Here is a 288,358-nt window from a genome sequence, read left to right as displayed (position 1 = left end):
TACTGCAGCAATAATGAAGCAGAAAGTGGCCACCAGCTGGATTTTATCACGAATTTACAACATTAAACAACGCGTCGACGCACATTTTTTGAGTCAACATTATCAATTATGTTACTAATCATTTTTTCATTATTGTATACGTGACAGACCTTGTGGTTGGCGCGAATCTCACGACAGTTTATATATTTATTGATATTCTTTATTTTGCACCCCTCTGGCAAGAATCTGAAACTCCACCTATGGTGTGTGATGATTGTTGGATCCTTAACTAGATATAGTTTGAGTTTAACACTGCTGTTCTTTAATGCTTACAAAAAGCCCTCTTTCAAAGATCTACGAACAAAATGAAAACACACTCAGGCCACAGTTGCATTTCGCTGCTAAGGCAGAACTCATAATGCACAGCAGAAACCAAAATTCCATCAGCGTTGGATGACAGCCAGATAAAAACAACAGCCAGATTCACTGGGGCCAGCAGCTCTGTATGATGGATCAGACAACTGCACTCCCCCGAAATGTACCTCTTAAACTCCCCTGCCAACACTTTCTGAGAGGAACGCAGGCTCAACAGTCCTTTTCTCCTATTTATTTCAAACGAGAAACCTTTAGATATGCATCCAGCGTGTGCGGTTATTCACGACGGCTCCGATATAATAGTGTTTCCAGAGCTAGAATGCGGTTTCTGGAGTAGATTTGTAAATATGTATGCAGGGGCAGACGCACTCTTCAGCTTGTCTCCACTGCTGTCAGAAGTCATTACACACACGCCGCACGACCAGAACAATTCAATGAACTTTGTGTTCAAGTGCCTCCAAGCAGACTCAGAAAAAAGGGGGGATGGGGGGGTGGCTTGTACAAATTTCCAGCAGCTTGAAAGAACGTTTAGTATGTCTCACTAAGACGGTGGTTCTCAACCTTTTCAAAATAAAGGTTCCAGAAAGCAGGGACCCCCACTGTACCTGAAGGTGGTTGAACACAGACATGAACATTGAAGAACAGTCATGTGGAGACAGGTCCATCTATAAGGGGGAATAAAGGGGAGAGATTTTTGGGGTCCATCCATAAAGTCAGCAAAATGACGGTCCATTGTTCTATGAATCTGTGATAACCACATTTATTTATTGATCTGAATAATATCCACTGTTAGCCAGGTAGTTTATTATTATTTGCACCATACATAGTCATCTTAAAGATGGAAATTCTGATTTTCATCAGAATTAAAATGGTTTACAAGTGACCAAAAATGGTGGAAAAGGTGTTGAAATGGGGTTTTAAAAACCACAGAAATTGGTTAAAAGTTGCAAATTAGAGTGACCAAAAACAGACGAAGAAAAGTGGTGAAAATGGTTCAAAGCTTAAAAGTGGCAGAAATACAGGGAGTGGGGTTGGGGTAATGTAATTAGTTTAAACTAAATAATGGGCATGACATATTCAAATGGCAAACATATGCATGAAATATGGTGAAAAGAGGTTAATAATGGGTCAACATGTGTGACATTAGGTGGTAAAAGTGGTGGGAAGGGTTTATAAGTGGCAAAAATGTTGGGAAAGGGCAGAAAATGTGCAGAAAAGGCAATGAACTTTGATGGAGAAATGGCAGGAATGTGAGTAATGTAGCAAAAATGCATTAAAAGGAGCAAAAATATGGCAAGAAAAAGTGATGAAAATAGGTTAAAATAAGGTTGTTAATGCAGTTGAATTAGGTTCATAGTGCTATAAATCTTATTTCTTATCAACTTCTAAGATATTTAATTGCTACTTTTGCGTAGTATGCTTGTACATATAGGTGTCCCTGGCTAGAGGTAGACTATGCAATTACATGAGTCACTAGGGGGCTTCAAAGCTGAGTTCTGGGCCGAATCGAAGAAAAACCTTATCCCTAATATGCTTGTAAAAAAAAAACAAACAAACATGGGATAAAATAATGTAAGTATTGCAGGAAAGTACTCTGAATTGTGTCATCTAAGTCAAAATCTAAGTGATAAAAACGTATGACAACTGTACAATCTTTGATTGGATGACAGCGAGGCAGGTAAAATCATGTCTCTGTGCTTACATTCTGATTTTCTGATTTTTGTCTCCTTATGCTTCCCAGACAACTGCACGCCATCTTTATCACGAGAGAGATGTTTTTGGACTAAACCACATGGTCCGAGACTAAGTGGATCCTTCCTGGGAAGCCGAGCACTGCCGCAGGAACAACTTTTTCACTAGGAACCTAAAGATAGGACTGAAATTACTCAGCTTAAATTATATTTAAGTTTGGAAAAACCAAAACAAAAAGCAGACAGTGAGGACAGAGAGTCGTTTCTCAACTGAATACTCAGACTAAATCATCCGATTGTTGACTTATTATTAATATTAGTGTTGGAAACATTTGTTAATTTGATGTAACAGAAATGTTCATTGCCTTTAGTGAACAAAGCTTCATCAAATGAAATAAATATATTCTGTATGATAAGGGCCTTTTCTTTCCTCAATGCAGCCAGATTTGGTAAGTTTTGGGTGGTTCATGGTTGCAGAATTTAATTCAATTTACCATTTTATTCGTTTGCTAAAACACAACTTGCTTTCTTTTGGTGGGCATTTATACTGATTTTTAAAAATTCACCGCATGTGTTAACTGCAGTATTTCAAACTAGCATGTCTGTTTTTTCCTCTTTTAAAAAAGAAAAAATCTTAATTCAATTTGTGTTTTTGAAACTTGAAAAGGTCATACAGGTTTCAAAGCCAAGTCAATTTAAATTTAATAAATAAAATGAACAAATAAAATTATACAATGTTTTTCTTTCTTTATTTTCGTATGTTAGTGTCGTATTAATATCACGAACCCAATATATCAGAGTCAGTACTTTAACAATCCCAGGGGGAAATTACTTTCATAATGGCTCCACAGTTATGTGTATTTTCTTTGTCAATTTAGGTGCTTTTTCCCTATTTCGTGTATTTTGCCATTTTGTGTATTTTTTAATTATGGTTTTTTTTTTCATATCAGAATCAGAAAAATCAGAAAAAGTTTTATTCGCAAAGTACAGTTTAAAAAACGATAGAGGTAATTTAACTTGGTGGGTGATGCTAAGAACCAAAAAGCAAACTACAAACAATAATAATAATATTAATAATAATATTAATAATAATATTAATAATAATATTAATAATAATATTAATAATAATACATAAATGATGAATTAACTAATAATAATAAATATATGTGTTTATGGAGTCATCTTCCGTATTTTCCTTTCATTTTGCGTAATTATATGATCATTTTGTGTATTTTGATGTAGCCTTATTTTTTAAGTCAATTTACGTTTTGTTGTCTTTTTATTTTAATTTTTGTCTTTGTTGTCTTTGTAAGTCCTTCCAATATGAAAATTAGACCACGTGCTGCAAACGTCGGTCTATAGTTCTACCAGCCCATGAATACAAGATGTGACACCGGCGGCACTCACAACGGTTCCATGGTGTAATGGTTAGCACTCTGGACTCTGAATCCAGCGATCCGAGTTCAAATCTCGGTGGGACCTTAATTTTTCAGGAAAATTAAAAAAAAACCTTAAAAATGAATTTACATTTAATTTGATGAAGTTGGTACATACTGTATATGTAAAAATACAAGTTCCCCTTTGAAAGACTATTCATGTCATTTCAGAGGATCCACATGTTTTAAAACATACTTTTTATTAGTGCGCACGTCTTATTTATTTATTTATTTTTCCAAATTGCTTATTTTACATGTTCAATATGCATTTTGTTATGGCTTTGTGGTTTTATGTATAGCTCAAATGTATACAAACTGCACACACTTGCCTTGAATCCAAACAGACTTCAGTGATGTGCAACAACAGTGGTGGTTTGTTCCAACTGTCCCCATCCATAGTGGATAATCCTCTGCTGTTCTATAACCACATTATTAAAAAAAAACAAAAACAAGAAAAGATGATAAAAAAATTAAAAAAAATAAAAAAAGAAAGGAAGTCAAATCCAACACAAGAAAATTAGCATTAAAAAGTATTTCATAGAACACATGTTTAACAGATGATTGGTCAACCTCTTTTATAATACTTGTTGGATTACCTTATCTTTTGTAGCAAAGGAAACACTATACAGTGACTGGATCCAACTTTAAACTCTAAAGACAGAAGTTTCAGACTAAAGTAATCAAGAACTAGTGAAATCATGTCTGGAAACAGAATCAGATTAACAACGTGCACATGTTGCAAAAGCAAGGGTGCTGTGAAAACCTGGAGTGGAATATTGCACAAGCACTTTAGTGTGTGATTGTGTTGCACTGGACATTGACCTGTGATCTTAAAGAGGATGGAGGTGGATTTGTGTCTTTATTATTTATTCAACAACAAAAACAACAAAAACAAAAACATTTTAAATCAAAAGAAAAATCACTTCAATCAAAAATAAATATTTTCAATCAAAGAAAAAAAGTGTATGAAAATGTGAGGTTAACTTTTGTTTATTGAAAATGTTTTATTTATTTCTCAGTTGAATAATAAAGACACAAATCTACCTCCATAGAAGAGGGAAAGGCACAAAAATAGTGTTTACTAAAAGTGAGAAGATACAATAAAAGAGATTATTTATGGTTTAAAATGAGATTCCTAGGTTTTCTTTTTCCAAAATAAAAGACATTGATTCTCACTGAAAATGCCAGTGGACAAATTGAATACATAAATTGAGTGAAAATTCTAAATACATTATTTTATTTTTTACTTACAGATTATCATTCTTTTTTTTTAATATTATAATTACATATTATTCCTCAACAGGATATTGGTAAAATTCTGAGACACATTTCACTTTAGAGCTACATTGTATATGACATTACATTATTATGTTTTTTTAGTGTGCTGGAGTAGTGGGTCCATGAGTAGTAATGGTCTAGAACAGTGGTTCTCAACTGGTCTCACCTTGGGACCCACATTTTACCACGGTCATTAAATCGTGACCCAGTTTTTTTTTAGAATTCAACCAACCACATTAATTCTTTCTAAAATAGCTGTTGAAAACACATGTATACAATCTTTTTTCAAACATAAATCTATATATTTTCCTGTGTAACATACATTTCACAGCATGCCTGTCAAAAGAAAAGTTTATTTCAAAATAAAAGACAAGTCCAACATGAGAGATATTAAGTATTCATTTATTTTTGACCAGCTGTCCGCGACCCACTCAGTACAGGTCCCTGACCCACCAGTTGAGAATCTCTGGTCTAGAACATAGGGGTACGCAATGGCACTACAAAGGGCACTTAAGAGAAAAATTGGAAAATTAACAAATGAAAGCATTAAAAATAGGGGGTTTTATATTGTGTATTTTTAGTGAAAAATGATAATCATAAAATTGATGAAAATAATCTTGATTGGAACATGAACTGACCCAAGGCAAGATGAAATTTACACTGAATTACACCATATATTGAATTAATGAAATGCTGATGGAAATCCTCCACAAAATAAAAGCAGCTCTGCCAGCCCTACCCATCAGTGCATAGAGGATTAGGGAAGACATACAGTTTGGTTGTGAAATGAAAGGATTTATTGCAGTGTTTGGATTAGCATTTAGCTCCACAGGGTGGTCTGAGAGACACCGTGTTTATTTCCATAATAAACATAGTTGTGAGGATTTTCCACAATGTCACTGGGCTGAGTAAGTCATGCAGGTCTGTTTAACATCAGGTACTGGGAGCTGCTTTGGGATTACGCTCATAAACCTTTTAAAATTGTACACAAATTACACCTTAGTGCTATTATTTAGACAGTTAATGACTGAAGCCAAATCCATGGTGTTATATATATTTGATATGCCATGATCAGGGTTAAATTATTGTGACTTTTCTCTGTTTACACTTCATTATACAGTAAAATAAGGGTCCTATAGTCCAAGACAACCTCAGTGAGAGCAGCAGGGATATTGCACAGAGTGCACAGACTAATCTCACACACTTAAAAGTGGAAAGTATACAAACGGACTCGGTTTAGAGGAACGTTGCACGAGGAAAAAAAAAAATGGATACTGACCAATAAGAAGTCAGGTGGAGGTGGTGGGTGTGTGTGTGTGGGGGGGGGCGATTGGGGAATGTTGACATTCTTGGTCAAGAAGAAAGTTTCTAAAATTTAGTATAACTAAGTTTAAAAAAAAAAAAAAAAGATCTAGTTCACAACAAATTTCCACCTGTGTTTTCCAATCTTTAATAATTCATTATGAGCAATAAAACTGTCAATATTAAGCACAAATTGCCGTAGAACCCAGTGAATTACTGTAGATAATCGGACACGAACAACTGGTGGCCCGGGGGCCACACAAAAACACACAAATTGAAATTAAAAAGTTATAAGATGACAACAAAAACACATAAATTGACAAAAATAAAAAATAAAGAAACAAGGCAACATCAAAACACACAAAATGAAAGGAAAATGCAGAAAACGATTTGACATAATCATATATAACAATATGACAACAAAAATACACAAAATGGCTCCAAAAATCACACAAAATAGGGAAAATTGACAAAGAAAATGCACAATATGAAAGAAACACAAAATCACTACCAAAAATATGAAATGAGAGACCAATGGGCCTATGTTACAAATCTAGATTCTCTCTTATCGCACCAACTTCCAGGATTAAATCAGTGTGTGGTGAAGCTCGAATACAAGATCAACACAGCGACGACATGGAACTCATCAACTGGTCATTGAGCGCCATCGACTCAATCTTCACAAAGAGACGATCACTACAGCACGAACCAGCGTGTCCGAAGGACACAAACCCAAGTGGATATGTCATGGATGCACAGGGGAGAAGGAGTAATGACAGGAACAATGACTGCAGATGAGAACACATCCAACACAAAAAAGGGAAAAAAAAAAAAAAAACATAAATGAAAAGATGAAATTGTGGTATGAAGAAGATAAGAATGTCTGACCAGGAAAGAAATGAGCTTTGATGTAAATTTTTCTGTGTGCAAAGCAGGAGACGGATTTAGATAGCAAAAAAAAAAAAATGGTGACGATGTGGTTTCTGCTCTGAATGTCAAAGTGAATTTCTGTGATTGCAACCATGTCGGAAATGAACTGAATAAATAAATAAATGAAAAAATCACCATGGAAACTTATGCTGAATGACTAGCCTGCTCGTGAGCAGGTTTTTATCTGACTAGGATCTTAGCGAGTGCTAAAGTCCCGCCTCCTGACCAATCAGATCTCATAGAAAGCGAGCTGTCCAATAAAAGGTGATGTGTGAACACGTCACTGTGTGGATCTGATCCGACAGCTGACAAGAGAGAGAATATTTAGACATTGATGCAATGCTTTCATTTAACAATGACATCCTTTAGGAAACATAGAGATTTATATCTGATGGACTGATAAAGTAAAATCAATAAAATAAGTCAGCTGATAAAGCCTGCGTCCATCGGGCGCTTTCACACCAATAAATTATTAAATTAATTAATTAATGTATTCTGTGGTAATGCAAAGAGCCTCAGTCCTGTAGATAATATAACATAAATATATTCTACTTTATGATGTAGGCTGATCTGTATGAACGCAGCATCAGAGCCACGGAAAAAAAGAAAAAGAAAAAAGAAAGTGATTCTCCATTTATAATCTCACTAATTTAAATAATATTAACGCTCATCAATTCCTGCATTCAATACTTTCTGCTTTTACTGCAGCAACAGTGTTGTTTTTGGTCTGAATTATGTATTTTAATTATTTATATTTTTTGAAAGAATGATTCCTCATTTGTGACGTTCTACGGTCTGACGCTGTAATATCCACCTCCGTCACTAGAGTGCGCCAGTGAACCAGACTGAAATCAACACGCTTAACGCGATGCGTGTTAATGTAGATCTTGTTGGGGTTTTTTTCTTTCTTATTATGAATTTTATATTTTGATAAGCGCATTGAGATGACTTTGTTGTAATTTGCGCTACGCAAATAATAGTTGAATTGAATTGAATTGATTGACCTTCGTAAAAACAGCTTCTGTCTGATGGACAATGTTTGGTTAGATGAACCCCGCTAACAGAGATGAATCCAGGATATAATAATCTACATTTGTAGCATAGGCCCAAAATGACTCCAAAATCTCACAAACTGAGAATGAAAATACACAAAATGTCAGACATAAACAAATGTATTTCAAAAATCCACAATAAGAGAATCATAATACACAAACTGATTCCGTTAATGATTCTGTGAACCATAAAACAACAAAAAGACAACAAAAATGTTCTTGTTCTTTCCTATATTAATGCTCATATTGGTCATTATTCTAAATGCTGAACATGTGTTGATAATATGGTTCTCAGATCACATTTTTTGGCCCTTGCTGTGATAAAAAATTGTCCATTTCTGCTATAGATTGTTGTTTTAATCGTCGTCTGGATTTTATTTTAGAATGATTAGCATCTCGTTTGTTATCTTTATGATGTCATTTTGTCTTTGCTCTAGTGAACGCACACATGCAGACATGCACACACACACACATGCACACAGAGGCTACGAAAGAAATAAACATGCTGACTTTTGCTTTTCCAGCTAAATCTAAATATTGACTCTTGAACCTGTAATCATACACAGTCTGAACAAGACTTGAAATAAACAAGCGCGTCTGACATGTGGGATGGAGCTGGAAATGTGAACATTGTGTTACAAGTGTGGTACAAAATGCGACATAGCCAAGACCTCTTAGGACAGGAAGATGTTATGTTAGTTTCCATGATTAGGGAGCTTGTCTTAGGGTTCTGGTGCATAAATAAACGAGAAATCTCTATGATCTAAAACTTTTATCACAGCGAAGCCAAAAAAATCACCCATCCCTCCATCCATCCATCCACCCATCCATCTTTTTCCGCTTTATCGGGGGCCGGGTCGCGGAGGCAGCAGTCTCAGCAGAGATGCCAGACCTCCCGATTCACGCACACCTCCTCCAGCCGTTCTGGGGGGACCCCGAGGCGACACCAGGCCAGCTCAGAGACATAGTCTCTCCAGCGTGTCCTGGGCCTTCCACAAGGCCTCTTCCCAATAGGACATGCCTGAAACACCCCCCAAGGGAGGCGACCAAGAGGCATCCGAAACAGATGCCCAAGCCACCTCAACTGGCTCCTTTCAACGTGAAGGAGCAGCGACTCTACTCTGAGCTCCTCCCGAGTGACTGAGCTTCTCACCCTATCTCGAAGGGTGCGTCCAGCCACCATGCAAAGGAAACTCATTTCGGCCGTCTGTATCTGCGATCTTGTCCTTTCGGTCATTACCCAAATCGTATATTTTTGTTGTTGTTGTGTACACTAGTAAAAATCGCTACTCCTCTGTTATACGTGAACGGATCGGAATGAAATTTGGTAGGTATAATCTACGGATGTGTACGCATCTACGCTCGGAGCCCGATTTTTGATTTGGGGCCCCAAAAGTCGATTTCTCATTTATTTGCGAGTCAAATATTACGATGGTTGGTACCTAATTTTTGGCACATACCAATATATAATTGGTGTCCATTACCCTGTACGTGACACGGGGGCGCCAGGGGGCCCCGTTTTTCAAATGACTACTCCTCTGTTAGTCCTTATTAAATTGGAATTTGGTTTAGTAAAGAAAGGCTCCATTTACAGTAATTTTCATATTTATGGGAACATAGTTGTGATATATGGTTTCAAAGGTAATTCAACGTTGATTATGATTATGCCTCGCACAATTCGATTAGGGGCCCGGGGGCCCACCCCTTTTTTTTCGGCAATTTCCATAAAAGTCATTTTCTCATTTATTTGTGAGTCAAATATTCCGACAGTTGGTGGTACAGAGGTACCGATAAAAAGACTTCTGAATGTTTGTGTAGCAGCTCAGATAATCAATAGGTCCTCTGATCATGGTCCAGTGCAGTGGGTGTTCTCCAGGATAGATGGAGTCTGAGACCAGAGGGTCCAGCTCTGTGTCCAGCATCACTCTTCTTAATACACACATGTACAACCCAAAACATTGTTTTACCTACATAGAGATGTGACGTTCTCTACTCGAAGCACTTCATTCATACAGTACATGTATCTGTGTAGTGTCAAATCTACAGTAAGTCATAATCAATTCAACAATGTTGGCCCCAAATTAACTGAAGCAAGGCAGATAACAGTAATTTATTTAAAGGAACAACAGGCTGATAGTAAACTTTGATCCTTGGGCATCATCTCACAAGCAGCTGTGAGAGCTACAGCATTCATCCTCTGCTTCAGTAGATCAATCACATCTGAAAAAGAAATAGATAATAAAAGGCACACATACTGTATAATTCCTCCTAAACATTTGTACATGTATAACTTTGAGAGTGAAGCCCAAAGACAAACTGTATGATTGTAGATCAATGATTTCCAGGAACATAGGGGTCTATTCTCCCCTGAATCTCCTTAAGCACTTTTCTACGCACTTCTCTCCTGCGCGTATTCTCCAGTCCAGACACCTGACAGGTATACCAAAAGCACGTAGTCTGTCAATGAAGGTGGTCTGAAGCAATGGAGGCGGACTTCGGCATAATGTAATTTTTTGGCGGCTGTCTAGACATCATGGAACATGGAGTTTTCCCAATGCTTGTAAATGTCATTAAAATCCGTGAGAATGATAAAGCGCACTTTTAATTTGAAACGCCTTTGTTGATAAACAATTTTAGCAGGTTGATTTGATCAGATTGTTGCTGTGTGAGGATCGGCCGCATTCTTCTGTCCGAGTCAAAGTTAAAAACTCTCCTTTTCCCCCTGAAAGCCTGATTTTATTAACTTCTTACATTCCTGCATTCAGAAATGATCAGCACATCAGTCAACATCTGTCATCAATACGGTACCTGCTCTAAAGTGTGACAGAGTGTGAAGTGCTGGAGATTTGAGGAAATAATCCCACAGAGTGTCCTGCTTTAGAGGAGGCAGAGATGTTTGCTGTGAAACAGAAACATTGGCTTCCTACATAATACGCAATTTTAAATACATTGTTTAATAATTGTTTAATGCCTTATGGAGCTGATCTGAGCGAGTCCGAATTGAGCCTCATGGTCCATTGTCTCATGCGCATTACACCAACCTCTGCATATGACCGCTAGTTTCCCTTATTATTTACTCTGTAGTGGATCAAATTGTTTACGTTTGGACATAGTGTGAAAATCGTTGGACATCACCGTGACCAACGTGGACAGAAGTCTGACGTCTGTCAGAGAGTTTTAATAAATCGAGCTGCAGCAGCCAGCGCAACTCGGGTGCGCACAGCTGTCAGCTCCACGACGCACAAGTCACGGCCCACCGTTTCTGAAAAGAAAAAAAAAAAAAAAAAAAATTGTGCAAGGTACGGAAAAAATGTAATTAAATAGAACACAATTTTGTCCCGTCTAGAGTTGTTAAATGTGAACATATTAAAGCCCGTGACAGTGTCACTTTGGAGAGATTCTTTCCGGGAGTCTCTTTTGTAATATTATGACTCCATGTGTCTTGAAAAAAATAGTGTTTCACCTTATGGGGGCGCTGCACTTGTTCCAGGTTCAGAAGTGCGTGGAAAAGAACTTGAGCAGACGAGTGAATGCGCATAAGGCCAGATTTGAATGGGAACGCCCATATTCCAGGGCCGTTCCACCCAGAGTGTGTAACTGGGATGAAGGCTCACGCATTGCCAATTACAACAGTTTACATTTACAACAAATAAAACACAATAACTTAGCATAAAAGAAAGGAGAACTAAGAAAACGCCACAATAACAAAAGAAAAAAAAAAAACAGTAGGAAAACATTTAGTGATCTTCAGGTTTAAAATGTTTACAGAATGAATGGTACAATTTAACAGATTTTTTTGTTTTTAACACATTTTTAAAAAATTGATGCATCTCATTTTCAAAATGATGTCCATCTGGTTTTGTCTGTGCCCATATTGTTTTATGTATATGGTATTTTGCCAGCATGATTAGAGTCTGTATCAGGAGGGAAAGGTCTTTTGGAATTATAGTATTTTCAAAATAAGAGATGTCACTCTCCAGGAGGCCGATCACATGACCTGTTTCTGTGTATGAGACCAGAGGTTTTCGCTGTAGGTACAGTGATAAAACAGATGGATAATGGTTTTTGTTTCCATATGGCAGAAGTCACATTTATAATCAATATTTAGTTTGAATCTTTCTAATGTTTTTTATTGGCCAGGGACAGTGGAACAAAAAAGTATTTAGTCAGACAGCCACCAATTGTGCAAGTTCTCCCACTTAAAAATATGAGAGACCTGTAATTTTCATCATAGGTATACCTCAAATATGAGAGACAAAATGAGAAGAAAAAAAATCCATAAAATCACATTGTAGGATTTTTAATGAATTAATTAGTAAATCCCCCGGTAAGTATTTGGTCACAAACAAGCAAGATAGTTGAGATATATCTATGATGAAAATAACAGGCCTCTCATCTTATTAAGTGGGAGTACTTGCACAATTGGTGGCAGACTAAATACTGTTTTGCCCTACTGTATATGTTATGTAAGATTTTGAAAGAAACTTCTTTAACTTTATTGTAGATACAGAGCCTCTCCCCAACCAGCCACGCCCTGCTCCATTTTATTTCTATGTATGATGAATTCCAGTGTGAAGTAGCTATTGGTCTTTTAATAGGTTGGATGAGGTTCCTGATGTATTTATTGTTTTTTTTTTCATAATTTTTCAATTTTTCCAATAGAATAGTCTAGTCTGAATAGTCTAGTCTCAATGTATAATTGGTTCTTAATTTTCTATTATTGAATTGAGAGTTTTTTAAATGTTGTCTGATTCCATTTGGGATTGCTTTACAGACTTTGTTATATTCAATTTGCGAGTGTGGAAGTTCATGTATTGCAGTGAATTTATGATGTGGAAATATTTGCCCCTGTGAATTGATAAGTTGATTTACCCAAACTATCCCACGGTACCGTCAAACCAGGTTTTGAGAAATAGTGATTTATTGCGATGTTTGACATTTTTTTGATTGTTCCAAATGTAGCCGCTGGTTGGTGAGAAGCTGTGTTTGTAGATCAGCTTGATTGGCAGCTTTTCAGGAACTTCAAGAACTTAAATCCTCTAATTTGTTTGAAAATATACTTAGGGATTGTATTCCATGTATTTACCTTTTCTTTTACTAATAGGGATATCCGTTTAATTTGAAATACATTGTTAACTGTTTCAACGCGTAATACTTCCAATCCACCATTTCCCTTCCGGTTGCAGAGAACGTCTTTTTTTTTTTTTTTTAAGTAGTGGGCTTTGTTCTTCCAAATTAACCTCAAAAGCATTGCATATAGTTTTTTTTTACATACAGTATTTTGTTGGACACTGACAAAGAGATCTTGAAATATTTAGAGCATTTTTCACCTTGTTTAAGTCATTTCCTTCTTGATCTAATAAAAGCACCTTTGGTCTTTTCCTCAAACATCTGGTCAAGTGAAACTTGGTAATGATTCAAGGTTTGTTTGTTCATCCTCAGTTAACCTTACCTTTTCAGTTAAATTCATGATTCGTGAGAAAGTTTGCCATTCCTTTTCATTCTTTGCTTTAGACATTCGTTTGCTCAATACCATTGCCACCTTTCTAATTTCAAATTTGACTAATTCCCAGAATTTTCCATAATAATTAGTTTGCGTGGCCATTCTCCAGTGTTTTTCAATACGGTTTTGAGTTTGCTTTATAAGTTTAGTCATTGTCGTTCAGTCGACTTTTATTAAATTTCCAATAATCAGTGTTTTTTTCTCGCTCTCTTGGATAAAAGGTGGATTTCAATAGTAATTGCTTTATGATAAGTAAATGGGTCGACATAAGCTCAGTTTTTTTCCTACATTTTCAATGATATTTGTTGAGATAAGCCAAAAGTCTAGCCAGGACTGTAAAGACTTGTCCTTATTGCTCCATGTATACATTCTTGTATCTGGGTGTTTTTGTCTCCAGATGTCAGTCAAGTCCATCCTGTTACATACTGTGTATATTATTTAATTCATTTGCCTTTACATGTTTGGGAGGCCATCTATCATTCTTGTCAGTCATTAAAGTAGTAAAGTCCCCGCCCCATATGATTTTGGCTGCGGGAAATTAAGATAACCAGGTATTCACTTAGCTTTCAATGGTTTGAAATAAAGTTCTATTAATTTTTTTTTTTTTTTTTAAATCATTTGTTGAATAGATATTACCTAAAATAAACACAGCATTAACATTTTCAAAAATAAGTATAACCCATCGACCATTTTTATCAGTGAGATGTTTGGTGATTTTCCCTCTGAAGTTTCCCTTTAGTATAGCGACCCCTGCTGGTCTATTGCTACCAAAAGAAAACCAAATATCTGACTTTTCCAGAACAACACATCTGATACTGAAGAATGAGTTTCCTGTAAAAAGTAAAAATCTGCACCTTTCCCTTGACAAAACAAAAATAAACCAATAAACATGTCCTTTTCAAGTCATTTCTGATCCCCTTAACGTTGATTGACAACACAGAAAGGGACATAAGAAAAAAGAAAGAAAACAAGACTGCACCTTATAAACCAGCCACTGTCTTTGCTTTGGTACATTATTAGTTCTCCATTATAGCCAAATATGACCGTTAAAAGTCAGGACTAACCTGGTTCTCTTTGAGCATGTTTTAGTCATTCCCAATAATCTCTCCTTCTCCTTTGATGAAAGCTCGTCCTCCCACGTAGTAGGCCATCTTCCCGGCCTTGCGTGCACTTTTGACATACGGGTACAGACAGTTTCATTTGTCTCTCACGGTCCCCTTTGGAGATGTCTTCCTTGAATCGCAGGCCATGTTGCTGCAGGTGGGGGCATGTCTTCGGTCTGGTTCTCTCCCCAGGCAATGAGCGACACTGATGTCCCTCACCAGCAGGTCCTTCATGTCAGGTACGACCTTCTGACAGATTCGGATCACTTCTGCTCGGATGTCCTACTCCCGGATGGACTCAGGTACACCGTCCATTCTCAGGTTTTGTCTTCTCATACGGGTTTCCATTTAGTTCATTCTCCTCTGCATATACTACTGCTCTAGTTGTGTGACTCTCTGTTCCTGAGTAACCACTCGTAGTAACAGCCTTCAGGTCCGCGGACACACGTTCAAGTTTGTCCTCCAGGAGAGTCATTCTGCTTTCAATGGCGTCAGCTCTATTTTTAATTAAGGTTTTAAGCATTTCAAACTGTGCCAACATAGCAGGATTCAGTTCAGTTGTACAGGCTTTCTTTTTGGTCGCCGGAGATTTGGATGGTGTAACAGGCAGTGGGGGAAAGTCCTCTTCAACATTATCCGAACCACCTGCAGTCTGAGTGTAATCATGGTCACCAACATTTTGTTTCTGTCCAACTGATTACATGGTTTGAATAGGGTTAGTGCTGTCAGAGAACTTGTCAGGCTGATCACTAGTCAGAGCTTGACTCAATAATCCACCGACTGCTTCTTTTTTTGTTTCTTCTTCAATGCTTCTCCTTTTCATATTCCGTCTCTTCTCATAGTTTTCCATGGCCTTTGTTATGGCAATTATTATATTAATCATCATATCATCAAATGTGTTCATGTGTACAATTTGTCATGTGTTTATACACAATGACTGCATTATATTGTTGTACTTTTGAACAGAGACGTTGCTCCTTTTCCAAAACACGTTAGATTAGATTACCCGCAGTACAGACAGATTGTGCTGTATTCACAGTGCTAGCAACAAACAGTCTCTGCTGAAGGTGTCATAACAAAGCTCTGATAAACAGAGCTCTGTAACAGTGCCTACGAATAATAAGATGTGATTCTTGTTTTATGCCTTTCACAGGGTTTAGATGGCCGACTCACATTCTTTCACCTACGCACACAGATAAGCTGCATCTGACCAAGGCCAAACTCAAACTCACATGCAGATACACATACATACTCACTCACATTCACATCACACACCAACTGAAGCACACACATGATCAAGACAGATATCATTGCTCCATGTGACCCCCACGTTTTCCTCTCATCAGGGTGGGACTTTTCTCTATCTGTATAAAGTTTAAAGGGGACATATCATGCTAAATCCACTTTTTTAGCCCTTAAATGCATTTTGTTGTATATTTAGAGTGCTTAGAAGTACAGAAAAAAATCAAACTAGTCTCTTTAGGTGCTCCGTAGATATCTTTATATTCTGTTTTGCTCATATTTTTCAATCTGTTTTGATTTTTCTATTCTCTATTACGTTTTTTGAACTATTACATCACAGTATTTGCAGCGGAACTGCCAAATTAGTACATCAATTCCAGGTCCAACACTTCGAGCAATCCGCCATTTTTATTTCTCGCTTTTATTTTGTAGTCCAAGCTCAAGGATGCCGAAGTTACGAGAGGATAAGTCAAAATGTTCGGTTGTTGGATGTAGTAACCCACACGCTTCATTACACAGTCTCCCAGCATCAGAACCTTTCCAAAGTGCCTGGTTGAGTTTTATTTTTTATGGAAATGTACCCACATCTGTGGGTAAGGTCATTTTTGTGTGCGCGAAGCACTTCAAGGATGACTGCTTCAGCAACCTCCACCAGTATAAAGAAGGATTTGCCGAAAGACTTTGTCTGATTGAGGGTTCAATTCCTTCTATCTTTGGAGACGACAAACAGAGCACTTCGGTAAGCTGCAAATAACGCTAAAAAGTGTGATGATAAGACGTCCCTGTCATTGTTTTGTTAGCATTAGCAGTTGCACCGTCTTCAGACTTCATATGTTAGCGCTGTGTGCTCGTTTTAGATCCTTGATGATATGGCCTACGTGATTTAATTTAAGTCTAAAGTTTTCATTAGTCATTTCATTTTGCCGTTTTTGTCTTTGAAAAGACTGTATTAAAATGCATTTGGTGACGTTAGCGTGGCGCTAGCGTTAGCTTGGTGCTTGTGTTAGCTCACTTGTTAAGGTTCTGCAGGTTCATCATCTTCATTTTCATCTCGCTCCGCTGGGTCCGACTCTGGCTCGAACATGTAAGGCTGGATGAACAAGTCTTCCGTTGTTGACATTTTGTAAATAACCTCTGAATAAAAAGTTTATGCACCGCTACATAGCCGTATCTCTTCTATCAAACTACAAAAATGGCTGAGCAGGGTGGAGCTGAACTGAGTGTCACCTGAAGGGGGGGCGGGGTATGGAGTGTCTCATTTGCATTTAAAGAGACCGCACCAAAACGAGTTGCTCTCAGAAGCACATCAGAAAAGGGGTAGAAAAGGGGCCTGTGGAGCTATAATAATGAGGAATTCAGACCCAAGCATTGCAGTTCCGCTTTATATAGACCAAAACTGTATGATTTATATGTAAAAAGGAAGGATTTAAAACCATGATATGTCCCCTTTAAGCTGTGGAACTTTTCAGTTAGGCGCTGGCCACCTTTCCTTCCTACAGGATGGAAGACCTTTTTAGTACTCTTTTTCATTTAGTTTATAATAAATCCTATTTTATAAAATCATCATGCTTTGACTGGACGTCATCATTCAACCAGAGCACAAATCATGTCTCCAAATGAGGGCAACCGCAAAACATGAAACATAATTTTCGCAACGTCTACATCTAAAGGTTCCAAAAAGGCGGAACTCGCTAAAGCTGCCGAGGCTGCTGCTACATCCTCGGATACGGCTAAGCTAATGGCTGCGAGAGCTAACTTGGAAAAAACTGTTGTGAAAAAGATAACAACCTTGGAGGCAAAAGTAGAATCCAAGATCCAAACGCTCTACAAGACAATTAATTCCCTCCGCAGTCAGTTCAAAGAGCAACTTTATGGTGTCCGGATGGAATTATGTGCTAAAATAGACTCGCTAGCCACTAGCTTCTCCGATCAGCAGGCCCGGCTAACAAGCTTGGAAGAAGCTACAAACGCATACTCCGATAGAGTGGTGGTTTTGGAGGAAGAGGTTCACAGTTTGAAAGAGACTGTATCAGCCCTTGTGGATAAAACTGAGGACCTGGAGGGAAGACAACACCTCTGCAACACACAAATACTTGGGGTAAGAGAACTGTTTGAGGCTGGGACACGACCTGTTGCTTGTGTGGCTGAGCTACTTCAGGAACTTTTGAGCTTGGATGCGGCGCCCACATTGGACAGGGTGCATCCCAGTCTACAACCCGCCCCAGTGAGAGGACGGAGACCCAGGCCGCTCATTGTTAAGATTCATTACTACCAAGAAAAACTGGAGGTTCTCCGCAAAGCGGCGAGGAACGGCTCCCTGCCCTACAATAATAATCTTGTATAATAATAATCCTTGCAATTTTCTTGCTGTTGATGTATTTTACAGTGTCCAGGTAACGGTGCAGTTCATTCTTAAAACAATTAAAGGTTGGGGTTTTTTTCAGTCCATTTCATACAATAAATATGGAATTTGCCCAAAATAATGATTAACTAAATAATTTTTTTTATTATTATTATGGTCACCTACATGTAAAAAAAAGTCTTTAGCATGGATAATTATGGGTTTATTAATTTTCATGGATATATATTCTTGAAGGTCCTTCCAAAAAGAAATAGAAAATAAACAGTCAAACAGTAGGCGAGTAATCGATTTTATTTCATTGTCACAGAATGTACCATTAGATTCTTCTTCGATGCCAAACTGTTAGTTTGCAGTTGTGCAAAAGGATGAGTAAAGTAAACATGAGGTAATTATCTTTTCCAGTATTTACCATGACTATGAGAAAGAGAGAAAGAGTGAGTTTGTGTTTGAGAGAGAGTGTCAGTGAAAGAGGGCGTGTACTGTGTATGTTCACGTGTGTTTATCTATAACATATCAAAAGTGCCTGACAATCTGACCCGTCCTGTCAAAATCATCAGGCTTGAAGTGCTCACTACAGAGCTTTGATGATCCACTAGCAACAACCTTCCCATCTTAAAACAAGAAAGTGTTTATTTGTATTTGTATTTGCCGTACGGACAGCCCCCGGTGCTATTGGTACGGTTACAACACTACTGTACATAGCGCCTTAGGGTCAGGATCAGGGTTAAGTTATAACCCAATAACGCAACAATCTTTAGGGTTAGGGTTAGATTCTAGGGTAATGTTTAGTCTTAGTCACGCGACCTAAACTGACCAATAACTGACCCATCATGTGACCTAAACTGGCCAAATAGGGGCGCTGCGTACGGATAGAATGTCGATATATTGATAAGGCAATCATACGGATAGCTGTTGCCTTAAGACAACATCCCATTGCCTCCTCAAGTCTGTATCACCGGGAGTCAGCGAGTCTGACAGATCTTCACGTCTTCTAAATGTGAAGAAAAAAACATTAGGAGACAATGAGAGAGAGTACCAGTTCCCATATCAATGCACGTAAGTAACATGAGTTAATAAGAAAAATAATGCATCAGTTTTATATAGCGCTTTTTTGGACACTCAAAGTCGCTATGCACAATTAAGGGATTATTATTTCACTCCACACATAGTGGTGGTAAACTACTATTGTAGCCACAGCTGCCCTGGGGCAGACTGACGGAAACGAGGCTGCCGTAGTGCGCCATCGGCCCCTCCGACCACCACCAACACTCACTCACACACTACATTCATACTAGGCAATGTGAATAAAGTGCCTTGACCAAGGACACAACGACAGATATCACTGGGGTGACTGCCACCCCACTGTGGCACCTGGAATTCTCAGTGGTCTCCATCCAACTACTAACAAGGCCCAGACCTGCCTAGCTTCCGAGATCAAACGGGATCGGGCAATTACAGGTTGGTATGGCCACGCAAAGTGCAAAAGTTACGATAACATATTATAAATGGTAAAATAACCAAAAGATCATGTAGTTGAGCCCTTGGGTAACCCTTTGAGTCCTTTGTTAACTGCTAGGTATGCATTTTATGACAGATTGATAATCTTTGAAGGCAATAGGGAATTGGTGTTTTACCACAAACCGTTCATAACTTAAAGGTTGTCCAGAGTTATCCAGAAGGTCTAAAACAAAAATTATATTTTTATCAATCCAAGTTTGATAAACCAGGCATTTTTTACTTTTAACTATATACTCATTATCCAAATGATGCAGTAGTGTGGGGAGAAATTGTGCTTGTAGCACAGTTTCTATGCTGTTAGAGCTTGCTGATGGAAATTTGCTAATTTAATTGGTAGTTTGCACGGGGATTTTTATTACAAACGACATAAAGACCAGACAAGAGTTAAGTTTCTCCCCTAAACTTCAAAAGACTAAAAAAAATACTAAAGATGTGGCTGCAAAGAGACATTTCATTATTTGGATGAGTGCTACTCACCAAAGCAGAAGGCATCTCAAGACAGTTTATCCTGCTCTTTCTTTGTATGTGATGGACTCAACAGTTAAAGGCGTAAACCAAGCACTCACACAAAGACAAACATCATCATGTAAAGAAATCTGTACTTACCGGACCCAAACACTGGTGTTACCAAAATGTTGGACTTTTTTTTTTTAACCTACATTATACCTTTAAAATCAAATGGCTTCAAGAATGCATTAGTTTAAGTGATTCTCTATGGTACTTTATCCCTCACAATATTTTCAGGAACAGTGGAAAGTTCAGTTCTCGCGCGTGATTTCAAAGGTCAAGAGGGGTGAACTCGCCTTGGCCGACAGCGAGTCTGACAGAGATTTAGATTATTTTTACTGTGAGAGCGTTGATTCCTTGAGGAAACGTGGTATTGGTCTCCAAGGCAGAAATGCCAAGTTTGCTACTAAAGCTAATGCTGCACACAAGCTGAAAACTCTGGTCATTGTTTAAAAAGCAGGAAAAACCAGCTGATCAAACAGTGCTGTTTCACTTATGGGCCTGTTTAGTGTGCGTCTTGTGCACTTCCTTCAAATTTGTAAACGTAATTAAAATAATAGCTTATTAAAAATATTCATGGACCCGGTTAGTGAATGGTGTACCTCGTGAATTTACCTTTTCAAAGTGATCCTTTTCACACTCGGATTTCTCACTTGTCCCATCAGTAATAATGACACATTTTATTTATAAGCGCTTTTCAAAACTCAGAGACACTTTACAGTTGTTAAAACAATTACACAAATCAAAAAAAGAAACAATAAGGGTAAATACAGAAAAATAAACAATCACAAGTTAAAAGCTTGGGAGAAGGAATGTGAAAGTAGAGGTCTGTCGCTTTGATACTGTTTCTCTCATCGGTTTTACAAAAGTGGTCAGATATATCCATTCCCGGGTAGAGTCACTGGAGACCCAGGTCGTCTGTGTTTTTGGGCACTAGGTGTAATCTGCGTGGAAGCGAGGGGACTGCCTTGCTTCGCTATTGCTGCTGAGCTCCGATAGATAGATTTGACCGAGTAACTCGACCCGCCATTTTAAGGGGTGCCAACAACTACATAGGTACTACTACTGAAAGCGTAACACACAACCGCTCACATTTCTCTATCTTTTTGAGCCCCCGTAGAACGTTTATCATGCCTAAAAGGTGTGCTGCTTTTGGATGCGGCAACCACTCGCTGCAAGGCGAGAAAGCATCGTTTCTCTTGTTCCCAACAGAGTCAGAAAAACAATCGAAATGGGCACAAGCTTTGAGAACAGTCAACACAGACGGAACTCGATTTGAAATGAGTCATTGGCAGTGAATGAGTTCAAAAAAGCCATGGCTTTTAGTTTCACCTAAAAAAAAAAAAAAAAGATGTATGCCTCAAGACTTTTGTACGTTTGCATTTTCTCTTTTGTGAACACACCAAGAGTCTCGACCAGGTACTCGTAAATAGCCGGCCACTCCAGATCAGGCCACCCATTTGGGTTGTCTGTCCACGAACGGTGAGGAATTTGGTACGGACAACTCTCCAAACCAAGCAAGGACAGCTTCTTTTCATACTTCAGTCTTTCTGGGGGATCTAATCCCAGTCTATATTTGTAAGACATGGCGTACTGTTCACCAGAGTCGAGTGTGTTGCTTGCTCGTTTGTTGGCACCTCTCAAAATGGGGTGGGGGGCAAGTTACAAGGCCAAGTGTCCCGATAATCAGTTTTTGGCCGGAAGTGGCTTCAGCCCTTGTCCCTCCTCGAGTCCGAATATGTGTAATATTAATCATTTAAACACTATTAAAACACTAAAGATCTCTGAAATAAAATTACAAATGATGATAGGTTGGAAATATCAACAGAGTTGACATTTATACCCCTCTTGACCTATGACCACCCCCCAGGCTTATTAGAAATGTGTGTTTTGAGTGAATTCCGATTTAGTTGGGTGTTTTTAATCTTATTTTCTCTTTGGTTTTTGATTGTCAATGGTGTGTATTGTGTTTTTATCCATAAGATCAAATTAAAAACACCACAAAACAGGCACATATTTAAATGTGTACTGTTAAAATATTAAACAAACGTCGTATGGTCGGTTTACATTCAAATATCACGTCTCAGAAGGATTCCAGTGACGGAAGTGACGTAGTATACGCGCATGCGTGGAAAGGATCTGAAAGGACCCGCTCCGTGAAAGGATTCGGTAGTGACAGTGTGACGGAGAGAACCAGGAAGACGATTGAAGGAAAAGTAGCACCGAAATGGCAGCAAACAGGAGATTATGCAAGGTAAACCATGTAAACCGGCCTCGTGTTTCACTTTCACAACTTTATATTTCGTCGTTGAACTGACCAGAGTTGGTGGAGAGCGGAACTGGAAGTTGATTGTCCGCTAACGCGCGGTGAGACGGAGCCGTGATTCAGCTCCTTCTCCTGGGGTGACAGCTGTCCCTCTCCCCGGTCCGAGAACCGAGTTCGTGTGCCGGGACCGGAAAAGGGCGGAGAACATCGCACCAACCATTGTTTTCTTTTTGTTTATCGATTGTATTTAATCATAAACAATCAAAAGATGGTTTGTTTACGTCACACCGACGCAACACACCGTCTGAAAAGCTGTGAGCTAACGCCTACAAACCACATCACCAAATGTATCAATAATTAAATTATTTAATATAATAAAGATTAACTAGATCAAATAAATATATTTGATAATTATATTAACCTCATATTTTGTAACAAATTGGGAAGATGTATGTAGTTATCTAGAACTCTAGGCCGATTTAAGGTTCATAGTTTTATTTACACGCAAAAAAATAAAGGATTAGATATAAAAAAAAAATAATAATAATAAAAAAAAAAGCTTTAAAATGAAATAAAGCTCCGTAAATGAAGATTAAGGCCAAAAAAATGTCTTTTTACCGGGAATTTCAAAAATATTTAATCTTAAAAAAAACAAAAAACATTTGTATTCCCTAAAGTATGTTTCTCTTTCTGGTACAACTATTTATTTTACACCAATTAAATGTAAGTGTCTACAAGATAATTTTTTTTGTTTGGCTCTTATGATCCCCATATGCATTTTTTTTTTTTTTTACTTTTGCTTTCTCTTTTTTCCTTCTGTTATGTGTACAGGTGGTTTTGTTTTTTCTTCTTTACTTAAATGGCTTATTTATTTATTTTTTAAATGCAGTGCACTCTCTGACAGTAGTCTGTAACATATATATATATAAAGGCTTTATATTATAATCTGAGTAATGTACTGATTTTAGTTTTTACCTCATCCAATTCAAAAATTCTGAAGAAAAATAAGAATCTTAATTTTGACTCTAGAAAGAATCTAACCGAATTATTTTACAAATAATAACAATTTAGAAGGTCAGTGTATTAATTTAAAACAATATTTATCATAACATAAATCAAAACATAGTGCATTAGTTAATGACAAGTTTCTCCTTAATAACGACTTTTCCTCTCCTTTGTTGACAGATATTAACAATAGATCTGTTCCTGTCTAAGTTCAATGACTAAATGTCCAATAATTAAGGCCCATAATAACATGCAGCTGTTTAACTGTAATAAAGGATTATTTTGTAACAAACTGTCTCCTCCACATCTTTCATGACTAAGTTTGTGCAGCAGCTGTTTCATATTCCTTCCAAACACTGTCATTTTTCTGGCATCTTTTGTTCAAACTGTTCCATCAGACCTGAGTTATTGTGAATCCTTGGCTTTTCTTTCTGAGCTGCTGTGACTTCTTTTTCCTCCCATTGTTGCAGGAACTTGACGAGATTCGCCAAAATGGAATAAAGAACTTCCGCGTTCTTCAGGTGGACGAGTCAAATATTTTTCACTGGCAAGGGCTGATCATTCCTGTAAGTAATAAACGTTCTCCAATAAACCTCATGACACGTACAAATCCCTCCTGTTCGTTATTGGCAAAGTTATTGCACTACTATTCTCTGAGGCTAATGGTACGTTCACACCAAACACGTCTGGTGGACACGCTTCTAGCGTCAGATGTCGCACGTTTTGAGATTTCAAGCTTTTGACGTGCGTCCGGTGCCTCCAACGCAGCTGACACTAGAGTTGGGATTGTTGAATTTTTGTAGTCATCAGCTGTAAAATACACTCAAAAATATTATCTATCATCCAATTGGTTTTTCATCTCTTGGTTACCTTGTTAAGCTTTTTTAATCAATGAAAATATTTGTATTAACGTTTTTGATGTGGGCATCTGAGCCTTTTTTCTGTCAGTATATCTGTAGATTTATTTTTTATGTAAACCATAGAACTGTAACATGGTTCCACAGTTATGTTTAATTAAATTGACAGTTTTATAGCATTTTTAGTTAATAAATTAACCTAACATAATATATATTTTTAGTGTATTTTACTTATTTTAGTTCAGAGGCCAAATACGGAGCAGTTTGATTTCTAGTGCCACAGATTTTATGCCGGAAAACGAGTAAGTTCAACTTCATTGTGGGCTAGTTTGCACTAATACATAAAATACTAAATGTGTAAGAAACAGACAAATATTCTAGCAATAAGTGATAAATATCAGTCCCAACAGGATGTTCACTTTACATTTCCTAGATCTTGTGACCAAGTTTTATTTAATTAAGGGAAAATATTATGGAATAATTGGAGGGATTTTGTAAGAATTTAGATTTTTTTCAACAGTTTAACACTAAAAATGACTGCAATCATGCAACAGACACCAGGAGTGTTGACTTTCATTTACACAACGATTCATGTTTTCTGTCATTTCTATTTTCTCCTGCGGGCCGAATTGGATGCTTCAAAGGGCCGGATTTATCCCCCGGCCCATGAGTTTGACACGTGATTTAAGACACGGGACAAAATGACCCGCTGTAAGAGATGCTAACAGAAAGCTAACACAAGAGAGAGGATATGTTTTATGGGGTTATTAATTAAAGGTTCAGTAATTGTAATTTATAACATAATTGTAATTAACTGTCAGGGGAAAAAATAATTGTGATTTTAATTGGAAAAAATGAAAATAAATAACCTAATAAAAGTTAACCTTCCTCTTGTGTTAACATCTCTTATGATAATGGGTCCTAAATCAGCTGTGGACTTCCTAATCAATGAAAATATAGGTTTTAATATTTTTGGTGTGGGTGTCTGAGACTTTGTGTCCGTAAAACCAAAGATTTAAAAAAAAAAAAAAAAGTTTTTTTAATGGAAAATATGGGAAAGTTGGACATGAAACATTTTAATATCTATTAACTAGGGATGTCCCGATACAACTTTTACACCGATATTGCATCCTTGAGTATTGGCCGATAACAATATCAATCCGATGCAATATCAGCACGAATCATACATACTTTTGACTTATTTTGTTGTGTGGAACATTAGAAAAGATTTAAGTGATGTTACTCAAACAGTCAACAACAGTAGGTATGAGAAAAACTGACCCATTTATTATTAACCAATTGGTTACAGACATTTTAACCTTCAACATAATATCTACAGTATTCTACAATTGAATAAATATTATCGGAGATTTTAGATGCAGTAAGATAAAATCCGATATTCGTTTTCTGGCTGATATCGGACCGATATCAATATCGAATCACCCCCACTATTAACTACATATGTGTAGAAGAACTGTTCATAGCTACATTGTTTCCCAGTTTTGTGTTAAATTATAATTGACATTTTTTAGACTTTGCATGGTCATTACAATTACTAAGTCAATTATCTAAAATAAATTACGATTATGACAGCAACACATTTTTAAAATTAAGCCATAATTGTAATTAATAATCAGTTACGCGATTACAATTATAATTGACAGCAACCCTGGCTGTGAGTGAGCTTTAAAAAGCTTGGTGTGAAAGGAAGATGGAGGTAATTGGATCAGATCCAGGACTCTCCTGGTCCTAAAGCATTGGTTAAAGTTATATCAGCTGCCCCAGGTTGTCTCTGTGCTGACCTGCAGCTTCTTCTCCAGGACACTCCTCCGTACGATAAGGGAGCGTTCCGCATCGACATCAACTACCCCACAGAGTACCCCTTCAAACCGCCCAAGATCACCTTCAAGACAAAGATTTACCATCCCAACATCGACGAGAAGGGTCAGGTATGCCTGCCAGTCATCAGCGTGGAGAACTGGAAACCAGCCACTAAAACCAACCATGGTCAGTGATTCTGCTCCCATCACTACACAAGATGGATACAATATTTTATTTTGAAAAGGAAAAAAAAAAAAAATGCAGTCCTTGGTCTAACTTCGGGCGGCCCACAAAAGAAAACAAAAAAAGACAATGAAAATGATATAACCACACAAAACAGGAAAATAAACATAAAATGAGAGAAAAATTTACAAAATACTATCAAGAATCCACAAAATGACAAGAAATACACAGAAAATGAGAGAAAAATATACAAACTATCACCACAAACACACAAAGAAACATAACCACAGAAAATGAGAAATTTACTAAATGATATCAAGAATACACAAATGACAACAAAAATTCACAAGATGACAACCATAACATACAAAATGGGAGAAAATTATACTAAATGACAGAGAACCCACTAAATGACAGAGAACCCACAAAATGACGAATTGTACAAAATACCACCTGAAACACAAACAAAAAAAACAACATTTGAGAATGACACTCCAAACTCAAATTGACAGCAAAATCACACAAAATGAGAAATGTACTAAATAATAAAGAATCCACAAACACAAATTCACAAAATGATAATAAATGAGAAATTGGACAAAATATCACCAGAAACACACAGACATTTGAAAAACACCAGAAACTTACTGGGGCCAAATAAAAGTGGAATACACCTTTTAAATTGTAATTACATTGAGTGAACTCATCCTTTAGTAACTCCATAAGTTGATCATTTAAACTGTAAGGACAAGTGTCTATGGAAAGTGCTGTAAACGTACGGCTGTAGAAGAAGTGATCAGCCCTTTGCTGCTGCTCCGGCTCTTCAGACACTATTTCCCGGTTGTCACGACACTCGAGCAATGAACTGATGAAGCGAACAAAAAGTGTGACTAATCACGGGCAATTTAAGCAACTATAGTTGCTGAAGTGGTGCTCTGTGAACTCTCCATTAGCACATGCTCATATTCCCCAAACACCGGCTTATTTCATCCAACTGGGTTAATAACTCACTAGTCCGGTTGGTTGCCATGGGAGTTCGTGTTATCTTTGCTCCATTTATGATGGCTTTTTAATTGCACGCAAATACATAAAGTAACCCAAGGTTTACATACTCAGGATTGATTGTCCCATTTTATTCCAGCTGTAAAGGAATCGGATACCCAGAGTTTCCCATCGTGGGGTATGTTGACCTAGAGTTTATGGATAGACTCAGTTTGTTGAACCTCCCTTCTGGAATACACCTCAGCTGATGAATGTTTGGGGTTGAAAGATGGAAAAGCTGCATTTCCCACAAGATGACTAACGTTTCATCTTTATTTTCATTTGCTAATTTCTTTAAGATTTGGGGATTGAAACCAGTTATTTTTCACAGAGGAATCTTTGTAGAGATTATTTTAGTCATAATAGTACGGTGGCCCTGATGTGCAAAGCATGAATGCAAAAAGAGAGAGCACACAAAAAAAGAAAATGTAAACAAGACAAAGCACAAACGCAAAAAAAAAAAAAAGAAAGGAGCTAGGTACTGGGGGCGGGACATGAGACATCGCTGATTGGACGAGGCCACTGTCCGTTCCAGTACCCGGAAATATCAGCAATTTTGCTTTTTTGGCGGCATACTGGCTGATGGACACATTTTGAGTTTGTTTTTTGGGTTTCTGATTGTGTTTTGTTGTGTTCCCTTTTGCATTTGTGCTTTGCACTTCAGGGCCACCGTCCAATAGTCATTGTATGAAGGAGTTTTAAGGAGGTGAGGTTTGTGTTGACGTGACTGCCGCTTTGGTCCCACAGTGATCCAGTGTCTGATTGGCCTGGTGAGCATCCCACAGCCGGAGCACCCGCTCAGGGCCGACCTGGCCGAGGAGTTCACCAAAGACCGCGCAAGGTTCATGAGAAACGCAGAGGAATTCACCAAGAAACACGGCGAGAAACGGCCTGTGGACTGACGCCCCCCGTGTCCTTCCTCTCTGCACTGACACCTCGTTCCTCCTGCAGCTTCTTCTATACGAAGGCTCCTTTTTCTGTGTCACTCAGCTGAAAAAATACAAAGAAGCAGGACTTTTTTTGATGAATGTGGGCACTCTGACCCATAGGGGTCACTGTTTAGTTATTTTTTGACTGCTTTCTAGTACTTAGTTTCTAGAAAAATGGTAAAAAGCAGCTTTTTCACGTTGATTGTTCACCGGTTCTTCACAGGCTGTTTACAGACTTATTTTTAATCTAAGCACTGTTATTCTTCTGGGAGAAAAGCAGCATTTATTTTTTGTTTGAGAAGAAACGTTTGTTCTGATTAAAGCTGTTCCACCTTTAAATGCATCAAACCTGCTGTTCACTTATGAGTTTAGTTTGTGACTACTGTTTGATTTTTATAAAGATTAAAGATCCACTGTCGTATAAACCAGACAATGATTATTATTTGGCATGTAGACTTCAAAATTACATTTTAGAAGAGAGAATTTAGGTTCCAGAGCAATGATGTGAGGGGAAGATATTTACATTTGTTTACCCTCAAATATTACTAACACATTTTACCCTCGGGGTAATTAATTCAATTCAACTTTATTTGTATAGCGCAATTTACAACAAAGTCATCGCAATGCACTTATCAAAATCTAAAATTCATGATAAGAAAAAACCCAACGAGATCCTCATGAACAAGCATTTAGCGACAGTGGGAAGAAACAACTCCCTTTTAACAGGAAAAAATCTCCAGCCGGACCAGGTTCAGAGGTGGCAGCCATCTGCTGTGACTGGTTGGGGTTAGTGCACAGAAGGACCAATAGAACAGGATAGAGAGAGAACATTTTACCACGAGATTGTGTTCGAAATTGCATACTAACGTACTCCTCATACTAAGTCTGACTTCAAAATAAGTATGTAGTGCGTTCACATTTGATGGTCTGAAAATATTGACTATGCAACAAATATTCATATGTCGGGACATTTTTTAAGTATGCACAGTGGGCATACTCACCTGCCCTCTGATGCATTGCGAGCGGAACGTAAAATTGTCACGACTTCAAGCTAAAAATCAAACTATAAAAAAGAAAATAAACGCATCTCTTGTCTTTCATTAGTTTTTAACACTTTTGTAAATAGGGCTCTTGTTTTGAAGTTAACGTTAACTTGTGAAGTTTTGTCAGTAGCACAATGGAGGGTCTCCGAAAATGTCGGCATGAAATGTGTTTCCTGGATGGAATGACATGTTGATAATCTACTTTCTCACTTAAAATGTTTTCAGAGCTGTCAAAGGTGGAGAATTAACTCAGATGTTTATCCTCAGTGTGCTTCAGGTTATTGTCGTAGGTTCAAATTGCATCTTGGGAAACTTGGAAGTGTACTTCAGTGGGAATGCTCATCATCCTAACCATACTTATATAGTACAGGGTTATACACAGACCTGTATTTCACCGCCTGGTGAAACAGAGCAGGAGAGATGAATACGAGCTTAGAGGAGAGACTGGCCAACATGCTACAAAAGTACAGACACCTTTAAAACATGCCCCAGGAGTACAAGAATTACAGAGAAGCGCTAAGAATCGTGGGACATGTAGGATTTTATTGGGAACTATTTTGCAGCAGTCCGCCCGGGTATGTAAGCTCACTGAGGATAGCAAACAGTCTGCAAGTAGTCGCGGAGCCCGGACTGTCCGCATTCTTTGGAGCTTACATACGTGGATGGTGATTACGATTACGTACGTGGAAAATCACACAGGCAGTTAAGTGGCAGCAGGGGTCCTCAGGTAAAGACGGGAGCATCTGAGAAAAATCGCCTGTATTAAATAGATGGTGTGGCTGATGTAGGTGTTTCTCGGTTATGCAGATTAAAAACAGTTTACGCCTGGAAGTCACTTTTGTGTTCAAGTGTGCAAAATTATTATGACGTAACGATTAAAAAAAGGAAAAAAACAACCAAATCCCCCCCTACGTTGCTGAAAATTGAACGTAAGGGGCGCCGTCGCGCCGTAGGGGAGCAAAATGACAACGTCGGGGCGAGTGCTGGCGGGAGCCCTGTAGTAGACAGCATATATATATTCATTGAGTTTGTGGTGCATAGTATGAAGTGTGCCATTTCAAACAGCCTCATTCTGGAGCTCATTCATAAAAACATTGCCCTGTTTTAGCAGCTTGATGCTATATTTTCTGTTGACAAACCTGACGAGCGTAGGACTGAGGTTTTCTCTGGAGTCCATTGATGATAATGTCCTGTTGTGATGTTTCAGCTCCAGGTAGACGATCCTCAACTACTTCTTCTCTGCATTCTGGACCTGTAGCTCCACCAGCTGGACATTCATAATGAAACTGGTTTGTTCACAGCTGTTAGCAATCAGTTGTTAGCAATCAGCTGCTAGCAATCAGCAGTTAGCAATCAGCAGTTAGCAATCAGCTGCTAGCAATCAGCAGTTAGCAATCAGCAGTTAGCAATCAGCAGTTAGCAATCGGCTGTCAGCAATCAGCTCTGTTTGCCTCGTTAGCTTAGCTTAGCAGCTGGTTTGTCTGAAAGGTTAAGCAATAAGTAAACAGCACAGCTGGTAAAGTAAAACCAACTTAAAGCAGTGTGTGTAAAACAAGAAAAACACAAAGTAAAAGTAAATCAAGAGTCTGGCTGAAGTTATCGGGTTTATTGAAGTCGGGTTACGGTAAACCTGAGGTAGAAGTTTCTCTAAGGTTAAAGGTCGCGTCGACTGATGTTTTGCAGTGAGCAGGGCCTGATTAATGCTAACGTTAATTAGCTTTCACTTTTTGAACATGGAGATGGGAGCTGGGATTTTGATGTCCTGGTTTTTCTCCAACTTCTTCTCACACTCGATCAAATAGTTCACACCATCCACCACCAGCTGGACCAGCTCCACCTGACACACACAGTAGAAAAAACCCAACATAAATAGATTTATAATGGTTTTGGTTTTTGCGTAAAATATTTTTTTAATGTCTGGAAAAAAAGTAATCCCAAAATCTTTCAGAAATGTCACAGGAAATTCTTGAAAAAATTACAATTTCAACAAGATTTACAAGTACGTTTACAGTATAAATATTGTTAAAAATATCAATACAGACTTGATTTATTGTCCAAAAAGTATCAGATGTCCATTGGTTCTGATATTTTGTTTTGGTTTTTTTTTGATGGAGAACAACTGTTTTTTAAATGTCTGAAAACCCAAAAAATAAAAACAAAATGTGTCCAAAATCTTTTAATTTCTATTAAAGTGTACGTAAAATATTTTTTTTAAAAGTCTGTAAAAAAGTTAAATCCCAAAATCTTTCAGAAATGTCAAATTTAAACAAGATTGTAAAAATAAGTTATTTTCTTCTTTAAAAAAAAAATAAAAATATTAATACAGACTTGTTGTATTTCAAAGTATTGTCCTAAAAGTATCAGAGAGGCCCATTAATTCTGATATTTAAACGTTTTTTTTTTTTTTTTATGTAAGACAAATGTTTTTTAAATGTCTAAAAAATAAAAGCAAAATGGGTCCAAAATGTTTCAAATTTTATTTAAGGAATGTTTGGGTTTTGTTTTTTTTGTTTTTTTTTTAGTTAAACAATCTCAAAAACACAATTTCTCTTGAAATACTTCAATCAGTCCCAAAATCTTTCAGAAATGTCTTGAAAAATTAAAAGTTTAAGCAACATTTTAAAAATAAGTAATTAAGGTAATTGTTCAAAATATAATAATACAGACTTGAAGTATTTCAAAGTATTGTTCTAAAAGTAGGGCCAATTAAATGTGATATGTCTGAAAACCTCAAAAATCTTTGACATTTTATTACATATTGTTTTATTACAGGATTGTTTTGGGGGGGATTTTTAAGTTAAAAATAATCTTGAAACCTCTATTGTTCTTGAAATATTTCGCAAAGAAATCCTGAATAAATCTAGTGAAAACAAAAGTAAAGTCTAATAAAAAGTAGAATATTAAAGATGAGTGAAACATAAATAAACCTCCCTAAGGTTGCATACGAGGAAAACCTGGATCGTTACCTCAGATTTTCCCAGACGGTCGAGGTTGGAAATGTCGAAGGTGTCTCCGGTCGCTGCCGTGTCGACTCCACCCGTACCTCGCTTCTGCAGACGGAGGTTGTCGAGTATCTTGGAGAATCGAGGATCCTACAGGGCCATGACAATAGAAAACAGAAAGTTTTAAGTCAAGTTTATTTCTCAGAGAACAGAACACGTGCGGACAATACCTGGCTGAGTTTGGGCAGACGGACGTGGACGCCCGCCCTCAGGCCTGTGCCCAGGTTAGACGGACAGGTGAGCACGTAACCAAGGTGTTTGTTCCACATAAACTCCCAGCCTCGCTCCTGGATAAGCTGTTCCACCTACAGTACAACACATGTAAATATACAAGTATGTCACTTTCAGGATTATTGTGACATATTTATTTATTATTTTGAAAAATTAACCAGCACCAAAAGCTATGGGGCCGGTGAAAGGACTTCGATTTTGTTAAATTTTATTTTACACGGTCATGTAAAAGTTCTCACAAAACGTGCAAAAGTTTTAACAGGTTGATGCAGTGGCTCCATAGGCGGAGTTTGAGATTCTTGGCAGGGGGGTGCAAAAGAAAAAATAGAAATAAATATATAGATTGTCTCGAGATTTGCACTAATCACAATGTGTGTAACATATACAATAATGCAAAAATTCCTAGTAACATAATAGATAATGTTGACAACAAAAATTTGCATCGACGCGTCGTTTCATGTTGTAAATTCATGATAAAATCAGGCTAGCGGCCGCTTTTTGCCGTACATGAACTGCTGGGCGAAGTGTCGCTTCACCATTTACATTGTGAAGAAGAATTGCGCAATAGTAGAAGAACCAACCTAAAGTTTCAAAACTTTGGTTCCATTTCACTGAAAACTAGGTAGAATTAACATCTGTAGCATAAAACTAACAGTAATATGTTAGAAACAAAGCAGCAGAAAACTATTTCATTAAAAAAAATAAATTCGAATGAATTTGGGAAAACTGTAATGAAAACCTTTGATCAAAATGTGACAGAATGGTTCTTTAATGTAGTCTCCAGTAAGACGACTGCCTTTTGTTTTATTCTGAGCAAGGTTTGATTACTGAACCTGTCCAATATCCTTTTCTATAGCTTTTAGTTATTATTCATAAATGCTGTGCGTCGGTAAACCTCAAGTTATGTTTTTCACCTAAAAATATGTAAAAATGACATGGAAGAATAAAACGCAACTTCACGAAGTTTACAAATACTAATGCATGAAATATTGTATTTTTTACTTTTATTATGATGTTAATCAGTTTTTTGGAAAAATGTGTCAGAAACCAATAACAAAAAAGTTAATATTCATTTATTATTTTATTTTATTTTAATATTTGTAAACATGTAAAAGCCTCATAACAATGACGGATTTTCAATAGTCTAAATTTGACCTCCCAACGTCCTTGTTATGTTTTCTTATATGTCTCCAATGTGTCCTCTCCTGTCACTAAAGAATGACAGCCTTACAGTATATCTTCATAGGTGTAACCAAACGTCTAACAAATGTCTAACTCCAGCCCCAGTGAATCACTTCTTTAAGTCGGTGAGCGTGAAACGCACCTGTTTGAGTCCACGGCAGAACCTCTCAAACACTCGCTTCATGTTTCCACCTTTCTCCATGGAAATGACTCTGGTGTGATCCTCCTCGTTGATCCAGATCAGGAAGGTCTTCTCGTTGTTGTGCCTGAAGAGGAAAAACAAAAGAAGGGACACCAATAAGAAGAGAATACGACACAAAACACTCAGAGATGATTATCTTAGCACTGCAAACAGCAAAAGGTGACAAACACAACAAAAATAATTACAAAATACATATAAACTGAACAGCAACGGTACAAAACATTATTATAACACAACTGAAAGAAGTACAAGTACAAGACAAAACTACCCCAAAAACACCACAAAACAGCGTTCCATTGGTTAAAAAACAAGAACAAAGCAGCATTTTTAAAGTCCACAAAACAGCATAAAAACATGAAATGCTGCACATAACCCTCACACAACCTCAAAGAGTAAAAAATCAGTCATACAGGCTGCATAGATACCACAAAAATGTACAAAAATACACAAGAAAACACACAAAACGACATGCATGACGCAAATACACAAAACTACAAAAGGTGGAATTCACAACAACCACAGAAAGACCCAAGTCGGTCCTTAAACAGACAAAATCTCAGCAGAAAACAGCAATGCACAGAGAAATAAAACACAGGACAGAATTAAAGTGGTGTAAAATCACCACAAAAAGACACAAAACACAAACAAATGATAGAAACAACCTGAAAATATAAGAGAGCAACCACAAAACACACAAACAGACAAAAAAAAGTGACTTAAAATCATCCTAAAAATACATAAAACTACAACAAAAAATAAAAAAGATGCCACAAACAACCTCGATATCCCTGTGAGACAACAACAAAAAGCCACAAAACAGATATGCAATTGTATAAAAACAACATTTAAGAGATATAAAAGCCTATATATAAAACACAGAAACACACAGAGAGGCACAACACTATACCACAGACAAAAGACAACCTCACAAAGACACAAAATAGACCCGCAAAATTAGGAAAACAACATTACAAATACACAAACAAACAAAACTGGATTCATGACAACAACCAAAACATGAAACCGCCACAAAAAGACACAAAACAACCACAAGAACAACAGACAACCTGGAAATATCCAAACACAAGAAAGCCTACACTCAAAGAAACACAAAACAGACACGGAGAAATAATGAAAACATTATTACAAATACACAGAACCACTTAAACTACATACGTAACACATATAAATACAAAACCAGCAACACACCAAGTTTTTTAAACACAAAACAAACTAAAGGGGACTTAAAAGTGGGGATGCACCGAAATGAAAATTTGTGGCTGAAGCCGAAGCCGATTAAAAAATAAACGTTTGGCCGAGTACCGAATACTACTGAATATTGAATGTGGTTGTTAAGTTTTTCACTATTTTTTTTAAATGGTGCATAAATAACCTAGAATACATTTTTAGACATGTTTTTTAAAGAAATTAAATGTTTATTGAATATTACGTCATTGTTTTTTAGATATTCCAATAGCCTTTTCGTTTCAAAAAAAGCACAACAAAGTTTTTCATTTATATTACCCCTTCAAATAAAACAAAACATGCATTCCAAAAAAAAAACTAAAGTGCATTAAAGGGGAGGTATGATGAAAAAAATCACTTTATAATGGTTTTGCAACAGTGATACACTGTCCATCCCTTTAGCCTCATTCAGAGGGACAAAGTTGAAAAAGTTCTGTTTCCTCCCTCCCTTGTGATTCCACATTTTGTAAAAAGTCAGCTTTAAACAGGCGAGTTGGTAGGTGACGTCACCTAACACGCCTCCCAGAATGTGAGCTCCTCCCTCTCCAACTATTTAACAGCTAAAACAAATACTGCGGTTTAATATAGAATATATATTATACTTTATTGCCATATATGTAAATGCAAACTGCACTACTTTTTCTGCTGCCGATAATGTTGGGAGTCACTGCTTGGAGCCACGGACCCATTGTTTACACACATCAGCTGCTAGCACTCTGTGCTAATGCTACACCAGCCTATGCAGGGAGAACCGACATCGCTTGTAAACTGAGGAGGAAACGATGGGGATGTTTACGGATTTTTGGCTCACAGCGCTAACAACGGACTCGGTGACAGACGATGGAGAGCGGTAAGCGGAAAGGAAAAAGTCTGGCTGTGTTTGTGTGCGGAAAGGAGGAGCTGCTGCTCTGGTTCTGCAGCAACGCACACACACTTTTCTGACTCAAAATCACTGCACGTTGTTTGATTGCGTCATTGCGTCACACGCTACTATTCGGCCTTGCTTTTAACTCACTAAACCAAAATATTTGGCCGACTGTATTTGGCCACCAAATATTCGGTGCATCCCTACTTAAAAGCACCACAAAACGATGCAAAAAAACAACCCAAAACCATCTTAAAATATCACAAGACAACCACAAAACACACACAAACAAAACTACCTCAATAAGATGCCAAACGTTGTTCAGGCAGAGTTTGTTAATGAATCTGAGTCTCATCAGATCTCAGAACAACACACAACAAACAGAGAACACTAAAACACATCTTTTTTATGGATGTTTCCATCGATGAAAACATTATTTCTGGCAGCCAGCAGGGGGCAAGCTGTTCATACCAGATGCCTCTGGCGTCCGGCCAGTCTCTGGCCATGAAGGCACAAGTCAACAGAGGAGAAACGGGCTTGTCGAACAGGAAGTGATCCTACAGCAGGGGAAGGTAGCACAAATACATGTAAAAACTAAGGGAGGTCGGACACGTTCGTGGTTACGCTGTTACTCGAAATGGTCTGAAAATGGACGCTATGTTACCTGCACAAGAAATTATCAGGAAAACTATTCAATCCATCACATTATTATTAATTTAGAAAAATGGGGAGTTAATTTGACAATTTGCGATTAAGAACGACTGCAGTCCTGTGACATAGACACGGGAAAACTGCAAATACTGTGGCTTTTCATTATTTTTCTGTGAATTAAAAAACAATGACTGTGTTCAAAATTGCTACTAGCGTACTAATATAAGTCTGACGTTAAATTTAGCATGTAGTGCGCTCACATTCGATGGTATAGAAAGATTGAGTGTGCAAGAAATACCCGGATGTATACTATATCGAGACATTTTTTAAGTTTTTAAGCACGGTGGGCACACTAGTCATACTCAACTGCCCCATGATGCATTGCGAGCGGAACGTAAAATTGTCCTGTGATCGGCTTCAAGCTAGAAATCAAGCATCCCCTTTTCAAAACAAAAGCATCTCTTCTTGTCTCCTATTAGTTTTTTAATACTTTTGTAAATAGGGCTCTTGTTTTGAAGTTAACAAGAAGTTTTGTCATTACCACAATGACGGGTCCCCGAAAATCTCTGAAATGTCTGCATGAATTTCCCCCAGTGTGATGGATCAAATGTTGATATTCTACTTGGTCACTTTCTCACTTAAAATGTTTTCAGAACATTCAAAGGTGGCAAATCAACAGAAATATTTAGCCACAGTGTGCTTCAGGTTTTTGTCGTTGTAGGTTCCAAATGCATCTTGGGAAACTTGGAAGTATACTTCAATGAAAACGGTCATCATCCTAACCATAGTATACAAGACAGTATATACTCATAGAGTTTGTAGTGTATAGTACAAAGTATGCCATTTCGAACACAGCCATAGATGTAAAAACTAAGGGAGGTTGGACATGTTCGCGGCTAAACCGTACCTCGGAATGGTCTGAAAATAGACGCCATGTTACCAGGGGCTGACTGCACACAGCGCCAAGCTTCTGTCCAGGAAAACTATCAAATCCATCACATTATTACTAATTTAGAAGAATAGGGAGTTATTTCGACAATTTGCGATTGCAATTAAGCATGTTTTCTCCTGCGAGCCATATCGGATACTCTAATGGGACTGGATTTGGCCCCTGGGCCTTGAGTTTGGCAGATATCTGCTAGGTGCAGTTAGCGTTAGCCCCAAGTAAAATGGCGACCAAAGTCGAGCCGTTCTCCTGGGTGACATGTCCAATCTCCTGTTTATTTGTATGGTAGGAGACGTCAAAGCAGACACACACACCGGGGAAGAGCTACAAACTGATGACGGGAGTAGTGATTGGGCATTGTTCTTGGCAAATCCAAGGGAGAATGCTATTTTTCACCTATCTCCGTTTGTTCTAAAAACCCCAAAAACATAGTATTTGAGGTTTATTTTCCCAAACTCGCCTGTTTTCCAGAGTTTTAGCCTCTGAAAAGTCACTTTCTGAGCAACTCTACACAAACAGGCTGATTTGTGGCCTACTTATGCATATTCATGAGTGGGCGTGTCTATAAATGGGATACTGACTTCCTCCTCCCCGCACGGTGACGTAGGGCCAGAGGACAACCCGCCCTCCTCCCACCCACTCCGTAGCTGAGCTCATTCTGCTTTATAAACATGAGACAAAGCGTGGGGGCGGGGCGTTCACCGGTACATACGCAGACTGTAGAAAATACATACATAGCACTGCGCGAAGGACGCTGAAATGCTCACCTTTGTGGGTGTGTCTGTTTAGATGTCAATCACGGCAGAGAGCTTCCTGGAGGCGCGGCTTCTCCAGCTCAGTGCCACGTCAAATTCGTCATCAAAGTGGGAACGCGTCATCAAATTGGAGCGAGGTGTTTGGGCTCACCCTGCAGTAAGAAAGGAGCAAATCACCCTCTAACGATTGAGGGACTCAATGAAAAAAGCACTTTGGGCATGTGTATGAAGCCCTAAAAGACCTTTATGATGTTTAAAGCACAGAAAAGTCCACTTAGCTTAACATGGGCCCTTGAACAGAATGCAATCCTATCACACTTCTACCACTATAGAGGGCAGGATTTAGTTACTTTTCTTCAGCTGTGACACACAGGAAAGCAGGCAAACTAAGAGAAACTTCTAGAGAGGAGGAAATGGATCTTTTACTAGATTCAGGGAATGGCTAAAGTCTTACCAGATTCCTCTGGCATCAGGCCAGTCTCGAGCCATGAATGCCGAGGTGAGTAAAGGAGACACGGGCTTGTCAAAGAGGAAGTGATCCTTTGGGTGACGCGGTGGGAAAGGACAGAAGAACCAGTATTCACACACTTTTATTTAATGCCTTTTGTCCAGGTGAGGAATTTCCTCATGTGGGTCTGATAAAGTACTTGTAGCACTATCTCCTTTATTTGGTTATTTCATGTTCAAAAACAATCCAAGCTTTTTTTTCAGAACAAATCTCTTTACATTATCAAATAAATAAATACACTTTAATACATCTTTCATTCTGTTGTGGAATATCTCTATATTCTGTAGATCAGAGGTTCTCAAACTTTTCAGGTTACGACCCCAAAAAATAAAGGTTCCACAGACCAGGGACCCCCACTGTCCCTGAAGGTGGTTATACACAGACATGAACATTGAAGAACAGTCATGTGGAGACAGGGCCATCTATAAGGGGGAATAAAGGGGAGAGATTTTTGGGGTCCATCCATAAAGTCAGTAAAAAGATGGTCCATTGTTCTATGAATCTGTGATAACCACATTTATTTATTGATCTGAATAATATCCACTGTTATCCAGGAAGTTTATTATTATTTGCACCATTGTATATTGTTATCTTAAAGATGTAAATCCTTGTTTTAATCAGAAATCAGTTAAAAGTGACCAAAAATGGTAGAGAAGGTGGTGAAATGGGATTTTAAAAACCACAGAAATTGGTTAAAAGTCACAAATTATAGTGGCCAAAAACAGACAGAAAAAGTGGTAAAAAGGGTTCAAAGTGTCAATCTTGGCTTAAAAACAGCAGCCAAAAGTAGGAACAATTAGTTTACACCAGACTTGGGGTCAATTTCATTTTTCAATTACAATTACAGTACGTCTTCAGATATCCATGTTCAATTACAACTCAATTTTGATTACGGTGACCTGCATTTTTTTTTCAATTACAATTAAAATTACAGTTATTGTGTTTCCGCTGAAATTCAATTACAATTATGTTCTCAATTACTAAATGTCTAATTCAATTAACCACAATTACTGAGCCTGAAATAAATAACCCCATAAAACATTTTTTGGGATTATGATAACCTTATCTTAGAAAACAAATTCAAAATTTTTTTTCATTTTTTTGCCTTGCCTCCGAAATTTTAAGTCCCAAGTTTTCCACATTTTGAATGCCTTACTGGATTTTCACCCCAATTTAAGTGTGCTCATGATATTTAATTAGTTTTTAAAAAAATTTAAACCGTTTTTATACATTTCTATACAAATCATGAATGTGGTTAATATGGCAAAAGTGAGCATAAAATATGGTGAAAAGAGGTTAAAAGTGACAATAATGGGTCAACACACGTAACATTAGGTGGGAAAAGTGGTGGAAAGGGTTTTTTATAAGTGCCGAAAATGTCTTGAAAACAGAAAAAATGTGCAGAAATGGGAGTAATGTAGAAAATATCCTAAAAGAAGCAGAAATGTGGTACGAAAAGTGATGAAAACAAGTTTGAAGATGGAAAGTTTGGTGTAGTTGCAGAAAAAGGGTAAAAATAAGCAAAAATGGGCTTGAATTTTGTTTTTTTTTTAAAAAAAATGGCGACCCCAAATGTGGTCCCGACCCCAAGGTTGAGAACCACTGTCCTAAGGAACAGTTGTCTGAATAAATGAAACCATAACATATTATTGCTATATCTGTTAGCTTGTCAAAGTCAATCGGTATTCCAGTTAGGTTAGCATTATGCTAGAGGGCTTTTTCACTTTCTTTTTTTTCCCCTTTAGTCTTTCTTTTTTGCTTTTTTTCCCTCTATTCTTTCTTTCTTTCTTTTAGTTTTTTCCCTTTAGTCTTTCTTTCTTTTCTTTTTTTGTTTTTTTTTCCCTTTAGTCTTTCTTTTTTTTCCCTTTAGTCTTTCTTTCATTTCTTTTTTTGTTATTTTTTCCCTTTAGTCTTTCTTTCTTTTCTTTTTTGGTTTTTTTCCCTCTAGTCTTTCTTTCTTTTAGTTTTTCCCTTTAGTCTTTCTTTCTTTCATTTCTTTTCTTGTTACTTACATCAATGAGCTGCTGCTGCTCCTTGTCCGTCATGTCTCCCAGGCTGTAGTAGTGTCCGGCCAGGTCTCCCTTCAGTCCGGCCAGGGCCGTGACCGTCACCCGCTCCACCTCCCTCCGCTCGGCCCGTGAACAGGCCGGGGGGAGGCTGAGCCCACGGATGCTGCGGCCGGTTCGCACACGGGACGACAGAACGTAGTGTTCATCAAACACACCGTTGGTGAGCTAGAGGAGGAGAACAAGTTAAAAAGCTGTTTTAAGTTCATCATTATTATTATTAAAAGTTCAAATGGGTCCGTCTGATTCTGAATCAAAGGAGGAAATTTTTATCACACAAAAAAATGTGATTGTTTGATCTGAGGGTCACATTATCAACATCCATTTCACCATTTAGAATAACAAGCAATCTGGGCATGAATACAAGATAGAACAAAGGGTCTGTGTGTGTTTTTGTTGTTGTGTTGTTCATTTTCAGTCATTTTTGGATATTTCTGTTATTCTTGTGGTCGTTATGTGTGTTTTTGGAAGTTTTCTGAGTTTTTTGCATTTTGTGAAATTTTCAGTTATTTTTGTGTATTTTTATTCATCTTGGGCAACATTTTGTAAACTTAATGGATTTCTGTTGTCATTTTATTAATTTTTGTGTACTTTTGTGGTCCTTTAGTCATTAGGGCCGGAGCACAATGGTGCATAGGACCCTATTGTAATGCACCTCTTTTTTTTTTTTTTTTTAATTATTATTCTTACAAAAAAGTGATCACATTTTTGAGGGCCTAAACACGTTTTAAAACTCGTGAAAATTTTAACACATATTAAGACTGGTGAAAAAATGGATAATTTGGGGTTATTGGACATGTGTATGGCAAAATGACTCAATGGCACCCCTTGAAAATTGTATTCGCTCCCAGCTGGCACTGATGACATCATCACTGTGGAACTTCTGCAAAATTCTGACATCATCACTCTCTACAGTGATGACATCGTCACAAACAGACAGAGATTCCTTGCTTTTATAGAGAGATACGTCTTGCATCCAACACTGCACTGTTAAAGGACTTCACACATTCATATTTTTTATTTTAAACATACATGTTTATTTGGTTGTTATAAAACAATCTTGACAATAATAATAAATCTTTATAGAAAAAATATTCCACTCGCAACCTGTTCACTTGGATGATGTGTATACGCTCAGGGAAGTTATTCAGAGTGTGTAGAGCTAAGTAGATGCTAATTAATTATAGCAGCTTTCAGATGTATGCCAAAAAAATGAGCTATGGTTTAATCCAACTGTCATTCATAGTCATAGCGCCACCTATTGGTAAAAGGAAATCATATGCAACACATCTCAAAGAAAAATTGGATATTGTCTAATTATATTGAATTATTTCAAATGTATTTAGAACTTATTGTATTGTTTATTGTGAGTTGTCATGATGTAAAATATACAGCAATTGGAATCAAATGGCAAATCAGGTTCAATCAGTTTGTGAAAATTCTTGAACTTTTGTTGGTTTTTGACTGTTTTTTTTTTTGTTTCTCTCTCCAATGTTTTCCTTGAAAGTAAATTCATAACTTAGTATACATTTAACCTCCTGAACATGTCAATTTATTCCCAGCTACTGTAGTATCAGTGTTTGCTCTCTATACATTTAACATTGTTTGTGGTGGTAGTAAACTGATTGTATTTGTACTATTTACATTTTAAAAATGTAATAGATTTAAGGTCTGAAATGTTTCCTCCATCAGGAGGCAGAACTGAGGCTTAGCTTCATTTTGAAGCATATACGGCATAAAACATTTAATATAAAAATCTATATTCTCATTAAATTCTAAATAAAAGATACTTTCTTCTTCATTGGTTGTTTGCTGTATATAAAGCAATTTTTGTTTTTTCACCTTTGAAGAATCCAGGTCAGTTGGATGGATCATAGTTTTGGGGTCATAGCCGTTGTGCCTGTCCTTGATGATGGGGTCAAAGAGATCAGCAAAGACCTGTGTGTAAAAATATATATTATTTTACAATATTTCATTGTCCATTTACTTTTTAAGAACAAAATATTCCAATTTTCAACCAAAAAAATAACTATTTGTATTAAAATCACACCAAAAACTTGTGAAATATGAGTGAAAAAAACCTATTTATCAAAGGAATTAAATGAAGAATATCTTCATTGGTCAGTAAATCAACAATATTATTGTTACAATTTTGATGTAACTTCATTTGTCGTCATTCCCTCAGAGGTCATGTTTTCTATTTGTTTTGTTCTCATTCATGATATAATGATTAAAAAGTAAATCAATGGGCAGTAAAAAGACAAAAAATATGAAGATTTTTAACAAGTTGCATTTCACAAATTTAATGAATAAAAATAGTATTTACCTCGTAGCTCTCCTCGTCCCCAGCCACACAGCCCACGGTCTTAATGAAGGGGTGTCCGGGGTTGTCCACCCCAGTTTGGATGCACTGGTCCAGGGTCCAGTTGTTAGGGGTCAGTTGGTCTCTCAGTTTGGCGTAAATGGCTGGAGTCAAAGCGGAGGCCATGCAGTTGTTGTGTTTCCTCAGATCAGGGAAGTCCGAGCTTTGGGGTGAGAAGAACAGACAGAGATATTTCTCTAAAAACATATTACCTTGTTAATTTATGATTTATACACTTCAAACCATCCAGTTAAAGCATGAGTTGATAGATCTGGGCTTATAACGGGCATAATAAGAATAGTGTCATTATAAATAATATACAATAAGATAAAGTTAATTATATTATATAATAATGAATATATGTATCTCATAAATACAAAATATAATACACAAATTGTGTAGCCACAGATAGGGGCTATGTCAGTGAAATGACTTGAATGAACCGAATCCCTTTAGTAAGTGATTCAGATTCACCCGGATCCATGAAATAAATCAAATTTACCAATAATAGTGTTATTTAAATATATCGTAAATTATTATATATCTATTATATTAATATCATGTATGTTATTTATATAATATTTTGTTCCAGTTACTCATTTTGCATCATTTCCGTGTTTTTTCACCTCCTATTTAGATTACTATTAAACTTCCTGAAATTGTACCAAACATGCGAGGTAATAAATCCAAAAGTGACAAGTAACAAAGTACAAATACTTTGTTACTGTACTTAAGTAGTTTTTCTGGTATCTGTACTTTACTTGAGTATTTATTTTTTTGGCGAATTTTAACTTATACTCCTTACTTTTTTAAACAAATACCTGTACTTTTGCCTCCTTACATTTAAAAAATGAGCTTGTTACTTTTAAGATCTTCGAAGATGACGCCACGACATAAAAAGGCTCAAAATGTTGGTAGTTTGAGCTTTTTTCAGTAACGCAGCTCCATTAGTTTTATGGTTAACATTTTCAAGTTTTTAAAAATCTTAAACTCAAAGCTGCTCTGAGTTTAATTGAGTATTTGTGGGGTTTTTTTCTTGACACATTTTATTTACAAATTGTGTTTATTATGAGTGCTAAATTCTCCAGGAGTTCAAAGTTAATACATTTAATTTATTTTCATGTACCAGTATTCTACAAGTTCTTAAAAAAATAAAAGATATGGAATTTGCTGGTTTAAAACCCCTGTCTTATTATTGAAGGGACATTTGTTGTACTTTTTTACTTAAATACATTTAGTAGCATGTATATTTTTTTACTTTTACTCAAGTAAGGGAGCAACTTCAATATTTTGACTTTTACCAGAGTCATTTTTTATTCAAGTATCTATAGTTTTACTTGAGTACTGAAGACGAGTACTTTCGCAATCTCTGAATAAATCAAACTTGTGTTATTACTTCTATATTGGGGGTCACTGGGGGCAATACTCCGTAGTACGACACTGTTTATTATCAGATAACACCAAAATTAAGAAATGAACAGCAATTGGCAGCAAAACTCTTTTAAACGGTCCTGAAATTTTGTGTTTTTATACACACTACAGCTATAAAAACTTTTTAAATTAGTTTTTTTTTTTTTTTTTTTTTTTGTCTTTTAGAAGTAATAATTAAAGTTGTGGTTGTTTTCATCCCAGTTTGGATCAGGACATTGTGTGATGGTTTGGTGTTTAGTGGCGTGCATCCAAAGCAGAGTGATTTAAAACCTCCTCATGACTCGATGAGCGTTCAAGCATCGCATTGGGATGAAACCCGAGACCTGTTTTACGTTAGCAGACTTTCCAACATGAGATCAGAATGATTCACACACTCACACCTTCATGTTGAACTTCTATGTTCCATCGTTGATAAAAAAAGCTGATACTTTCCAAATATTTAGACTTTTAAGTCCAAAAAAGAGATACATTTTAACAAAATAAAAGTGCTTTATTTACTTTTTGTTTAAAAGGCCTTAGATAATGTTATTTCAGGCTTAAACTGCACCATCTTTTCATTTGATTCAGGATTATTTTAATAAGTTGTGAAGTCGAGCCAGTTGAGAACCTCAGAATTAAACCAATTGCACAATTTATTTTAATCCACTGTAAAGACTCAGAAATTGTCATTTTCTCACATTAATTTAGACCGACAACTCAATTCTGTCATCACAAAAAAAATAAAAATACTGTTTGTTTGTAGGGATGCACAATAAATGTACATTTAAATGTTTTTTACTTAATTTGTATTGCCCCACCCCTTTAACCTTTGATCCTGATACATGAAAGAGAATACAAAGAATGGACGCACAAAAATATATAGTGTGCAGTTTGCTGCAATATTGCTATATTTAGCGACTCTTCATACCCCCCCAACGCCCCCTGCTCACTGCACCTTAACTAACCACATCAAAGTCTTAAGTATGTCTGTTTATGGCTTCAATAGTCCACAAGCTTTGACTCTCTGGACTAACTTTTCATGCAAAGGAGTTGGAAACACGATTGTGCACTTGAAGAGTTCTTTGTTTGTCCACTAGTAGGCATTGGTACCTTGTGTAAACTGACGTGGTTAAAACTAGGGTAGGCGATTTTCTCCAGATACACTTTTTAGGTTTTTGGTTGAAAGTTCCTTTATGTCCTGACAGAAATGAAGATTTTATGTGCTCTGAAAAAGGAAGGAAAAAAATTCATCATCTGTAGCAACTGTAAACCTGTCATAACTTCGACCAATGGAAAAAAAAAAAATATATATATATATATATATATATATAATGATAAAGTATATTGTTTACTTGCTGTTGAATGAGACATGAGACAACAAAGTTTCTACACAATACAAACGATGAGCTGAGGTCTGCTTCTGCAGCAGCTGTGCTCATGCATGTGAGTGAGACGGAGCACAGAGGGGAGGGGCGAGGGGGGTGAAGGCGGAGCCGTCAAAATCATGCTTGCTTTTGAAAATCGCCTACCCTACCTTTAAATAAAGGCAGTGGCTATCCATACAGTTGCTGTATCAATATACCGACATTCTATCCGTACGCAGCGCCCCATTTGGCCAGTTTAGGTCACGTGACTAAGACTAAACCTTAACCTAAACCAAACTCTATCCCTAACCCTAAAAATTGTTGCGATACTGGGTTATAACCTAAACCTAACCCTAAGACGCTACGTACTTGTACTTCGGTAACCATACCAATAGCACCGGGGGTTGTCCGAAATGGCATCCTCCGTACTATACACTACAAACTCAATGAGTATATGCTGTCTACTATTAATTAAATTAAATTGGGGCTTTCGCCTTTAATTGGCCATGTAATGTTATTACATTAATGGAATTTGTCCTCTGCATTTAACCCATCCCTGAGGAGCAGTGGGCAGCCATTTTTGCGGCGCCTGGGGAGCAGTATACTGTAAGTATGGTTAGGATGATTATGATGATGACCGTTCCCACTGAAGTATACTTCCAAGTTTCCCAAGATGCATTTGGAACCTACAACGACAAAAACCTGAAGCACACTAAGGCTAAATATCTCTGTTGATTCTCCACCTTTGAAAGTTCTGAAAACATTTTAAGTGAGAAAGTGACCAAGTAGAATATTCAAAGATCCGGCGTTGAGCTACTGACCAAACTTCAAAACAAGAGCCCTATTTACAAAAGCATTAAAAACTATTGGAAGACAAGAAGAGATGCTTTTGTTTTGAAAAGGGAATGTTTCATTTTTAGCTTGAAGCCGGTCCCTGGACGATTTTATGTTCCGCTTGCAATGCATCATGGGACGGTTGCGTATGACTCGTGTGCCCACAGTGTTCACTTAAAAAATGTCCCAATATTATACATCCGAGTGTTTCTCAAGTACTCAATATTTCCATTCTATCTCATGTGAACGCACTACATACTCATTTTCATCAGACTTAGCATTAGTAAAATTAGTCGTAGTACGTTAGTATGACACAGCCATAGTGTGTAGTTTACAGCCTTATTGTTCTGTAGAAAAGTTTCCCTGAGCGACTTTGTTGCTATATTTACCAAGTTAGCATTATTTACTGTCCGCAATACATGGAACGCAAAGATTGATTCCACACCTTGAAAGACGCCATAGAAATTACAAGTCGATGCTGCACAGACTGAAAAAGCAGTGAAAGATGTGGAGGCGACATTTTTCAGAAATGTCATTGATGGCTGATTTCATCTTTCAAATGAAACAGCTGCATGTTAATTGTGTCTTGATGGATAATCGGTTTTTATTTTGTACATTTAGTCATTTCACTTTGACAGGAACAGATTTATTCTTAATACGTCTGTGAATGAAGGTGAGGAAAGTGATTTTTTAATAATAGATTATAATATATTAACTAAAAAGTTTTGTAAAAGCATGAATTGGATTTGTTATAAAAGCCAAACTGTTGAATTATCAATCTCAGAACATCACTAATGATTGTGTTTGTACGTGTGCATAAATGCTTCTTTAATAATTGAATGACGCTCCCTAAGGCCTGTCCAATGGTACCTGGGCGGGTACAGCTTCTTCTTGGAATCAGCTGACACGGAGCCATTCTCTGTCATCAGATACCCGACCGCCATGGAACCCGTCCCCAGACTGGCCAGCAGCACGGCCGTGTTTCTGCCAGAGATCAGACGTGTGAAAGAGCCTGCCATCCTTCAGCTACGGATCAACCTTCCTCACAAACAATCTGCGAGAGAAAAGGGAAGAGAGTCGGGTTTAAAGCACATTATTTGTTATTTTCTGTGAGTTTAAAGAAAAATAAACTCCAAGAAACCCTTCCTTACAACAGACAGAAAAAGCTGCACCTGCTCAGAGTCAAGAAACCATTAGAGATATTGAGGAAATATGCAAATATTGATGGTCACATTTTTTTTGGTTAGCTTAGCATGTAGCCACGACAGCTGAGGGGAGGTCAAAGGGTAAAGGGGCGGGGCTATGTGATCAGTTGAATCTAAATTTCAAAAATGTGAAACATTTGCTTTTATCAGCAATACATTAATACTAATATAATACATGGATAGACAAATTATTTCATTATTTTACTTCTGTTTCTATTTCAACTTCAGACCCTTTCATATCATTAATTCATCCTTCTTTCTCTCCATTATCTCCATCTGACTATTATCTCTTCTTCTAAAATCTCTCTAACATCCCAATCAATTCATCTATGATCTCTATTATCTTTTCCCTCTGATATCTATATCACTCAAAGATCTTTATTTATCTCCAAAATTACTCTCACTTATATCTTTATCCCTCTAATATCTCTTAATTTACTCTGTCTATCCCTCTAATTTCTCTATTTTTCAATATCTCTATGTATCTCTAACTCTAATATATTCCTATCATCTCTTAAATTACTATGTCTGTCCTTCTAATATATCTATCTTTAAAATCTCGATAGAGCATTCTAATAACTATCTATCTTCTGAAGTATATCGCTTTAATATCTCTACCTCTCTAATAACTCTTTGCCTGTAATGTTCCTCTCATATAGTAATCTATCATATATATATATATATATATATATATATATATACAGTATACTGTATATATATGGGTGCATATATGTGTATGTATATATATATGTATATATAAGTAGCTCAGATAAATTTGTTAAACAGAGGGGTAGGATTAAATAAGTCAGACTTCTTCCAACTCCTTTATTGAACGTGTAAATATTTTATTGAAATCTTCTTACTTTGTGTTTCTGACTTGTTTTGGAAATGAACTTGTTTTGCGACATTCCTTTTATTTTATGTGTTGTTTTTGTTTTTACAAACTCAAATATCTTTCACACATATATTCCTCTCTCTCCATCCTCTACTATCTCTATTTATCTCTTAATATCTCTATCACTCGTCAACAATACTATTGTAACTGTATCTCATCAGTTACATCTCTCTAGCATCTACATTTGTCTCTCTCGTATCTATATTTATCTCTCTAATATCTCTATTTATCTTTCTAATATCTATATATATATCTCTAATCTATATATTTATCACTAATATCTATATTCATCACTCTAATATCTCTATTTATTTAATATATCTTTGTAGTTTATCTATCTTACATTTCCATCTACCTTACATAATATCTCTAATTTCTCTCTAATATCTATATTTATCTCTAGTATCTCTATTCATCACTCTAATATCTATATTTATCTCTATTCATCACTCTAATATCTATATTTATCTCTAATATCTCTATTCATCACTCTAATATCTCTATTTATTAAATATATCTTTGCAGTTTCTCTACCTTACTTAATATCTCTAATTTCTCTCTAGTATCTATATTTATCCCTCTAATATCTATATGTATCTCTCTAATATCTATATCTCTGTAACATCTCTATTTATTTCTCTAATATCTCTTTTTATTTATCTAATATCTCTATTTATTTATCTAATATACTGTATCTATTTATCTAATCTCTATTTATTTATCTAATATACTGTATCTATTTATCTAATATCTCTATTTATTTATCTAATACACTGTATCTATTTATCTAATATCTATTTATTTATCTAATAAACTGTATCTATTTATCTAATATCTATTTATTTATCTAATATACTGTGTCTATTTATCTAATATCTCTATTTATTTATCTTATATCTCTATTTATTTATCTAATATATCTATTTATTAATCTAATATCTCTATTTATTTATTTAATATACTGTATCTATTTATCTAATATCTCTATTTACTTATCTAATATACTGTATCTATTTATCTAATATCTCTATTTATTTATCTAATATACTGTATCTATTTATCTAATATCTATTTATTTATCTAATATCTCTATTTATTTATCTAATCTCTTTTTATTGATCTAATATCTCTATTTATTTATCTAATATCTCTATTTAATTATCTAATATACTGTATCTATTATCTAATATCTATTTTTTTTATCTAATATCTCTATTTATTTATCTAATATATCTTTTTATTTATCTTATATCTCTATTTATTTTTCTAATATATCTTTTTATTTATCTAATATATCTTTTTATTCATCTAATATACTGTATCTATTTATCTAATATCTATTTATTTATCTAACATCTCTTTTTATTTATCTTATATCTCTATTTATTTATCTTATATCTCTATTTATTTATCTAATATCTCTATTTATTTATCTAACATCTCTATTTATTTATCTAATATACTGTATCTATTTATCTAATATCTCTATTTATTTATCTAATATATCTTTTTATTTATCTTATATCTCTATTTATTTATCTAATATCTCTATTTATTTATCTAATATATCTTTTTATTTATCTTATATCTCTATTTATTTTTCTAATATCTCTATTTATTTATCTAATATATCTTTTTATTCATCTAATATACTGTATCTATTTATCTAATATCTATTTATTTATCTAATATCTATTTATTTATCTAATATCTATTTATTTATCTAACATCTCTTTTTATTTATCTTATATCTCTATTTATTTATCTTATATCTCTATTTATTTATCTAATATCTCTATTTATTTATCTAACATCTCTATTTATTTATCTAATATATCTTTTTATTTATCTTATATCTCTATTTTTCTAATATATCTTTTTATTTATCTAATATATCTTTTTATTCATCTAATATACTGTATCTATTTATCTAATATCTATTTATTTATCTAATATCTATTTATTTATCTAATATCTATTTATTTATCTAACATCTCTTTTTATTTATCTTATATCTCTATTTATTTATCTTATATCTCTATTTATTTATCTAACATCTCTATTTATTTATCTAACATCTCTATTTATTTATCTAATATCTCTATTTATTTATCTAATATCTCTATTTATTTATCTAATATACTGTATCTATTTATCTAATATCTCTATTTATTTATCTAATATCTCTATTGATTTATCTAATATCTCTATTTATTTATCTAATATATCTTTTTATTTATCTTATATCTCTATTTATTTATCTAATATATCTTTTTATTTATCTTATATCTCTATTTATTTATCTAATATCTCTATTTATTTATCTAATATACTGTATCTATTTATCTAATATCTCTATTTATTTATCTAATATCTCTATTTATTTATCTAATATACTGTATCTATTTATCTAATATCTCTATTTATTTATCTAATATATCTTTTTATTTATCTTATATCTCTATTTATTTATCTAATATCTCTATTGATTTATCTAATATCTCTATTTATTTATCTAATATATCTTTTTATTTATCTTATATCTCTATTTATTTATCTAATATATCTTTTTATTTATCTTATATCTCTATTTATTTATCTAATATCTCTATTTATTTATCTAATATCTCTATTTATTTATCTAATATACTGTATCTATTTATCTAATATCTCTATTTATTTATCTAATATCTCTATTTATTTATCTAATATCTCTATTTATTTATCTAATATATCTTTTTATTTATCTTATATCTCTATTTATTTATCTAATATCTCTATTTATTTATCTAATATCTCTATTTATTTATCTAATATATCTTTTTATTTATCTAATATCTCTATTTATTTATCTAATATATCTTTTTATTTATCGTATAATCGCTAGTTTAGTTATCTATATAGCTCGATTTAGTTATCTAATATATCTTTTTATTATCTTATATCTCTATTATTTATCTAATATCTCTATTATTTATCAATATCTCTATTTATTTATCTAATATACTGTATCTATTTATCTAATATCTCTATTTATTTCTCTAATATCTCTATTTATTTCTCTAATATCTCTATTTATTTATCTAATATCTCTATTTATTTATCTAATATCTCTATTTATTTATCTAATATATCTTTTTATTTATCTTATATCTCTATTTATTTTACTCATATAATATCTCTATGCATTGATGCATCAATCTCTGGGTCTATGTGTGAAGGTCTGGTCTGTTCTTGGTCCTCTTTGTTCTTCTTCACTAAGGAGCTTAGAGGTGAGTAAAGGTGCAGCAGATGCTTTAGCCTCTTTCTAACTGAGCAGTGCTAAAGCTTCACCTGACCAGCAGCTCTAAAGTTAGTCTAGGTCAGCTGAGGAGGGGCGTCTAATTACATCAGGAGCTTCACTCCTGTAATCCCAGTCCGTCCAAGCTGGGAGACGGACTCCAGCTCGTCCACTCTCTCTATTTATAGACCACTGAAGGACAGTCGTTAGAGAGACCAGGACCAGTGCCAGCTCCAGACTGGCTTTGACCCAGTCACAGGACCAGTAAGGACAACAGGGGGGGGGGATAGGAGTCACTGGTGAACTGGTTCCCACCAGTAAAATGTTCAATTATCAAAGTTTCTTGCAATCTTTGCGAAAAAAAAAAAAAAACATGTAAAATTGACAGAAGTTAAGCTAATAGTCATATTTATGCTCAATAGTGTCAAGAACCAAATGTTACATTATACTGTAATCATTATTGTTCTTATTTTTCCTTCTATGTTGTTACTTTGATATTATTATCATTGATTGAATTAAAGATGAAAAAGGTTCAAATTGCTGCTCAAAAGTTTGTTTTCATCTCCACTGGAAACACATGCCTGTTAACATTCCTATAGACCAGTGGTTCCCAAACTGGGGTACTTGTACCCCTAGGGGCACTTGAACACGTTCTCAGGGGGTACACAGAAACATTTGTCAGTTTATTTTTTTAACTTTATTATAGGGGTTTTTCATCCACACAGACTTTTTCCTCATCCATCAATAATAATTTGTGGCACAACTCTTTAAAATACACCAAAAAATGAAGCTCAAATTCTAAAACAAGCAAAACATCAGAAATAAATGAATAAAAAGGCCTAAATTCAAGGATAATTTTGGAGGAGACACAGGAAAGAGTTTAGACGGGCATGCAGACACAAATAAATAATGTAGAACATGAGCTAAGAGGTACATGGGGTAATAAAGTTTGGGAAACACTGCTGTAGACGGATGCAAAGATGTGTTATTACTTCATTTACTGTGATTTCACAGTGAGTGGCCTTTTGTTCTACTTTGTTCCACATTCAGTCATTGATTTTTAGACGGATTAGATAAACATCCGCTCTTGTTTTCCCACAACTTTCAGTGAAAACTCCAGAAATGTCACTTTGGCAGAGTTTTTGGGACGTAAGTAATCACACTAAGAATGATGGAAAAACACTTCTATGCATCCATCTACAGGACTCCACATCCCACAATGCAATGCGTGAACTTTTTTCCAACAATGTCAGCAAACTTTCTAAACTACATTTGTTAGTTTTTTTTAAATCTATGAGGCCTACACTATTAAAAACTATCATCGCCAGCAGATTTAAAATCGGTCTGGTTGATGGACTTGACCGACCAATCAGGGCTGGGGCTGAACTGGGGTGGCCAATCACATTCTTGCCATCTCTGCGAGCTTTTAACCTGAGGGTTGCCGGCTAAAATCCATTGTGAGCCATCACTGTGGGACCATGAGCAAGTCCCTTAATTAACCTGAACTTGTACAATCTCAACGAAACGTCCCTGGTTTAATAAAAACCAAAAATAAAAACTGAAACTGAAAAGAACGTGAATTACGTTTATGTGACTGATATACCATATCACCTCTTTTTTTTGCCAAACTCATTGATCACCTATTTCTGATCAACACAGTATCATTATAGACAAATTAAACCTAAAAATGCATAAATAAGTTTGCAATTCAGTTTTACAAAAAGTGATGCAAATCAATAGGGTGACATTGCGTGATGTAAATTCTAACCATGATCAGAAACATTCTTCTTGTTTCCAGTTTAATTTCATAGCAGAGCACTTTTAAATCTGCAGTTCAGAGCTCTGTGTGGTCTTTAACATCACCTGCACCGGTGGAAGCGTGACAGCCTTGAAGCTAACACACACATTTGGACTTTAAAGTAGGAAATGCTGCAGATAAGGAGGAGAATAGAGGTTGGTACTGTACCTGTTGAAGAGCTGCTGTGGACTGAGTGAAGCTCTGCAGTTAAAGAGCTTTTCTCTTCAGTCCTGGAGGAGGGCTTAAAGAGCAGAGGCCAATGGTCAGGCAGATGGGCGGCGGTAGCAGCCAATAGAGGAGCAGAGTCCAGGATCAACGTCCAGCCTGACCTTGATATTAAAAGAAAGTTTGACCTTCACGTCTTCACATGATCTGCAGCAGCTCTGACACTCTGAGCTGCATAACGACAAGAGTTCACAGGCTGTTTGTGTAATAGGTCAGTGAAACACACACACACACACACACACACACCTGACAAGAAATCACTGCAGGTTGTACTTCAGAAATACTTTGAGGCACATGAAGTGGAGAGAAAACAGATTTGAATGATCTAATACACAAATTTACTTTCATGCACTCTTTATAGCCACTCAAAGGATAAACTAACCATCATATGATATATTAACTAAGCCTATCAAATTACTTACTGAACTAACTCTTGCTCGTCAAAAGATTAACTAAACCTATCAAATATATACAAAAACTAACTCATTCTCATCAAAGGACTAACTATGCCTATTAAACAATATACTAAAACTAATTAATTATCATCAAAGGACTAACTATGCCTATCAAACAATATACTAAAACTAATTAATCATCATCAAAGGACTAACTAAGCCTATCAAATGATATACTAAAACTAACTCATCAAAGGACCAACTATGCCTACAAACAATATATTAAAACAAACTCATCCTCATCAAAGGACTAACTATGCCTATCAAAAGATATACTAAAACTAACTAATCATCATCAAAGGACTAACTATGCCTATCAAAAGATATACTAAAACTAACTAATCATCATCAAAGGACTAACTATGCGTATCAAATGATATACTAAAACTAACTAATCATCATCAAAGGACTAACTATGCGTATCAAATGATATACTAAAACTAACTAATCATCATCAAAGGACTAATTAAACCTATCAAATATATACAAAAATAATCTCACCCTCATCAAAGAACTATCTAAGCCTATCAAATGATAAACTAAAACTAACTCATCCTTATCAAAGGACTAACTAAGCCAATCATATATACAGTATATAAAAACTAACTCATCCTTATCAAAGGACTAACTACAGTATATAAAAACTAACTCATCCTTATCAAAGGACTAACTAAGCCTATCATATATACAGTATTTTAAAACTAACTCATCCTCATCAAAGGACAAACTAAGCCTATCAAATATACAGTATTTTAAAACTAACTCATCCTTATCAAAGGACAAACTAAGCCTATCATATATACAGTATATAAAAACTAACTCATCCTTATCAAAGGACAAACTAAGCCTATCATATATACAGTATATAAAAACTAACTCATCCTTATCAAAGGACAAACTAAGCCTATGAAATATACAGTATATAAAAACTAACTCATCCTCATCAAAGGACAAACTAAGCCTATCAAATATACAGTATATAAAAAACGAATTCTAGCCCATCAAAGGACGAACACTATCACTAAGTCACTATGCTTGTTAAAGGTTATTTTAACTAACTTATCCCATCAAATTAGATACTAATGCTGTCTGCTTGTTAAAGGATAGACTAATTAGCTCTGCCCATTAAATTATAAAATAATTAACAACCCGTTTAGGCCGTGTGACAGATGATTGTTTAAACTCATAGAATTCCAACCCATGAAATTAGAATAAATGTGATGCTTGTTCAGTTGCTCTTTTCTTTTCCTCCACATGTTAAAAAAAGGACGATGAGCCGCGAGTCGTCTTTGTTTTAATTTTATTGATGTTCAAGTCCTGTGTGTGTGAACATCTGTACATCAGTGGATACGAAGGATCCGACATGTGCATTCGAGGAAGTTTAAGGTTTGAATTCTCTAGTCTACGAGTATCAACAGAAACAAGGAGAAAACAATGAACCAGCAACAGCAATGCTTCTCAACTCCTGGGACAGGTCCCCAAAGTGGGTCACAGGCTCGCTTTCAATCGGAAAAATAAGGAAACAGTCCTGTGCTTTTATTTTGAAGGGGATTAATTGGTGGCATTGCATTTTGTGACAAACTATTTAAAGCTTGCTAATCAGTATTTACATGTTTATATTTGATCAGAGGAAAGCTGTTTTTTTAAATGTATTTTTATTTCGGAGGGAAAGTTTTTGATATAAAGGCAGGAAATATATTTTTATACTGCCATAACATCTTGCCATTTTATTTTGAAGGGGATCTATTTATAGATTTATCTTTTTGTTTATTTGCTGCATTACTGCTCACATCACCACTTTTTAACCTACATTCCTCATTAATTACATAATACGAAAACATTAAGCATCTTTTTTTTAATTATTATTTTATTTTGAAGTGGATTTAGTTGTGTCTACTCACAATTCTGAAAGTAGGCAGCAACAATTTAATATTTATCTTATTAAAGCACATTTTTTTGTAGTACATACCAACAGGTAAGGTACATTTTAGTTTTAAAAAATATATGTATTTCAGTTGTTGGTTTATTTTTTAGCAACTTATGGTGTAAATTACGATCTGTTCACATTTCTGTCAGTAGCTGACCACAAATTTTGCATTTGAATCCCTCTCTGGCCTCATCGTGTTTTAATATATGAAATTGAATTTTTTTTTTCATGATTTTGTTTTTAGGGGGATTTATTTATAGAACTCAAGATTTATAGAACTTACCGTGACAATCATATATTTATCTCGTTAAAGAATCTTTTTTTTTTGTGCTAACCAGCATGTACGGGACTATTTTTTGTTTATTTTATTTATTTGTTTTCAGTTTCGGGTTTATTTTTTCGCACCTTTCATGGCGTAAACTTCCATCTATTCACATTTCTAACAGGAACTGTGACAAGTATAATTCTATCCTTATGTACCCTTCAATACATCATTTATATTGATTTAAATGAAATGAAAACATGTTTTTTGGTATTTTATTTATGGCGCTCATTGCATTCTATTCACAATTCTGACACTAGATGACAACATTTAATTGCTCAACTTTTTAACTTTCAGCATTTATTTATTGTCTCTTGTCAATTCATACCTCTGTCAGTATGTGGTGACATTTAGATACTTATCTTTATATCTTTTTAAAACACAACTTCCTTCAGTATTTACCTTAATGTAAGGCAAATTTTTCTCTTTTGAATTGTACTTTTTTAAATTTTTAGTCTTGTAATGATGGAAAACTAAACACTCTACAGGATGATTTACGGCACTAAGAGGACATTTTGAAAAAATCACAAATCTAGAAAGAAAGAGAGGAAATTATTTGACGCACACGGTCGGTGAGGGTCAAAACAAAACAAAGAAACTGAAGAATTCTGTACAAAAATATACATTTTTAAACTGTAAGGAAGTAGAAATGTGAGAAGGAGATCCTGATGTGTGTGGAGGAGCTCAGAGTAGAGGTGTAGAGGTGCTTAGAGCCCCCCCTGCTGCTTTTACGTGGAAAAATTAGATTATATCAGAACAAATTCCAGTAATCTGCACTTTGTGACAGTGCCCTCGTGTGGGCATCCTGAGGCTTTTGATTCTTCTCATAGTTTCACATATTAGCATAAATAGCCGTTAGCATGTCGGTACAATGTGATTCACTTAATAAAAGTACTAATATTAACACCAATGAATACCTCACTGATGTTTAGGATAACAACAACGTTATCCCTGTTTAAGTGAAGGACGGGGAAACTTTTAATCAAAAAAAGTTGAAGACCAGAAATTCCAAAAGACCATGAATGCATCACTGTAGCAGCTTCATGCTAATTGAAGAAAGTTGGAATAAAAACATCTTATCTATGCTCTGAAATGTAAAATTGATTTATAAAATACTTGTTTTAAAGTGACTAGTGTTAATTTTTTCTTTCACTGTCTAATCTTCTTTTAATGGCAATGACGGTTAAATATATACGTACATATAAAAGTTTTACTTTTTGAGGTATTAGTGTTTTTCTTTGTTAAAGCTTTTGCAATGATGGATGAAATGGTGTGTGATGTTATTTTGTAGATGTGTGCCCAGGTTGTATGGAAGCCCAAAAGAGACATAAAACAACATGAAATAAAAAGGCCATTGTGGAAATAAATATATAAGAATAATAAAAACGTATTTCATAATATTACCTTATTTAACATATTATATATTTGTCTGTTATTTATCAAAATGGTTTTTATTTCAAAATGTTGTTTTTATTTATTTAATTATGACTCTTTTGGGCTTCCATAAGGTTGTGGTTTTTGTTTCTGCACATGTGCAGCTCATTGTCGTATTGGACACACAACAGTCTATTACATTAAATTAACTGGGTCCTAAAGTCCTCTAAAGCACCTGGGCCGGACACAGGGAGGGCGTCGCCAGATGCCTTCAAGAAACATGGAATATTTTTTGAACAATTTGAGCCAATTTTTTTTTGCTTATTTTTACCCTTTTTCTGCAACTACACCAAACTTGCCATATTTTAACCCATTTCCATCACTTTTTCTTGCCATGCTTTTGCTAAATTTAATGCATTTTTGCTACATTACTCCCATTTCTGCCACTTCCAATGTATTTTCTGCACATTTTTTCCACTTTCATTACATTTTCAGCACTTTTTAAACCCTTTCCACCACTTTTCCCACCTAATGCTGCACATATTGTCCCATTATTGTCACTTTGAACCTCTTTTCATCACATTTCATGCTTATTTTTGCCAATTTAACCACATTCACGATATGTCATGCCCATTATTTGGCAGTTTAAACTAATTCTTCCTCCTTTTTAAATTACACTACCCCACCAGCCCCCATTTCTGCCACTTTATAGCTAATATTGACACTTTGAACCCTTTTTTCTGTTTTAGGCTACTCTAATTTGCAACTTTCAATCAATTTCTGTGGTTTTTAAAATCCCATTTCTCCACCATTTCCACCATATTTGGTCACTTTTAACCCATTTTATTTCTGATTAAAAGAAGTATTCACATCTTTAAGATAACTATATACTATGGTGAAAATAATAATAAACTTCCTGGATAACAGTGGATATTATTCAGATGAATAAATAAATGTAGTTATTACAGATTCATAGAACAATGGACCATCATTTTGCTGACTTTATGGATGGACCCCAAACAGCTCTCCCCTTTATTCCCCATTACAGATGACCATGTCTCCACATGACATGAAGGTTGAGAACCACTGTAATCTACATGACTTCGACATGTCTTCTACAAACGTGCTAGTTTCTGTGCTACATGCTACTTTCACGTGGTGAAACAAGCACAGAGTTGGCAACAGTGGTTTAGAGCTGTGAGTCGCCCGGTTCAACCAATCAGGTTCCAGAGGTGTTAGGTGCCCCCTGGGTCACCCCTCTAGCTCCGCCCATGAGGAATTTTATTCGTGTATTTTAATTAAAAAAGACTCCACGGGTTGTTCGTGTTCCTCACAGCGATCACTGAGGTTTACACATCAAGGCACGATTTCTCCTGAGTGTCCAAGAAAAAATACCAGCGCGTCACAGAGGAGGCGTCGACTCCCTGAAGGTCCACATCAGCCGGGCGGCACTCGGGGCTCGATTTTCAGCGACAGCTCGTAGAGGGTTTCTTCATCCATCACCAAGGATTTATCCAGCAGGAACTGAGTCACCTGGAAGCAGGCAAGAACCACAGAGTCACAGAAGAAGAAGGAGAACAGGGAAGTAGCTGAATGAGGTGATATGTTGAATAAAACATAATGTGGTTAAAATTGTCTCTGATCAGAGTGCTCTGTTTTCAGTCATTGTGAATTTCCGTGAACGATCGGATGAGCGAGTCCCTTCAAATGTTGTCGCTGCAAGGAATTGTGGGTCAGCATTATCTGGTCTCCTTTAGTAAAGGATGCATCAGTGTTTCCTAGGCTAAAGGAGGATATAAAGGAAGCATTGAGCCTCCTTTCCTTAGCTTTTAGAGAATTGGAACCCTTATCATGGCTGCAACTTAAACACTTCGGGGGTTAAGGAAAAGTGGATAGGAAAGGAGATAGGAGGGAGTATTCGGATGCGCCCAAAGAGCGTTTACATCAGTGCTTCTCAAAGTGTGACGCGCCCCCCGGTGGGGAATAAATGTATGACAGGTGGGGCGTGACAAGCAGCAGGAGGTTTCCATGCAAATCTTCTTATAAGCCTTTCTTCATTGACAATAATGATCAAAAACACTAAACAAAACGCCTACACACAAAGAAAGTAATAATGAGAAGCTAAAAATGTAGCAGAATATTAAAGCGCATTAAATTAATAGACTGCATTAGAAATGGACCAGGAACAAAATATAACATGGAACTAAAGTGCAAATATATAACAATCCACTGTCCATATTCAAAGTCATTCTCTATATATTATTATTATTATTATTATTATTATTATTATTATCCTATTGTTTCTGTTTTTTGCACCATCCACCAAGTCACATTTCTTGTATTGTTAAAAACTCTACTTGGCAATAAAACTTTTCAGATTCTAAAAAATAAAGATTTACGTCAGCATGTATTTCACATGGAGCGGAACAAAAAAAAGAAAAAAAAAAAAAACTTGACTTTAAAGAAACTATTTCCTTATTTTGTTTTTTTTTTAATCTTTTTGTCACAGATTGTAAACAATGTTTCATTGTTTCCTGTACTTTTGACCAACCTGCACTCCTGCAAAAAAAACAAAAAACCACAGTCACTTTAAAGATTTTAAATACACATATATATTTTTCTAGTGTATACTTTTATTCCTGTGTTTTATTGTTTTTGCGTAAACGGCTCAGCGGGAGCCCTCCTGAATTTCATTGTACCTTTATAGGGCAATGACAATAAACAGGTAATTAGTTTAATTTAGTTTTGATATGAAATGTGTGTTATTTGTCAGGATTATTTGAGCTTGAAACTTCACGTTCGTTCAAAGTGGGAAACACCCAAAAAAGTTTGAGAACCAGTGGTTTACGTAGAGGTGTAGCTGGTGACAGCTGTGCATTTCTTTTCAGCTACTACAACATCTGCCAGTCACGAGATAGCGTGATCACTAGCTGATCCATTACACTGGTACGAGCACTCAGTGTGATCAGAGATCTGGGGACAAAGGGACACGTCTGCGTATTCTCAGGATGACCAGGTTCGTCAGATCACGTCGTTTGTTCAACACAAGCCACGCCCACATCAGATTAGTGACCAATCAGACGAACAGCAGGAGTGACGTTGGAATAGACTCACCTTGGGTTGGTGTTCGATCCTGTATGGCGCCTGCTGGAACTGACGGATCTCTCGAATAATGTGGGAAATCTGCAACAAAGGACTGAGTTCAGATTGAGAAAACCTCGTCTTTATTCCCTTTTCTTCCTCTTCTTTTGACTTAAATTGTGATATTTTCAGGATTTTGCCTTAAATCATTTTTAACAAGGAACTCAACGGGCTATAATGCAGGATGATGATCAAAGGGATTTTAGATAAAAACAAAATAAAACTACATTTCTTTTAGTGAGAAGACATAAAATGTCAAATTTGATGTCACAAAAAATGAAACTTTTTAACCCAAGCACCACATTATTAAAATTCATGTCAGCATTTAATCTAATGACCAACCAGAGCATTATCACAAAGAAGAACAAACCATGTGTGTTTTTAGTCTGTTTTCAGAATTATTTGGTTGGTTCTTAGTGTCATTTTGTGTATTTTTTAGTGTCATTTTATAAATGTTGTCATGTGTATTTTTTAGTGTCACTGTGTATTTTTAATTGTCATTTTGTGCATTTGTTATTGTCATTTTGTATATTTTTTAATAGTCATTTTGTGTATTTTTCATTGCCATTTTGTGTATTTTTTTATTGTCATTTTGTGTATTTTTAATGTCATTTAGTGTATTTTTTAATGCATTTTGTGTATTTTTTAATAGTCATTTTGTGTGTTTTTCATTGCTATTTTCAGTATTTTTCATTGCTATTTTGTGTATTTTTTTATTGTCATTTTGTGTATTTTCTAATTGTATTTTGTGTATTTTTTAATGCCATTTTGTGTATTTTTTAATAGTCATTTTGTGTGTTTTTCATTGCCATTTTGCGTATTTTTCATTGCTATTTTGTGTATTTTTTATTGTCATTTTGTGTATTTTCTATTGTCATTTTGTGTATTTTTTATTGTCATTTTGTGTGTGTGGTCATTTTGTGTGTTTTGGGGGTGAATATTTGGGGTTTTTGGTTTCATTTTGTATATTTTCTTCATTTTGCGTGTCTTATTGTGTAGTTCTGAGGTTATTTTGTGTATTTGTGTTGAGGGCCACATCTCACCCATGTCTAAGTCAGAAATATCTCATGCATTGTGTTAGTTTTGTGTTGATTGTGGTTGTTTTTCTTTGCACACACGGCCACCATCTCACCATCCTCATCTTGGAGAAGTTGACGAGTCCCTCCTGAGTGAAGTTTGGGGTTCCCTCCTCGATGAAGGCGAGGTCTGTCAGGTACATTCCCAGGTAAGGGACGCACGGAGGGTTACAGCTGCACACACAAAGGACGTTAACACACACACACACACACACACGCTCAGATGTGTCCTCGTCTCTGAGCGGCGTTTACTTCTTCAGCGTCTCTCTGAGGTTCTTGAAGCGTCCCTCTGACGACACCGTCTTCTGCAGCCGGTCCATCAGCGCCTTGGTCTGGAATCAAAGCACAGAGACGGAGATGATAGATAGGTAAAAAGACTGCATGAAATGACAACTGCAACTTTTGTGCACCAGCACCTGCTAAATAGCCAGGGTCAACATCCACGCTACATGCAACCAATCAGATGGTGGTCGTTGGTCATGTAACACTGATGTGTCAGAGATAGGTGTGTCCGTCTCTGCACAGCCATGATTTCTAGCAGTGATGGTGCTTCAGTGAGTCGATTTAATCTTTATTTGCATTTGTAGTAGAAGTAGAATTTTTTCATGTCAAGTTTTTTTTGGATATAATTTTCTACGTTGAATTATTTTCTCTATATATAAATTTTTTACATTTAATTTTTTTTAGATATTATTTTTTATTTTGAATTATTTTTTTATATGTAGAACTTTTATGTTAATTATTTTTTATATAGAATTTTTTATGTTGAAATACATTCTATATATATATATATATATATATATATATATTATACATACATACATACATTTTTACATAACTTTTTTATAAAATTTTTTATTTTTTATCTAGAATTTATTTATGTTGAATTATTTTTTCAATAGAATTTTTATGTTGAATTACTTGCTATATAGAATTTTTTTTATGTTGAAATACTTTTTATATATAGAATTTTTAAGTTGAATTATTTTTTCATATAGAATTTTTTACGCTTCATTTTTTAGATACAATTTTTTATCATTTTTTCATGTTATATTTTTATGTTGAATAACTATCTTCTATAAAGATTTTGTTATGTTGACATTCTTTTTATACTTTTTTTTTATATATATATGGAATTTTTTTTAGATTGAATTTTTAAAAGTAGAACAAACATTTTTTCAGTTAGATTTTTTTTGTTGAATCTTGCAAACGGTCGTTCATGTCCACCGACCTGCTTGCAGACTTTGGCCCATGTCTTCTTCAGCCTGTAGATGGCGCTGCGGTTCAGCGCTGACGTGATCTCCAGGACGCCGTTGTAGTTGTTGAGGCAGCGGCAGATGTCGGCCACGGCCAACCACTTCTCTATGGAAGCGGCCCTGGACGCCACGTCGGTTTGGGTGATGATCTGAGAGGCCACCAGGTTACTCATCTGTGGGAAGCATTGATCCAGTCACTACCTCCCTCTATGTGTTGGATTACTGCTCATTTCTTCTATCGTGTATTTCATTACACACACATGCTTTTCACAATCAATGCTATAAATCACCATCACTGCTCTGAACAGGTGATGGTGGAACATGATGAGAGGTTTATGTTGAGATCCTATACTAATATGGTAACTTGGGTTAAGTGACATAGCTTAAATACAAATACAGTTAACTAAAATAGGACAGAATATTCTGCAATAAGCTAAATATTTAAGTTAGAATTGTCATATTTACTACTATTTAATAACTAAAAGCAAAAACACAAAATCTGCATTTAACTTTATTTATCAATTCTGGATCTTTAGCTGACCAGTACTTACAGTATATTTGAGATTTATGAGCTTTATTATCCACCTAATAAGAGTTCTGTCAGTGATCATACAAGCAAACACTGAGGGTTACTAAGGCAATGTTTTTCAACCATGGGGTCATGATCCCATGCGGGGTCGCCTGGAATTTAATTATGAAATTATCATTATTAAATCTATATATTCATATCTATTAATCTATAGATATATATTTTTATATTAAATTCTATACATTTTTTGAGCGATAGACTATTGTTGGAATTAGCGCAACATAAATAAAGTTGAATTGAATCATTATTCAATTGTTTTTATGAATAAAACACGACACACCATTTTAAAGAACTGTATTCTATACTTTCACTTTCTCAAATGTTAATCTGTGTGGTGAACAAGAAGGGACTACGACCCACGGACAGACACAAGGAAAAAACTGAGCCCCAACCAACTAAACATCATTAAATTACCAAAACACAACCAATGAAAGCGAATAAGCAGAAAAATAAACACCAGACCGTGGCAAGAATATTCAAAATGTTAAACCAAACACGAGAAGATGTAGAAATATCAAGTCCCCATTTTGATGTGACAAACTTTTGGTGACCCCAGAGACTTTTTTTCTTACTATAATCATAACATAATCTGATCGCTAGAACGAACATGGGCTTGTCTGTAAATGGTCGCATTTTCTGGTTCAATGAATGGGAAGAGATTCAAATTCTGGTATAGCTGGTTATGTTTTACAATCCACATAAACAGGTCTGAAACGTAACGTAACGTAACGTAACGTAACGTAACATAACATAACATAACATAACATAACATAACATAACATAACATAACATAACATAACATAACATAACATAACATAACATAACATAACATAACATAACCACTAGAGCGGACATGGGCTCGTCTGTGAACGGTCGCATTTACAGACCTTGGAGTTACTGTTAGTTTACCAATAAACATGAAGAGATTCATCACCGTTATAATAAGTATTGACTAGGCCACTGGGAGTGAGGCCCAAGGCCAAGACAGGCTGACTTGATAATAATGTATCATGTTTTTCTGCAGTCAGTGTCTTCTCCTCTTCCTTCTCTCTCTGCTCTGTTTTAGGTGTTGTGAAGCTGATGATGACAGTTCCTGATCTGTGGTTCACGGCTCAACTAGTCTGAGACACTCTGATGTTCTATCTCTCTATCCTGTTCTGTTGGTCCTTCTGTGCACTAACCCCAACCAGTAAACGCAGATGGCTGCCACCTCTGAACCTGGTTCTGCTGGAGATTTCTTCCTGTTAAAAGGGAGTCGTTTCTTCCCACTGTCACTAAATGCTTGTTCATGTGAATCTTGTTGGGTTTTCTCTTTCTTATTATGAATTTTATATTTTGATAAGCGCATTGAGATGACTTTGTTGTAAATTGCGCTGTACAAATAAAGTTGAATTGAATATAATTAAACTGTAATCATGTTTTTTTTATACTGAGCTACAAATACAGAGTAGCCAGGAGTAGTGCACAAAGTGACAAGATGCACCAGCTGATATATTTCTATAAATTTAATTGAATTTTTTTTAGTATAGTACAGTATAGAATAATGTTGTTTAAAATTGTGTGTGGTGTTTTAATTAAAAAAAAAGAAAAAAAAGAATAATAAACAAAAAAGTAAAAATATACTTTAATCAGTACATTTTCTTATCAATTACTGGAAATTTCGGGCCACTCCACATGGGGTCACGACCCCAAGGTTGAAAAACTCTGGGTTAAAGTGTGATGATTTAAAATATGTTCAGCTTAAAAAAAAACCTAAATAAAATAGTTGTGGGTCTCACGTCATTGAAGTGCTGGCTGGTTTTCATGATGAACGGCGTCCTCTCAGTTTTGTCCACCTTCATCCAACCCTGACCCAGAAACTCTCTGCAAACAAAACATCTCGCTTTCAACCAACATTTTTCATTTAAAGGGGACATATCATGCTAAATCCACTTTTTTAGCCCTTAAATGCATTTTGTTGTATATTTAGAGTGTTTAGAAGCACAGAAAAGTTCAAATTAGTCTCTTCAGGTGCTCCGTTGATATCTTTATATTCTGTTTCGATTTTTCTATTCTCTATGACGTTTTTTGAACTATTACATCACAGTATTTGCAGTGGAACTGCCAAATTAGTACATCAACTCCAGGCCCAACACTTCGAGCAATCCGCCATTTTTATTTCTCGCTTTTATTTTGTAGTCCAAGCTCAAGGATGCCGAAGTTACGAGAGGATAAGTCAAAATGTTTGGTTGTTGGATGTAGTAACCCACACGCTTCATTACACCGTCTCCCAGCATCAGAACCTTTTCAAAGTGCCTGGTTGAGTTTTATTTTTTATGAAAATGTACCCACATCTGTGGGTAAGATCATTTTTGTGTGCGTGAAGCACTTCAAGGATGACTGCTTCAGCAACCTCCGCCAGTATAAAGAAGGATTTGCAGAAAGACTTTGTCTGATTGAGGGTTCAATTCCTTCTACCTTTGGAGACGACGAACAGAGCACTTCGGTAAGCTGTAAATAACGCTAAAAAGTGTGATGATAAGACGTCCCTGTCATTGTTTTGTTAGCATTAGCAGTTGCACCGTCTTCATATGTTAGCGCTGTGTGCTCGTTTTAGATCCTTGATGATATGGCCTACGTGATTTAATTTAAGTCTAAAGTTTTCATTAGTCATTTCATTTTGCCGTTTTTGTCTCCGAAAAGACTGTATTACAATGCATTTCGTGACGTTAGCTTGGCGCTTGCGTTAGCTCGGTGCTTGTGTTAGCTCACTTGTTGGCTGGATGGACAAGTCTTCTGTTGTTGACATTTTGTAAATAACGTGTGAATAAAAAGTTTATGCGCCGCTAAATAATCGTATCTCTTCTATCAAACTACAAAAATGGCCGAACAGGGTGGAGTTGAACCGAGTGTCACCTCTGCAACCTGAAGAGGGGGCGGGGTATGAAGTGTCTCATTTGCATTTAAAGAGACGGCACCAAAACGAGTTGCTCTCAGAAGCACATCAGAAAAGGGTAGAAAAGGGGAGGAGCTATAATAATGAGGAATTCAGACCCAAGCATTGCAGTTCTGCTTTATATAGACCACAACTGTATGATTTATATGTAAAAAGGAAGGATTTAAAAGCATGATATGTCCCCTTTAAATATGTTTTAAAAAGCCTAAAAAATTAAATACAATTGTCAGGTAACTGTTAGATGATAAAATTTGATGTTTTAAACATTTTCTTAGAACCAAACAGTATAAATCTGACGCTGCAGGACTATCTAAACACATGAGGGGAGTTTGCATGTGCTCACTCGTAGGGAATGCTCCTGAACACGATGTGGTCGAGCAGCGAGATCTGCTCCGCCAGCTCCATCGCTGACAGAGACTCAAAGCCGTCGGCCTTTGGGCTCTCAGACTTTAAACAGAATCAAACAGAAACACATGGAAAACCATTCAAAGGTTGTTTTTATTAAACAAGTGTGACACCCAGTGGACAGATGAGGAACAGCAGCTACTCACCACGATGAATCGAAGCAGAGGACAGCTTTTCTGTTTCCACCGCCAGGAGACAAAATAGATTTGAATTGAGTCAGAGAATCAAAAGAATCACATCTGTGTAACGAGTCTCTGGGTAATACCGACCATCTGTAAGATGTCTTCTATCCTCAGCTGAGCGTCGTCCTGTTCGTCCTGAGAAAGTGCACTGAGGAGGGATGAGTCACATACAGTACAGGTCATTATATATTAACTGTTCCAAAGAGCAAAAGTAAAAAGTTTGGAGACTCCTCCTCCTTTTTAATTACGCACCAAGACGGTGGAACAGCCTGCTGGGGGATCTGAGAGGAGCCGAGAATATCACCTTTTTCAGCTAAAAACCTTGTTCCCTCCTCCACGTTGTTTTTCATCTCTGACTCTTGTTTGATCCTATTTTTAATTATTTGTTTTAAATTACTTCTGTATTCATTAGTTTTATCATTTTTATTTCATTTATTTGTCAATGACGTGAGCAAATTTCTGTGACACACTTTGATTTACTGTATAATTGAATTTGTAAGAAATGTGCTGTATAAAGCTAGATTGAATGATTGATTAAATAATATATACATGTGTACATAAACATGTATAACTGTAATGCTCAGCATTGCCGGGTGATATTTAGCAGCCTGGGCGTTTGGAAAAGCTCAAAATGATTCAATGAAGTCTGACTTTTAAAAATACACAGCTGCAACTTTCTCACACTTATAACTATGTATGTGCATAAAACGTCCTCGTGTAAGATTTACTGCGCAAGTTAATCATAGTTGCACGATTAATAATTGAAAATAATTGAAAACTGTGAGTAATTTTGCAGATAAACACTAACAGCTCAGCTTGACTGGTGTCTGTTTTAGCGAATGACTAACTTCACTTCATGAGTGGAACTCTGTGAGAAACTTTATGGAGGTTTAAATATAAAAAAAATTTAAAATAAACTAGACAATACTCAATAGCAATGAAGTCTGGCTCTGCACTCACTGTTACCAAAGGGGCGGGGCTTCAGTGTGGCTCTAACACTGCCGAATATACTGCATTTGTGTAAGGCAGACAGAGGAAACAGGCGGCGCAGGGGCCACATGCAGCCCTTGGTCTAAACTTGTGTGACCCCAAAGAAAATATACAAAATAATTCCAAAAACACAGAAATTGAGAGGAAAATACACAAAAGGACGACAAAAATATGCAAAATGACAACAAAAACACACCAAATAAAAAAAACATACAAAAAATGATCATATAATTACACAAAAGGAGAACAACAATAAACAAAAATGACTGCAAAAACCCAAAACGACAACAAAATCACTCCAAAAAACACAAAATGACGAAAAAATACACAAAAAGACAACAAAAAAATGCAAAAATGACTCTATAACTTCAAAACAATAACTAATACCAGTGTTGGGTAACTTGTAATATATTTATATTACTAGTTACTGGGATAAAAATTTAAATGTGTATTACAATATTACTGTTTTTTAAAATGTAACAGAGCTACACCACTTTGAGTTACTTTTGGTCCAGAACACTAATTATATCACACTGAGAGTGTTGGAATAACATCGGTTTAAGTTTTGTTTCAAATACTTCTGCTGTTTCAGGAGCAGAAAGCTCTTTTTTGCTATATTTTACTATAATGATTATCTTTTTTTTCCTCAAATAATTGCAAACAGTGAGAAAACAAAGCAAATATGCACTTAAATTAAATATGTATGTAACTTGAGTTACTTTAATTGTAACTAGTAATATATTAGCAGTGTTGGGAACGTTACTTTAAAAAAGTAATTAGTTATAGTTACTCACTACTTGTTCAAAAAAGTAACTGCGTTAGTAACTAAATTACTTTATAATAAAAGTAACTCATTACCAAGGAAAGTAACTATTTGCGTTACCGTTAAAAAAAAAAAAAAAAAAAAAAAGTTGCGATATGTCAAATAATTCACATTTTTTAGATGCGTGTGTCGTGATGTGCTTCATTAAATTTGAGTTGCTTATAACGGATGTGGACATCTCTCTTGGATATAATGAACACTTCACATGTACGTTCTTGCCTTTGACCATAATTAATTTAAAGTTGTGTTTGTATCGTCGCCTTAAAAATGGCAACTTTTCATCAGACTGCTCCACGCTCGCCATCTCTGCTGCTTCATCCAATCTGCTCCGTGTGCGTGCGTGTGCTGGCACGTCGCCTTAGCCAATCATAATCGCTCACCTTGTTTTTAACCCGCCTCCTCACAACAGCTGATTCAGAAGCCGGGGATGCTTTCGGACAACATTTTATTCAATCAATGCATGTAATGCACCGCATTTAACGTTCAGTAACGATAACGGCGTTGTAACGGCGTAAAAAGTAATTTGTTAGATTACCCCGTTACTGAAAAACAAACACCGTTACTTTAAACGCCATTATTCCAAACACTGTATATTACACCACTTTTCACTTTTGTACTGAGTTACACTACTGCGTTACTTCAAAAAGGAATATATTACTGTAATATATTACAAAAATAAGTAGTTGCTCCCAACACCGACTAATACACAGAATGACTCCAAAAAATGTGAAATCATCAGAACCCAAAATACTTCATTCAACCCTGAGGAGTAATTAGAAAAATGACACCAAAAACATATGAAGTGAGGGAAAATATGACACAAAAGAACAACAAAAATACACTTAAATGACACCAAAAACCTAAAATGACTAAAGTAGACAAAATGACTCCAAAAAAACTTTTGAAAAAAAAATAAAAAATCAACAACGCACAAATAACAGAGAAATATAAACAAAAAGACAACAAAACACAGAAAAAAAACAAAAATATCCAACAAAAACACAAACCATTTGTTGTTTTCTGTATTAATTACAGTCTTTGACGTCTCCTCTTTTAGTGCTAAAGTTTCTCACTTATTGGTCATTGCTTGTGTTGAATGGCAGCGAATGAGGATTTAAAAAGAAGGCCATGTTTGGATAAAATAGGAAGAGTATTTTCTCTAAGCCTCTGCAGAGGAACCAAAAAGCCACACGTGACCTGAAAGCTGCTGATCTATAACAGGTTTGCGATGCCTGTGACTTCTGCACCTTAATATGTTAGTGGTCGCTTTCCGTTCCTGTGGCAGCAGATCTGGATCTCGTAGGACTTCTTCCAACAATCCCATCACTCCCACCTTTAGCTCGCTGTTCATCTCAAAGTCCTGAAAGAATAACAAAGCGTTGCTGCTGATTCATGTTGGAAACAAGAGGTGAATGGAGGCACGCAGAAGCCAGCAGTGCTACGTGCTAAGCTAACTAAAGCATGTACAATATGAACTGCAAAGGCAATACAAAAACACCAAATAATAAACTGCATTTTGTTTGTTTATAGATTGTAGAGAAAAGTTTAAGATTTGTTTGAAAAATCTAAATTTGGGGTAAAAAAAAAAAAGAGTTTGCTTTTGTTTTGCTTTTTGCTATAGACGTTCAATCTGTGATTCGGAGCTTGACTTTCTAACCTGGGAGTGCTTTGAGACCCAGTGACGTAGCACATTGAGGACTCTGTTGGTAGCAGCTCTGCGGATGATGAACTCTTTGTCGCAGGTTTTCTCAGAGTTACTGAAACCTGGAAGAAGCAAAAGGTGAGATCGTCAGGAGGAAAAACTACCAGTAGAAGTTCCTGCTCAATGAAGCTACCAATTATCAATTTAGGTATTATCACAAATCCTCAAAATGCATTGATGTCAGCATTTAGAATAATGTCTAAACTGAGCATTAATACAGTGTGTTTTAGGAGTCATTTTGTGCAAGTTTAAGTAATTTTGTGTATTTTTGTTGCCATTTTGTGAGTTTTTTGTATTTTTTGGTTATTTTGTGTATTTTTGCTGATGTTTTGTATCCATTCAAAGGCATTTTGTGTATTTTTCTGTCATTTTGTGTATTTTTGTTGTTAATTTGTGAGTTTTTTTGTATTTTTTGGTTATTTTGTGTATTTTTGCTGATGTTTTATATCCATTCAAAGGCATTTTGTGTATTTTTGTTGCCATTTTGTGTATCTTTGATGTTTTTTTGTGAGTTTTTTGTATTTTTTGGTTATTTTGTGTATTTTTGCTGATGTTTTGTATCCATTCAAAGGCATTTTGTGTATTTTTCTGTCATTTTGTGTATTTTTCTGTCATTTTGTGTATTTTTCTGTCATTTTGTGTATTTTTGTTGTTAATTTGTGAGTTTTTTTGTATTTTTTGGTTATTTTGTGTATTTTTGCTGATGTTTTATATCCATTCAAAGGCATTTTGTGTATTTTTCTGTCATTTTGTGTATCTCTGACGTTTTTTTGTATTTTTTGGTTATTTTGTGTATTTTTCTGATGTTTTGTATCCATTCAAAGGCATTTTGTGTATTTTTCTGTCATTTTGTGTATCTCTGACGTTTTTTTGTGATTTTTTTGTATTTTTTGGTTATTTTGTGTATTTTTGCTGATGTTTTGTATCCATTCGAAGGCATTTTTTCTATTTTTCTGTCATTTTGTGTATTTTTGTTGTTATTTTGTGTGTTTTTGGTTATTTTGAGCATTTGTCTATCTTGTGCTGTAGTTTTGTTTGTTAATGGAATCATTTTGTGCATTTTCCTACAATCCTGTGTCATTTTCTGTGATTTTGTGGCATTTTTTGGTCATTTTGTGCATTTGTTTTTGGCGCTGCATGTGTAGCGATGTCTGCATTAGACCTTCACTATCCCTTTCATCTCATTTAAAATGTTTGGTTCACACTTTGGATCTTGAAGCCAGTATAATCGTGAAAACACTTCAATTTAACCTCAGACATTTCCCGCCGTGCTCACCCTGGGAGCTGCTGTGTCCGGCGGCGGCAGTGGCAATGGCGAAGGCCGAGGCCGGCGACATCGTACATCGACTGTTTTCCCCGGACGTGACTGACAAGGAGAAATTCAAACCACAGTGAGGATGGAGCAGCTCAGAGTGCACACCCTGCTACGTGCACGGTTCCTACCTCCAGGCTGTCGGTAGCGAAGGTGCCTTGGCGTGGACGGCGAGCGGCACGGGGACACGTCACCAGGCTCGCTGCTGCTGGACGGGGACTCAGGAATAAACTTGTCCAGAGACACGGACTCCAGAACAACTGTAGGTCAGAGACACGCCTTAGGACTGTGTGATGGTTGAAGTGGTGACCATTGTAACTGGCCAATAATCATCAATAATCAAAATCAATAATGCAGGGTTTTCACCCGGGCTGTTGAGCGTACAGGCTCCTTACGGTGTGATGTCGCCCCCTACGCTTTCAACCAGCGTCAGGGGCTTTTCTGTTGTTTTTTCTTTTTGAATCGGTACTGTCGTATAAGTTGTCACAATCTTGGACACAAAAGGGACTTCCAAGCGTGCATGGGTAGTTTTAACTCTCTTTTTGATCTGCATAACCGAGGAACACATTCATCAGCCGTAGCATCTATTTAATACAGGCAATCTGCTTGTGGCGTGTCTATAACAGATCCAATAATTAGGTCCCACATGCCTAATTTAAATTTGAAAAGCATGTTTTCGAATCATTCTTTTCAATAAAATGTAATAGAGTATTCATTAGTGGAGGACTTATACCAAGGATGAGTAACTCTCTCTACAACATTCATCATGACCCTTTACCAATTCAACAAATAACTTCTGGCTTTAAAATAAGGCCGTAACATAGATTAAAGAAAAAAAACAAACTTTAGCTTCACGTCAAAATGTATCTGTCAGCGGGTTATAAATTTTAAAATTTTACGAGGGGATGTACACGGACCCCCCTATAACTCTCGCTCGTGCACCTTGCGATCCCCCTACGCTGTGTACAATTCCTGGTGAGAACCCTGTATTGAGATAAAAGTCTCACCTCGGCGGATGCTGCGTCTCAGTTTCCCACAGAAGGCGTCGATGCGAGGAAGCTCAGCACTGATGTCGTCGGCTGAGCTGAGCTCAGGCGAGCTGGGGCCGCGGCTCAGGTCTAACGGAGCTTTGGTGGAGGTGGGCGGCGGCGACGACAAGCCGGAGGCCGGAGGGAGGCTGGGGGAGCGAGGGGTGGTGGGCGACGGGGAGGAGAACCACGAAGACATGGGTCGGCTTGATCCCGGTGGAGGGGAGGAGACAAACGGGGACGTGGGCGAGTTGAGGGCGGAGGATGACGGAGTGGCGGACAGATCCAAAACGCTGGTCTTCATCCCGATGGGCGAGCTGAGGGAGAGCTTACGGGAGTGGACGGGGGAGGAGGTGCGGGATGGGATGGAAAGCGGCGGCGGGGAGGAGAACTTCCGACACAGGCGGGGGGATTTGTTACTTAAGGGGTCGGTAGCCCACGTGCCCTGGTTGGTGGCGAAGAACAGCTCCAGAGACCTGAGGGAGAGGAAAGGAAAGAGCTGAAGGTCTGAGGATGACGCGAGAAGACCAATCAGCAGCTCAGAGATTACTTAGACTGGTCCAACGCAAGCTGCGTGATCTTCAGACTGTAGTCAGGACAGAGGGACATGATGGACAGACGGTCACATGAATGCTGCTCGATCCTGATGGAGGATGAAGATGTGAGAACAGACAAGTGAACGAGTGAATCAGGTGATGTTCATGAGAGGAGAGGGAAAGATGAGACCTGGGCTTCAAACTCTTCTATATGATCACCTGAGACAGACCTGGACATTTAACGGCAGTTAGGTTCAAACAAAAGCTCATGTACTGACATGCTTTTATTTTGAAAAAACAAGACGAGGGTACATTTTCTGGTTGAACAGACTTACCAACCTGTAAGTTTACCATCATTTAGTCTCCATTTGCAGTGAGTGTGAGTCTACTGGTAAATTATTAGATTTATTTAGTTGTAATAAATATGATATTCTTCCAATAATTTTGGAAGAAAATATTCTGAAATGTCACCGTGGGAACCAACAGCAGAACAAAATCCCATCCTTTCACTTCAGTTCTTCAGGAATTTACTAAAATTAAAATAAAAAAATAGAAACAGAAGGTGGTTTCAGCTCGACTTGTTTCCCTGCAGGAAGATGTGTTTTAGTGGAAGGATGGATGAACAAAAGAAAGGATGGATGCACAAACAGAAGGATGAGAGGTAGGTTGAATGGATGGATGGATGAACAGAACGATGGATGGATGGGAAAAAAAGCACAGATTGTTTGGGTGACTGATGAAGGGAACATTTTGATGATTGGATCGATGGATGATGGATGCTTGGATGGATGATGGATAAACAAAAATATGAATGGATGGATGATGGATGAACCAACAGGCAGAAGGATGGACAGATAATGGATGCTTGGATAGATGGTGAAAAGGATGGATCCACGAACAGATGGATGGATGGATGGATGGATGGATGGATGGATGGATGATGCACAAACAGAAGGATGAATGGTTGGTTGGATGGAAGAACGAAAGAATGGCTGGAAAGTTGGTTGAATTGAAAAACAAAAGGATAGATTGTTTGGATGATTGATGGACGGATGGTTGGATGGATGGAGAAACAGATTAATGGATGCATGAACAGAATGATGGATGGTTGGATGGAAGGGTGGACAAACAAAGGGATGGGATAGATGATGGATACTTGGATGGATAGGAGGTAGGGTGGATGGATGCATGAGCAGAAGGACGGACGGATGATGGATGGTTGATGCACAAACAGATGGATGAATGGTAGGATGGATGGAAAAACAGAAGAATGGATGGAAAGTTGGATGAATGGGAAAACAAAAGGATAGATTGTTTGGATGATTGATGGACGGATGGTTGGATGGATGGAGAAACAGATTAATGGATGCATGAACAGAATGATGGATGGTTGGATGGAAGGGTGGACAAACAAAGGGATGGGATAGATGATGGATACTTGGATGGATAGGAGGTAGAGTGGATGGATGCATGAGCAGAAGGACGGACGGATGATGGATGGTTGATGCACAAACAGATGGATGAATGGTAGGATGGATGGAAAAACAGAAGGATGGATGGAAAGTTGGATGAATGGGAAAACAGAAGAATAGTATGTTTGGGTGATTGATGGATAGATTGATGATTGGATGGATGGAATGACAAACAAACAAAGAGAAGGGATAGATGAGGGATAGTTGGATGGATGGGGAAATGGATGGATGCAGAAACAGAAGGATGGAGGAATGGATGAAGGCTGGATGCTGACTCCTGGTGTGTGCATACCGCACCTCACAGGGATGGAGGTGAAGGGCTTCCTGTAGATGTGAGCCAGCTTGTCCATGACCACGGCGGCGGTGGTAAAGATGCGGTACGTGTGCAGGAAGGTGTTGAGGAAGTCGATGGAGAGGAAGCGCAGGTCTGTGAGACGCTCCAGCAGACGCTCCACGCTGGCGTAGCGGATCTGAGGGACTTTACACGAGTTCAGAGTCTTACTGAAGCAGATGTCAACGTCGTCTTTGTGCAGCCGGGCGTCGGACCTTTGGAGAGAGAGGGGAGATTATAGTGATTCAGAGGAGAAGAAGTGCGCAATCGTCACCTCACGACAAGCTCGTGAACATAGTTACACCTTTTTTTCATGCCAACATTTTTACTCAGTAATGGATTCTAGATAAAATGTAGCAAAGTACAAAACTTCCAAAAGAAACACTCAAAGTAATATTATTGATTTTTAAAATGACTTCCCTGACGCGTGGTTACTACCAATGACTTATTTTTCTAAATGCACTTTAGGAGCATCTCATATCAGTGGTCCTCAACCACCGGGCTGCAGACCATTAGCGGTCCATGAACCATTTGGTACTGGGTACCACAGAAAAAATTGAGTTTTAAAATGTATAAGTACTTGATTTCTGGGTGTTTTATTTTGGTAATGTCCTATTTCCGCTCAACGCACATCACTTCTACGCTAGTTTGCGGTGCGCCTCAAATGTACTAGATACACACACACGCAAAAGGAGTGCAGTGTGGATGACGCAAGCAGCACCGAACACACACATACGCAGTTTTCTAAAACAGTGGTTCTCAACCAGGGACCCCCACTGTACCCATTGTCCTATGAATCTGTGATAACCACATGTATTTATTTATCTGAATATTATCCACTGTTATCCAGGAAGTTTATTATTATTTGAGCCACAGTATAAAGTCATCTTAAAGAAGTAAATCCTTCTTTTAATCAGAAATAAAATAAGTTAAAAGTGACCAAAAATGGTGGAAAAGCCACAGAAATTGGTTAAAAGTTGCAAATTAGAGTGGCTGAAAAGGGACAGAAAAAGTGGGGAAAAGGGTTCAAAGCGTCAATATTGGAACAATTAGTTTAAACTGGTAATTAATGGGCATGACAAATCATGAATGCCGTTAAATTGGCAAAAATAAGCATGAAATATGGTGAAAAGAGGTTAAAAGTGACAATAATGGGTCAACATGTGTGACATTAGGTGGGAAAAGTGGTGGAAAGGGTTTATAAGTAAATGGACTTGATTTTATATAGCGCTTTATCACCACACTGAAGCAGTCTCAAAGCGCTTCACATATCAGCTCGTTCACCCAATCACTCTCACATTCACACACCAGTGGGACAGGACTGCCATGCAAGGCGCTAGTCGACCACTGGGAGCAACTTAGGGTTCAGTGTCTTGCCCAAGGACACTTCGACACATAGTCAGGTACTGGGATCGAACCCCCAACCTCTCGATCAGAAGACGACCCTCTACCACCTGAGCCACGGTCGCTCCAAAAATGTCTTGAAAATGGAAACAGTGTGCAGAAAAGGCATTGAAATTTGATGTAGGAGTGGCAGAAATGAGAGTAATTTAACAAAAATGAATGAAAAGACCCTCTCTCAGTGTCTCGCGACTCCAAAATTCATATGTCACTCACTTGATGGTGAAAATTGACATATACTGTAAGTTTCTCTGTTGTTTTAGTCACACCCTCAATGTTAGGAAACAAATGTCATGAGTTCTGTAGCTGTGCTCCTCCTTACTTGATCATGTGTGGCACGGAGACCTTGGAGTTCTCCTCGAACACGCTGGTCATCAGGCCGTTACATCGGATGTTGTCGATGCACTAAAATGGGGGGAAAAAACAGGAAATAAGCATTCATTCAATCTGAAATATTGGAAAATCTAATATTTAAGAAAAAGTAAATCAAAATGAAGGTCAGATGATCTGTGGTAATCTACTAGTGCAGGTAAGGTGTTCACATCAGTCTGCTTCTCCCACCTGGCTGATGTCGCTGGTCCAAGCAGCTTTTTCCTGACGTGATGGAGCCAAGAGGAGGACAAAGAAGCTCTGACCGTCCGGAGACTCCACCATCACTTTGAACTGCAGGTGGTTGTAGCCTTGACCGGCAGCGTTGTCTGCAAGGCAAAACCCAGGGTCAGTTAACACTTCAACACAGCACACCGCAGGGGCGGAGCTTCAGGTTGGTCCTCTACCACGGCTCAAGGGAGCTGGAGAAGGCGGGCCCTCCATGACTTGCGCCCAGAGGTGCCTAAAGTATGGGCAGTCACCCATCATGCAGATTTACACAGGGGTTATATAAACCCATTTCATGTGACGTATGCATACTAAATTAGGTGCATGCGCACGCAGGTTGTTTGTTCAAACAAAAACATTGCTAAAGCAGATACCATATAAATTATCCTGTGTTTAATAGCTTTGCAGCTAGTGAATCGTGCAACAGAAATACTTTTTACTTTTAAAAGTACTTTTGAGTACATTTCACAGCCTGTACTTTTTACTTTTACTTGAGTAGATATTTGGATCAGTACTTTTTACTTTTACTCAAGTAGTTTTTTTACATAGGTGTTTTACTTTTGCCATCTATGCTTATCATCATATATTTATTCCACGGGGCCAACTTGACAACTGAACAGGGACTGTAGATGAAAATTCAACTATTTATACAGACTAATGAGCACTGTCCCTGATATTTGAATAAATAAATCAAAATAAAATGAACCCAGGTTCCCAGTCGACTATAGTTGCAGTTAGTCAAAACTAAATCAAAATACAAAAACCAACCTCACCAGTGTAGAGGGTTTGTGTATCCACTCTTTGCCTTTCACAATAAGAGCTCAGGATGTAGGCGATTAGGAATAAAACACTGACCGGTGTTTGTGTGGCACGCTCTAACAGTCAGTTACTGGGTAAAGTGGGATACTCACAGTCCTCGTCACTGGGATCCAGTTCTTCTATCAGCGTGCACTCGATGAGGGACAACGTTCCTCCCTGCTGTTCACAGACAACAACACACAAACTGACTTCACCTTTACAGGAATATCATTTTAGACGTGAGATCAACTGCTTTTTTGGATACAGGATGCAGACAAGAGCCAATGGTGGCCCTTGATCTAATTTTGTGTGGCTCCTAATATAAAGGTAAAAAATTAATTCAAAAAGATGCAAAACAACAGCAAAAACAAACAAAATGACAGCTAAATACACATATTGACAATAAAGATTGACAAAATGACTCCAAAAACACAAAAATTACTTTAATAACACACAAAATGGACTCCAAAAACATACATTAGAATACAATACACAAAATGAATCCAAAAACGTACAATGTAGAAAAATATACAAAACGGCTCTAAAAACACAAAAGAACAATATTACGTAATTGTAATTAATTACCAATTACGTGATTACAATTAGAAATGAACCCAACTCTGACGTCACTACATTGTTTAATTAAAAATTAAAGTAGCAACCCCAGGAATGTAATGAAACTCTATGTATTAGGGGAGGATATGTTGGAACTAATATAAATGTTAAAAAAATCATCCAAAAACAACAACAAAAATACACAAAATGGCAGGAAAAACAAACAAAAAATACACATATTGACAATAAAGATTGACAAAATGACTCCAAAAACACAAAAATTACTTTAATAACACACACAAAAACGTACAATGTAGAAAAATATACACAAAATTAACCCAAAAAGATAAAAAAACAACCACAAAAATATACAAAATGGCAAAAAAAACAAACAAAAGGACGGAAAAATCTATTGACAATAAAAATACACAAAAAAAAATACTTTAATAACACACAAACTGACTCCAAAAATGTAAAATGTAGAAAAATACACAAAATGACTTAAATTAATAAACAAAATTACTCCAACAACATTTCTTACAGAAAAAAATACAATACAAAAAATGACAACAAAAATACACAAAACAAGAAAATATACAAAAAGAAAAGAAAAAATAGACAAAATAACCACAGAAACACACAAAGCCTTTCTCCTAAATTAATGGTCAGATTGGTTATTATTCTAAATGATGATATAAATGTTGATCATGAGGTCCTCAGATCAGACAATAACATTTTTGCGGCCCCCGCTGTGATAGAATTTGACCATTTCTGCCCGAAAGGGACGAAAGGAGGGACATTCTTTGTCTCATCTATTTTCATTTTTATTTTATTCTCATTTAGAATATTTGATGACTGTGTGCATCCTTCAGCACACATGCACACACCATGCTGATTGGTCTAGGGGGCGGGACAATAACGACACAAATCAGTGTGACTGACCTTGAGGAGGTGAAGTTTCCCTCCGGACGTCCTTGTGCAGATGAGGAAGTGTTTGGTAAACAGGAAACACTGGCGCTCGCCTTCCTTCCTCAGCGACAGCGCGCCCAGGCGCACTTTACTGAGGACGCCTCGTTCACTGCTGGACGGCAGCTGGATGAGGGAGCCTGACAGCGCACAGGAGTCAACATAGGCGTCATTTACGACCTTTCAGTGACATGAATAACTGCTTTAACCAAAGTCTTTCGCAGCTTTTTGTTTTAATATCTGATCTGAATCGTTTTTTGTACTCATTAAGTTAACTCTTATTCTTTAAAAATGTATCAATATTGCTAAAAGAGACTGATAATAAATACCAGATTTTTTGGGATAGTCACGATTTTTTTTATTTAAAATTGAAGAGGCGGCATGATACGTATTTTTCAGCCAGCAGGCAGCACCATCCAGTTAGCGAAAATGTGAATAATGATTCATGAAAAAATGTAAATGACTATGTGAAAGTGAAAATATGACTTCTCACTTAGCTGGGAATGAAAAAGTAGGCTCTGGTTGCTAGCAGCTACTGTACCTGATTACAGCTTTTTTTTTTTTTTTTTTAAAAAGCATCCATGAAAAACTGTAAATGGACTGATATTCAGCCATAAGTAGTGAGGAGGAACACAGGTTTTTAAATGCTGGAAGAAAGTCACAGGAATGCAGTGAAACTGTTTATCAGGGAAATTATGACCAGAACCAGAGGCTGCCTTTAAGCATGCTCTGATTGGCTGATTTTATTGATGACTGGAAGCTTTAAAAAAGAGGCACTCTATTGGTTAAACAAGGTGCCAATCAGCAATGCATTTAATAAATTTGAAGCAGTTTAACATCTGGGCATGTGACTTAAAGTCAGGAGTGACTTAACTGTTGACTTTTACAGGAAAATTGTGAATGTAGCGCTGTAAAATAGGGATGTCCTGATCCGATATTGATATCGGGTATCGGTCCGATATCAGCCTGAAAATGAATACCGGATATCAGATTCAAATTTCAGATTTTTCATTTTTAATTATTTAATTTTTTTGCAGTTCATTTTTTTATTTATTTTATTCAATTGTAGAATACTGTAGATATTATGTTGAAGGTTAAAATGTATGAAACCAATTGGTTAATAATAAATAGGTCAGTTTTTCTCATACCTACTGTTGCTGACTATTGTTCTCTGAGTAACATCACTTGATCAAGCCTTTTCTAGCATTCCACACAATAAAAAAGTAATCATTATTTTTTATTAAAAATTTTTTTAAAAAAAAGTAAAAAAAGTATGCATGATTCATTCTGATATCGCATCGGATCAATATCGGTATCAGCCGATACGCTAGGCTGCAATATCTGTATTATGTCAGAAATGAAAAAGTAGTATCGGGACATCCCTACTGTAAAATGCAGTCATTTGTTGAATGAGACACTTCTGTCAATAATAATGTTACCTGCCATGAAGGAAAAGTTGGTAATTCTTGATACTTTTTTTAATATTTACACTTGTAAACCATGTTTTCTAGAATAGTTCAGTAAGAAATATTGCTTCGTGATTTGTTACTGTATGTGTTTAATGGTTGGCCATAAACCGTTAATTCAACTCCGAACCAGACGGATGCTCACCTTGTCGGACGAAGGTCTGACTGGTGTCCAGCAGAATATCGCAGCCTTCCACGATCATCCTCTCGATGGCCAGATTCTTCCGGATGTTTTCTGTGTCGCTCACCTCGTCGTGCATCATCCTGAATAAACCAGCAACCGCCAGATAGAGGAAGTTAACCAAAAATGATTGGATATAATGAAGTTTAATTATTAGGACAATTACTGCCACCTAGAGGCTTGGAGGACACATGCAATCTATAACAATGACTCAAATGAAAGGAAAACTTTCAAGTTAATACACAGACTTGCCAACGTCTGCGTGGGAATGGGAATGCTACATATTAGGGGTGTCCCAATCCTATATTGGATATCGGTCCGATATTTGCCTAAAAACAAATATCGGATACAAATTCGGATTCCGGATTTTTTAATTTTTTTCATTATTTTATTCAATTGCAGAAAACTGTAGATATTATGTTGAAGGTAAAAAATTATGAAACCAATTGGTTAATAATAAATGGGTCAGTTTTTCTCATACCTACTGTTGCCTACTATTGTTCTCTGTTTGAGTAACACCACTTGATCAAGCCTTTTCTAAATTTCCACACTACAGAATAAGTAATTGTTGTTTTTTTATTCAAGAAAACAGCGAGAAAAAAACGAAAAACAAAGTATGTATGATTCACGCTGATATCGAATCAATATCGGTATTGGTCGATACGCAAGGCTGCAATATCGGTATCATATCGGAAATGAAAAAGTTGAATCGGGACATCCCTACTATATTTATTGCAGAGGGTCCCATGAGCCACTAAAGGGCCCCAAAACTGAGTAACAGAGAAATAAACTCAGGCCCTCTTTACACGAAAACGTTTTCTAGTGAAAACACAACAGCTTTGTTGCGTTTTGGTTGTCCATTTAGATGGCAACAGTGTTTTGGAACTTGAAGACGAACTTTTTGAAAACGCTTCCCCCTCCGTCTTCAAGTAAACAGGGAAAAGACACTTTGTGTGTCACGGACATGAGCACTGTGGCTGCAGAGCCTCAGTGAGAAACACTGTTCGCGTGTATCACTCTTTGGAATTTAAAGAGCAACGAAAACCCAAATCCACTTTTTTCTGCGAAATATGTATTAAAAGAGAAAATCGGCCTCATTCAGGTTCGGGTCGTTTTCTGTCTGCCTTCTGTTGGGCCGAAGTGTCACTGTGCATGCGCTTATTTTGGTTCATTGCAAAACTACACCTCCATCTATCGGCCTAGCATGTATACTACATTGTTTCAATGTTTCCCGTGGTCTCACGTAAACAGAGATCGTACTAAAAACGTTACCGTTTGAATGCAGCACTTTTTGGAAACAAAAACGTAAAAACAGAAGCAAAAAGCCAGTGTATAAACAGGGCCTTAATTGTAGGATATAAAAGTAAACAAACTGCTTTCAAAGCCCTGGCTAGTGTTTTTGACAGGTGTTGAAGTCAAAATCTTTGGACGGGACAAGTTGCATTAGTTCATGGACCGCTCATAAATCTAGATATTGCTCTGTTGTTGGATCCCAGAATGGACAAACACTCACTTGGAAAGCTCCTCTAGTTTGGATTTAGCAAATTCCAGACTCTTGCGCTCCACGTGCTCGTGCGGCGTGTGAGCCAGCAGCTCATGGAGGGTGATGATGTAGCGAGGAATCTAAGCAACAAAAACACACACACACACACACAAAAGTACAGTTATTAAAGTTATTAAACCCTGAAGTGTCTGAAAATCCTGCCCCGCCGCGTACCTGGAACATGGGATAGGTGAGGAAGGTCTCCAACATGCGGCCCTCGCAGGCCGCGTTGGACTCGTACTGCTTCAGCAGCTTATCAAAGTCTCGGTTCTGCTTACAGTTCGCCAGAACCTGCAAGCTGTACTGATGGTTGCGCACAAACTCCTGGTAGATGTTCAGCATCGGCAGCAGGATGTCGAACAGATCCGCTGAAGAAACAAAAAATATTACTTTTACTTTGAAAATCTTTTCTACAATAAAAGAACTGGATAAAAGTATAAAACTTAGGTTTTAAAATCCACATCTGCTCTATAAAGTAAGAGATCTACTGAGTAAAAACATTTTCTTTGTGTCCCAGTTGCTAGCAACAAGCTACCTGAATGAACGTAGCTTGTTGGCTACTGCTAAGCTAATGTGAGCTATTTACTGTTATTAAGAGCAAAGGGTAGCATTTGAACTGAGAAACTGGTGGCAACTTCAGTCCGTAACCCTAAAACAAATACACAAAATGACAAGCAAACCCACAATAGGGCAGAAAAATACGCAAAATTACTACAGACATATAAAATGACTACAAATGCACACAAAATGTCAACACAAATACAAAAAATGACTAAAAAAATCCACTAAACAAAAACAAAAATACATAAAATGGCAACAAGAACATACAAATTGTCAACACAAATACACAAAATTACTACAACAACCAACAAAGCAAAGAAAATAGCACAAAATGGCAAGAAAAACACACAAAATGTCATCATAAATGTAAAAATTAGTAAAAAAAACCGAAAAAACCCCCATCTCCGCTGTAATACAAATTAGCCAATTTCTAATTTAAAACGTAAAAGTGTTTGCTCACCCAGGACCAAAGTGGGCCAGTTTGCAATCCGAGCGTTCAAACCCTGGTGGAAGATCTCGTGTAGAAACATGATGGTTTCACTGCCAATGAGAAACAATTTACTGTGAATTACAGGGATTATAAAATCTCCAAAGTAATGATTGTACATCCTTACAACTTATTGAGACAAACTTAATGCCAAATATTTAGAAAGCCATGACACTTCTGTTTCTAGAGATAAATTCATGCTTTAAATGAGGAATAATGATTGAACAATGGGAAGTCTCAGGTAGTCAACACATTCTGCCTTTGGGCCTATATGGTGAGTTATATTTTCTTGTCTTGTCTAATATGATCTTGTCTGATATGATCTTGTCTTTCCTTGTCTTATCTTATATGCTCTGGTCTTTTCTCGTCTTATACAGTCTTGCTGTTTCTTGTTCATCTTATATGGTCATGTCTTGTCTTGTATGGTCTTGTCTTTTCTTTTCTCATCTCATCTGATTTTGTCTGTTCTTGTCTTATCTCATATGGAGTTGTCTGTCCTTCTCTTGTCTTATATGGTCTTGTCTTTTTCTGTCTTGTCTTATATGGTCTGGTCTTTTCTTGTCTTATATGTCTTGTCCTTCCTTGTCTTATCTTATATGGTCTGGTCATTTCTTGTCTTATATGGCCTTATATTTTCTTGTCTTGTCTCATACATTGTCTTACATGGTCTTGTCTTTTCTTGACCCATCTTATGTGATCTTGTGTCTTGTCTTATCTTATATGGTCTTGTCTTTTCTTGTCGTATCTTATGTGGTCTTGTCTTTACTTGTCTCATCTTAAAATGTCTAGTCTTTTCTTGTCTTATCTTATATGGTCTTGTCTTTTCTTGTATTATCTTATATGGTCTTGTCTTTACTTGCCTCATCTTAAAATGTCTAGTCTTTTCTTATCTTGTCTTATCTGGTCTGGTCTTTCTTGTTGTATATGTCTTGTCCTTCCTTATCTTATATGGTCTGGTCTTGCATTCCTTGGCCTTCCTTTTCTCATCTTATATGGTCTTGTCATTTCTTGTCTTACATGGCCTTATATTTTCTTGTCTTGTCCCATACATCGTCTTACATGGTCTTATCTTATATGGTCTTGTCTGTTCTTATCTTATATAGTCTTGTCTTTTCTTGTATTATCTTATATAGTCTTGTCTTTTCTTGTCTCATCTAAAAATGTCTAGTCTTTTCTTGTCTTATCTTATATGGTCTTGTCTTTTCTTGTATTATCTTTAATGGTCTTGTCTTGTCTCACAACACATTGTCTTATCCTGTCTTTTCTCTTATGATCTTTTTTAGTCTTATCTTAAAATATATTGTCTTGTTTTTTTAAGGTCTTGTCCTGTCCTAACTGTGTATAGTGAAGCTGTTGGACCTGTTGAGGAAGATGCTGCTGACGTCATCGTGGCTGATGGGGGGTTTCTTGGAGCTGGCGGCCATGCGGAGCGGCCTGAGGAAGCAGTTAACCAGGATGGAGAGCTGGTGGACGTACTCAGTCTCCGCCTCCACCATGGTGAACACGATCTGGTTCCTCTTCCTCATGCTCTCAGCGTGAGGAGAGCAGATGTAATCCTGCACGATGATCTTCCACTTTCTCCGGCAGAGCCAGCCTCGCATGAAGCTCTGGACCTGCACGAGGACGACACGATGGGTTTCAAACCCTCCACTGAGTTTTGTCCTTCAACAGGTTTAAACCCAAGGTTACCTTCTTGATTTTCTTGATGTCTGGATCTTCCTCGTCCTGGTTGTTCTGGAGAGGCCTCATTTTCTCCTTGGTTTTGTTCAATAAAATGATCTGGAAACACAACAGCCACCATGAAAAATCATTGTTCAAAGTGGAAAAGTTTCCTTATTCGTCAACTGGAAAGACGCCGTCCACATGACAGCATTTGGGAGAAATATGAAACGGCACTGCCAAGTTTGGGGTCATTTTTTATACCTGTAATCGCGTAATAATTACAATTATTGCGTAATTATTACAATTATTGCGTAATTATTACAATTATTGCGTAATTATAATTGTAATCATAATTAAAAAATCTGTTGCTGTTGTAATCACAATTGAATTGCAATTGACTTCAGATTATTGACTTTGTAATTGTAATTGGCATGAAAATTCTATAAAAACTATAATTTAATTAAACGCAAAGCTGGGGAATCATGCTAGAACTCTATGTCTTGCACACATATAGTTAACAATCATTAAAATATGTTTCATATCAAGTTTTCACACTACATTTCAGTTCTTTTGAGTATGATTTTATCTTTTTTTTTTTTCAAAATACATTTCAATCTAGGGGTATTATGACAGAAAAAAGGCTCAGACACCCATACCAAAAATATGAATTCGCTATATAAATCTAAGCCATTATTATTATTATTATTATTATAATTATTATTATTATTATTATTATTAATAGCAATATTTTTAAAGATAAATATGCCCAACAAATTGGATGATAGGTAATATTTTTTAGTGTATTTTACAGCTGATTTAAGACATGGGTCAAAACTGACCAGTTTTCATAGGAGATGCTAACAGAAAGCTAACAAAAGAGGGTTTTTTTATAAAATCTCAGTAATTGTGATTAATTGTAAGTGAACATTAGTAATTGAGAACTTCATTGTAATTGACTTTCAGTGGAAAATAATAATTGTAATTTTACTTGTAACTGGAAGCAATGCTGGTCACCATAATCATAATTTAGTGGTAATTGAACATGGGTAATTGAAGAGGGAATTGTAATAGAAAAATATAATTGACCCCAACCCTGGCTACTGCTCAGACTGTCTAATACAGGGGTGTCAAACCCATTTTAGTTCAGGGGTCAAATAAGGAGCAGTTTGATCTCAAGTGGGCCACAGATTAGCGAGAAAACAAGTAATTTCATCATTATTGTGCCCTAGTTTGCACTTTTAAGTATACATAAAATACTAAATATGTGAGAAACCAACAATATTCTAGCAATAAGTGATAAATATCAGTCCCAACAGGATCTTCACTTTAAATTTCCGAGAATTTGTGACCAATTTCTATTTAATTAAAGGAAATATTATGGAATAATTGGAGGAAAATTGATGGATTTTGTAAGAATTTTGAGTTTTTTCAAATGTTTAGCGGCACCAGGAGTGTTGAGTTTCATCTACACAATGATTCATGTTTTCTCTGTAATTTTTTACTTTGCGGGCCAAATTGGATGTTCCAAAAAGTCGGATTTGGCCCCCGGGCCATGAGTTTGACACATGCGGTCTAATACATAAATAAAAGATAGCAGCTTTTAGTAGGAATTCAGCATTCTGGTTGATTTTTTTCCATTCTACTGCATCTCTGCTTTACTTTTATTTATTTTTAATATGAAGAAAATATGAAACGGCCACTGCACAGACTGTTAAAAACAAGCTTATATTATATTTACTTTCTCATTTGTTTTGTAAAGAACTGCAGTAATAATTTTAAGGATTTACTTTTAGTAAAATCTCATATGGGGAGGAAATTGTGTGTTTTTGTAGGTTATCTGCCAGATACAGTAAGTCCAGAATGTCAGCTATAAAATTATTTGTAGAAAATCAATTTCATTGTATATCGCTAGCTTTGTACCACCAGACAACCCTTCTTGCTCAAACAAGTGAGAAGAGGTGCTTATTTTGAATGAGGAACTGCACATCCGCCCTCCCTCTTATAAAGGGTGGGAGTGTCCATGGCGGATGGAAAGTTCTTTCCAGCCAATCAGGGTTTGGCTGATTGAGAAAAGTGCTTCTGAGGGCTACTGGGAGTGTGTATCCCATAGTGAGACATCTCACTCATATTACTCATAGAACCGGAGTTATACACATAACCTAAAGTTTTCTCATCGGTTTGGGGGCTTTGATCTGAAACCAAGCACATGCACGGCGTCGTGTGTGCACTCGTCCTAACCTCGGCTTTCAGCCTCTCGATCTCTGTGTCCTGGTCCTCGAGCTGAGTGCGCAGCTGATTGGCTGCGATCTTCTCCGTCTCCATGATCTGCACCAAGTGGATGTACTTTTGCATCAGGATCTCACGCTCCATCACCATGTCAGAGTAACTGGGAAAGGGTGGAGACGAAGCCCGATAAAATCAAACACCAGCACACACAGTTTCAGCTGTGCACAAAAATCCTTATCTTACACAGAAAATCTGCACTGACATGTTAAAAATGATCATTCTTACCTGTTATTTCCATGACACACGGAAATATGTAGTTTTGATCTAACAAGGGTGTCAATTATATTTCTAGTATTATGGATGTTATGATTATGATTGTAATAAATAAAAATTGTTGTATCAATAAATTTAAAAATGTTTTTGTTGTAATAATAAAACATTTCGTAATAATAATAATTAAAATTTGTTGTATAGTATATCTTGTTGTTTATGTTGTAATAATTTTGTTGTCACTGTAATATTAATTAAAATGGCCATTGCTCTTGTTGTGATAATAATGAAGTGTTGTTGTAATAAATGTTATAATACTAATAAAAATGTATCAACAAATTAAAAAATGTTTTTGTTGTATTAATAAACCATGCTTTAATAATAATAATACAAATTTGTTGTACAGTATACAGTATCTTGTTGTTTAAGTTGTAATCATTTCTGTTGCGTCACTGTAATATTAATAAAAATGGCCGTCATTCTTGTTGTAATAATAATAAAAAATGTTGTAATAATAAAATGTGTATCTCTTGTTGTTTATGTTGTAATAATTTTCCTTGTTGTTGCTGTAATATTAATAAAAAATGGCTGTTGTTATTGTTGTAATAATAAAAAGATTTTGTCATTGTTGTATTGCTACAGTTGAGCTGATAGCAGAGCAGCAGCTGATTACAGTGTAACAAGACAAGAAAAATCTGTTTATTGACTGGGTATGCAGACGTGGAGCAGTGAGGAGGAGCAGGTGTTTGTAGAAACTCAGAGGTTTAACAAGGTTTTTAGCGTGTTTAACGAACAAAGGCAGCAGTGCGTCAACCATCTTGGAGGAACAGAGACGTAAAACGACACAAAATCACGTGAAAGCATCAAAAAAGAGCAGCTCTATATATACTCTCTCTAGCTCTATTTATACTCACAGGCTTTCTGTCAGTTTGAAAAACACACAAACCAATGCATTTTTTGGAAGCGACAAATATACCAGTGCAAGCTTGGGATTTAAGGTATCCAGAAAGCAAATACAATTTAAAGACTAGTTGGAATTAAATTGGGAGAATAATCCTCGTAATGAATACAAAACAATAATGTAATAAATTCATATTAAACTTCTTTAAGACTTTTTAATGGCGTTTTGCTGCCATCTCTTGTTTAGTTCTAAGCCCGCAATAATGTGTCTTTTGTTATTTTCATAAATAACCGCGGCCTAAATGTGACGCTCTGACAGGCTGCGTTTTTCCCGCGGACCATATGTTTGATAGCACTGGTGTCTGTTAGTTTTCTCCTTTTTGTGGCTTTTGTGCAGTGAAACAAAGATCAAGATCAGGTTCTGTGACACAATCAGTGACCTAAATGCACACGCACGCACACGCACATAGCTGCGCCAAATGTGCATCAGCATTACTGAAAAATGTCTGCGTATGAATATTTGTGCTTTTAAAAAGCAGCTGAAAACACATGTTTACTCTTCGTCACTGTAATAAATCAAAGTCCTTCAATTAATAGTGATTCATTTAATAGCTATATTACCTGTCACATTAACTAGTACTGAGAGAAATTATGACATAATTTGTACGACATTTATGATATTAGTGGTGAGAAATGTAAAGGTTTTAGGTGGAAAAAATGCGTAATAACATGTAATAAACTACAAAACTGTACTTAATTCAAATGGGGTCGCCTGAAATGTCTTGAAAATGATTAAAAAAATTTAAATTATTCTGATTAAAATTATATTTTAGTATTTTTTTCAAATTAAAACACCACAAAAAATCTCAAGCAACTGTATTCTATACTTTCACTTCCTCAAATATAAATCGAATTAAAAAAAATACAGTATAAAAAAAATAATTTAATAGTCATTAAATAACTAAATAATAAAAAAAATTACATTATATTTTTGTAATTTTTTAACTTATAAATATTTTTCAAATAAAAAAAATAAACTCAATTAACTGTATTCTAAACTTTCACTTCCTCAAATAGAAATCCAGTGAAAAAATTTAAAAAATATGTAAAAATATCTGAACTGGAGCATCATATCACTGTAGTGCAACTTGTAACAATATCACAAACATAATCAAAATATTATTTTTTATTTCTTTTATCTCTGGAGTCACCAGAAAGTTGTGATATCAAAATGGGGTCACGTCCCAAAAAAGGTTGGGAACCTCTGCAGTAATTGGTCAAAAATGCAATGAAGTTGCAATGATTGGATAAAGCTATCTGTGAAAAGGAAAAGACTGAATTCCAGTTCCATAAGCGAAGGAGCTCCAGTAGAGAAGCTTAGGAGCTGCATGAGGCTCCAGAGCTAGGGTTTGTCAACCTGTGTCTTTACCGTTTGGTTATCCTGCTCGTACCTGGCCTGTTGGATACATTCCACCCAGTCGTTGCAGTCCGACTCCTCTTCTGTCCGCAGCTCCAGCGGTTTCTGCCCATCATGGCCAAAAATGACCAGAAAGTAGTGCTGTACAAAAACACAAAGACAGACCGTCAACACCATCATTAGAGCCTGATACTAAAAAAAAAGTGCTAAATTAGGTGCACACACCAAAAGATTGCCTGTGCCGTGCAAAATTGGCTGTGCAAATGACAATAGGTGCAAAATTGCTTGTGCAAATTATAACGGGTGCAAAACTGCCTGTGCAAATGATAATAAGGTGCAAAACTGCCTGTGCAAATGATAACTGGTGCAAAATTATTTGCGTAAATGATAATAGGTGCAAAAAACAACAGGTGCAAAACAGTTACAAAATTGCCTGTGCAAATGAAAATAAATGCAAAATTGCCTGTGCAAAAGATAACAGGTGCAAACGTGAGGGAGACGCCTTGTTTAAACGAGGGTTTTGAGCTTGTGGGAGAACAGAGTGGCCACATGTGCAAAATGAGACGTTGGAGGAGTTAGTGGAAAAAGTGAATAAAGAAATTGTTGAATTGCAGCAAAAACACATGAGAATCTATGCAGAAAATAACAACATAGGAAAATGTCTATTACAAAGCCAATGCTGTGGGGAAAACAAGAAGAACAGCAGAAGAAGTCAACCTAAGATAGTCGGATAGAAAAAGAAAAAACAAAGAATGTTTCCATTTTTTTTTATTCATTAAATTGTAAAATTATGACTGTCTCCTCCTGTGACAATAACTGCAGCCATCTGTGAGTAAAGCTGTGAGAGCAAAACTCCTGCCTGTCAAACGTGCTAAATAATGTGCATAAATTAATCTGTTTGCAACGCAAACTACTTATGTTATGTCACACATTTGCACGACAATGCCTCTGTTCACAATTAGTTGATCAACCAGAACATGTTTTTGTGCTTTATCAAGCTAGCGCACGTTTTACACGTGCACGCCTTTAGCAAATCAGGGCCCATAGTGATTGAACTTTTATCATTATTTATCTGTAAACAAAGGAAAGAAAAAGTATTTTCATGGAGACACTCATTAACTTTGCAAAAACATTTCAAAAACCTTATTAGACTATAAGAACATTTATTGGGGTTGTTTTAATATTTAAAATAATGTGTTAAATTATTCCTTTTAGTTACTAAGTTTTAGTTGTTAATTTTTAATATGCTGTGTCCTAGTTGCAATTTCTTTTCTTTATTTTTATTATCTTTGGAACAGACACTGATAGGATACAAGAGTTAATATCTAATAGTTTAATGTGGAAACATTTCTGGGATTTGTTGTCAAAAATTAAAAAAGAAAAAAAAAATATATATATATACACTTCTTCTCAATCAGCCATTAATGTTCAAATGTATCAGTAAAAAAAAATAAAAGATGTAGAAATAAAAAAATATCGGTGCGTCAGTAAAACACCAGGAAGGAGTGTAACACGTCTTTTACAGCATTCATGAATAATAAGCGTTTCCACATTTAAATCCACAGAAGAAGAAACGTGTGTGGGGATAATCTGCAGCGCTCCATCAGAAGTGACATCATGTGAGGATGAATGCAGATCTGGGTCACGGAAAAAAAAAAAAAATCACACAGTCGGGAAATGAAAGTTTCCCCAGATGTGAGCGGTGAAAACATCAGTCCTCTGCTGACCAGGCATGAAATGTGACCACGTCATACAAACATCCCAGAGGTGAGTCCGCTCCGCTGGGAACGACTCAGAGTCAATGATTCAAATCCAAACTGCAAATGATCTCGTAGAAGACAAACGTGAGGTTTCTCTTTGATACGTGAAGGTTTTTTTGTTTGTTTTTTTAATCCCAAAGCTGCCGTCTCCAGCCATACTACAGGATCTCTGACCCAGCATCTAACGTTTGTGCGAATACTTCATTTTAAAACACACTAACTAAAACAGATCAAATATTATACTGTACATCTACAGCACATGTCAAACTCAAGGTCTGGGGGGTCAAATCCGGCCCTTCAGTGCATCCGATTCGGACCGCTGGAGAAAGTGAAAATGACAGAGAAAACCTGAATCATTGTGTAAATGACTAAACAATTCAGCTGTAAATTGTTGTTGAAAGGCCGCTATAATTTTTTCCAAAAATCCTGCAAATTTTCTCAAATTATTCCACAAAATCTCCCCAAATTTAATTAAAAATGGTCAAAAAAATTAATTAATTAAAGAACATTTAAGTATCTGTCACTTATTGCTTAGATATTGTTGATGCCTTCCCTACTTTATGTTTAATTTTTAACTGGAAGTGCAAACTTGGGCATATTAATGTTGAAATTGTTCATTTTCCCACCTAAAACACTTGCAATCGAACTGGTCCGTATTTGGCCCTTGAACAAAAATGAGTTTGACACCCCTAATCGACAGTAAGGCTTACAACAAATAATACATATTGTACCTCAAAATTTTGACTTAAAGAAAACAATTCTAAATGTTGAAAGGACTTTCAACATAAACATTTATTTTAATCTGTAAACAAATAATGTAAAAATGCAAAAGAAATTGCAAAACAAAAAACAGAACCAAAAACTAGAAAAAATATAGAATGAAGAAAATATTGCAAAATTATCTGCAGAAAAACAGGAATTAAAAAATATATTAATGTAAGAGAATTTATAAATGACATTTCTATGAAAAAACAAAAAGTGAAGAAAGTGAATATAAACAACAAAAACTAACGTCAACAAACATGTGGGCACAATTTAATCATAAATACGGTTGTTCGGCTGTCGATGCCTGAAAGCAGGCGAAAGCAGCCTCTGCATGTCAGGAGAATGTAAACACGGTGTTGTGTGCACGCCCTGATTAAAGAGTCCCAGTGACCCAAAGGAGGACAAGCACGTATAGGAAACACGTGCACGTCCCTGCTGAGCCTGAACATTACAGCACGCTCACATAAATCATTTGTTCTCTTCATTTAAACATCATTAAATCTGCATCACGGAAAGTGCATGTAAAACCAGTGAGGAGCAGCAACAACAGGGATGTAGCTCCATATATACCAGCAGTGACTAGTCCCACTTGTTTTTGTTAGCTTAGCATGTAGCAGTGCTGGCTGAGCAGGGTCAAACGGTAAAGTGGCGGCGCTATGTTAAAGCAGAACTACGTAACTTGCACGTAGTACTCCTCCTAAAGGTCCTTTTTGGTTATGTCACTGTCGTAAAAACTATATACGTGTTTTAGGAACCACTGCAGTGCTTTCTCTACTTCTCAGAACAGCGTGAAAAACGCAAGTTGGATGGATTGCTGAGTGCGTTGTAACCCAGACCTTTATTTAAACAAATCACACAACACAATTCACTCACACGTGCTGTCCCTCATAGGAGAACAAGACAAAAGCGGCAAATATAATGCAGCTGTTTGTTAATAAATGTGTCTGTGTGGCATTTTGTATCAGCAAATTTAGGCAGAATTGTCTTTCCGGTCAGACTTTATTGAGTTAAAATTATTGAGATTTATATCGTTCAGCCATAGTAGAATTGTAACAAATTACTTTACTTCTTTTAAAATGTACTTAAGTACAAGTAAAATTACTGATTTAGGAATATACAAGTACAAGTACCCATAAAAGCAATTCAATTACAGTAATGTGAGTGCTTGTAATCCAATTACTTTGACATCTGAACGTGATGCTGAAATAAGTAAACCCTGACATGGAATTTGGGAACTTTTTAAAGGGAAAATCCGAGGCTCTATTTAACTAAAGTTGACGCACAACCTTAGTTTGTGTGCATCGTCTCCAGCCTCACATCAACACACTGCATCTCTCTATTGATGTTTACACTGTAGCACAGCGTCGTGCACGTGCCTGGGAAACAGGAGCGTGCATGTGAAGCGTGCGCAGCGGTTTACATATTGTGTTTTTACGCTCCTCTGGGAGTCTGCAGAGGTAGAGCAACCCTGTGTAGTAATGATGTAACGATTAGAGCGAGAGACTCTCACTAGCGTGTGCTGGCAGCAGACTGGAGAGGCTTAAGGGTGTGTGTGTACATGTGTGTGTGTGTGTGTGTGTGTGTGTGTTAGGGGGGTTGGGAGCGTTTACATAACCACCCAGGCTTGTACAGCTCCTTGCACGGCTAATGCGGCTTCCCTGGTCACAAGCCGGCTTTAAGCTGGAGGATAACAATAAGACGGACGTAGAGCGAGGTAGGCAGCCAGAACAAGTCCAAACCTCGCCCGGCCGCCATCAACGTCCCAATATCATAATCTCCTCCGACCTGAAGAAGCTAATGCTAATGGAGAATCAAAGTCAAGCCTGAGTTATTAGTACAAAGTGAAGAGCAGAGAGAAGCAGGATCGTTACTAGTCCTAAAAACTATGTTCTATTGCTCTATTAGGACAGTTCTACCCTGGCCCCGCCCATTTAACCTTTGACCCTGCTCAGTCAGCATCACTAGTGCTAAGCCAGTGGTTCCCAAACAGGGATACATGTACTCCTAGGGCATGGGTGTCAAACTCATTTTAGTTCAGGGGCCAAATGCGAAGCAGCTTGATCTCAAGAGGGCCACAGATTTTATGTGGTAATATGAAAAATCTCAACATTATAAACCCAGTGTGGAAATATATTCAGATGTGAACGAATAGAATAAATAATAATAATAAAAATAATAATAATAATAATAATAATAATAATAATAATAATAATAATAATAAAAAAATAAATAATTCACATAATTCAGGGTTCTAAAAAGTATACACGTAATTCAACATCACTTCCAGTTAAAAAAAAAGATTCACTTCCGGTACGTACTAAGCGTGCTAGCTTAGCATAGCAACAGAATAAAGCATGATGAATGTACGTCAAAATAAACAAACTACGGATCCTATACATAAACCGAATGGACATTATGAAAGTTAAGGCAGCATTTCTCACTAGAAATGTCGTCAAAACAATTCTAAAGCCACAATCTATCTTGAAAAAAGGCAATTTGCCACTGAAATATACAAGATGTCCGCCATGTTTTTCAACGCAGGCAGGGGGGCGGAGCCAGCAGTCACGTGACCTGATATCAGCTCGTTGAAAAGTCTGGGCGGAAGAAACTGTAAGCGTCACACGTTCTGAGATCATCATACGTAAAATGCTTACAGTATTGCTTGTGGACAAATGTTGCTTTTACACATTTTACTGTGAAACTGGGTTAACATTATTGTAACCTATGTTTGCACCTCCATGTATACATAAAATACTAAATATGTAAGAAACCGACAATATCCAAGCAATAAGTGATAGATATTAGTCCCAATAGGATATTCACTTTAAATTTCCTAGATTTTGTGACCAATTTCTGTTTAATTATGGGAAATATTATGTAATAATTTGAGGAAAATTAAAGAATTTTGTAAGAATCTTGAGTTTTTTCAACAGTTTCACGATAAATATGACTGCAAACTTGCGATAAAAGCCCCTGTAAATTATTGTTGAGGATTAATTTTTTCTCTGTCATTTTTATTTTCTCCTGTGGGCCGAATTAGATGCTCCAAAGGGCCGGATTTGGTTCCATGACCATGAGTTTGACACAGTGCCCTAGGGGTACAGGAGCACATTGCAGGGGGTAATCAGAACTATTTATTAATTAATTGAAAAATAATTGGGAAATGTTCCGAGTTCCTTTTATATATATATATATTTGTTATTTTTTGGACAAATTCACCACAAAACTAACAGTACTATTGTTCAATAAAATACTATATTTTCAATTCATCCAAACAAGATTATTTTATGTTGTAGAGGCCATTATATCAAACTTCTGACAATAGGAGACTACTATTACTATTGAAGTAATCACATTAAAGTGCATGGTATTTTCTTTCAGATAAATTTCACTTTAAATTGCACTTGTTATTTTGAATTTGTAGATTAAGCCTTCAGGAACCAATGTTCAAGACACAGTTAGGGGTTTAGGAGAGTCCGCTGTTCCACAAATTAAAAAGCATTTGAAATTATGGAAAACGTATTTATGATATGAAGAGGGGGTACACGTGATTTGACAAAAATTGAAAGGGGGTACAAGGGACAAGAAGATTGGGAACCACTGTGCTAAGCTAACCTAAACATGTGGAACTGGATAGTCTCTCAGACAGAGGAAGACAGCACATTTACAACCTTTTCACTTCCGATATGATACCAATATTGCTCTATAACGATCCGATACATACTTTATTACTTTTTTGTTGTTGTGGAATGTTAAAAAAAATGCTTATTCAAGTGATTTTACTCAGAAAACATTAGTCAGCAACAACAGGTATGAGAAAAACGACCCATTAATAGATGACAAAGATTTTAAACGTAAACATAAGAATATTGCACAACTGAATAGAATACATTTTTTAAAAAAAATGTAAGACCCTAAAAAGTAACCCCAGTATTTCCAATAAAAACATTATATATTATATAGAGATTTTAGATGCAGGCAGTATAATGCGATACTGCTTTTTGCAAACAATATTCAAAATTAATATCAATTTGGGACACCGTTAACATTTAGCAACTGCAATATGTGGAGTCCAAAGACTTTTTTTTTATACCTCACCTGGAAAGACGACATATAAACGACAAGGAGACGTCCTTCATTTCAGCTCTGATCTTTACAGCTAAAAAGCTGGACGTTAAATGTGTCCTAATGCATTATTCAGTTCTAGTTTGTACATTTATTTCTGTCTCTGCAGCCCGAGTTCCTTTTGTTTTAAGGAATTTGTTGGATTTTCCGAGTTTGCACAGTTCTGGATTAGTTTTTTTGTCACTTTGTTGATTTCTTGGACTTGGACTTTGTATTGCATTATGGTCATGATGATGATTGATTACTTCCTGCTCATTCTCCTTATCCCTGTGCATTAAACCGACTCAATAACAGATTGTTGCACCTTTCTATTGTTGAATGATTGACGAGCTAAATCAAGTCCATATGAACTGTTGCTATAAATGTAGTTACTGTAACGTGACATTGATCTCGTCATTGCATGTTCATGTTTTAATGAAGACGTCAGCTTTGTTTGTTTTTTAAAAATAGTAATAAATGACCTCATTGTAACGAAGAATCAGTAAACATCAAAAAGCTCTTCATCAAAGAGCCGAGCTTCCAAAGGCAGAAGAAAGCTTTTTCATTCTCTCTCCATCACAGAGCTGAGATCAAACAGCATCGCAGATCTTTCCCATACCAGTAAAATGTGTCCGACTCTGGTTCTTACTTTCGATATTTCAGGCTCAACAATGCACCGAGAACATCTTTTATGACGTCTTCCATGTCCTCAGGAGTTACGGACTCTCCCAATGCCCATCTTCCTAGTTGAGAAATTTGACCAAAAGCGAGAAAAGCGAAGAAAAACTAGTTGGGATGCAGATAGAGGCTCCTGTTAGATTAAACCAAGACAAAAACAAGACAAAGAGAGCAAGCAGGAAAAAAATGAGGGAGCGAGGGAAAACGCATCCTTCTCCTGAGTGCAAGCAGAAAAAAATTAAATAAAATGTACACCCGTATTTACGCAAAGTTGATAAATGAGGGCCACTGAGTGTATTCTCGTAGTGGAAAAGGAGTAAAAGTTCTGTTAAAAAAACACAAGCTTAACTTAATTTAAAAAGTTTCTTTTTTTTTAAGATTAAGAGAATAATGACGTTAATGATTTGAGGTGTCAACTTATCCTTATTATATGACTGATTATTTGACTGGGAGTATCTGAGAATCTTAAAGGGCCCATGTTAAGCTAAATCAACTTTTCTGTGCTTTAAAAAAGTGCTATTAGGGCTTCATACACATGTGTTTTTTCATTGATTTCCTCAATCGTTAGTTAGAGGGTGATTTGCTGCTTTCTTACTGCAGGGCGAGAACAAACACCTCGCTCCAATTTGATGACGCGTTCCCACTTTGATGATGAATTTGATGCAGCACTGAGCTGGAGAAGTCGCGCCTCCAGGAAGCTCTCTGCTGTGATTGACATGTAAACAGACACGCCCACGATGGTGAGCATTTCAGCATCCTTGGAGCAGTGCTACAGTATGATTATCACTCTAGGTATTTAGTGATGTGATTGTGTTTTCATCAGCTGCTTCCTCGCTTAATTAAAAGATATGTTTCAAAATAAAAACATAGCATATTTCTGTTTATTGCGCCAAAGTAATGCTCCTGGCCTAATGACAAAGGGACAACAATCCAAATTTGGGTCCCGACCCACAAATTGAAAACCTACTCCAAGTTGGTAGTTATCAGACAGGTGATTAGAAATAAATACAGTGGTCTGTGATTAATAAATAACAGTGATTATAGAGTGGGCTAATAAACAAAAATAAAGAGAACCTATAATGTACGTGTCAAACTCAAGGCCCGGGGGCCAAATTTGGTACTTTAGAGCATCTAATTCAGCCCGCAGTTGAAAGTAAAAATAGATTATATATAGATTTTTTTTTTTAATCATTGTCTAAATTACAAAATATTTCAGTTGTAGATATCTGAGCCCCTCCAAGTACACATGGATACAAATTTCCCATGCTTATATCACATGATATATTGTCATTTTTTTAATCTCAAATTGATGAATCGTGAAAATCCTGCAAATGTCCTAAAATTATTCTACTAAATTAAATAACAATTGTTCATAATATCAAGGAAATGTAAGTGAATTCAAGTCACTTAATGCTTGGATATTGTCGGTCTCATATAATTTATATGCACAGGTGAAAGTAACAAATTAAAAGTAATCACGTTACTGAAATTGAGTTGCTTTTATGGATACTTTTTTTAGTATATTTCTGAATCAGTAATTGTACTTGTATTTAAGTATGGTATGTTTTAAAGGTGCAGTCTGCAACTCTTATAAAAGTGACTTTTTGTCATATTTGCTAAAGCTGTCACTATGTAAGGACAGCTTTACATCAAACTACTATTTGTGTGAAAAAAACAGACTCTTTGAGCCCCGCCCCCAGCTCCTCCTGCAGCCTTTGGCGGATTGCCAGAATGCACCGTGACCGAGCAAAAAGAACCAATCAGATCCAGGATTGTGTTTGATGGGCTGTCTGACAGCCGTTGCTCAGAGGCCCCGCCCCTTTCCCTGAGCTAGGGCGCAGTCTTTTTTACAGTGTATGGTCTGGAGGAGTAGAAGATGGAATTGGTGACTTTTCTGCTTGAAAGGTAAATACTGCTTGTTGCACACTGCTGCTTGATTTACATTATGTTTGATTTGTAATTGTTACACTAGAACTCTGTAGTGCATGCGTTTGTTCATGTGTGCGCAGCAGCCTCCGTTTGAGCTGCTGTAAGTGACAGTGTGTTGCTGCTGCTGAGGTGTGTGCACATTGAGAGAGAGAGAAGCGCTGCAGTAATATGCTTTTAACAGAGCATGTTATATTCCTGTGACGTTGCTGTTGGACAAACATTAGCTTGTGAGTTCCTCTGAGGGAGGGACTTTGGAAAGTTTGGAGGCAGGGCAAAAGAGCAGCAGGGAGGGAGGGAGAGAGAGGGATCTGAAAGTTGCGGACTGCACCTTTAAAAGAAGTAATTAGTTACATTTCTACACTCAATCATTGTTAAGTAATTTTATTTTTTTTTTGTTTTAAAATGATCAACGGACATTGTGAAACTACAATAAATGAAACCAGACAACTAAATGCATCACATCATAGCTGACCAATCAGATTAAATATAATGCACCATTCCAAAACAGCATTGAATGCCAGTTATTGTCTCAGTTTTAGAGTTCATAAATGTAGCTATACTTGTGTTATTTTATTTAAAAAATTATTATTATTATTATTATTATTATTATTTTGTTGTGCCTTTGAGGAAAAAAAATAGGCTTCAATTGTGCAAGACTTGGTCTCTTATTTTTAAATTTATACATGAGATGTTTACTGTATGCAAGGAAACCGTGGCAAGACTTATTACCAAAATTAAATGTGGGTGGTTAAAGTAACTAGTAACTTTTACTTTGAGTACTATTTAATTGAGCTACTTTTTACTTAGATGACTTACTTGTACCTGTACTTAAGTACAATTTCAATCAAGAAACAGTGCTTCTACTTAAGTAGGATATATCAGCACTCTTCACACCTTTGTTTATATGTAATTTATACCTGGAAATGCAAACTATAGGGCTCATTAATGTTTAATTTGCTCTTTTTCCTGCTTAAAATCTGATCATGGTCTGTATTTGAACTAAAATAAGTTGAACACCCCTGCTGCTCTAATGTAACCCCCACACTGAGAGATGAGCGTCCAAAACTCAACTCACCTGTTGCTTCTCTGTGGGTTCCCGCCCCGCCGCGCACACCATGGGCGCGGGCGCGCGCTCGCACGTGCATCCCTCCAGCAGGTAGATGCCCGAGGGCCGCGCGCTTTGCTCGTGCTCGTAGTAGAAGAGCAGGTTCTGGTGGAGCGCGAAGAACTTCTCCGTCCAGCGGCTGTTCTCCGCCGTCTTCTTGCTCAGGAAGCCCCGTTTGGCGCCTTCTTTCCGCGCCACGGCGGACAGGAAGAGCGCGTGGCCCTCGTTGTAGCGCACGCTCTTCTGCATGCTCCTCACCTGTCCTCGTGCAGGCGCAGGTGAACCGTGCACGCGCGCATCCCGCCCCAATCCCGCAAGAATGAAAACACCCAGTCGGAACGCGTCACCGATTGCTCCTCAGCATCATCATCTTCATCATCTTCATCATCCACAAAGTCGCAGCTGAAGTTGGAGAAAAGTGAAGGTTTTGAGCGCGTGGGAAAGCAGGCGCTCCTGAAAGCAGAATCACCCACTGAGATCAGCACTAATCGGCTTTGTCTTAAAGAGACAGGACGCACGCAGCGCCGCAGAAATGACTTTTTTCAACCTTGGGGTCGCCTCGCCTGGAAATATAATGGGGTCGTCTGAAATGTCTAGTAATTGACAAAAATAAGTAAAAAATAATAATAATTACATATATATATATATATATATATATATATATGTAATTATTATTTAATTATTCTTGATGAATAATAATGGAAAAAGGGGAAAATAAAATGGGAAAAAAGGGAAAAATATATTATTGACCACACACAATCTCAAACAAGTAGTCTGTACTTTCACTTTCTCAAACTGAAATACCTGAGCTGGTGCATCTTGTCATTTGTGCACTAATCCTGGCTACTTTGTAGTTGTAAAACAGTATAACAAATATGATCAAAAACTAATGAGAGAATAAATGTCTCTGGGGTTGCCAAAACATTTGTGATATAAAAATGGGTCATGACTTGAAAATGGTTGCGAATTTCTGAACTATAGTAATGTACTCATATTCTTTTTAAAATTATTTTTTGAAACAATAACAACAACAAATGAGAACGCTAATATATTTAAAAACTATCACGCTTAACCTTTACTGCTGCAATGTTAGTGTACACTGCATTTTTCCACTTTAATTTTCATATTACTTTTATTATTATTATTATTATTATTTTAAATCATTTTAAAAGTCTCCTTTGGACAAGTGCTACAAATGAACAAACTCAATCATTTTGGGGACAAAAACTCAACAATAATGTCAAACAAAGCAAAGTATACGTTAAAATGACTTCCTCTCATTTGTTTGCAGATGTATCAGAAATAGATCTGTTTCTGTCAAAATTAAATAACTAAATGTACAAACAACTCATTAATTAAGGCACATTTAACATGCAGCAGTTAACTGCAAAAATGAGAACTGCAATAAACAAAACTCCACCACATTTTGCTGACCGTCTGGGCAGAGGCTGTCACTTTAATGGCGTTTTTTCAACTGTTGGGTAGAAAACCTGAAGATATTCTCATATTTAGAATTATGTCAATAATATAACTTCCGATTGAATTCATTGTCTAAAGCGACTTCCACTTGTAATATTTGACTGTTTTTTCGTTGAGCTATAAAATTTCCATACCGAGATTACTGATAAATTAATTTCCCAAAATGTCCCACCCCTACCTCAAAATTAGCCACTGATTAATAGTTACTAAATCCCAAAATCACTTTTTTCTATGAACAAATGTATTTCGTATGAAGTACTGGTATGTTGATTGAGTCTTGTCCAACTCTTGTCATTTTAGTCTAAGTATTTTATATTGTTGTATTCTGTTGTAAAAATGTCAGAGTGACTGCCCTCTATGGGTTGAAACAATGCTATTACAATTGCATTTTTCTATTGGCTAAAGATGGTGGTTTGTGATGTTTTGGTGGCTTCTTACATCACAAACCACTACTGTTGGCCCCGCCCCTCCTGTAAAAACTATCTCCTGTGGACTCTAAAATCTGTGGAGAGTAGGTTGGATTGAAAAAATTGTGAATAGAGAGGTATAGTGAGTACTGAGTAGTTAGTTAGCATAGCGTAGATCAGTGGTTCCCAAACTTTTCCCAGTCCTGTACCCCTCCATAAAACATGATAATGTAATGTCATATACAATGTAGCCCTACAGTGAATTTTACCTATCCTGTTGAGGAATAATAATAATAATAATAATTTGAATATTTGCATTTCCTGAAGAAAATGCAAGTGAGGATGCAGGTGCTAGTCAGCGTTGCACTGCATTATCTTATCTTTGGCATTAGCATTATCTAGCATTAGCATTAGCCGAGCAATAACAATAACCTAGCAATAGCATTAACCTAACATCAACATTAGCATAGCAATAGCATTAGCCTAGCGTTAACATTAGCCTAGCATTAATATTGACCTAGTATTAGCTTTAACATAGCATTATCATTAACCTAGCAATAGCATTAACCTAGCAATAACATTACCATTAACCTAGCAATAACAATAACCTAGCATTTGCATTAACATTAACAAAGCAATAGAATTAGCCTAGCATTAGCATTAGCCTAGCATTAACCCAGGCCTAGCATTAGCCTAGCAATAGCATTAACCTATCATTAGTATTAACCTAGCAATAACAATAACCTAGCCTAGCCTTAGCATTCACCTAGTATTAGCATTAGCCTCGCAATAGCATTAGCCTAGCATTAGCATTAACCTAGCATTAGCCTAGCATTAACATTAGCCTAGCATTATCGTTGACCGAGCATTAGCCTAGCAATAACATTAACTGCTCTATTTATGTTCTAGTCCCCATTGTTGTCATTGTACCCGTACCCCACTTTGGCAACCGAGGTCATAGATTATTCTTTGGAGGTTTTATAGTTTTGACTGGGCGTGTCTTACCAGCTCCAGGAGCCCCACCCATAAAACCTAAAAGTTTAGTTAATCTTTCAGTTTTAGGGATTATTCTAATCATAGGAATCATGTTCTCTTTGTTTCAGTTCACATAAATCCACATACAGGTGAGTCTATTAAAGTGAAACAATATCCATCAGGTACAAAAAGACAAGTGAAGCCCAATCACTGGTTTTGTTTGAAATGTCATACTAACAGACTACTCATACGAAGTCTGATGTCAAAATGAGAACGTAGTTCACATTAGATAGTATGGAAGGACTGAGTACGCAGATGTATTCTACTGTATATCGGGACATTTTTTAAGTATGCACGGTGAGCAAACTAAGTCATACTCAACCGCCCCATGATGCATTGCGAGCAGAACGTATAAGCGCCCTTGGACCAGCTTCAAGCTAAAAGTCAAACATTCTCTTTTCAAAATAAAACCTCTCTTCTTGTCTTCCATTAGTTTTTAATGCTTTTGTAAATAGGGCTCTTGTTTTGAAGTTAACTGGAATTTTAGTCAGTAGAACAACGGCGGGTCTTTGAACATTTCTGAAATATCAGCATGAAATGTGTTTCCATGAGTTTTATTGGTCAAATGGCCACATGTTGATATTCTACTTGGTCACTTTCTCACTTAAAATATTTTCAGAACTTTCAGAGGTGGAGAATCAATAGAGATTTTTAACCTTTGTGTGCTTCGGGTTTTTGTCATTGTAGGTTTGAAATGCATCTTGGGATACTTCAGTGTACTTCAGTGGGAACAGCCATCCTCCTAATCGTATTAACCATACTTATAGTATATAGTAGACAGCATATACTCACTGTATGTGTAGTGTACAGTACGTTAGTATGCGACAGCCACTCTCTCAGTACTTACACACGGACAAAGATTCAAACATCTTGAAATGTCATTCGTAAATCGTGATCATGTGAACATATACAAAACAATGATATTACGTAGTAGGTGTGTAGGCATAAACAGGTATCCTAAACCCACACACAGGACCAGGGAACCTGAGCCAGACGGGAAAAACCTATAAACTGCATCAGAAACCAAACAAAACCTGAAAAAAAGGGCTTCACTGGGATTTGAACATATAACGTTGACTGGAATTGACACAATGGACCAAAAAAAAAAAACAACTAAACATACCAATGAAAACTTAACAGCAAAACACAGATCGTGACAGGTTCATGTCTTTGCACAGCTTATGATTAGAGTTAAACACACACTTTAGAAACAGCCATCCTGCCTGAAAGCGCCAACAGATGTTGTGAGGCTTTATCCGTGTGTGTGTGTGTGTGTGTGTGATTCTGACAGATGTGAGAGCTTGTGCGACTGATTAATACACTATAAAATAATCATTGTTTTTTTTTAACTTGCTGATGCGGAGAGGGAAAAAAAAGCACTCACAAAGAGCAGTTTACCAGTTGGTGTATTGGTTCAACTGGTCGTCATTATAACTCGGGACGCGAAACAGAAACAGGGTTTCAATGCTGTGACTTTACAATAACCCAGACTACTTGTACAATCACACTTAATGTGACGGCTATTCAACACCAGAGACGAGTCACGAGATAAGATGATCACTAGTCAAACCTTAACACCAAATTGTATGAGCGCTTGATTTTTGCATGACAGTTCAATCTATTTAGGGTTCTGAAGGCCATACTGGCCATAGAAACCTATTATTATTCCACACCAGTTTACCCCATGAGGATGCTCAAAGTCTCACCAAAATTTGCACGCACCTCAGGCCTGCTGAATAACTAGATAATTTGGCGCAATGAAAAAACGCCAAAAATGCGATGCAACCGCATAACCGACAGGTTTGCCTGATTCATATGAAATTCGCCACATGTATTCTTGACCCTAAGATGAGCAAAAAGTTACACTATGACCCACGCCCAAAACCAAACAGGAAGTCAGCCATCTTTGGTCAAAAAATTGCAATTTTTGCCCTGGAAACGCATTTGCGCAAACAAGTCTGAGGGGCTTCATGCGATTCGCTTCAAACTCGGCCAGAACACTTAGGACCCACTGAAGATTAAAAATCATCAAAAGAATTTGCATGTCTCTAACGACTTGGTCGTGCGCTCATTACAAACGCAACGCAAAAAAGCGCACAAACTGTGATGGACCCGTACGACCAGCAGGTTTGTCCTGTTCATACAGAATTTGCTACATGTATTCTTGACCCCAAGATGAGCAAAAAGTTACAGATGACTTTGCCCAAAACCAAACAGGAAGTCGGCCATCTTGGGTTAATGGCGTTTCGCTCTTGCGCAAACTTGTCTGAGGGGCTTCACTCGATTTGCTTCAAATTCGGCCAGAACATTTAGGACCCACTGAAGAGTAAAAATCATCAAAAGAATTTGCGTATCTCTAACGGTTTGGTCGTGGCGCGACTGATGCCATTTAGCACGCCATATAGAAAAATGCATATAACTCTCAAATGCAAAGTTTAAACTGTTTCATATTTGATACACATGATGACTGTCCAGCCCTAAACAAGACTCAATGTCAAAATTACCCATCATGCCTTGCGTTCTTAGAGACGCTAACAGCTCTAGTGAAAAGACGTTATGTCGTGTTGACTTCAAAATAGTGTTGGATGAATCTTATTGGATGGGAGCAGGTCGCTGATGAAGAAAATACAGGCTGTGATTAGTGGGAGGGGCCTATAATGTCACCGGAAAATCCTTCGCCATCACATTCTAAATGCTGTATCTTAGCTATTTTTCAATGGATTTGCATCAAATTCACTGAGAGTGATTTTTAACTGGTTTTCCCTTTCATACTGGGTTTTATCGACTGGCGCCATTTTACACGCTATAATAAAAAAAACCTTCGGAACCTACAACTCCACCCGTGGCTTTAATTTTTTTTTGTTATTTATCTAATCAGTATTTTATTATTTCATTGTTTAAATACTTTAATTAAGTAGATTTAATTGACTAAATTTATTTTGCATTTAGTCGACTAAATCCAAAAACGTTATGATGACAACAGTAAAACAAAACTCTAAAACTACAACTTGTTTGTTAAAGTTTCATTTATTCAGACAACTGTTTTTCAGGAAATTTACTTTGATCTCCTGAAATGTTTCGATTGTCAACTGCCAGTCTTCTTCAGAGGCGTCTGTTGATGGCATTGATGTCTGAAATGAAATGAAACCGTAACATATTATCCAGAAAGAAGACCAAAAAAACGTATTTATTATTACGCAGAAGTCAAGGAAACCTCAAAGCAATTGTCAAAATGTACAATTCTTTAAAAAACTAAAATAAAAAACACCAATGAATTCAATTCTCAGGCTCTAAATAGTGGTACATTAATAGACTCCAAAACAGTGCAATGTGGGTAACAACACTGATAGAAACCCCAACCTGAACCAATGAAAGTGGGTGGGCGTTGATCAGAAATGGCACGACTAAAACACCTGGATTATGTTCAACTTGCCATGAAATGGAAACAAAAAAATAATCATAAAAGATAATAATTAAATCAGTAATGGTTGGGTGTAAAAATGTAATAAGTTATTTTACTTCTTTTAAAATATACAAGTAAAATTACTGATTTAGAAATATGCTCAAAAAAGTACAAGTATCCATAAAAGCAACTCAGTTACAGTCACGTGAGTACTTGTAATTTATTATTTTCACCTCTGGTAGAAAGTCACAGGAAGGTCTAATATTCTACCCTGACTGAAAACAAGTATCATCTACAGATTTAGTCATTTTGATATTAGACAACCACTAGGATGAATTCTGATGACTCAAACTGAATGAGATTTTCATCCGATGACTAAAGCTAAGGCTGTGCAGGCCTGGCTGTGCCCCGCAGCAGCTGGTGAGTGATTACGTTCATGCTTTTTAAGCTGAGAATCAGAGAATCTGAGCAGCAGCGTGTGTTGTAACTGTCCTTGCCCTCTCCTTTACCCTCCCGCTGTCTCTCTTTCTCACATCGCGTTGCCCTAAAAAACCTCTTAACATAACAAATAAGTGGAAGAATCAATTACAATGTTCACATAAAACATAATAACAATCAAAGGACATAAAAAGTCCTTGATTGTATAATTTAAGGGAATATTGTAGGATTGTTTGTTAGAAGTTTCAGAATTTGAGTTCTTTCCCAAACTTGCGATATAGGCATGAGAAATATCTATATATACGTTATGTACATTATGTATACATAGAAGTACAATCTAGGGCACAATAATATCAAAATTTCTAGTTTCCCAGCATGAAATCTGTGGCAAACTTGAGAGCAAACTGTTCCGTATTTGGCCCCTGAACTAAAATGTTTTTGACACCCCTGCTCTAAAGCAGGTGTTCTCAACCTTAGGATTGGGACCCCATTTGGGGTCGCGAGACACTCGGAAGGGGCCATCAGATGCCTTTAAGAAACTAAGAATATTTTTTTCACAATTTGAGCCCATTTCTGCTTATTCTCACCATTTTCCCTGCACCTATACCAAATTTGCCATATTTTCACCTATTTTCATCACTTTTTTGTTGCCATATTTTTGCTTGTTTGTTTTTCTGCACATTTTTTTTCACTTTCAAGAGATTGTTTAGCACCTAAAAACCCTTTACAACACTTTTCCAACCTAATGTTTCATATGTTGACGCATTATTGTAACTTTTAACTTCTTTTCATCATAATTTATGCTTATTTTTGTCAATTTAACCACATTCACGATTTGTCATGCCCGTAATTTGCCAGTTTAAACTAATTGTTCCTACTTTTTTCTGCCACTTTTTAGCTAATATTCACACTTTGAACACTTTTTCTGTCCGTATTTGGCCACTCCAAGATGCAACCTTTAACCAATCTCTGTTGTTTTTAAAAATTGTATTTCACCACCTTTTCCAAAAATTTTAACGCATTTTATTCCTGATTAAAACAAGGATTTACAACTTCAGGATGACTATATAAACTTCGGAGATAACAGTGGATATCATTCAGATGAATAAATAAATGTGGTTATCACAGATTCATAGAATAATGAACCATCATGTTGCTGACTTTATGGATGGACCCCATTATGCTCTCCCCTTTATTCCCCCTTATAGATGACCCTGTCTCCACATGACTGTTCTTCAATGTTCATGTCTGTGTTCAACCACCTTCAGGTATAGTGGGGGTCCCCGATCTCTGGAACCATTATTTCGCGGCTAAAAAAGGCTCTGAAGGGACATCTTTAAATATTTAAATCACACAAATGTGTTGAAAAACACCTCATATTATATGAGAATATACAGATACATCAAAGTGAATGTTTTCTTATAATTAAAGAGAAACTGGGTGAAATAACGACACCCTGTGGTGGTGCCGCGTATTGCACAATCTCTGTGTTTCTATGGCGACGGCAAAGCGATGGAACTCCTGCACATTTACTGTAACAAGTGGTTTTGTAAGAGTCAGAGATACAAAAGAGGGACAAGAGAGCAAGAACACTTTGTTTGGAGATCATCAGGGTTTTATACAACTAGCTTTTAAAAGGGTTTATGCTGAGATTCAGAATATCTGATGGCTTTTATTGCTTTTAGTCCTCGTTTTGGGGTGACCGATGGAGACTTATGGATGTTTGGTTTTAAGTAGCAGTGTCCCGATCCGATATCGATATTGGATATCGGTCCGATATCAGCCAGAAAACGAATATGAGATTTTATTGGACTGCATCTAAAATCTCTTATATATATTATATTATTTTTATAAATTGTAGAATACTGTAGATATTATGTTGAAGGTTAAAATATATGTAACCAATTGGTTAATAATAAATAGGTCAGTTTTTCTCATACCTACTGTTGTTGACTATTGTTCTCTGTTTGAGTAACATCACTTGATCAAGCCTTTTCGAACATTCCACACAACAAAATAAGTAATAAAAGTATGTATGATTTGTGCTGATATCGCATCGGCTCAATATCGGTATCAGCCAGTACTCGAAGCTGGAATATTGGTATCGTATCGGCAGTGGAAAAGTTGTATCGGGACATCCCTAGTTTTAAAGCAGGTTGATTTTCACGGTGAAGCATTTTGGCACTGATAAATACTGTAAATGATTGTCTGATTCTGAACCCAAATCATGCGTGGGTAATAACAGGCGGCCACATGCAACAAATGTTAACGCACAAAATGACTCAAAAGAAGCTCGAATATACACTAAATGACTCCAAAAGAACATTTAAAATTGGAGAACAATTAGCAAAAGTACAAAAAATACACAAAATTACTCTAGAAACACACAAGAAATTCACAAAATAACAGGAGAATGTATAGAAATGCGACAGAAATACACAAATCACCAGCAAAAATACACAAAACCAGAGAAAAGTACACAAAACAATGACAAAACAACAGAGAAATATCCAAAATGACAGCAAATGTTGACAAAATAATAACAAAAACATTCAAATCCTTTATTTCCTGTATTAATGCTCAGATTGGTCCCATTTTTAAAATGATGACATGAATGGTGATGAAGTTGCCCTCAGATCAGACAATCATATTTTTGTGGTCCCCACTCTGTAAAAGGCTCATCTCTGTCTTAAATGTTTTTGTTTTTTTTAATCATCATACTTTTATACTATACCTCAATGCACATCTCTTTATATGTTTTATTCACTTCTATGTTGTAGTTCCTGTGGTTTCCATATAAATATGTCTATATACTGTTTTAGTGTTTTTGATGATTCATATAAAAGATAAATTGACACAAATTAACTAGATGGATCAACATAATTCTGAAAATCTGCAGCACATGCACTGTATTGATAAAGCTATTGGAAGCCTGTTTCTTCAGGTCGCCTTATGGTTGTTATTTGGTGAAAACGAGCATCTCTGCTTTGATTTTTTGATCGTTGAAGAGCAAAAAACACTGAGATTTTCACACACAAAGCATGTTTTTCCTCCTGAACAATTACAACATGTGCCTCCTCCATGGTTGTCATGGAGATGTCATTGATGAGGAGGAAAAAAAGTCAGCACGTCCTGCTGTTTTCTCTTTCTCCAGAGCTCTGATGATGATGATAGATCGAGCCTTTCTTCCACCTGCCTGACGACAAGCGCCCTCCCTTCTTCTCATCACACTCTGTCCAAGGAACTAACGCAGTGAGGAGGAACCTTGACGGCTGCAGCTCATCCACATCTGCAGGAGCCAACGGTTGCGGCCCATTCTGGTGAGTCGACATAAAGATCATCACTTTAATCTGACCTCTTTACAATTGTCAGTGCAGCGTTTAAAGGGGCTGAGTCCAGAGCTGGAGAAAGGTATCAGGACTGTCCTGTTATATTTTGATGTAAGCTACGATTTTAGTGTTCAAAGATCTCCTTCACGTCACACCTAGAAGCTTCTCCATCATCTGAGGTTTGACGAACGTGTTTCATCCATGAATTGATATGATGGATTTCATTTGGTGTGAACAATGCAAAAAACAATGACTCCATCCTGCCATCTCTGCACACTAAAACAGCCTACCTGTTATTTGTTGCTGAGTCATGGCTTGAGCATTGTTGCTAGGTCACAGTTTGAATACCACAGCCTACCTGAGTTTTGTCGAAGAGGTATAGTGAGTATAGTTGCTGAGTCAACGTTTCAATACCAAAGCCTACCTGATTATTGTTGCTGAGTTGTGTTTCGACTCACAAGGCCCACCTAAATATTGTTGCCAGGTCATGGTTTGAGTATTGTTTTTAAATCATGGTTTAAGTGTTGTTGCAGAGTCATGGTTTATATAATAGCTTATGTGAATATCGTTGCTTAGTCATAGTTTGAGTATTGTTGCTGAGTCATGATTTGAACACCTCAGCGTATCTACAAAAATCCCCTGAAAATCTTGGTATTGTATTAATTAAAAGCATGTTTTTGTCTTTATTTACTGACAGATTTCCGTTCTACTTCAATAAATTGATCCCCTGGGATTTGGAGGATGGATGCTGATGGGAAAAATCCCATCGACTTGGGGACTCCGTTGCTCAAAGCGGTTTTCCTGCGTCGCTTGCGCCTCACGCGGCTGCTACTGGAAGGCGGGGCTTACATAAACGAGAGCGACGGCCACGGTCGGACGCCGCTCATTGTGGCCTGTCAAACGCAGCACGTTGACGCCCAGAGTGCCAGTCGGGTCAAGCTGGTCCAGTTCCTCCTGGACAAAGGAGCCGACCCCAACATCCAGGACAAGGACGGGCGCTCGGCGGTCATGCACGCCTGCCGGGAGCGGGCGGGGGCCGAAGTGGTGTCCTTGCTCCTGGCCAATGGGGCCGATATCAGCCTGCAGGATCGGACCAGCACCTCTGCGCTGGTCTACGCCGTCACAGCCGGTGATCTGTCGGTGCTGAAGCTGCTGCTCGACACGTGCAAAGCCAACGGAAAGGAAGTCATTATCATCTCAACCGAGCAGTTCCCATGTGGGAAACTAAAGGCCGAGCAGTTCCTCACTGTGCCAAGCTTCAGTCCTTTGGTTCAGAACAACATGTCCACGCCCCAAAGTCCAGCTTCTCCATCCGACGTCCAGCTCAGCACTTCGTCTTCGTCAATGTGCCCTCCAAAACCAATGTTTTCCTTCAAAGAAGAAGAACAAACCAGTGGCATCAGCTCCCATCATTCCTCTCCGTCTAGGCTTCGAGGGCTTGGCCACAAAGTGTCAAAGCTGAATGGACTTCAGCAGCCGCTGCTGAGGCTGAACTCTGAGCCATGGTTGAAGATCCCACCTTCTCTGTTTTACTCAGACAAAACCAAAGACCTGAATCAGAAGGAGAACTTCTCCTTTCATCGTCCTCTTGAGCTGGAGGAGGAGCAATGGTCAGAGGAGAGCGCGACAAAAGACGAAGTTAGTGCCAAACAGAAGCTTTCCTTACCAGGACTGATCTCGTCCCACTCTGCCTCCCACCCAAACCTGCATTCCTCCACACCTCCACTCCTTCACGAGGTCTCATCGAGTCTTCACAGCATCATCCAGCGCCGCAAACTGGGTTCTGACATCTACGGCTCCGACCCTCTGCTGGCCGCGAACGTTCACCGAGGCAAAGAGCCGACAAACGCAAGGAAACTCAGCCCGTTGAGACGTTCTGGGACCTTGGGATTTGAACACAGGGGATCCGGCGCCTTCTTGTGCGACTCAAACTCCCAGTCAAGGCCAAGATCTCTGCCACCCCTGACCTTCACCTCCGTGCCAAGCAACGGGATGGGAAAAGAGTTTGTCCCGAAGAATTTCCTCCCCTCTGCACCTCCTGGACAACCCAAAGAGGCCACCAGGAGGACGCTGCTGAGGAGACACTCCATGCAGTCCGAACGACTAAAAACCACAACCTGACAGCCAATACGGAGGGAATAAAAGCTAATCACTGTGCTCAAACCAGCAGTCTTCATCTAGTCTGACTTTGGGACTCAGCATTACCCCTTTAAAAACAAGCTGTGACTCAAATCAAGGAAAAGTGTTGACTGCTTCATAAAATATGGTGCAGTAAGATTGAATTCAACTTTATTTATATAGCGCTAATTACAACAAAAGTCATCTCAAAGCGCTATCAAAATATAAAATTTGTATATAAAAAAGAAAAAACCCAACAAATCCACATGAACAAGCGACAGTGGGAAGAAAAACTCCTTATTAACAGAAACAAATCTCCATCAGAACCAGGCTCAGAGGTGGCAGCCATCTGCTTTGACTGGTTGGGGTTAGTGGACAGAGGGAAGAGAACAGAACAGATATAAAGCACACATTATAATATCACTCTTTGTAGCTGTTGAATGTTTTTGTTTTTTTAAAATATATGTTTCAGAAAAACAATTATTTCAAAAATCATTTTCCCCAGAAACTCAAAAAAAATAAATATACAAATGTATATGAATGGAAAAAAGTAGGTCTACATGTCATAATATAACACAATAGATGATAAGAAAACTGAATAAAAAACCTAAAAATGAAACAATATTAGGTAGATATATCCAATATAAATATAATATTTAATGTGTCAGCAGTTGTAAAATCGAACAACAGCAGTTGTTAACTACTTCAAAATAAAAGCACAGGATCTTTAAGTACATTTCAAATTGAAAAACGAATTATATTTAGCGTATAAAAACTGAAAAATCTTGTGTCTTGTAATCAATCAAACCAACAAAATACCCCTACGATATATATCTTTTATTTTTCCAAATGTCATGCCATTTTTGTTCAACTTTAATTCAAAATACAGTAGAAAACGAAGCTGCTATGGTTTAAATGGTACTATTTTCCCACTGATTAGATTAAAAAATTAGAACGTTTTATATCACTGGTTTTAAGGGGTGGGTGGGTCTTGAAACCGGACTAGTTGAGAATCACTGGATTGAAATGCTAAAATGTCAGGAATAAAAAAACAATGGAGAAAATCTCAGTTTCTGTTGCTCGAAACACATATAACCACAAATGCAAACGCGGACTAAAATGTTTGGAAACAGTGCTCTACTGCATTAATAAATTCCCTTCAAAATAAAAGCACATGGGTACTTTTGACAGAAGCAATGCTTGCAACCAATCTCTTTTGGGGTGGTTGAGAAACACTGTTTTGAACCGTGCTGTCCTGTGAAATGATTACGCCAAAGAATGGAGAGCTGCACGATAACCATCGGGAGCCAAATGGAGATGATTTGTTTATTTTTCAAAAGCGTTTGTGAAAATCATCCAAACAAAGAACTATTTTTGGACATTCCCTTTGCCTAAAACAAGATCAATTCACCTTTCCTCACACATGCACAGCTTTTTCAGCACTTTGGTCATTGTTAACTGTAAGATTATCACTCATTATTTTAAAATAATAATGTTTTCCTCATTTTAGGTCACAAATATCAGTTGTGCCTCTGCATTTTGGTTAAAATGTGTCACTAAATTTGTATTGCTGAAGTGAATAGAGGGTGTTATGTTTTGAGAAAAGAGGAAAGTAAAAACTCGAAATAAACATCAAACTGTTTCTTTTTTGAGAGTGAAAGTCATGGATGTATTTAAAACTATATCAATCCATCACATGATCGCACTTTAGATAATCTATATCTAAAGCTGAATAATAAAACTTTGCTACTAATATTTTTTGTCAGAAATGTCTTTGGAGTATTTTATATCAACCTTTTGCCTCAAACACACATAATATCCCTTTATATGAGGGCATTGCCTACACAGATTTTAACCAATCAGCGTTTGCATGGCATCTTTTATCGTGATGACGAGATTAGTCGTCATATTTCTGCTCCCATAAAAAGTCCATGGTGAAAAACCATTTCAATTTGGAATAAAATACCTTTACATTTTTCATTCAAAAAATACATTCTGCCTTTTTATATGAAAGAAATGTTGTTACATCCAGCTCGTGAAAATCTCACGTTTTAGTGGTGGAGAGTTTATGATGTGTACTTTCCAGGAAAAAGAGAAACGCTAGTGAATGCAGCATTTGGATGCCACTATCAGCCATCTTACTAGAGATCCATGCATGCCTTTAGCAGAACATCAAAAACAAATTGGCGACCATTGGATTTGGGTTCAAAGTAGCATCCAGCACACAGGGAAGCCTGTAAAAGACTTTATTCCAGTATATATTGAGTCAAACCTAAAATTATTGAACATTTTTCCCACCAATAAAACCTGACAAATGTTACAAAAGAAAAAAACACAAAGAAAAAGTCCAGGATTTCTAACAAATTATATACACATAGCCAAAATAGGTAAATGCATATTTGAAAATACAAATAAAATGTGATGGTCTTATAACCGAATAACTAAGCGATTGAATCATTTTCATTTTGATATTAAATTGTAATAGTAATTTGAGGAAATATAATTGGTTTACCAGACAGTATTGGAGGTGTTTAAAGTATTCAAATAAAGCTCTATTTTCGTAAACAAATATATAAATTATGAAGAAAAACTGTAATTAACTTAAACTTAAACCAAAACCCAAGTTTAAAAAAAACCTACTTTTTAAAGTATGCGTGTTTTCTGGTGAAAATGTATTGTCAATAAAGTTTTTTTTTGTTTGTTTTTTTAAATACATTTCGTTTGATGACGTCATCTCCCGGCGCGGGGACGGCACGTGTGTAGGGAATCAGACATGGCGGACGACAGACTGCAGTTCCATGAGATGGGCTTGGATGACCGCCTGCTGAAGGTAAGAACTCCGGTGTTCGGTCCAGGTTTTCCCCGCAGACAGACGCTCTAACCCCCGCCTGTGTGTTCCGGAGCAGGCGGTGTCGGAGCTGGGTTGGCTTCAGCCGACCCTCATCCAGGAGAAGGCCATCCCTCTGGCTCTGGATGGGAAGGACCTGCTGGGTCGAGCCAGAACCGGATCAGGGAAGACCGCAGCCTACGCCATACCGGTGATTCAACGGATCCTCACCTCCAAACAGGTGAGCCACAACATTAGGACCAGCTGTAAGACGTAAACCACTGTACCAAGTGCATCCTGACACAAAACAGGTTATCCTGGTAGATGTTAAATAATCTATCTCACGTGATCAATATGGACCACGTCCCAGTAATGCTGCGTTCCAGGCAACTCGGAACTTTTATCAACTTTTTACCACTAATGTGGCTTTTTTTTTACCTTACTGCTGTGACTTTCCATGTGTGCCACCATTGTTGTGTGACGTCAGACAACTCACTCTCCAAGAAGTATTTTTTTTTTATTTACGACTTCGCTAAGTGGGAGCTCCGATATCAGATAGTGTTCCAAGTCACTTTTTCAAGTTGGAGGTTGCGAAATTGCAGCATATAGTACACATGTTTAGTGTATTTAGCCCAGCTGGTAACGTTTAACCTAGACGTAAACAAAGAATGCATCCAATGTTTTGCCAGAACTTTGGTCAAGTTTTTACCCATTAACTCTTCTTTTAAACTTTATTTAAAAGCACAGTTGACAAAAGACTACTAACAATGACATCGACATAAAAAAGATACACACATCTGTTATTTGTGTGTATGTGTCCCAAAAATAATATATTGGTATTTTAAATGATGTGATATGGTATTTTGATGTTGTCGTGTTTTTTTCTGCTTAAAGGATAATTAAGCATCAAAATGGAACAAATGCACCTGGGCGATATGACGATACGTATCTCTGGAACGATAGAAAAGTGCTATTTCTCTTCTATTGTTTCTAACCTATCTACCTATAAAAGCAAGGGAGGTCTGTGTGTGTGTGTGCGTGCGCGCGTGTGGAGCAAATATCTCCCCGACGCGGTGCAAGTTCGACCTGAAACTTGGTCAACGGGTTCCAAATACCCCAAGTGTGTATATCTGTTATTTTGGAGTAATTTGGTCATTTCAAAATGTTTATTTTAATTTTATTTAACTTCTGGAAGGCCCCGAAATGAAACCTATTCAACTTTTGATCTCAGGGTGTGAGGGGGCGCTAGCGCTCCATCTATATCTATTTCACTGCACAGCTCACTTCCGGTACGTGCACGAGCTCCCGTGGACTTCTCTTTTCTCTTTTGAGGAAAAATACTTTTTACTGTTCTTTATTTGGTGATGACATTTCGAAACGTTTATTTTCATGTTAGTTTGACCGTTTGCCATTTAGACCGGACAGACCTCACCCGGAAGTTATTGACGGCAATGGCTGCTGTGTTGAAAGCTGCACAATTCTCAGCAGAGCGCATGTGTGAGAGGGAACCAACGGAGGAGATTTGTTTCCAAGGTAGAGAGTCTCAGAGTCTCGACGTGTGTAACGGACCACCATTTAATCTGGTTACAGTCTGTGTCACGACACCCGTCCATTGGGTGGTAGTGACTGTAGTGTTGAGTCAGATCAGTAAATAGTGCTACATAGTGAAGCCCGCCTGATGATTACTGCAGCTTCACTCACGACACACCTGCCACGACACCTAACTACTGAAAATAGATAAGTTTAGTGAAAGTTAGGCAGGCACACACACACACTAAGCGACAACAAAAAATATGAAAGTGACTCAAAATACACAAAACTAAATATTTATACAAAAATTACACAAAAGACAACACAGAAAAATACACCAAACGACAACAAAAACATGAAAATGACTCAAAATACACTAAACTAAATACTTATAATCCCACATGAATGCATACTTCCGACGGGCACTGTACGTTACAGAAAAAAACATCAAACGAAAAAAAATATAAAAATGAGTTTAAAAAAAAAAATTTATCATGCGCATGTCTCATAAAATTAAACCAGGGAAATTGCACACGCTATTTTACTTTGCACCTGCAAATATACCCCTTTATTATGCTACAGAGTATGTTGTTGCTATGCCCATAAGTGACAACTCTTCTTAAGCTCCCACTATATGAATACATACTTCCGACGGGCACTGTACTCAACTTCAAAAAACCATATATTTACAGAAAAATACAACAAAAATATGAAAATAGCTCAAAATACACAAAACTAAATATTTATACAAAAATTACACAAAAGACAACACAGAAAAATACACCAAACGACAACAAAAACATGAAAATGACTCAAAATACACTAAACTAAATACTTATAATCCCACATGAATGCATACTTCCGACGGGCACTGTACGTTACAGAAAAAAACATCAAACGAAAAAAAATATAAAAATGAGTTTAAAAAAAAAATTTTATCATGCGCATGTCTCATAAAATTAAACCAGGGAAATTGCACACGCTATTTTACTTTGCACCTGCAAATATACCCCTTTATTATGCTACAGAGTATGTTGTTGTTATGCCCATAAGTGACAACTCTTCTTAAGCTCCCACTATATGAATACATACTTCCGACGGGCACTGTACTCAACTTCAAAAAACCATATATTTACAGAAAAATACAACAAAAATATGAAAATAGCTCAAAATACACAAAACTAAATATTTATACAAAAAATACACAATTACTCCTGAATCACACTACAATAGCAACAAAAACAATAATTATACAAAAATACACTCCAAAAAAACATACATTACAAAAAAATTAAAATAAAAAACAGCAAACATTTATGCACAAAAAGACAACAGAAAGATACACAAATACACATGGCTCCGGTTTACAAAATAAAAGTCAGTTGAAGCAACATTATTAGAATGTTACATTCTAACATCTCATCAGAGCTACAGAAGATAGGATCATTTAAATTAGGTTAATTTAAACTAAGTTGATCAAAACTTAATCAATAAACCTGATTAGATTCAGTAAACCATTGATCCCTGAGGGTAATCAGGTGACATTAATGTTGTTCTCTTTCATCTTTATATGACATATAAATAATTAAAAAGGAGCAGTCAGAATAATCCATGTCACTACAACTTATATCTACCTTTTATTTGTATCTTGCTTTATTTTTGACATACATTTCTTTTTTTAATATATTATATATTAATATATAATTTTTTATTTATTTATTAGTATTTATTTTGTTTCCTCACAGGAGTTACAAACTAATATTTTCTTTAAAAAATGACAAATATTTCTAAAAAACGGAATTAAAAAAATTAAAGTGGATAAAACGGAATTTGGAAAAAATAAAACGGCTTTTATATCATTCCACTTTTATATGCATTGATCACTGTCTACAGCTAGCCATTAGTAAGTGTAAGGGTGCATTCACACCGAACGCGACTGCAGTCACTACACTATAATAAGTATAACAATCTAAAAATGGCCCAGTGTGATATTGCAATGGGAATATTATACTAACAGAAATATTAGTGAATTGAAATTAGTTTGGTTATCGTGTTACGGTTGATCAGCCTGCGTACAAGACATTATTGAACAAGTTATACTTGCCTTCATTTTATTTATTATTTATTTATTTTTTACACGTTATGGCAAAGACTGAATTGTGATACCAGCTGCCCACAGATCTAGTTGTGTTTTCATAATTTAATTATTAAATCAATCCATTAGTTGTTTAAGTCAGTGTTTCCCAAACTTTTCACAGTCCGTACCCCTTCAGACATTTAACCTGAGGCCATGTACCCCCTACTCCTGCACACTTAAAAACAGAATGTAATGCAGTGTTTTTCCACCATGGGGTCGCGTGGATTTCAAATGGGGTCCCTGAAAAGTTTAATTTATAACTATAATAAAAAATACTGATTAAAAATGTATTTTAAAAATGCAGTAAATTTCTCCAGGAGCTTAAGCTTGGGAATTCTGGGAATATATGTAAAAAAAAAACAACAAAAAATCATGGGAATTATTCATTATTACCTGAAATTGGAGTACTTTTATAACTGATGCTGGCATAGATGATGCTAAAATGTTTTTCCCAACTATATTTAACATCCCTGCTAAGGGCCAACCTACAATTTTGGAACTTTCCCATTCGTTCCCATGGAAAGTTTCCAACTGTAATTACCGGAATTTTGCCACCCTACTTGAATATTATTTATTAATTTTGCATGCATACTCATATTTATGTGTGGATATGATAGTTATTTAAAAATAATCTCAATATCTGGTTAATTCCAATGTATAACTCCTGTAAAAAGTTAAGATTTTTGAATAAATTTGTGAGCTTCAGCTCATATGGAAATTTACTAGAAATTTTCGGCCTTTTTCAATCCCACATGTGAATCTCTTTTGGCTTTCCGTCTGATAAGAGACAGCACGTGTGAGTGAATTTTGCAAGGTGGCTTGTTTTAGGGCAAAAGCCTAGACAAACGGTGACAGGCGGTGCTGAGAGACAGCGATATGGGGAAGAAATAAGTATATTAACCACCTTTATAACTGATAATTTATCCCAAAAAAGCAATATCCACATAAACGATTATTGTCGATAAAAAGAGCTGTTTACAAACTAAGCAACAATTAACTGGATCACTTGAGAATGACTAAGAAGGAAAATGCTTCCAGGAAAATATTTACCCTTTGTTACATCATTATTTTATTATATATGTTTTTGCTTTGTTACATTTGCAAGTTGTTTATTATAAATTGTAAATAAAATTTAAAAAAAACAGTGGGAAAAATATTACAGAGAAATTGTTAAATCACTATCATTAAAAGTGTAAAGGAATAAAACTATGACGTGGTGTGGGGGCTTGAACAGCAGGCGTGCCTAATGAAGTGGCTGGTGTGTTTGTCCTCAGAGTGTCGGTGAGCAGGCGGTCCGAGCTCTGGTTCTGGTCCCGACCAAAGAACTGGGTCAGCAGGTCCAGGCCATGATGAGGCAGCTGACGGCGTTCTGCAGCAGAGATGTGAGAGTGGCCGACGTCTCTGGGAAAGCTGATCTGTCGGCCCAGAGGTCAGTCGCTAACGTTAGCACACATTAGCACACAGCCACAACATTATGACCACCTGCCCCTCCCAGTTATGGCTGAACGATTTAAAAAAAACAATAATCTAATAGCGATTTTTTTTCTTTTCTTTTCCCCTCAATATTGCGATTGCTATTTAATTTGCGATAATTTTTTCAAGGTCCACTTCTCATGTGTTTTTCAACAAATATAATCAATAAATAAATGTTGTGTTCTAATAAACAATATTAGGTGTGTTATACATAAACTGTTCTTTCTTATAGGCTAGGCTTATGTTAAGATAAAGGAAAATGAGGCATGAATTAAATATTAAAGACAGTTTATTTATCTACTTCAATTACATTTATAAACTTAAATACTTTGACATGCAGTCTGGTAAGCATTCACCACAACAACGAAACAATATTTTGCCAAGCAGAATTAATTATTTAAAGCTGCTATCCAGAGTTTCTGAGACAACGTCTCGATGTCCCGCCCTCAACAGCTCTACTTCCTCCCCTTCCTCTGCCAATCTACCAGAAGCTACTCCTCTACGTTTGTGCACGCGCATTAGCAAAACATAACAAAGTCGCATAACTACAAAAACTACACGTTTTTCTGTTGGAGTGCCATAACTTTTGATTAAAACACGTTTATTACCTGTCCATGGGAAATGTCACCAAATCCTGGTCAGTTCGGAATCTTTTTAAAAGCAACAACTCCCTCCACCTTTGAAAAGCAGCTCCAAGATAAATTCTGTTGTGGTCACAAAGATGTTTATCCACAGTCTTTGTACCTGGACTTTTCTTTTGTTTTTTAGTAGAAGTTTTATACGTTGGTAAACGTTGGATGGGAAACTGGAGTTTCTGAGCGTTCCTCCATGATGCTCTGCTGCTCAGTGATACCTGTTTACTGTTGTGACGGTGCATTTTCTTTGATTGACAGTGGCCTGCTCCAAGAAGTCAAAGCTTATTGGCTGGGTAAAGTCGCCGCTTTCTTGCATCTGTATAGGGGTCTATAGGATGAAGACGGGACTTATATATAAGGGTGTCTTGAGCCGATATCGGTCCGATATCTGCCTGAAAATGAATATTGGATTCAAATTTTTCGAATTTCTGTTTATTTTTTTAATATTTATTTTTTCTTTTCCCCATTTCATTTATTTATGTTATTGATTCGTAGAATACTGTAGATATTATGTTGAAGGTTAAAATGTATGTAACCAATTAGTTAATGATCATACCTACTGTTGTTGACTATTGTTCTCTGTTTGATTAACATCACTTTTTCAAGCCTTTTCTAACATTCCACACTACAAAATAAGTAACTATAATTTTTTTATTAAAGTAATAAAAATATGTATGATTCATGCTGCTATTGGATCAATACGTTTCAGCTGATACGCAAGGCTGCAATATTGGTATCATATCGGAAATTAAAAATGTTGTATCGTGACATCCCTACTTATATACATTAATGTATATGAATGACCACCGGCAGTAGACCATAGTAAAAGACTAGTTAGGTGTTTTTTTGCATTTCAAAAGAATGATACACAAACATTAGGGGTGTCCCGAGCTGATATTGATATTATCGGTCCGATATCAGCCAGAAAACGAATATCAGATTTTATCGGACTACATCTAAAATCTCCAATATAAGCGCGCCGATAAGTTTTTGGTTTTTTTTGTTCCTGCCCTCAGTTGTTCCCACCATATAATGACAGTGAAAAATAACTGAAGTGAACTTGTTGACTATTGTTCTATGTTTGAGTAACATCACTTGATCAAGCCTTTTCTAACATCCCACACTACAAAATAAGTAATAAAAGTATGTATGATTCGTGCTGGTATCGTATCTATCGGCCAATGAGCAAGGCTGCAATATTGGTATCGTATCGGAAGTGAAAAAGTTGTATGTGGACATCCCTAATAAACATGGATTTCTCAGAAACTTCGGATATCAGCTTTAAATGCAGGAAGATAAGGAAACAAATTTTTTTAGGTAAATCAAATAAACACAAAATAAACAAGTGTATTTTCTTATTAAACATTAAGAAAGAAACAAAACTTTTTGAACACTAATAAAAATATTATATTCACTCAATAACAGCAGCACAAAGCAAGTCGCATGGCCAGAACGTTATTTTTTCAAAATGGCAGCCTTTGCGGTTAGTAAATCTAATTTTATCATATTGCGATATCGCAAAAAATCAATCGTTCAGCCATACTCCCCGTAACATCATCAATGAACCAAACTGGTTTTAGTGTTATTGCACGAGTCCAACTGGTTGTTGTTTCACTTCCTGGTCTCTCCTGACAGGCCGATCCTGATGGAGAAACCAGACGTTGTTGTTGGAACGCCGTCCAGAGTTCTGGCTCACGTTAACGCCAAAAACCTGGCGCTGCAGTCTTTAGAGATGCTGGTGGTGGACGAGGCCGACCTGCTCTTCTCCTTCGGCTTCGAGGCCGACCTAAAGAGCTTCCTGTGGTAAGCTAAACTGGTCATTCCACTGTTCATCTGCATTATGGGACGTCACGTGCGGTGTCGGAAATTAGCGAGGGCCGCTCACGGGTCATCAATTTAGCCAAGACCCCCCAAAGTTCCCACAAACACGTCCAGCAGAATTGTAATTGCGTAATTGATACTTAATTACACTTATGGCATAATTGTAATTTAAAAAAATGTGTTGCTATCATAATCTTGATTAAATTGTAATTGAGTTTAGTTAATTGACTTTATAATTGTAATTGCCATGAAAATTTTATAAAAATTGTCAATTATAATTTAACTCAAAACTGGAGGGCTGGGAGCGAGGGATTTTTCTGACCAACATTGCGATTTTTTCATTTGATACATTTAAATGCATACATTTTCTTGCTCTAATTGTCCCACATTAGAACAAAACACATTCATCTACTTTAAAAAATATTTGGTTTAATGTGGACAGCGCCCTCTTCTGGAGGAATCACAGAGCGTTTGTCTCAACACTTGATGGAATCTCAGACCTTTTATCTGTTCCAGCTGAACCTGAAATTACAAGGCTCCACCATTCTGATTGGTGAACATCACTCAAACACCAGAGACAGAAGAAAAAAACCTCAGCATTGAAACCTCGATTGCGATTCGATATCGATTAACCTTGCAGGCCTACTAAGAGCTAATGCTAACAACTTCATAAAAGGAAGCGACCAAGTAAAGTACACGGTTTACCATCATCAAACCACAAAGCATCACCTTGCTTATGGTAAGATTGAACACTTGTATGAAAGGATAAAAGTTAGCGTGTCATATGTTGACATAAATGTTAGCATAAAACTAACGTCACTATGTTCCTCCGTCCCGACTTGTAAAAAGCAATATTGTTTAATTATAGTTTACGTGTTCACAAGACAAAGCTGGCCCCATTAGACAATAATGTAACTATTGCGATTATAACACCTAAATATACCATTACTACTGCTTTCAGTAATTACTGATTACATCAACAGCCTGATCTGGTTCAATTATAGGAAACAGAGATTCAGCAGCAGTGGTTTATGTTAAACAGTAGAAACACTGTTGGAGTAGTTTTTACTTTTCATGTGCTGTTTTTTAAAGAAAAGAATTAAAGGAATAAAATTAATTTCATACAGTAACACTAACAGTGACCCAGCTATTTTAGGTGTAAATGCTATGTATGATTGATTTTTATTATTATTTATATATATATATATATATATATATAAAGAATGTGTGTTATGTTATCAGGGCTCTACACTAACTTTTCCAATGGTGGCACCTTTTTTCGAGTGGGGGTGGGGACAGTGGCATCATAGTTCATCAGTTCTGGTCCCTCCTTGCTGGTTCTGATGAGCGTGTACGCACTATCGCTGAGCTCGGCACATTTTTCCTTCCTTTTTACTGCTGCTCTCAATGTGAGCGTACACTCAGTGAAGAACTCGTTATGCCTGGCTCCATTCATAGCGGACCGCGCACACTCCAAAGGAGCACATCGTTGTTTATACTCGGCACATTCACCGTTGCATTACCCGCAGCAAAGTTGCGTGAGCGTGCACCGTCTCCTCACCCGCAGCACTGAGGTCAAGCCAGCCTCCACTCCGAAATCCTCAGTCAACCTAGCCGCCAGCCAATTTGCAGTGCCTGTTTATAGACGGTTTTACGGTAATCCCGCAACGCGGAGAGAGAGAAAGAGAAGTGCACTCTGTGGGACGTGACGAAGCACTCAGCCGCTCCGTATAAAATAACATCACCCTATACGAACTCGCACGGATGCGACTAGATAAAATTTTCACTCTCACACAAATTCCCATGTCGGAAATTAGCGAGGGCAACGGGCCATTTGTCCCACAATTTGGCCAAGAATGCCCCTAAAAATTACCCCAAGTTTTTTTGTCAACAACTTATTTTTTTCTGGAGCAGAGCGCTGTTCGGGGCGGGGGCGAAGCACATCGCGGAAGCTCCTGCCCCCGCCCCTCACACACACACACACACACACACGGCGGTGAAGCTGTCATGCTGTGATACATCATGGACAAGATTCAGCAGCAGTAAAATCACTGTTTGAGTTATTTTTGCTTTTCATGTGCCTTTTTTGTTAGAAAATAATTTAATTTTAAGTGAGGAAATAAATGAATTGCACTAATAGAGTGATCCACATGCACTAATATATTCCATAAAATATCAGCCCATGAGCTTTTTGAGTCAGAAGCTATTGTAGCCTTTTTTAAATGTGTTTAGTGTTGATGCGTTTAATTTCATTCATGTTTGTAAGGGATCTGTTTATACTTTAAGTTGCTAATTGTTTTATTTATTTATTGTTTTTATTTATCGTGATTTTTATTGTTATCGTGATAAACACCAGAAATTATTGTGATAATTTCCATTCAACTTTTTCTTATACTTCTGTTTGCATTGCTGTTTTTAAGGATTTGTTTTGTGTAATATTTACAGGTTTTTAAGAGTTAAATAAACCAATAGTTTCCTTAGTTTCTTCTTCTTACTGTAACAGCTACTGTACTAAAGAGAGGATGTGTGTTTAATGTATTTGCATTTGCAGAGGTTTCTGTGCATTTCAATCTATAAAAGTATCCAAGCTGTAGCTAAATACATTTTCCATGGTCCGCAATCCTTTTAAAAATGCCCTAATTTTTAGACTTTGGAAGCCAAAATTGCCCCCATAATCTTTTTCTCCTTTCATATCCTCACGTATGGTTTTGTTTGGTTTTTTCCCAGCCATTTGCCAAAGATCTACCAGTCGTTTCTCATGTCGGCCACTCTGAGCGAGGACGTTCAGGCCTTAAAGGAGCTGCTGCTGCACAATCCGGTACATTCCATTCCCTCAGCCTGTGCTGCCTGTGTCCATACGACTGCAACTGATGATCCCCCCCCTCATAGGTGATCCTGAAGCTGCAGGGCTCCCAGCTGCCTGACAGCACTCAGCTGCAACAGTTCAGCATCCAGTGTGAGGAGGAGGAGAAGTTCCTGCTGGTCTACACGCTGCTGAAGCTCGGCCTGGTACGAGGGAAGACGCTGCTGTTCGTAGGAGCCGTGGATCGATGTTACCGACTCAAACTGTTCCTGGAGCAGTTCGCCATTCCCTCCTGTGTGCTCAACTCAGAGCTGCCTGTGCACTCCAGGTGAGGCGCTGTACTCTTGCCTTGGGCGGTAATACTTCATAGCACAGGGTCATAAAAAGAGCAATGTATCGGTTTCAATACCATTTTACAAATATATATATATTAAAGATAAAGCACCCTGAGTTACTGATAATGCACAAAAATAAGAAAAAATAATTTATCCTATTGTATCAGTTTAAACACTGAACTGAACAGATTATATGAAAATAAAATGTTTGTGCATACATGAATATTGCAGGCATTACGCACTGTTATCATAAAATCAAGTGTATCAAGTAACCATTGCAACACATTAAAAGCATTGTAATCACTTTAATATTGATTAAATATAAAAAAATTGATTTTTTAAAAACTTGTTTTGGTTTAAAATTGGCAACCAAAAAATTTTGATATATTGTGAAATCGATTTTTTTTTTTCACACCATATTTTTGTGCTGTACAACCATCCAATCTGCATTAATGCAGGGACGTAAAGGTGTCCTGTATTTGTGAATGTTTGTTCCTTTGGTTGTTTACTTGAATCAGACGCCCTGACTAGAAGTGTTCAGAGCATATTTCCATCCATGCTGTCAAAGGTTAAAGAGTCTGTTTAACGTCTGAGTGGATTTAATGCGTGAATCAAACCTCGTTCTTTGCTGCAGGTGTCACATCATCACACAGTTCAATCAGGGTTTCTACGACTACATCATCGCCACAGACGAGCAGAGCCTGACCGACGCCTCGCAGCCTGCGGCGACGAGCAGAGAGAAGAAGAAGAAGAAAGACAAAGGCGGGAAGTGAGTGTTTTTTCACAGAGCGAAGGGATAATGGTTAAAGAAGTAAACGTTGCTGACTTTGCTTTGATGTCGTACCTGCTAAAGGTCCAAGGACAAAGAGTACGGCGTCTCCAGAGGGGTCGACTTCCAAAACGTCTGCAACGTCATCAACTTTGATTTTCCCACCAGCGTGGAGTCGTACATCCATCGAGTCGGACGGTAAACGGATCATTTTCCTCCAAAAATTAGACAAATGTTTACATAAAATATGAAAGTACATCCCTTACAATCTGTAAACAAAACAACCTGCAAAATATATTGGTAAATAAATTCTACCACAAACAAAACTACAAGACAATCAGTTAAAAAGCAAAACAAACAAAAACATTGGCAAAACAAATGGTTTAAAAAAATAAAAATAAAAAAAAACCTGCAGGTACAAACAAAATGAGAAAAGTGGTTAAAAGAATTAATAACAAACTAAATGTTGCTAAACAAACACAAATCGCCAAACAAAAAACTACCACAACTAAAAAAAAAGAGCAAAAACTAAAAGATGCCAAAACAGAGAAACGTCACACTCAAAGCAAATAGACAAGAAGTAACAAACATCACAGCAATGTTAAGATAAAAATCACTGAATGATGCGTCACCAGTTAGAATGATCACCAGTTGAACCAATACACCAACAGGTAACAGTAAATAATACTTGCACCATGCTGCTGCTGCTGCTACTGCTGCTTCTTTTCTGAAACTGCTGTTCTTCTTTCCTCCTTCAGGACAGCTAGGGCTGACAACCCGGGCACCGCCCTGTCCTTGGTCTCCCACACTGAGATGTCGCTGCTGACCGAGGTGCAGGAGGCTCTGACTGGAGGTGTGTGCGCGTGCGTGTGCTAAGCAGGTGAAAGCACGGTGCTTAACTGTGTGTGTGTGTGTTTGTGTTCACACAGACAACGCAGAGTGTGTCCTCAAACCGTATCAGTTCAAGATGGAGCAGATCGAAGGCTTCAGGTATCGCTGCAGGGTGAGCACACACACACACACTTCATCTGGTAGCAGGTCGTCAACATTTTAGCGAGGCTGGCACAACGATGGTCTGTTCCAACTTCTGTGGTCTGTAGTACGTGCGAAATGAGGTTCTACTCCTCAGCTTGGCTAACGCATGGGCTAACTTTACCACTGAAAGCTTCTTCTCCTTCCTTTTGAGGTTTTATCTGCAGTTGGCAAACTACGATTTAGTGCACTACCGCCACCCACTGTATTAAAAGTTAACCAGAAAATCAAACTTTGGACTTACGAATCGATCTTTAGGAATTAATGAGAACCGATACAGAATCGGAAAATAGATTGTTTTTTTTCAACACACCCCTATTTGCTATAGGTTGTGTGTTGGGTTTGTAGTGTTACAGTAATATGTGTGTGTTATCACAATGGGTGTGTGTAATCATGTGTGTGTGTTTGCAGGATGCGATGCATGTGTTCTAGGGCTGGGTGGTATACCAGTTCATACCGAATACCGGTATATATTTTCGTTAGGATATTCATTTTTAATATACTGATGTATCCGATTACACAACTTTCAGAACGCTACGCTGCGCCGTGTTTCAGACCAGACCCTTTTCAACGTTGCACTTCTAAATAGGAAGGTAAACAGTAACGCTCTGGTGTTAGTTGTGGTGTAAATCATACGTGTAAATGGATCAGAAAGACACAATCGAAAGCTCTGAAGCTGCATGTGAGCATGTGTCTGCGTGCACATGCCTCCGCTACAGGAGAACAACACTCATGGACACGGAGGCACAGTTAGCGTAGCATGTCGGCAGTTCGGAAGTAATACACACAAAAAGAGAGCAACGTATCGCAATTTATAATTCCTATAACACGGAAATAAGTCCTGGTGGAGCTGCAAACAAAACGCTACTTTATTCACCATAAGAAACCACCACACCACTGAGTATGCATCATTTAAAGCTAGAAACCAAGCTAATGCTAAAGCTAAGCTAGCGCAGCAAAGAGCCATTGGGCTGCTGTTGCAAACTTGTATTACTACTAGTGTGGAATTATTCTACAATATTCACTCATGACAGTAAAATAGAGCATCCTAAGGCCCAGTCCCATTTCTTTTTTTGTACCCTTACGCCTACCCCATGTCTCTCCTCCTTCACCTCCAAAACGAGGGCTAAGGCAAAAGGCTATGTTTCAGCCCTTAGATTTGGGACACCCCTCTCCGAAACTGAACTTGTTGCTGTCATGTGTAAAGGTGCGTTCACACCAAACGAGACACAATTTATGAGGGTAAAATTAAAGCGGTTAAGTTCTTGAAAACCAGTCACTACAGATAACACATTCTGAGTGAACTCATCCTTTAATATCTCCGTAAGTTGATCATTTAAACCGTAAAAACGGAGCAAGAAGGAAAAGAAGTGATCGACTCTTTCTCTCTTCTCTGTCACCGGCTCAACACACACACACACACACTGGAGCAACGACACATCAGGCACCTGCAGCGCTACAGCCGAGGGAGGAGCTGCTGCCTCACGTTCAGTGAGACGGGCCGTGGGAAGCTTCCTACGTACCGGGGCAAAGATGAAGCGGTTACATTCTTAAATAAGCCTACATTCCTTTAGCAACTCTTTAAGTTGATCATTTATATCGTAAAGGCGGCTCTGTTTATGATAAGTGAAGTGATCAGCTCGCTGTCTCTCTGTCATCCTGCTGCGCAGACACACACGCACGCACACACAATTGTTCCCTGTTCGTGACGTCACTGGAGGTTTATATAACTTTTTAAGCTATTTTATGTGAAAAATGGGCTTACGTTTATGCGTATTTTTGGCGCCATGCTGCTGAGTTGCGTGAAAGCCTGAAACTCCTCCTTCCCATCTGTTTTAAGTCAGCATCGGTAAAAGTTGCGTTTAGAGGGGTGAATAGCCCTTCGCCTCTACACAATAGTGAAATGGGACACCTCTCTGACTCTCATGCATTTCAGAGAGTTAGGGGTAAGGGGGAGAAATGAGACGCAGACTTAGTCAATCTACTGCAGTAATTCCTTTCTCAACCAGTAGAAAATGCTCTGAACACTAGGAATGTGCGATATTTTATTGTTTATGATTTATCGTCAAAAACATTCTCACCGGTAAGAATTTGTCATCCCTCAACGTAAACGATAAATTCCCATGTCGGAAATTAGCGAGGGCCACGAGCCATTTGTCCCTCAATTTAGCCAAGAATGCCCCAAAAAAAACACGTTCCACAGGCCAAAACTGCCCCGTTTGTTGTCAACAACTTATTATTCTCTGGAGCAAAATGTTGTTTATGGAAGCTCTGCACGGTGTGCACCGCCCCCGCCCCCGCACACACCGCCGTCTGTGTGTGTTCGTCACGGCTACCAGAAGCTACTATGCTGTGATACAATTAGGACCGCTACTTGGTTTAAACCAGACAAACATCCAACAAAGGGAACCAATTCAAGTTCCTCCGTCAGATCCACCTAAAGTTCCACAAACACGGGGACAGAGATGAACCTGTAGCAACGATTAACACTGACACACAGACTGAGCTAAGTGCTAACGCTAACCACTCCATATAAGGAATAATAGACCAAATAAAAAGAACAAGTCTTACTGTCATCAAACCACAGATAGCCACCGATTTGTTTATGGTCAGATTTAATACTTGTATGGAAGAATAAAAGCTAAACATGTCACACGTTGTGTGAAATAAATATTAACATAACTAATGTCACTATGCATTCAACCCAATTTGTGAAACGCAATATTTTTTATCGATCTACGTTCCTACCCTTACCTATGGTCATGAGATTTGGGTAATGACCGAAAGGACAAGATCGCGGATACAGACGGCCGAAATGAGGCGCACCCTTCGTGATAGGGTGAGAAGCTCAGTCACTCGGGAGGAGCTCGGAGTAGAGCCGCTGCTCCTTCACGTTGAAAGGAGCCAGCTGAGGTGGCTCGGGCATCTGTTTCGGATGCCTCCTGGTCGCCTCCCTCGGGAGGTGTTCGGGAAGAGGCCTCGAAGGCCCAGGACACGCTGGAGGGACTGTCTCTGAGCTGGCCTGGTGTCGCCTCAGGGTCCCCCCAGAACAGCTGGAGGAGGTGTGCGTGGATCGGGAGGTCTGGGCATCTCTGCTGAGACTGTTGCCTCCGCAACCCGGCCCCGGATAAAAGCGGAAGAAGATGGATGGATGGATGGAATATTTTTTAATTATATTTCATCAGCAGTAAAAACACTATTGAAGCTATTTGTGCTTTTAATGTGCATTTTTTCAATTTTTTGAGTAATTTTATTTCAAGTGAGGAAATAAATTAATTACATACAATAACACTGATAGCAATCCATATACACAAATATATTTCATAAAATATCAGCTCATGAGCTGTTTGAGTCAGCAATTATTGTAGCGTTTTTAAATGTGTAATGTTGATGTATTCACATTTGTGTTTACACTAAGTTGTGATTTTTTTTTTTTATTTTTATCGTTATCGTGATAAATACTAGAAATTATCGGGATACATTTTTTTGTCAATATCGCCCATCCCTAGTGAACACCTGATTATGCATGAAAATAAAAATACCGTCATATAGACCGTTAGAATTTTGAAAAATACTGTGATATACATTTTTGGTCATACCGCCCTTCCCTAGTCTGTGTGTTAGTTTGTGTGTGTTTGCAAGATGCGATGCGTGTGTGTGTTCTAATGGTGTGTGTTATAATGTGTCTGTGTTTGCAGAATGCGATGCATGTTATGATGGTTTGTGTGTGTTACAATGTGTGTGTGTATGTTTGCAGGATGCGATGCGTTCAGTGACGAAGCAGGCGGTGAAAGAAGCTCGACTGAAGGAGATCAAACAGGAGCTGCTGAACTCTGAGAAGCTGAAGGTGAGACTCTGAGGAAGAGGAGGCGGAGTCAGTGAGGAAGGTGATGATGCTCTCGTCTCTTTAACTCCTGCAGACGTACTTTGAAGACAATCCCAGAGATCTTCAGCTGCTGCGACACGACAGAGATCTTCACCCCGCCGTCGTCAAACCTCACCTCAGGAACATTCCCGACTACCTCGGTACGCGATATGAATTATTTTTATGTATTATAAATGTGATCTTATATTTTATGTTTACATTTTTTATATTTTGGTTTTAAGAAAGTTTTATAAAATCTTATGTTTGAGATTATTAATCCATAATTTACTTATGTAACCCTCGGTGCACCTTCAGGTAGTGTACTTTCTGCTTAGTCAGTGTTTTAAACTCTCAATATCTTATTCAGTTTAAAGCCTAATTTTGGGAACTTTGGACAGGAGTTTTTTTTATTTATTGTCATGTTCATAATTCAATGATCACTTTTAATGTAATATGTATAGAACAGCAGATATAAAATGTACCGACACTCTTTGTGTTCGAGACCAATTTGGTCCCATTGACTTCCATTATAACCACATCTTTTGATATACTGTTGTTATCCTGACGTAACAGTGGGTTTTCCCAAAAATATCTAATACACTGTATCTAAGCCTCTTCCTTCAAAATACAGGAAAAACAGGTTTTAGGTGGGTTTGACCCCCCCAAAGCTACCACAGTCACCAGAGCTTTATTACAGAGTTTCAATGGAGGACAGTTATTCTTACTCTGCAAAATGCATGGCAATAAAAAAACTGAAAACCATACAAATGTATTGATGGGTTGGGATACACATAAAATAGTTGTGTGAATGTGGATGAGAATATATTTTGTGTGTATGTGTGTTAAGGCGTGTGTAAAAGTCGAATAACAAAAGCCAAAATAAACTGGTTCATTAGGGGTTTATGACAAAAAGGGCATAAAAACATGGAATATATAAAAGCGTAATGAAAAACTTTAGATTCATGGTTAGGTCTGAAGTTCTGACGTGAGAAAAATAATCATATGACATTTTTATTACACTTTTATGAAGGGCACCATTGTGCTACCTATGGTCAAAAAGTGTTTTTTCCAATAAATGTTCATAGCTCTGAAAGTAATAATGCCTCAAAATCAATGTTCCTATCAATTATTGACCTAATCTGTAATAACTTTATACCAAATATTTATTTTTTCATCTTATTTTTGAAGAACAAGCACATTTTATTTTTTTGTCATTGACAAAATGGTGTTTTATGACAGAAAGGGCATAAAAATGTATACAAACATATTAAAAAATTGTATATTTATGGTTAGGTCTGAAGTTATTGAAAAGATCTGATGTGAAAAAAAAGTGAGAAATATTTATAAATGACATTTTGAAGACCCTTTCATGAAGGGTCCTTAAATAGCTTTAAAAGTAATAATGCCTCAAAATCAATGTTCCTATCAATTATTGACCGTGTCAAGGATGTAATAACTTCATATCAAATGTTCCACTTGGCACGCTATTTTTATTTTAAAAAAATCTGTATATTTTATGTTTTTGTCATTGGAAAATATGACAGAAAGAGCATAAAAACTTTTTTTTTTTAAATACAGAAATATAATGAAAACTTAATATCTATGGTTAATTCTGGAGTTGATGAAAAGATCTGATGTGAAAAAAGTGGGAAAAATATTTATATATAACATTTGACAGTTTTATGAATGGTACCATTTTGGTACCTAAGCTCAGAGTTTAACTTTTTTAAAAGTTCCCTGACGGTTAAACTGTATTTAATACATTTGGTTATTTGGGTTTGTAGTGACGTTTAGCATCCAAGCTACACAACATATTTTGAGACTTATTTTTCTATTTATTTTGAATTTTTCTAAATGTGTATATGTATATATATATTATGGTAGAACAAATATGTCCTATATTCCTTTTTTTTAATTAAGAGATTAAATTATACATTAATGAGACATGTTGAATAAATAGTATATTATTCAAGTCAATATTAAATAAGACTGGTTGTAATTAATTATTTTATTGTTTTCCTATAAACCTGATATGGTGTTTCCTGTGCTTTAAGTCAGCAATTCTCAACTGGTGGGTCGTGGACCTGTACTGGGTGGGTCGCGGACAGCTGTAAAAAATAAAACAAATACTTAACGTCTTGTCTTTTATTTTTTTAAAAAAACGTATATTTTGACAGCCATGTCGTGAAATGCATGTTGCACAGGAAAATATATATTTATAAATAGATTTATGTTTTTGAAAAATATTATATTGTTTAGATCAGTGGTTCCCAAACAGGGGTATGTGTGCCCCTAGGGGTACAGGAGCACATTGCAGGGGGTACTCGTAAAGATTGAACAATTATTTTAAAAATAATCAGGAAATGTTCCTTTTTCGGTTATTTTTGTACAAATTTACAACAAACTATTATTATACTATTGCTCAATAAAATACTATAGTTTCTAATAATTAAATAATATATTTTATATTAATATACTTCTGATATTAGGAGACAATTAGCTACATTTTACATTGGAGACCGCATTAACTCACTATTGAAGTAATCAGGTTGTTTTTGAAATAAATTCCGCTATCAATTCAACTCATTGTTTTGAATTTTTAGATTAATCCATAGGGAACCAATGTTGGAGACAGTGTACTTATGATATCAAGAGGGGGTACACGAGTTGACACAAATGCAAAAGGGGTACAGTGGTTCACATGACAAAAAAGATTGGGAACCATTGGTTTAGATTGTTTTATAGTTGAAAACACACAAAAAAGTGGGTGGTGATTTAATGACCGTGGCAAAATGTGGGTCCCAGGGTGAGAGCACTTGAGAACCATTGTTAAGTGTTTCCTTTGGTTAAAGAAGCAACATGAAAATGTTCAATATTAAAAACCTTTTGATGTTGTGTTCAGTTCCAGAGACTCTGAAAGGAGCGATAAACCCGCTGTTAAAGAAGAGGAGGACAAACAAAGAAAAGACGAAGCCAGGGGGAGTCGCAAAGAGCAGCTTTAAGGTGATGATCAGTCAATGTTTACAGCCTTTAGACACGGGAACGTTCCCTCAGACACAACAACGGTTCCACTGATTGTGATAAAAACCAGGATTTATTTGACGTTCTCTCCGCAGAAGAACCTTCGGGGGAAAAACCCACTGAGGACTTTCAGACACGTGGGACGGAGGAACAAAAAAGACAAAGCAGGAAAGTCTTAGCCAACGTAGGAAGAACGGACGTTTAAAGTTTGAACTGAACTTTAAAGAGGACGATGCTTGGACTCTGACGGAGGCGGAGTCAATTAAACAGCGGCCGACAATGAAGTCACACCTCTGCTTTCACACGCTTCAGTTCAATGGAAGATGTTTATTGCAATAAAGACTTGAAGGTGAAATCATCGTGCTGGTTGAAGTTTACAGACGGTGAACGTGACAAAACGGCAAACATTTATACTGAGTGGACACTGAAATATTAAAGATTAAACTACAATGGATACAAACTATGTTCAATACAAAAAAGAGAATCTGTAAAAACCTCCATTGATCACAACAATCATCTTTAGTTTTAATGCCTCGATGTCGACTCAAAGTGACTGTATCCTGTTTTCTTTTCATCACAGCAATACACTATTTGGACAAAGTGTAACAAGAATTTTCCCTCTCCTTTATCATAAGTGTTACAGTGGGAATCTGTGTTCGTTCATTCTGTAGAGTCTGGTCAGGTGTGTTAAACCTAAATTATCCATCACATGATAGATTTCTTTAACTCAAACTCCTGGGATTTATTTTATTTTCTCTTTGGAGCGAGAAATAAACTTGGATTTTATGTTTGTATACATTTACTGGTTACATTTGGCAGTTTTCTAAAGTTTAAACCTGTATCTGTTAAAGGTGCAGTCTGCAACTCTTATAAAAGTGACTTTATGTCATATTTGGTAAAGCTGTCACTATGTAAGGACAGTTTTACATCAAACTAGTTGTTTGTGTGAAAAAAACTCATTGAGCCCCCCTGCTGCTCCTGCAGCCTTTGGCAGAATGCACCACGACTGAGCGAAAAGAACCAATCAGAGCCAGGATTGTGTTTGATGGGCTGTTGCTCACAGACCCCGCCCCTTTCCCTTAGCTAGAGCCCGTCTTTTTTTTACAGTGTATGGTCTGGAGGAGTAGAAGATGGAATTGGTGACTTTTCTGCTTGAAAGGTAATTACTGCTGCTTGATTTACATTATGTTTGATTTGTAATTGTTACACTAGAACTCTGTAGTGCATGTGTTGTTCATGTGTGTGCGCAGCAGCCTCTGTTTGAGCTGCTGTGACACTGTCGTTGCTGCTGCTATTGAGATGTGTGCACATTGAGAGAGAAGCGCTGCAGTAAAATGCTTTTAATAGAGCATGTTATATTGCTGTCGGACTAACTTTAGCTTGTTAGCTGATCTGAGGGAGGGTCTGGAGACAGGGCAAGAGAGCAGCAAGGAGGGAGGGGGAGAGAAGAATCTGAAAGTTGCGGACTGCACCTTTAATAACAGTCTGTCAGCAGTGGATATTATAAACTAATATCTGTGTGATTCCCTGACGCCTCCTAGTGGTGAAACTGCATATCTCAAAGGCAAACCTTTATTTAGTAAGAAAATGGGTGAGGTTTCTGTCAAAAGATGTGTACTTGCACACAAGTAGGATGTGTATATGTACAATTTGTGCACAAATTATGTCTCTACACCATATGTCACGACTCACGAGGTCACAGGCATGAGTCGAGTAAAAATCTGTAATGAAAATAAGCAAAATCATGTGATGTACAGGTAATTTCAATAAATGCTTTTGAAATTGTAACATTTATAAAGCTTTTTCAAATAAAATTAATAGTTGCACATTAGCAGTAATTTGACAAACTTTGTCAAAGTTTTATTGCTTTTTTTCATGTTTACGTGTGCACGTACGAATCTTTTGGTATTACTCTGCTAACGATAACTCTGTTAAACAGTTTACCTGGTCGAAACTGATGATTTGAAATAATCAGGATATGTGATACAGCAAAATAAAATTGAATCCAGCCATAAATGTTGATTATTTATCAGTAGCAAACAATTTAAAAAAAATGTAAAGCTGAACCCACAGCTGCAAAATCAGTGGAATAAGGCCGCTGATCAATAGTTTATGATCAATTTTAAGTAATCAGAGTATTTTAATACGCCTCTGTGTTGTTGAGTATTGACTATTTTCCTGAAACCTCCATAAGAGTAACACTTCAGTTCATTTGGAGACACGCTGTGTAATAAAGTGGCCAAACACCCACCAGTAAAATCGGCACCTCATGGTAACTGGAAACGTATCTGTACCATAATTAAATTTAAAATGGATCAACAGAATTTTTGGTGTCTATTTGCTGGCCCATATTTTGAAAATTAAAACTTAAATGTTATTTCCTTATCATTTTAATTAAGTCACAAAATGAGCAACTTTGAGCAGTTTGGGTTATTTATTATTCATTTTATTTGTGAGTCAAAAATGCAGTCATATTCTGTCAATCCATTTTAAAAATGTAATTATGGCACAGATATGCTTTCATAGTGACTGAGTCTGAATGTTAGCTGGTTGTTCTCAGATGTTTGACTTTATTCCAAATGAACGCCAGTTTCACCACAACACCAGTGACGCTCCAACCTGCTCACAGAGTTTCATCCACAGGTGGAACCATTATCCCTCTTAATGTTTAGATTAGAGTGACTAAACCCCAAAACCACTTTTTTATGCTGAAAACAAATGCATTTGGTAATGAATAGTGCTGTAGATGATTGGGCCTTATTTAACTCTTCACATTTTAGTCAAAGTATTTCAATTTGGTGTATTTTGTTGTAAAATGTAAGAGTGACTGCCCTCTGTGTCAAAACCTTGCAATTACAATTTAATTTTGCTATTGGCTAAGAACGAGATTCTGTGACGTCATTGGACCGTGCGTCACTGTTGGCTCCGCCCCTCATATAACAACTGGCACCTGTGGACTCTGTAATCTTGAATGGGGGAAACTCTCCTTGACACTCAGAAGGCGTTTTGTTGAGTTTACACCCTCCAGTACGGTAGCTAATGATATGCAGCTCTTCAAGTTGGTTGCAACACGCCCATGATTAGGAAAGAAGAAAAAGACTGCAGTCTTTGGTGAGTAGGTTGAACTGAGAGAAATGTAAATAGAGGATGAGGTTGCTAGTTAGCATAGCATAGTTTTTATTCTTGGAGATTTACTCTGTCGTATGAAATGATGGAGATCTGGAACTCATGAACTCATGTCTGGATTATAAAAGCCAGGGCTTTACTGATTTAATACAAACTTTTATAGAAATGCTGTGCTCAGACTATAATTTTAGTTTTCCCACCTGATAATTCTGATTTGGCTGCTTTGAATGGAACTTTAATAAACTCTAGATTAATTTCCGTTTTCGGAAAATGTTACCACAAAGTCCATAGAGTAAGAATGACATATCTTGTAACTATTATTTTAGTCTTAATATTATGACTTTTCATCATGTAATTAAGACTTTTGTAACTTGTAATTTTGACTTTATCTTGTATTGAAGACTTTTTATCTTGTAATGACTTTTCATCCTATAATGATGACTTTTGTATTTCAAAATTATAAATGTATCTGGTAATAACTCATTTTTTTAATCTTTTTCTCGTGACTTTTTGACTTGTTTACTGGTGTAAAAAATACTTTATCTCAGGCTTTCATGAGTCTTTGTATGGAACGTTCGCTTCTGTGTGAATCCTGATCAATCAATGGTAAATTCAAACGGAAAGTCCTCAGTGGGCACAGAGTCAAGGATGATGCTGTCGAATGGGTTCTCTGTCTGCCAGCCGTCAACTAGAAACCAGGAGTCGTACCAGGGCGTCGTGGTTTCTGTTTTAGGTGCTTTAGTTGTCGTTGTTGTCGTGGTTGTTGTTGTTGTTGTTGTGGTTGTCGTGGTGGTGCCAGAACCGCCTCGTAACCTCAGCAGACGGAGCTTTCTTAGACGCAGCAGTCGCAGGCGCCGCAGTCGTTCCATCCTCTGAGCCTCGGCATGAGCGTCAATCTCCGTGGTCGTGCTGGGCGCGGCGGTCGTGACCTTTGGCCTGGTGACGATTCGGATGGGCCTCTTACCGTTCAGTATCATGATCTGTTTGATGCGATCCCAGTTGGACTTGGTCAGTGTAAAGCTGCACGGCGAGGCGCCGGAGTCGTAGCCCACCATGCAGAGGCGTGTCTGAGGTGTGTAGCCGTCGGCTTTGGCCGTCACGCGATATTCTCCGGGATTCAGGAGCCGCCAGTAATCACCTCCAGCAGCTGAAAGAGTCCCACATAAGTTCTCACAGATGGTGTGTCAAGAAGAGAAAGAAAGTGGACAAGTTCTCAACAGAGAACATTCTTCCAATTACCAGTTTTGACATCATGGCGTATACCCTCCACGGTTATGGTGACGTTGGGAAGCGGATTTCCCTCCATGTCTCTCACCAAACCCTTGATTCCTCGATTCACCTACAGAAGAAGCAGAACATTGCGTCGAAAAACATCACAAAACAGGCCTACTCCTATTCTACACCTGTTTAAATACCTGAACAGGAATAAGTGGATCAACATTAGATCAGTATCATGATCGGTACTAAAGAACTGATCACAATAATGGATAAAAAGCCTTAAAGTTATCCATCATTTAGCTTAGCAACAAACAAAGTAGTATACATAAAGTATCAGTCACAAACAACAGCTCCAAATTGTCCTCACTTGTTCCATGAAGGACAGCAGAGCTTCTCGATTGTTCTCCCACTCCAGAGGAAGTTCGCTCTCGTGAGGAAACTTGTCACAGCCGAGGAAGATGGAAAGCTCAAAGCAATTGGTGTGCAGGTAGCTGAAGTCGTTCATACCTGTTAAAAGTTAGTTAACTCTTTTACAACCCCCACAAAATAACACCTTTAGAACAAAAACCCAAATTCATGTTCCTGGTGTTCTGGAACTCTTTGGAGAACATGCAAAAGCCTCATGTTCTTGTAAAGGTAACACTTCTATTTGTGTAGTAAAACATCAGCAAAGAGAAAAATCAGTGGTCTACAAACTCAGTGAGTTAATAAAAATAGTGGCTTGTATCAGACAAATGTTTGAAACAATGTGGTAAAAAAAATAAAAAAAATAAAGACTGTTTCTGGACAAGTTGTACCCCTTTTGATATTATTGGCTCTGGAGATTCCCTGGATCAACCTAACTGGGCAGATGACATGTCTTTCAAAAGGTGATGACCAGCTGGAAAGCTTTACATTCTGGTTTTGTGAATTGGAGCTTTTACCAGAAGCTATGAGGCTGGAACACTAAAACTGAAATTGAAATTTGCACACTTACTTCCCACCACCGGTTTCCAGCTTGCCCTGTTGGTGATAGCCTGACCGCCTGTGACGTCTTCACCGTGACACGATCCCCTGTACGTGTCCGTCATGGTGGGGTGGCTGTGTGCGTAGGACATGGCCAGCCACCGAAACATGGCGTCATCAGGCGTCTCCCTTAGAGCCCCTTGGTTCTGCCGCTGGATGCGAGCCCAAGTTTCCTCATTCATTTCAGTGTTGGCCCTCCAACGCCGGCTGTCAGGAAGCTGAGATGACCAATCAGCACTCAGTCATTAAAGAGTGTCAAACATACGGAGATAAGACACAAAGACAGCTTTCAAAGACTTGTCAGAAGGATCCTTGTCAGAAGAAATGTGCCTTGCTTAGGAAGAAAAGGATCTTACATGCTTGACTCATACAGACTTTCTTGTTCTTGATGTAAAGATGATAGCTGAGTTTAACACTCCGGCATTATGGGATGGAAACGAGACTTACAGAGATCTGCGGGCGCTGCATATCAAACGGATACGCCACCAGTTTCTCTCCTCCCTGTAGATTGGCGCCCAACACAAACGGATTTCGCTGCATCCACGAGATGATTGCCTTTGTCTCAACCGCAAGCTGAGTGTTTGTGGGAGTTAAAGATGCTCTCATTCCATTGCGCTCATACAAGGGATTACACAAATCATCGAGAACTCACAGAGCCATTGAGGAAGTTCTCTGGCAGTTGGATGTGATGATTTGGGACCAAACGGGGAACCCAACCTCGATCCTCGGCACCCCAAAGGATGCTGTTGAGATCTGGAAAGTTTTCGAAAATGTCATATCCTTCTTCAGTCCAGTGACCCAACGCCCAGTTACCCATCTCTGAACCCTGGATGGCAGCGGAGAAGACAAGCTGTCACATTTACTACATACTGTACCGGCTTAAATCTTCCTGTCAGTAGATGGCAGTATGTAGCACAGTAAGGACAATTATTTTCCCACTGAGTTTAAACATCGTACCATCTCGTAGGCAAGCTCGTAAGCGTCTGGGTTTAGCGATGGCACCAGGTGGATTCTTACGCCGTCCACCAGGCGGCGCACTCTCGGGTTGTCGTCGTTGTACTCTTTGCACAGAAACTGCATCAGCAGGAGGAGGAGCTCGCGGCCCAGGACTTCATTACCATGAAGACCAGCTGTGTAGCGAAACTCTGGTTCCCCTGGAGACGGTTTTTATCCAATGAAAAGGGTAGCAATATTAACCACAATTAGGTTTGGTTACTACATCTGTTTTGATTGTAGACAAATGGTTAAATTTGAGAATTAAACTTTATGAAGTTCATAAAAGCTGCCCACCGGTCTCATGCTCTCCTGGATTATCTGATATTTCCATTGCGTACATTTTCAGTCCCTTTGAACTTTTCCCAATATTGTAAATTCTGGTGATATTTGGACACTCCTCGTTGATCACTTTCATCATCTGAGGTGTAAAGATAAACAGTTTTACAAACTTGTATTCTATTCTACATCTCATTAGTTTAGTGTGAACATGAACCTGTCTCATATCTTTGTAGTTGTGATGCCTGAAGTCGAGCTCGTCGGATGCGTTGACTTCATTCTCACTGTGAAAGTTGCCTGACGAAAACAAGAAAAGGAGCATCTTAACTACGTAAATCTGTAGCCTCACCGTCATCTAAAATGAGACCTCAAATATTTAGAATAAATCCCAAAAATCATGAACAAAAGATTCTTAAAAGCACAAGAAGCAGTAACACTGCTCCACACGGTAACATTTGACCCTCAAAAATGTGCAACGTCTGCCAAAATTCTCAGATTTCTCAACATGAACTCAAACTCAGAGCTAAAATATGTGTTACATAACTGACATTAGATAAAGATGCAATGCAAAACAGGAATTAGCAAACATTTGTTCTAGGCATGGCATAAATCCTCTTTATAACAGAAAACACACTCAACCTGACATTTCAGCTGTTAATCAGTCATACTTAATGACTAATGACTAATAAGCAATACAAAATATGTCTAATTGCTTTCTGTGTTAGAAGAACAACCCGTTACAGCTCATAGCTCTACCTTTAAGTTCAGACAATTAAGTAAAAAATGTAACGCAGATTTCTATATGTGTAGTTTGTAGCGTGGGGGTGTCTTGACAGGATCCATTATCAATTGTTCTATCTCTCCTTTAAAATAATGCATATCAAGAATAATATTTTATTGGATTTGGTTCGAGGGGACAGAGTAGGATTCCAAAATCAGCCAGGTTAAGGATTGCTGATCTCAAATGTTCTCCTTCGTACTCACTGGACAGCTGACAGGCCAGTACTTCCGCTCGGAGACACAGACTGCCGTTCCAGCTCTGTGGAAGGATCCGGATGTAACGAGCCACGACTGGAGGGGAAAACTGGCTCATGACGGGAGTGTCTTTGTCCACATTCCCATAGAAAAGCTGCATGAGGGGAAAAACAGACAGCAATAACTGCATTATTGCACCTAAAGTAGTTCTGTAAGGTTTCTGTATGACTGTTTACTTTTCACAATTTTACATAAATATCAGCCATGTCTACTTATAACATTTGAAAATCTGCTTTGTTGACATTTATCTTTTTTTTGCATTCTGAGCAAATAAATCTCATGTTCCTCTTAAAGATTGATAAAGGTAAAAGTATTTGTTGTCTTATTGCAGAGCTAGTATTCATATTGTTACCCGTTCAGTAGTTTTATTTACTAAAGGATGTTTTTACTTTTGACCTCCACTCACCCACTCAGCGTAGCCGTCATGAAGGACGGTCCAATCCCGGCTGTCGTTACTGAAGGCTATGTGATAGGATGAGACGAAGTCCTCTCTGAGACACAAATGAGAGTTAAGTTAGAGACTGGGACAATGATCTTCAGAGATGTTTAGAGACTGTAAGAAGAGATTAGAAAGCATTAAAGGCTGTTAGAGACTGTTAATTAATAGTCAAGATTTTTTGAGACAGCTGGAGACTATATATTAGACAACATTAGAACGTTACAGGCTGTAACACACTGTTAGGTGTTGTTCAAGGTGATTAGAGGCTGTTAAAGACCGTAAGAAGCCATGAGAGACCAGAAGAGACAAGTAGAGGAAGTTTGAGACTCTTAGAGACTGTTCAAAACTCTTTGAGACGTACAAGACTTTTAGAGGATGCTAGCTATTTTGACTGTAAGAGGGCCTTTGAGACCTAGTAGTGTCTGTTAGCAACTGTCAGAGCCCGTTAGAGACTGTCAGACAGTTTAAAAAAAACTGTCAGAGACCATAACAAGTTATTAGAGACCATAAGAGATTGTTAAAGGATGTTGGAGACTGAAAATGTTGGGACAATTAGAGACTGTAGAGACTTTTAAAGAATCTTGGAGACTTTTAGAGAATATTGGAGTCTTTACTAGAATCTTTGAGGCTTTTACACAATCTTTGAGAGTTTTGCAGAATCTTGGAGACTTTTAGAGACTGTAGAGACTTTTAGAGAATCTTAGTGACTGTTGGTCTCACAGCTGGTCGGAGTTTCTCCCCTGAGTGATCACCCCGCTGAACTCCACCTCTCTCCGTGCGTCCACCTCAAACCAGTGAGTCGCTTCCTCGGGCTCTGCACACCAAGCACCGCCATAAGTGTTGACATCGTCACCTGAACCCTGAAGAGATAAGGCGTTTCATTGAAAATTTCAAAATCGTCCAGTGCTACGTTAGGTCAGCTGACCTGCAACCGATTTCTTAGGTCCTGTTGCTTTAGCTGTAGACGCCAAGTTGACCATCATTATTCCACAAATAAGGATTTTTTTTTGAATTTATTCAGTTTATTTCCGACATGGCTACATTCAATTTTTTTTACATTTTTTTTTTTTTTGTACATGCCGAAAAAGGAGACGAGAGAAGCAGTTTGCTTATCTAGGTCCCGTCCCCTGTTTTGTACATCGAAAATTTACATGGGTTTACATGTCTCTCTGGTCAAATATTCTTAGGTTGTTCTGAACAGTCCTTTTTTTGTGTAGGATTTATTCTCATCTGTAGTCAGTGTTGTCTTTTTTTTAAAAAAATTTTTATTCCTCCTCCTCTCTATCGATAAATTCAGGCTTTTAAACTATGGATGCACAAAAAATAGTGGCCTTAGTTAACAGCAGATATCAGCACATTTTGTAGTCTTTTTTTGCATTAGATAGACATGGGAAAACATTTTGATTCCATAACTTGACCAGACTATAGAGCCCCGCCCTAATTACTGAAAGCTAACCCAAACATGCGTTGGTGTAGAAACGTGCCTGCATGTTGAGGCGTCCTCTCTGAGGAGCGAAACCAAGGTGAGACTGAGAAGAAGCCAGAAGTTGATCATCTTCCACTCGGTGAGACTCCAAACCAAGAGGAGGACAATCTGTGAGAAACAAGCACCAAAAACACAGACTCCAACATTAAAAATTTTAAATAACTTGCAAAAAATGAATACAATTTACTCTGAAAATAGTAGTTTTAGCTTTTCCTTTTTTTTCTTTTCTTTTGTTTTGTTCTGTTTTGATTTGTGTTTCTTGATTTATTTAATTACTATCTTTTTTTTTAAATGCAATGTTCTTTTGATGGTAGTTGCTTTTTACAATGAATTTATTTGTTAATTATTGCAATAACGTATTAAAAACAATGTCTTAATGCCTTGTTTCACTTTGTGATTTCAATTACTTATGTATTATTATAAAAACAATGCTTAATATATATATATATATATATATAAATATTTTTTTTTAAAAGTAGAAAGTAAAATTATTTTAAAATGTCAATAAAAAATGTGCATTAATGCTAAAATAGACAGAAACATGTCGGTAAATTATGCAGAAGTGATATAATAGATGTTAAAATGTCAGAATAGACGTCAGAAGTGCGGACGTTACTCTTCGGTTGAGGCGGCGCTATGATCTTTCTCAGACGTTCCTCCTCCTCTTGCTCCCATTCCTTCCTCAGACGCTCCGCTTTAAGAAGAGAGAAAGAAAAACACAGAGTCACAGCATGTTAGTAATGTTCCTCACACTGAGTGTTTCCACGTGTGTTCATAAATGAAACTCGCTCTGAAATTTGAGTCAGTTTGGATTCATTCCTTCATCCTGACCTTTAACACATGTCTCATCTTCAAATTAAAGGAGCATAGTAGGGCAGGGTTTGAGAAAAAATAAACATTCATTTTAAGTTTTTTTAATGCTAATGGGTGATAAAGCACTCTAACCCAAAGAGAATGAGCCCACACACATTCCTACATATTGCCTTGAAAAGATTGTGATACATTTTGTACTGCTGTTCTGGGCGTGAATTTCCCACGCAGTTCTGTGCTGATGGTGACATCAAATGACGCTAGTGCGCGTTCTCGACGGCTTGGAGAGGCGGCCCACTACCGGGGATAAAATAGAATGAGAAGAAGACGGCTTGGAGACTGAAAGAAGACAAGCACTGTGGATTAAACTACTGTTTGGTTCCACAGATGTACGCAGAGACATGTACACAGTAAACCATCACATGAACGGCGAGTAAATAAATAACCGTGTCACAGTTGGAGTGCGGATCGGGCTGCATTTTCTCGTCCGAGTCCGATCCAACAGGGAAAACCTTGTTTTTTTCTTAAAGAAATGACATATTTACATTTGATTTTGTGGTAAGCACCAATTTTATGATCTATTTACATAATCCATGTATCAAAGATAAGGATAATCCATGTTGTTATGCAGTAAAAAGAATGTTTCAACGGTGTATTCCTTTATAATTGTCCTCCTCTGCTCCATTCTCCTTGTCCTGCGGATCACAGCTCTCACTGTTAAACAGTTTAAGCTACACTTTGCAGCAGCAGCAGCTGCTGCAGCAGGACAGGAAGAATGCTGCGTGCAAACGACACTATGTGACTGAACCCAACAACAATTTCTAAATATCTGTCCGGACCCGGGTGTCCGTCCTCTAGCATCACCTGTAAATAGTTGATGCGTGCCCTCGCGGCAGCTTGGCTGATGGCTACCGTGGTGTCACTATGGAGTCAGATTTATACATCCTGCCCTATGCTCCTTTGAATACATTAAACCTGAAGGGCTTTCTGAAACCCGTCGTTTGTATTTCAGAAATCTTAAAAATCCACCTTTCTCCTCCTTCTCCTTCCGCGCTCTCTCCTCCTCCTTACGCGCTCTCTCTTCCTCCTCCTCTTGTCTTTTGGCGGCCACTGTCAGAGAATCAAAGAAAGAAGATACAGTATTTGATCGCTTCTCGACCAGTTTTGTTCATCATTGAAGGAATAACTCACGGTCAGAATAGTCGTACTCTTCGTACCAGGAAACAAGAAAAGGGACGATGGTGGTTTCCTCTGAGACAGAAACACAGACACAAATCATTGATTTACACTCGGCAGTGCAAAACTGTAGCACGGCATTAGCTTTAGCATGTAGCCTATGACTGATTTCAGCTTATATCTTTACTGAAATGTAGCATTAGCAGTTGTCATTAAAATTAAATCTTGGATGCAAATTAGCTCCCTAGTGAAAGCTTTTCTACTTCTTTTCCAAATAAACATTTCCCATAAGCAGTATATCTGTTGTCTTACCTGAATTAAAAACAGATTTAGTCTCTAAAATAGCATCAGCATGAGTCAGTTGTTAGTGATATAGCGATTTTTAACAGTTATTGACACAGTCTTACTCACAATAAATACCTGGTATGAACATGATTCTCTCAGTTGTTGTGGCTTCTTTCTTCCTGTTACGTATTTCATCTGTAAAGAAATCAAACATTAGCGATGCTCCGAACAGTGTTTTTATGCCCATTTATTAATCACACAATAAGAAATCCTGCCTTTTTATTCCAGAATGGAGCACAATTTCTCATGATATATAATAATAAGCATAATATTGCAGCCCCCGGGCCATATGCGGCTCTCTAATTCTGAGCAGTCCCTGAAACAAATCCCACCAAAAGTTGGGATTGGAGAATTTAGATTGAAATGTAGGCTTCAGTATGTATGTATTAATTATCAGAAAATTACATTTTGAGAAAACTATGAAACAACACAATACCCTAAATTACTCATAGACATATAATGTGGACAAAACGACGTCAAAAATACACAAAATGACAAGAAAATACTCACAATGACAAGAAAATACACAAAATAACTTCAAAAACACAAAACGACTCCAAAAACAACAGAAAATATTACACAAAAAAAAGAAGAAAAAAAAAAAGAAAATATTACACAAAATCTCTCCCTAAAACTGAAAACAATGCCATGTAAAAGCTGATAATGCAGCCCTCTGATAAGACAATCACATCTTTGTCGCTTCCGCTGTGATAAAAGTTGCCCATTGTAAATCATCACTTATTATAAAGCTTTTTCTTTATTTGTATTGCTCTTTTCTCTTATATTTGCACAATGCTGTAAATATCTATCCTTACCCAGGCCAGGCTCGATGGGCTCTTCCCAAACCTCTGGAGTCACAGGAGGAATCACTGTAGGGATAAAGTTCAGACTTGAGGAAAGTTCAGGCATTTATCAGATCTAAAGCTTCTGCTCTTCTATCGCATACGTCTGTCCAGGCCAAGCTCCACCAGCAGCTTCTCCTCTTCCTCTCCTGCCGTCACAGCCTTTGTGGTTGGCCGTATGGTGGTCGTGGTCCCATTTGCTGTTTTGGTGGCTTTGCTTGCTTTTGGTTTCTTGGTGGGTTTTGGTGCTTTGGGTTTTTTTGTGGGTTTTGGTTTTTTGGTGGGCTTTGGGGCTCTCTGCTTTTTAGCCTTGGCCTCTCTTTCAGCTGCCTTCTTGGCTTTGGCTAAAGGAAGATAAAGAAACGTTGAGCTAGATGGAATAATCCAATGCTAAATCCTGACATGGCACAGAAAGAACCTTAAAAAGTAGTGAGGATAAAAATGTAGGCAAGGAAATAACATTTGGTTTTTGTGTGCTCTTGCATTTGGGTGTTTTGGTGGGTGGATTGTATTAGAGTGTTCAGTCTCATGTCAACATATCTTAAAGTAGTTTACTGGTCCAGTGACCACCATGAAGCTGCTCCCACTTTTACCACAGAGTTTATCCCACACCCCTGCTGCCAAACGTGGGGTAATTTATTGTTTACTCTTTGGATCTTTTGATTTAAGATCCAGGTGGTCCAAAGGAGAGATAAAAAATGTATCTTTTCTGTTGATGGATTGCCTTTTTTGGTTATTTCTGAAGACTACTTAAAAACAAAGTTGTTTTTGATGATGTAAAACCTTTTTATAGAAGGTTGGAGAAAGTTGGAGATTTACCACGCCTGTTTCTTGTTTTTCCTCTGCGAGACATTTTCTGATCCCCCACTCAACCTTAAACACATTGTCTCTCACAAACAGCTCATGACTCAGCATTTTTAGAGGTAAAAACCACACAGTCATCTGACAGATCTTTAAGCTTCAGCGACTCTGAATTTTATGTAACCCAAAGCATCCTCTGATCTTAGCTCGGATTGCTCCCTTCAGCAGAAAACGTTGTGTGGTTAATCCTGCTGTTCCTGCTGTTCTTGTGTGGAAAAGTTTCTCCTTTACGTGAGAAAAACTCTCACCAACACTCTCAGGCCTGAACCCCCGCCAAAGAAAGCAGAATGTGTTCGCAGCACCTACCAAATCCCTGAATCATCGCTGATTCACAAGCACTAAAACAGCATTCCCCAATGGAATTCTGTTTTTTGGTTTTTTATGAAGCTGGAGACAGAAGGGATTAATTGAACCATTCCCTGTCTGTGTTGGCCTCAGTGTTTCAACTGCACACTGATAAAGTCAGAAAAACTAAAATAAAAACAGGAGTAAGTCAAGTAAAAACGAAGTCCAAAGTTGTGTAAGAACCAGTTTGAATTTAAATCAAAGAATGTTTAGAAACAAGTTGAATGTGAGACCTGATATTATCAGAAGAACATAGAAAATAAGGCCAGAAACACAGAGTAATTTAGTAAAAATGGAGTCCAAAACTAAGTTAGACAGTTTAAACCAAGTCTAAAACTAAATTCCAATGTCATATACTTCAATCCAATCAGAAAGCAGTCTGAATCTAGTTTAAAAATAAAATAGAAATTTTATGATATTGTGGGCTTAAAAATCCAGAAACACACTCCAAAAAAGGACAAAAAATTGCTCAATTTCAGTAAATGATTGAGTCAAAATCATGTCAGAATCCAGTCTGACTCCAATTTAGAGATTAAAAAACATGTTGAATATGACCTGAAAACTGTTAAAAGATCATTTAGAAAACTAAAACTAAACTGCTTTAAACTAAAAGGTCTCTCATAAAGTCGAAAACTGGACTTTTGGATTTTCACGACAAGCGAAGAAAAAAAACGAACATGTAAAATAATTTTACTCTTATTCAAATGCATTTCCAAGATTAATGAGGAGGCAAAGCAAAACCAGATGAGGAGCAAATAACTTAAACCCAACCAAATCCAGACACTAAAACCACTGAGAAGCATGTTAAAAACCACATAAAAACCAACAACTGGTAACATAAAGTAGTCCAGACCTATCGGTAAACATTTAAAAGAACAACATAAACCAAAACCCTGTGAGAAAGTCATCAAAATGAAATTTAAAGTCAGCATAGTGGTCCAAGATTTGATCTGAAGGATTTCCAAAAACCTGAGAGAAAAAGCCCTCTGAAACCAAAAACTAGTCCACTAAGGCACGGACTCAAAACCAATCAAAAACCCAAAAGCACTCAGCAGAATCAGTCTGACACCAATGAACAGCCAGCAAACAGTTGAAAAACCAAGCCAAACCAATCCAAAATCCAGTGAGAAAGGGGTCCAAACAAGGTCCGGAATCCATGTACTGGTCCAAAATTATCCTGGAAGAATGCCTAAAAAACAACAACTGGTTCACTGCTACAGACACCAGAAAAACTGATCAGCAAACAGTTAAAGAGCCAATAAGGACGTGCTTTCAGGGTTCTCACTCGAGCTTTTCAAATTGAAATAAGGGACCTGCAGTAATATTGGAACAAACACACACACACGTGGAGGACACGCACGCACACACACACATGCATACACGCGGAATATGCACACACACAGACATGCACAAAGTAGAGCATTAATTGGGCTAAAAAAAGAAGACCCGGCTCGAGAGAACAGAATGAAGCTCATGTCTTTTTAAGCCCGAACACGTTTCAACTCGACGGTATTCACATCTGTGCGTGTGCATGTAGAATGATCCATTACGAGTTATAAACTTGACGAGCAGCTTCATTTGCGCTACATCTGGTTGAAGCTACACTGTTCATATTGGACGGTGCACACAGGCAAGATCGGGGGCAGCTAAGTCTGCAGGGGTCCCCGGGTGAAGACGGAAGCATTTTAGCAGATCTCCTGAATTATAGACGGTGTAATTGATGTATCTGTTTTTGGGTTATTCAGGTTGAAAAGAGCGTTAAAACAATTCGTGCACATCTGGAAGTTCCTTTTGTGTCCAAGTGAGCAACAATTATTATGACGGTACCGATTAAAAAAAGAAAAAAAAACAAATTACAGCGTCGGGGGCCCCTACGCTCAACAGCGCTGGTGAGAACCCTACCTTCAAACACAAATTAGTTTGCCAAACCAGACCTGATAGCATTCCAATAACCTAGTACAAAACCAACTCAAACATGGTCCAACACTGAGACCCCAAGACCACAAAACGCCAACAACTACTCTGAAACCTAAAACCAGCGCAATGACTAAAAAAATAACAATCAGAACGCAGCCAAACCATGAACTGGTGAGAAGAGTTGGTGGGCGAACAAGGTTTTGTTTAAAGAACATTTTAAATCCACTGAGAAGATCTTATAAACAATCCAACAAGAAAGCCACAAGACCACAACCAGAGGCACAGTTTTTTCAGGTCATAGATTTTGTCCTAAGACTTTTCTATGTCTTTGGGCAATAATGGTGGTTACCGTCTCTCAAGAGCTACCAGGATTTTTCTCCTCCTGGCTTCTCTGTGGGTATATTTAAATAAAATAACCAGACTAAATCTCTAGTATTACCTATATATAATCTTTTGATAGAGCTTGCAATTAAATTCACTACAGGTACCCTTTAAATATGTAGTAAGTGTTTAGAATACATAAAGACGGACTTGTCAAAAAGCATACTGAATTTCGCGCTGAGAAATCTTGGAAGACCGCCCAGTCGCACTGGATCATACGGAAAGTCGGAGACCCAAGACTTACGAGTACAGAGAAACTACACACTTCTAAACTGAGCCACAGAAAACGTGTACATAAAGATGAGGATGCTTGCTTCCAGCTTGGTAGGTGCATGGCTCGTCAAGCTGGTCTTTAAGTCGCAGATCAGGTCCCACTCGATTGGTACCTCTCGACATCTTACCTGCTTCGATCTCCTCGGGTGTCTTCTTCTTCTTCGGCTTCACCTTCACCTCCTCCACTGCCTCCACCTCTTCTTCCTGCCTTCGGCTCCTATGCTGGACCTTTTCTCCGATTTCAGTTTCCTGAATCGAACCAGTGGAAAGTCTTCCTTCCTCTGGTTCTCCTCGAACATCCACCAGGACACAGCAGCAGAGGGCCAAACCAAGCCAGAACATCTGCACCTCCACCCTCATCATCAAAGAAGACCTCTGGAGAAATCTGAAAAACCTGTGAAAACCTTGGAAGACTTCTAAAAAACTCTGAAAACCTTAAATGTGCAGCTGGAAAAGTAGCTCACAAAGGGATCCACATCAGAAGGACTGGAGGGATTCCTGCTGTCTGACGGAGAGCAGCTGGAGCACCTCCTCCTCTTCCTTCTCGTCCTCCTCACTCCCATCTTTTCTTTTTTTCCCCCTCACCCTTCATCTGAGCCGAGGGGAGGAGCTTCTCAACATTCCTCTGAGTAAAAGGAGGAGGTCGTCAGCCTGCAGTCACTCAGAGGAGGAGGCATGAAGACGGATCAACAATCACACGGTTGGAGCTCATTTTGGAGAATCCTCCATCTGGCTTTTACCATTCATGGTATATGGACAGTTAATAACATTGTAAATTACACAACTTTATTCGTGCACCTTGTTGTTCCACTTTCCTTTGATGTCTGTGACATGTTTTATTGTGTCTTCTGTTTGTTTCATTATGTTTAAAGGCTGTGTCATGTTTACAACACCAATTGTGTTTAAATGTATTTCCATTTACAAAAGACTTATTTCTTGAAATGTCTCCAATGTGCAGCAGCTATTTTTGGCCTGTTTTGATGTAAACAGATTGATTTTTGTCTTTCTTAACTTATTTGCTGTGATTTTCTCCACATTTTCTTTAATCTTGCTATTTATAGTACTACGGGTCACACAAGGACTCATTTCATGGATCGAGGTTGTTCAAAGTGACTCACCAAAATGATCTGGGTCATTTTGAGACATTTCAACTTGGCATTTGTCATAGTTTAGACTGACTGCACTTGTACACTGAACACACACATTTATGCAACATAAAATAAGATTAGTAATAATACAATTTTCCCCCCCTTTTTTCCTTTATTTATTACACATAATATGCAAAGTAAATAAGAAAAATAAATTGTACATTTCTTGCAAAAGATTTTACTATTTTGTCATCTTCCAACGACAAATGCAGGGACGGTTAAAAAAAAACAAAAAAAAGGGGAAAGAAAAAGAATATAAAGAAATTGTTTTTATAAAAAATAAATCAGTAATTTTTTTTTTCAAATAAATAAGGCTTCCAGGCAAGGAAAATTCATTTCTGCAAAGGTATTTTAGAAATTCAAAGAATCTTTGCAGCTCCTACATGATTTATTTTTGTTTTTTAAAAATCAGAAACTTTGTTCTTTTTTGGTGGGAGACAAACCGCTGTGCCAGCTAACCCTCTCTTCATCAGAGCAAATATGACAATTGATGAAAACATTGCATGTTAACACATTTTTAAAGAATTGTTTTTGAAAAATAGCTAAGTGGTTATAGGATGACGAAAACAATGCAGCAAATAATAATATTAATAAAGTAGAAATTCCCAAAACGGGACTAAGACGGAATGGCAGGGTGATTAATAATTAATGAGGTTTTCCTAAAACTGACTGTTTTTGTCACATTTTTTAAATAGCTTTAGTGACCCAGCTTTTGTTTGCATCTACCCTTATTTTAATCATAGACAGATGGAAATTATGAGTCGACCAAGACAGATGTGGAAGCAACTGTTTGTAATAATATCATACGCTGTCATATACTGTATATTTAGGACGAAAAACCATACAAAATAAAACAAACAAGTGTCTATCAATTTATATATACAGTATATATATATATATATATATATATATATATATATATATATTAAAAAAAACTATCATTTTTTCCATTATAAAATAAGTCACATGCCAGATGGACTGAGGAAACAGGACTAGAAGCTCTCTACCTGTGTATCAGCTTCACTGGTAATCATTATAACTGGTGATGCGTCTGAAGAAAAGCCCTTTTCATTGGAAAACTGAGTCGCTTTTAGACGCAGTCAAGTAGCAGTAAAACAACTCAACATGTTCTAGTACTTTTCGTATTGAAAGCAGCAACTGAAAGCTTTTAACTTACATTCAAAATGCCAACTGAATACATAATCATAACAATGTCCAGTACATTAAATAACTTCATTAAATAGTTCAACAAGAAGACATAGTCATCAACATCCCACGCCAGATTGGTTGTCATTATAACTCAAAACTTTTTCCTAAATGTCCTAAATCTAAGAACTTAGATGTATACAAAAGAAAATATCACATCAGAATGTAAAATTACTATTTTAAACAGTTTGTAAGAAAAGTTGTTCCCTTTGAAGATACCTCGAACAGAGTAAAGAAAAATGGAACAAGGGCAATAACTACGAAAAAAATAATTGCTTGCTTCTCATTTTCGAACTCCATCAAGGTATTGATACCCTGAAGCCACACACCAAATTTGGGTATCCTATCTTAAACGGTTTCTGGGAAAAGCTGTCCCCTTTGAAGATACCTCGAACAGAGTAAAAAAATAAAGTACAAGGGCAATAACTCCGGAAAAAATAATTGCGCGCTTCTCATTTTCGAACTCCATCAAGGTATTGATACCCTGAAGCCACACACCGAATTTGGAGGATAATAACTAAATTCTGCCTGAGCAACAAATTCTGTCATTTGGATCAGCGATTCTCAATTGGTGGGTCAGGACCCAAAAGTAGGTCGTGGACCTGTACTGGATGGGTCACAGACAGCAGATTAAAAATAAATATTAATATATCTCATGTTGGACTTGTCTTTTATTTTGAAGGAAACTTGTCTTTTGAAATGCATGTTGCACAGGAAAATATATAGATTTATGTTTTTTTTTAAAAAAAGATTGTGTTTTCAACAGCTATTTTTGAAAAAAAGTGGGTCACAATTTATAGACTGGTAAAATGTAGTTTCCAGGGTGAGACCAGTTGAGAACCCCTGATTTAGATGTTACACCTTTAAACTTTAAAAATACACAACAAAACATTAACATACAGATGACAGGAGACTAATGAATTCATTTTCATTTTTTACCAATTGGTACGACTACCAATGTTCAATACGATCAAAGTAAAGCCAGACGTTTTGATGACAGTGTGCATGTGTCATATATCACGGCACACATGCACGTGGTGTGTTATTTTACCTGCAAGAATAACAACACAACCCATCAACAACTCAATGTGCTCAAAGTTAAGCATTTGTTTGGTCCAAAAGATACAGGAGAAGGACGAGGGGACACGTTGGATCTACTCAGATGTCTTTACAACCAATGTTTGTCAGATAATGCCATTCATTTGTATCTGTATTTTCAGCTTAGTCTTGTCCTGAAAAAAGCACAGTTTTCTGCAGAGGTGAAGAAGTGCTGACCCTGGACCAGCGGTGGTGCAAACATGTGAACCGTTGGCGAGCAGCACAGAGGACTGAAGGCCAGAGGAAGTGGCTCCTCTTCCTCCTGGACTTCCCTTCCCTGCATTAGTCGCTCCTTCTTCCATTTGGTGCGTCTGTTCTGGAACCAGATCTTGACTTGTGTCTCAGTGAGGCGCAGGGCGGCGGCGATGCTGTAACGCTCCACAACCGACAGGTATTGGCAGCGGTGGAAGCTGAGCTCCAGGACCTGCAGCTGCTGAAAGGAGAAGGCTGTGCGGACCCTCCGCCTCTTCCCCCGGGAAACCTGGATGGTTGCCGGAAGCTCCGGTGGATCCCGGGGATCCCGTGACCCGCAGGAGCATTTTTCTCCTGTAGGTCTACGTGGAGATGCATTTTTTCTTTGGGTTCCTATAAGACAACATGTAAAAAATGAAATGTCAGCAGCCTGTCAAGCTGGTAAAAAAGCGTTGACACTAGAGGTGGGACGATACACTGAGTTCACGATATAATGTGATAGACGATAATGTTCTTAACTCCAATTTATAAGTCTTTACACAGGCTCCCAGTGAGCCTCAGAATAGACTTTAAAGTTCTGCTGCTGGTGTATAAATCTGTGAATGGGTTTGGTCCAGAATACATCAGTGCGATATTAGTCAGGTATGAACCCAGCAGGTCTCTCAGATCTATGGGCACAGGTCAGATAGTGGAGCCCAGAGTTCACAGTAAACATGGTGATGCTGTTTTTAGTTGTTATGCTGCAAAGAAGTGGAACAAACAAGGGTTTTTAATCATGTTATTGTTTATTTAATGTTGTGATTTTAATAGTGTTATTGATTTTTAAACTGTTAAATGTTTTCTGTTGCACTTATGAAATGCACTATACAAATAGTTTTGCCTTGCCTTGCCTGAAAGATGCAATATCTTTGGAAAGGGGGAGAAATGACCAGTATCTTAACATCTTGTTGCACAATATCACACATTCCTTTTATTTGAAGACCAATAACCAACTTATTTCCTTAAATTCTAACTTTTTAAAAATAAATCCCAAATTTGCTTTTCTTTAAAAACTTTTTTACATATATTATGAGAGAAAAATAATCTATAATAATCCAAACAAATAAAAAAAAATATTGTTTAAACTAATTGGTTTTGTTTAGTATCCCTGTCGTGGATCTGTTTATTTTGTTAATAAACAATGATTGTCACCTTCAAAATGACCTTTATATACTTTGGTATGGGTGTCCTTACCTGGGGAGGCTGTCTGCTGCACACTGGGTGTCTTTTTCCGGGTGAACTTCAGCGGATCCAGAATGTCTTCCACAGAAAACGAGGTGCAGCGACCCGGCGGGGCCGCGTCTGCAGGTGCCCGCATTTCAGTGCGCAGAGAGCGGCCTGGGAGTGCACGGTGATCTCGTTGTGCCCGGAGCTCCTCCACGTGCTTGACCTTTTTATAAGTGCGCGCATACGGTCACAAACGCATGCACGCAGGCACTGCCTCGACCTTCTCATGTAAATGCGCGCTCCCAGCAGGGGCGCCTCGCGCTTTACGAGCGCGCATCTGGTGGAAGCTGTTGTCTCCGTCCGTGTTTGCCTTTGTGCGCGGACGTGTCACGATTTGCATCAGAGAGCGTTTACACGCGTGTCTGTGTGTGAATGCAGGAACGGTCAAAGGGGAAGTGTGCGGGTTTGTGTGCGTAAAAAGCGCAGCGGTTTAATGATAAACCCATGGAGCAGGTTTATGGAGCTACGGATCTCTGCAGGAGAAAGTTAAGAGCTTCTTCTCTTCAAATAAAAGACATGAGGACTGTCATTGTTATGAGCTAAACTCCAAAATACGAGCTAAAAACAAAAAGATAAAAACTGTAGTCATAAATACAATAGTCATATACATGTTCATTTGAAAATCAGTTATTTATTGGGTTTTGTTCTTTTGTTCATTATTTTCCTTTATCAATGATCAAGTTTATTCATTTACTTGGTCAACTCTTTTCTTTCTTTCTTTCTTTTGGTCTGTCTGTCATTTTTTTTTCTTTCTCTGGATCAAGAATTTTGCCCAAACAAGTTTTGAAGTCAATGGTATGGAAGCCCGTTTCCGCCACTAAAAAAAAAAAAAAAAAAATCACCAAGGAAAGTCATAATTTTGGGAAACAAAGTCATAATTATGAGATAGAAAGTCATAATTATGAGAAATAAAGTCATAATTATGAGTTAGTAAAGTCATAATTATGAGGGGAAAAAAGTCATAATTATGAGATACTTAAACACATTTACAGCAGCTTGTTCATGTGGTGAGTAGCTGACACTAGAGATGCTGATAAGACTATCAAAGACTACTTTAGACGGGGCTTTACAAATGATGAAATACTTTGTTTGCTTCCAAATTCACATAGAAATATGCTGAGTAAACGCAACCTTGAAAAGATACTAAGCAAAAAGAGGCTCTGGCATCAAAAGGATAAAACTGATGTGGCTGAAGTAGCAGTTTATTGAACAACACATGGAGATTTCTGGTCAGTGCCATGGGTACAGATGGATGTACCAAAAATGTTTCTATCTCACAATTATGACTTTACTAACTCATAATTATGACTTTACTAACTCATAATTATGACTTTCTTTCTCATAATTATGACTTTACTCACTCATAATTATGACTTTCTTTCTCATAATTATGACTTTCTAATTCATAATTATGACTTTCCTTGGTGATTTTTTATTTTTTTTAGTGGCGGAAACGGGCTTCCATACATTCGTGATTCTGTAGTAAACCTGCACCTCTAAAAGACTTTTTATGTTTTCTTTTCCAAAGTTTGAAGGAACAAATGTTCATCGCTTTACCTTTTCTCCCTTTAAAGTGGATGTTGATCTTATTTCCTGGTTCTAGTGGATGTCAAGAATAAAGTCAAAATGTCGAGATTAAAGTTGACATTTCGAGAATAAAGTTTAATTATAGTATAGTTTCAAAAAAATCAAACTTAAAATACAATATCGTGACAAAAGTCGAAGACTTGCTAAGAAAGTCAACACCACGCGTAAACTCCTCCTACTAACAATCCTGGCTCCTCCTACCTTATAATAATGTGAGCTCCTCCCTCTCAAACTACCTCACAGCTAAAACAAACACTGCGGTTTAATATAGAACAGGGGGTTCTCATCTGGTCTCACCCTGGGACCCACATTTTTCCACGGTCATTAAATCACGACCCATTTATTTATTTATTTTAGAATTCAACCAATTAAATTTAGTTTTTCAAAAATAGCTGTTGAAAACATACACACACACACACACACACACACACACACACATATATATATATATATATATATATATATATGTATATATATATATATATTTAAACATAAATCCATATATTTCTCCTTGCAACATGCATTTTAAAGCATGCTTGTCAAAAGAAAAGGTTATTTTAAAATAAAAGACAAGTCCAACATGAGAGGCATTAAGCATTTGTAAATTTTTGTCCAGCCGTCCATGACCCACCCAGTACAGATCTGTGACCCACTTTTGGGTCCCGACCCACCAGTTGAGAATTGCTGATATAGACTATGCATTATAATTTATTGTCATATATATATGTAAAGCTACATACGCGAAATATGTTTACTGCATTCAACCCCTCCCTGAGGAGCAGTGTGCAGCCATGGTGTAGTGCCCTGGGAGGGGTTAGTGTTAATATAAGGGACTGATCAACATCCCACAGTGATGGACCAGGGAGATTAGAACCAGTGAGCCTATGATTACAAGCCTTCTCCCTTAACCACTAGTCCCTTTATCCACAGATAACATATTTACATTCGGTATATAGATAATCCAGTATGTAGATAAACGGAAGTGCAGTGTGAACGCCCACCATCAGTTCCATTTTTAGTAGCTGTTATACCACCTCGTAATGCCTTTGACATGATCTGACGTGTTTGTGACGCAATGTGACGCAGCGGTTGGACAAAACAAGTGATTATCATCTTAAGTTTACTGTTCCTGTGGTCAGAAGAGGTTAAAGCCTGTTTTTAGGAGCGTCATGGAAATTACTTTTCAGAGGCTAAAACTCCGGAAAACATGCACGTTTGGACAATAAACCTCAAATACTAGGTTGTTGGGGTTCTTAGAACAAATGGAGATGGGTGAAACATAGCATAATACTGGACATTTAAAGAGATTACAACACTGTGTTTGAGTTAAAACAGAAAAAGTCTCTGTTATTAAACCCAACTTCAAAGTATAGTTCAACGATTCATCGATACACGGCATTTTGTAGAAGGGCACGATCTGCTGTTTGTTTGTTGTCATGTGGTGAATTGGCCCTCGTCAGCTTCCGTAGATTTGACTTAATTAGCAAACCATCGACTTTTATCACAATATTGTATTTTGAGTTCATTTTTGAAATTTCAATCTTAATCTTGACATTATCTTACAACTTTATTCTCGAAATGTCAACTTTATTCTCAACATTTTGACTTTGTTCTTGATTTGCCCAAAATAATTTTCTCCATCAAAATTGGCCCTAATCTGTTTCTATATATCGTTGTGGTAGACTAACAGCATATATTATTTTTGGTGTGTTATCACTGTAATAATATGTCGTATTTACTTCTTAAAGTGTGCACTTATGTGTTTATTCAATCAATTCAGTCTGAACAGATTAGATTAGGCACCAGTTTGGTGTTTAAAGCCACTCCCACAGAGAGTGTTTTTGTTCTCAATTCAAAGCAGAGCTGACTTTAACTCTGTTTAGTGTTAAGACGACAGCTGCTGGTTGAACTGTCCTTCAGACTCCTGCAGAGCCATCACCACATCCCATCACATCAGAGAGCTTCACTGACCATTTGAGCGCACAGATTATATTTCTACGAATGAGGCTATGTCATGATTAAAAAAAAGCAGGACCTTCAACTTCAAATAGGAAACTTCAAACTCAAGAAAAACCTGTGAATGAATCGATTAATAAATATATTTGCTGTTACAATTTGTGTAAAATTTTGAAGTAAAGCCAACAAGAGAAATAGCCTAAACATACTGTATATGCATAACACTGCCCCCTATAGGGAGGTACTGGGACCTCCTGCTTTGTTCTCGATCAGAGATGGGCAACTTTTATTACAACAGGGCCACAAAAATGTGATTGTCTGATCACATTATCAACATTCATCTTAGCATTTGTAATAATGACCAATCTGATCATTAACACAGGATTCTGAGTTTTTAGTCATTTCATGTGTTTTTGTAATCATTTTGTGTATTTATCTGTTATTTTGGGAATTCCTCCTGGCATTTTGTGTAGTTAATGAGTCATATTCTGTTTTAGTTATTTCTTGTGTGCTATGTTTGCATTTTGTTTATTTTCCAGGATGTTTGTTGGTATTGTGTGTGTCTTTGAAGTCATTTTGTATGTGTGTTTTATGTATTTGTGTGTTGTTTTGTGTGTTTAAGTGCAGTGATGTGCACAGACATTTTGGGGGGCAGGTGCTCAGTGAAAAATCAGGGCGCTTTACGTGGCATGTAGAACTGACGGCTGCCTTATTATAGCAGTGTGAGAATTAAAAAAAATAAAGAATAAACATTACAGGCACATGTTGAATGTAATTGCATATTCATGTCAATAGCTTAATAAAAAATGACTTGACCTTTGAACTGGTACAGTTTCACACTATAGCACTGATCAGTCAATCACAATTGTTTTATTTCTTTGGAATGAACGCACATGAAGAGGTTTTAAGCAAGTTACAAGCTACAATGATAGATTAGTGTCGTGTTTTTCCCCTGTCAGAACAAAAGAATTGTACAAAGTGTCATTTTGGAGTAAAGAGTGAGCGTTACCACTCTCTAAAGCCGCATTCCTCCTCGGTGCCATGTCTTTAAAGAGTCTGATGACCTCACTATGATTTACCTGGATGTCTTTCTCTATGGCAAGCTGAGTTCTTAGATTGTATATCCTGTATCAAAAACTGGTTGCCATCAAATTATCTCCAGATAAATTCAAACAAAACAGAAACTCTGATCATTGCTCCTGATAAAAACATCCTCTATTTAAAAACTATCTTGGTGATCTGGGCTCATCTGTTAAAACCAGCCTCAGAAACCTTAGGGTTGTTTTTGATCAGTCCATGTCTTTGGAGGGACATTGTCGTCAATTGACTAAAAACTGTTTTTACCACCTGAGAAATATCTCTAAAGTGAGGCATCTATTATCAAAATCAGATCTGGAACTGGTCATACACGCATTTATATCATCTCGTATTGACTACTGTAATTCTGTTTTTACTTGTTTTAATAAGTCGACCCTAAACAGACTCCAGATCGTTCAGAACGCTGCTGCCAGACTTTTAACTGGTGCTTCTAGAACATCCCACATCACCCCATTCTTGCTACTCTGCACTGGCTTCTAGTTAAGTTTCGCGTAGAATATAAAATATTAGTTCTCACGTTCCGAGCATTACATGGTCAGGCCCCTAAATATATCTCGGACTTGTTGTGCCCCTACTCATCAGGGCGATGCCTTCGGTCTTCAGACCAGGGTCTCCTAAAGACCCCAAAAACTAAATTTAAGACCAGAGGAGACCTGGCGTTCCAGGCTGTAGCTCCCAGACTCTGGAATAACCTGCACCAGTCTCTCAGGGAGCTCAACTGTGTGGACACTTTTAAAAAAACTGCTGAAGACTACACTTTACAGTAAAGCTTTTAGTTAACTGGATTTTAATTTGTCCTTTAATGTTGCTGTTCTTATGATATTTATGCACTCTTGTTTTATTATTCTATTGTGTTGCACTTGTACTTTTACCACAACTCTGTACAGCACTTTGTGATTTTATCTGCAAAAAGCGCTTTATAAATAAAACTACTTACTTACTTACTTAGATATTGCATACACATACACACATACAGCTGCTACATCATGCCTTTCTTATTCTCCCTCATTCTGGTCATCAGACAGCACTTCTGATTCTGTAACTGTGCATAGACTTGGTGCTGCTATGGACTCTGCTTTTTCTCTAGATGAATCGGAAAATGAATCTATCTCAATTTCTTTGCTGGTAGATGGCCTACTGCTTTCCTGCTGTAGCTGCCTAGAATAGAAAAATAATAGTTTTAGTAATAGCCTATCTTTTAAGGTTGAATATAGCATATTAAGGTAAATACAAGATTGCTGCAAGTCTTGTAACATAGAAATAACTTGTTAGTACAAAATAATATAATTAGCTAAAATAGCTTAATGCCTAATTTAGCAGAGCCAAACCACTTTGTGTAAAATAAAATGTGGACAGCTTTTAAGATATTTCAGTGAAATTAGAGGAACAGTTCAACTTTAAAATCTAAGCTTTAAAATGCCCTAAACAGTGAACATGACTCTTGACTCTGACCTTCCATCTTCATCTTCCTCCTTTCTGCTGGTGGATGCTTATATCTGCTCCCTTTCTTTTTCCTTTCTCATCCTCTCCTTTCTAGGCATTAAACTGTAATTGGTAAATAAAAAGAGACCAACAATATGAATAAGACTGTTTGGTTGTATTTCAACAAGGCACAGGGCTACTTTTTCTGCAGGCAATTGGGAATTGCCTGTTTGTGATTTAGCAAATAAATTATTGCAAGTGTTAATTATGTAGCCTAATGTGAACCGACACAATAGCCTACTAAATATTCATCTTAATATTCATAGCGTCTAGCTTGTTAGGCAGGCGAGCATAATTTATGATCCTCACATCGCCCGGGAAAAGCTGAGCGCATGTGGGCTGCACCGAGAGAGGACTTCAAAATAAAAAATTAAAAAAACAAGTTCCTGTTATTAAAAAATATAGACCCAAGGATATGGATAAGAGAAATGTAACTTTTGTGTGAGCGGGTGGGTCCCCAACACGATGATTATCGTTTATAACTATGGTGATTTAGCCTCTACGTCTATTTATAACCGACTTAGGTTTACTGTTATTCGTCATCAGTTTCCGTAGTGTAGTGGTTATCACGTTCGCCTCACACGCGAAAGGTCCCCGGTTCGAAACCGGGCGGAAACATTATTTTTCTTTTTCTTTCTCTTTTTTAAGGTTTTCGAAACATTTTTCATAAGATGCTTTCTCCACCTTCACTAGATTGACCTCAATATTATATAGTATATATATACTCTTTAAGGGTCACCTCATACCTTGGCGCAACCAATTTTACCATAGATAGCGCCAGACTTAGGCTAACAGTATTGCATTGTCTTAACACAAGTTTCCGTAGTGTAGTGGTTATCACGTTCGCCTAACACGCGAAAGGTCCCCGGTTCGAAACCGGGCGGAAACACATTTGAAATTTTCTATTTTTGATAATATAGCTGCTGCAGTGTACTGGGAAGCCAAATAACACTTTATCATGTTTAAAGCACAGAAAAGTGGGCCCTTTGAGTAAAAGTAAAATTACAGATTTTAGAAAGTACTCAAAAAAGTAGAAGTACACAAAAAAGCTATTCAGCTCTGCGTTTAACACCATCATCCCGGACACAGTGCCGGCCTCCACCTGTCAGTGGATCACCAACTTCCTGACTGACAGGAAGCAGCAAGTAAGGCTGGTTAGCATCACATCCAGCACCCGGTCACTCAGCACTGGCGCCCCCCAGGGCCCTGAAGTTCGCAGGCGACACCACCGTCATCGGTCTCATTCAGACGGGAGGTGGAACAGCTGGCTCTCTGGTGCAGTCAGAACCATCTGGAGCTGAAGCCGCTCAAGACTGTGGAGATGACAGAGGCTACCGTGGACGCTTTCAGGTTGCTGGGATCAACAATCTCACAGAACCTGAAGTGGACCTCCCACATAGACACAATCAGAAAAAAGGCATGTCACGGCAAATTTGCGTTTGACCTCATTTGGAGACATGATTTATTGCTCTGGTTGAGTGATGGAGTCCAGGCGAGGCATTGATGATTTTATAAAAAAGGTTTATTATAAAACTAAATAAAAAGGAGTACAAAGATGGACAAAATTAGTGACCGCCCCGGGCGGACGTCCGATGACCGAGTGGCACACAGTTCTAACTCATCACGTATATTCCCCCTCAGTCCCCCCCCCAGGAGATAAAGAGGACAGGGTGGAGGTGATAGAAGAGGGTGAAAAGAGACAGTTTCTTCTTTAGGTCAAAACAACCAGTTCTCTGGTATCTCCTGATTGTCGTGAGTGTTGGAGGCGCAATTTCTTTTGTTTGGGGAGAGCAGGACTCGAACCCTTACACCCAGGGGCTCTTCTGCTCTAGGTATTTCATCTTTTAAGGGTATATACTACCAGCCCGGTCGGCCCGCCTGAAGACAAAAGACGTGAGTGCATCTTACAAGTAATAACAGTGTCCCAAGCGCCCCCTCCTGGGATGTCTGGGAATGAAACTGCAATATTTGACCTTTCGCTCTAAAATGAACACGGAATGAATTATAGAAATATTTAAATGGAACATCTTTGTTGTTCTTCGTCTCTCTGAATGGTAAGTTTACTGTAATTACTATTTACTTCATTACAAAGTCCCGAAGTTACTATACTGAGCACTGCAGCACGAACGCATTATGTGTAGATTCGTGGAAAACAAACCTAAAGAAAAAAATTGAGATTGAATAGAAAAGGATCTTGAAGTTAAATTATACTAGGAGCAGTTGTTGAAGGCGCCGTGTTCAGCACTGCAGCACTGATGCTTTATGCATGGATTAGTTAAAAAAAACGGACCCCAAAAAAAAAAAAAAAAAACACACACATAAACCAAAGGATATGGACAGCCGTTTCTAATTAATAATTAAAAGTAACTGCGTTGGCCGGGAATCGAACCCGGGTCAACTGCTTGGAAGGCAGCTATGCTCACCACTATACCACCAACGCTGATGCGCAATAAAGACGATAAAAAGCCATTATCAATGGATCGTAACACGAACTACTCCAAAACAGCCGGAACAGAGTGATTTCTTCACTCTGATGGGTGAAATAAGCCGGTGTTTGTGGAATATGAGCCTGTTCTAAAGGTGCGTTCACACTGAACGCCACTTCATTGACTATAGTGGCTTAAATCACCTGTGATTAGTCACTTTTTGCTCGCTTCATCGCTTCAGTGACGTGCCGAGCGGGTAATAATATGAATAAAATGTGTTTGGAGAGACGTGGCAACAGCATAGGATGGCTGCATGGAGAGTCCTCCCGTTACACTGGATATAAACACACTGACTGCCGCTTGATTTATATTGATTTTTAATGTAATATTGTCTCTAGGTTCATCTTAACGTCCAAAAAAATGTCAAAAAAGAAAGAAAGAAGTGGGACCCTATTCCAAGGAACTTTACTACAGACGTCAGTCGACGTTTTAATGCAGATCAATATCTCAGTGACTTTCCCTAAGTTAGGAATGAGATACTCAAAGTTTCCCTCATCTGAGCCCAAACATACTCAAAGTTTGAACATAACCCGCTTTATGGAACACCCCTCTGACTATAACAACCAGGATCAGAGAACACATTCTCGCGTGCGTGCGAGTGTGTTATATATAATTCTACTTCCTCTATATGTTCTTCTTTTCCTTCATATTCTAATAAGAATAAAACATAATTTAAGTCAGAGCAAGAATAAATAATAAAAATAAGAAAAAATATGGATTTTTTTGTGTGCAGTTCTCCATTCAACCTGCGGTGTCGCTGTGGAAGTCATGAACTCGCGATCCCGCGTCCTCTCGCGATATCTCCTGTATATTGACACGAATCATGGCGTCTGAAGTGAAGGCGGGTAGTAGCGCCGTGGAAGAACCCGAAGCTGCGGACAGGTTTGTCCCCTTCGTGTGCAATATTACTGCTTCCCGCTTAGATATAGACATTTTTCCTCACTGTGTGTCATTAAGAAGTTAGTTTACGAGGTCTACTTGAGGTATTAAAGACGTCGCCTAAGTGGCTAGGCTAACTGACGTTAGCACTGTGTTGATTCATTGAGTGACTTTAATGGTTGTTATTTGTGAAAAGTTGAAACTAACAATGCGAAAATGCGCAGTCTAATCTGTGTTTTAAAACCTAATAGATAAAAAAAAAAAATACATTTATTTACAATAACCATCGATTTTTGATAGGTGTGCAGTAGAATCTGCAGCGTCTGCACATCCACCGCCTGCTATATTTGGGATGCAAGATTCCTAAATAATTTAAAACATCTTCCAGTTTGACTTTTAATCACCTGAAAAGATGCCATAAAATAATAGGCATTAAGGAATGGGAAACAGCCACTGCACAGACTATCAAACAAATTGGCTAAAGATGTCCTGGTTTATAAGTGCCGAAAATATCTTGAAAGTGTGAAAAAATGTGCAGAAAAGACATTAAAATTTGATGGAGAAGTGGCATAAATGAGAAAATGCATTAAAAGGAGCAAAAAATATTGTAGGAAAACGTGTTGAGAATAGGAGTGGGAGGATATCTCAATACGGCGATATATTGCGATATTTTTCCGCACGATTGATTATCGATATGCTCCCGCTAAGTATCGATTTAAAAAAAAAAAAAAAAAAAAAATTCAAAATCTTTTCTGCTTTTCCACTAAAATGTGCAGGTAGGTCTTCACAGAAATGTTGTTACTATTCCAGTAAACAATATATTGTTTACTGGAATATTGCACCGTAATGTGTCACTGTTAAAAAAAAAATACCCTATTTTTTGTTTACAGAAAGCAATATTAGAGATACGTATTTCTTTCCATTGGTATGTTGACACTTATTTACAGAAATGTTGCACTAAAATAGTGTCACTGTTCATAGGACACTTTTTCAATGTATTGTCTTTCAGAGATATAAAATAAATATTGTATTTTTTCACTTAAAATTTTTTTTTCTTGTTATGTCAGATTATCGTAGATTGATTTCTGACCAATATATCGATAATCGCAGTATCGTAATATCGTGAGATAAATGTTATCGTGAGCTGTGTATCGCATATCGTGAGGTACCCAGAATAGGTTAAAATATGACAATATGGTGTAGTTGCAGAAAAAGGGTAAAAATAAGAAAACATGGGCTCAAATTGTTCAGAACATATTCTTAGTTTCTTGAAGGCATCTGGCAACCCCCTCCCAGTGTCTTGCGACCACAAACGGGGTCCTCACCCCAAGTTTGAGAACCCCTGCCTTACAGAAATGTCCTTGATTGCATTTTTCATCTTTCCACTTAAATAGCTGCATGTTAAATTTGCCTTTATGGATACTTTGCTATTGGTTTGTAGGGCTGGGTATTGCCAGGTACCTCGCGATACGACACTGTCATGATATTTTGCCCACGATAACACCACGATATAGCAATTCTGCAATAATCGATATATTGCAAGACATTTCATCCACGATACATTACAATATTTGTGTCACTGAACAAATACAGAATTTATTGACTGCACTGAATCCATTTAACAGGAATTACAAAACATTGTCAATCAATTTCACATGAATTCCAAGTAAAACAAAGTGGAGACTGCACATTGGCTCTTCTTAACGCACACGCTGTAAATGTGTAAATATCCACTCTTCACCTATTGTGTCATTGTACTGTGTATGTACTGCATTATCTCTGTGTATCATGTTTATATATATATATATATATATATATGTTTTCGTCATGTTTTGTATGTTGCAATATAAAAAGAATAAGAAAAAAAATCCATATTTGACGCCAGTAAATCGATAGCTTATGGCAAGACAAAATATGGCGATATATCGTATCGATATTTTGGCACACCACTGTTGGTTTCAACACTTAATCGGTAGGGATTTAACGATTAATCGTAAGGCAGTTAAAAATCGATTCAAAGGTATTACGGTTCACATCGATACTGTGAAAATTGAATCGCAGTACTTTTTTTATCCAGAAGTGTTGGCGGTGGGCGGAATCTGCTACTACTTTCTTTCTGGCCGCCTTCTACTCTTAAACATGTTCATAAATGATTCCTTACCCCTTTAGCACCGAAAGAATATCTGTAATATTACATGAATATCTGTAAAAGTCACGTTTTTCTATTAGCTCTGTCTGCTAGTGCATAGCATCTCTTCTTCACTGCTAGATTAGCTGTATGCCAACCGACCACTGGGTTACCAGCGCCCTCTGCTGGTCCAAACAAATATCTGACCTAAATACAGTGCAATGACGAGTGTTTTTTTTTTTTTTTTTTTTTTTTTTTTTTTTTAAAGTCCAATTGTTAAGGCACAAAATACATTTTCAGTTGCACTTATAAAAAGATAAAAAAAACTATCATGCAGTTTCGCATCATTTACGATATAACCAGAATTTAAATTAATAGGTTTCTTCTTCATTTGTATTATTCCTTTATTTATTTCATTCAAGATTTATTTTTAGTTAAATTGTATTGTTTATCAAGGGATTCTTTTGACAATGAAAAATAAAAGGAAAACATTACAGTATTTTCTAGTTTTTTTCCCAAAAAAAATAAAGGAATATTGTTCAGTCATCATTTGTCTACAGTCCCATTTTGTGAAATAAATCGTGAGAGAATCGTATCGTGAACCCAGTATCGTGAATTGAATCATATCAGAAGTTGTAAGAATCGTTACATCCCTATTAATCGGTCAACATTGTATGAGAAAAGTTATAGTACATTTTATGTAAACAATCAAGCAGAGACATTATAAACTTCCTTTTTTTTCCTTAAACAACAAAAAAAAACTTTTATACAGTATGATTTCCGATACATCTTTCGGATCAAAAATGAAGAGAAATATTTTTTTTTGTGCCGTCCTGTCACACCTTTACCACTAGAGGGCAGTAGTTGCCAACTTAACATTTGGCCAAAGCTATCAAACGTCCCAAAATCAAGCCAAACATTCTTAATACGACATGTTTTATTTGTTGTTCTCTTCCACATACGATACTGAGTTGATAAATCCTTCTGTAGGTGTGCTGCTGATATGACATTGATATTTAATCTTTTTGTTTTTTAGTGAAGCCACATTTGGAGAAGCTCCCATCAGCATGGAGACGGAAACTTCCAACAGCAAAGAGGGAATGGTATGTGTCATCAGAGTCGCTGTATATTATTTATTCATTATAGGATCTATTCTCCCATGCGCATAAGTCAGAAAAACAGCGCAGCCCCCGTACTTAAGTCAGTCACTGCACGCCTCCATCCCAGTTACGCACTCTGGGTGGAGTGACCCTGTAATGTGGGCGTTCCCTTTCAAATCTGGCCTTACGCGTATTTTCCCGTCTGCTTAAGTTCTTTTCCTCTTACACGCTTCTGAGATCTAAGCAAAAAATCGGAATGGAGCATTAATGCTGGCAGTGTGAACTTAGCCTAAATTACCCATAGGGGAAAATGTGATTGGCAGTGGTTGTTTGTCTCAGTGTTGCCTTTCGATAGACTGGCGTCTTTTCCAGGGTGTACCCCCGCCTAATGCCCACCCAGTGTGAGCCAGAGATAGGCACTGGCAGTCCCCCGCGACTCTGAAATAAGACAAAGTGGGTTTGAAAATGAATGGATTAATAGACTTTAAACTAGAGGTGTCCAGATCCAATATTGATATTGGATATTGGTCCGATATCAGCCAGAAAGCGAATATTGGATTTTATCGGACTGCATCTAAAATTATTGATATAAGCTGTCCGATTAAAATGTTCCGCTCCAGTACTTCTTTCCATAGGTGACTGTGGTTCACATTCCAACAAAGTAACCTACTGTTGCTGACTATTGTTCTCTGTTTGAGTAACATCACTTGATCAAGGCTTTTCTAACATTCTACACTACAAAATAAGTAATAAATGTATCTATGATTCGTGTTGATATTGTATCGGATTAATATCGGTATCGGCTGATACGCAAGGCTGAAACACCGGTATCGTATCGGAAGTGAAAAAGTTGTATTGTGACATCCCTAGTTTAAACCACGATCCTCTTTCTGGAAGGACTATATTGTGAGTAAATTATTGAGATGATGTGAGGGACCATCCTCTTCTTCTCCTTCTCTTTAATGGTGAAAGTTAAATTCCACCAATGGTTGGTACGACTATAAGCTATAGACTTTTAGAGCATCTAATTCGGCTCACAGGAAAAAGTAAAAATCATAGAAAAAACATTACATAACTCAGTTGTAGATGTCTCAGCTCCTCCAAATACATATGGATACATATTTACAAATTTCTCATGCTTAAATCTCATGTTGGTAGTCATCTTTAAGTCTCAAATTGATGAAAAAAACTATAAATAAGAATACTACAAAGTCAGCTCAAAGTGCGTAACAATATAAAATTCATAGTAAGAAAGAAAGAGAACCCAACAAGATCCACATGAACAAGCATTTAGCGACAAACCTGCAAATTTCCTTAAATTATTTTACTAATTTTAATTACAATTATACCCCCGCCCAGCGCCCTATGAGAGCCGGAGATTGGCACCGGCAGACCCCCGCGACCCTGATAAATGGGAATACGCGGGTATGGAGATGGATGGATGGATGGATGGAAATTACAATTATTCATAATACCAAGGAAATGTTGGTGAATTTAAGTTTAAGGTGACTTAATGCATGGATGGTGTTGGTCTCTGATATACTTTATATGTGAATTATACCTGATATAATTGCTCTTTTTCCCACCTAAAATCTGTGGCCCACTTGAGATCAAACTGGTCTGTATTTTGCCCCTGAACTAAAATGAGTTTGACACCCCTGATCAATAATAATAATAATAACCAGTGCCTTCTGTCTCCAGGAACCGTCCGGTGATGGTGGTTCGGAGGCAGCCGACGCGCTGACGGGCTCTGGTGACGAGGACAGCGGGAGGCAGCTGGGCGAGGTGGAGCTGCAGTGCGCTCTGTGCACCAAGTGGTTCACCGCCGACACATTTGCAATTGACACGGCGTACGTACCACTGAATGAGCCGCTGATACTCTGTGACCATGTTGACCTTCCTCTTCCTCCTCCTCTTTCTCCACAGAACCTGCCTGCCCTTCATGACCAACTACGTCTTCCACTGCAACGTCTGCCACCACAGTGGAAACACCTACTTCCTCCGCAAACAGGCCAGTACGTATCACAAGGAATGCTAAAATAATAAATATATTCTTTAAATACAGCGAATAAATGTGAATAGAACACAATGTGGAAGGCTGGGTGTGAGAGAGGGAAGAGCTGCAGATGGACTGATGGAAGAAGAAAAGGAAAAAAATAGCTTCTGATTCTCGAATTTATTTCGAGCATATGCAAGTAGTAGAATAAAGTAAACTGAAAAACAAACAACAAATCAACAAGAAAAGTCAAATCAACAATTTTAATAAGACCCAACATGTCCGAAAAGGTGGAGGATGAACCAAAGGCTTATATAAACCTATCCCTTCTCCACTACTTCATTAACAACTTCTGTATACATATTTACATATACCAAAAAAAGAAAGAGTAAATAAACAAATATAAATAATTTTTGAAAACACGCGATTGTTAAAGCCCCTCTTCCTCCCTGTACTTCGTGAAAACAATGTGTTTGTTCCGCTTTTTAAACCAGGTCATGCTTGGTCATGCTTATGACTCTTTTCTGCAGTATGGATAGTGATTGTATCGTACATTTGCAAGTATTGCCCCAAACCTCTGCACAATAGTGTAAATATGGTGAAATCAGTGAACAGTAGAGAATGTGGAGTGATTTATGGTCCAGAATATGTTTTGCTTTGCTCAGAACTGAAATGCTTCTTGACAGTTTCTTTACATGAGACTTCCAGTTTATTTTATCCTCAATTATTACCCCAAGAAACTTGTCATATACTCGTTTAATATCCACCCCATCTACTTGTATCTGTACTTGTATATTCTTATTGCGTTTGCCGAATAACATGAATTTGGTTTTACTTAAGTCCTAGTTGGTGTAAATCCTCCCCTGAACAAAAAATACTAGCGTCATCTACAAATAAAACTAATTTTATTAGTTTTGAAACTTTGCATATGTTGTGTATATAAAGTATGAACAGTTTCAGACCTAATACTGACCCCTGGGGGACGCTCATAACAGATTACTTTTGACTCTAAAAATCTAAAAAGTTGGATCATGTCCGTTTCCGACCATAACTGCAGCCATCTGTGAGTAAAGCTGTGACAGTTCAACATGCTAAATAATGCTAGATCCCATCATGTGTTAAACTGATTTATTTCCTTCTCCTCCCCCCAATATTGTTCTCATTCTTGCGTAGACGCCCTGATTACAGATTGATGAGAGGCAAACGTCTAATAATTGCTAATGTTAATGTTTGACAGACACAGTCCTTAGTAGGGTTGGGGTCAATTACATTTTTCAATTACAATTACGTCTTCAATTATCCATGTTCAATTACAATTACCGTGACCAGAATTTTTTCCCAATTTCAAATAATTTCCAATAATTTTTTCCCTGAAAGTCAATTACAGTTAGGTTCTCATTTACTAAAGTTCAATTACAATTTTACCAACTTTTATTCATATTGTGTTGTGATGATTGTATGTGCTTTAGTGTGTGTGTGTACAATGTCGTTTTAGCATCTTTACATTTACATTTTAGTGCATTTATTATAATATCTCATGTCAAAGTCCAACTAGGGACAACAGTTGGAATTTAGCAATAGATATAAACTCTTTGTACAAAACATCAGTTACATTCACAGTATTGTTACAGTGGCCACGGTTAAATGGTGTTTTTTTAACTCGGAATTAGTTATTTTGAATTAAATCATTCGGAATTAAAGTGTTCTGCTTTGTGTTTACATGGAAATAGTTATTCCTGAATTGAGGTTTACATGGAAAACTGGTTTATTCTGCATTATTTAATTCCGCTTTAGGTCTGGGGGTTGGGAAGGCTCTGATTGGACAGGGGGAGAACGTGACGTATCACGTCTATCGGGAAAAACACACAACAAACTAGAGATGTAACGATTCACTCAACAATTAGTTTCACGCAATGAGTCCAAATTTGTGACTATCAGTAGATGATTATTGTTCATCTTGTTGTTTTCGTCTCCTCACTGACGACGCATTGTGTTACAGATTTAAAGGAAATGTGTCTCACTGCTCTTGCCAACCTGACGTGGCGTTCAAGGACCCAGGACGAACATCCGAAGACTATGTTCTCCAAAGACAAAGTGGGTTTGCAGCCTGAAGGCTTTTTCTTTATTAAAACATTACATTAAGGAACATGTTCTGATGCTGTGGTAAGGATTTAGAGCTTCTATCAAAAATAAGAGATAAAAGTAGAATTGACTATAGTTTCGGTTTTTGATTGTAAAATATCTTTATTCCCTATTTGCATTTTTTCCTCATAATCCTTTGTTTTATTTCCGGTTTGCTTTGTTTTTATGAAGGATTAAAACGGTTTCCTGAGTTTGTACCACTGTTTATCCATGAAGGATGTTATTGATCCTAATGATCATTTGAGATTCAAGGAGTTTCATTTCATATAAACATTTGTCTTCACCTTTGATTATGTGGCCCTTGGACACATGTAGTTGAAGACCCCTGGTGTTAAGTCATTGATCCTTTTTCAGCAGGATAACACACACAGGAATGCTCAGGACTGATTCAGTTTAAAGTGTTGACCGACTTTTTTGTTTGCAGGATATCATCCCATTTATCGACAAGTACTGGGAGTGCATGACGACCCGTCAGAGGCCGGGGAAGCTCACATGGCCCAACAACATCGTGAAGACCATGGTAATTTTTATGTCTTTCACAACAGTTAAGTTTCACTAGTTTCTAATAAAAACCCTGTAACATATTAATTTCCAAATATCTTGATAAGATTGAGAAATGCACTTTTTGTTTTAATGAAGCTGAAATGATTTTTCATGTTTTACCACTGCCCATACAGTATATTTAATTATTATTGAATGATGTTAAGGATTTTGTATACAACAGAACCAAAAACAATGATAGTAATAATGCCAAAATAAATGATTTTTATCTTTTGAAAATTAAAATAAATCAATCTTTCATCATTAGTCTCATCCTATTAATGGTAATATTCCATATTCATGAATCACAATTCTAAAAATCCCTTCCAAGTGTTCCTTTTTTCAAATAGTTTAATTATAAAATGAATACTATGAAGATTTTGAAATACAAAAAAGGTGAAAGAACTCTGCTTTTGTATGAAGAATTGTTTCCTGTACCTCCAAGTGACATTCAATGTTTTGCCTGTATTTGCTTTATTTTAGTGATGTTTTCCCTGACTTTGTCCTTTGTTCCCTTTATGTTGTCATAAGCCACAATAACCACATACAGAGGAGTTCATTATACTGTATCTTTTGTGTTTAGACTATCAGAGAAATGTGTATGTGTGTGTGTGTGTGTGTCCGTGTCCCAGAGCAAAGAGCGAGATGTTTTCCTGGTGAAGGAACACCCCGACCCCGGCAGCAAAGACCTCGAGGAGGAGTATCCTAAGTTCGGCCTGCTGGACCAGGTATGTCTTTTAATATTTATAATATTATAAAATGATTTAATGATAAATGATGAAATGAGCGTTTTAATTAGGCTTTACACCGATCTAATCGGCGATATTGGATCGGCCGATATTTTTGCATTTTATGCAATTAATGTGATCTTAATTCGCCGATCCGATCAATGACGTTATTGTCATGATGAAACTTTCTGTAGATGCTCCCATTTCATTGTTTTATTGTCTCATTTACACAGAAGAGTTGTTTGCTCTACCTGACACGGCTTTATTTCACTCAAATTTGTCCACAAAGGTGAAAACCTATGAGTAAACGGCAAAAAAGTCTCTTGGTTGGAGCGAAGCGGCTGAGCGCCGACTTCTTCCCCAGTCTACTGGCTCTGATCGTCTGCTGTTAGTGTGTGTGTGTGTGTGTGTGTGTTTTTATGTGTGAGCGTGTTTGTTTTGTTTATTCAGCCTGAGCATGTTAAGAGAGACTCCTAAAGCTCCCGTTTACTTTCAGAGACTTCTGTCCGTGGTGGACACAGAAGCGTGCGTGTGTGTTTGCGTGTGTGCGCCCAACCTCCACTGTGCACCTGTGCATACGGACTATAAGCAACAGCAGGTTTTGCGATGCCACAGTCAGTAAATATGTGTTTGCTCCTCTAATGCTAATGCTGATGGAGGCTTCACATAGTTCCAGTGTGGTCCACAGCTTCATCTCCAACTTTCTTGTAGTCGACACAGCTGCTGTTCAGGACTGAAGCTATCCGCAGCTTCGGGGTTAAAGCTCTTGTTTCACGCTCCCTCACTCCGCACACTGGTCAAGCAGTTAAAGGGGGACACACACACACACACACACACACACACACACACACACTCTCTGATAACAAATGTTATGTTCAGTTCCTGCATGGAAATTCTTCAACTCTTCCACTCCCTCCCAGTCACAAGGCTGCGTTTAAGTCCCTAAACATGGTACCGTTTGATTCTCCTTGAATCTGTATCAGGTAGTACCGAAGGAATTCTGTCGGTACCTAAAAAAACAACCTGAATTCATCTGATCGGTACGGTGATCTTTTTTTTTTTTTTATAAACTCACTAATGGGTGATCGGCCCAAAAATCCTCACTGTGTAAAGCCTAGTTCTAAAAGTGTAACTGTGTTTGTTGTCTGTCTCAGTCGGCTCTTACTTGTACGAGAGCTTGTACATCTCTACGGTGAAATGAAGGTCGAGGTTTTTCTTGTCCTGTAGGATTTGGGAACCATCGGCCCCTCGTATGACACACAGAAACAAACCACAGCCGCTCCTGCAGCCGCTTCACTCAACGGTAAGAGAACAGGTTGATTGTGCCACATGTCGAAGCGAAAAAAACATCATCCCATGATAACGTAGTCCGAGCCTTTACTCGTTTGGTTCAAAAGTCAGTGATTCGTTAAAATGGTCACCAGTTTCACCAAAACACCAGTGAAGCTGCGACCTGCTCATTTTATTTAAACACAATCGTTACTTATCATTTCCATTCTACATTGTTAATTCAGCTCTCACACTCTTTAGTGCTGAATTTTGTGTGATTTTTTTTTTTTGGCCTAATTTTTTTATTCTGTGTTTCTTAGACTCATTTTTGTGTGTTTTTGGGGTAATTCTGTTTTTTTCTTCAGTCGTTTTGTGTATTTTTGGTTTAATACTGGTTAATCTTCTGAATTTAGTGTTTTTCTTGGATTTATTTTGTGTGTTTTTGTTGTAATTCTGTTTTCTCTCATTTTATGTGTGATTTTGAGTAATTTTGTGTGTTTTTACCCATTTGGTATTTTACTCTGAGTGTGTTTCTTAGACTTATTTTTGTGTGTTTTTATGGTAATTCTGTTTTTTCTTCCATCATTTTGTGTGTTTTTGGGCTAATACTGGTTTTTTTACGGACGTTTAGTGTGTTTTTTGATTCATTTTGTGCGTTGTGGAGGTAATTCTGTTTTTCTTTCATTTTGTGTGTTTTAGGGTTTATTTTGGTGTTTTTGGGCTTATACTGATTATTTTACTCTTTTTTTGGTTTTGTGTGTCACTGTTTTTGCTGTCATTTTGTGTGTTTTGTTTTGGGGTTGCACAAACTTCAGTGCAAGTTTCATATTTCATACTCATTTCAAATTAGAACTGTTTTGTTTTCACTGCAGGTTTTTCTTAAACATTTTATACGACTAAACCGCAGCCATTTCTCGGAACACTGAACGTTTTCTTAGTTGGAAACGTGTTCAAAGTGTGAAGTAGAAAAACCCGCTCCCCTAGAGCAGCAACACCTGTAGTGACTGTGCTTTGTTTTCCAGGTGGATCTTCTTTCTCAGGTGAATGTGTGTGTGTTTGTGTGTCAGATTGACCCCTTCCTCGCTTGCTTTTTCCTTTCCCAGCTTTGTGATCAGACTGTACATGATTTTAAACAAATACACATTCATACTTCTGACAGCAGAAGAATATTTAGAGCTAATCACGTTAACACAGTTTATTTTACAACTTAATTTATATAGGTTCTGGTTGATGATGAGAATAAATCTGTTTCCGCTCCCAATAATCCTTGGCGTGTGTGTGTGCGCGCTCTCAATCCTCTGTGTGTTCGTGTGTCAGTCCAGCAGTGAACTAACTACCTTTATTTTTGACTGCTGTGAATATTCACACTGTGTTCACTGCTGGACTCTCACTGTGTGCTCGTCTGCCTGTGTTTTATATATATTTTTTATTTCGTTTTCTATAAAAGGTTCAACAATTTCAAAGAAGAAAAAATACTCCAGTTTTTAAATGTTTGTTTTTTTGACAACTTTTCTACTGATTAGGATGTAACTAGTGAATAAAATTATTTTTATTTCTACAAAATTGCAAATGTGAATTAAACATAATAACTTTCATTTTATATTATTTAAATTTGATATTTTCTATTAATGAATAATAATCATATAATTTTAAACTTCCTGATGATTGTAAGCTTATTAGTTTTTATTATTTTCATAATTTATTGTATAAGTATATGTTTAGATAATCTAATGTTTACTTTAAATATAAAGTTTTGTATGTTTATCAACAATATTTTAAGTAATTTGCTTAATTTTTTTTTAAAAAAAGCAATATTTTGTTAGAATATGTAAATAAATAGTAATACATTTATGTCCTAAACAAATTTTAATTTGTCATATTTATCAAGCTTTTCTTCCAGATTGCAGATTTTTTTTTCTAGGTTTTATGTATAATTTGGTGTTCTGTGTGCATGATGTATTCTATAATATTAGCATTTATTTGTGTGTAGGTGCTCTGGCTCAGGGGCAGGGGAAGGGACGAGGAGCCAAACGTAAGCAGCAGCAGCAGCAGGAAGGAACGTCGACCGCAGCGGCCAAGAGAGCTCGAAGGTAAACATCAGGATCACATCCCACAGTTTCCACAGAAAGTCAGACTGACAACCCACTCTGTTGCTGTTGCAAGTATCAATGTAGGTATCGGTTAAAATGCTACTGAGGTATCGGTGAAATATCGTTTTAGATATTGATTCGGTATCGTTTCATCTCCACACAGGCATCGCTTTACATAGCGTCCTGCTATCGCCCTCGGTCTAATTTTGTGCGACCCCAAAAAACAAATAACCAAAAATTGTATTTCAAGAAGTTGGAAGGAATATAAACATACATGAAAATCAGTCGCTTTTCGGCGAAACGCGCCGTTTTGAACTCAAAATAGGCCATTTATGTGAATCGTATAGATGCGATGAGTTTGTTCTAGTCTATGCACATATCGAGCATACACAAATCGATGTAATTTCTACACATTACTCCGCGTTGGACTAATATGTGAGCGCATAGCCCTCAGTGCTCGTGCTCCATACGGACCTGCTTGGGACAAGTCACAGGACTAAGCCGGTTTCACTTGACAGGGAAAACACGCTTATTAAGTATGTAGTGCCCTATATGTGTCACGTTAAGGAATCAATTAATCAACCATTAAAAATGTAATCTACTGAAAGTGACATCATGTGAATGATACGCCGTCATCATGAAAGGGCCGTTCATACATTGCCCCGCCCCACACTTGTAAACACATGTTGAACCTGCCACCCGCAACACCGACTAAACTGCCAAAAAAAAAACATGCAACCGATCACACACTTAAATACAGAGCTGAGCAGCTCCCTCTTAACTTAAGTGTCTGTGAAGCTACAAACAGGGAGGGAGGGGCTGAGCAGCCTCCGTCAGCTTCACCTGCTCAGTGTTTAATATGAACAACATCTCATCAGAGCTACAGAAGATCTGTGGGAATAAGTTGACATGACATCTAATATTCTGGCCCCTAGTGGTGAAATAACTGATGCATCTTGTGTCTATTTATTTTTGACTAATCATCTGGAATAATATCATCAGGATCATTTAAATTAGGTTATTTTAAATTAAGTTGATCAAAATTTAGTAAACTTGCTCAGATTCAGTAAACCATTGATTCCTGATGGGACATTAGGTGACATTAATGTTGCTCTCATTCATACATGTTTATATGACATATTATAAATAATTAAAAAGGAGCAGTCAGAATAATCCATGTCAATACAATCTATAGCTGCCTTCCAATTGGAGTTTACACATGGTTTTAAGATACACTTTTATTTTGACATACATTTCTGATTAATTATGGTTTTAAAGTTATTATTCATTTTGTTTACTCACAGGAGTTGAAAACCAATATTTTCTGAAAAGAATTTATACAGTAATGTGGAAAACACAACATTTGAATAGAATAAAATGGAATTTAAATAAAATAAAATGTATTTTATCGTGCCCTATGTAAGTCCTGTTAATGTTTGCCAGTTATTTCACCCTATGATGAAAGTGCAGTGCAGCTGAGAACAAAGCAAAAGCAGTGGAGAATTGGCTGGTAAAAGGTACATGATGGAAACTGTTAAAAGGACTATAAAACCAGTAGCTCAGCAGCAGTGGTGTTAAGTAACAAAGCTGTACAAATGTTTGGTACTTTTACTTTAACATCACAAACCACAACTTGAGTAGCGTGAATACATGTTTTTTTTTTTTTTGCCTGAAGAAAATAGTGTATTTTGCCTTATTGTACTTTTCAGAGTGTTTAAACTTGCTTCATTTATGTGTTAAAATCAAAAAAATTATCTGGGGGAGGATTTTTCCAGACCCCCCTACAACTACAGCAAAATGCACAAAGTACACAAAAAACACAACAAAAATGAAAAATACTCAAAATGACAACAAAGACAGACACAACAACCAATGAAACAAACCAAATGATGACAAAAACTCAAACACATTACAGAGTAACTCCAAAGACACACAAACTGACGACTAAATGACAGGAGAATACAGCAAGTGACCCCCAAAATGACATAAAAATACGCATAATCACAATAAATAAAAACACACACAATGACTCCAAAAACACACAAAATGACTAAAAACTGACAAAACCCTTTTTCCCCTGTATTAATGCTCAGATTGGTCATTATTCTAAATGCTGACATGAATATTGATAATGTGGCCCTCGGAGCAGATACAATCACATTTTTGTGGCCCTCTCTTTTTCCTGTTATATAATATAGATAGTATTAAAATAGAATGGTGGAGAAACAAGAGACGAAGTGCAGTCTGATTATTTCCTGTAGTTAAAGAAGCTGAAACTAAAATCCAGACTTACAATGATGTGTCGGTTTGAGTTCTCAACGGACCCCTCCCTCTCGTTCCCACAGCGACCCTCTGTTCTCCGCTCAGCGACTCCCCCCTCATGGTTACCCTCTGGAGCACCCATTCAACAAAGACGGGTACCGCTACATCCTGGCTGAGCCGGATCCTCACGCCCCGGACCCCGAGAAGCTGGAGCTGGACTGCTGGGCGGGGAAGCCCATCCCCGGTGATCTTTACCGGGCCTGCCTGTACGAGAGAGTCCTGCTGGCTCTGCACGACCGAGGTTTATATTCTATTATTTTACCCCGGGGAGAGATACAGGAGCACATTACAGCAGTTTGAAGGTTCCTGCATTGGCTCATTTGTGATTAAGGAAGACATTAATTATTTATTATTGGGTCATTTCATGGCATTTCACCAAATGGCTCTCGCACTTCCGTCTTTAAAAAAATCTGAAATTTTGTCCAATTATTCAATAAGCCTTTGCGCGACCTGGGGGGTCATAGGTTGAGAGGTATAAAAGCATAAACAAGCTTGTTCACTTTGTTAATATTCACAACCTAGCATTTGTAAGTTTAGTACAGAGATCTTTAGTGTTTTAATAGTGTTCATATTATTAATATTACACATATTAAGACTCGAGGGGGGGACCAGGGTTTTCTGCTGATGCCACTTTTTGCCGATCCGAGCACTTTCAAAAACTGATGGGAGCAGCAGTATGGAAGGCAGTCCCCTCGCTTCCACACAGGTGATCCCTGTTGCACGACTACCTGGGTCTCCATAGGGTAGAATTCGGACTCTACCCGGGAATGATGCACATATCTGACCACTTTTGTAAAACCGATGAGAAGCAGTTTCAAATCCTCTGCTTCCACACTACTCCTCCCAAGCTTTAAACTTATGATTACGTATTTTCTGTATTTACCTTTATTATTATTATTTGTTTTTTTGACTTATGTAGTTGTTTTAACAACTGTGAAGTGTTTGAGTTTTTGAAAAGCGCTAATAAATAAAATGTATCATTATTATTGATGGGACAAGCGAGATGTCCGTGTGTGAAAAGGACAGGATGAGTTCTCACTTTGAAAAGGTACATTTATCATTCACTAACCAGATCCATGATTATTTTAATTAAGCTATTATTTTAATTCAATTTACAAATTTGAAGGAAGTGCACAAGATGAACACTAAACAATAAGGGAAACCGCACTGATAAGCTGATTGGTCACAGTTTGGAAAGTCTGGAAAAACCTGAATTTTCAGCTTGCGTGCAGCATTAGCTTTAGCGGCTAACTCGGCATTTCTGCCTTGGAGACCGATACCACGTTTCCGCAAAAAATCTGTCAAGGAATCAATGCTCTAACGGGAAAATATCTGTTCTGTTTTAATTTATAGTATAAAGGTGACTCTTTCTTGGGATATAAAACAATTTTTCTTTGAGACTTCTTCATTTTTATTTTGGATGTTTTTTCACCACTCACAAATAGTAAAAATCCTTTACATGAGGCCATTGTATCTTGCCTCTGTGTCTCATAGACATTTACTGTTTATTAGTTTTCCACTAGTAACATAAAATTGCATCACAAAAACTTTTATTTTTGAAAACATAATATTAATCATGAACACATTTCTCATGTTCTACATTTTCTATTTTTTGTTTTTGGATGTTTTTCCTTCAAAATACATTAATAATGCAGTATATCCATCATCATTATCATAATGGTAATTAAATGCTGCATCAGAAACCAGTTCAATGAAATGTTCATAATTATTTTGTAGGTGGAGTTTCCTGTATGATGTAGTTCCTGAAATAGTGGAAAATGGAAGAAAAAGGATGAGTAAAAATCGACACGTACTCACTAAATCGACCATATCTCAAAAAGTGTTCATCCGATCAAACTAAAAATGTACAGTGAATAACTAAGAAACAATTGGTAAAAATCGGAATTTTCTGAGACCAAAGTGCGTGGGATCTCCTGAAATGACATGGATTGACCTTACTTAATACTGTTACTAAACTGACATGTTTTTAACACCTCACCTCCATCAAAGCTCAGCTTTTTAACCTGGCTTTTGTTTTTATCTTAAGTGTTCTCAGTCTTTGTTTTAAATGTCAAAGCACTTTGCATTGCTACGCTCTCCTCCGTTTGTGCCGCAGCGCCTCAGCTGAAGATCTCTGACGACCGGCTGACGGTGACCGGGGAGAAAGGCTACTCCATGGTTCGGGCCTCGCACGGCGTTCGTAAAGGATCCTGGTTCTTCGAGGTGTCAGTGGACGACATGCCTCCAGATACCGCCGCCCGGCTGGGCTGGTCTCAGCCACTAGGTCAGTGACTCACCAGCTGTTTGTGTTTGCCTGCTACAGTCACTCAAGATTAAATACATTTATTATTGTGTCTGATAGAAATAGGAGGCTTTGATCGATTGAAAACTTGCACTAAAACAGAGAGAAAATCCTCTATTTCAGGTCCTGCTGGTATTTAAGCTCCATGATGGCGTATTGAAGGACAAGGCTCATTGCGCGGCCTTCAGCAGAATTTGGTGATAACATTTAAAAAAAAGGATTTAAGATCAAATAGTATGATGTAGTACAGAGGTGTCAGTCATTTTAGTTCAGGGGCTGAATACAAAGTAGTTTGATCGTAAGTGGGCCGCAGATTTTGGGCGAGAAAATGAGCAATTTCAACATTAATGTTCAGAAGTTTGTACTTTACATGGCGTATAAAAGATACAAACGAAAGATACAATATCCAGGCAATAGGTGACAGAGATAAGTTCCTGCAGGATTTTATCTTTTAAATTGTATTGATTTTGTGACTATTTTTTATTAGATGAAGTAATTGCAGGAAAATTTGTTCTTTGCAGTCATTTTAAATCTGAAATTGTTTAGTCATGTGACAGAAGCATGGGACAATTGCAATCCTCAAAACATTTTTGAGTTTTATTAAATTTGTGTATTTAGAAAGGCTGAAATATCTAAAAATGAAATATTTGGTAATTTAGGTGGTAATTTGTGTGTTTTTTTTTTTTTTCATTTTAACGTTCTCCTGCGGGCCAAATTAGATGCTCTAAACGGCCACATTTGGCCCCCAGGCCTTGATTTTGACACGCGATGTAAAATACAACATAAGATGGAAGGTATATAATCTGTCAGGACAATTTGAACATTGTTATTGTTAGCTCCACTGTCAGAACTTGGCCACCATTTAACACTGTCACCAGTTGAACCAAAACACCTACGAGACAACTTGTGTATTTACAGTTTAATCAAATTAAAGACTGAATAGAAATAATACATCTTTCAAAGATTTTATCCATTTTATTTTCATGTATTTTATTTTGAAACAATTTTACTTCCACTTTAACGCTCATCACTCCTACACTTGATGCGGCGCGCCTCAAACAACCTTGGTGCCCTCAGCCACACACACACACACACACACACACACACACACAACCCGACCACATCGCGTGCAACAACAACACACTCTTACTTAAATAATGTTTGTATTTTCCTTTTCTGGTGTATTGGAAGTTTTTTTTTCTATATTGTGAGATTCACGCACTCTGACGTTTACCAGGGTTGGGGTCAATTACATTTTTCAGTTACATTTACATTTTCAATTACCATCCTCATATTCAATTGCAATTCAATTACGATTAGTTACAATCATTTTTTCCAATTACAATTCAATTACCATAATTTTTTTTATCCTCAGAAAGTCAGTTACAATTACATTTTCAATTACTAAAGTTTAAATTACAAGTATCGGTAATGACAATTATTGAGCCTGAAATAAATAAGCTAGTTAAAGTTAACCGTTCTCTTTCGTTAGCTTTCTGTTAGCATCTCTTATGATAACAGGTCCTAAATCAGCTGTAAAATACACTATGAACAAATATCTATCATCTAATTTCTTTCCTATCTATTGGTTATCTTGTTAGGCTTCTTAATCAATGAAAATATACATTGTAATATTTATGGTGTGGACATCTGAGCCATTTTTGTGTCAGTATAGCCCTCAATTTAAATTTATTTTGAAAAGGTAAAATGTGGGAAAGCCTGATATGAAATATATTTTAATAATTAACTACATATATGTAGAACTCTACATAGAACTGTGACATGGTTCCCCAGTTTTGCATTAAATTATATTTGACAATTTTTATAGAATTTTCATGGCAATTACAATTCCAAAGTCAATTATCTGAATTTCAATTTAATTATGATTACGATTACTAGGTTCTTTGAGTCATAATTTACTATAAATTATCTTGGAGGCAACATATACATTATATGAAGACAAAACGATTTACTTTATTACAATTCTTTGTTTACAGTTTGTTATACTTTGATACTGCCATATATGACATGTTGTGTAGAACTCTGGGGAACCACTTTTAAAACCATAATCAATGATTTATTTGTTTTATTGCAAAAAAAGTTGTTCGATTGATAAACAAAACAGGATATTATGACTACACACTCATTCATTATTTATTAAATCAAAACTTTTGAAATTTAAAGATATTGTTGATTGTAAAATAACACATAGATAATGTTCCAAGCAAAAATAAATTATCTTCCAGATGACGTTCAAACCAGCAAATGCAGCCTTGGATCAATTTATGTTTATTTTACTAAAAGCAAGATTAGTAGTTAAACAAAGATGTGTGTCTGTTTTTGGCACGGATAGGCAAATTTATTTGGATAGTGCATTTCATACACAAGGCAACTCAGTGTGCTTTACTTGATCAAAAAATGCAACAGAAAACATTCAACAGCTCGGGGTTAAGTTGTGGAATTCTGTTGATAAAGAAATAAAAATGAGTGACACACTATTTAATTAAAAAATAAAAGTCAATATATTTTAGAGAGTTATGTGAAGCAGTTGGAATATGTTTGTCATTTTTGTTAAAGGTACGTGTGTGTGTATACTGCATATATATTTATTTATAAAAGAAAGTACATGTGTGTATATATATATATACGCATTATTTGAAAAAAGGCAACTCAAATGTCATTGTTGAATGCTTGCATTTCTTTTGTATGTATTATTAGAAAAGGTAATAAACTTAAATGTTATTTAAGTTGGGCATAGAAGCATTTTTGCTTCTGCCTGTTTGAGTTTAGTTACATATATTTTTTAATTTTGATTTATGTTTGAATATTTATTTATTTATTTATTTATTTTTGTTAGACTGAAACAAACGAATGAACTGAACTGAACGATAGCAACAGATTTTTAAAATTACACCATAATTGTAATTGATTATTCATTATAATTGACCGCAACCCTGACATTCACGTGTTCGTCTTCTGTCCCAGGAAACCTTCAGGCTCCGCTGGGCTACGATAAGTTCAGCTACTCGTGGCGGAGTAAGAAGGGAACGCGTTTCCACCAGTCCATAGGGAAACATTACTCATCAGGTTACAGTCAGGGAGACACGCTGGGCTTCTTCATCCAACTGCCCGAGGAGACGGAGACGGCCCGAGCCCTGCCCGACACCTACAAGGACAAGGTGAGGAGGACCGTCTGTAGTGCAGTGGGTTTGTGGGAGGAGCTCTTTATAACTAAGGGAACTAATGTGGGATGCCATTCTGCTGTGGTTTCAGGCTCTCATCAAGTTTAAGAGCTACCTGTACTTCGAGGAGAAAGACTACGTGGACAAAGCCGAGAAAAGCCTGAAGCCGACCACCCAGAGCAGAGTAAGGAAACTACAGTGGAAATGTAAAAATAAAGCAAGAGAATGATAAAATGGACTTGATTGATATAGCGCTTTATCCCCACACTGAAGCAGTCCCAAAGCGCGTTACATATCAGCTCATTCACCCAATCACTCTCACATTCACACACCAGTGGGACAGGACTGCCATGCAAGGCGCTAGTCGACCACTGGGAGCAACTTAGGGTTCAGTGTCTTGCCCGAGGACACTTCGACACATAGTCAGGTACTGGGATAGAACCCCCAACCTCTCGATCAGAAGACGACCCTCTACCACCTGAGCCACGGTCACCCCAGAATGACCAAATAATTAATTTAATGGACAAATAGATGGACAGATTATGTTTAATAAACAAATATTTGTATTAATAATATAAACAAACAAATTAAAAACTGAAATGAATTTAAAAGAAAACATTTAAGATAATAATTAATAAATAGATACATATAGGGTCCCCATATTCATGAAATTCCTGGAAAAGTTATGAAATTTGAAAAAAGATTTTCTGGTCTTGAAAAACCATGAAATAAATGAACTGTTTTGGAAATATAGTAGTAAGTAAGTAAATCATGTTTATTTATATAGCACCTTTCACAGACAGAGGTCACAAAGTGCTTTACGTATCCACCCATTCACACACCAATGGAACAGAGCTGCCATGCAAGGCGCTAATCAACCACTTTGAGCAACTTGGAGTTTGGTGTCTTGCCCAAGGACACTTCGACACAAGAACCCCTCTACCTCCTGAGCCACGGTTGCCCCGTTTATTTTATTTTAAAGTTTAGAATATATTAAATCCCAAAGATGTTAAGTGTTATCTCAAAGTGACGTTAAAGGGGGACATATAATGAAAAATCTACTTTTGCAGTGTTTTTGAACACACATGAGGTAACTTGTGTGTCCACTGGAACACAAAATGTGAAATAAAACCATCCAGTCGTTTGTTTGTGGTCTGTGTAAGTCTCACAACACAGAGAAAAGTGCTCTATTTCAAATGTTCTACATTTGTGATGTCACAAACTAAATTGGGAAAGAAAATACCCTCCCCTCCGCTGGTAACTCCACCCATGGACTCTGCCCCCAACTTGATGAAAACCTTCGCGAAAATTTGTCATTGTTTTTCTCGCTAGTGAAGAAGTGAAAGTGCGTTCACATCGACGATCAATGACGTCATTGTCGTGATGAAACTTTCTGTAGATGCTCCCATTACATTGTTTTATCGTCTCATTTGTGTGTGTGTACGTGCGCTTGTTTTGTTTATTCTCCCGTTTACTTTAGCTTTCGTACCAGAGACTTCTGTCCGTTTCAGGGCGGTGGTGGACACAGAAGCGCATGTGTGCGCCCCACCTCCGGATAATTCAACAGCTGCAACGTTTATTTTGCCAATCACTAAAAACGGCATACAGTTTATAATTGATCTGCTCTGGTCACATATGCTCCCTCACTCCGGCTCCGCACACTGGTCGAGCGACTAAGTCGTTTGCAGTTAAAGGGCGCACGCACCCACACAGGTCCGGCATGGAAAGTCTTCAATTCTTCCACTCCCTCACAGTCTCAAGACTGCGTTTAGGTCCCAAAACATGGTACCGTTTGATTTTCCGTGAATCTGTATCAGGTAGTTCCAAAGGAATTCGGTCGGTACCTAAGAAACAACAACCTGAATTCATATGTACAGATCGGTGATAGGACCAAAAATTCTCATCGTGTAAAGCCTAAAGTTTACAGCACTTATCATAGACAGCTCCGCTCTTACAGTTTCATTGTTCAAATTACGGAGTTACTAAATGAGTTCACTCAATGTAGGCTTATTCAAGATATTAACCGCTTTAACTTTGCCCCGGTAAGTTGAGGAAGTGTACAGCCGTGTCACTAGCGGGAGGGAGGGGCTGCTGCCTCGGCTCTACAGACAGTGAAGGACGGGGGAGTTGTCGCTTGAAAACACTTGAAAAGTTCACATTTTTCAACTTTGAGAATCACACAAGTCGGGTCGCTTGAAGGGAGTTTGCGTGAAGTCATATTATTTACGTTGTTTTTAATGTAATCTAGTCACTTCAGTCGTGTTCGGTGTGAACGCACATTTAGTGTGTGCCACCCCGCGGAAGAGAGGGGCGGGGGGAGGGGGAGGCCTTTGCAACTCAGGAACACACCCCCCAAAACGAAGCGCTCTGAAAGAGCTGGATTATACAGGGTCATAAACCTCCCCTGTTGCTTGATTCATGTTATGTTTTGACCAAACCCCAGCAGACATGTCATTTACACCACAGGGAACTGTTTTAAAAGGTGAAAATAATAATACGTCCCCTTTAAGCCAGTCTGTTTAACCCTCACACCTTGTGTTGTACATTGATTTGGATAAAAGTATCTAATTGAAATTGTAACTTTATAATCTTGTAATTAAACATTATAGCACTTAGTTGATTGTTGTTTAATGTTATTTATTTATTTTTTTTCAATTTTTTTTTAATGTTGTATTCAGAATCAGAATCAGAATCAGAAATGTTTTATTTGCCATGTACAGTTTTAAGGACAGTACAAGGAATTTGACTTGGTGGTTGGTGCACAAAACAAGCAACAAAAAGAAATAAAAGAAATAAAAACAAAACAACAAAGAACAACCCAGCAACAATAATAATAATAATAATAATGATAAATATAAAGGATGAGGGATAAATAAAGGATAGATAGAGAATGAAGGATAAATAGGATAAATATAAATATAAATATATATATACAGTGCAGCAGGTATCAAGCTGGTGGAGGTGGTGATCGGGTGGGGGGGGGGGGGGGGGGGGGGTCAGTGGGTGACTTGGGGTGTGTTCATGTGGATGGTGGCAGAGGGAAAGAAGCTGTTTTTGTGTCTGGAGGTTCTGGTCCTGATGGACCGAAACCTCCTACCAGAAGGGAGAGATTGAAACAGTTTATGACCGGGGTGGGAGGGGTCGGCCACAATCTTTCCTGCACGCCTCAAAATCCTGGAGGCGTACAGGTCCTGGAGGGAGGGCAGATTGCAGCCGATGACCTTCTCTGCAGAGTGGATGATACGCTGCAGTCTGGCCTTGTCCTTGGCCGTAGCTGCAGCGTACCAGATGGTGATGGAGGAGCAGAGGATGGACTGGATGATGGAGCTGTAGAAGTTCACCATCATCTTTGTTGGCAGACTGAACTTCTTCAGCTGCCGCAGAAAGTACATCCTCTGCTGAGCTTTTTTGATAAGGGAGCTGATGTTCAGCTCCCACTTGAGGTCCTGAGTGATGATGGTCCCCAGGAAGCAGAAGTACTCTACAGAGCTCACTGTAGAGTCTCCCAGGGTGAGGGGGGTGAGGGGGGCTGGGTTCTTCCTGAAGTCTGCTATCATCTCCACTGTCTTTAAAGCATTGAGCTCCAGGTTGTTCTGGCTGCACCAGGACACCAGCCGGTCTGTCTCCCACCTGTAGTCAGACTCGTCTCCATCAGAGATGAGACCGATGATGGTCGTGTCGTCTGCAAACTTCAGGAGTTTGACCGACTGGTGAGAGGAGGTGCAGCTGTTGGTGTACAGGGAGAAGAGCAGAGGAGAAAGAACACAGCCCTGAGGAGATCCAGTGCTGATGGTCCGGGGAGCAGAGATGGTTTTTCCCAGCTTCACGTGCTGCTTCCTGTCAGACAGGAAGTCTGTGATCCACCTGCAGGTGGAGTCTGGCACGTTCAGCTGGGAAAGCTTGTCCTGAAGGAGAGCTGGGATTATTGTATTAAAAGCAGAGCTGAAGTCCACAAACAGGATCCTGGCGTAGGAGCCTGGGGAGTCCAGGTGCTGGAGGATGAAGTGGAGAGCCAGGTTTACAGCATCGTCTACGGACCTGTTGGATCTATAGGCAAACTGCAGGGGGTCCAGGTGGGGGTCGGTGATGTCCTTGATGTGGGAGAGCATGAGGCGTTCAAAGGACTTCATGACCACAGATGTCAGAGCGATGGGTCTGTAGTCATTAAGTCCTGTGATCCTCAGCTTTTTAGGGACAGGAACGATGGTGGAGGCCTTAAAACAGGCTGGTACGGTGCATGTCTCCAGTGAGGTGTTAAAAATGTCTGTGAACACTGGAGACAGCTGATCAGCACAGTGCTTCAAGGTAGAGGGAGAGACAGAGTCCGGTCCACAAGCCTTACGGGGGTTTTGTCTCCTGAAAAGTCTATTCACATCTCTCTCTTTGATGGAGAAAGGTGTCTCTGTAGGAGGGGGGGAGGAGGGGGGGAAGATAGGGGAGAGAGCCTCCGTAGGCAGCTGGGGTGAAACTGTAGCTTTGATGTGGGGGGTGAAGGTGTTGGAGTGAGGCTGGTCAGAGGTGTGAGGGGGGTTGGAGTCAGGTCTGTCCCATTGTCTGTCAAATCTACAATAGAAGTTATTCAGACTGTTGGCCAGGCAGAGGTCGTTAGCAGCAGCAGGGGCTCTGGGCTTGTAGTTTGTAATTTGCCTGAGCCCTCTCCAGACAGAAGCCGAGTCATTTGCAGAGAACTGATGTTGTAACTTCTGTGAGTACAAACGTTTGGCTCTTCTCACCTCCTTTTCAAACGTGTACTTCGACTCTCTGTACCTGACTCTGTCTCCACTCCTGAAAGCGACCTCTTTGTCTGCCCTCAGCCCTCTGAGCTTAGCTGTGAACCAGGGTTTGTCATTGTTATAACTCACCCTGGTCTTTGATGGAATGCAGCTGTCCTCACAGAAGCTGATGTAGGACGTCACAGCGTCTGTAAACTCATCCAGAGAACTGTTCGCAGACCTGAAAACATCCCAGTCAGTCCAGTCCAAACACTCCTGGAGTTTCTCCACTGCTTCACTGGTCCATTGTTTAGATTCCTTCACCACAGGTTTACAGAGCTTCAGCCTCTGTCTGTATGAAGGAATCAGGTGGACCATCAAATGGTCCGATTGGCCCAGTGCAGCACGGGAAACGGCGTGATAAGCACTGCTTAGTGTGGTGTAACAGTGATCCAGTGTCTTCTCCTCTCTGGTCGGACATTTAATTAATTGTCTATATTTGGGGAGCTGGTGTGAGAGGTCCCCTTTATTAAAGTCACCAAGCACAATGATAAAAGAGTCCGGGTAGGTCCGCTCCATGCACAGGATCTGGTCGGCGAGTGTGCGCTGTGCCTCGCGCACATCAGCTGACGGTGGGATGTACACGCCAACCAGGATGAATGAAGCGAACTCACGGGGAGAATAGAAGGGTTTGCTGTTGATAATAAAGGATTCCAGGTGAGGAGAGCAGTGCTGGAGGATCACTGTCACGTCGTTACACCAGTTACTGTTCACATAAAAGCAGATTCCTCCACCTTTCTTCTTCCCGGTGAGCTCCGCGTCTCGGTCCGCTCTGTGAAGTTGGAAGCCGGCCAACTGCAGCGCAGAGTCCGGTACCGCTCCACACAGCCACGTTTCCGTGAAGCACAGAACAGAAGATGAGGAGAAGTCTCTGTTTCTACCTAACAGCAGCTGGAGTTCGTCCACTTTGTTACACAGTGAGCGCACGTTAGAGAGGAATATCCCCGGTAACGGTGTGCGCAGGCCGCGCTGGCGGAGGCGCACAAGCGCACCAGCTCTTTATCCTCTCCTCCGGCGCTTCACTGCGTGAGCAAAGGTGAGCGCACCTTTGAGTAAAATGTCCAGTAAATCCACAGAGGAAGCGATGAAAGTGGGAAATAAATCTCTCGGGGTTGTTGCCCTGACATTCAAGAGCTCTTCTCTTGAATAATATTCAATAGCTGATCCGTTGTTATTTTAAAAATATTGCAAAATGGGTGCCAAAAATATTTTTGAATAGTTTTGGAAAAGTTTAAAAAATCATTGTGAAAAAAAAGTATGGGAACCCTGTACATATATTTAATCAATAGATGAATAAGAGAAATATAGAATAAATTAAATAGAACATGTTTCTGGTAAATAACATTTTAATGAATACATAGATAAATAATTTGATAGATAAATAATATAAAGATAAAATGAACTGAATCGATTATATAAATACATGTAGATAATATTAATAACTTTAAATATTAATTATTGACAAACATCTAATTAAGGACGGATGGATAGAAATTAAAAAAAGGAAAAACTTATGTACTAATAAAGTTTAATTATGTGTATATCTAGTAAATACACTTTTAGATTGCTGATACATACAAGTACTGTAAATACAAATATAAAAAGTAATGTAAGAAATAAAAAAAATATATGTAAAAGAATAAATGAAATGAAATGAAAAAAAAATATTATCAATAACATTGGACTGTTTATTTAATAAATTGTTTGACAGATAAATATACAAATGGAGATAAAATTTCTAATCTAATGCTTGAATAAACGATGAACTGTTTCTCCTCTTGTTCTCCAGATGATTTTCTACAAAAACGGAGTCAATCAAGGTCAGGCCTACGAGAAGTTGTTCGAAGGAATCTACTTTCCCGCCATCTCACTGTATAAGAGCTGCACGGTCAGTAACCATGACGACCGCTGTTGTAAACAGCCAAAAGTTAGCAAACACCGCTTCTCTCTGTGTGTCCTGATATATGACTGTAAGTGAATGTGTCGTCCTCTAAGATGATGATTAGAAATGCTCAAACATCACCTTTACCCATTGACCCTGCTCAGCCACTGTTGCTACGTGCTAAGCTAGCAAAAAAAAATAGAGACTGGTTGCTGGTAGCTCCTTCACGGTCCACTTTGACTGGAACAGTTCTATTGTTTATACGTCAGGATTCTCACCAGAAATTTTTCACAGCATAGAGGGCGTGGCACATGAGCAAGCGCTGCCAGCGCGGAAAATTCTGAAATTTAAAACTCTTTGAGGGCTGTTCTTCAAATTAAAATCATCAGTGTTTTTCCTCTCATTTTGTAAATGTATTTTTTAAGAAGTTATTAAAAATTAAAAAAAGATTAAAAAAAAAAAAATCAATATAATATACATATAATCAAAAATATACAAAAGGGTATTTTAGCTAAATAAGAGTTGTAGTATGACCAAATGAAGACCATCAGTGTCCGCAGTAAATTTGGTCACGTTGCTATGCATGATCACAGACTTATTGAATATTCCATATTTATTGTGTCGGTGGTTGCACTTTGTTGACGGTCCCTGCGCAACGTGTCAGCGTCAGCTGCTCATAGGAAACAATAGGATATTTTCTGCTGAAATCAGAATCAGAAATGTTTTAATGGCCAAGTACAGTTTTTAGGACAGTACAAGGAATATGTTGGTAGTTAGTGCACAAAACAAAAAACAAAGAAACAACCCAGCAACAACAATTATAATAATAATAATGATAAATATAAAGGATGAGGGATAAATAAAGGATAGAATGATCAATAATTGTATTGAAGATCACCTCGTTGCAGCTTGTAGCTCATCTCATAACGGTTAGAATGACACATTATTTCTAACTTTACTGAAGTCCTGATGTGGTGATCTATATGCTCCTGCTCCTCTGACATTGTTACACTGAATGATGTTTACTGCAGTCATTTATCATTCTACACTATTGTTTGTTAATCTTGAGATCTCGAGATAATTATCTCGCTATCACGGCAAAACGGAGGAAAAAAAATTGTATGAAAGCATGGCCCTTTTGGGTTTCCGTACCTTTTGTGTCCATGTGTGCAACAATTATTACGACGGTACCGATTAAAAAAAGAAAAGAAAAAAACAGAAAATTCTCCCTATGTTGCTGAAAACTGAACATAAGGGGCCCATTGCGCCGTAGGGGAGAAAAATGACAACGTCAAGGGGCCCTACGCTCAACAGTGCAACATTTATAAGGGATCTTAGTAAATCAAGTCTTGAAAAGCATAAATTGCATTTTTATATTGTTTGTTTATAGTTTGTGATTGAGCCTTCATCTTTGTATACAAAGTAGAAAAGTTTTAGAAAAGTGTGTTTTAATTTTTGATTTTGAACAAATTTTGGACCCAAAAAAATTGTCCTGAGAAGTTCAAAATTATTTTTTTTTGGTAATTTTCTTGAATTTTATGGGGGTTTTTTGTACCATTTTTTTTTGTTGTTTAGCATCATTTAATTATTATGTATCCTGTGTATGTGTGTGCATCCCTTATCCCACACACACACACACACACACACCTGGATGTACTACGACATTATGTTTCCTTTATTTCCCTAAACTCGCTGTTGATTTTTGTGTTTTGCAGGTTTCTGTCAACTTTGGGCCTCATTTTAAATTCCCGCCAAAGGATATCAAGTACCAACCGGTGAGAGCACAGATTTTTAAACTACTGTCAATCTGAATCAGAATTTAACAGCATGCAGTCCATTTAGTCGACTAAAATAAGTCGTTATTTTATTTAACTGGTAATGGTATGTCTTAGCTTCTCACATAAAAGCTGATTTAACATTATGTTCTACCGTTACCTACCACTGCCAAACCACACATAGATGCTAAATACGCAGAATGAATCAGGAAAAACACGAAAACAGGTTTTTGTCTTTTTGTTGTAGGTTTTTGAACCACAAAATGGACTTGATTTATATAGCGCTTTATAACCACTCTGAAGCAGTCTCAAAGCGCTTTACACATCAGCTCATTCACCCAATCACTCTCACATTCACACACCAGTGGGACAGGACTGCCATGCAAGGCGCTAGTCGACCACTGGGAGCAACTTAGGGTGTCTTGCCCAAGGACACTTCGACACATAGTCAGGTACTGGGATCGAACCCCCAACCTCTCGATCAGAAGACGTCCCACTACCACCTGAGCCACGGTTGCCCAAAACTAGCACGATTACCTCAAAATGACTACCACAAAGACACTTATCAATAAAAACTATAGTTAAGAGCTACTTTTATCCTAGCGAGACCCAAAAACCTGATTGTTTGATCCGAGGGCCACATAATCAACATTCGTGTCACCATTTAGAATAATGACCAGTCTGAGCATTACCTTTATATTTCATATAAGGAAATCCATAAACCTTGCATGTTTGGTATCATTTTTTTCAGGAGAACCTCCCAAATATGACTGTGAAGTCTTTTCTTTAATATGGCATACTGTGTTAACACAGTGGATCTAAAACCACTATAAAAACTAAAATTCGAGTGGGAAAAAGTTAGTTTTTTTTACTATAAAAGTCACAAACATTTTTAACGAATCATTTTTATTGCTTGTATAGCAAATCTAAACGATATATTTCAAAAACTTATATACAGATGAGTTAATACAGTTATATATAGCTATTTACAGTGAAATGCAAGCAATGTCTCAGGTGATTTTGTACAACTATTTACAAAAAAAGTATGAATCACAAATACAGGGAAAGACAAATTATTTGTGTCTCATTGTGTTGATATAAAACAATAAACAAATATATTAGACACTACACTCTAATTTCACTCACTACACACTCTAAACAGTCAAATCACAGTAATAATCACTATTATCTCAAATCTCTCAACTCACCCTCTCTTTCTCCGTCTCTGTTTACCCTTTCGCTTGAAAGCAAAAATTCCCACTATATGTGGACATTATGATTGGACAATGGCCTTCTTCTTCTCAACCAATAGGAAACAGCTATAATGAGAGGTTTCAGCGTGGTTCTTTCTTCCTGCACTGACAGCTCAAGAAAATGTCACAAAAAAACACACGCACATTGTCCTTCATAACTCCACTTCTATTTGGCCTATCAACATGATTTAAAAACTGGTTTGTAGTTTGACATACGCACTTTCGAAACGGAGATCCAAGGACGCTGCGCTTTTCTGCTATTGGCTCTTTAAAATGATCATATGATCAGGATGCGCCGGCGCGTCCGTCGGCCCCAGAGTGTTAATGCAGGAAACAGCAAAGGATTCTGTGTAGATTTCTGTAGTTTTTAGAGTCATTTTGTATATTTTTCTCATTCTATGCATTTTTGGTGTCACTTTTTATATATGCATGTATTTTTTTTTTTAAATATACAGTATATACTGTATATAAATATTTTTTGTTTATTGTGGTAGTCATTTTGTGTATTTTATAAATTTGTTTATAGTTTATATAGTTTATAGTTCCAACCAAGTAATTTGATTGGGCAAGAGACATTCCATGAGTGCTGATATAGATCAATAACAGCGCTAGGACATTACCGCTCCATTGTTCAGGCATTCTAATAACCGTCATAGGAAATGTTCATTTGTTGCCTTTCAGTTGTGGACCTATTTGTTTTGGCGGAGCCAAAAAAATGATTTAATAAACAAATCATAATTTCTTGTCGCCTATTGCTGTTAACTGATAAAATGTGCTTATAGAACTGTTGTATAAAAGCAATATCACGCTTGAGGTCATGCTGTTGTGCTGAATATCAGCACTGGTATGATAATCTGCGGCCTCACACCAGTGCTGATGTTGAGCACAACAGCACAACCTCAAGCGTGATATTGTTGTTTTGTGTGTTTTTGTTGTACTTTGGTCTGTTTTTCTGTAAATGTGTAAGTTTTTTTAGACTGTGTATTATTGTAATATTGTACGGACTTCTATTCTTGATGGTCTTAGTCCTTTGACTCCCTACAGATGAGCGACATGGGTTGGGGCGCAGTGATCGAGCACACGCTGGCCGACACGCTGTACCACGTGGAGACGGAGGTGGATGGGCGGCGCAGTCCGCCCTGGGAAGGGTGAATGAAATACAAACTGGAGGTCAATGAATCATCAAGATGTCTTCTGACTGAGTTCAAACGGGAGCTTTTCAACTCCAATCGGTCTACTGTGAATTCAAACTTCCTTTAGTTTGGCTGTAGTGATCCAAACAGTCTCCGTCTCACTCACTCACTGTTTTAGTGCGGCTCAATAATATAAAACCTAATTTGTGTGTTTTTGCTACTTTTATTGTTTTTCATTGTGTGCCAGTAATTTCCTGTTTTATACGCTGGATTGTTTAATAAAAAAACACAATGTTGGACTCAAAGGTGCAGTCAGTGCTTCTTGAGTTTAAAACTGTACTTTATGTAACTCATGAAGTGTGAAATCCGAAGGTTCCCCACGTGATCTTACCTCCCATTTAAGCGTTTGTGTAACTGTAAAGATAAAAAGGTGAATGCAGAAAATATGGCACAGTAATAAAAGTGTTCAGGGCAGTAAAATGTGCATTTCAGACAGAGTCAAGTTGAATATTTCCAATAGCTGTTTTTGTCACAAACACTTTCGTCCAGAGGTGTCAATTACTCCAAATATCCAATCCGATTAACTGCTGTTCCTGATTGGTGTAGCTTTTTATTTACAGTAGAGGGCAGTAAAGATGGCATTAACGCATCTAAAATATGTATTGTATTTTTTTCTTTTTCCTAGTGGGATAACTCGTCATAACAGAAAATAAGTAATAGTGTTATTAGTCAACACTGATTTTCCTGTATTAATAAAAAAGATGTCAAAATTATATGAAATTACCCATTTTTTGTTTTTCAAACTAAACTGCTGTCAGGTGTGAAGAGAAGTCACAATAAGCAAAAGGTTTTCAGGTGTTTATTGATTTTTTTTTTGTTTTGCCTGCTACCCACTGAAAATAGGGGTGCCACCCAATTTTTGGCTCCGACCCACAATGTGAAAACCTCTGTTGTATTAGAAATATACAATATGGTAGGTAAGAAGCTATCATTTGTTTGGTTTGTCAACAGAAGAATCATTTTTAATCCAAGTTCTCTGTTTATTTGCTTTTTTTTCTTCACTCTTCACTGTTTTTCCACTGACGCTGGTGCTAAAAAAAAGCAGGTGTTTTAAAGGCTTCCTGCAGACATGAGTAAAATTACCTAATGACATCACATTCGCTGTAAAGTGCATCATAATAGCGACACAAAACTGTTTCTCAATAGAGCAAGTCTCGACGGAAGCGGCCACCTTGACATTTCTTATCTAATTTCACAGAAATATGAGACAACATGTCCCCCTTATAAATTAAGGGACAGGTGATTTTGCAGCTGATCCACGGATCCAATCAGAGTGTAAGTCTGTACAGGACTCGGAATGTCTAGAGATTTCTGCAGCAAGGAGGTGTGGCAACACCACACCTCCTTTGTTGCCATAGATAAACTTCCGGAAATTATTTTTACTTTAACTCATCCATTCACTTAATCGCTACCAGGTTTTTTTTCTTCATGCTTGACTGAGGTTGCACCTGAAAATAGAGGCTAGAATGTTCACGTTCAGCATTTAATTGCTAATGTACATGAGCCGTACAATGAAGCTGTATTTACAACAGTGTAAACATTTAAAAAAATAGTGTAATGCTAATGTTTCTATTTTGAAAGAAGTCCTCAGCTACTGCTGTGGATGGCAAGTTTCAGAGTTTAAAGTAGGCTCTGGGCAGATATCTACGGAAGGATCCCAGGACTGGGCCTCCTATAGGTATGAGATATTAAGCATATCTGGACTGTGGTCTTCCTTTGTGGGCAAGACATTTGGGATCTCGGGGATATGGTCCTTTTTGGGGGCAAAAATGTCAAGGATCTCTGGACTGTGGTCATCCTCAGAGGGCAAGGCATTTGGGATATGATCTTCCTTGAAGGAAAATAAGTTAAAGATCTCTTCTGGACTGTGGTCTTCCTTGGAGGGTAAGACGTTTGGGACCTCGGGACTATAGTCTTCCATGGTGGGCAAGACATTTGGTGACTCAGGACTGGAGTCTTCATTGCTGTGCAAGACATTTGGTGACTCAGGACTGGAGTCTTCATTGCTGTGCAAGATGTTTAACTTCTCAGAAAGGTGGTCTTCCTGAGAGGGCTGCACATTTAGTACATTGGATTTTTGGATATAATTGGGCATAAGTGCGACCTTCCGAGTGGGGCCGTTCTTATGAGATAGGTCTATTGGGACTTTGGGACTCCTTTGTTTCTTGAAGAGAGGGACATTGGGTTTATCTTCCTTTGAAGTGAAGATGCTATGATGAATCTTGATCTGATTAGGCTTGACTCCTGATTTGATCCAACTCTCATTGGACCCCGTGTTTTGCCGGCTCTCATCTGACGAGTCTGATCCGCGCTGCTGAATGAAGGCAAAGGTTCATCACTGATCTCAAACAATACGATTTTTGGATATGCCAGTAGACCGGGATAGACAACTCCAGTCCTCAAATGCCAGATTCCTGAGACTTTTAGATGTCTCCCTGCTCCAACACACCTGGTTGAAACCAATGTGTTGTCATCAAGCTCTGCAGAAGCATGAAAATGAGCCATTCATTTGATTCATGTGTGTTGGAGCAGGGACACATTTAAAAGTCTCAAGAATCTGGCCCTTGAGGACTGGAGTTGCCTACCCCTGCAGTAGAACATTTTCTTACATGTCTGTGAAAGAACCGGTGCAGAAGGCTTCGTTTCGGGGTTTCGGGAGTTTTCTGGGTCTGGTCCAGATCTGGTGTGCGTGATCCCATCGGCCCAAAGACATTTAGCTCCGAGAAACAATTTGTCTCTATTATCTGTGATTAAGACAGAGCGAGAAAGTGTGCTTTACAGACGATACTTGGACGGTTACAACCTAAAGAAATAGATTTGCCTCTTTTTGCCAGGAAATGGGAACACTGCCGGTGTTGAACATGGAGTAAAATTCTTCATCTCTCTCATCCAGAGAGACCCCCTTCACGGGTGAGAACTCCTCAATGTCCTGGACGTCGCCGCAATAAACTAATCTGGGCTAAAAGAAAAGGAAACAAAACAAAGTCTGTAGAAGGCTAAGGATGTGACCTGGAAACAACATAATTTAAATAGCTCGACAGAGGATTTTCTTCTAAAGAATCATAAACAGGAACCGGCTCCATCAAGACCTTCTCCTTATCTGCCATTTTCCTGATCCTTATCCTTTTCATTCTTCTAAAAACTTACATCAGGTTGAAATGGAGCTTCAACAAGTCCAGCCTCTAGCATCCGGAAGTTGATGGTGTAGAAAAAAGGATGAGACCTGACTGCATTACCTCCAGAGTCTCCACAGCCAAGCCTCTGTTCAGGGTCTTTGATCAATAACTGCAATGAAGAAAAAAGGTCTGAAACTCTGCCTGATACCCTTGAAGAGATGAAAGGTAAGTATTAGATGCACAAGGACCAAGGTCCTTGATGTTTATGTAAGAAGTGTTTTTTCATCTTCAATGTCAATCTGTCAGCAACTTAAAAACATGACACTGTATTTAGACTCTGGTTCAAACTTTAAGTCTTTCCTTGTTGAACCAGATCATGTTGCAAGACAGCTTCAGATAGTCACTACAGGTGGGTAAAGGCAAGGACCTCACAATATACAGTAAGTAAAATGATAATATATTACGATACATATATATTAGGGATGCACCGAAATGAAAATTTGAGGTCGAGACGAATAAAATATAAACGCTTGGCCGAATATCGAATGCAGTTAAGTTTTTCACTATTTTTTTAAATAGTGCATAAATAGCCTAGAATACATTTTTAGACATGTTTTTTAAAGAAAATAAATGTTTATTGAATATTATGTCATTTTTTTAGATATTCCAGTAGCCTTTGCTTTTCAAAAAAAGCACAAAGTTTTTCATTTATATTAGGCCTTCAAATAAAACAAAACATGCATTCCAAATTTTTTTAAAGTGCATTAAAGGTGAGGTATGATGAAAAAAAAACACTTCTAATGGTTTTGCTACAGTGATATACATCCCTTTAGCCTCATTCAGAGGGCCAAAGTTGAAAAAGTTCTGTTTCCTGCCTCACTTGTTATTCCACATTTTGTAAAAATTCAGCTTTAAACAGGCGAGTTGGATTTTGCCCACGTTGGCAGGTGACGTCACCTAACACGCCTCCTAGAATGTGAGCTCCTCCCTCTCCAACTCTCTAACAGCTAAAACAACACTGCGGTTAAATATGTATAATATGTATGTATAAATATATATATTTTCCTGTAGTCTGTGCTTTCTTCTCGCCCTCCGCTCTCTTTTCTGTTTCAGGTGTCTTGATGCTGGAGATAGCGGTTCCTGATCGATGGCTCACGGCACAACTAATCTGGGACACTTGGATGGGCTGATCAGTGGTTCGCGGCTCAACTAGTCTGGAACACTCGGATGGACTATCCTTCTATCCTATACTGTTTGTCCCTCTGTTCACTAACCCCAACCAGTCAAAGCGCATGGCTGCCACCTCTGAACCTGGTTCCGCTGGAGATTTCTTCCTATAAAAAAGAGGGAGTTTTTTCTTCCCACTGTCGCTAAATGCTCGTTCATGTTGTTACGGCTGGTGCCTCCTGGCCTCTCAGCCTGCCCTTCCTCTCCTCTCCTAACACACCTGGCTCACATCAGTAAACAGGTAGGAGAGGGAGGAGGAGCTGTATAAAGGGCTGAGAGGACCAGAAAGCAGGAGGCACAACAGCTGACCAGCAGCAGACATGTGGGGAGAGTTCTTCAGCTCCCCACTGGACATCTTCGTAAGTTTGTTATTTTAGTTTGGACTGGAGATTTCTGGTAGTCCTGTTTTCGTGCTCCGGTAGTTTTAGTCTTTCGTATGTTTTTGTAGTTTAGAGGGTGGATGCTGGGACGACGGCCCTGTATAGGGTTGGCTCAGTGTCCTCCCTACTTTTGTTCAGTTTGGCCAAGGTCTCCAGTCCCTTTTAGTTTGTTCTGTTGGTACTTTTATTTATTTTGTTAATAAATACTTTTGATAATCGTTGAGGTTCTGTGTGGCGTCTTGTTTGTGTTGCGGCCCCTCAAGCCTTGATATCCCATCCTAGAGGGGGTCGTAACAATGTGGATCTTGTTGGGTTCTTTCTTACTATGGACTTTATATTTTGTTCAGCGCTTTGAGATGACTTTGTTGTATTTTGCGCTATATAAATAAAGTTGAATTGAATTGAATTAAATATAGAATATATATTATACTTTATTGCCATATATGTAAATGCAGACTGCACTACTTTTTCTGCTGCCGATCGTGTTGGGAGTCACTGCTTGGAGCCACAGACCCATTGTTTACACACGTCAGATGTTAGCACTGTGTGCTAATGCTACACCAGCCTATGCAGACCCGACATTGCTTGTGAACTGAGGAGGAAACGATGGGGATGTTTACGGATTCGTGGCTCACAGTACTAACAACAGACTCGGTTGTGGAATTTAACGGCTTCCAACTTTTAGGCGGTGACGGACGGTGGATAGCGGTAAGCGGAAAGGAGAGTCTGCCGTGTTTGTGTGCGGAAAGGAGGAGCTGCTGCTGGTTCTGCAGCAACGCGCACACACTTTTCCGACTCTAAATCACTGCACGTTGTTGCGTCATTGCGTCACGCGCTACTTTTCGGCCTTGCTTTTAACTCACTAATTTATTCAGTGGCCGAATATTTGGTGCATCTCTAATATATGATCTAAAATGATGATGGTAGAATGGAGTCTGTGTATATATTGGTATCAGGTAATTTAAGAAATTTGGACAGTATCGGCATATCACCATGCGAAACACAAAGTGCAGTGTTTGTTCTGCACTTTGATTTAGCAGATAGACCAAGCATTCAAATAAACAGAAGAGTTTTTAAAAAGCTATTTTGTTAAGCTTAAATTCTGTTGACTTTGAAAATACTTCAAAGTTGTATTTTCTGTGGGTTCAACAGTGTGTGCTCTTGTTGTAATGTCAAAGAGGATTAGCTTTATATTTCTCTGTTGTTTTTGTAGTTTTTCACACAGTATGTGAAACCAATTTGCATGTGTCCCTGAAATACCTATAAGAAGGAAGATCTTTAGGGCTTCCGATCTATTTGCTGCATGTATTTGGGGCCATTGGACCCACATATCAGAGCTTCATCATTTTTGTCCAAGAGCTCACCGATGAGCAGAGGTCTTTAACACTCTTGACAAACTTTTTGTTGTAATCCTCCTGCTTCCTCTGGATCCTGTTCTCCATCTCTCTATGTTGTGGATGTTCTCCTTGGGCCCTGAATACCGGGTGTCCTGCTGTCATTTCGTAGATCAGACAGCCGAGACCCCACCAGTCAGCACTCGTCCCGTAATACTTTTTGCTGATCACCTCAGGAGCTAAAACCAGGATGTAGATCTTTGTTAAGATAAATGAAACAAATTTCAATGAGGACAAGAAACATCCAACTTGAAGATTGACACCAACAACCCTTCTTCCTAGTACAGTAATATACACAAGGTTGGAGGACCAGGACCCTCCTGATCAAGGTTGATCAACATTAACATGATTTATTAAACTGGTGCAAGAAGGAGAGTTACATAGCTGTAGAGCAACTTCATGAAGTCATCAACCAGTTTTAACTGGCTTTGAGCCAGCTCATTCATCAGGTTTCCATAAATGATGTCATGGAAGCAACAACAAATAAAGGCTAATTTTAGCTGAAACTTTCCCTTCATACCAGCAGACTGGCAGTTTAAAACATACCCATGTAGCCCAGCGTGCCAACTCGACCTTTCACAGTGCCGCCCTTTGACACCTTCACAGCCAAGCCCAGGTCAGAGATACGAATGTGGCCTTGGGGAAAAAATACACACACAAAAAAAATAAATCTAAATGATCCTCTGCAAAACCTTCATATTTAACCAAACGCTGCACCCTTAGAAGTTTTGGTCAAGGATCATGTTCAGACGGGCTGCTCTTTGCCTGAACGCCATCATATTGACAAATTTTGCCCAGCCCCTTTATAAACTGTTAATGTTTTGTCATTACAGCAGCAACTGCACATCAAATAAATAAAAAAAGAAATACAAATACAATAAATGATATGAAACCAAATTATTTGGATTCTCAAAGCGCAATTAGCAGCACTTCCTCCTCTAAAACAGGTAGACACACCTGGGCCAAGAATCTGATTGGGTGTCTGGCAACAATCCAGAAAACACAAAAATAGACCAAGGGTGGCTGCCAACTAAAAATACTCCCGAAACAGAATGAATGTGAGCCGGGACGACACGTAGAGCCAAAACTAGGTAAAAGGACAGAACTCAAGGGTAAACAAGCAGCAACACAAGCTAAAACTATCAGCATTGATGAAACTCTACTAGATATAAACAGTGGAGTCAGATACATGCTTGTATGTGGGAGACCACAGACTAATTACACTGTCGGTTAAATGAAGCACACGTCAGCAGCTGCAAACTGGGAGTGTACCATCCAAGGAACCTCACGATTCGATTCATCAACGATTATTACGATATTAACGTATATTAACTTCAGGATTTCTTTTTTCCTCATTGTGTGGCTATTCCCTACTTTTAAACAAGGTCTATGTGTCAGTATCCATTAATTAAAGTAACCAAACAGATGTATTAACATCATCTTTCTTTCTTTCAAATCACCAACCGTAATCATATTACATAATAAATGTATACATAACAATATAAAAATAATTAAAATATTAGCTTATACAGTTAATTCAGTCTGAACCAACACAAATTATTATATCTTATTCAGTAAAAATAGACTTCTTAAACAGATGCATGAATCCCACAAGAAACTAAATATTTAGCTATACACAATCAAAGGACCTTTAAACACATAAAAAACCTACAGTATTGTCTCTCTAACACTTTAACACGTTTTTTAAATAAAAGGTGGATTGATAAAAGAACACAATGATTATTATCATGTTATCAATTATAAAATTGTGCCAGGGACTCGTCATCAATGCTGTCAACAAAGGAGCTGGTCAACATGTTCTGAATTAAGTGTGCTCTGCTGTGTCTGTGTTTCAAGACGCGTCGGGTGGGTGGCTGACATTGCTGCAGAGCAGAGAGAGTGCACGAGCTACCTGTGCCACCGGGCCCTTCCAGGCCAACCAAGAGCCAGAGGGAATGTGCCCGACGAGGGCCAGCCAGGGGCCAGCAGACATTGGTGCCAGAAATAGATACCACAGATTCTTCTTGACCAACTTTGAAATCTAAAATACAGCACTTGATTATTTCAAACGCTAGTTTTTAGTCAGTAACTAGCCAAGAGTTAGCTACCACTACCGCCTCCTTCACCTGGTCCGTACCTTCAGGTGTCCGGGCGACTTTATCTTTTGTTCCGCGAGCATCAGCCATGTTTCTGTCATTTAGTTATTATGAAAAACAATTGATTTTGACCATTTATGAATCGTTATCGAATCATCACGTGTCGAATTGTGATTAATCTAACAATTGATGTATTGGGACACTTCTACTGCCCAGTGTCCTTTTCTGTATATAACAATATAACCCAAGGACTCTTTACGCAACAACGATAAAAATCAAGAAACAATAAAAGCACAATATGATAACACACCAGGGTAAAACAGGCGGAGCAGTTATATTAAGGACGGATAAGCAGTTCTAAACAGGTAAGTTTTGAGTAAATTAATCAATGTTCCTGAGTTCCGGTGAAATGGGACAGGACAATATACAAAGTTCACAATACAACAAACAATACAGGGCACACGATAATGATACAGCACAAGAAGGCGGAAAAAGACAAAAAGAAAAAATACAGTGAAAAATGACCATGCAGCTCTGGGCATACCCTTTTCAGCTCATAATATAAATATACAATTAAAAAAAAACATAAATAAGACCTTTTCCTATTTAGTGTGCTAAAAGTGCTGCTCTGCAAATACAGCGCATAAATAGAGGCTGACACTTCTTGCCAGACTAAAAAAAAAAACCAAATCATGTCGTCATGACATTCAAAATATATTCCCATCTGTACATGAACTTTGCATCACCAGTTTTCTTTTTAAACATCAAACTAGAGCAGTCTACACAGTTGAGATCAAAGATATGGACATGTTCTTTTTCAACAATAGCAGCATAGCTACATTTTCTGGTCACAACTGAGACCTTTGGGCTTTATCTATGTGTCCTGCAGCTGGAAAGACACGCTTGGGACAGATGTAGCAGGGATGGAAAAGCATCCAATCAAACAAAAACTTAGCTAAAACAACTTAAACAACGAAAGATAAAGAGTAGCAGAATCTAACTATGTGGACATACCGCTGTTATCCAGGAGGATGTTTTCTGGTTTCAGGTCTCTGGAAGCAGAAATAGTATTTAGCAGAGGACCTGGTGGGTTTGTTTTACTTTCCTGATGGCTACCGTCCATGCTCACCTGTAGATGATGGACTTTTCGTGGAGGTCCATCAGACCGCAGCAGACCTCTGCAGCGTACAGACGCACGCGGTCTCTATCCAGGCCGGGCTCACCCACGTTGTAAATGTGAAACTTCAGGTCGCCGCCACTCATCATGGTCAGAACCAGACAGAGAAAGTGCTTGGTCTCGTAGGTGTACGCCAGATTCACCTGCAGGAACAATTGAGCACTCACGCTGACTGAAGAAACACTGAGTGGAGAGAGGAATGTTTGATTTTGGGCCCTCGATGGTCATGAGCACAAATCTAAGGCGACTTTCGTGATCTCACCACAAATCGGCTGTCCACCTCCTCCAGGATCTTTTTCTCGTTGAGAGCCATGGCCTCACCTCGCCGTCTCTTCACGTGGGTCTTCTCCAGCTTCTTACAGGCATACATCATCCCTGTGGCTTTCACCTGACACGCCCACACCTGGAGAGAGATGCCGCATTTTGCCATATATGGATCGAAGTAGGAGAACAGAAGATAAACCTACAGTCACCTTTGTGAACATTGAGACTGCCGGCATTAACAGCGGTACATTAAGAGTTTCAAGAGTTTTGGGCTCCGTTGAGTGGACTTGTTGGTCCTGAACATCCCACAGATGCGCGATTAGATTGAGATTTGGTCATTTATAAGACAAGACAATACTTCACACTGCAAAGTTGACTTTACTTGATTTTATTCAATGCTTTTTCTCTCGGCATGTTTGATATTAGTTTTTTTTTTTTATACAATATGGCGATATTGTCAAACACTGAATTTTTGATTTCCAATATTTGATCCCTTCCCCACCAACCTACTTTTAGGTCACATGATATACATCTCCATGGAAATAACGAGTTAAAGGGCACATGACACCAGTTTTAAAATCTTGTCTTTTTATTCTATGAAAGAAATCATACTTTTATAAAGTAATAAACGTGCCAAACAAAGCTCAGTTTGTAATCTTTATCTGTTATTGTAATTTTCTCTTCCGCTGAGCGTGGCTGCTGAAATCCCATTAATGACATCCTCCATGTCGTATTTTATGGCCAATATCGGCCGATAATATTGCCCATCTGATCATTTTTCAAAGATAATAATTATTAATTGGTATGAGTTACAGAATTCTAACCTCATCAAGGTTATAATATCTTGTTTTATTTAATTGAACCTTTTTTGATTTCTCGTCACAGAAGGTTTCTTCAACCTGTAACTTGCCGAGCTAGTATGCTTACATAACCCCCCCCAACAGTTCAAGTTGTTATGACTGTTTATTTTTACTTCCTTCTACCGGTTTGCTCACTGCTAATAATAGGTAGAAGCAAAGACAGAATTGTGGAATGCTACAGACATCATAGATTATAATCATAAAGATGGCAGATTATGGATTATTGTTATTAGCTGCAGAGCAAATATTGATTTAGGCCTAATTAGCTCGCCTTAACCCTTCCAAGGTTTCATTCTTTGGCAAACTACAGTGTTTGTGTTTATGTGTGCAGGTGTGAAAATGCAACAGGACTCAATGACGTCGACTTTGGTTCACTTCCAGAGGAAAGCTTGGCACGATTGCAATGAAACCCTAGCTCTGTTCCCACTCGTTGATGTAGAGCTGACAAACACAAAATCCCCAAAACCATTTTTTTTCTGCTGAAAAAAAATGTATTTGGCTATGAAGTAGTGTTGTTGAGTTATTCTTGTCCAACTCTTGACATTTTAATGAAAGTATTTCAATTTGACGTATTTTGTTGTAAAAATGTAAGAGTGACTGCAGGGTTGTGGTCAATTGCATTTTAAAATTACAATTGCGTCTTCAATTATCCATATTCAATTACAGCTCAATTAAAATTATGTTGACCAACATTTTTTTACAATTACAATTACAATTATTATTTCACCCTAAAAATCAATTAAAGTTACGTTCTCAATTACTAACGTTCAATTACAATTAATCACAATTACTGAGCCTTTAATAAATAAGCCCATAAAATGTAACCTTCTTCTTGTGCTAGCTTTCTGTTAGCATCTCTAATGCTAACAAGTCAATTTGACCCACGTCTTAAATCAGCTGTAATTTTTTCTTCATTTAGAATTTAAACTAGATCTGCAAGCAGTTATGAAAGGGTTTCGCGGAGCTCGTGAAAGTACGTCACGAAGGATGACGGGCTTGTGGCGAGCGTCAGGACACAGCCCAACGTGCCATTTGCTGTAAACATGTGGATATGAAGTTTTGGAAGATGTGATTTAAAGTGTGAAAGTTACAGGCCAAAATGTGTTTGCACCCATTATAGTGCCACCTAGTGGTGCACTTTTTGGTATGGGTGATCTGTGTGCTCTTCTCGAGTTAACCTGTAAATTTCACAGCCCTCAACATATTACTTCAGCTGGAATATAGGTTTGTTTATTTATATGTTTTGTAGTGATAAGCCACGCCCACTTTGACCAATTGCGATTAACTTTGAGATACGGTCCCAGGAGCGACTCAAGGTCATGCCCACCAAATTTAGTAGAAATCGGTTGTGCCATTTAGGAGATATAAAATTCTCATAATTACAGTGCCGCCTAGAGGCCTAATTTATTCAAATTTGGCTCATACCCCCACAGTCACATGCCAACCAAGGATCTCAGATTTGGTGTTGTTAGCTATTATTTTGACTGAGATATGCAACCTTTCGCGTTTTTATAGCTTGCTAAAAAACTTTACTCGTTAATATTTTGCGCATATCAAAATGTTTTGCTGAACTTTAGATCAAGTCCAATTGAAAACTCTACGTGCCAAGTTTCACGCTGATTAAACAAAACCCTAAAGATGAATTCGAAAAAGTAGGTTTTTGATATGTAGTGACCTACAAAGAGCAATGTGCTGTGGGAGTAGGCGTGGCCTATGTCAGAAGATGCGACTCTATGTAGGGAACAGATTTTATGAAGATGTGAATTAAATTGTGAAAGTTAAAGGCCAAAATGTTTTTGCAATTATAATTTTTGGTATGGGTGGTCTGTGTGGTGTTCTGTATCTACCCTGTAAATTTCACTGCCCTCAACATAATAATTCAGCTGAAATAAAAGTTTATTTATGTGTTGTGATGTAATAAGCCACACCCACTTTGACCAATTGCGAATAACTTTGAGATATCACCTCAGGAGGGACCCAAGATCATACCCTCCAAATCTGGTAAAAATTGGTCTCTTTTGAAGCACTTGGAAAAGTACAGTGTGAATGCAAACCGAACCATATCAAGGCATTGGACTATCCTGGTCTGAAATCAGCCTAAGATGTGGAATATATTAGCTAACTTGTTTGTCAACAACATCTCACAAATGCTGGACTGGGCTGAATTCTGGGGAGTTAGAGTTAAAGTCCACAACCATGCTGGTTTTTCCGCATAATACCAATTCAACAGCATACGTGCCGTGTTAAAACTAGCACATATTAATGTTAAAATTGAGTATTTCAGTGGTCCGACCCACTTGAGATTAAACAGCGCCCTGAAGTAGAGTAAGTTCAACACCGCTATAACTTGGATGTCAACCAAGAAGAAAGTTGCAGAAGAGGAAATTGTGAACTTAAGTAAAAGTCCCACAAGGAAGTATGGTTGTCATCTGACTGACAGTGCAGGAACTTTAAAAAAAATGCACATCTCATTGTGCATTTTGTGCAAAAATGCACATCTCATCTCATCTCATCTTTGGACATCTCATTGTCCAAAACCACCACGGAAAGAATAGGGAATGATAAGTATCTGTAACAACACTGAGGTAAGTGATACACATCATAATAGCATCAACAAGGAGGTTAATGTCAATTTTAAGTTCAGGTTACAAAGGCTTTGCAGTTTTCTGAATTTTTTTTTTTTTTTTAATCTGGACTTGTTTGAGTTCAGAATCTATGTGTAAATGTTTCTCTTTAATAGTGTAAAGCAGATTTTCTTTCCTTGTGTATGAAATGTGCCATACACAGTGGTCATAATGTTATGACTCATCTTTTAGAAATTGAACAATGGACATTTGTGCCCCAAGGTGTGAATTGAAGAGTAAAAGCATTCAAGGTACAATCTCTTGGTATTTTGGCATCTAGCTTGTATTTGTTTCGTAATCTCAGAGATCTGACTAAGGAAGTGGTACTATTTTGAGACTCATTGGTTTTTAAAAAAAATCTGAAGCAGGAACATGATTATTTCTTTCTTACAAGGAAATGTATATTGTTAAGCGCTTTGAGATTACTTTGTTGTATTTTGCTCTATATGAGTAAAGTTGAATTGAATTGAATTATCATGTGAAGGACGTCTTACCTCTCCAAAGCCTCCCTTCCCCAGGACTCGGTACTGTCGGAATCCGTGTTTGGTGATGGGCTGCCTTGGGAACAAAAAGGGAAAAAAAAAGCCATTAATGCTCAGGAATTTTCATTTTTACTTCCCGCCAATGAAAATACGAGCTACCCAGTGTACATCGGCTGAGTTTTCCTCTGACATACTGACCTCTCCAACATCTTCCACTGCAGGAATCGGTCAAAGTAAAGACTGTCCTGGTACTGGGTAAAGGGCTCCCCACTGAGGTACTGATGCAGCTCTCTGATCAGGAGAAGAACTATTACACTTTCAGTTGCACAGAAGGTTATCTAACGTGTAAAGAGGTTGACAAGTCATCAGTGAAATGGAAACATGCTCTCCAAACCTTCACGAACCACTGGGTGATGCCACATGTACAGTTTGGAAAGCATCAATTTGATATTAAACATTATAAGCTCTACTAGTACTTGCATTTGGAGTACACTTGTGTCACTAGTACCATACAAATAGCAGTGTTGTACCCAAGACCACACTATCCGACACCTAGACTTGCTGGAGACCAAGACAATATTAAGACATTAGGGAGTTAAGGTTTGGTCAAGTCAAGACCTAGACCATAAAAATCAATTGTTAAGCTCATGATAAGGTTGAACAGTTAAAGAGCATTCTCTCTTTAATTTTAGTTTTCTTGTAAATGCACTTGACAGACAAAAACAAGGTGTCTGCAACTCTTTCAATGCACAACTGACTGTAAATAAGATAGACTTATGTGCCAGTTTTTGCAGACCTCTGACACATAAGGGACTGGAGAAGATTTCCAAGGAGGCAGAACAATCAGTGAGCTAACGCCAAATGTTTCAGGTCAAAGCCTTAATGAATCAGGAAGAGTTCCAAGTTCTTTCTCAATATTATCACATTAATAAAGTTGAAGAATTGCAGATCAGTGGTGGTCTTGACGAAAAATCCAGAGTCCGGCCAGTCCGACACAAGACCAAGGCCTTCAAGATGTGGTCTTGAGACCAAGACCAATCTCAAGTTTTACAACACTAACTAGCTACTAGCTAAGCAAAAAGTGTCACTAGTAGTACTAGTGCGGTAAAACGTGTCTCCAATTTTACGAGAAAAGGTGCGTTCACACCGAACTCGACTTCAACGACTCTGGCAACTAGATTACATTCAAAATCAATGTAAATAATGCAGCTTCAAGCGACGTGACTCGCGCGATTCCAGCGACTTTGGCGTGCGTCCTGAGTTGGTGGAAGTCATTCAAAGTCGAAAGATTTTAATTTTTCAAGCGACTTCGTGTGACGCTGTGTCGCAACATTTTTTTCCTTTCCTTCAACTTACTGGGGTCAATAGTATATTTTGAGTGGACTCATTCTTTAGTAACTCTGTAAGTTGAGCATTTAAAGCACCGTAAGTACACGTGGTACTGTCTATGATGAGTGCTGTAAACGTGCGGCCAGAGAAGACGTGATCAGCCCTCTCGATGCAGCAGCCCTCTCAGTGTTGCCATCGGCTCTGCAGACACACTATTCCCCGGTCGTCATGTCGCTGTAGTGATGGAGCGACCAAAAAGCACGACTATGTTCAGTTTGAACGCACTTTAAGCGATTGGTTATAATCCTTCCTACTTCATTTTCATTACGTCTCCTAGTGAATCCTTTGACTTTACTGGTACTACTAGTAGACTAAACACGGTCTACATGTACTACTAGTGAGATCTTGAGTTAACTAGTTGTACTAGTAAACAAAACATCTGCTTTTCTCCATAAAGGTTTTTCGTGGAATAGAGCATGAGTAGACTTTACCATGAAAGCAAAATTGTCTACAGTTTTGTGATACTCAAAGCATTTCTAGTACTACTAGTAATACAAAATTGTCTACAAGCCTTTGCTATGGTTGATATTACCAATATCAAATGAATCCTCAAACGGCTTTCCATAGTACATTGAAGTCATTGTTATGTTGAAGAAAAAAGTTTGAGATGGGAGATTTAGCGACAATAATCAGGTAGGCTGTGGTGTTCAAACCACTACTCAGCAACTATATTTTGGTCTCCTGCTGGTGGTTCATCTGCTTCATGGTTAGATGCGCTGTTGTCCTAACTAAAGAGGAAGGTAGCACTGAAAGGACAGACTTTTTGACGTGGGAAGGACATCTGTACGCACTCGCTGCAGTCACGGAAGACGTTGCTGCATGGGTCGGAGAACAGATCTTGGATACAGTTTTGTTCATGCTTTGCCACCACCGACAAACACTGGCTGGACTGTGAGGAAAAACAGGGAGAAATGATTGAAAATAGAAATCATTACTGACTTGTTACAAAATATTACCCTACTGAAGTATCTTAGTGTTTGACTACTTTAGTTTAACTTTGCCATCTTCAGACTGTCAGAGACTGCAGATATAAATGAGGTGAAAATGGTTGATCATATTCACTGTTTTGTAACCACCTACTTTTTTTTACATGAGGATTAGAGCAGAAAAGAGAGAGGGAACTTTTCTCTAAATTATATCAGACCTCACTCGATAAGAATCGCTGAATGATCCGTAAGCCAAACTCTTCCCTCTCCTCATCGGATTTAGTCTTGAAAGCGTCCTGAAACCAGAACAATTCGGAAATGAAGCAGAGGGTGAACAAACTGGAAAGCAGAAGTTTAGCACGGTTAACAAAAGGTCGCCTTTTGATTAAATATTAGACCAGGGATGGGTAACTGTTATCACAGTGGGGGCCACAAAAATGTGATTGTCTGTACTGAGGGCCACATTAACAACATTCACGCCAGTATTAAGAATATTGACCAATCTGAGCACTAACTCAGAAAAGAACAAGGACTTTTAGTCATTTTGTGTGTTTAACTGTCATTTTGGGAATTTTTGCTGAATTTTTTTGTATTTCATGAGTCATGTGGTTTTTTGTTATTTCTTGAATGTTATGTTTGCATTTTGGTTATTGTCAATCTGTGCTTTTTTTTTTTTTTTTTCAGTATGCTTGTCGTTTTGGTATTTTATGTGTTGTTGTTTTGTGAGTTTAGGTGTTTGTCCTGTTTGTGTGTTTCATGAGTCTTTTTTGTGTATTTTTGGAATCTTTTTTGTGTATTTTTGTTGGCATTCTGTGCATTTTGCTGTTGTTTTGTGTGTTATGTTGGGCTTCATGTTACTTCATTATTCTTGAATTACAATTTTTGGTGGAATTGTCTTGGGGGGCCGCACAGAATTAGACCGAGGGCCACATGTGGCCAGGGCAGGAACTTTGTCCCCAACCATTACGGAAATGATCCAGGACTGACAATGATCTGCAACAACACTGAGGTAAGTGATACGCATCAATGTAACATCAACAAAGAGGTCAATGTCAATTTTTAGTTGAAGTTACGAAGGCTTTGCAGCTTATACATTTTCTGAAGGTTTTTTTTTCACATCTGGAATTGTTTAAGTTTATAATCTGTGTCTAAATGTTGCTCTTTAATGGTGCAAAGCAGATTTGGTTGCTTAGTTCTGTGCATTTCGCTCTTGTTTTGTGTGTTTTTGTGTAATATGTTGGGCTTCATATTACTCCCAATTTCTTGAATTACAATTTTTGGTGGAATGGTCTCTCAGAATTAGACCGTGGGCCCCAGTTGTCCATGTCTGTATTTGACCATCGTGAAAGGATATGTTCAATGACCCAAGTAATTTTTTCAACTTTACTTAATTACATTTTAATTAATAATTTTAAACAATACTTTTTGAATGTACTTAAAAATAATGCAGTAAATGCATCATATACTTCTTTAAAAACCAAAAATCCAAGATTATTAAAATTACTATTTTGTCATTTATTTATTTTTCCTTTTATTTCCAAATTACCCAAATTTCCTCAATGTGTGATAAAAGATTGACAGTCTTACCTATAATTCATTAACCAGTTGATCAACAATTGTTTTATTTGTTTTGATTAAAGGATTATTGTAATAGACGGAAAACATTGTAAAATGTGAAAAACAAACAATTCAAATCAATATTTAGCTTCAGCCTAACTGAGGAAATTTGGCTCGTCGTTGTATTGTTTTCACTTAGCTGCAAAGAATTTGTGTTAACATCCTGATCTCATTTCATTTCATGTATTTATTTAGCACATATTAAAGAAAGAAAACAACATTAAAGGTCCTCCTTCACATTGTTATCGTGAGATAGCATTGTCCTTTTTCAGGGTGGGAGGTCAAAGGTCAGTGAGACGTACCAAAGCGTCCAGCAGGCTCATGTAGTTCTGCAGGTCTTGTCGACTCTCACAGAAGAGCTTGAAAAGCTTCTTGCCGATCGGCTGCTTCACACACAGGCTGTAGTAGTCCCGCTCTGAACACACACACACACACACACACACACACACACACACACATGCACACACAGAGCTGGTGACGGAGCTGCCATGTAAGGCTTTAATCCGCTACTGGGAGCAACTATATAGCTACTTCCACATACCAACTGTGCTTTTTCTGACAAACTGTGCAGTGACTGTCAGGTGCTGGCGATATGGACTAAAACTCATATCTCAATATTTTTTTTCTCAAAATGACGATATACGATATAAATCTTGATAATTTTAATTCAAATAAAGTCTGCCACACAGGCACGTTTATTAACAAACAGCTGCACAACATGTGCCACTTTAGGCTTTTTATCCTCCAAGGGACATCACATGTGAGTGAGTTCTGTCGTGTGGCATGTTCAATGGTAGTTCTGGGCTAGGACACAATCATTGTCGACTTTTGCTCTCAACGAAGGCGGACGCTTTTTTCCTCTCGCTCCCTCCCTTATCTGCCCCTGCTTGCTGCTGCTTTGTTTTGTACTGTCTTTTGTCAGAATCTAATAGGAGCCTCTCTCTACATCTCTATCCACAAACTGAAATTATGGAATTGATCAGCTGGTCTCTCAATGCAATCGACCAAAAGTTTTTGACAAAAAAAATGGGCAGAGGAGAGCCCGCCTGTCCTGACGGAACGTTTGCAGCTGGATACACGATGGACTCATGGGATAAGTGGAAGATTGTGTGTCTGTCTATCCTTTCCGTTCAGAAAGGATAGACAGATGCTGCTGATTGGAGCTGGCAGTTTTCTGATCTATCACAAAGTTTGAATAACATTGGCAGCTGTTTTGGAAAGGCTGAGGGATTGTGCAAGACTCTTAACACTCATGAGTTAAACAAACTCAAAAGTAAGCAGGATGCAACTTTTGAACATATACGCAGTATGGATCTACCTTGGAGAAGTTGACACCTCAGCTTGGAAGCTCAGGGCCACCATATTGTATATATTGCTCCAAGACCTGGACTTCAAGGCTAACGGAAATTGTGCTTAGCCTGGCCGAAAACAAATCGTTATCTTCATTTTGCTCCCCCAGAAGGCCTGCCGTTCAAGGCTGGTTTATCTCTCTATTCTCCAGGATGTTTGTGTCAAATGATGCTCCGCCCCCCTCCTCCTCCTCCTCCTCCTTCTCCTCTTCCCTTCACTGCTACCACCTGGGAACTTTGTTTCTGAATCAGAACTATCCAAGGTTGGCTGCAATCCTTTCCTCCGCCCCCAACCCTAACTCTTGCTTTTATGGGTAATTGTACTTTTTTGAGTATATTTCTAAATCAGTAATTTTACTTGTACTTAAGTACATTTTAAAGAAGTAATTTATTTCATTTCTACACCCAACCGTTGCTGAGTAAAATATTATTTTTGTTTTTAAAATGAAGCTCAAATGCATCATATAATAGCCGACCAACCAGATTAAACGTAATGCACAGTGCCAAAACAGCATTGAATGATGGCTGTTTTCTCAGTTTTAGCATTACTAGATGTAGATTTTTTCAATACTATTTTGAATTGAATTAATTTGAGTTATTTTATCTAAAAAATAATTGTACATCTTGACAAACCTTTTATTTTATTCAGATGCCTTTGTGGGAAATAAATTAAGTTCCAATTGTGCAAGATTTGGTCTCATCCTTTTTAAGTTTCTACATGAGATGTTTACTGTATGCAAGGGAACCGTTGCAAGATTTATGACTAAAAATAAACGTGGGGGGTGAAAGTAACTCATAACCTTTACTTTGAGTACTATTTAATTGAGCTACTTTTTACTTGTACTTGAGTCCAATTTCAATCAAGTAACAATACTTCTACTTGACTGGTACTCTTTACACCTCTGGCTATAAAAATCTATAAATCAATATAGGCGATATTGTAATTTTCTATATCGCCAAAATAGAAAACTCGATATATCATCCAGCCCTAGTGACTGTTTAATTTTTCTTCCAAACTGCATAGTTTTTATTTGATTATTATTTCATTTGACATTTAGCAGTGTGCCTTTACCTAATGGAAAATCAATTCTGAATCGGAATATGCTTAAGTTGTATCTGTCTTTGAGTGTGCACAGAGAGATTAGAACAGCTGGGACTTGCTCACCGATGCTTTTCGCCAGCTCATCACACTGACTGATGTGAGGGAAACGAAGCATTTCTCTCCATTTCGAGCTCCGACCTCTACTGCCTCCGTCTGAAATGCACAGAGAGAGCTTTTACAATCCCAAACAACAACATAAAATAGTAATCTATGTTGAATTGCCTTTGAAACGATATATCACACGACTATGTTACGATAAATTTCGAAATGACCGGAAAAGGGAATGGACACCCCCCCCCCATTAAGCATTAACGGAGGAGCAGTCATTTGAAAGCGCCCCTGAGGTACATACGGAGTAATTGGCCTCATTAATATATTGGCATGTGTCAATGATTCGGTATCACCAATTTGACTCACAAATAAATGACTTTAATGGATATCGCCTAAAAAAGGAGGGTGGGCCCCTAATCAAATTGTGCGAGGCACAATTTGAAATACCTTTGAAAAGATATAGCACAACTTTGTTACCATAAATTTGGAAATTATCAGAACTGAGGGGTGGAAAAAAAATTAGGCCAAGATTCACAGCTCCGCACTGCAAACACCGTAAAAGTTATCAAAAATCTATGGATAACTTTTGGTGTTCCACTTTTCTAGATCATCTCTAGCAACTTTGAGCCACGTCGGTGAAACGCTCTAGGACAAGTGTGTTAAAATAGGACATTTGTCCTATGTTGAGTTCTGTTCACTCTGTAGCGGGCGCTAACGCACCAATGTCCGTTTTTCCACATCGAGCTGGTTTAGGGCCGGGAGTTTAATAACTGATTCGCATCTGACACAAATCGAAGTCTGTAGGTGCAAATGGGAGCATTTTCCAAAAATGTTATATTTTGGCCAAAATTCACGGCTCCTCCCTGCAAACACTATAAAAGTTATAAAAACTCCATGGATCTCTTTCGGTGTCCTACTTCTCGAGATGATCTCCAGAGATTTTGAACCCTGTCAGTGAAACGCCTTAGGAGAAGTGCGTTAAAATACAACGTCAATTCAAGATTCTGGACTTCCTGTGTATGGCGTGGTCATACTAATATTTTTTACTTGTCTTGTCCTGGTCTACTTTTGTGTCCATTTTCATGATTCTACAGTTTAAGACAACAATGCATGTTTTGTTATTGCAATTCAATAAATGAATTTATTTTATTGCATAATTATGACCATCACCAGCCCTCCCTAAGGAAGGGAATAGAAACACTTTGATATAAAAAGAGAGGACAGTGTTACACCTTGGTGAGGGGGTGGGGGGAGGAGGAAGGAAAGACTCAAGGTAAGAAATGTAAAGGGTGGGGAAGAGTTGATTATTTTAAATTGAGAGTGAGATGTGAAATTGTAGTTGTGCATATTGTGTTGTGTATTCAAGCCATTCTGGTGACAAGTGTGAAGCTTAGGTTTAATGGTGGTGGCTGTGGACAGAGGGAAGGCGTGAGTGGTAATACCTAGAACAGGTATTTGGGATCAACGTGTCTAAAGTTAAGCCCAATATGAGTTTTATCCCACAGCCCAAGGCGTGCCAGTGTATGCGCCGAACGGGTAGCCGGCGGGCCCAGAACCAGCAGGGGCCGAACCTCAGGCCAGAAGGACCCAGAATAGAAGCAGCACCGGGACTAGCCGCATCCCCAGCCGCAGAGGGCATCGAGGGGACGCTGCAAGTCACCTCGCCGGCCCCCAGGCGCATCGACCGAGCTCCGCAGAGCGCCCCAGATCACCCTTTATTGACGCCTTAGTTATAGCCAAAGTCAGGACCCCCCTCCCTTAGGGCCCAGCCAGAGCAGGGGCCACCCTGCACCGCACCCACAGGCATGCAAGGGCGCGGCCTGTGCCGTCCACCCCGGAAGACTCCCGCCAGGAACCGGCCAAGGGCGAGCCCCCGGACGAAACAGCCCCGCAGATAGCAGGACAGACCTATCAGACGGCCAACAGCTACGTTAACCACTGTGAATTTACTTGTAATCTGTTACTTTGACCTCTGACAACAACTGCTTCTAAAAACTGAGGGGCGGATTCACAAAAGGTTTGTGGTATTAAAACTAGGGATTTTGATTTTTTTTTTTTTTTAAATTTTAATTACTTTATTAATCCCTGATGGGATGCACCAGTTTTTTTTATTTGTATTAGGATTTCAAACAACACAAAACATACATTAATAAAAAACTAAAGTGCATAAAAGTGGATAAATCCACGACAAATGAATTATTGTCCTTTTGGCACAAGTCTGCTTAGCCACAGTAGATAGGCTAATAATGTAATCCAAGGGCCCTATAAAATCTGTTTTATTTTTTTCCAAATTCCATGTTTTCCACTATAATTTTTTTAATTCCAATTTATTTATTTATTTTTTTAAAGAAAATATTTGTTTTTAACTCCCGTGAGGAAACAAAATAAATACTAATAAACAAGAAAAAAACATAATGAAACAAAAAAGTATGTCAAAAATAAAGTAAGATACAATTAAAAAGTAGATATAAGTTGTAGTGACATGGATTATTCTGACTGCTCCTTTTTAATTATTTATATGTCATATAAAGATGTATGAGAACAACATTAATGTCACCCAATTTCCTCTCAGGGATCAATGATTTACTGAATTTGATCAGGTTTATTGATTAGGTTTTGATCAACTTAGTTTAAATGAACCTAATTTAAATTATCCTGATGGCATCATTTCAGACCGTAATGATTACACAAAACTAAATAGACACGAGGAAGCATCAGTTAGTTCACCAATAGGAGTCAGAATATTTACTAGTATCAGAAGTTAGCATTAAACTATGATGTTTAAGACTTGATGGTCTCGTCCACAACAACAGAACAACTTGTCTCATGGATCTTCCGTAGATCTGATTAGACGTTGTTCAAATGTAACATTCTAATAACATTGCTCCAACTGACTTTTATTTTGTAAACCGGAAGTTCCCACTGAAACGGTTGTACTTGAGGTAGCTTGCTGACTGTGAATGTCTACGTATAGACACAGACAAAAGGCTGGAATAAATAGAACTAACAACATGGACTGAGTTATTCTTAGTTAACAGACACAACACTGAGCAGGGGAAGATGATTAAAGCTGATCACGTTTTCACGGAGCACAGCTGCGCTACATGAAAAACGGACGGAGCTTTACAGGCACAGCAAAGTTAAAATGGCACTAAGAAATGTACGTCGGACACCGCGTCACTGCACGTTGTTTGATTGCGTCAATGCGTCACACGCTACTATTCGGCCTTGCTTTTAACTCACTTCACCGAAGGCCAAATGTCGCTTTTTTTGCAATATTCGGCTGAATAAATTCGATTACCGAATATTCGATGCATCCCTAATTAAAACGTGTGCAAACATCACTTCACATGCTGATAAGGAGTACAAGGGGCAGGGAATCAGGACTGCACGTGAGCTGCACTTCCCATTGCACCCTCAATTCATTTAACACCTTTCCCTCTAATGAATATGCATAGTCGTCAGATATCACAGGGGGGGCAAAAATATGGGAGGGGGAAATGAAAATAAAGTTATGCAGGGAGAGCAATGCGATTAATGAAATCTGGAACTGTTTGCAGTGATAGTTTTAGTACCATACAGTGCGATGCTAAATGCTATACGTAAGTTCACAGTGCATTAGTGAATTGATCCAGCGTGGCTGCTAAAGCTGCTACGTTCTCTAGCGAGTGGGCGGGATAACACTACAGACAGGATGACAGCACTAGAGACGATAAAGAAACTTTCTTTTGAGGAAAGACGACAGCTTTTAAAAGATGGGAGACCAACACCTGAGCTACCAGAGCTACAGGTAAGGTAAGGTCAGAAAATTGTATTTTCCACTGTGAATGGTACAAAAGTTGTTGTGTTTCCAACGGATGCGCTGCTGTGTCACGAGCTATATCTTGTTGGGCGAGTATGGAGGCTATATTGAATTATTGCTTACGTTTTTTTCATGGTGTTTTACAATGTTGATTTTGTTTGATTAACACTTGCCAGCAGAAACATGTGAAATTGTCATTGCGTCACTGAAAGATTTAGGGAAGCAACTGAATTACCACCCTTTGTGAATGTGGTTATTATGCTGAGTCTGACAGATTAATTAAGATCAACACTGTAATCTAATCTCTCATTCACTGAAACTTGTTTGTTTATTTAATTCAAGACATTAAAACACATTTCTCCTCCACATTAAAAAAAGAAGAAAAGACTAATGAAAAGGAGCAGAAATAAGTCAAACTTATAACATCTTCCCCCTCCATAACAAAACAAACAAATAAATAAATTATATTAAACAAAGTTAAGCTGCAAAGCAGTCATTGTCACAACTCATTTGAAACAACAATGCAGTTACATTTTTGTCTTTTATTTCTTCAACATACCACCTTTCACATTCTTTTTGAACATGTGAGCTTGATTATTTGACCTCATCATTAAGATCAGTGTTTCTCAAATGGGGGTACGCGATGGCACTACAGGGGTACTTGAGAGAGAGAGAGAGATTAAATAAATAACAAATAAAATGTCAGTCTTGGTCCCACCCCAGGCATGAGATGTCTGGAAATGATAAAAACTATAGAAATAAATCTATTCAGGACCCGCTAAATCTACGTGTTTCAACCTTGGGGTTGGAACCCCATGTGGGGTCACCTGGAGTTTAAATGGAGTCACCTGAAATTTCTTCAAAAATTAAAGATAGATTTTTGAAATTTTGTAATTAATATTATTATTATCATTTTCATCAAAACAACACAAAAAACTGTATTTCTGTACTTTCACTTTGTGAATGGAGTTAAACTAAAATGTGGTAAAAGAAAAATATCTGAGCTCAAAAACTGATTCTAGAAAAAAAATGTCTTTGGGGTCGCCAGAAATTCTTGAAATCAAAATGGGGTCACAAAATTAGATTATTTTAAATGTGTGTTATCACTCATTCATTACATCATTATGTTCTATAGTTGTTTTTAAGGACTTTTTGACCTAAAGAGTTGACCCATATGAGTTATTTTAAATGACTCCTCAGGCCAATATACAGGGCTATGCAAGTTTGGAGGAGACGGGCCGTCTTTGGCCAGGTCATGTGACCTGGAGAACGTTTCACTTTACGGCAGTCACATATGAGCATTTCCCGACCCGGCGCCATTGTTGTGGGCAACTGAAACCAGTTAGCCTCTGTTTACATCCAAAAGAGCACAATATGGTAGTTTCGTGTTGGGTCAATGGTGCACTAATCACCGATAGTTCAGTTAAACGTGGATTCTTTAGTAAGGGAAGTCGGCAAGTCAGATCCGTAACTTTGGGATAAGGATTGGCTCTTAGGGCTGGGGTGCTAAGCAGGGCTGCGCTCGAGCCACGACTACTGTCTATGGGCTGGAAGAGCAGCTGCCACCGCCGTACCCTTCTGTCCACCACCGAAGAAGCGAGCCCGCCTCGCCGCAATGGTGGTGCTCCCCCCTACTCTCCCCCACTCCCTGGCATTGCGGCCGACATAAGCCCTGCCCCGCTTCGCACCCCAGCCCTTAAAGCCAATCCTTATCCCGAAGTTCCAGGTCAACTACTGTCTGCATACACAGTCAAAAGACAAGGGAGGCTGGTCCTACTGACTGTTGAGTTTTGCTACAGTGCTGCAGCGCTTGTGGCCACTAGGGGTGCGTGACGTGAAAGTTACGGGTCTAGCGCCCCCAGTGGCAAAAAGTTACACAGTGTGCCTTTAAATAGTTTTCTCAGCAAAATTTTATATTTGACCAAAGGGCATACTTGGTTTCAGAAATAAGAAAAAGGGGGAACTTGAGCCAAAAAAATTGAGAATCACCCACTGAACTGAAATGCACCATTCTTTTGTCACTGTTCTCAATTTGGGTTTTTCAAACATCTTTATTCCTCGCAAGTTATAATTCCTTTCTCTCGTAATGATTTTTTTTTTTTTTTTTTTTTTTTGCAGATTTGTGGGTAAGATGTTTGAATGTTGTTAAAAATGTTGTGAATGTTGAATTATTTTTAAAAACTTTTGCAGAACCAGTTTTTAAAGTGTTGACACCATCAGTAGGATCCCACAGATGCAATTCAATCCTTTGGTGAAAGTGCATGAGCTCAAGCAATGATCCATAACACACGCACACGCACACGCACATGCACACACACACACACACATACCCGGCAGTCAGGTTTCAGACAATAGTACACTCTCTGCATGCTGTGAATGGGTTATTTTTAGCTTTGGGAAAAGGAGAGCCAGTGGGACTGCATTTCACAGTCATTGCTAAATCTGCAAGGTGGCATCGACACCTTTCTAACAACATGTGTTTATAAACACACACACACACACACACACACTAAAAGGCCTGTTCTTTCCTCTTCATTAGATTTACTCCTACGGTTCATGACCACAAAACATTCACTCAACAAGAGACGAGTACAGAGAGACTATGTAAAAAAAAAAGTTGATGTTATGACCTTCTTTGGTCAAAGTAAAAATGAACATAATACACAAGTGTTGATATGTGGCTCATTTAGCAGTTATTTAATCTGGAGTTGATTTAAAGGGGAATAATTGCATAGAAGTTACATAGAAAGTAGAAACACATATACAAGATAAATCTCGCAAACTACCGGTACTTTGTCCCGACATATGCGGGCGGCCCCCAATCCAATTTATGGACTTGTGAATTTATAGGAACAACAAATGTGCACAATAAAAATCTAAAACGGTACAAAACAGTAACAAGATACAGAAAAGTGACTTCAAAAACACACATAAAACAAAATGACTCAATGCAAGCACAAAAGAATAAAAAATACAAGGAAAATATACCGAATGACTCAAAAAGACAGCGAAAAACACAAAACAGCAACAAAAATATACAAAAATTACAGGAGAATACAGGAAAGGACAAAAAAAACACACAAAATGGCAACAAATGCGCACATGAATAACTAAAAGGTGCAAAGTGATGAAAAAAAATACAGAAAAATGCCTCCAAAAGCACACAAAATGACTCAATACAAGCACAAAACAAGAAAAAAAACCCACATAAAATATGAGAAAATCTACCAAATGACTCAAGAAGACAAAAAAGTTACAAAGCAAGAACAAAATACAGAAAAAATGACTCCAAAAGCACACAAAATGACTCAATGCAAGCACAAAAAAACATAAAATATAAAAAAATCTACCAAATGACACAAAAAGACAACAAAAACACAAAACTAAAAAATGGCAGAAGAATACATGCAAAGACAACCAAAAGGTACAAAGCGATTAAAAAAAAAACCCAGAAAAATGACTCCAAAAGCACAAAAAATGACTCCAAAAACACAAATCAAGAAAAAATCCCACATAAAATATGAGAAAATCTACCAAATGACTCAAAAAGACAACAAAAACACAAAACAGCATCAAAAAATAAGAATACACGAAAAGACAACAAAAATACATAAAATCACAAATGTGCACAAAAATAAGTGAATAGAAAAGAAAACAATACAAAAAATGACTCTAAAAAACACACACACACACAAAATACACTATACAAGCACAAAACAACAAAAAACCCACATAAAATAGGAGAAAAAGATAGGCCTACACACCAAAAGACAACAAAATACACAAAACAAAAAAAAAATACATTCATAGTCAGAATCATCTCCTCTATGACAGAATAAAACTTGTGAATCCCTGCATTAGAGGCTCCAGCAGGGCTCGTTTTGTGGCTAATGCAGCAACATTTGGCAGAAATATTAACCAATTGATGATCGATAGCTGGGTCGATCATTAACGGAGCGTTTGAATGTTGAACATTATAATCCACGTGGAAAAAAATCCCCGTCTCGTGTTTAAAAATTGAAATATGACAAATGACAAACATTGTATAACAATTAGAGGTATGATTATGGTTCCTTTGATTTATCTTATAGGAACTGAAAAGTCGTATCAATAGGCTGTTTAAACAGGGGTCAGTGTTGGTATATGATCAACAGAAAATTATGAAAACGGCTATCTTGACATTAATTTCTCAATCATATGTAGTTGATCAAAAATCAATGAGTATTGTCTGGATAATAACACCTGATAGGGATACAGAAGTGAGTGACTGCTCCAGAAGCTCCAGCTGGGCTCGTTTTGTGACTTCTGCAGCCGTTGCACGAGGAAATATTTCTACCTGACGGCTCGACCAGTTTATACTGATGGAATGTTTTATTATTAAAGCATTGTTGAGCTATTACAGTAAATCAGTGCTAAGTGTGTGTGTCGACGTACACTTTCTTTGCTTTGTCATCCTAAATTGAGAGATTTTGTCCAGTCGTTTGCACAATAACTGAGAAATAAGGAGGTTTCTTTTGCTAACTATGAGATATTTCACCATCACATCTGCACTTTACTTCCAATCTGATCTTATTTGCAAACGTTAACGTGGTGACTGGTTGTGTAACATAGTTTAGTTTACAATTGTAATCTCTCAAAGTTTTTGGATATTTTTAAGTGTGTCATGCGTTACTGATATCAAAGTGTAAAAGTTCAATGTTTATTTGACCAAATCAAAGCATATCCCTGTAACAGAATCAATGCATTATCACATATTTTTCAAAAGACAGCAAAAAGTCAAAGGCCACGTTGCTTTTTTTTATTTTTTATTTTTATTTTTTAATTAAAAATGAAATAATTGAATAATTGGTGCCACTGTGTTTAATTGCCATTAAATGTAGAACTAAAACTCATCTTCACAAACCAATTAATTAATGGAAATGTTATGTAAATAATATTATAATAATTTTAAGAACAAATTATTCAAAGTTGTATTTCTTAATAATACGTATTTAGGAATAAAAACTAAAACTTTTTTAAAAAAATAGTTTTAAAAAAATGTATTAAGAAAATGATGGAAACAGTTTTAAAAATTAACACAAATAGACATTAAAATGATAGAAATAGTTTTAAAAATAATACAAATAGATTAGAAAATGTATTGAAAATTGTTTTCAAAGATTAAAAAAAATAAATAAAATTTAGTAAAAAAAAATAGAAACAGTTTCTTAAAATTAAATAAATTGTAATAAAGTTATTAAAAAACCGTCAAAGAAAATTCTAGAAATCGTTTTTGAAGAAAAATGTATGACAATTGTAAAATAAAATTGAAATGTAGTAAAAATCATAAAAGCCAGAGGATGGGGCAGTGTGTCCTACCTGCTCGGGCTCTGATCAGAGCACTGTTGGCCACCATGCTTTCGATCTCCATGGACGAGCCAGAGTTTCCAGTCTGAGTGAGATCGTTTTCAGTCAGCAGAAACCCTGAGCTCCTCAGCAGCAGCAAACCCAGGTGACTCAGGCATGAATGGAGACTCAGGTTAGTTCACCTGCCTAATGACAGCACTAGCACGCCTACAGGTTGTTAAAGGGGCGGAGCTTGCAGCAGGAAACAACTGTCTGAGGTTAAATCAGTCTGAAACAAGAACAGCCAGTCTGTGAGTCTGTATAGGGTATTAGTGAGAGCAACTGTGGTGAGAGATTTGTCTCAAAAATATTTACAATTTTCTCATGTATTTTTTTTTAATTTATTTTCAGTTCAAAGACGGACTTTGTGATTCTTGCCGGAGGGGGGGGGCAAAATAAAAAATAGAATTAAATATAGACCATTTTGAGATTCGCTTTCTGCTTCATTTTTACTGCAGTACCATACATGAACTGCTGGGCGCAGTGTCGCTTCACCATTTACATTGTGAAGAAAAATTGCGCAACAGAAGAAAAACCAACCTAAAAAGTTTGGGACCATTTCCCTGAAAACGTATACTACACGCATGAGGTAGAACAAACGTGTAACAGTCACTTTTGAGAGTATAACACCACAAGGTGGCACCTCTTTTATTTGGTATGGTCAATAGGTCACTCTTCTTTGTTTACTTTTTCTCTTACTTTTACGTTGTGGACATCGGCCATCTGTACGCGGACCGATGGGCAATGCTCCCCCTGCCCCCTGCAAATTCCGCATATCTTTCAGATCCACAAATATATCCATAGTTTACACGTGTTTTATCATTTGCGTGTGTATTCATCATGCTTATGAAATGTGTTAAGCGCGTTTGTGGATCGGCCGATACCTGACAGTGAAGTTGAAAAGATATTCATAGATTCGGACTTCCGGCATCAATAATTCATTAACGAATTATCGACACACAAATTACGCCTCTTTAAAGTCCCAGTAAAGCAGAAATAAAGACACACGTCATTGACCACTGAACCAAATTTGAAAGGTGAAAAAAATTGCTGAGTGTATAAAATTAGGTGTCAAAATCATGGAAAGTCAAGCACTTCCCTCTGCTCTGAGACGCTGGGGGCGTGTCAGTTAGAGGCGCCGGAACAACGCCCACATGCAGAAAAGGTGCCGCCTCCATGTATTAACCCTATGGGAGTGTACCGTTTCTATGGGAGAGAACAATGGGAAAGCGGCTCCAGCGTCGATAGTGGGGTTTTTTGGCTAGGGGGTGAATTGCGCCCGCTACAGGCCGCGCTAGTTTGGTATGCTTCAGCAGCAGGGTCGGGTTTATGCTAATGATGGCCCCGTTACGTAACGCGACTTCGATTTCTGACCCGCTCATTAAATCCTGAACACAGACATTTGCAGCACAGTTTGTGAAGCCTAGCTCCAAAATGACATTATAAATGGTTAAAAGGCTTTGTACATGTTTTAAGGAATAATATTTATGACCTATTTAAAGTGTTTAGAAGACAATGTCAGAATTCGCAGGGACTTTAACATCGGTGTGAGGTGGACAACATGCTACAATCATTGGTCTCTACGAGCAGCCGGCTGAGGGACCAGAGCACAGGGACCATCTGCAAATTGGAACACCGCAACTTCAAGATATTACAAGAAGTTTGAGAATCATTTGAAAAAATTAGATTCTTAAGATAATGTACATAATATAAAAATGTTTTAAGCGCCATAAAACACAGTGACTATACCAAATATACATCTATCTCAGGTGTGTAGTATACGTTTTCAGTGAAATGGTCCCAAGCTTTTGAGACTTTAGGTTGGTTCTTCTTCTGTTGCACAATTCTTCTTCACAATGTAAATGGTGAAATGACACTGCCCCCGGCAGTTCATGTATGGTACTGCAGTAAAAATTAAGCAGAAAGTGGCCGCTGGCCTGATTTTATCATGAATTTACAACATTAAAAGATACGTCGACGCAAATTTTTGTACTCAACTTTATCAATTATGTTTCTAATCATTTTTGTATTATTGTATGTGTTGGAGCGAATCTCGAGATGGTCTATATATTTAATTCTATTTTTTCTAGATCTCTGGGTCTGTGAGTTAGGATGAACAACAGACCAAATGAAGGAATAGTCCAGTGGTCTGTAACCTTTACTCTTAAAGGAGCCATTTTGGATTAAAGTCCTTCCGGAGCCGAAAAAAAAATATTTTCAATGAAGACAATACTGTGCGTAAAATTATATCCAGTTAACATTATATTGAATAATGCTATGTAAACAAAATCATTTTAAGTTAATGTATTTGAAGGGCTACAAAAATAACTTGAATTTAATTACACATGATCATGTCGGTCAACACATGCTAATTGCTAATTTCTTGCAACATATTAAGCCGTCATGTTGGCAGTTAAACAAATCTTTCCCCACACAAATGAAATCTCTATTTTCTTCCAGAATAGTGTTTGTTAGTATAGTTATCTTACCAGGGATTTAAAACGTGTAGTTAGCCACAGGTGCAAGGAAAGGTGATAGGAGGTAAAGTAGGAAGATGGCAGTTATTGCACAATGTGATTTATTTTAAGGTTAACAAATGGTTTTATCATTATTTTATTTGAAGTTAATGTAATTAATTGTCTATACCCTCTGTAAGAAATAACAATTCATAATTTTAATATTTTATTTTAAAGTACACTGACTAGGGAGCCATTGCAAAAGAGTCAAAGAGCCACATGAGGCTCCAGAGCCGCAGGTTGCAGACCCCTGGAATAGTCCCACACTTAGCGTGTTTGTGTTCTGCTGCTCCCTGCTGAGTAAAGCAGTTACTGCACAACCACATCAGTCTTTGTCAGTTTATGGTTACTTGAGTCATTGTTGGCTCATTCTGTCAACATTTTCACTAACTAGAGTGGTTTGCTTTGTATCTGCATTCAGTAATTTTAGAAATAATAAAGTAGATTTTGTAAACATGATGAGGATGAAGTGTGAACACACCCATAGTAGAGGTCATCTAAGGACAAGCTTTTACTATTGTTTTTATTCTTCATCATATTTAGTGTCACATTTATATATTATTATTATGTTATTTCATCTCAGCTTTGCACGTTCTGCTTTTATTAGTTTTTTTCTGCTTACTTTTCTACTGAAGCAGATTAGAGACAATTTTGATGGAGAAAATAATTTTGGGCAAATCAAGAAAAAAGTTGAGAATAAAATCAAAATGTTGAGATTAAAGTTGAAATTTTGAGAATAAAGTTTAAAAATAATGGTGAGATTAAAGTAAAAAACAAAAACAGATTAAAGAGTAACTCAACCCCTGCTTTCTGCTGACCTGCCACTAGGGGGGAAATTCAAAAAATGCCTTGATTATGGGCATTACATCTGTAGCAGTAAGACACGCCCAGTCAGGCAGCCGGTCAGCGCTGGCAGTGACAGAGCGCTGTCTTCTCAACTACTACACACAATACACAGCCCACAAGGATAAGCACACAACACACACAGCCCCACAGATGCAATATTACTCACCAACAGTCCCTGCTCTACTCCCACCATGAGCCTCAGAACACCGTCTTGCACACACATAAAGACACACACAGCAGCGAGACGTACTTGCACGTTCTCGTACACACAGAGACAGATGGGGATACACACACAATATGTTTGTACATACCTTGATGAACCCTCTGATTCGTGCAGAACCTGCTCTTTATAGAAGCACAAAGTCAAACACATCACTGCAGGAACTCATGGAGTTCCTCATTCAGGCTGTCAATCAAAGCTCACTGAGGGCTGTGATTGGAGAAAATCCTCCTCCTTCCCCTCAGCTTTTATAGGAGTGGTGGGACCAACAGTGACAATTGGTGCTGTGCGATGGTCACGATAATGGTTGCCCGGCAAAGAGAGCCAAAAAAGGAAGATCGACGTGGAGAAGCAACAGTTTAAAATCACAAACATGTTTGGCCGGAACGGACTTGACGGAGGTCTGCACGGACTCAAAGCGGACCATGCGCAGTTGCCCCCATATACTGGTGTCAGAGGGAGAGTGATAACAGATGGGATAAATTGCTTGTAAAGCTGAGAGAACATGCTCAACTCATTTGCAGTCTGGACTTGGAGTGTAGTGGAGTGTCTGCTCTGCTCTCGCTGAGATCGCGGCGTCTGCTTATGTGTGAGCTTTGTGGCGGAAGAGAGTAACTCTGGAGTGATACGTGCTTTCATGTCTCTAAAACATCTGAAAACTCTCTAATAACACAAGATAAAGTCCTTACATTTGTCACTAGTCTCTATTGAAAAAAAAGTGGCTAAGAGCTTCACAGTTGTGCCCGTTCACGAGGATACCGGTAACTAAGGGATGATAGGATTCAAAACAAAGAGGGGAGGGGGGAGGTTGTATCTATATAAGGTTCTACATACTGCAGCTTTAATGGATGTTTTCAATCTAGTTTATACAGTTAGTCGTTTACCTTTGACATGATCAGATGTATTCTTCATCTGTCTGTCAACAAAGGAGAGAAAACGTCACGTTTTAAACACTTCACCCACAAAACTAAAGTAAAAGTGACTAAAATCATTTCAAAACAAGACCAACTGATACCCACAAAATAGTTTAAAGTTCATTTGATGTCATTATTATGTAGTTATAGTATAAATAATATTATTTGTATTTGTTTCATTTTTGTTATTGTTCTCTTTCTCTGTAGCTTTTTTAGTTTACCTGTGATAATTTTTGTTTATTTTGTGTTTCCCGTGTTGTCTCTGGACTTATTTTAGCTCAAATGTTGTGGTTTTTAATTTGTTATTTTGTATCAAATTGAAGTGTTCACGTTGAGGCTATTATGTTTATAGTAGTTTATAATAGAACATTTAAAATTAAGTGCCTTGAATTTCATTGATTTTGATTTAGTTTCTTTGGGGGCGCACGGTGGCTTAGTGGTTTGCACGTCCACCTCACAGCAAGAAGGTCCTGGGTTCAAGCCTTGGGGTGGACTTGGGTCCTTTCTGTGTGGAGTTTGCATGTTCTCCCAGTGCTGCGTGGGTTTCCTCCGGGTACTCCGGCTTCCTCCCACAATCCAAAAACATGACTGTAAGGTTGACTGGAGTCTCTAAATTGCCCATAGGAGTGAATGAGAGAGTAAATGGTTGTCTGTGTCTGTGTTGCCCTGTGGTGGACTGGCGCCCTCTCCAGGGTGTACCCCCGCCCAGCGCCCTATGAGAGCCGGAGATTGGCACCGGCAGACCCCTGCGACCCTGTTAAACGGGAATAAGCGGGTATGAAAATGGATAGTTTCTTTGGTAATTGGTTTTGTGTCGTTTGACGCTGTGATTTCACTCTTCGTGGTGAGGTTTTGTTTATTTTTGATTCATTAAGAGTTAAAAGTGATATTTTATTCTTTTACCTTATGTTTTACACTTAAGACTAATTATTTTCATTAAATTCTTGGCGTAATTTTTATTTCTTTTCATTCATTCTTTTCATTCATTCTTTTCATTCATTCTTTTCATTCATTCGCAGCATTTGTGTTGCTTTTAGAAAAAGAGTCATTTGGTTTGTAACTTTTGCTTAGTTTTTGCCACTTTTTAGTGATTTTTGATATATTTTTGATTATTTGTTTTGTCAGGACATGCTAGTAGGACGAGTCATGATGCGGCTCTTTGGGTTTTGTGTGCTGTGACTCTGACACACACACATGCTGCTTGTTGCAGTCCTTCCATTAACAAGCAGAGTGGAAAATGATGCGTTTGTGACTTTAATGGATTATTACTGATCCGTGTCCGGCCGATGATCAGCTGATCTCGTTTAGTGAAAGCCACAATCACAAACAAGAAGTTTCTGTTAGAAGAAAAGGCTGGAAAATTTCCACCAATGTTCAAATATTCATCAATATGTCAGTCAGTCAATGGATGTTCATCATCTTCTATGTAATACTATATAAACTATGTAATAAACCCAAGCCACGCTGATCACACTTAGTTAGCATTTGATTTATTTTAAAGGGAACACGTGCACTGAGAACCAGGACACGCTGGAGAGACTATGGGGTGCGTCCAAAGAATCCCTCCTATCTCTTTTCCTATCCACTTTTCCTTAACCCCCGGAAGTGTTTAAGTAGCGACCATGATAAGGAGCATTCCAATTCTCTAAAAGCTAAGGAAAGGAGCCTCAGTGCTTCCTGTATAACCTCATTTAGCCTATGAAACACTGATGCATCCTTTACCAAAGGAGACCAGATAGTGCTGCCCCACAATTCCTTGCGGCAACAACGTTTAAAGGGACCCGCTCTTCCGACCGTTCACTGAAACTCACAATGAAAACAGAAAACTGTTTTATTCAACATATTTCATTCACCTAGGAATGCATTGTGTGTTTGTACATGTGTGTGCCTACAACGTTATGTAGGCCTAAATCTTGCATAAATGTAACAATTTCATAATATTATACTTATTTTGGATTAATGTTGATTTCTGAGTGGAAGGGGAGTCTGAGCAACTATTCTCAGTAGGGATGTAACGATTAATCGTAAGGCAGTTAAAAATCGATTCATAGGTATCAAGGTTCACATCGATGCTGTGAAAATTGAATTGCAGTACTTTTTTTAACCAGCAGAAGTCATGGCGGCGGGCGAAATCTGCTAATACTTTCTTTCTGGCTGCCTTCTACTCTTAAACATATTCATAAATGATTCCTTACCCCTTTAGCAGCAAAAGAATGTCTGTAATATTAAGTGAATATCTGTAAAAGTCACGTTTTTTCTATTAACTCTGTCTGCTAGCATAGCATCCTTTCTTCACTGCACTTAGCTACATGCCAACCGACCACTGGGTTACCATCGCCCTCTGCTGGTCCAAACAAATATCTGACGCAAATACAGTGCAGACTGTTTTTTTTTTTTTAAAGTCCAATTGTTAAGTCACAAAATACATTTTCAGTTGCACTTTCAAAAAAAAAAAAAACTATTATGCAGTTTTGTATTGTTTACTATGGAACCAGAATTTAAATGAATAGGCTTCTTCATTTGTATTATTCCTTTATTTATTTCATTCAAGATTTATTTTTAGTTAAATTGCATTGTTTGAATAGTTCATCAAGGGATTCTTTTGACAAAGAAAAATAATAAAAAAAATAGTATAGTATTTTCTAGTTTTTTTTCCCCCAAAAAAATAAAGGAATATTTTTCAGTCATTTAAATACAGTCCCATTTTGTAAAATGAATCGTGAGAGAATCGTATCGTGAACCCAGTATCGTGAATCGAATCGTATCGGGAGTTGAGTGAATCGTTACATCCCTAATTCTCAGTGTAACGTTCTTTTAGTTTAACTTTTGTTCCTCGTAGCCTGGTAACCTCTTTTCTTTTTATATACATTCAAACCTTGTGATATTTGAGATTATATCAGTGGTTAGAGCCACAGGGGAAAGTTATAAATGTGCTTTTAGTAGTTCATTTTTGGAAATGTGCAGTTATTTCATCACGGCAGCAAACGTCACTAACCTTCACCGCCGATTGTCAAAACAATGTGATGACCTTTTCCCTAACTCTTTTAGGGAGTCTTCTAACACCTTTCCTTAAACCCCCTGACATCATCCACGAGGTTAAGGAAAAGTGGATAGGAAAGGAGATAGGAGGGACTCTTTGGAAGCACCCCATAGTCTCTTGGCTGGCCTAGGAACGCCTTGGGATCCCTTGGGAAGAGCTGGACAGAGTAGCTGAGGAGAGGGAAGTCTGGGCCTCGCTGCTAAGGATGCTGCTCCCGCGATCTAGACTACGGATAATGGCATAAAATGGATGAATTGATAGAAAACAAAATCGGTCACAAAATCACAGACGATGCTATCTGTAGTACCACTTCTGGCCCCGCCCACATCCTCTACCACTGAGGGTGATCGTCTGTCCAGGTTCTTAAAACACTTTTTAATGATCCTTTTTTCCTCATTTGTTATTGTTGGTTTATTAATTATTTAATCTTTATTTTTAACCAGATTAGTGCCATTGAGGAGCAGTTTAAGAGGACAAATAAATATAAATACATACAATAAATAGCAGTATAACTGTAAAACCGGCACACATAAAGCACTTGCACACAAGGTCGGCTGCAGAGATTTCATCCAGCTTTAAACTCATTTGATGTAACAAATGTTTTGAGTTTAAGTTTGGATTTTATAGTGATCCAACCTAAAGGTGCATTTTTTTTGTAGCACAATTCCGTTCGAACTGTGGGGATGAAAAATTGTAGAAAACCCAATGATTGAAGATTGTGGCTTCCATGATTGCTTTTTAAAAGACGACACAGAAAGAAAAGCAAGCCTTTAACACTTTTTTTTACATTGCTTTCAGCTTCTGGACTTATTTAGATCCTTTTTGGGTTTTTCTGGTCATTTTGTGTTCTTTATTTCATATTTTTGTCTCATTGTTCTCAATTGTCCGTCATTTTTATCACATTTTGGTAGCTTTTTCTTACTTTTTTTGCGTAATTTCTATCACAGTTTTGTCCTCATTTGTCCTTTTTTTTCCAAACTTGGGTCATGTTGGTTCCCGCTGACTGATTTTATATTGGTTCCTGTTTTGTGTTTCATGTTGGTATCCTTACAATGCCCACAAGGACAAGGAGGTCACTTCCTGTTACTGTTTTCTGTGTCCTCAGAAAGTGTGAGAGGGAAAGTTCCTAAAACCGAGATGTTTTGGGGCTTCGAAGCGTGTTTGACGTTGAGAAATCAGAGAATGGGAGCGTTTCTGCTGATGTGAGGAGGGAAGAAACTTCACATGACTGGTGAATCACTGCTGAAGGTGCAACTCGGACACTGAAGCATCACATCAGAGACACATGACATCTTTTGGGGAAGCTTTTTCAGCACAAGACCTTTTTTTGGAAAAGCTTTCATTAGCATTGGCTTAACAGTTAAGGAAGCAGACTTGTAATGGATGGGTCACGGTTTGAATCCATACAGGGCCATTACTGCTGTGGAATGTTGTTAAAGTCCCTTATCCCTAACTGCTCGTGTTGTACCTCTGTTAAATGAAATTGTAATCTAATCTTGTAAAGTAGGAATTTCCAACTGCATCCTCTAGGTACAACAAATCGCAAATGCATGTCTCTTTAAATGCATAGTGGCTTCCTACTTATTAAGTACTTTACCTCAGGGTTCCCATGGGTCACGAGCCGCTGAGTGGGGGTCCCAGGATGATTTCAAGAAGGCTCCTCGAGGCGGGAACGAGAGATTTACAGCACTTACATTTGCATGTGACTTTGCTGCACCACAGACACGCACGCGTGTGCGAGACAGTAGTTGGCTCTAATTAACACTGCATTAAGGCTCGGCTACGACCCCCGGCCGCAGGGCTGCTCTGCGCACCTCAGGCACTTGGTCTCCCCCGTCAAGTGATGCGTCTTGCGCCCAAGACGAGCATCATGGGGGGGCATCCGCGGGCAGTGCCCCCCCAGCTGACCTACTGTGCCCCCCACACACACACACACACTCCTCCCGGCCACTACAGGGGAGCTTTTTATTGATCAAAGATATCTGATTGGCTATCAACTGTCCATTCACTGACAGCGGACTGGAGTCTGCTCCATAGATATAATATATTGTGGTGTAATTGTTTAACGTTTGTGCTATTGAACGTACCCTAGATCTGTTGTAATGTGTATATGTCTATGACCTGCTCTCACATTGCTGCTTCGCGACAAAGCTAGAGCGCTAAATTCAGATGCAGAGCAGGAAACTTGAGAATCTGCTGTCTGAAATCATCAAAATGCCCATATTTTGTGTAGTTTACGGCTGCTCCAATTGTTCTAACCGAGAAAAGGAAAAGAGATTTTATAGAGTACCGAAGATTGTCGTTTACAAAGGCGAGAAATGTAAAAAGCTCACAGAACAACACCGTAAAAAGTGGATTTTAAACCTACGTCTGTGGTCGGGAGGAGCAGAGTCTGCTGATGCTGTAGCGACCACTTCATAAGGTATGTTAGCGAGCTAACTTTGTTTTTGTGGCTGTGTTTATATAGCATTAGAAATCCATGTACCCATAGTTCTTTGATTATTCCATTTTAAAACCAAATCAAAATAAGTAAACAGTGTGGTTGTTTTGTTTTTCTGATTTAAAACCAAAACAGTAATACAGAAAAAACAAAAACCAGATAAACATTTTTCTGTTTTTTTTTTGTTTATTTTTTTTTTTAACTTGTTCAGTTTGTGTGATATTTATGGAGAAATTAGAGTGAGAACTGAAGCCCTATGCACCTGGTTTCCCTCCCCATGTCCTGGACCAGGTCTCCTCACACGATGGGACTGTTTAGGATTTATTTCAGCAGTTTTCTGGTCGTGCTCATGTTTTTATTCAGTCTGTGGATGTTTTAGCTTGTAAAATGCTACGCACGCTGTAGTTTTGTTTCGCGGTGTTACGGTCCAAATAGTATCTAAATAAACTGGTGACTGGCTATTAACTGTGAGGCTGGTGTGAGGAACAATAGGTGTTAGAACTTCTACCATTTGACACTTTTGCAAAAAAAAAAAAAAAAATTACATATATTTTGCACGTTATAAATACCGCTAACAACAGCCGTCAACAACACGAAAGTTGATCATAAGAAATGAGATGCATCAGTAGATTTATTACACCGATTCATTACACCACATATGTGCATGTTTTACGTAACATCCATTCTTTGGTTTTGATTTATTTATGTATTAATAATGTTACGGCAGAATTTGCGGTTGACCTCATTTGGAGACATGATTTATTGCTCTGGTTGAATGATCGAGTTCAGTCGGAGCATTGATGATTTTATGAAAAAAAGTTTATTCTAAACTAAGTAAAAAGGTACAAGATGGAACAAAGTGGAGTGACCATCCCGGCCGGAGGTCCGATGATCGAGAGAGAGACAATTCTGACACACACGTATATCCCCTGCTCAGTCCCCCCTCCCTCCTCCCCCCCGGAGATAAGATAGACAGGACAGAGTGGAGGAGGTGGGGAGAGAGAAGAAGAAAAAAAACATTTTCCTGGTATCTGCTTGATTGTCATAGAAACGGAGGGGTGTGCGTTTATGTGTTTGTGTGTATGAATGGATGTGTATGGGGAGTGCTTGTGACTATGTGAGTGTGTGTAGCCATGTGAGTGCGTACACGGAGAGTGCCTACGCATCTGCCCTTGGGAATGTTTTGGGGAACTATGTGAGTGTGTAAGCATATATGCTTTGGACAAGGCGTTCTGACCTGGCAAAGTTGAAGACTGAAAGATCACACAATGGAAAGTTACACCCCAAGGCTTAAGGATTAAAATATATGAGTAAATAAATTATTAAGCATAACTAATAATTTCGCCCCCACAATAACATTTCAATTCACCAGTAATGTGCACTTATGCGTCGCTTCTTTTTATGTCCGGACCGGGACATCTGAATATCTGAATCCTATTTGGACCGTAACACTGTTTGGTAAAGTTGGCAGATATTCACAAATTCAGACTTCCAGCATCAATAAGTCTTAACGAAACGTCATCGACACACAAAGATGCTACTCGGAACGGAGTGTTTTTGTGCCCCCCGCAGTTTTCTTAATGCCGCCCGAGTTAATGGTGCCTGACACCGATTCTGTGCAGATGTGCTTGAGCTGGATGCCCCAGCATCCGTGGGCGTGCGTGGGCCTCGCCCCTTGATAAGCTGCGGCCCGGTTTTCCATCTGTCACTCAAAACCAAAACCCCACTCTGTGCTAGCGGGTGTGGCGGTCTCGCCCTGGCTGTCGCCATGTCCGGCATGTGCCCCGGGTACCCAGGCCTTGCTACCGGTTCATCCGGCCCCAGGGCTGCTGTACTCCATGCGCATTGCCCACCCATCTCATTAATTGTGATATCATAATATGATTTTGTGGCCATTAAACCTACCTTGACTAATTGTTCTGATAACATGTAAACAATTTCATGGATGTAATGCTGTTTTTCTGCTGTTGTAAGTTTTGTGTGCACGTTTTCTTATGTTTTCAGTCACCACCTGTGAGAGTGGCGGTAGCCAGTCTCTGTTCTCCTTATTATGGGGGTCACGGGCGGAAAAGTTATGGAACCCCTGCTCTAGCTGAGGGCGGACAGAAATTGGTGAAAGCCCAATATTAATTGTGTCCCGATCCAATACTGTTATTTGCTATTTTTAGATACAGTATAGGTTTGATGTCATTCAAAAAAAGTATTGAATTATATAGGCCAGTGTTACCCAAATGGGGGTATGTGTAGCCATCGGGTTACGCGATGGCACTACAGGGGTACTTGATGGAAAGAGAGAGGAAAATTTACAAATAAAGTGTCAGTCTTGGTCCCAACCCAAGCGTGAGATGACTCAAAATGATAAAAACTACAGAAATAAATCAGTCAGGACCCCATGTGGAGTTGCCTGGAGTTTATTGGAGTTGTCTGAAATTTCTGAAAATTTTTAATAAATATTTTTATTATTCTTAAAAAATAAAACAACTGTGAATGCAATATGAATACCAAAATTTTGTAAAAGTAAAAAATCTCAGCTCAAACATGATCAAAAACTAATACTAGGAAAAAGATGCCTTAGGGGTCGCCAGAAATTCTTGATATCAAAATGGGGTCACGATCCAAAAAAGCTTGGAAATCACCTGCATAAATATTGTTTCTTTCCACTTATGTACAAAACAAGATTCTTGAAAATGTGTGTTATCACTTGTTAATTCCATCATTATGCTCAATAGTTGTTTTTAAATAGTTTTCTAAGAAAAATATTGTCGTCGGACAAAGAGTGTACTTGGATTCAGAAATACGATAAAAGGGTACTTGAGCCAAAAAAGTTTGAGAACCACAGAATAGGCTACTTATTGGATTTAATGAGATTATTTTTGAAGATCCTGTAATGATTTTTTTTCAATCTATTTTATTATTTTGTAGAATATTATACTTTTAAGCTTAAAAAATAATGATAAAAAAATTATTCATGCTCATATTGTATCTGATTGACAGCGGTTTTGACCAATACTCAAGGGGAAAATATTGGTATCTTATCGGAAGTGAAAAGTTGTATCGGGACACCTCTACTATATATGCCAATATCCCTTTGCGAGAGATTCTTTTTTATTAAAAGCAATAAAAACTCGGCAGTATTAACAATGCTGCAACAAATATGCAAATAATTACCAATGAAGTCAATCACATTACATTTTAAACTTTCATGTCAGACAACTGCAGGTTTACATAAGTGCATTAACTTTGGTCAAATGTTTAATACACCAAGATGCATTGAGAACAATTGCTTCATCTGTCCATCCATCCATCCATCCATCTTCTGCCACTTATCCGTAGTTGGGTCACAGGGGTAAGACGTGCCCTCACCAGGGAGGCGTCCGGCGGGCATCCTAACCAGGTGCTTGAGCCACCTCATCTCGCTCTTCTACATGCGGAGGAGCGGTGGTTCTATTCCGAGCCCCTCCCAGATTACTGAGCTTCTCACCTTATCTCTAAGGGAGAGCCCAGCTATCCTACGAAGGAAGCTCATTTCACCCACAATCTTGTTCTTTTAGTCATGACCCAAAGCCCAATTAAGAAAAATTGTTATCAAGTGGAAACAGGCATTAAAAACTTTAGGTTATTTACACAACCCTGGTTCTATGAGTAATATGAGTGAGATGTCTCACTATGGGATTCACACTCCCTGCAGCCGTCATGGGGAGGGGCCTGTGCGTTCCCTTCTAAAACCGGCAGATCAGCAGGTGATGACTCGCCGGTTTGTCCCTAAAGCCTACATGGCAAACAGTGATTGCTGCCAAATACATTTTCACAGGGGAAAAGGCTTTGCGCTTGAAAAATATGACCAAAACAGAATATAAAGATATCAACGGAGCACCTGAAGAGACTAATTTGAACTTTTCTGTACTTCTAAACACTAAATATACAACAAAATGCATTTAAGGGCTAAAAAAGTGGATTTAGCATGATATGTCCCCTTTAAGTTAATCCAAATATTTGGACCCAATATTAATATCCATGATGAAGATGAACATCCTGTTTCTCAGGAGGTTTGAAAGGATCAATACTCATGGTGTTCGGGAAGCTGGAGCATTTTTTTTGGTTCAATCAAGCTGGTTTTTATTCCATCATTTTTCCAAATTTTCAACGTCTCATAGTTTCACTGCATTTTCTGACAGTCTGTACAGGCTGTTTCATATACCTTCCATTTTCTTTGTTTTTATGGCTTCTGGATAAGGAAACTTACCAAAAAGACGTTTTAGGCTCAAATGTCCTTTTAATCTGGAAGAAGCTTGTGATTATCCCATCAGCGTTAAAAAAAATTCTTTCACATCGTGCTGGAGTTGGTTAAAGGCCACAGATTTCACAGCCCAGTCAGATGAGCAGCAGTGGTTGCTCTCTGCAGCGATCATGTGTGCTCCAACTTATTACTGCAGACATGAAGCCTACGTCCTCTCGTGGTTTGGACTTGGGTTTCCTCGGTCTCACAAAGACGAGCCTTTTCTATGAGTGGCTTTGATCGCGTGTGTGCACTGTGCACGTGTAACCGAGCTGTAAAAGTATATAAATTACTGTCCTTTACCGTTGAAGTATTATAATTGGAAAAATAATAGTGCTTTTATTTAACTTTATACTCTGTACGAACTTCTCAAGTTTCAAACAGAAAATAATAAATAAATACATACAATAAGGCCAAGTCTTGATTTCTTTTACAAGTATAAATCATTTTTTAATAAACAATATAAATTAAATAATGAATGAATAAACAAACACGTTTTGATTCATTTTCCAAGTCAAATCATTTTCTTCTTTATTAAATATGATAATAAATGAATAAATAAATGAATGGTTTTGGTTTCTTTTACAAGTCAAATGCATTTTTTTCATAGATAAATAAATATGTAAAGACAAATAATGTTTTGTCATATTGTATCGTGTATGGTCCCACCCCAAGTGAAAAAGGTCAGGTAAATTCTCTTACAGTCCGTTATGTAACAAACAGATCATCTCGACTTAACTGTCCCGGTTCATCTATTCTGCAGAACGTCATTGATTTACACTTTTCACCCTTCATCCCCAGCGGACACTTTGCATTAACAGTCTCACGGTGACGACGTCTGTTTCCAATAACAGTGAGATTTAATGAAAATCTTCATTTCTCTTGTTTGAATTTGAAAAGTCTCTCCTGTGTCTTCTCAGGCGTCTCAGTCGTGTAACAGAATATGTTTGTGATCACATTTGGGTGGAAATAGAAAATGTGATTAGTGTAAGGCCATGGAGTTAAACCTTTTGGAGACTTTAGTTATGTAAAGTCATGACTGGTGTTTCATAACCTCAAGCAAGAGTACAAGATCAATGAGTTTTTTGATTGTACTCTATTAGTTCAAACTGAGGGGAGACCAAATCTGTTGTTACATTCATTGTCGTACCACGACTGAACGTGAGTGTCACTTATCTAGATACGATGTAACCATTACCCTTCTGTGTCAGTAGATGGCAGTTGGTAGCTCAATGCGACTTTTGTGTGTCATCATCACCAGTAATTTAATCATTTCATTATTTTTTAAATGGTTTTACATACAACAAGCTTGATTGATGAAGCTTGTTTATGAATAAAACGGGGTCTGAAAGTTGTGCATGTGATTTCCTGCACAAACGGGATTTATAAGAATATACAAGATCAAATGTCTTCCTTTTGGAGATGTGGTTAACTGGCCACACTGGTGGTGAGGTGGTGAACTGATGCCAGATGATTCCATTCCGATTATTGACTTCACATGTCAGAATTATAAATCCACATCATCATAAATAGCCACGTTATAGACGTGTTCCTTTGGTAAGGCATTAGCTCCATGTCTGCATATATGTTCATATGGAGTTTGCAATCCTGTTCAGAAAAACTTTTTGTTATACTGGGTGAAATGGTCCTTCCATCCTGAGTAGTTGATACATAATATATTCAGAAAAAGAATGTGTCCTGTTTAGCAACTGGAATCCTGTAAGAACTCTGACCAATCCCTGCCATTTGGTTCCAATGGAAAGAATCAATCAGATGCGTTTAGGTCTCATACTGCCCACTCCTCCGTTGGTGGAGCGTGGCTTTGGACTGAACCCTGACGGGAGCATTGTGGAGGGGGTGGAGCTTAGACGAGGTCTTGCTAGCACAAATCATGCCTCACCTTTAGGGCTCCGAGTGAAAACAAATGCATGTACGTGAACTGTAAAAATGGATGGCTCCTTGTTAATTACATCAACACGTCTAAAATTCAAGCCTTCAATGCCTGATTTATAATTATCTCTGCCAAGGAGGTGATGTTTTCACCAGCATTTGTCCGTTCATTCGTCAGTATGTCTGTTAATGTGGATGTTTGTTAGCAGAATATCGCAAAAAGTTTTAAACAGGTTTAAATGAAATTTGGTGAGCTGATAAACAACGCCAAAAGGAAGAGCAAGTTGGATTTTTGTGACGATCTGAGAGGTAATTTGGATACAGTATCCAGAACACGTTTGGTGATGTTGAGCATCTAAACTTGGCAGAGGTTTCCGCTGCCATATTGCTTTGTAGCGCTCACATTATTTACAGCAGTAACAATGTGCTGTCACAAACTTTCTTTTCATTTATTACTTTCGCCAAGGAGGTGATGTTTTCACTGGCGTTTGCCCAACCGTCCATTCATCTGTCCGTGAATGTGTATATTTGTTCGCAGAATATCTCAAAAAGTTCTAGACCAATTGAAATGAAATTTGGTGAGCTGAAAAGGAAGAAATGGTTTGATTTTGGAGATCATTTCCAGAATAAGTTTTGAAGCATAACATGGATGTTTGGTTGGTTTTAGCACCATCGTTGGTAAAGTTGCACCTCTAAACTTGGCTGAAGTTTGCATTCTCTTAGTGTGGATAACATGTTTTTTTGGCCTCTATTATCCACCTCTACATCTTTCTGAAGTTCCTCTCACATGTCTTTTCTTATACGGCCTTTTTTGAGGAGACTCAAAGCGTGTTACAGTAACCATTATTCATTCACACCACTCACTCACATCAGTCATACTGGTGGTGGTAAGCTACATTATAGCCACAGTTGCCCTGGGGCATTCTGACAGAAGTGTGCCTGCCATTTTGACCAACATTCATGTACAACTCATACAAGGCAAAATGGGTAAAGTGCCTTGCCCAAGGACACGACAATCTCTTGGATAGAGCCGGATTCAAACCCCCAACCCTTCGGTTAATGGATGACCCACTCTACCACTGAGCCATGGTCTCCCCAAAATTGTGTAAAATCCCATTGGTTGGCATGCACTTTAAGGTGTAAAAAACATTCATGAGGTAATTTAGTTTGACGATTTATGGCAGAATGTGGGCGGGATACTTAGCAAACCAAATATTATATTTAACAGAATTGCTAAAACCAAAAGAATACTACAACACCTGGCTAGAAATAGAACAGTTAGACTGCAAACATATTAAACTCTCTGATCTCCCTTTTATTACTACGACCCTCAAACGTCACAATTGATTGCCTCCACGTTGACTGCGTGGTGGAAAGCCCTGGAGATTACGAATGTTCAATTAAAAACTAGCATGTTGTCTCCAATCTGGCACAACTCCGCCTTATGAAATAGAAAAACCAACCTATCTGAAGACATGGGAAGACAGTGGAATCTCTAAGACCTCTTCAAAATTGACAAGCTCAGGACAAATAACAATCTAACCCAAACATTCAATATAAATAAAAGTAATTTTTTACAGTACTTACATATAAGAGACAATCAAGAGGAACGCAATGGGGCCTGGCCCGTGCGGGGGCCTCCCTTGGAGTCGTGCTGAGAGGGTGTGTGGGGCGCGGCCTGTGGTTCTTGGCCTGGCGAATCCGTGTCGGGAGTGGTTGGTCTGCTGGCTGGGTGCGCCGGGCCCCATGGGCACTGTGCCGGGGTGGGGGTCCTCAGCTCCTTGGTGCTTTCTTGGGTGTGTGTGTGGGGGCGGTGGCTGCCTCTAGGCTTGGGGTCTCAGGGGCATCTGGTGGGCTGCTCGGCCGTGGGGGGGTTGCTTGGGCTTCCTGGTCCCCGCTCTTTCTGCTAGCTTGGCTGAATCTTTGAGTCCGGGGCAGCGCTTGGGTTTGCAGTAGCGGTTCTTGCACATACATTGGTATACGATGCACTGGCATGCCTTGGACTGTGGGATAAAACTCGTTGCGGGTTTAACTTTAGACACGTTGATCCCACATACCTGTTTTAGGTATTACCACTCACTCCTTCCCTCTGTCCACAGCCACCACCATTAAACCTAAGCTTCACGCTTGTCACCAGACTGGCTTGATTACACAACACAATAAGCACAACTACAACTTCACATCTCACTCTCACTTTACATTAATCAACTTTTCCCCTTCCTTCCTTTTTCTACCCTGATTCTCTCCTCCCCCCCACCCGCTTACCCAGGTGTATCACTGCCCTCTCTTTTTATATTCTCCCTTTAATAAAGTATTTCTTACCCTTCCTGAAGGGAGGGCTGATGATGGTCACAATTATGCAATAAAATAAATTAATTTATTTAATTGCAATAACAAAACATGCATTGCTGTCTTAAAAAGATTGCACTTCATGAAGTGTTGACCTTTGACAGCATGTGCAGACAAGGAAAAAAAAAAAGAATATGGGCGGGATATGTGAATTAAACACTTCTAAGTGGAATGTGATTTACAGAGGGAAAAGTATGGTGAGAGATTTGTACCACTGCCCCCTAGTGGATGGAGAGGAAGGGGCGGGGCTTTCCACACATGGATCCACAGGCGCACTTTCAACAATTCACAGAATTCGCAAGATTGGCGATTTGCAGATAATTTACTATAAAAGCACACACAATTGTAAAACGTGTAAATTGTGGATTACATTTGTGAATTTCAAAACTTGTGAGAATAATTTTGATACAAATCTCTACCCATAAACGTAATCTGTTGAGTCATCTCTGACTCGTGAAGGAACGCCAGCTCCTCTCTTGAGAACTAGATCAATACAAGTCTTTAACGTAGTGGTAAACAGAGGATTTGTTTGTGAGGTAATTAAAGAAGGACTTTACGCCAGCGTAGTTTTATATAGCGGTGAGACTGATGAGAGCTTTTGTTGTTGGAGGACCTTGAGGTTTGGAGGAGAGTGGAAGGAAAATGTGCAATACTGAAAAATACAAGGAGTGTTTGTTGGCTTTCAAAGCTCTGGTCAGTCATCTGATGCCAGCTTCCAAACCAAGTTCTGGGTCATGAGACAGAAACACAGTTGGCGCCTTCAATCCACTATTTCTTTCTATTTCTGGGTGGTGGCACTAATACATGTTTATCCTGCTGATGGAGATCAGGGTGAGAGATGCAGATATTAGAGTGTGGTAACATCTGAAAAACACCCCATAGTTGTTTGTGTGGTACAACAAGAGTTTTATTTTAGAGAAATTCAAACATTTTGTGTTAAAATTATTAGAAAAAATCAAGATATCACTACAAATGTAACTCAGGACCAGAAGCAAAGTTACGGAAATTTTTCAATGTTGAAGAATTGGTTGTAAAGGTTTTTCTTGTAAAAAGTGACGTGTTCACACAATTTTTTTTTTAAACATAAGAAAAAGAAAGTCATTTTGCAACCTATAACCAATTTATTCTCTGCCTTTTTCAGTTTGTGCAGCGGCTGTTCCATATTTCTTGTGAACTCCACGTTCTGTGTGCTTTACGTATTGCAGCTTTTTCCTTATCAGCTGATAAGACAATTCAAACCCCCATCTCACACTAGTCACAGACCATTAAACTAATGGACACTCTTACATTTTCTCATACTACTTGTTCCTACTTTTTTCTGCCACTTTTTGGCCAATATTGACACTTTGAACCGTTTTTACTTTTTGGCCACTCTAATAAATGTGGTTATCACAGATTCATATAACAATGGACCGTCATTTTGCTGACATTATGGATGTGCCCCAAAAATCTCTCCCCTTGTTTCACCCTCATAGATAGTCTCCACATGACTGTTCTTCAATGTTCATGTCTGTGTTCAACCACCTTCAGGCACAAGGGGGTTCCCCTGTCTCTGGTACCTTTATTTTGGGGGGCGTGGGCTGAAAAGGTTGAAAACCACTGGTCTATAGTCTATATAAATTTTGATTCAATTGCCCATTTGTTCCTTAATAAATGGATAAAAATGAGAGGAACATTCCCTATTGGTGGATTACCAGTTTCACAGCGACTTGTTCTTTAAAGGTCAGATCAGGTGATGTCAAGGATCTCAGGAAGATATTCATCATAGCCATTTAGATGTTTGCTGAAAACATTGTGTTTTAACTGCCGGTTATGGGAGTTATTGTTTTGGTTAGCTCTGAGGGAGCTGTTAAAGTGAAGCCCAGGGATGTGTTGGATGGCGGTGCTTCCTGATCATCTGCTGTTGTTGTTTTGTGCTGATTGGAAATCGGAAGAACACTTAGGGCCCTAAAGCTGCTCCTGTGTGCACGCAAACTGCATCCTCCTGGTCCACAGGAGTCCATACACTCTCCTCTAAAGCACAATCTTGCATGTTCATAGCATGGTGATGCTGAAATTCACAAGTTTCACTCCCAACAGTGTTGGCCATTCAAAGTTCCATGAAAAGCCAAGGTAGGAATGGGCCACTTTCATTGGTCACGAGTGTCACAGAAGTTATGAGAGTTCAGCATTTTCTTAGACGCAACCAGTATGTACCAGTAAAACTAAGGGTGCTTTAACATATACCTCTTTGGTCCGCACCATGCTTTGTTTCTTCGGATTTTTATGATGTGAGAATGCAAACCAGGATCAAATATAGGACATGACTTTGAAACGCAATTGTGACGGAGTGACTCCGTCAGTGACTGGGCAGTGGCACACAGCAATCACACACGACTGTCGTGGCGGGCACACGCACACATGAAGAGGCACACACACCCAACACTCCTTCAGGCAACACACAAACGTACACGCAGCAAACATTTCCACACTCTTTTCCGCATTACTCCCAAATCATTCATTTATTTAACTTCTCTCTCTTTTCCAAACTGTTAACGTAGTCAGCCATGGGTGCACACTTGACTGCTTTATGTTTCACCTGCACATACATTCTTACGTCTTCACACGTGATACATCCTCCGGTGGTGTGAGCGCCGACAGGCAAGATGGGGCGATGTTATCTCTGTGCTTATGTAGCGCATAAGCGTGTGTTGTGGAATTGTGCGATTGTGGATTATTTTGAATCATTATTAATTACGTTTCTGCGGGGTTTGTTTTGTTTGTTTTATTTCATTTCAAAAATAAATATGTCTGATAAAAGGGTCTTTGCGGCTCCACTGATTTTGACCCATTATTGTTTTTCTTGTAAAACTATTGAAAAAAATAAATGGAGTTTATAAAGCCTATTGCCATTTTGAGGAAAAATATAGAAATATGAGTATTGGTCCATATTACAGGCCTAATGTAACCAAACCAGTAACGTTTTATCTTGTAAATAATATTATTGTCCAAACTGTGTGAAATGAGGCGTTCAAACACTGCTTAAAGTAGGATTTTATTAACATGAGTGTGTTACCTCAATAACAAATAGAAATCACTAGAATGATCTGCTGCCTTGTTATGTAGGAAGTGTTGCTAATGCTAATGCTACATCATTTTAGTTAAACAAAGTAAAAAGACTCTGTGGCTATAACAACATGTCAGCCCTTTTTTTTGAAGGTAATTGTACTTGTAACCAGTTTGATGAATTGCTTACATACAATTTAAAACATTATTTGAAAATTACCTTGCCTTAAATTATCTTTTATTCGTTTTTTCCATTTAGGGTGATGATTTTAAGGAGGTGAATTGGTTTGTTTTATTGGTTAATAACTTTAAAATAGTCTAAATTATTTGAATGAAAATAATTGTGATGTGAACGTGATTTTACAAAGAATAAATCGTGACGTGATTTTTTTCCCCCATATCGCCCATTCGTGTGTGTGTGTGTGTCTGTGCTAGACATTAACTTCAATTAATTAAAACTCTTATTCAACTACTACCAGTGTTATGAACACTGCAAGTAGCTGAATTGCACTTGTAGGTTATATCAGCATAAATACATAGTAAATGAAACAAATGCCTTGTCTAATCTAATGCTCGTTTGAACTGTTCTTATTTGATTCTTTTTGTATGTAATAGTGTATTTCTATGGACATTGAGTCTGCTGCTAAGACATTCATTGAATCAAAAATCACGTGATGTTTTAATGTTTTTTTACATGATTTGCTTATTAATGACCTCCTTTGTGTTGCAGACAAGGAGAGCTGAGGTAAAGGTAGCACTGCCTTGGGCCACAGTGTTCTAAGTGGGAGCCCCCTGCCTCTGTCATCAAGGCATCAAAATCTGAGACAAACACCTACAACATGAGACATGTCCCCAGCTAAATGATGGAGAGATGGTTGAAATGAAATATTGACAAATAAATGTATTTTGTCAAAATACTTGTTAGTTTTCATTTGTAATTTCTGGTTGATTAAAACTAGCATTAGGAGGCCAGAGTGCAGGGAGACCCACTGGCATGGAGGTGAGGACATCAGTCTTAAGGTAGAAATAAACGTTAAAACATCCCAAAGCCATGTTAAAAAAGGACACGTTTTTTTTTTTTTTGCCGGAACGCATCAGGTCATTAAAGTCTCACTCTTACCATAAGGATCTTAACAGGACTCGCTCCACAGCTTGAGAATCAACGCAGGAGGCGCGCAGTGACGCAAAGGAAAACGTAAACTATACATTAAGCACACATTATTATTACATCACATTATTGTGATTACAATTGTGCCACAAGGGTAGATATTCAAAAAATGCCTTTATTATGGGCGTTGCTCCTGAAGCAGATAAGACACGCCCAGTCACGGACCCACAACGCTCCATAGTGATTGACAGCCGAGGCACAACTACTGCAACGCCGAGGAGTGGTGGCCTAGTGGTTCAGGATGCTGGACTTGTATTTGGAGTGTTGCCGGTTCAAATCTCACCCGGGCCATCGCTGTGGTATGTTGAGCAAGTCCCTTTACCCTCAAGTGCACAAATTCATATTTAAAAACACATGCCAATAAATAAAGGCGAAAGCTCTGATTTAATCTTAATGTTTTATCAATCACAGGTATACACAATCCAGACGTAAAGCTCACACAGACACCATAACAGCCCGTGAGTGAGTCCCTGCTCTACTGCAGCACGATCAGCCCCAGAATACCACCTCACTCACACACGTCGGCAAAAAGTACATGCACGTCCATGTAGAGACAGACGGGAATACACACATGATGTGTCTGTACATAGACACATAGCTTGATGAACCCTCTGATTAGGGCAGAATCTGCACTTTATAGAAGCACAGAGTCAAAATCATCACCGCATTGGAGCTCTCAATCAATGCTCACTAAGGGCTGTGATTGGAGGAAAACTAGTCACTCCTCACAGCTTTTATAGGAGGGGCGGGGCAAACAGGGAACGTTGATGGCGCACGATGGTCCAAATAATCTGTCTCAGCCAATAGCAAAATTCAATTGTAATAGTCGACGTTCAACCCTTAGAGGGCAGTGACTGAGAAATTTTACAACTAAATACGCAAAATTGAAATACTAAATGTTAAAAGTGTGACTAGGATCAATCAACAGCACTACTTAATACCCAAATACATGTGTATTCAGTAGAAAAAAAGGGGGTTTAGGGTTTAGTTACTCTTTAAATAAGTTTGTGAACCAGTCAGTCAGTAATACTTTGTGAGAGTAAGTGGAATACTGAGTCAGTCTGATTGATTGATTGATTGGTTGGTTGGTTGATTAAGTGGTTGATTGATTGATTGATTCTGTCTGTCTGTGACTGAGTGATTCACTGACTCATTGATTGACTGACGAAATAACTGACAGACTGAGGGCTTATCGCTCTCTCTCTGCCTTTGAGCAAAGCAGCGGTTGAACTTCTGTCCTCTTTGAGTCTTTGTGTTTAGTTTCTCCACAAATCAATGCATCCTGCTGTCATCTGATGAGAGCTGAATTTCTCTGTTCTCATCCATGAGGAGGTTGGATGAGTGGGTGGAGCCTCCTGAATATAAATGGACCTGCTTTCAGAGATACTGCTTCTCCTGCCTGCATCACTGCTCAAGGCTGGGCTTTAAACAGCTGCTGTCTGTTTCTGTTTCTCACCGGCGAGCATCCGCATCCGCATCCTCATCCTCATCCTCATCTACTGCTGCTGCAGGAAGCATGGCTATAGATAAATCCAAAGTGGCTCTAGGGTTCATAGTGGCAGGGGCTCTCACAGTGGTTTTCGGGCTCATTTCCCTGATCATCGGACCAACAATTATGAGCCAACAGATAGCAAAGGTAAGAAACATCACCATTCATTACATTACTTCATGAGCCCATCTTTTTATTATTCTGCACTAACTTCTTTAGGTAAATATAAGTATTCTCAAATAAAATCATCACGTGGTCCAAGAAAGCTTAAAATAATAATATGTGTGTAATATTAGGCATTTGGTTGTAACTGTTATTGTAGTTTTTTTTGGACGGTCTTTTAATATATGTTTGGCTTACTGATTTGTTTGATAAAATGAGGAAAAAGTTTATTTATCTGCTTTTTCATTTTGATTTTACGTTTTTTGCGCGAATTAGCAAATTTGCTATTTATTGAAATTACAAATTTCAAATCTTAGGGTTGATATAATTAAAATAATTTTGTTGATTCAATTTGCTAGAGATTTTTTTTTCGACCATTACAATTTTTGTTTCTAATCAAAATATTTGTCAAAAGCTCGAAACCACCCCTACATTTGCATTAACACCGTTTTGGGGAATTATTTACACCAGAGATGAGCAACTTTAATTAAAGTTGGGCCATAAAAAATGTTAGGGCCACAAAATAGATAATAACCATTAAAACAGGTAATAGCTAAAATGTTTGTGTGGTTTTGGTGTCATTTTGTGTATTTATTTTGTCAGTGTATATTTGTTGTGCTTTTGTGTGACTTTCTTGGGATATTTGTGGATTTTTAGTCATTTTGAATGTCTTTGTTGTGATTTTGTGTAAGTTTGTTGGGAAATTGTGTTTTTTCATCATTTTGTGTAATTTTGCATGTTTTTGTTGTCATTTAGTGTGTTTTTGGTATCATTTTTCGTTTTTTGTTGTTGCCATTTTTAATATTTATGTTGTCATCTGTATTTTCTGACATTTTGCATATTTACGTTGATTTGTGTATTTTTTTCATGTATGTTATGCATCTTTATTTTATATTTCAGTCATTTGTGTATTTTGTGAGGGTTAAACCAAAGCCTGCATGTGGCCCCCTTTATGGAGGTAGATTTGTGTCTTTATTGTTCAATAAAAAAAAAATTTATATAAAAAAACAAAAAACCCTTCAGTTAAAGAAAAAAAAAAGCGTTCAAATGCAATTTGGGTTTCTTTGATTGAAAATAATTATTTTGGATTAAAGTAAACTTTTTTTTTTTTTATTGAAAGGGTTTTTTTTATTGAAGTATTTTTCTTTTTTGATTGAAAAGTTTTTTGTTTTTTTTTTGTTTTTTTTTGAGTGAATAAAAAAGACACAAATCTACCTCCATATCGGCACCAGTTGCTTAGGTCTCATTCACGGTGTCTGTTCAGCTGCACGAAGTTTGTGTATTACATAAACGCTGAAACCAGCTGGAACCAGAGTTTAACTACATTTCCCAGAATGCTCCGCAGTCGAGGGGGAGCGTCCAGTAGAATATAAAGACAGCAAGAATGGAGCCACTGGTCAACGAAGCGGACGAAGCGAAAAGTGCCGCTGCCATTCAAACTTTTCAGCCGCCGCTGAGGTTCTTGTTTGCGGCCACTCTGTCGCTGCCGAGCCGCTCTTTTTAAACCAGTTGTTTAGCTTCGCTGCTCGTCAGTGTCCACGTCAACAAAAACGGCTAACACCCCCAAAACAACAACTAACATGGCCATAGATAGGTCCAAAGTGGCCGTGGGCTTCATGGTGGCCGGTGTCATCGCCGTCCTGTTCGGGACCGTCATGGTTTTTGTGGGACCTTTGATCATCGACGACCAGATAGTGAAGGTGAGCAGCTGGGCCACTTTAGCACCTTTACTGGTGTATTTTATCTGAAGGTTTCCATCATAACCTGCTTCAGGTGATTCTGAGTCCATAACCCCAGGAATAGGGTGTAAATTAGCTAAAGTACGTAGTTCACACAACTGAACTCAGACTATTTTAAACAAAAAATACTAAATGATTGTGAATATCATATAAGACTAACTCACTATTGAGTTAAAAAATAAATACTTTTGGATTAAAACTAACATTCAATTTTAATTAGCTTTATTTATTAAGGCCGTTGTGATTTTTCAGACAAAAAAAAATATTTTTAAACAAAATACTGATTGTATATATATATATATATATTAGATAACTAAATTGAATTTGACTTTTGTGCTATAATCACTATTGAAATCAAATTCATTCGGACGAAAACTAAAACAAATTTTAGTGAGCTTTATTTATTAAGGCTGTTGGCATTTTTCAAACTTAAAAAAAATATACCTTTAATATTAAATAAGTGCCTCCTGCTATTAGGGGGGAAAAAACAACTTTTTACAGCTTTTGCTGAGGCTTAATCGTCAAAGAAATTTGAAGTATTGAGAAACGATACAGGTTGTTGTGAACCCAGACAAACCTTATTTAATTGCACGTTATGTACTTTTATCAGTTGTAGCAAAGAGTCTATTTATCTAGCAATTCTCGAGAGTTTTAATTTTTATCATGTATTATTTTTGAAAAACTAATTTCAATTGGTTGAATTCTTAAAAAAAAAAAAAAAAAAAGAAAGTGCTTTGCAATTTAATGATCTTGGCAAAATGTGGGTCCCAGGCTGAGACCAGTTGAGAATCCCTGGTCTCGATGATCTAAAGTTCGTATTTTACACAACTGAAGTCACAATCTAGTTTGACTTTTTTTTAAAAACAAGCCATATCCTTTAAACCAGGGGTTCTCATCTGGTCTCACCCTGGGACCCACATTTTTCCACGGTCATTAAATCACGACCCATTTATTTATTTATTTATTTTAGAATTCAACCAATTCAATTTTGTTTTTCAAAAATAGCTGTTGAAAACTCACACACACACACACACACACACACACACGCATATATAATATTTTTTAAAACATAAATCTATACATTTTTCCTTGCAACATGCATTTTACAGCATGCCTGTCAAAAGAAAAGGTTCTTTTAAAATTAAATACAAGTCCAACATGAGAGACAATAAGTATTGTTAATTTTTGACCAGCTGTCCACGACCCACCTAGTACAGGTCTGCGACCCACTTTTGGGTCCCGACCCACCAGTTGAGAATCACTGTTTTAAACTCAATCCAAACTGACTGTAAATATATCATACAAGACTAACTAAATTACATTTTATTTCTGTGCTATACTCGCTGTTATGCTCAAAATAAAATAAATTTGGATTAAAACTAACACTAAATTGTAATTTGCTTTTTTTATTCAGGCTGTTGTAGAAAAATACCATTAAAGTTTAATAAGTGCCTTTTAACACTCTTACGTGTGTCAACTTTGAACATAAACAACAAGCAATAAAGTGATTTGTGTATACGTCTGTAACTTTAATTGCCCTTGGACAAAGCTAGGATATATTGTTTAACTCAATAACTTATACTATTGAGTTAAACCTTTTTTTAGACACTAAGTAAGATCCACAGACTGCGTTGTTGTTTGTACAAGAATCGATGTCGCGTGATCTGCTTTTATGAGAAAATTCAGTTGATCTGATTCCTGTAGTGATCGGATCATCTCTAGTAATGACTGAATACAAGGGGAGAACATGCAAACTCCACATAGAGAGTTCCAAAGTGCCTCGCCCCGGAATGAAACCGACAAGCTGAGTTTTTACTGTGAGGCAGAAGTGCTAAGACTCGATTAAATTAATCGATTAAATATTCATCTTTTAGGTCATCAGTGATGCGGAAAATGTCGCGCTTTGGTTAAATTGTGTTCCAAACTTTAGCAACCGATCGATCAAAGTGTGACTACATGGATGTGTTAAATGAATGGTGTTCTGTGTGCTTTTGTGCTTACACAGCTTTTAAATTACCGGTTATGATACTGTGAGAATCCCTGCTCTGCAGAAATGAATTAATATTTTTAAAGTTTGTGGTTGAAACCTGCATTAAAGTTTGTAGTTTTTCCACATTTTAGCTTCAGACTTAAACGACCCTGTCATTAAAAAAAAGTCACTTCTTCCATGTTTTTGGTCATGACTCGTTTCCATTTGCATGCATCGTGGTTATGTCATGTCCTCCATATGGATTATCGGGTCATGCTTTTGTGTTTGAACTAATCATAAACTGCATCAGTGGATATGTTAATTATAAAAGCAACGTAATAAAGGTGTTTTGGTTGGTGGACTTGCATGTGTTTGTGCTGAGCTGCTGTTTCTTTTAAAGTCAGGGAACAGAAACCATGTCCAAAATCTTTGACATGTTAGGTAATAAAGCTCCAGATAACGACTACAAAGATAAAGACTGATAATTTACACTTGTGCTTTGAATACCGTCTTATCCTCCTGTACTGGTGTTTGCAGTTAATCTTACATATTTGCAGAAAATCAAAGGTTATCTTCTAAGTAATTAAGATTAAAGTTTGCAGTGACACAAGGTAATGTGTTGCACAACTAAAACACAGCATAAAGACCACTATGATATCACTGTCCACTTTTTTTTTAAAACATTATTTGAAGGAAAACTATTATATATAGTATTTATGTTACTGTGCAGTTTTTTTACTCATGGTAATGGAAAAAGGAGATTTTTCTCTCCAGAAGAAGGAGGTGCTAAGGTTGAGTCCTGTTTAACAGAATAATAATAAAGTTAGGCTCCATTATTTCTTCCTGCTGTGGTATTTCTCCATGTATAGAAGTTGTTTGGTTGGGGAAAGAAATTTTATTTTTTGTTTTTTTTTTCAACTAAAAATACTGGAATTAAATATAAGATGTAATATTTTGCTGATCTTATGAAAGATGTTTTTAATCCTTGTAAATGTAATTTTAGTCTAGATTGAAACAACATGGGGAGCTCTGTTGGAAATAAGTTGGATTTTTTTGGCACTTCAAAAAAAAAAAAAAAGGTATTGTTCTTTAAGTATCTCCTTGTATAAAACCCATCTTAACAATGTTGATTTATGTTAATGGGATACCACTGCACTTTTGTAATAATTAAATTTAAACATATTTGCGCATTTGTGTGCTCTCTATTGACATTTTTTCTGGATCCAAAATTGTTAAATCGCTCTCTTTTTTCATGTAAAGCCAAGGGAGCATTTATATAATTAAAGTGACATCTTTTTTTTTAGCCGGCAACACCATATATTGGCTAAAAATGTAAATTGTATTTCTCCGTAAATGCATAGTGGCTTCTCATTAGGTGTTTACATGAGTTACTTATTGGATGATTTTACTGGATTTTTTTCTTGAAATGTGTTGATTTCACAGGAAGCCCATAGATATACTGGTGCCACTTATATTCAGGAAAATACAGTATCTTAGTTTATGGCAGAATAACACATTTTTAACAGACTAGAATAAAAACAGTTTTCCCCACATTTTTCTGCATCACAAATAAAGTTCTGATAAATATTTAATTTTGAACAGCCAAAGGCGAGTTCCCATGATGCACTTTTAAATAAATCCACTATTAAATAATCAAGTTAATGTTTCTGAGGTTGTATTTCCTCCGTAACTAAAGACCAAATTAAGAGGCAAAAATAAAAAAGGTCTCATTTGTAGAAAGTCATTCATGATTGAAAAAACAAATCAAGTATGATGATAACTCATGCTCTCAAAACTAAAATCGTGGAATGCTTTGATGAAATTGGACTTTAAAATTGATTTGAGAGTTTTAAAAAGTTCAAGGGTCAAACTCTGGTTTTCAGTTTTATTTTGGTAACAGAAACCTATTTAAAACTGAAACCAAATTTGATGAATAAGGTATTCTGAAAAGCGTTCATATTTTTTTTTTTTCCAAGGAAATAGACAGCTTTGTTGTTTTATTAATCCACTGTTCTTTATATAGTTAGACCTTGAAATCTAATCAAGTGTGTGTCTGTGTGTGTGTCCCCGAAGGCTGTTTCTGTTCATTCTTGCAGTTTTTATTGACGTGTTTAGTGACCTTTTACTTGGTGGTTGGCAGCTCACCTGAAGGTGTTAAAGACTAATTAGATTTAATTTAATGGCGTGTATACTAGGGATGGGAATCGAAAACTGGTTCTTTCTGAGAACCGGTTCCCAGTAATCCAAGTCCTAGAAATTATTTTTCTTGCCTGTCAATTCTACTTATTGGTTCCTCTTACGTTGCAAATATGTAACGATAAACTCCTCCAGGTCCTGTAGGGCTGGGCGATATATCGAATATACTCGATTTATCGCAGCTTGTAGTCTGTGCGGTGTTGAAAATGACCATACCGTTAAACTCGCGGACTTTTTTTTTTTTTTTTTTTAAATATCTTAGTGGCATTATGCACAAAAGGTGCACTTAAATTTAGTGTTGTTTTGAAATGTCATCTTAATGACAACATGCACAAAAGGGCACTATTTGTTTTTAAAATATTGTAGTGGCATTATGTACAAAAAGTGCACTTTAATTTTGTGTTTTGAAATGCCATGTGAGTTGCATCCTGCACTAATGTCTTGTTTTGAAATGTCTCTGTGACAATTTTGCACAGAACGTGCACTTTCTGTTGACAATTTTATGTTTGAGCCACTCACTGTTTAATAAATACAGTTATGTCAACTTTGACTTAGTTGTGATATCCCCTTTTTTGCATGAAAGTTTAAAATTGGCATATATTAATGCAGTATGATCAAGAATGTTTTAATGTAGACATATACTGGTGTGATTTTGTGCATCAAAGTGTTAATTCAAGGGTAATGCAAAATATCGAGATATATATCGTGTATCGTGACATGGCCTAAAAATATCGCGGTATTTATAAAAGGCCATATCGCCCAGCCCTAAGGTCCTGTATATTGTGTTTATGCTAGCACCAAGTGAAGCTCCTTCCACCATGTAGTTGATTGCTGTCCACCGCGGAGAATCCACCTCCTCCGTGCTGTGTTTGTAGCATTTCTGTTGCTACGCTACTCACTTCCGGGTTCTGTACACTCGCGCAAAAGTTGCTTCTTGCACAGACTTTTCTTTTGAAAACAACAAACTTCAGGAAGAACACAGACCTCGTTGCCAGTTTATTTCCTCATAACAAGTAATCAGACACGGGAGGCAAACTGGTACTGATGGTTGTCTTTAATTTGCGCTTTCACACTGGTACACACACACACACAGCTGATGACGTCACATATAACAATGTGGACGCTCTGACGGTCCATTTATAGAAATGTAAACAAAGAATACATAATAAGTGCAGCTGTACTTTTGGTTTATATGTTTTTTTACAGAATAATTATTTGTTTTGTCTGAATTAGTTTTGGATCAAGTAGTTCAAAATGAGCACTGTAATATTCTCAAATGTTTGTAGCCAAAAGGTGTCATGTTGTAATAATAATTCATCAGTTTTATATAGCGCTTTTGTATATATTATTATCCAGTGAAAACAATCTATACCTGGTGGATTAAAAGAGAGCTGATGTTCCTGCAGGAAATTAAAGAGACAAAGATAATATAATAGAGTTAAAGCAAATAAATCAATTTTTTATTATTTTATTCCTTTAAATCGAGCCAAACATGTCTAGTAGGGTTAATTCAGATAACTTTTGTTAATAGTTTAAGGCTATGTTGGAAATGTCATAGAAACGTGCTACGCACACTAAGGTCTGACATCAACATGAGTTTGTAGTGCGTTCACATTAAATTGTATGAGTGTGAAAAGATCGAGTACACGAGAAATACCCAGATATATCTATGGCTATATCGGGACATTTTTGAAGTATTCACAATGGGCACACTAGTCATACTCAACCGCCCCATGATGCATTGCAAGCAGAATGTAAAATCGTCTTGGGACCGGCTTCAAGCTTTTAGAAGATTATCACATGGATATTCTACTTGATCACTTTCTCACTTAAAATGTCTTTCAAAGGTGGTGAATCAACGGTGCTTCAGTTTTTTGTCGATGTAGTAGGGCTGGCCGATTTTTTTTTTTTTTTTTTTTTTTTTTTTTTTTCAAAGACAAACTTTAGTTTTGATTTTTTTTTTTTTTTTTTTTTTCTTCAATGCACCTAAAAATGACTGCAGACATCAGATATATTGTCAAAAGTGCAACTTTTGTGCTGTGATTGTCCTCAGGAGTTAAAATGCATAGAACAATCCCAAAATAAAAGTAAATGATTCTCTGTCATTCAACAATTTCAAGTTTTAACCCAGGTTTAAGCAAAAGTGCAACAGCAACTTCACAGTAGCTTACATTTTCTGATTAAGAAATCAGATAACTACATATTTTATAACATTACAATTCAAAAAATAATAAGCATCTCATCATAGTGCGAATAAAAAATAAAACATGCCTGTGGCACACACATAGCCTACTCAAAGAGGGGGCTGGCTCACATCTCGCTACGGTAACCCAGTTGAGTGAAAATATTGTACTCCAGCGAAGGTTGCGCAGGCACGAAAATTTGCGCTTCACCCGGTGTGAACGCAGCATTGGACTTCTATGCTGCAGATGCTGAAATCACAAGTTATGTAGCGCAAGATTTGACGCGTTTGTTCATTTGTGAAACTTTTTTGACATTCAGCTACACAGTTTAAACATGCATGAGATGAAGTCCATCATTACAAAAACCTTTTTTTCTTTCATATCTTTTTGAAAATATCTTTTTTTCTGTTTTTGTGTCAGAACACGATGATCGATCCAAAGAACGACATGACCTACACCATGTGGAAGGACCTCCCTGTTCCTTTCTTCATGTCGGTCTACTTCTTCCACATCCTCAACTCTCAGGAGATTCTGAATGGGGAGAAACCAATGGTGGAGCAAAGAGGACCTTATGTTTACAGGTAGGTTCAATCACCATCATTATTATTATAAAAAAGAATATTATTAAAACACACACTGGAGGGTGTAATGATGTATGGCAGTGGTTCTCAACTTTTTCAGCCCACGAGCCCCAAAATAAAGGTGCCAGAGACCGGGGACCCCCCACCAGAAATAAAATGGGTGAAAGTGACCAGAAATAGTGGGAAAGGAGGTGAAATGGGATTTTAAAAACATCAGAAATGTATTAAAAGTTGCAAATTAGTATGGCCAAAAACAAACAGAAAAAGTGTTGAAAAGGTCGGGAACAGTTTGTTTAAACTGGCAAATAATGGGCATGACAAATCGTGAATGTGGTTAAGTTGCCAAAAATATGCATGACATTTGGTGAAAAGAGGTTAAAACTGACAATAATGGGTCAACATATGTTTCATTACGTGGGAAAAGTGGTGGAAAGGGTTTATAAGTGCCGAAAATGTCTCGAAAGTGGAAGAAAATGTGCAGAAAAGGCAATGGAATTTGGCAGAAATAAGAGTAATGTAGCAAAAATGCATTAAAAGGAGCAAGAAAACGTGACGAATATAGGTTTAAATATGGCAAGTTTGGTGTAGTTGCAGAAAAAGGCTAAAAGTAATTTAAAAAATGGGCTATAATTGTTCTTCGTTTCTTAAAGGTATCTGGCGACCCTCCTCCATTTGGGGTCGCGACCCCAAGGTTGAGAACCCATGTTGTATGGAATGGTTTGATCTGACATATTGTTGAAGGAGAGAATAAAAAGCTACAACTCGTTTCCTCAGTGAAAAATCCAAAGTCAGCATTAAGTAATCCCATCTGATGTTTTTGTTCCTCCTTCCCTTTTAAACAGATGTAGGTCAGTGTGTGTGTGTGTGTGTAGTAAAACCCCCTCCACACGCTATAGGCTGTGGATTTTAACCCCGTTTGCGGCCCACATTGGGCTCAGTCTGTCTGCTATATAGGTAGTTATGTAACAGTCTTGAACGGCACCCCAGTGTTAACGCAACGACGTCCATCTGGAAACACTGACCTACATGAGAGCACATTATGTTCTCATGCCCCCATATTCAGCTCTTACACAACACAAAGAACATACTGAATGAATGAAAACTTTGAACATTTGACAACTCCTACTTTTTTGTTCAGCTTATAAAAAAATGCATTATGTATATGAATACTTTACCTTCTAACACACATTATCTACAGCAGAGGTGTCAAACTCATCTGGCCCACATTTTATGCTGGAAGACAAGTAATTTCAACATTATTGTGCCCTAGTTTGCACTTCTATGTATAGATAAAATACAAATTTTTTTTATAAAAAAGAAAGATAATATCCAAGCAGTAAGTGATAGATATTATTCCTTGATTTTGTGACAGTTTCTATTTCATTACGGCAAATGTTAAGTAACAATTTTGAGTTTAACATTAAAAATTACTGCCATCATGAGATGCAAGCACTGGTAAAACTGAAATATTGTTGAGTTTAATTTATACAATTATGTTTTTGATAATTGTGTAAATTATCAATTTACACAATTTGATGCTCTAAAGGGCTGAATTTGGCCCCCTGGCCTTGAGTTTGACTCGCATGATCTACTGTATAGGCTCCGATTTTCTGTTTCATAATTTATCTGATTCAGTTCACCAATTTTCTCATCAGTTTAAACAAGGGTTTTTCAACCTTGAGTTTGAGACCCCATGTGGGGTCGCCTGAAAATAAAATGGGGTCTCTTGAAATGTCTAGTAAAAAACAATAGAATAAATCAAATTGCAAATTAAAATTATTTATAATTTTTTTAATTTGATTTATTTTTATTTATCTATTTTGCACAATTGAAAAAAACAATACGTAATATCACGGAAATAGACATACAGTGCAAAAAGAGGATGAAAACTCAGTAATTAAAACACCACACATAATCTCAATTCTATATTTTCACTTTCTCAAATATAAATCTAGTTCAAAATAAAATGCAGTGTAAAGATATCTGAGCTGGCGCATATGGTCACTGTGTGAACCAATCCTTACTAACGGTTAGGCTTGGGCAGTAATGCGGTAATGCCGTATATTTCTGCGGTGATTGAGCTTTGATTACCATAATTTTTTGGTCTGTCTATAGTACTAACATGAGCCTGACTAATAAATGGTGTGATTTGCTTGGATGTGCTGTGTAAGAGCCACAGACATATGGCGCGATGGAAAGGGATGAGAAGAGAGAGTCTGTGCTCAACAGATATTCTCGTGACGTGACTAAAGCACATTTAAGACCTATCTGATCTGAATTTAATATTTATTTGTAAAAAAGAAAATATATAAGACTTTTTAAGAACCCGCCTCCGTCGGCCATCCGTCCGCCCTCCCTCCCCGCAAGCTATAAGGGAGGCGGGTGCAGCGACCACAAGTGGCTGCACGCGCGCTCCCCTAAGCGGCTGTGGGACTGTGTTTTGCTTTTGGTGCACGTCCTCCAAGGAGGTTTTTTTCCTAGTTTTATACTGTCTTTCCCAATAGGGAAGTCGGTTTAAAACCTGCCTTTTCCCCTCACCTCTCCTCCTCTTGTTCTCCCACTTTTCATCTAAATACGGGGCGGCACCCTTGCGGCAACCCACGGTTCTCCCGTTCTTGTCCTTCCATGTTATGTGTGTGATTGTCTTTTCATGTTTCTTTGGACGGGATAAAACTGAAATTAAATTTCGTTGTTCTGTAACATCTGCAATGACAAATAAAGCTGATTCTGAGTATAACAGTCTTGATCAACTAATTTTAGAGAAAAAAAAGTCTCTGGGGTCACCAGAAATTAAAAAATGAGGTCACGACCCGAAAAAGGTTGGGAACCACTGGTTTTGCCTTTTTCTTTCATCATCTTTCCTTAATCAGATGTCATTACTGGCTTTTAAACTTCCCAAAAATCGTGCCAAATAATGCTAATCATGTTAGTTATTGTTATTAGTTTAATATTTATCAGATTTTTGAAGTGCGCTGAATGTATACACAGTGAAATCACAAAAGATTTTGGGCAAGATTTGACGTCGTCCTTTGCTGAAGTCGCTACACAAATCAGGCCCCCGTGGTTACGGTGGACAACTGCATGTAAACGCTCAATATTGTCCTATAATTTGTCAGTGAGGGTTTAGTCCATTTCGTTTTGCTATTTCCATTTCAGAAAGTTAACTCTATAATATTATGTAATAATTTGCGCAAGAATTTACGTATTTACATTGCTGCGTCTTTGTCCACCAGTTTACAGTGGAAAAATGCATTTAAATGTGTAATGTTCTCCTGAAAGTGAGACATATGTCCATGTTATATAGCGTTTTTCCTCTGAATTTGTTGACAAAAATGTGTATTTTCCATGATCACAGAAAATGAGAGTCCCTAATTATCTAGTAATACAAGTGAAACAAATCGTCATCTGAAGACGTGACGTCCACACTATGGGACTGGGAATATTCTTGTCTTGTCCGTTTTACGTTATCAAGTTGAATCAGAAAAAACATTATTAATCCCTGATGGGTAATTAGAACGACAATGAGCAGCATATTAAGAAACACTACTACTACTAATAATAATTATACCCACACGCAGAAAAAAAAAAAACATCTGCAGCTTTTGGTGAAGACCTGTGCCAAAATTGCAACTATACCCTTAAACCAGAGGTTCTAAACATGGAAGAAAAAAACAAAAATAATATTTAAAGGGTTGATTTTCTTATATACTGTATATATATATATATATATATATATATATATATATATATATATATATATATATATATATATATATATATATATATATATATATATATATATATAAACTGCTTATGTCTTTTTTTTTTTTTTTTTTTACTGCAATTTTTTCAATCAAATGTATTTGTAATTTGCACCAGAGCTGCAACTAACCATTATTTTCATAATAGATTAATTGGTCACTAAATTAATCGATGAATCAGAATTTTAATTTTTTTTGACAGTTTATTTATAAAACGCATTTAAGCCCTGTTTAAGCTGATTAAACTGAAATAAGTGTCTCTCATGCACAAATGCGTGCGCACGTAAGTCACAGACAAACACTCGTGGTGTGCGCGCACAAACACAAATCACACAAGACAACAAATCAATATTGAAATTCCATCCATCCATTTTCAGTAGGGCTGCAACGATTAACCGTAAGGCAATTAAAAATCGATTTCATAGGTATCACGATTCACATCAATACTGTGAAAATTGAATCGCAGTACTTTTTTTCTTCTATCCAGAAGTGTTGGCGGCGGGCGGAATCTGCTAATACTTTCTTTCTGGCCGCCTCCTACTTTTAAACATGTTCATAAATGATTCCTTACCCCTTTGGCACCGAAAAAATATCTGTAATATTATGTGAATATCTGTAAAAGTCACGTCTTTCTATTAGCTCTGTCTGCTAGCATAGCATCTCTTCTTCACTGCCAGATATCTGCATGCCAACCGATCTCTGGGTTATCAGCAAACAAATATCTGACCTAAATACAGTGAAATTACTGTTTTTTTTTTTTTTATTTTTAAGTCCATTTGTTAAGGCACAAAATACATGTTCCTGTATTTCAGTTTCACGGGGGTCTGCCGGTGCCTATCTTTGGCTTACACTGGGCGCCAGGCGGGGGTACACCCTGGACAGGGCGCCAGTCCATCGCAGGAACATTCCAATTTATCACAATTACTTAGCCTGAAATAAATAAGTTAACCTTCGTCTTGTGTTAACTTTCTGTTAAAATCTTTTATAACGGTTCATAAATCAGCTGTAAAATACACTTAAAAACAAACATCTATCATCTAATTTCTTTCCTATCTATTTGTTACCTTGTTAGGCTTCCTAATCATTGAAAATATAGGTTTTAATATTTATGGTGTGGACAACTGAGCCATTTTTGTCTTTGTATACCCCTTGATTTTTTAAATGGTGAAATCTGGAAAAGCTTGATATGAAACATATTTTAATAATTAACTACATATGTGTAGAACTGTACATAGAACTGTAACATGGTTCCCCAGTTTTGCGTTAGATTATAATTGACAATTTTTATAGAATTTTCATGGCAATTACAAAGTCAATTTTCTGAACTAATTCACAATTTAATTGTGATTATGACAGCGATAGATGTTTTTAAATTACAATTATAATTACACCATAATTGTAATTAATTATCAATTACACAATTGCAATTATAATTGACCCCAACCCTAAAATGCTTCCTTTTCCTCTTCCAGGAAGCAGTGCTTCAAAGATAACATCACGTTTCACGACAACGGCACCGTCACCTACAGAGAGTACAGGCGGTTCTTCTTTGAGCCCACCATGTCAGTGGGGAACGAGTCCGACGTGGTCACCATCCCCAACATGTTGGTTCTGGTAAGACCCTCCCTCTCGCTGCTCATTGGTTCCTCTACTTCCTGGTTTTCTCACTCCCGTCTGACATTTAGGGCGCCGCGGTGATGATGGAGAACCAGCCGTACGTCTTGCGACTGTTGATCAGCGCAACATTCAAGAAATTCAAAGAGACACCCTTCCTCACCAAGACCGTAGGCGAGCTGATGTGGGGCTATGACAGCGGCCTGGTAGACTTCCTGAATAAATACCTGCCTGGAATGCTGCCGACATCGGGAAAGTTCGGCCTCTTCGCAGATGTGAGTGTTCAGGACTCCAGCACAAGTGTCAGGCAATGCCTTAAAGGGATCCACTGTTTTTACAAATGTGGCCTAAACCCTTTGAAATGTTTTTATTAGAAGATCTATGGCTAACAAAACACATTCATTTGCACCGTATTTGTTTCATTAACTTTTAAAAATGGGACTACTTTACTATTTTTAATCCTGTATTCCGCCATTTTGAAATCATGTGATTGATGATGTCACAGTTCATTTGCCTGTAAACATGCAGTTGTTTTCAATTGGAGTGAAGAATTCAGCCTGCTTTTTAGAACATTTAGCAGCTTTTTCAGTCAAAATCACAGTTTGTGCTGCTTTTGGTTGCTCTAAATAATCAGGAAAAGCTAAAGATGTCGATGTGACTCTCTTTGGTTTACCAAAAGAGGATAAAAATGGTTGACGGACTGTTGAGGATAGAAGTCCTTTTGGGTGGGAGTCCTTGAAACAGTCTGGGATTTACTCGCTATCTTAAGCCAGCAGAGCATGTCAGCGTACTGAGCTCTTCTTCTCTGCTTCATTGTCAACTACCAAACCGAAGAGTTGGAACTGTTGCCCCCTGCAGTCATAGATTATTTCTCGGTGGGCCTTCACTGTTTTTATACTCTTTTGGTAAACCACAGAGGGTCACATTGACATCTTTAACTTTTCCTGATTATTTAGAGCAAACAGCAGAACAAGTTGGCATTTTGCTAAATGATCTAAAAATCTGCTAAATGTTCTAAAAAGCAGGCTGAATGCTTCACTTTAATAGAAAATAATGGAACGTTTACAGGCAAATGTGATGTCTTCAATCACATGATTTCAAGATGACGGAACAGGCTCTAAAATGGTAAAGTAGTCCCATTTTTAAAAGTTAATATAACAAATATGGTGCGAAATAATGCATTTTGTTAGCCATAGATCTTCTAATGAGGACATTTCAAAGGGTTTAGGCCACATTTGGAAAAACAGTGGAAGATCCCTTTAATCATAGTGTACTAATCCAGATGACCGATATTAATTAATTACAGGACCAATAAAGGCAAATCACTTAATATTTTTATTGTCCTGATAAGACGTAATGAACCAGTAAATCCACCTGATAACATACCCACGTCCCTTTTACTCTTTGACCCTGCTTAGCCAGCACCGCTACATGCTAAGCTAATTAAAACCTAGAACTGATTCTTTGCCAGTCTCACAGTGAGACACCACATTAACCATCTGCAATCACCTGGAAAGATGCCATCAACATGACATTTTGTAGAAATATTTAAAAAAAAAACTGTTATGCACAGACGAGCTTTAAAAGATGGAGATGTTTTTTAGTTTCTAAGATGCCATTTATGGCAGTTCTAATCTTTGCTGCATGTTAAATGTGCTTTGATAGGTTCTTTAGTTCTAATTTGTATGTTAATGTAAAAGTATGGAATCAGAACAGTATCATAATAAATGAACTCTTTCAGGATTTTTCACGAATGCACATGCTTTGTTTCACAGTTGTATTTCAGATTCAAAAATGTACACGATCTGTTTCGCAAATATATATTTTGTGCAAATTTGTAATATAAATCCTGAAATGCACATGCTCTACTTTACAAATATTATTTTGAGGCACACTATATAAATCCTCAGATAATACAAACTGCTGAATGTGCATTTACAAACTGCTTTTGTGCTGTGAAACCTTTGTGAAAGAAATCTCTGCGGTGAATTTTGAGACTGCCCTGACGTCGCGGGTCAACGAACGTCATCATTGGCTGATAAAAATGATTGATAGATTCATCAGCCAATCAGGTGTATTTGCTTTCAGTCAATCATATGGCTTCTTACATTTTCTCCACTCTTTTAAACCAATTGCAGAGCTACTGATATGTGTGCGTATGCAGTGTTCAAACAAGAGTGTGGAGAAAATGTAAGAAGCCATATGATGTTTTTTATTAGCATGCGTTGCAAGCCAAAATATATAAATGCATATATAGAGGACAGGTCATAAATGTGGTGAATGCTTAGCAGCTTGATTGACAGACGACTACATAAAATAAACAAGACATTGAATAAACCCACAGCAAATTATACAAGATCGTGGGAGTAGTTTGGACTCTTCAGCAGCCCCTTTTATTTTTAATTGTTTTTAAAATGAGCATATAAAATAAATCTTTTAAAGAATAGTATTTCTTTTTTCCTAAACTTCAGAAGTCTAAATAGTGTTTAAATTTAATTTTTCATAGCGTGAGATTTTACATATTGGTTCATCTCTTCCAAACCCCTTGCTACACAATTATCTAAATGTTAAACTTGTAAATATGTTGGAAATGACTGATGTTCTTCCAAAACATGTGAGGGTGAATTTATTGTCAAATAGATATTTTCATGTCATGAAATAAGTCAGTGGTTTCCGTCCACATTCTGTAAATGTGGAATGAGGAAGACGAATGGATGTTTTAATAGATCTTCATTATTTCTGTTGTGTTTTTCCCTGTTAAGTTCAACAACTCTAACACTGGTCTGTTCACCATCTTCACTGGACGAGATGACATCAGGAACGTTCACAAGGTGGACTCGTGGAACGGCCTGAAGGAGGTGAGACGTTACAGCGTGTCCTGGTGGCTGTTGACATTTGTTAACATTCAGTCTGTGTGTGCGTTTGTGTGTGTGAGCAGCTGTCGTACTGGAGGACTCCTCAGTCCAATATGATCAATGGAACAGCTGGACAGATGTGGCCTCCATTCATGACCAAAGAGACAACTTTGCCATTTTACAGTCCGGACGCCTGCAGGTGAACAATGCCTTGCTCTAAAATGTAATATAAGAAGGCTGAATCACTGTAAGGCCATCTTTTCTACAGGTACTGAAAACAATATCTTCTGTTTGTTTAGAAATAGGCCACATGCTGCCCCCGCCTAAATTTGTGCAGTTACCACAACAAATACATAAAATAATTCAAAAGTTGCTAAAAAAATGCATAAAAAGAATGAAAAATACACTGAAAATTACTTCAGAAATACACAAAAATACTTCAAATATATACAAATTACTTTAGGAAGACACAAAACTATTCCAAAGTCACCCAAAATGATACAATAAAATATATAAACAGAACAACAGAAAAAAGGCAAAAAAAAATACACAATGGCATTTAAAATGCACAAATTTACTTGAGACATACACAAAAAATAACAAAAGAATTCACCCAAAATGACCAAAACACTCTGAATAAAAACAAAATGACAATATAAACTAAAATAACTCCTAAAACACACAAACTGACAGAAAAATACATAAAATGACTCAAAAACACACACAATAACAACAATAATACACTAAACCACAACCAAAACACACAAGTCCTTTGTTGTTTCCTGTATTATTACTCACATTATTCGTTATTATAAATGCTGACATGAATGTTGATGTTTATTAATTTTAATTATTACGTTTGAGTTACATCTGTGGGGCTGATGGTAAAAACAGGGATATGTCGGATACAGGTATGTTCAGTGCTGACTGATAGTAAATGGTGTTTTAGTTTTTTTTTCTGTCTTAAATTTGAGCTGCTGCTTTGAAAGATGGAGTTTGGGACGTTAAGATCTCCCACATTTTGTTTAAATGTAAACAAAGAACACTGGTATCTCAACAAAAAGTGTTTAAGTTTCTGAAAACAACATAAAAAAAAATAAAAAAGTCAGTTTTTTGGGTTTATAAAAATTCTTTCACTTTTTAAATATATATATATATATATATATATATTTTTTTTTTTTTTTCCATTTTTCATGATTTCAGTACATTCTTGAAACAGTTTTATTTTGATGTAATGTCAAGTTCATTGGAGGAGACACTTCTGTCGGTAACAGCAGTTTAACAGGTGTAAGATTCACACGTTGTCTGCCAATAAACGATCATCTCGTGTTAAAGTTCAGATTAAAATGTTTCGAATTTTATAGTGACGGTGCTACCTGACAATTTAAAAGGAGTAAACTTTATTTATCACACTGTTTTTATGGCCTCATACCAGTGTTAATTTTGGCAGAAAATTCTGATTTAGTCTTAGTCTTAGTCTTTTGAATAACACACCATTTAGTCTTAGTCTAGTTTTAGTAGACTAAACATTAGCAGATATTAGTCGACGACATCTACAGTGGACTTAGTCGACTAAATGTTTCTTTTTTCATGGAATGGTTAGGTATAAGGGTTTGCAATACAAAATATGCAATACAGACACAGATAACGGTTGTAATACAACATGTATTTTATTCTTAATGTCTTAACAGAACTCTCCTCCTTCAATATTGCATCAATCTCCAGTTTGATCTTCTGTGGACTATGTGCATCATTGATGCATGAGATCTAAAATGTGTTGAATTCAGGGGCTTATTTTGAACAAAATCCAAGTTAAATAACTGGTTGGGCTACAATGACACCCACACACACAATCTACTTATAGTAGGCCTAGATATTTCATTCAATTTGAGAATATTGAATATTTATAATCCTATTAATTCAGCGAGATAATCGCCTCAGACTCAGTTTTATCAATACAGTTCAAATGTGGATTCCTTTAGCTTCTATCGTACTCCAAGTTTAGCAGACACACAGGTGTTGATATGATAAAATAACCGTAGCTTACCTTCGCATGTATTTCTTGATGAGTCGTCTGTAAATGTCGCTTCAAGTTGGTGGTGTTTTTCCCGGAAATTTTTGCTCCACACGCTGTACAGGCGGTCTTGTTGTCCTTGTTGTCATATGTGAAGTGCGACCAAATGTCAATTCTTCGTTTTCGCCCTAGTCCTGACATGTCTATGACATGCAGTTTCCCTCGGACATGGTAGGCTAAACCGTTGTGTTATGTATTTCTCCTCTTAGCTGCTGCGTTTGTTTCGGGTTTGTTTACCTGTTGTTGCTGGCGTGCATTTGCCGCGGTATTTTAAAAATGGCTGCCTCCCTCCGCACAGATCAACCAATGAGATCAACGTATCCTCAAAAGATTCGCTCTGATTGGATTTCTTCCCAACTTGTCCCGCAAAAAGAGCAGTTCTGATTGGATCTCTTCTCCATTCGTCACGCCTTCGAGTTTCGTCTCGTTTTTATTCGTGGACTACAGTGTCAGTTATCCTTCGTCTCAGTCTTCGTCTTCATATCTGACTTTTATTTAGTTTTTATTTAGTTATCGTCCGTGAAAAAGGTTCGTTGACGAACATTTTTCGTCATAGTCTTAGTCTACGAAATTAACACTGCCTCATACCTGTCTGAACACGGAGGTAATTGAGGAATTAGATGCAGTAGCTGTGAATGTAGGATTATGATGAAGTAAAGCGGCTCGAAATGCTTGTCTGAGCAGGATCCTGGAGAACTGGTCTATGGACTAATCACCACTGGGCTGGAATATTGCTGTAGTGTTCTCACAGGGAGCTCCTGAGGACAAGAGGCCATGGGAATAAACAGCACAACAGCAAAAAAAAAGACTGTTGTCCTTACACTTGAAAATTTGACAAAATCCCAGAAAAAGGCAGTCATTTCTTAATCTCAAATTGTTGAGGGAATTCTCAATTTTTCCAAAATCCTGCAGTTTTCTTCGAATTATTATATGAATACAACAGCTTATTATTGTGAAGTTACATTGGGTTAACTGTTCTTTATTGCAAGGTATATTGTAATCATGTTTTTTTGGAAAATAAATTACCCATCACCATGAAGATTTACCTGTCCATCCTTTCTTTTTGGCATTGGAACCTGTCCTGCCTTGTATATTGTACATTTTTCCACAAGAAAATGATCCATTCAGCACTCCTCAAATAACATTAGCTTTGAAATTGAATTTTGGAAGTAGCAAAACTCACAGCGGAACTAGCAAAAATTAATTTTCCGGTAGTGCACATGCTCATAATTGATCTCAGTACGAGGTCAACTCAGACCGTGACACTGGCTTCAAGTTAAAAATCAAACATCCCTTTTTCAAAACAAAAGCTTCACTTCTTGACTTCCATTAATTTTGTAAATGGGGCTCTTGTTTTGAGGTTAACTGGAATTTTTGTCTGCAGCATAATGGAGGGTCTCCGAAAATCTTACAAATGTTGGAATTAAATGTATTTCCGTGAGTTTTATGGATCAGATGAATACATGTTGATGTTCTACTTGGTCACTTTCTTGCTTAAAATGTTTTCAGAACTTTCAAAGGTGGTGAATTAACAGAGATATTTAGCCTCTGTGCTTCAGGTTTTTGTCGTAGGTTGGAAATGCGTCTTGGGAAACTTGGACGTATTCATCAATGGGAACGGTCATCATCGTAATCATACTTACAGTATGTAGTAGATAGTATATACTCATTGAGTTTGTAGTGCATACTACGGAGTGTGCCTATTCGAACACAGCCAGTAAGTTGTAAGTTGCTGTTTAAGTTCTGGTTTGTCTGTTTGTTTTCACTGTTTCCAGTGATGTGACGTCACTCTGATTTTGACGGTATTTCAGTGGAAGCCACAATATCAACATCCGCCATTGTTTTGTTTGCAACTTTAAACCAGTGAAAACAGCAAAAATGTCACTTTGTCAGAGTTTTGTGGTCACTTTGGCATCAGCAGTGAATGAGAATAACTTAGCTTAGCAAATAGCCGCGCTAATCAGTTTTTCCTCATATAATTTTCATGACATCGTTGACCTTCTGCTCCGTTTTGTAACGTTTAACGTAAAATGCCTCGTCGTCTCAGATCCTTGGAGCTAGTGTACCAGCGTCCGGGCGTGGCGAAGGGAATCCCGCTCTATCGATATGTGGCACCGAAGACGCTGTTTGCCAACGGCAGCGACTACGCCCCCAACGAAGGCTTCTGCCCCTGCAGGCAGTCCGGCCTGCTGAACGTCAGCAGCTGTCGACACGGTGAGTAAAACCATTCGTCCAATCAAATTCACTCAGAATGCTACATAATCCACTCCATGTTCAACCTGTAGCTCCCTATTTATTTATGAAGTATTTATTTATTTACAAACAATACACTTTATTAATAAACACAAACATGCACTGTTTTCTTGCAAAAATATGTAGCATTATACAATTACAAATGTTTATTTGCACATCTACCATTATATATTTATAAATGCAAATGAAACATTGTAGTTTTTGGTGTAGTTGCTGCTAAAACTAAAGTGTTGCTCTAAATGTGCAGTGACCAAAAGGATCAAACTTCTGGTTTAGAGCACACACATGTCGGTGTATTAGGTCCACATAAAAAAAAAAAAGAATCTGGGCACTAAGAGATTAAAGTTGTAACATTTCAAAAATAAATTTGTAATTTTATGAGAATAAAATTGAAATATTTCAAGATTAAAATTGTAATATTTCAAGATCAAAATCGTAATATTTGAGATAAATCATAATTTTGGAGAATAAACTTTTAATTTTGAGAATAAAGTCGTATCTTAATAACACTGTAACCTTATGAGATTGAAGTTGTAATATTTCAAGAATAAAGATTAAAATTGAAATACAAACAGGCACTTGTCTGTACGTGTTGTGGTCATTCGTGCGTTACGGAGAATGTGGAACATTTAGTCAGATTATACTTCTCTTTACGTTTCACAAATGGTGAAATACTGAGCCTTTTGGTCCATCAGCACCAAACTGTTATCATTTTAAGGACTTTAAAGCCACGTTGCAGACGTTTGCATTTGTTCTAACAAAAGAACCAGACTGATTTGGAGAAAATGGCCTCTTTAGTGGAGGAGGAACTGGCTGGAAGTGGTGGATGTTAGTTGAGTTCACTTCAACTGGGAATTCTGAGTGCTATATCATTACGAGTTTTTAAAGATGCGGCTTTATCCTCATAAAATGATGACTCTATTCTACAAATTTTACAACTTTAATCTGGTAAAATTACGACTTTACTCATAAAATTAAAATTACAACTTTATTCTGGAAATATTACTTTATGGTACATGGTAAATGGACTTGATTTATATAGTGCCTTATAACCACACTGAAGCAGTCCCAAAGCGCTTTACATATCAGCTCATTCACCCAATCACTCTCACATTCACACACCAGTGGGACAGGACTGCCATGCAAGGCGCTCGTCGACCATTGGGAGCAACTTAGGGTTCAGTGTCTTGCGCAAGGACTCTTCGACACATAGTCAGGTAATGGGATCGAACCCCCAACCTCTCGATCAGAAGACGACCCTCCACCACCTGAGCCACGGTCGCCCATATGACTTATGACTTTAATCTCGTAGTGCTCGGATTTCTTTTTATTTTAATGTGGCCCTAATATGCCGTCATATACACACATTCAACTCCAGTAGTTGTTTTTTTTTTTTTAAAGCAAATTAATAAATAATTGTTTGAGTAGCCCATGTGTTAATCTTTAACGGAATTACAAATGCTCGCATTGTAAAATCACATGAACGTACGTCTTCTCTGACAGACTCTCCAGTCTTCATCTCCCATCCTCACTTCTTCAACGCTGACCCCGTGCTGCTGGACTTTGTGGAGGGTCTTCATCCCACTGAGGACGAGCACGGCCTCTTCATCGACATCCACCCAGTGAGCACACACACACTCTGACTGGTGTCTTTTTTTTTTCCTTCATAAGTGTAACGCTACAAATGCACCAATAAAGCACTAACAAACTTACATGTACAGTATATGGATACTGGACATGATGTTGAAACATTTAAAGAATAGATCTTTCCCTCAGCTTTTAGATTTAAGGCGACAAATGGCAGTAAATTGTATTTCATTGAAGTGAGGATTATGGAAAATGTTCTCTTCTCCTAAGTGGATCCAACAGGTTTGTGAACTCCTGCAGTCCAGGGTACACATGTAGTCTCATTCCTGCTAGTAAACATTGTTTGATCGGAGCGTCGCGGCTCCTCTCACACATTCTCCTCTCCTGACGTGTAATCGCTGCTTATCACAGGACCAATTACCCGGTCACCCTGTGTTGCAGGTCGTTTATTTTGTAACTGGGCAATAAAAGCTGCTTCTACAGCTCGTGACATGGAAGTCATAAATACAATCATAATTAGGTGTATAATTAACACAACAGGGATTCCAAGTTGGTTTTATAAGACTTCTGAACATCCAGTGTGTCCATCATAAACACATTGGAACTAAACCAACTAAGATAATTCTTTACTATATATATATATATATATATATATATTATTATATAGAATCATTTTACTTAAAGTTTCTGATAAATATAACAGAAATACTTTTTAAAAGATTTTAAGTTAGTAAAAATATTAATCTAATTTATTCATCCCCAAAAATTCAAAATTATTTAAATTATTTTGGAAAAATGTGCATTATTATGATAATAATTAATATGAATATTATTTCTATGGATTGAAATGCCTGTTTTTAATGACATTGATTTTTAAATTAGAGAGAAATTTAGCTACATTGAGAAGAATAGTCTACAGCCGCGACCCTGAAAAACAGGAGCAAGTGGGTCTGAAAATGGATGGATGAGACGAATAGTCTTTAATTTATGAAATAAAGAACTAAATTAATGAGATAAAGTCAGTGAAATGCAATGCCGCCAGTTTAAATGTGCTCTTCTTAAAGGGGAAAGTGTTTAATAGAATACTGTTCAATTCAGCTTTATTTGTATAGCGCAATTTACAACAGTCATCTCAATGCGCTTATCAAAATATAAAATTCATAATAAGAAAGAGAAAACCCAACAAGGTTCACATGAACAAGCATTTAGTGACAGTGAGAAGAAACGACTCCCTTTTAACAGGAAGAAATCTCCAGCAGAACCAGGTTCAGAGGTGGCAGCCATCTGCGTTTACTGGTTGGGGTTAGTGCACAGAAGGACCAACAGAACAGGATAGAGAGATAGAACATCAGAGTGTCTCAGACTAGTTGAGCCGTGAACCACAGATCAGGAACTGTCATCAGCTTCACAACACCTGAAACAGAGCAGACAGAGAAGGAAGAGGAGAAAGCACTGACTGCAGAAAAACATGATACAGTATTATAGGGGTGTAACGATTCACTCAACTCCCAATACGATTTGATTCACAATACTGGGTTCACGATACGATTCTCTCACGATTTATTTTACAAAATGGGACTGTAGACAAATAATGATTGAAAAATATTCCTTTATTTTTTGGGAAAAAAAAACTAGAAAATACTTTACTGTTTTCCTTTTATTTTTCATTGTCAAAAGAATCCCTTGATAAACTATTCAGAACAATGCAATTTAACTAAAAATAAATCTTGAATGAAATAAAGGAATAATACAAATGAAGAAGCCCATTAATTTAAATTCTGGTTCTGTTGTAAACAATGTAAAACTGCATAATAGTTCCTTTTTCTTTTTAAAAGTACAACTGAAAATGTATTTTGTGCCTTAACAATTGGACTTTAAAAAAAACAAAAAAAAACTGTATTGTATTTGTCAGATACAGTATTTGTTTGGACCAACAGAGGGTGCTGGTAACCCAGTAGTCGGTTGGGATGCAGCTATTTTGTGCAGTGAAGAAGAGATGCTATGCTAGCAGACAGAACTAATGGAAAAACGTGACTTTTACAGATATTCATGTAATATTACAGATATTCTTTCGGTGCTAAAGGGGTAAGGAATCATTTATGAACATGTTTAAGAGTAAAATGCGGCTAGACAGAAAGTAGTAGCAGATTCCGCCCGCCTTTGGACAGAGAAGGATAAATATATAGTGCCCTCTGCTGTTTAAAAAAAGTACTGTGATTCAATTTTCAGAAAATTGATATGAATCGTGATACCTATGAATCGATTTTTAACTGCCTTACGATTAATCGTTACATCCAATAATATCAAGTAATATCAAGTCAGCCTGCCTTGGCTTTGGGCCTCACTCCTAGTGGCCTAGTCAGCACTTATTGTAAAGGTGATGAATCTCTTCCTGTTTATTGGTAAGCTAGCAGCGACTCTAAGGTCTGTAAGTGTGACTGTTCACAGACGAGCCCATGTCCGCTCTAGCGATCAGATTGTTATGATTCACACCTGTTTTTGTATCTCTTTCCGTTTATTGAACCAGTAAATGCGACCGTTTACAGACGATTTACTGAGTTTTTTTTAGATGATCATTTAGATTAATCCATGATAAACTGATGAGAACGAGGACTGGTATTTGTGACTTTATCATATTTGTATATATGTTCTGGTTCAACATGAAGTTCCCATCTGTGTAATGACGGTGCGTTTTTTTTGCTCCTTGTGGTTTATTTGCGTTTCATTTTTCCTCAGGACACAGGAATCCCTCTGAACGTTTCCATCCGTCTGCAGCTTAACCTCTACATGAAAAGAGTCTCAGGGATCACGTAAGGAGGCATTTTATTTATTTATCCATCATTTTTAATTCAAGATGTTTATTTATCTATCTTTTTATCAAATCTTTTTATCGTTTTACTGATTGATTTATCTATGTATTCTTAATTATATATGTTCCATTATTGTATTTATACATTTATTAGCCATTATACAGTCCCTCCAGGATTTCATGATGTTGCGATTGCAACTATTAACACAAAATCGAGCAAACTCCGCTAAATCAGTGCGGCATTTCAATTTTTCCAAAAGCCCGTAACTTTACCGCAACTTTGCGGAAAAGAAACTTATCATCATCATATCAAGGTCATGTGGCCGCTTATTGTTATTTTTGGCATTTTTAGCGCCTATAGTTGGTACGGAAGTAGCGGAGGACGTACTAAGGGCTTTGCGCCATAGACATATATACGTAGATGCCGCATCGACTGCTGCCGCCCTCTTGAGCGGTGCGTATACGTATATTATATCTATACTTTGCGCTGCTGACAAGGAACCTACGATGAAGAAAATGCCTACGTCACATCCTGTTTTCAACTAGTGCCGGGAAGAAGCATTCAATGGAGTCATGTGCGATAGAAATACCTCGCATTTGCCAACAAAAATATCAGCTAAGGACCGTGTAAAACAGTACCAAACGTTGCTTCATCAGAGTGGAGGTAAACTTTTTTGTTCAAAATGCAATGTTATCATCGAGCACAAGCGGAAGTCGTCTATGGACAAGCATTTTGCTTCTGCAAAGCACATCAAGAGAATGTTAGCAAGTGCACAACCCCATGTGGGAGAACAAACAGGAAGCACACAATATCATTACATACAGTATGTTCGTTAATGCTTTGTATTTTTTAGTTTTTTTGTTATGCCTAAAAATATATCTTCATGACAGGTTCATGTTATGCACTTTAAGATTCCATAATAATAATAATAATAATAATAATACATTTTATTTGAACATCAGTGCCTTTCAGGTCACCCAAGGTCACTTAACAGTACATAATAAAACCACAACAGCATAGTATAAAACCAGTTCAATATTGTTTACTGACTACTTGCTCTTCTGATGATCATTTTGATTAAAAACTGTTGCATCTTTTGCATTCAGGTTATGCTCGGTATATAAGCTAAAAAAAAGTGTTTGCATGTTTTGCAAAATTGTGTTGGTGTTTGCTTTTCAACAATAAAGCATATTTTTTCTAGAACATGTCTGGCCAATATGTATTTATAATTGGTAGAAAAAATGAACTTAATTGTGAGTAAAGTGTGTTTTAGGGCTGAAAAAAAATTGCAACTTTTGGAAAAATGGCCCGGGAAATCAGGCATTTCAGCCCGCAACAATCACAAAAAATGCCACGAAATCCTGGAGGGACTGATTATATTTATTTTATTAGCCTTTGTTTATCCATGTTTTTGATTTGTTTATTTATGGTTTGATTTTATTTACCTATGTATTTTATTTATTTATTTATCCTTTCTTTTTAACCCATTTTCCCCCCTTGTCAAGTTTCAAGTTCACTGTTTCCTCCTCCTTGTAGAGAAACTGGGAAGATCTCAGAGGTGGTGATGCCCATGATCTGGTTTGAAGAGGTGAGCTGTTGCACGATCTTGCGAAAATGCTCTGCTTGATCGGCTGATAATCTGTTGAACAGATTTCTAATGAAAGCCGAGGAAAAGTCAAACGCTACGGCGTCTTCTCAGTCTGTGATACTGTGTCTAAAAAAATACCTTGTTTTTGTTAAATGCAGAGAAATGAAATGGCTGACTGACTTTAAACTATATTTGAGGCTTTTTGCTGCACATAATGAAGTTTTTGAAGCTAAAATAGATTCATATTACCATTTGATATAATGTATAATGTAGTGAAAAATATTGCTTCCTATTAAATTGATAAGCTACATGTCTAAAATATAACATTAAAATGGACTAAAATTATACAATCAGCATAAAGTAATTCCTGGAAAATATTTTGTATTGTTACATACATTTTTTTTTTAATGGAAAATATGTGTTAATGTTTACCTAAATAATTTTATTACTCATTTATATGGAATAGTTATCAATGTAATTTTTTTTCTTTGTGGAATTTATTATATTATTATGTATTTATCAACTTAATTTAATTACAATTTTAAAACTAATGACGCTTAAAAAAATAAAATGAAAAAATTGAATTTTTTTTTTTTTGTTGCATGTATACATCATTTTCTTATTCATATGAGTTTGGAAAAAGAAAACAAAGTCTCAGCTATCAGCTCAGACATTAGACTTACTGCTTTATAAAACTCCCTGTAGTTTAGAACCAACCCAATATCCCTTTTTTTTTATCACATGGACTCTGATCCAGGCCTGTTATCAATACGATGAACCGAAAGAAGGTGGAGCCAAGTTTTCAGAAATGCGTAAATCAGTGTAACGTGAACGCCAATGTTTTTTTCTATAGTCGGACATAAAAGTCACCTTCACAGGCACATGTTACTCATTGAAAACCATATATTAGAGCTGCTGTGAATACTGATCACATGAATCTGTCATTATTGTTTCTCATTCAACAAATTAGAATTTAAATCTAAAAAACTACAACATGCTGTGTGAACCAAAGAAGCAGATCATATTCAGGATAAAAAAACAAAAGGCCTACTTGGACTTAAATAATCTTTAAAGACTTTTTTAAAATGCAACAAAAAGGGGAAAAACACAGTTTGACGTCAGTTAGCTCTTACTTTTCTCAGCATTTAACAAAAACCACAGGTGACAGCCATGGCTCTACATGTATAAGTTTAATGCCAAAAGGTTGAAAATGATGCAGTTTGTAGTCACTATAACATCAGGGATTTTGCATTGTATTTATTTATTTATTTTATTGGGTACTCTGGCTTTTCTTGCACAATCCCAAAACATTTGTTCGATTGAATGGAGTCGTAGGCAAGTAAGTCAATGTGTGTGAATGAAGAGCCTCTGATTTTTACTTCAAAATATCCGTTGGAGGAAGTGAATTTTGTAATTTCAGTATGTTTTGAGGTCAGAGAATTAGAGGCCCTATGAATGGTGTTAGTTTTGATGTGACTGTGTGACAGAGCTCCAGTTTATGAACAGTCTGTTACGACCTTTGCCACGTCAGCTGATCGGCTTTTCATTAGAATCAGTTTGATTGGTTCCTGATCAATCAAAGCGATTCTGATTCCTTTGCCTAACGCTGTCCTCCCTCCAACCCTCAGAGCGGCTTCATCGACGGGCCCATCCTCTCCACCTTCCGCACTAACCTGGTGATCCTCCCGGCCGTCATGGAGTACATGCAGTACAGCTTCATCGTGCTCGGCCTCGCCACCATCGTCATCGCCGCGCTGCTGCATCACAGGATAAAGGTAATAAATCAATAATAATTAGTGCTAATGCGTCATGGCTGTGCATGGACAGCTCTGTGAGACCCCTGCATGTTGAGCCGAGCAGGACGGGCTGCACCTCCTCACTAACACCTCAGCCTTTCCTGTACCTGCCGTTAGCTGCATTAGCTCTGCTGCGGCTAACAAAACTATCCCAGTCCATTTAAAACAAATTCCTGCTCCCACTGATCCCACTACAATCATACTGGTTCCAGTTCGCGTTAGAATCACAGACTCGTGAGAAGGAAAATCTCCTTTAAATAATAAAATACAAAGTAAAGATAATAAAGATCAATACATTATAATAAATGCAATGTTCCTATTTATTTAATGATTTATATCAGTGGTTCCCAAACCTTTTTGGCTGAAGTGCCCTCATTCTTTTTTTTCTGAATCCAAGTACCCCTTTTTCAGACTACAACATTTTGCTCAGAATTCTATGAAAAAACAACTGTAAAGCATAATGATGGAATAATTAGTGTTAACACACATTTTAAAGAACCTAAAAGTGGAACAGTACTAGTGGTTCCTGAATAGATTTATTTCTATAGTTTTGATAATTTCCAGTCATCTCCTGCCTGTTCGGGGACCAAAACTGACTTTTATTTTCAGTTCATGTTTTAACCAAAATAATTTCCATCATTATTATGATTATCATTTTTAACTAAAAATGCAAATGCTTAATTTATTAATTTTCTATTTTCACTCTTTCAAGTTCCCCCTGTACCAGGGTTGGGGTCAATTACATTTTTCAGTTACAATTACGTTTTCAATTACCCATGTTCAGTTACAATTACAGTGACTGGCATTTTTCCAATTACAATTAAATTAAAAATAATTTTCTAACCTCAGAAAATCTATTAGAATTACTTTGTCAACTACTAAAGTTCAATTGCAATTAATCACAATTACTGAGCCTGAAATAAATACTGTAACCTAATGAAAGTTATCTTTCCTCTTGTGTTAGCTTTCTGTTAGCATCTCTTCTGATAAAGGGTCCTAATACAGCTGTAAAATACACAAAAAATTATAATCTATCATCTAATTTGTTTTTCATCTCTTGGTTACCTTGTTAGGCTTCCTAATCAGTTAAAATATAGGTATTAATATTTAATGTGTGGCTGTCAGAGCCTTTTTTGTGTCAGTATAGCCTTAGATTTCAATTTATTTAAAATGGTAAAATGTGGTAAAGCTTGATCTGAAACGTATTTTAATAATTAATTACATATGTGTAGAACTGCGCATAGAACTGTAACATGGTTCCCCAGTTTTGCGTAAAATATAATTGACAATTACAACTAGAAAAGCTAATTTCTACTCATATTGTGATATATTGTCCTGCATTGATTTTATATAGACTATTAGATTCATTGATAATCAAAACATAACTTTAGCGTTTGAAATAACAATGATATTATTAATTGTCAAATAGGTATTAAAATATTGTAAACTTGTTACAAATCATGCTCTGTGAGGGCCAGTTATATTTTTGTTTTTCTATGACATCATCAACAAGAAGTTCCACAGTGTGGATGGGAAAAATGGGATATATATATTTTTTTTTTCTTTTTTTTTCTTTTGTAAGCCAGATCATCACCAAAATGTAATCGCATGTTCCTTGTCTTATTTATCAATTTTTTTGAACATTTCATCCAAATCCATTCATAACTTTTCAAGTTATTTTGCGAACACACTGACAGATTGGCAGATAAAACATAACCTTACCGCTCTGCGCTTGGCGGAGGTAATAACAATCTAAACTCTATTACGATTTTATTATGATTACGACAGCAACATATTTTTAATATTACAATTATAATTATGCCATAAATGAAAATCATTTACTTAAAAAGGCAGCTCTCTACGCTGCCTTTGGAGGCAACCGTGCTATGCTAAATGCTATACATAAGTTCACAGTGCATTAGTGAATTGATAGAGTGGCTACTGCTACGTTCTCTAGCTAGAAGTGGGATTATAACACTACAGACGGGATGACAGCGCTATAGACGATAAAGAAACTTTCTTTTGAGAAAAAAGGACAGCTTTTAAAAGATGGGAGACCAACACCTGAGCTACCAGACCTTCAGTAAAGGAAAGATCAGAAAATTGTATGTACTTTCCACAATGAATAGTACAAAAGGAAGGATTGGCTTTGTGGATGCGCCTCACTGAGTTAACAGGCTAAGCTTCTCCTGCAGTGTTTCCATCAGCTGATATCACAGTTAACTGTGAGGGAGGGAATATTAACATCCTATAAAGCAGTGGTGTAAAATATATTTTGGTTCAAGGGCCAAAGATGGAATTCTAACATTATTCCACCCTATAAATATATGTAAAGTAATGGAAGTTAGTGACAATATCCAATTTTTTATTTTCCTTGAGTTTGTGAATACATTTTATTCAATTTTATTCATTTTATTTCAATTTTAATAAAATTGCAGGATTTTGGAAGATAAAGATTTCTTTTTCAACAATTTGCAATTAGAGATTACTGTCATGTTACGAAAGCATGGGAAAACTGTGCGTCCTGGCAAATATTTGGACTTTCATTGAATGTACGTATTTGTAAGAGCTGAGATATCTACAACTGAATGACTTGGTGTTTTTAGACAATGATTCATCGTTTCTATAATTCCCACTTTATCCTCCAAGCTGCATTTATTGCTCTAGTCTAAAGGGCCAGATTTGGACCCCGGGCCTTGTGTTTGACACGTGCTATAAAGAATGATAATGATTAATCCTGCCCTTAATGTTGTTATGCCCTCCCTGGTCACATGATCGGCCCTTCACATCTTGTTTATTTGTTTACTTGTTGTGTTTCACAGAGGTCACGTTCTCTACTCGCGCTGAGCTCCTCAACAGCAGAAATTCCTTCGGTTTGTAGAAACTTAAAATCAAAACGTACAAAATGTGACCTCATGATTTCCTCTTTTCTCCAATCCCAACGTTTGGAAAAATCAGTTAATTTATGGTTCAAATTTGACAAGAAAATCAATTTGTTTGAAATCTTTGTTTTCAAACCATTTCTGATTTCATGTTTATTTATTTTATGATTATTATTTATGTTAAATTTCTCATGTTGCCAAATGTTTAAATTTTAGCTGTAATTGTTTCTTCTTTTTTAGATTTTTATTTATTTGTATCTTAAAATGTTATCTTATTATTTGTATTAATTATTATAATCATTAGTTATATCAATTACCAGTTTTATTTTCTTTTTTCTTTTTATTTGCCAAATCAAGAGAAGAAATTATTAACTATTTCATTTTATGGTTTTCAAAGCTTTGACCTTGATTTAAAAAGGAATCAAACAGATAATTTTTAAAGATTTATCTGATTAATGTTTTTATTTATAAATTGTAGACCCATTGGGGTAAGTCTTTTATTTCTATTTAAGCAAAGGAGTATTTATTTCCGTTGTTTATGTATATAGTATTTGTAATTTTTTTTAATTTAGTTCTAAGACTTTATTAGGTGTAGTTTTTTTTTTTAAGAATTTCTTTGTTTATTTCAGAATAATTAAATTTACTTTTAAAGTTTTTTTTTTTTCATACTTGCAATGTATTTATTTATTTTTATTATTTTTCATTTTAGTTTTTATTGTTGATTATTTTCTTTAATAGTAAAATAAACTAATTTAATTAACTTATTTTTTGTAAAAACACTTGAATATTATTTTGGATTCAATTTAAAAAAAAATGTAATTTTAAAAGAAGAACACGAAAAGTAAAAATTTGCAGGTTAAAGTTCAAATCAGAAAATATTCGAAGCTGTTAAATGAGGATTAGTGAAAGTGTTTAACGCCAAAAAGTGAAAGGATGTGCAAATGTTTACAGATTTCCTCTCCACTCAATTTAAAGCTGAATCATCACTAATCATTGACAGTGCGCTTTGATCACGCAAATTAACGCTTTATCGCATTAACGCCTAATCGCATGTCGTCTGATTAACCTCAATGTCCGTCCGAGTTGGTCTGTGGTCGGTGACTGATTGTCGTTCTTTAGACTTCGGATTCAGGTTCTGTAAAACCAGGCATTGAGACGCAGCAGAAAACAGGTTGGTACACACACACACACACACACACACACACACACACACACACACACACACACACACACACACACACACAGAGTGCCCTTTTTTTTATGCCATTTGTGAGAAAATGGTTGACTTTACGTGAGGATCAGTGTTCATGTAGTATTCAGGGGAAAGGCTTACTTACACATTCGAACACCAGGGGGCCACAATCAAAAGTGAGCAAAAATAGTTTACACTTTTTTTAAAGACTTGATCAGAGAAAATATGTAGGTGTAGAACAGACACGGGCAAATGACGCCCCCAGACTAATTTTGTGTGGCCTCCAAAACAAATACACAAAATAAAACAAAAGCATGCAAAATTACAGCGGCGTACACGACAACCGAGACCCAAGAAATGATTACGACAAAACATCGACAAAGATCCAGACTATGGCAACGACAAAGACACAGAATATGGCAATGTGGACGCAGAAAACCACAACAAAGACACAGAATATGGCAATATGGATGCAGAAAACCACAACAAAGACACAAAAAATGATAACAAATTGACAATAGACACACAATCCTTTTTTCCCAGTCTCATTTTGTTGTAAAAATTTCTTTAAATGGTTATGTAAACAAATACACACGCACACACCCAAACAAATATAAACACGCACATGGGTGGACCCTTCACCTGATTGATTGTTCCCACATTATGACTGCAGTTGGCACTATTTTCTGCAGCGAATGAATCCACGTGTCACTAAATGTTCCAGTTTTTTTCTTTTTTTAAAGTTTTTTTCATTTTCATTTATGTCATAAATATTCCCAGCATTTAAGGGTGTGAGAAAAAAAATCGATTAGCCGATGTATCATGTTATTTCACAGTGCGATTATGGTATAGATTAAAAAAATCAATTTGGAATTTTTTTTAATGAAAATTAATAATTGTGTAACATATGCGTAGCACGTAAACTCCCGGTCACTAAGTGTCCGTGAACCACATCAGACCTTGTTAAACTACTTACTCTATGCATTCTAGTTTGGAAGTTGATTGCACTTTATTTTTATAAAACATACTGGGCACTTTTATAGATGTACAGTATATGGTTACTTTTTTTATTAAATAATTTAAGAACTTAACAGAATGGGAATCTGTTGTAGAAGCAAAAGTTTAACTTTTTTGAAAAATGTAATTTGACAGTTTGATAAACATACCAATTGTTTTTTAAAGTCCGCTTTATTGTCCATTCCACAATATGTAGAAGAAATGTAGAGAATCAAAATTACTGTTTTCTCTGCCCAAGACATTTACGAATGTAGAATATATAAATTATAAAGACAGAACATCACAACAAGTATTTACAATATGTACAGTGAGCGTGCAGCAGGGTTGGGGTCAATTACATTGTTAAATTAGAATTTTGTTTATCCATGTTCAGTTATAAATTATGATTACATTGACCGACATTTTTTCCAATTACAATTTAAAAATACAATTATTTTCCCCCTAAGCATTAATTACAATTGCATTCTCAATTACTAAAGTTCAATTACAATCACATTTACTGAGCCTTTAATAAATAAGCCCATAAAACGTAACCTTCGTCTTGTGTTAGCATCTCTGATGATAACTTGTCAGTTATGACATATGACTTATATCAGCTGTAAAATACACTAAAACATATTTGTTTCTCAATTATAGGTTACGTTGCTAGGCTTCCTAATCAATGAAAATATTGGTTTTAATGTTTTTGGTGTGGGTGTGTGTGTCCGAGACTTTTTTTTTTTTTTTTTGTCAGTGTCACCCTTAATTTAATAATTAAAAATTGTACATTGATCCTTAAGATAACTGATAGTTGATTTGAAACATTTTAATTAACTATGTATGTGTAAGCCATAGAACTGTAACGTGGTTCCCCAGTTTTGCGTTAAATTAAATTGTTTATGACAGTTTTTATGTAATTTCCATGCTATTACAGTTACAAAGTCAATTATCTGAACTCAATTACTATTCAATTACGATTATAACAGCAACAGATTTTTAAAATGACAGTTATAATGATGCCATAATTGTAAATGATTATCAATTACGCGATTACAATTATAATTGACCTCCAAACCTGGTGTGCAGATATGATATGATATGGTATATTGCATTAGTGCAGAAGTATGAATGAAATTACAAAGGTGCAGAGCAGACTGATGCTGCATTAAGTGGCTTGATTTTGGTACTTGAATTACAGTTGGTTACCATTTACTTGTTCTCGCAAGTTTAATAAAAATAAAATACCATTTTTAACTTGTAGAGGGGAAATTTGTAATTATTGATATCGTATTCTTCAGTATAGGGATATATTGTATCATGACATGCAAATCGTGTATCGTATCATCAGATTCATGGCAATGCATAACCCTACCAGAGTTGCTGAAATAATCTTTCCCTGTGTTTTTGTGCCTGCGTTGCTTTTGTTGCCTGGTTTTACTGATGGTGACTCTGGTTTTATTCCCACAGCAAAGTAAAGGCGACGACGCAGCAGCAGGAAACGTTTGGACCGAAGAGGAGGACGCTCTTCTCGGAGAACACGACACGGACTGACCGACTGAAGCACTCCATAAACGGAGACGCTCCGACCAACCAAAGACGCTCCTGAAGCCATGACTGGATCAACTACTGTTTGTACAAAGATTAAGTGCCACGTGCGCTACGGGAACTCTCCTCTGCCTGCCGAGCACTATTACACACTCAGGTGCCTTCGTCCAATCATCTCGTCTCCTCTCCCTGAGCGTGTGTGTGTTTTGTCTTGAAGGATGTTTGATTAAATTATGGAGGTAATAAACGCGATGAGTAACATCAGACTGAGAAACGTTTCGTTTTACCACAAACATCACATTCATCTACAAACATGAGAAACTATGATTGGATTTCCATCATTTCCACTGAGTACCGGCGAACTGGGAAGTATTACGATGGTCCCACTGCCATTGATTCATTTTGTTGTAAAAATTTCTATAATTATTTTAATTTAAATATTCTCAAACATTGAGAACATGCGTAAAAAGCAGCATTTTTAATCAGATGCTCTCACTGCACTTTGTTTGTGTCCGCCATTTGTCTGTAAGACTGAGCCATATGTTTATCTGTTCCTTTTCCCTCCTTTTTTCTATTTTCCATTTGTTTTTTTCTATTTAACCACTTTTTCTCCCACTATTTTCTTCTGTTTTTCCATCTGTTCTTCATCACTTTCTCTTATTTTCCCCTCTTTTTAAAAAAACAGAAAGACAAAAAAACTTTTCCCCACTTAGTTTTCTTTTCTCTTTCTCTGTTTTTCCCTCTTTCTCATTTTTTCCCCATCCATTTCATGGCTAAGTTTCCTACTTTTGTTTACTCGTTTTTTTTTTGTTTTTTTTCACCCCATTTTCCAAATCTATTTTCCTTTTTACGACTAAATCGAGTGTTTGTGTGTTGTTTTGAAGGATGCTGAGCTCCTGCTTTGTAAATGTTTGATCAAATTTGAGACGCGCGATGTCGGACTGAGACGCGTCTCATTTTCCAAACGTGTCAAACTGTACAGTCTTCTGTATTTAGCACAGACGTTTACTTTTTCACTGATCACTGGTGTGCTGGTTAATCACTGCAGTGATCTGACCTTCAAAGTGATTTATTTTGTGTAATAAAGATAATAAACATCAACGATGGAAAACCAACTTTCACGATCTGATGATTTCTTTGCAATTCATAAATTTTCGTATCGATATAATGTTGCTCCTTGATCAGCCTGTGAAACGCCGAAGGGTTTTTATTTTATTTCCTTCTTTTCAGTAACACTTTACTTGAAGTGTTATACATAAAGCTGCAGTATGTAAGTTTTTTTTTTTTTTTTTTTTTTTTTTTTTTTGCGTAATTTGGTCAAAAATCCATAATCTTATTTGAGCATATTGTAATCCAAAGTGTTCTGAGTGGACAGTGAATCTCTGCTCCTTCTATTGGCTCTGGA

At 37.5% G+C, this 288,358-nt stretch overlaps 10 protein-coding genes and 4 non-coding genes across 20 annotated transcripts; 8 read left to right on the top strand and 6 right to left on the bottom strand.

The window, feature by feature from the left end:
- The first annotated feature begins 3,455 nt into the window (after nucleotides 1-3,455).
- trnaq-cug (transfer RNA glutamine (anticodon CUG)) lies at nucleotides 3,456-3,527 on the top strand. Its single transcript has one exon. It is a non-coding gene; the product is annotated as a tRNA-Gln (tRNA).
- Nucleotides 3,528-22,396: 18,869 nt separating this feature from the next.
- Nucleotides 22,397-28,813, top strand: LOC114473745 (ubiquitin-conjugating enzyme E2 L3-like). The gene is made up of 4 exons (XM_028463515.1): nucleotides 22,397-22,532; nucleotides 24,020-24,115; nucleotides 26,227-26,413; nucleotides 28,199-28,813. Exons 1-4 carry the CDS (start codon nucleotides 22,506-22,508, stop codon nucleotides 28,351-28,353), a joined length of 465 nt encoding a protein of 154 aa, XP_028319316.1. The 5' UTR covers nucleotides 22,397-22,505; the 3' UTR covers nucleotides 28,354-28,813.
- Nucleotides 28,814-31,014: 2,201 nt separating this feature from the next.
- ckmt2a (creatine kinase, mitochondrial 2a (sarcomeric)) lies at nucleotides 31,015-54,548 on the bottom strand. Its single transcript, XM_028462042.1, has 10 exons — nucleotides 54,393-54,548; nucleotides 47,917-48,100; nucleotides 43,403-43,601; nucleotides 42,919-43,014; nucleotides 41,023-41,244; nucleotides 36,622-36,707; nucleotides 33,981-34,104; nucleotides 32,596-32,730; nucleotides 32,390-32,515; nucleotides 31,015-31,260 (listed from the first exon to the last, which is right to left on the bottom strand). Exons 2-10 carry the CDS (start codon nucleotides 48,063-48,065, stop codon nucleotides 31,144-31,146), a joined length of 1,254 nt encoding a protein of 417 aa, XP_028317843.1. The 5' UTR covers nucleotides 48,066-48,100; nucleotides 54,393-54,548; the 3' UTR covers nucleotides 31,015-31,143.
- Nucleotides 54,549-59,622: 5,074 nt separating this feature from the next.
- rasgrf2a (Ras protein-specific guanine nucleotide-releasing factor 2a) lies at nucleotides 59,623-101,944 on the bottom strand. The gene is made up of 28 exons (XM_028462041.1): nucleotides 101,647-101,944; nucleotides 91,370-91,476; nucleotides 88,761-88,908; nucleotides 86,550-86,639; nucleotides 86,220-86,473; nucleotides 84,834-84,913; nucleotides 83,987-84,180; nucleotides 83,783-83,892; nucleotides 82,234-82,352; nucleotides 80,599-80,762; nucleotides 79,215-79,281; nucleotides 78,268-78,404; nucleotides 78,029-78,111; nucleotides 76,272-76,520; nucleotides 73,946-74,442; nucleotides 73,070-73,198; nucleotides 72,903-72,992; nucleotides 71,582-71,688; nucleotides 71,172-71,284; nucleotides 68,199-68,259; nucleotides 68,076-68,105; nucleotides 67,868-67,971; nucleotides 66,368-66,452; nucleotides 63,976-64,173; nucleotides 62,997-63,076; nucleotides 62,801-62,918; nucleotides 61,642-61,710; nucleotides 59,623-60,060 (listed from the first exon to the last, which is right to left on the bottom strand). Exons 1-28 carry the CDS (start codon nucleotides 101,923-101,925, stop codon nucleotides 59,965-59,967), a joined length of 3,858 nt encoding a protein of 1,285 aa, XP_028317842.1. The 5' UTR covers nucleotides 101,926-101,944; the 3' UTR covers nucleotides 59,623-59,964.
- A 9,644-nt stretch (nucleotides 101,945-111,588) lies between these two features.
- ankrd34ba (ankyrin repeat domain 34Ba) lies at nucleotides 111,589-115,241 on the top strand. The gene is made up of 2 exons (XM_028463127.1): nucleotides 111,589-111,758; nucleotides 112,465-115,241. The coding sequence occupies exon 2, from the start codon at nucleotides 112,509-112,511 to the stop codon at nucleotides 113,886-113,888; it is 1,380 nt and encodes a 459-aa protein (XP_028318928.1). The 5' UTR covers nucleotides 111,589-111,758; nucleotides 112,465-112,508; the 3' UTR covers nucleotides 113,889-115,241.
- Nucleotides 115,242-116,594: 1,353 nt separating this feature from the next.
- ddx56 (DEAD (Asp-Glu-Ala-Asp) box helicase 56) lies at nucleotides 116,595-138,080 on the top strand. The gene is made up of 14 exons (XM_028462236.1): nucleotides 116,595-116,715; nucleotides 116,792-116,953; nucleotides 121,654-121,808; nucleotides 124,123-124,290; nucleotides 127,036-127,126; nucleotides 127,198-127,439; nucleotides 128,081-128,215; nucleotides 128,300-128,413; nucleotides 128,974-129,068; nucleotides 129,145-129,218; nucleotides 133,005-133,094; nucleotides 133,168-133,273; nucleotides 136,015-136,115; nucleotides 136,229-138,080. The coding sequence occupies exons 1-14, from the start codon at nucleotides 116,659-116,661 to the stop codon at nucleotides 136,310-136,312; spliced, it is 1,674 nt and encodes a 557-aa protein (XP_028318037.1). The 5' UTR covers nucleotides 116,595-116,658; the 3' UTR covers nucleotides 136,313-138,080.
- On the bottom strand, nucleotides 136,441-153,212 carry aebp1a (AE binding protein 1a). Its single transcript, XM_028462235.1, has 20 exons — nucleotides 152,793-153,212; nucleotides 148,992-149,231; nucleotides 148,861-148,914; nucleotides 148,121-148,180; nucleotides 147,716-147,775; nucleotides 147,554-147,634; nucleotides 146,331-146,408; nucleotides 145,713-145,822; nucleotides 144,949-145,088; nucleotides 144,196-144,280; nucleotides 143,739-143,883; nucleotides 142,972-143,051; nucleotides 142,773-142,896; nucleotides 142,440-142,636; nucleotides 142,135-142,308; nucleotides 141,930-142,055; nucleotides 141,454-141,700; nucleotides 140,845-140,984; nucleotides 140,499-140,598; nucleotides 136,441-140,406 (listed from the first exon to the last, which is right to left on the bottom strand). The coding sequence occupies exons 1-20, from the start codon at nucleotides 153,025-153,027 to the stop codon at nucleotides 139,856-139,858; spliced, it is 3,027 nt and encodes a 1,008-aa protein (XP_028318036.1). The 5' UTR covers nucleotides 153,028-153,212; the 3' UTR covers nucleotides 136,441-139,855.
- A 2,594-nt stretch (nucleotides 153,213-155,806) lies between these two features.
- On the bottom strand, nucleotides 155,807-157,863 carry pnx (posterior neuron-specific homeobox). The gene is made up of 2 exons (XM_028463299.1): nucleotides 157,542-157,863; nucleotides 155,807-156,701 (listed from the first exon to the last, which is right to left on the bottom strand). Exons 1-2 carry the CDS (start codon nucleotides 157,663-157,665, stop codon nucleotides 156,235-156,237), a joined length of 591 nt encoding a protein of 196 aa, XP_028319100.1. The 5' UTR covers nucleotides 157,666-157,863; the 3' UTR covers nucleotides 155,807-156,234.
- A 6,379-nt stretch (nucleotides 157,864-164,242) lies between these two features.
- trnav-cac (transfer RNA valine (anticodon CAC)) lies at nucleotides 164,243-164,315 on the top strand. The gene has a single exon. It is a non-coding gene; the product is annotated as a tRNA-Val (tRNA).
- Nucleotides 164,316-164,513: 198 nt separating this feature from the next.
- On the top strand, nucleotides 164,514-164,586 carry trnav-aac (transfer RNA valine (anticodon AAC)). Its single transcript has one exon. It is a non-coding gene; the product is annotated as a tRNA-Val (tRNA).
- Nucleotides 164,587-166,065: 1,479 nt separating this feature from the next.
- trnag-ucc (transfer RNA glycine (anticodon UCC)) lies at nucleotides 166,066-166,137 on the bottom strand. The gene has a single exon. It is a non-coding gene; the product is annotated as a tRNA-Gly (tRNA).
- An 851-nt stretch (nucleotides 166,138-166,988) lies between these two features.
- Nucleotides 166,989-197,981, top strand: ash2l (ash2 like, histone lysine methyltransferase complex subunit). Of its 2 annotated transcripts, XM_028462152.1 has the most exons (17): nucleotides 166,989-167,065; nucleotides 170,227-170,293; nucleotides 171,992-172,140; nucleotides 172,217-172,305; nucleotides 174,286-174,380; nucleotides 174,853-174,948; nucleotides 175,601-175,696; nucleotides 176,924-176,999; nucleotides 177,988-178,005; nucleotides 178,956-179,055; nucleotides 181,401-181,618; nucleotides 183,494-183,661; nucleotides 186,665-186,858; nucleotides 186,953-187,045; nucleotides 193,423-193,521; nucleotides 195,231-195,290; nucleotides 197,588-197,981. In XM_028462152.1, the coding sequence occupies exons 1-17, from the start codon at nucleotides 167,007-167,009 to the stop codon at nucleotides 197,693-197,695; spliced, it is 1,785 nt and encodes a 594-aa protein (XP_028317953.1). In that variant the 5' UTR covers nucleotides 166,989-167,006; the 3' UTR covers nucleotides 197,696-197,981. The 2 variants fall into 2 exon arrangements, with proteins under 2 accessions (XP_028317953.1, XP_028317954.1); XM_028462153.1 differs by lacking the exon at nucleotides 177,988-178,005.
- LOC114472862 (G protein-coupled receptor kinase 5-like) lies at nucleotides 197,694-227,082 on the bottom strand. Of its 3 annotated transcripts, none has more exons than XM_028462149.1 (16): nucleotides 226,951-227,082; nucleotides 217,803-217,892; nucleotides 215,591-215,703; nucleotides 213,890-213,967; nucleotides 213,537-213,634; nucleotides 211,555-211,647; nucleotides 211,369-211,432; nucleotides 207,389-207,529; nucleotides 207,079-207,269; nucleotides 206,964-207,001; nucleotides 204,400-204,489; nucleotides 203,824-204,032; nucleotides 200,884-201,021; nucleotides 200,558-200,695; nucleotides 200,346-200,480; nucleotides 197,694-200,050 (listed from the first exon to the last, which is right to left on the bottom strand). In XM_028462149.1, the coding sequence occupies exons 1-16, from the start codon at nucleotides 227,000-227,002 to the stop codon at nucleotides 199,409-199,411; spliced, it is 2,310 nt and encodes a 769-aa protein (XP_028317950.1). In that variant the 5' UTR covers nucleotides 227,003-227,082; the 3' UTR covers nucleotides 197,694-199,408. The 3 variants fall into 3 exon arrangements, with proteins under 3 accessions (XP_028317950.1, XP_028317951.1, XP_028317952.1); XM_028462150.1 differs by having other exon boundaries at nucleotides 197,694-200,047; XM_028462151.1 differs by lacking the exons at nucleotides 217,803-217,892; nucleotides 226,951-227,082 and having other exon boundaries at nucleotides 213,895-213,967; nucleotides 215,591-215,707.
- Nucleotides 227,083-251,092: 24,010 nt separating this feature from the next.
- scarb1 (scavenger receptor class B, member 1) lies at nucleotides 251,093-288,068 on the top strand. 4 transcript variants are annotated; one of them, XM_028463066.1, is made up of 14 exons: nucleotides 251,093-251,317; nucleotides 259,840-260,000; nucleotides 265,234-265,375; nucleotides 265,447-265,650; nucleotides 268,138-268,233; nucleotides 268,314-268,429; nucleotides 272,352-272,518; nucleotides 274,061-274,179; nucleotides 276,881-276,954; nucleotides 278,491-278,542; nucleotides 280,171-280,317; nucleotides 283,161-283,211; nucleotides 284,340-284,391; nucleotides 286,876-288,068. In XM_028463066.1, the coding sequence occupies exons 1-14, from the start codon at nucleotides 251,198-251,200 to the stop codon at nucleotides 286,881-286,883; spliced, it is 1,509 nt and encodes a 502-aa protein (XP_028318867.1). In that variant the 5' UTR covers nucleotides 251,093-251,197; the 3' UTR covers nucleotides 286,884-288,068. The 4 variants fall into 4 exon arrangements, with proteins under 4 accessions (XP_028318867.1, XP_028318866.1, XP_028318869.1 ...); XM_028463065.1 differs by lacking the exon at nucleotides 251,093-251,317 and adding an exon at nucleotides 252,666-253,032; XM_028463068.1 differs by lacking the exons at nucleotides 251,093-251,317; nucleotides 283,161-283,211 and adding an exon at nucleotides 252,666-253,032.
- The last annotated feature ends 290 nt before the right edge of the window (nucleotides 288,069-288,358 follow it).

The sequence above is a fragment of the Gouania willdenowi genome, chromosome 12 (assembly GCF_900634775.1).
Source record: "Gouania willdenowi chromosome 12, fGouWil2.1, whole genome shotgun sequence".
In the NCBI taxonomy this organism is placed as follows: Eukaryota; Metazoa; Chordata; class Actinopteri; order Blenniiformes; family Gobiesocidae; genus Gouania; species Gouania willdenowi.
The sequence above is the reverse complement of the archived record's forward strand: the minus strand, read 5'-3'. Positions and strand labels throughout refer to the sequence as shown.

What these genes read in the sequence shown, in the direction of transcription:
- LOC114473745 (XM_028463515.1), top strand. Translation starts at nt 22,506, where the DNA reads ATGGCAGCAAACAGGAGATTATGCAAG. An exon ending in CAAACAGGAGATTATGCAAG is followed by an intron (nt 22,533 to 24,019) that starts GTAAACCATGTA and finishes CCATTGTTGCAG; the next exon opens with GAACTTGACGAGATTCGCCA. An exon ending in AGCCACTAAAACCAACCATG is followed by an intron (nt 26,414 to 28,198) that starts GTCAGTGATTCT and finishes TTGGTCCCACAG; the next exon opens with TGATCCAGTGTCTGATTGGC.
- ckmt2a (XM_028462042.1), bottom strand. Translation starts at nt 48,065, where the DNA reads ATGGCAGGCTCTTTCACACGTCTGATCTCTGGCAGAAACACGGCCGTG. An exon ending in GTCTGCCCAAACTCAGCCAG is followed by an intron (nt 32,516 to 32,595) that starts GTATTGTCCGCA and finishes ATGGCCCTGTAG; the next exon opens with GATCCTCGATTCTCCAAGAT. An exon ending in ACCGTCTGGGAAAATCTGAG is followed by an intron (nt 31,261 to 32,389) that starts GTAACGATCCAG and finishes TGTGTGTGTCAG; the next exon opens with GTGGAGCTGGTCCAGCTGGT.
- rasgrf2a (XM_028462041.1), bottom strand. Translation starts at nt 101,925, where the DNA reads ATGCAGAAGAGCGTGCGCTACAACGAGGGCCACGCGCTCTTCCTGTCC. An exon ending in TCACCTATCCCATGTTCCAG is followed by an intron (nt 83,893 to 83,986) that starts GTACGCGGCGGG and finishes TTTGTTGCTTAG; the next exon opens with ATTCCTCGCTACATCATCAC. An exon ending in TAGAAGACATCTTACAGATG is followed by an intron (nt 68,106 to 68,198) that starts GTCGGTATTACC and finishes CGGTGGAAACAG; the next exon opens with AAAAGCTGTCCTCTGCTTCG.
- ankrd34ba (XM_028463127.1), top strand. Translation starts at nt 112,509, where the DNA reads ATGGATGCTGATGGGAAAAATCCCATCGACTTGGGGACTCCGTTGCTC.
- ddx56 (XM_028462236.1), top strand. Translation starts at nt 116,659, where the DNA reads ATGGCGGACGACAGACTGCAGTTCCATGAGATGGGCTTGGATGACCGC. An exon ending in AGCTGCTGCTGCACAATCCG is followed by an intron (nt 127,127 to 127,197) that starts GTACATTCCATT and finishes CCCCCCTCATAG; the next exon opens with GTGATCCTGAAGCTGCAGGG. An exon ending in GAGCTGCCTGTGCACTCCAG is followed by an intron (nt 127,440 to 128,080) that starts GTGAGGCGCTGT and finishes TCTTTGCTGCAG; the next exon opens with GTGTCACATCATCACACAGT.
- aebp1a (XM_028462235.1), bottom strand. Translation starts at nt 153,027, where the DNA reads ATGATGAGGGTGGAGGTGCAGATGTTCTGGCTTGGTTTGGCCCTCTGC. An exon ending in GCCCATCGAGCCTGGCCTGG is followed by an intron (nt 148,181 to 148,860) that starts GTAAGGATAGAT and finishes ATTTCTTTACAG; the next exon opens with ATGAAATACGTAACAGGAAG. An exon ending in GAGAATCATGTTCATACCAG is followed by an intron (nt 147,776 to 148,120) that starts GTATTTATTGTG and finishes TTTCTGTCTCAG; the next exon opens with AGGAAACCACCATCGTCCCT.
- pnx (XM_028463299.1), bottom strand. Translation starts at nt 157,665, where the DNA reads ATGCGGGCACCTGCAGACGCGGCCCCGCCGGGTCGCTGCACCTCGTTT. An exon ending in GCAGCAGACAGCCTCCCCAG is followed by an intron (nt 156,702 to 157,541) that starts GTAAGGACACCC and finishes GTTGTCTTATAG; the next exon opens with GAACCCAAAGAAAAAATGCA.
- ash2l (XM_028462152.1), top strand. Translation starts at nt 167,007, where the DNA reads ATGGCGTCTGAAGTGAAGGCGGGTAGTAGCGCCGTGGAAGAACCCGAA. An exon ending in GAACCCGAAGCTGCGGACAG is followed by an intron (nt 167,066 to 170,226) that starts GTTTGTCCCCTT and finishes TTTGTTTTTTAG; the next exon opens with TGAAGCCACATTTGGAGAAG. An exon ending in CCGACACCTACAAGGACAAG is followed by an intron (nt 186,859 to 186,952) that starts GTGAGGAGGACC and finishes CTGTGGTTTCAG; the next exon opens with GCTCTCATCAAGTTTAAGAG.
- LOC114472862 (XM_028462149.1), bottom strand. Translation starts at nt 227,002, where the DNA reads ATGGAGATCGAAAGCATGGTGGCCAACAGTGCTCTGATCAGAGCCCGA. An exon ending in AGCGATTCTTATCGAGTGAG is followed by an intron (nt 213,635 to 213,889) that starts GTCTGATATAAT and finishes TTTTCCTCACAG; the next exon opens with TCCAGCCAGTGTTTGTCGGT. An exon ending in ACCGGTTCTTTCACAGACAT is followed by an intron (nt 200,051 to 200,345) that starts GTAAGAAAATGT and finishes GCCTTCATTCAG; the next exon opens with CAGCGCGGATCAGACTCGTC.
- scarb1 (XM_028463066.1), top strand. Translation starts at nt 251,198, where the DNA reads ATGGCTATAGATAAATCCAAAGTGGCTCTAGGGTTCATAGTGGCAGGG. An exon ending in AAAAGAGTCTCAGGGATCAC is followed by an intron (nt 276,955 to 278,490) that starts GTAAGGAGGCAT and finishes TCCTCCTTGTAG; the next exon opens with AGAAACTGGGAAGATCTCAG. An exon ending in CCATGATCTGGTTTGAAGAG is followed by an intron (nt 278,543 to 280,170) that starts GTGAGCTGTTGC and finishes TCCAACCCTCAG; the next exon opens with AGCGGCTTCATCGACGGGCC.